Source organism: Apodemus sylvaticus, chromosome 3, assembly GCF_947179515.1.
Source record: "Apodemus sylvaticus chromosome 3, mApoSyl1.1, whole genome shotgun sequence".
In the NCBI taxonomy this organism is placed as follows: Eukaryota; Metazoa; Chordata; class Mammalia; order Rodentia; family Muridae; genus Apodemus; species Apodemus sylvaticus.
Window position 1 is genome coordinate 43535438 of NC_067474.1, and position 288358 is coordinate 43823795.

Genomic DNA, 288358 nt, shown 5'->3' on the forward strand with positions numbered 1-288358 from the left:
GATTGTCAAGGTGCCCAATAAGCTAAAAATTGCATAATAATTTTAGCTTATTCTGAGCATCATGTTGTTATTTTATTTTCAATATTTTAACTAACATGAAACCCAAAAATTGCTCTCTTATAAACTTCTTTCTTTTTATTCGATATATTTTTTATTTACATTTCAAATGATTTCCCCTTTTCTGGCTTCCCACTCCCTGAAAGTCCCATAAGCCCTCTTCCCTCCCTGTATTCACCCATCCATCCCTTCCCACTTCCCTGTTCTGTTTTTGCCCTGTACTGCTACACTGAGTCTTTTCATAACCAGGGGCCACTCCACCGTTCTTCTTGGACATCATTTGATGTATGGATTATGTTTTGGATATTCCAATATTCTAGGCTAATATCCACTTATTAGTGAGTGCATACCATGATTGATCTTTTGAGACTGGGTTACCTCACTTAGTATGATGTTTTCCAGCTTCATCCATTTGTCTTAGAATTTCATGAATTCATTGTTTCTAATGGCTGAATAGGACTCCATTGTGAATATATACCACATTTTTTGTATCCATTCCTCTGTTCAGGGATACCTGGGTTCTTTCCAGCTTCTGGCTATTATAAATAGGCCTGCTATGAACACAGTGTTGCACATATCCTATTACATGCTGGGGAATCCTCTGGGTATATGCCCAGGAGTGGTATAGCAGGATCTTTCAGAAGTGATGTGCCCATTTTTCTGAGGAACCGCCAGACTGATTTCCAGAGTGATTGTACCAATTTGCAACCCCACCAGCATATTTAACCATTAATTGTCTCACCCCCAATAATAAGTATATATGTGTTTATACAATATGTATATAAATATTTGAGAATACTATTTTATGAAGTGTTGGTAAATATATTTACTTTAAGGAAATTTTTGTTCTATTAGAAAGTGTATTTTCTATCCTGAGCTCCAGGCTCACTTGCTCTGTCAGGACCAGCACATTGCTTCCCATGACTAATGAAATTATTTGTCCCTGTATTTTAAGCCCAGATAGTGAATTCTCAGCCATGTGCATACCTTCCCTATCCTCCTCCAAATACTTTCAGTGTGATGTGTGGCAACATGGATTTCTATATAGCAAAATCCTCCGTGTTCATTCACTGAGAGAATGATTCTTCAAGTTACCATCTGGTCTTTCAGCTACAGCTGTAGTCAGTTTGTCAATCCTGAAATCACTTTGCAGCTTTTCTACCTCCATCTATAAAGCTTCACACAGTCCTCATCCTTAACTAATTGTACCTCAGTTTTCTCTTCTGCACTCATGTTCATCTTAATAGCACTTTTCTAAAATTCATGAAATTCAAATTCCCTTACTCAGTTTTTTGTGTCCTTGGAGCCAGTATGGATTTTGAATGTACCACAAATCTTTATTTCCCACAGATATTAAAAACATTTTAGCTCATTTTGAAAAATTCCTAAAAGTAGACACAGTTAAATTTGAATATGCTTAAAATCAATGTACTTGTCCACACTGTCTCTATATACCAGTATGTGTGTGTTGTAAATATTTTATTGCATGTAATTTATTTAGCAACATAAATTTTACAAGGATCTTCCATGATTGGCAAAACTGTTTTACATTCTTAAAATTTCTCTTGCTTTTATATAGATCATTCTGAGGTTGTTAAAGTGTCAATGGCCAAGTTGAGGAAAGGGCTAGCCAAGCGGAAAAGAGAGAGAACAGATTCGGGGCTCTTCAAGTCTTGGTTTAACTCCACCCCTTGGTTAACCACTCATATATCCACCTGTTAGGATCCTTAGTTCTCCTACTATTGTTGACTTTTGACCCCTACATTTTTAATTGTTTGGTCGCTATTGTTAAGAAACACATAGGGACACTACAGCTTGAAACAGAGATACAAAGAACTAGATACAGAAGTCCAGGAGTATGAGCTATCAGAATACCAGCAATTGCTTCAGAATGGAAGCATGCACAAAGAAAAGGGGAGAATAAAGAGAGGTCAGCTCAGGTACTTTGGAAAGGTCATGGAACACTTGCCCCTCCTGAAGGGAGAACCTAATTAAAGATCCTCAGACCACAGGGAGTGGAACCCCCTTTGGCCACCTATCTCATTCCTTAGAGACCAATCAGCTTAATGTTACACTGTTTTGCCAATCACATTATGCCTAATGGCTGCTGCCCTAAAGACTGTATAAAGGCCCACTGGACAGGTTCCTAATGGTCATCCTCTCCCCATGTGCAGGGCAACCCCAGCATGTTGGATTAAATAAAATTCCTCTTGCTCATGCATAGGAAAAAAATTCTTTTGCTTGTCTCCATTTCTTAGCTTTATGAAAACAGGTATTTTCTGTTTATCTGATCATATTCATTTACTATTCTCCCCATAGGTTAGATTCCCTCTTCAATCTCTTGCGCATATTTTCCTTTAATTTCTTTTTCACATTCTACTTTCTGTATCAGTTTCATACCCACCAGCATCCATACTCAGCTTTTTCCATTTACACTCAGACACAATGACAAGCATCTCAATACATGGTACTTCAAACACTGTCAGTGTTTCTTCATTTGCTAAAATAATTGGTAATTTACGGAATAGTGTTATTTGGTATCGTCTACATTTCCATTATGGGTCTTTATAGTGACATTTTTACTGGAAAGGAATCTGTTGGTATGGGAGTAGCACTGACTGAAGCCGCTGCTGTGGATGCAAGCATAACATAGTAAAACAATACTTCAACTACACTTTAATCTCATTTTCCTAAACATTGTAAACCTTTCTACAAACAAAGGAGTGATTATAAAACTAGTAAATGTAACCCAGTGACTAACCCCCAATGTATAAGTTTTAGGGGGAAGATGTGAAGACTTCAGAAAACTTGCATATTAGAAGATTGTCAATCCCAAAAGAATGGCCGCATGTTGGAGTAATTCAATGAAGTACTAGAGTTTAAATAATGATTATAAGAATATTGAAGAAGTCAAAGAGGATACATACAAACAAGCCTCTAAGTATAACTTGAGATATCACAAAGAAACAGCTGATTGAAATAATATAGTCAATACACATTAGAAAAGTGAAATTCAGCAAGTAAAACATGTTTGGTAAACACTGAGGTAATGCAAATGAAAAATTCAATAAGGCCAATGAAAAGCTCCACGGACACCACTCATCAGAAGAGTGTAGCGAGCAGAGGACAATACCATTGTTAAAAAAAGGTAGAATAGTTAGAACACTCAAGGATCAGGATAAATTAAAAGAAACATAACAAAAATAATATTTAAAATATATAGACCCTATGAAAATAACAAGTCTACAAAATCACAGACATGGAGAATATCAGACATATAGAAACTATTTTCAATAAAACTAAAGTGGCAAATGTCTTACACCTAAGGAAAGATATTTCAATTTAATAAAGAGGACATTTAAAAGACTCTTTATAGATAAGACCAAAGAATAACCTTTTCACATGATATCATAGTCAAAACACTACATATAAAGAAACATAAATAGACATAGAAATATGAAATAGTTCACTATGGAGTAAAAGTGGTCTTCAATAGCAACAAAAACAACAGAAAACCCACATACACGTGGAAACTGAACAATATTCTACTCAATGATACCTTGGTCAAGGAAGAAATAAAGAAAGAAATTAAAGACGTTTTAGAACACAATGAAAATGAAAACACAACATAACCAAATCTATGGGACACAATGAAAGCAGTGCTAAGAGGAAAACTCATAGCCCTGAGTGCCTCCAAAAAGAAAATGGAGAGAGCATACATTACCAGCCTAATGACACACCTGAAAGCCCTGGAACAAAAAGAAGCTATTTCACCCAGGAGGAGTAGAAGGCAGGAAATCATCAAACTCAGGGCCGAAATCAATCAAGTAGAAACAAAGAGAACCATACAAAAAATCAACAAAACCAGGAGCTGGTTCTTTGAGAAAATCAACAAGATAGATAAACCCTTAGCCAGACTGACCAAAGGGCACAGAGAAAGTATCCAAATTAACAAACTTAGAAATGAAACGGGAGATATAATGAGGGAAACGGAGGAAATCCAAAAAATCATCAGATCCTACTACAAGAGACTGTACTCAACACAACTGGAGAATCTGGAGGAAATGGACAATATCCTTGACAGATACCAAATACCAAAATTAAATCAGGACCAACTGGACCATCTAAACAGTCCCATAATGCCTAAAGAAATAGAAGGAGTCATAGAAAGTCTTCCAACCAAAAAAAGCACAGGACCAGATGGTTTCAGTGCAGAATTCTATCAGACCTTCAAAGAAGAGTTAACACCAATACTCTTCAAACTATTCCACAAAATAGAAACAGAAGGAACACTACCCAATTCCTTCTATGAAGCCACAATTACGCTGACACCAAAGCCACACAAAGATCCAACAAAGAAAGAGAACTTCAGACCAATTTCCCTTATGAACATCGATGCAAAAATACTCAATAAAATTCTTGCCAACCGAATCCAAGAACACATCAAAACGATCATCCACCATGATCAAGTAGGCTTTATCCTGGGAATGCAGGGTTGGTTCAATATACGGAAATCCATCAATGCAATCCACTACATAAACAAACTCAAAGAACAAAACCACATGGTCATTCCATTGGATGCTAAAAAAGCATTTGACAAAATTCAGCATCCTTTCATGCTTAAAGTCTTGGAGAGAACAGGAATTCAAGGCCCATAACTAAACATAGTAAAAGCAATATACAGCAAACCGGTAGCCAGCATCAAACTAAATGGAGAGAAACTTGAAGCAATCCCACTGAAATCAGGGACTAGACAAGGCTGCCCCCTTTCTCCTTATCTTTTCAATATTGTGCTTGAGGTACTAGCTCGGGCAATTCGACAACATAAGGAGGTTAATGGGATACAAATTGGAAAGGAAGAAGTCAAACTATCATTATTTGCAGACGACATGATAGTCTACCTAAGTGACCCAAAAAACTCCACTAGAGAGCTCCTACAGCTGATAAACAACTTCAGCAAAGTGGCAGGTTATAAAATCAACACAAGCAAATCAGTGGCCTTCATATACTCAAAGGATAAGCAGGCTGAGAAAGAAATTTGGGAAATGACCCCCTTCACAATAGCCACAAACAGTATAAAGTATCTTGGGTGACTCTTACCAAACATGTGAACGATCTGTATGACAAGAACTTCAAGACTCTGAAGAAGGAAATGGAAGAAGACCTCAAAAAATGGGAAAACTTCCCATGTTCATGGATCGGTAGAATCAATATAGTTAAAATGGCCATTTTGCCAAAAGCAATATACAGATTCAGTGCAATACCCATCAAAATCCCAACTCAGTCCTTCACAGAGTTAGAAAGAGCAATTATCAAATTCATCTGGAACAACAAAAAACCCAGGATAGCTAAAACTATTCTCAGCAACAAAAGAAAATCTGGGGGAAATCAGTATCCCTGACCTCAAGCAATACTACAGAGCAATAGTGTTAAAAACTGCATGGTATTGGTACAGTGACAGGCAGGAGGATCAATGGAACAGGATTGAAGATCCAGAAATGAACCCACACACCTATGGCCACTTGATCCTCGACAAAGAGGCTGAAAACATCCAATGGAAAAAAGATAGCCTTTTCAACAATTAGTGCTGGTTCAACTGGAGGTCAGCATGCAGAAGAATGCAAATTGATCCATCCTTGTCTCCTTGTACTAAGCTCAAATCCAAATGGATCAAGGACCTCCACATAAAGCCAGACACTCTGAAGCTAATAGAAAAGAAACTGGGGAAGACCCTTGAGGACATCGGTACAGGGAGAAAGTTTCTGAACAGAACACCAATAGCATATGCTCTAAGAGCAAGAATTGACAAATGGGACCTCATAAAATTACAAAGTTTCTGTAAGGCAAAGGACACCATCAAGAGGACAAATCGGCAACCAACAAATTGGGAAAAGATCTTCACCAATCCTACATCAGATAGAGGGCTAATATCCAATATATATATAAAGAACTCAAGAAGTTAGACTCCAGAAAAACGGACAACCCTATTAAAAAATGGGGTACAGAGATAAACAAAGAATTCTCACCTGAAGAACTTCGGATTGCAGAGAAGCATCTTAAAAAATGCTCAACTTCATTAGTCATTAGGGAAATGCAAATCAAAACAACCCTGAGATTTCATCTTACACCAGTCATAGTGGCTAAGATTAAAAATTAAGGAGACAGCAGGTGTTGGAGAGGGTGTGGAGAAAGAGGAACACTCCTCCACTGCTGGTGGGGTTGCAAATTGGTACAACCACTCTGGAAATCAGTCTGGCGGTTCCTCTGAAAACTGGGCACCTTACTTCCAGAAGATCCTACTATACCACTCCTGGGCATATACCCAGAGGATTCTCCACCATGTAATAAGGATACATGCTCTACTATGTTCATAGCAGCCCTATTTATAATTGCCAGATGCTGGAAAGAACCCAGGTATCCCTCAACAGAAGAGTGGATGCAAAAAATGTGGTATATCTACACAATGGAGTACTATTTAGCCATTAGAAACAATGAATTGATGAAATTCTTAGGCAAATGGATGGAGCTAGAGAACATCATACTAAGTGAGGTAACCCAGACTCAAAAGGTGAATCATGGTATGCACTCACTAATAAGTGGATATTAACCTAGAAAACTGGAATACCCAAAACATAATCCACACATCAAATGAGGTACAAGAAGAAAGGAGGAGTGGCCCCTGGTTCTGGAAAGACTCAGTGAAGCAGTATTCAACAAAACCAGAATGGGGAAGTGGGAAGGGGTGGGTGGGAGGACAGAGGAAGAGAAGGGGGCTTACGGGACTTTCGGGGAGTGGGGGGCTAGAAAAGGGGAAATCATTTGAAATGTAAATAAATTATATTGAATAAAAAAAATTTAAAAAAATGAAATATGAAATAGCAATCGGGAAATATCATGTCACTAGGAAAGGAAGGTCTATCAAATTAAGAAAAGACTTCTCAACACCAGCATTCAAAGCCAGCATTCAATTGCGTTGAAATCACATATTCAAAACACTATGACTACTGCCAACCCAAACTGCCATAACGCAGAAACACAGACTATATTTGAAGGAAGGAAAATAAGTCCCATTGGTTAAAACATAATGAAAGAATAGAAAACCAGTCAGCTGGTTCTACGGAAAGTATTGAAGAGTGTCCCACGATAGACTGAAAGCATAACCATTTACATAATTTTACAGAAAAACATCAGACATGCATAGAGAATAGACAAAAAATTATGAATACACTACAAAATCAATAAAGCAACAGGAATCCATACAGTCTGTTTCCAGTATTAAAGGTGGCGATTAAAGTCTGAGCTGTAACAATAAGACAAGAGATGAAAAGTACACAAGAGAAAAAAGAAAACAGAAGTCAAAGGAACAATTCTGTAAATGCTGATTCCATAGAGAAAATCTGCTAAAACCTTGAACATAAAACTTTTAGGTATGATAAAAATGAAAGATACAAAATTAACATTAAAACATCATTAATCTCCACAATCTCAAAATCATGCTATCATAGATATAGTGATATAATTTATAGTTAAAAAACTACCTAGAAATAAACTTATTCAAGGAAATTAAAGAATCATGTATTTAAAATTTTTAAATGTTGAAGAATGACTTAAAGGCGACATTAGAAGTCAGAATGTCTTTTCATGCTCAGGGATTGCCAATTTAAAATTTGAATGTTAAACAAAATAAACATTCACACAAATACACATGCATGTGTTTGCATATGTATGTGATTATATATATATATATATATATATATATATATATATATATATATATATATATATATATAATGTGAGTTTCATTGTACAATGGCTATAACATCAAAGGAATTTTACAACCTCTATGAAATACCCATCTTAATTTCACTGACATAACTCTGTGAACAGGGATAAGTCAAACTGGTGTTTATATTGGACCTTCACATCTGTATTCTGGCACTTTTGGTATAGGAGGTTACTCTGTATGCTACAAAAATAAGCCAGGTAGACACTGTTTGATCTACAATGATGTTCTGCCTGAAATATATGCTAGAGTGATGGCAGTAAGCATGTGGGAGTGACCAACCAATAACTGATTTGACTTAGGGCTTACTCCATGATATGGAACAAAAACCTGAGAAGAACATGATATGGAACAAAACCCTAACCCTAACCCTAACCCTAACCCTAACCCTAACCCTAACCCTAACCCTGAGAAGAACCAGAAACTAGATGGGTCAGGAACCTAGGATAAGCGCAGAGACAACTGGTCTTAAAACTAATATAACAAAAAAATGTCTATTAATGACCTTGTTTCACACTTACAGATGGTTTGACTAATCACCATCAGTGAAGCTTTCTCCTGAAGCAGATGGGGACAGACAGACCCACAGCCAGACATTATAGAGAGATTGAAAGAACTTGGAACATTCAGCCCCGAACAGTATGTCTCCAACAAATCCCTTTCTCAGGGCTCAGACAACCCTACATAAGAGTATTGCAAAAAAGAATAAAAGAGACAGAGGAACTAGAAGGCACCAAGAACACAAGGCAAAGCTCCTATGAACTCACATAGACTAAAGCAGCATGCACAGGGTCTAAAGGTCTGCTGTGTGTAAGTTATGGCTACTAGTTAAAAGTTTTCATAGGAACTCTTGAGTATGCAAGCAATTGAGTCTCCATATCTTTCGTCATTTCTTGAGCTTTTTTTTCTTCCTGTTTGTTTTGTATAACTTGAATGTGTTTCTTTTCATTTTGTTTTATAGCATTTTGTTTTATTAAAATATAATCTCAAAAATCAAAATGCTTAGGGCTAAACATATAGAGAAATAAATGAAAAGAAAAATACTGCTTACAAACACATACATTTGTTTTTATCTTACTATTTTAAATTAAAATTTTATCATAAATCTGCCCTAAACCCATAAAACTAAGAGGAAAACAATCTTATAATTTATAGGGAAGCAAGGAAGAGCTTGTGTTGTCAAAGCAATCCCACAAAATTATTAATACTGGGACTGTCAGTGTACTAGATTTCAAGTTGTACTACAGAGACATGAGAAAAGCATCATCATATAGAAAAAAGACATGGATATTAACAGAATTGTGTACAAATATCAGCTATAAAACTGTGCACCAGTATAGGAAAATGCCAGGACAGAGAAGCTGGAGTGGGTGGGTTGTTGAGCAGAGGGAGGGGGATGGGATAGGGGGTTTTCAGAGGGGAAACCAGGAAAAGGGATATTATTTGGAATGGAAATGAAGAACATATCTAATAAGAATGTTAAAAAGGAGGAAGTGTACTACTAATAATATAAAAAACAACAAAAAATACAAAACAAACACACAAAAATCTATGCATCTTAAGGGTGTATTCTGGAAAAGATACAAAAATATATGTCACTGAAAAAATAAACAGCCCTTTCAACAACTCCTACTTCATAATTGAGGTTTCCTTATATAAAAATATAACCATATGGCTGGGGCAAGGTCTCATTCAGTAAACGCTTGTAAAGCAAACAGGATAACTAAGTTCTATATCCAACACATATGTAGAATGGCAGGTGCTGCTATCCCCTTTTGAAATCCAAGCTCTTAAAAAGCAGTAGTGATAGGATACCTGGAGCCTGCTGGGCATGCAGTCAAGCAACACCATCCTGCTAAACGTTCAAAGAGACTTTGTCTCATAAAACAATGTGGACAGCAATTTGTGGGAGACACATAGTTTTAACACCTGGACTCAGATAGCCTTCATACAAGTACACGGGTGCACAGCTTCACTAGCAGAAACAAACCTCTCTCTCTCTCTCTCTCTCTCTCTCTCTCTCTCTCTCTCTCTCTCTCTCTCTCTCTCTCTCTCTCCCTCCCTCCCTCCCTCCCTTCTTCCCTCCCTCCCTCCCTCTCCAAGCTAGACCATTGGTTATTACCATATTCAAAAATCCAGACCAAAATGATCAAATTCCCTAGTGAAAGTCTAGTACTGGAACTATTGAAAGAAAAAGAAGAGAATATAAGTTAGGCATAGCTAAGAGCTATCTGAGCTGGACACTAACAAGTAGTGCCTATAAATACTGAATGCACCCATATGAAATTAAATAGCTTCTGCACAACAAACACTTTTTCAGTGAAGACAGAGATTAAATAATGAGAGAAATTGTTTGCTATTCATCTGACCAAATTATATCTACTTTATTCAATGTACTAAGCACAAATAACAACAACACTAAAAAAAAAAAACAATAGCTACAGGAAAATCAAAACAACTATAAATGACCAATAACTCATGAAAAATTTAGAATCAGTGTCTATTAGAGATTGAAATTCATAGGAATTTCATGTAACTCTATCGAAAAGCTCATTATTCTGAAAACAAATAAATGCTGATGAAGATTTGGACAAAAAAGGGTCATCAGTCATTGCTGGTAGGAATATAACCCACTCCCACCACTCTGGACATCAAAGCCACTGTATGAACGATCTGCTTCACTCCTGGGTGTTTATTCACATGAGTACAAGTCAACACACCTCAAAGACACTTGCACATTGATGTTTACTGAAGCATTGTTTGGCTAGATAAGTTATGGATTGAAACTAAGTCTCTCAATACTGAGGAATCTATGAGGAAAGTTTGCCTGTAAACACATGGAGGTTTTCTACCAATAAAGAAGTATATAGTAATACTCTTTTTTTGAAAAAAAGGACACAATTGGAGATAACTATATTAGCAAATTACTCTAATCTTGAAATAAAATTATGTGGTATTTTTTATTTCTTTTTGTATGCATATATCTTTTTGTATTTCTTTTGTATATGATCCTTATACATTATAGAAGCGTGCACGCACACACAAACACACACACACACACAATTAAGTATATAACAAAAATATGTATGCAGAATCGAATAGACTAATGAGAAGGGAGAGTTTATAAAGGGATGTTTTAGGCTTAAAGGAGGTCAATGTACAATGTATAATTGATCCAAACTGCTCTGATATAGCAGAACACCATGTAAAACAGACATATATGATGAGTCAAATTTAAATTCATTGCTTTGCAACCCAGGAAGTAGCACTCTTGAAGAACATGCTTTCAGTAAATAGATTTGAAGCAAAAATACTGCAGTTACTTTTTTTTTCCATTTTGCATTAAAAACATTTAAAATGATATCCTGAAACAAAATTTTAAATCTACGTTGTAGGTATAAAAGTCTCCATTATTTTTTCATCTGGTTTTAATAAAACTTCGATCTCATGGAAAAATGCTCACCAAAACTATTCCTAGAAACAGGAAAGTACCAGTACTTTTGCTTCCATGAGTTTGGTGATTTTAAATGCTTCCTAAAAGTGAAATTATAAACTCTGTCTTTTTTTGACTATTATATTTTTCTTTGTGTGATTTATTCCATATCCTTCAAAAATGCAAAATACTGGCAACATTTCTTTCCTCGTTGAGGATGAACAATATCCCCCCAAATGTACCTATTACTTCTGTGTCCTAAAGGATAATGAACATAAACAAGATTTTTTACATCTTGTTAGTATGAAATCTGACAAATGTGTGTTTGATAATTGGTAACTTTTTGATGTATTTATGTTACTTATTTCTCAGATAAACATAAAAGGGAATTTTCTGAGTAATATAATATTTTTAATTTTTACAAAAGTTGAAACTTTCCCACAGCTTATGGATTCAGAATGTTATATTACCATGAACTATAAACACTGGCTTTAGTTTCTCCATGTCCTAAACAGTCATACTTTATGTAATGTCAGATCTAAAGACCTTCATAAGATACAATCTGGGTGTAGTGGTACACGCCTTGTATTCCAGAACTCAGGAGGCAGACACCCATATATGTAATGAATTTCAGGGCTATATAGTGAGACTCTGTCAATAAATGAATAACTGCATACATTAATTAATTAATTAATTAATTAAACAAGGAACAATACAAAGCGCAAAAAGACTTGGTAGCACCTGATAATATGTAATTTTGTTGGTGAGTGCAGGGAGAGTTGGATAAAGATAAACAATCCAAACTGCTTACATCAAATATCTGTAGATTTGTACACTGATTATGCTTCCATTAAGCATTGTAAACCCTGCTACCTTTCTGATTGTCTCACAAAAATAATTCCATGTTGTGTGATCTAACAGTTGTATCCTGGGATATTCTACAAGATGGAAGTTAACTTAAAAAACTGTTTTCTATCTTTATTTTAGTTGGCATATAGTAATTTTACATGTGAATGGGGTACTATAAGATATCTTGTTATATAAACACATTTGATATTGATTAAAATAGTGTAATTGTTTTAGGTTTACCTTGAACCTAAAGTTATTTGTAAGAAGAACATTAAATCCCTACCTTCTACCATGGTTAAATATACAATAAATGATTACTGATTCTAGATATCCTACCTAATATGATATACAACACCAGAAATTGTATCTAATGTCTATCTGTAGTGCTGTATCTATTTATTACACTTCCCTTACATACTGTACCTCCAGACTATTATTGCCATCATTTTCCACACATCCTATAAGATAAAATATTTTAAATACCACGTGGGGCTAATCTCAATATTTCATTTTACTAAGTTCAAGATCACTAATATCATTACAAATAACAGAAATTTCATATTTTTCCAAAATGTATCTCCAGCTCATACCAGTCTTTGTGGTTTTCGTATTCACAAAACAAATATTGCTTTACATACGTCTTATTGGTGAATTTATTTCTCATCATATTCCTCTTTCAACCTTTAAATAAATGGCTTGCTACTTACTTCAGTATTTTCTGAAACAGGTAAATTTTATCATAAGATAAATTTAAATAGTTTTCCAAAGTTGATTGTACTTTTCTAAGTTTCAAGTTATATAAGTAGAAATATTTATATTTATGCAAAACAGCAAAAATCTCATGATAGTATGCAAAATTAGCAGACCAGCTGTGCACATTCTAATATTATTTGAACATAAATATATATACACATCTAGAATTTTCCATTAAAGAAAAGTTAAAATCAAAACTTCACAAGACAGAAAAACTCCTGCTACTGCTGAAGAATCTGGCAAGGTGAGTTCAACTTTTTAACTTTAAGTATAAATTCAAACTTACCATATCTAGCCTCCTCCCAGATCTGTAGCTGTAGCTATGGCTGCTCTGATGATGGCTAATCCTCTCTCCTTGACATTAATTATTTAAAAAAAAAACTAATTCACCAACTTCTACAGGGATATATGTATCTCTAACTCATTAATAACAATGTAACTCATTTCCCCTCATACCATGTTTATAATAGTATGCTTAATTTATAAAATAATTTATACTATTTTGTCTCTATCAGAAAGCAAAAGAGATTGTGCATAAATTCTTAATAAATATTATAGTATGATAGAAAATACAGCTCAAGTATTAATTCATGGGATATAATGAAATAGTAAAACAAGCTGCATAGAATAAGGATTATAATCTACATGTTTTTATAAGAAACAATCTCAATAAAGACCCTATATCTGTGACTTCCAAAAATCTCGCCCTGTTGAAAAATTGTGTGTATGTTTGAATAGTGCTGGTTTTAATTTAATCCATATATAGTATTATAATAATACATTTTAATATTTATATAAATTATTATATGATTTTTAAAGAAAAAAAATGATGTTTTGAGAGTCTCCAAATGGCTAAGTGACTCGTATTGATCTGTTGAACTTACAAATACCGGAGCTACATTTGAAACTGATGTTTGTCACCCAAACTACTTTCCTTTTGAGCAAAATTCTAAATTTTTTTCTTTCACAATAACTTATACCATCTCAGTGCACCTATGGCAGGAACCAATTTCTCAGATATTTATAGAGACTCCCTGGTTAAAGAAAGTGATGTATGGCCGGGCGGTGGTGGCACATGCCTTTAATCCTAGTACTTGGGAGGCAGAAACAGGCAGAATTCTGAGTTCGAGGCCAGCCTGGTCTACAGAGTGAGTTCCAGGACAGCCAGGGCTACACAGAGAAACCCTGTCTTGAAAAACCAACCAAACAAGCAAACAAACAACCACCCCCCCCCCCAAAAAAAAAAACGAAAAAAAGAAAAGAAAAAAGAAAGTGATGTATGTTTTCATGCATTGGTTAGCTTGTCAGTGTAACACAAGCTAGAGTCATACGAAAAGAGAGAACTTGAACTGCAAAAATGTCTTTATCAGATTGGCATGTGGGGCTTTGTTTTGTTTTGTTTTTAACTGATTATGAGTGTGGAGACTCAATCTACTGTGGGTGGTGCCATCCCCAGGGAAGTAGTTGTGGTTGGTATAAGAAATCAATTTGAAAAAAACAAGAGGATCAAGCTACTAAGTAGCACAGCCCTGTGGCCTGTTTAGTTCATTCTTTAGGTTCCTGTCTTGAGTTCCTGTACTGCATCTCCTTCACCATGTAGTATAGCTATAAGTTGAAACAAACCATTTCCTCCTAAGGGTGCTTTAGTCTTGATCTTTATTGCTGTAATACAAGTCAAGATAACACTTGTTTACCAAATATAGTCATCAGAATGTGGTACAATTGAAAGAAAATGTTCAACCTTTGAATACTTTAAGATTCAAGGACTAAGGTGTAATTTTCTGTATAGTAACACATTTAACAGTTTAAATCATTAGCATATATTACATTTATTTAGTTCCAAGCAATCGTGTTACTATTGTTTTGGTGCTGCCTTATATGTAAATATTGATTCATGGATAACAACATTGCTATAACAAGGGAATAGAGTCAAAGCATAACAAAATATTTAAGTACTATGTCAGAAGATTATCAAAAAATGGTACATAATGAAGAACACATTGGGGAGCTTTGAGAGAGACTCCAGAAAAAACAAAAGAAGAAGACCTTTAGCTCAGGTACAATTTGTTCCCTGGATTGTTCTTGGAATCTTGTTCATCCTTTTGTGTGACAAACATTTACATTTAATTTATAAGTTATGTTTGTTCTTGTGGAAGGTCAGAAAAAAGCTATAGTACCCAATCTACTCAGTGTACCTTGAATCTGGATATGGTCTTCTTCCTTGTTTTCATGCTTTTCCAGATAAAATCTATTGCATATGCCAGGTAATTGTGTTTAAATTTGCTTTTTCTCAGAAAGTTATGGTAAAGGACTGATCTACTAATATTTAGTATGTGCTTAGTAATGTTTATTTGCATCTTTTTCTATTCATATTGTTCTGAAATCAACCTGTCTCAGATCATTGTGTTTTTTGCTACATTGATGTATAAAAGTACAGTGAATCTCACCTAAGGCTGTCCATATCCTCAGATTGTAGTCTGCCTTGTTATTTTCAGTTCTTAGATCCCAGATAGCTCAGTCATAGATCTGCATAGGTAAACAAAAGTGGGCACACAAGAACACTATACTCAACTCTGTTTCAGCTTTGCTCCACAGTTAATGTCTGGGATTCATTAGGCAAGTTACTGTTTTTTATCTTTGGGTTTTTTCTATACTCTGTAACATGTGAATGAGAAAAGTTAAAAACTATACTTGTCTTGTTGCAGTTACAACTACTAGATAAGAGTAACTCAGAGTTTAGTTCATGGTTTCTATCAGAATGGGGGGCACACAGTGAAAGGAGCTTGAGGCAACTGTTATTGTCATGCCCTCATCAGAAAGTGAAAAGGGATGATTGTCTGCACTTAGCTCATTTTCTACTTTTTATTTATTTCAGCACTCCTAGCCCATGGAGTTATAGCATCCACTACTGTGGTAGTTCTTCCCTCCTAAATTAATCCAATGATAATACTTTACAGACGTACCAGAGCTTTGGATCCTACGTGATTCTAGATGCTGACAAGCTGTCACTATTTACTTCTCTGACTGTATGTTTGAGAAATGAAAAATTTATTAATATATGTAAAACACCTTCCAACAAAATTTCAGTATGAACCAACGGTCTCATAATTTATCTTCACCCTAGTAGTGCCTTCATTCTACAGATGCATAAGGTGTATCTTATAGTAGATGAAAGAAATAATTCATTTATAACACGCATTGAGGAATATGTCACTGTTTGATGGGAGTACTTCCCATAAACAAACTATCACAAAATGTTAACATTCAATATGTATCATGGTTAAAGATCCCAATCACATTCAGATTTGTTTAAAATTTGTATATACAAGTGGTCAAAAATCAAGGCATTTGAAAGTGTTCAGGAACTGATTCATGAGAACTATTGAATTCTGGTTTTAATGTTATTTTTTATATCATTTGATGTATTAAATTTTCAGTCACTGTGACAATATATATATAGGAAATTGTTTTACAATCACTTATTTAACATACAGTTTCAGGAGGGTTAGCCATGCTCACTTTTCTCCATTTTTCCTGTGTGTGTATGGTGAAGCTAAATATCACTGAAGAAAAAATATTACCAATTCAAACATACCCTTCTCATAGAAACCTGGAAACACAAGAGGAGAATAAACTAGCCTTCAAATCCATTCACTCCGTATGTAATACATGATCCATTTAGACTCTAACTCTCACAGTACCCGCTGCCTTCACTGTAGATCAATAGCCATTACTTTCTGAATCTGTCACATTGAAGATCAAGACTCTAACACTTAAGCTATAAGTGAATCTTTACAAATCAACATCACAACAGTAGAAGGTTCATGGAACCATAACTATAAAACACAAGATATCCTTATTACTTGCCAAATATCCTTTCTATAGTGAGGGACATCTGCTGCTGTTGAAGCCCACAAATCAACACAATCTCCTTAGTTAATATTTATAATTCTGACATTCCAGATATAGTTGAAGTACAACACAAGGAAAAATATATTTAGAAAAGGGTAGAAGGTTGAAAAGGAATAACTAGGTCTTGTGGTACTTGGTGTGCTGTAAACAGTACTCCACTAGACACACTGAGAAACAGACATTCATTTACCTCTGTGAAAAAGCTGAAGTCCAAAATTCCACTTCTTGTTCACCAAGTGCGGCTCTGAATGTTTGTTACAAGAATATGAAACAGCTGGAATTACTTAGATGTGAGGTAGTACAGGCTCCACAGTTAAACATTCATAGAAATAGATATCTGCCTTAATTTCCAGTGATGCTAATATTGTTACCAACTGTTATGGTAGTAATATTGTTATTGTTTGAAAACATTGATATTTTATTACCCTTAAATTAATTTTAGTCAGTGTGAATCGCAAATCTAGGAAATGTTTTGAATATTTCAGTCTTACAAAGTGTATGATAATATTGATATTGACCTTTTTAATTTTTAGTTTGATTATAATTCTCATAATTTTACTTCATATTAAATAATGAAAATGTATAAAACTATTCTTTGAATTTAATAGCAAAAGAGAATTTCCTAATCACTGACATATATAGTTTGCTCTGAATTGCATGTAAAACACGAGGATGTTTATCCACTTGAGTGGTGTATTGTTCAATAAATTAAACAACTTATGTGTTTTGGGTTTGTGTTAATATGTAAAACTGGGCAGAAAACACAAATATTAGCATTGGTGTGAAAGATGCCTTTCTGCTAGTCTCTTTCATTCCGCTTCCCTGGGGAGACTCTCCAAGGCTTGTTTGCAAGGTATTGACTATAAACTTAATTCATTTAAAGGGGAATTTAATCATTTATTTATCTATTTATTCATGCTAAAGTTTGAATAGAGAATCCTGCATATGCTAGGGAAACACTCTACTCTTCCCCAAATACATCCTTAGCTTAGCAGTTTATTTTGAATGTGTGATTATTTACTTCCATCATGAAATTATCCTGGACCTAGATTACAGTCCATATAGTAGTCTCTCCTTATAATACGGTATATTTTCTAAAACTTCAAGTGGATTCTCAAAATGGTAGTAAGAATTCTACCTACATACACTGGTTTTCTATATCTGCATCTATGATACAGTTTGATGTTTTCCTAAGTAATAATAAAATGGAATATTTATAATATATTATAAATTGTGTTCTGTTATCATTTTCTTTCTGTCTCCTGCTCTCTTTTTATTCTTTCCTCCATCATTTTCTGATTATATTGTCTTCATATTTTTGGACAATAATTAGCTACGGCCTTCATAAAATACCAGATAATAAAACTGTAGGTTTCTGGACTGCTGTAACTAAAATGGATGAAATAAAACTTGCTTTAGAGAGCACACTTTTTACAACAAAAATTAAGTGTTGAGAATTTGCTGTGTGCAGTATATTCCATTTCACAAAAAGTAGGTACCAAATTAACTATAAAAATATGTGTTTCTAGTAAGCTTCATTAGTGAAGTTATGGGGTCATGCAATCTAGCATCTCAAGTGTATCTGAAAATTTATAACAAGCTCAAATTAAGATACAGTCTTCAATAGCCCAAAGTATCTATCACCAATAGGACTGTCCAGATGAGCTGAACAATAGACATGCCAAACTAGATAGAAAAAAGTTCATAATGTCAGCCCTACATAAAGAACTATAGAAATCTTTGAAAGATACCAAGTAATGGTAGACATATAGTTGAACCAGCCATTTTCTGTAACTGGGCAAGGCTTCCAGGTTTGGTACAGGGACAACAACCCATCAACAAAACTGTCAACCTGCATCTTTTCTTGCCTGGAAGGTGTGGTGGGGTAGTCCTGGCAGAGAACTTGTGAAAGTGACCAAACAATGTCTGGTCCCACTGGAGACCCATGCCTCCTGATTTAGCCTATTTGCAGGACTGCCAGGATGGCCAGGAAGCAGAGGCTTTGTATCCCAGAGACATAGGGTAGAACTAAACACAACTGGTTAAAACAAAATGTCAATGAAGTGATTCTTAATATTATTTTGTTAGCCACTCATGTTCAACTCTATCCTATGTTTCTGAGATATCCATCCTCTGGTTCCTGACAATCTCGGTTGTGTTTGAATATATATATTCACATATGTGTGTGCAAATATACCTCTGCTTATTAATCCTATATACATATATGTAGACACGTATACACACATATACACATACATATTCGTGTATTCATGCAATAACAATTTGTAGAAAAAGAAGAAGAAGAGTTGGGAGAGTTATATAGAGAGAAGAAAAGGGAGAATGCTGTAATTGTAAGGATATTTTTAATTCAACAATAAAATAAAATTGAAAAGAGTCTTCAAAGTTAAAAGCAGAATAGTTTCAAGATATTAATAATATGAAAAACAACATTGCCATGAAAGAGAGTAGGGTGTTTCTCTTAGTGACATGCAGCATTCATCTCCAGGAAGATGTAGCTATATTTATAAAAGAAAGAAAGCCAAATTTTATAATACATGAATTAGGAAACTAATTTTTAAGAGTTAAAAGAAATATCTTTCTTTCCCATTAATGTGTCAGTGAATAAGTCACTTTTTCATTTTGGTTTGATAACATTTTGTTTAAAGCAAAAGAAAATATGAAGTGTTCATGGGAAGTGTAAAGAGGTCATAAAATCAGACCATAAAATAGTAAGGGATTTTTTTTTAAGTCCTAGCCACATAGTTCAAGAATGACATACTTAACCATAATAAAAGTAATATTTATTTTAGGAAAATTTCATATGTCCAGCAGTGAATTCCACCTCTTCTTGACTTTCTATTTCTTCAGCTGTTCTTCTCTTTCAAATTTAGAGAGGTGAAAATAGACTATTCAGCCATGCATACTCCAAAATGGAAATTGGACTGCCCTTTAATACAAAGAGCATAGATCAGACTCCAGTTTATATGATAAACTGTTGATTGCATAAAGTTTTTCCAAGTTAAAAAAATAATTTAATATTCTTACCTCTTTCTGATAATAATGTCTGAATTAATTTACTTCCAACAAAGAAATATGGGGAGATGGGTTTTGGTTTAATCCATCTTATTTTTCCAGTAATGCATTCTGTATCTGAATAAGTGAGTCCAAAACCAATGTGTAATGTGATCTAAAGTATTCAATAACTGATGAAATATGTGATTACTCTCATGTACTTAACATTAACATATTAAACACATACCTAAATCATTTGAGGTACGCACTGAAAATATATAAATAAGTAGGTCAGAAAAAGATTTAACAATTCAGACTGCTGAAAGAATTTAAAAGTGACTATTAGTATTAAAATCAATTAAAATTTTATTTCACACAAATAAAATTCACTTTATTGTAAGATTTCATTAGTTAGTCAGTTAAACATATATCAAGGAAAGATTATGCAATGTTAGAATATGGAAATTTCTAGACAGTAAATCCTTTAGTTGCTTTAAATACTAGTTGGGAAATAAAACTAACTACATTTAGAGAGAAAAAATCTATACAAGTAAAACTAATCTGCTATAAGGTACATCAAGGTCTATTAATGTCATTATGGCACAGCTAAAATTAATTTGACAGCTGTTTGCATAATTAAGGCATACATATATATAAACACATATATGTATGTACATGAATCTTTCATGCAAATTCTTCGATTCAGACAAATCTCATCAATCAAAACAGAAGTTGTTTCACCTCTAAACTGTTGCTGGTGCACAGCATAGATATGTTCTATTTTAAGACAAAATGATTCCATGGTGGTATTTACTTCCAGGTGCAATAAAATCCATTTAAATTTGAAGGCTAATTAAAGCAATGAAACCTCATGACAAGAAGCCAAAGCTCTACCATTCAAAGCAGGATTTGACATAGACTGCCAAACAGAGTAAAGAGATCTCAACTTTAAAATAAATCAGTCATAGGAGTAAGGTGATGTTATAGAGTGTTCTATAAAATATCAACTTTGTGTTTTGAACCTAAGATATATTGTTCACACAAACCTTGTTAAAATTTGGTCAATACAGTGACTACTTATATTTGTTTTCTGAGCATTCTAGGGTACAGAATAGTCAACTGAAGATTTAGGCATCTCAATCATGCTTGCAACTGCAGTAGTCAAGAGGTTGAGGCAGGAGTATTGCTATGATCTTCAAAATATAATGGAATGTCTAGTGACTTTTATCTTAGTCTAGGCTACACAGAACTACTCTGTGTGTATGTTCTATAGTATATATTATATACATATACATCATATACACATACACATGCACATACACATATACATTACATGTATATTATATAATGTACATCATATGTTATATATTCATATATAATATATATCGCATATAGTATACCATATGTACATAGAGCAGTTGTTATCCTAATGGCACTGTTCTGTATTTTTAATGTATACACGATAATTAATGCTTTATTTAGTTATATATTCACTTTACATCCCAATCACTGCCCCCTCTCCACTTTTCCCAGTCCCACTCTTCAAAATCCCTCTCTCCATTGATCTCTCCCTTTCTTCTCAGAAACCAGGAACCCCACTCGTGTACCGCCCCACCCTGGGCCATCTAGTCTCAGCAGGACTGGGCTTATCCTCTTCCATTGAGTCCTAACCAAGCAGTCCAGGTTTGGGGATGTAGATCCAATTGCAAGAAATGGAGAAAGAAACAGTCCCTGCTCCCCTTGATAGGGGAAAGATATGGATAACAACCTGTACATCTACTACAATTGTGAAGGGGATACATGTCTAGCTACTGCATCACCCTCGGTTGGTGGCCAGGCCCTATGAGAATGCATGTTCCCAAGTTACTTGACCCTGTGGGTCTTCTTGTAGTGACCTTAACTTTTACTTGAAAATTCTGTCCACCACTCTTCCACAAGACTCCATAGGCTGTGGATTTCTCGGTCTGAATCTACCCACTGCTGGATGAAACTTCTCAGGAGAGAGTTATGCTATGTTCTTTTTTTTTTTTCCATTTTAGTTTGATTTTACATAAAATCAAAATGTAATGAGAGGGCATTTATCCAGCTATCCAATATAGTTGCCATGAATATTTTTCTTTTTTTTTTTAATTTACATTGCAAATGATTTCCGCTTTTCTGGGTCCCCACGCCCCGCAAGTCCCATAAGGCCTCTTCCGTCCCCCTATTCTTCCATCCACCCCTTTCCACTTCCCTGTTCTGGAATTCCCCTATACTCTTGCACTGAGTCTTTCCAGAACCAGGGGCCCCTCCTCAATTCTTTTTGGACATCATTTAAATTGTGGATTATGTCCTGGGTATTCAACGTTTCTAGGCTAATATCCACTTATCAGTGAGTGCATACCATGATTGATCTTTTGAGACTGGGTTACCTCACTTAGTATGATGTTCTCCAGCTCCATCCATTTGTCTAAGAATTTCATGAATTCATTGTTTCTAATGGCTGAATAGTACTCCATTGTGTAAATATACCACATTTTTTTGTATCTATTCCTCCGTTGAAGGACACCTAGGTTCTTTCCAGCTTCTGGCTACTACAAATAGGGCTGCTATGAACATAGTGGAGCATGTGTCCTTATTGCATGCTGAAGAATCCTCTGGATATATGCCCAGTAGTGGTATAACAGGGTCCTCAGGAAGTGACATGCCCAGGTTTCTGAGGAATTGCCAGACTGATTTCCAAAGTGGTTGCACTATCTTGCAATCCCACCAGCAGTGGAGGAGGGAGTGTTCCTCTTTCTCCACATCTGCGCCAATACCTGCTGTATCCTGAGTTTTTGACCTTAGCCATTCTGACTGGTGTGAGGTGAAATCTCAGGGTTGTTTTGATTTGCATTTCCCTAATGATTAATGATGTTGAACATTTCTTAAGGTGTTTCTCAGCTCTCCGAAGTTCTGGAAATCGAAGAAGATCTCAGAAAATGGAAAAACCTTCCATGCTCGTGGATTGGCAGGATTAATATAGTTAAAATGGCCATCTTGCCAAAGGAAATCTACAGATTCAATGCTATTCCCATAAAAATCCCAACCCAGTTCTTCATAGAGCTAGAACGAGCAATTCTCAAATTCATCTGGAATAACAAAAAACCCAGGATAGCTAAAACTATTCTCAACAGTAAAAGAACTTCAGGGGGATTCAATATCCCAGACTTTAAACTCTACTACAGAGCAATAGTGATAAAAACTGCATGGTATTGGTACAATATCAGGCAAGAAGATCAATAGGATAGGATTGAAGGCCCAGAAATTAACCAACACACCTATGGTCACTTGGTCTTCAGCAAAGGAGCTGAAAGCATCCAGTGGAAAAAAGATAGTCTTTTCAACAAATGGTGCTGGTTCAATTGGAGGTCAGCATGCAGAAGAATGTGCACCGATCCATTCTTATCTCCTTGTACCAAGCTCAACTCCAAATGGATCAAGGACCTCCACATAAAACCTGACATAATGAAACTAATCGAAAAGAAACTGGGGAAGACCCTGAAGGACATGGGCACAGGGGAAAAGATCCTGAATAGAACACCAATAGCTTATGCTCTAAGATCAAGAATTGACAAATGGGACCTCATAAAACTACAAAGTTTCTGTAAGGCAAAGGACACCATCAAAAGGACAAAACATCAACCAACAGATGGGAAAGGATCTTCACCAACCTTAAATCCGAAGAACTCAAGAAAGTAGAACCCAGAGAACCAAATAACCCCATTAAAAAGTGGGGTACAGAGCTAAACAAAGAATTTTCATATGAGAGTTATGCTATGTTCTTGTCTGCAGGTATAACAAAGTATCATTAGTAGTATCAGGGTTAGGTCATTCATCTGGAATGGGTCTCAGGGTAGGACAGTCATTGGTTGGCTGTTCCCTCAGTCTCTGCTCTATCTTTATCCCTTCACACCTTGTAGTCATATTTTGGGTGGAAGATTTTGTGTGTTGATTGATGTCCCCTTACTCCTCTGGAAGCCCTGCCTGGTTACAGAAGGTGGCCACTACAGTCACTATAAGCCCCTCTGGTAGGAATCTCAGCTAGGGTCACATCAGTAGACTCCACATATCCTGTCCCATCTCAGGCCTTCTGCTAATCACAAGAAATATCCCTCAATCCACGTGCAGATTTCCATTCTCAATCCCAGTCCTTCTTTGGTCTCTGCTCCTCTCTTCTCATCACCCTTCCCTCTCCATCCTAGATCCCTTGCTTCCTCTGCCTCCGGAGATTATTTCCTTTGCCCTTCTAATTGGTATTGAAGTCCCCTCACTTGGGCATTTCTGTTTGTTACACTTCTTATGGTCTGTGGGTTATACCATACTGTGGGTTATACAGTAGGTATTCTGTACTTTTTGGCTAATATCCACTTATCAGGGAGTACTAACATCCATGTCCTTTGGGGTCTGAGTTACTTCACTCAGGATGATATTTTCTAGTTCCAGTCATTTGCCTACAAATTTCATGATGCTCTCATTTTCAATAACGGAATAGTATTCCGTTAGGTAAATGAACCACATTTTCTGTATCCATTCTCCAGTTGAGGGACATCTGGGTTGTTTTCAGCTTCTGGCTATTACAAATAAGAACTGCTATTAACATAGTAGACCACATGTTCTTATGATATGGTGGGTCGTTTTTGATCCACTCATACTTGAGGATTTTACAAATGATAAATATGAATCTATTTGCATTCTTCTACATGAAGTTAAACTAGCACCATATCTTGAAGATGCTTTCATTTTTTCATTGTATGATTTTGCTACTTTATAAAAAAAATCAAGTGTCCATAGATTTGTGGGTTGATTTCAGGGTCTTTTATTTGATTCCATTGATCATCCTGCCATTTCTTATAGAATGTCATGTAATTTGGGGGAACAACAGGCTTTTAAAGTCAGACCCAATGATTTTTTGGATTTCTTCACTGTCTGTTGTTATGTCTCTGCTTAAATTTCTGATTATGTTCATTTGAATATTATCTCTCTGTCTTTTGGTTAGTTTAGCTAATTGTTTGTCTGTCTTGTTCATTTCTCAACATACCAGCTATTAATTTCACTTATTCTTTTAAATTGTTTTCTTGTTTCTAATTGATTTCAGCCCTGATAATTTATTGCTGTAATCCTCTTATCTTTGTTTGCTTCTTCCTCATCTTCATCCTCATCCTCATCCTCGTCCTCATAAGTATATTGGAATTTTAGATTGGTTGGTATTAATTTCTAAATTCTTTTTCACTCAGGTATCATTTATCAGAATAATGACATTTCAAAATTGATGGTCAAGATCCAGACAAAAAGTGAATCTTTTTCAGTGAAACACTTGCTCAACTTCAGGAGCAGTACTTTCTGATATACAAAATCACTATGATCCTCATTACCAAAAAAAAATCTTACTTAGAGGAAAACACAAAAGGTACCTAGCAATGTTGTACAGAACAAATTCACAAAGTGTTGATATCTCTTATCCCACTGATTGAATAGTCATGAAAATGTATGCCTACACACACACACACACACACACACACACACACATATATATATATCGGTTGCAACTATCATGTATATATTTGTAGAAAACATTAGAGGGATAATATATACTTTCAAACATGGACAACGGAAAATAGACTAATCGTGATTTTAGAAAACTATTTATATTAAACCAAAAAATCTAAAAGAAAAATATAACTAAAGGAAGTGCGATACAGAGATAGGGGTAGGAATAGAGGAAGTAAAACAAGGAGAAGGGAAAAACAAAAGGAAAGAAAGGAATGAAAGTGAGAGAAAGGAAGGGAAAGGAAGAGAAGAGAAGAGAAGAGAGAAAAGAAGAGAAGAGAAGAAGACAAGAGTAGGGAAAAGAAAGAATAGATATAAAGGGAAAGTCAGGGAGGAAAGATAAGTGAAAAATAATAGAAGAAAAATTTCATAGTTATGTAAAATTTCTATGGCTTCTTTTGGTTTCTTATTGAGTATGAAGAATTTTCTTTCTCTAATAGATCTGAATGTCTTATCATCAAATCATTAACATTTTAATTTCATCTGAGAACTGTGTTTTTCATAATGTAGTGAAAATAGTAGATGTTCACTTAATGTTTTCAATTTTGGTAGGTATAGAAATTTTTTTTGCAGAAAATGTGGTATATTTACACAATAGAATACTACTCAGCTATTAGAAACAAAATTTTTAGGCAAATGGTTTGATCTGAAAAATATCATCCTAAGTGAGGTAACCCAATCACAAAAGAATACACATGGAATACAATCTCTGATAAGTGGATATTAATTAGCCCAGAAGCTCTGAATACCAAAGGCACAAATTGCATAACAAATGACTCTCATGAAGAAGTATGGAAAGGGTCCTGATCCCGGAAAGGATTGATCTAGCTTTGGAGGAGAATATAAAGACAGAGAAAAAGGAGGGAGGTGATTGGAGAATGGGTGGAGAGAAGAAGGTTTATGGGACATATAGGGAGGGGGGATCTGGGAAAGGGGAAATCATTTGGAATGTAAACAAAGAATATAGAAAATAAAAATATTTTAAAAAAGAATATTTTTTCCTCCCAGTTACCAGCACATTAGTTTTACAAGGCATCCTGTGATACTAGGGTGCCAATTTAGCAAAAATATATTTGTTTTTAAATACTTGTGACAATTGTGAGGATTTTTGTAATAAAATGAAAGTGTACTCTCTCTACCTCTCTACCTATGGTCTCCTTGTTGCCATTTTGCAAAATCCAGCTTTCATTATAGAATATATTCCTTTCCTTTACAATGCCATATGCTGTTGCTGCCTAACTACCATTTTAATTCAAACAAAGAAAATCTTAGCACTATCTCTTGAACACATCTTATGACCATTGTCCTTGTGCTCATGTACTGAGATTTTCCCTTAAGTCCCTTCTATCAAACACCTTACATTTTTTTTTATGTCTATACACTGGATATTTCTGCTACTAAATACATGAAGTTTTCCACATCCATGAGTTGACGTATGCCTCAAGACTAAAGAATTTGTTGGATATTTTAACTGTACAAATTTATAGACACAAAAGCTATTAAGAAAATTGCAAAAGAAAGTAGTACCCAGGTACAATTACAAATAGATTAAGTGTTGATGCACAAAATATAGAGTTCCTCAAATGATTAAAACATACTATTTGAACTGAACTAATACAAAGTTGAATAACAATAAAAAGTCAAAAGTATTGACTCAAGTAGATTGTCAATCTCAAGTACTGTCAAGAAATCTAAAGTAAAGAAAAAGTCATTTTTCACAAATTAACTCTTTACCTTCATAGAGTGATTAAAATATTCTGTTAATTAAAAAAATAGCTTGGTGGTGGTGGTGCAGGCATGTAATCCTAGCACTCTGGGAGGCAGAGGCAGGTAGATTTTTCAGTTCGAGACCAGTCTGGTCTACAGAGTGAGTTCCAGGACAGCCAGGGCTGTACAGAGAAACCCTGTCTCGAAGAAACCAAATCCAAACAAACAAACAAACAAACAAACAAACAAACAAAACAAACAAACAACAAAAAAAAACCCTAAAACAACAACAACAAAAATAACCAAAACAGGCAGAAAACATTAGTATTATAAGTCCTTAAGAAAATCCATTCCATATGTGCATTTTGTCCTCTTTGAACTCTTCCCAGCTAAAGACTCATGTCATAAACACAGATCACACAGATTATTATAAGGATTGCTTAACAAATAGTTTGAAATTGAAAATATTTTATATGTTCAGTTATGAGAAACGCTTTGAAATAAGAAACAAATTAGAGAATAACACAAACAAGTCATTTTGCATTTATGCAAAATTAAGTATAAAATTACATCACAGAACAGTTTAGATAATATGACATATTTATGTTAAAGTATTATTTTTAGATTTGACCCATAAGTGGAATTTGGTAGTTGGTAAAACATTCTCTTAGTGCATCTGTTCATTAATTGATCAGTTAGATAATCTACTGATCATTTGCCTTCCTAATTATCCATTGGACTGAGCACAGAATCCCCAATGGAGGAGCTAGAGAAAGGACCCAAGGGGTTGAAGGGGTTTGCATCTCCATAGGAAGAAGAACAAAATCAACTAACCAGTACTCTCCTGAGCTCCCAGGGTCTAAACTACCAACCAAAGGGTACACATGGAGGGACCCATGTCTCCAGCCACATATGTAGCAGTGTATGGCCTTGTTGGACAACAGTGAGAGGAGAGGCCCTTGGTCCTGTGAAGACTTGATGGTGCAGGGTAAGTTAATGCCCGGTCAGGAAAGTGTGTGTGTGTATGGGAAGGTAATCAGGAGAAGGGGGATAGGATAGGGGTTTTTCACAAGGAAAGGAGGAAGACGGATAGCATTTGAAATGTAAATAAAGATAATTTCTAATAAAAAGAATTGATATAGTAGCAATTAATTATATACAAAACACTGAAATGACATATACAAAGGAATAGTGGGAAATCTTACTTCTGAAGAAGGAAAGAGAAACTGAAGGCACTCACCTGGCAGTTGTTATTTCTGTTTCCATATTTATAATACTTTTTATACAATTCTAAGCCAGATTAAGAAGAAAATATGTTTTGTCATATTATAATGCTAGATTTAAAAGAATGCATATGCATATACATTCATGCATTTATTTATATATTCGTGTTATAAAATGTAGATGGGTTTAACTGTCTGGTTGTAGGAAGGAGAATAGTAAGAGTCATAAGATGAGAAAGCCGTGAATAAGATTGAAGATATAGGCATGTAAAATGCCATGATGAGACCTATGATTTTGTGTGTTCAAGGGAAAATCATTTTAGTTGTTTCTTTGAAACAAGTTTTTTGGGTTGCCTAAGCTAAGCCTTAATTATTTTGATTGGTCTAGGATGGATTTGAACTCTTGATTCTCTTGTTTATACCTTGAAAGTTCTACTATTACAGGGAATATTGGTTTAAAATCATTCATAATTTTAAATATTGCTATTAAAACACAAATATAAAAAGAAGATAGATTTACTATTGTAGATCATGGACAAATCTTCCTTTTCTGCCACCTCAAAACTCAGTGTAGCTTCATCCATAATAACAGGAGAAATCTAGACATCAAATTATAGGTGGATGGAAGATGAAATTCTGGCACACATGTGGAAAGGACTTTTATTCAATTATAAAGAAATATGAAAATTTCAGGAAAATGGAGTTAACTGATAAATATATATTAACAATATATTAGCAGAGTAACTGATTAACACTACTAACTGATTAACTCTATAAAATAATATAACTGAATAACCTAGGCTAAGAAATTCAGTACCTCATGTTATCTCTAACATGCAGATTTCAGCTTCTCTACTTCTTGAAATGCATTTCTATGGGAGTTCATGTAGATATAGTCAGGTACAAGATATGGGCCCATGATAAAAGGAAATGAGGCCTAGTGTGGCAATGGTAATGAAACATGATATGGCAATCGAAAGAGAAATATTGGGTACAGAAGGGCACAAGGAGAAAAAGAAACCAGGGAGATATGAAAGAGGAGAAGATCAGGTGACAGATCAATCATAACTGTGAATAAAATTGGAAAAGAGAACAGCTAAAATCTGTAAAATTTAACTTACAAATCTGGAACACATGATTCATATTTAAAGGGCAATTCACTTCCAGAGGAACAGCATGTAATGTGGGTTGGTCTGTGTAGCTTTGTAACATAATGAACATGAAAACTCTTCCTCTTACTCATGGCCTAAAATTTTTGTGGTTTTTAGCCTAAATAAGCAGAGCATGTGTGGAGGGATGGAGTCTCAGAATAGTGTCCTTGTGCATTTTGTTGATAACATTTGGTCAATTTAAGTTTGCTTGTTCAAGATATTTATGTGCATCACTAGATTTTCTTTTCAATGATATATGTATACACTAAGAAAGATACTCATGATTTTTAGATAAGTACTAAAGAAGACAAACTATGTGATGATGTTTAAAGTTTAACCCTAGTTGGATATATATTCCATACTTAATTTTCACATTTCTTCCTAAGATGTGGTAAAATAGTTAATCACATGTAGTTGATATAATTTTTAAATTTACTTTCCAGTTTAACTACTAATATGTATCCTAATATGATAAATACTTTCACATAGTCAAATAGGAATTCTTGACTACTTATGAAATTGCTGTCAACTATCAAGAACTGAGCATGCAACTACAGTTTTCAAATATCTAGTTCAATTTACATTTACTATATTCTATGAAACTTTGTAATTTTAAATTATGTTTGCCATATAATGGAATAAATTCAACAATGAACATCTTTCTTTTCTTGGTCAGAAAATGCACACAATGATAATGTCATTCTTTACTAAAAATCAGCACCACAACCTACAGTGTGCATTCCTGAAATGCTTATTTTTATGTTCTCTATTCTGCTCACAATCTTTTGGCAGGAAAAGAATTGTTTTTTTTTTTTTCAGTTGAGAATAAACTTACAAAATCCTCCTCCACTGAAAATATCATAAATTCAAAGAAATTTCCTTCATTCTCATTTCAACATTTCTGCAAGCTTTACAATCTAAGATTTCGTATGTTAAGCTATCTCTATAGTTCAGTAGTTCTATGCATTAATATAAGACTGGATAGTATAAAGTGTAATGCAATGAGACCTGACTAAAAACATTTTGATGCTCCAAATTATATTATACTAGTAATAGAAAGATTGTCACCAAATCAGACATTAATTTGTTTTTTGTTGAGAAGTCAAGAAAATAGGCTAAATGTTTTCAAAAATCTTGGAAATTTGGAAACTAGCTGGATTTCCAAGCTCTTGCTCACACTGAGTTTTAATACCATCCATGGACTGTAAGGGAATAAAATGGTTTAACAGTACACATAATCATTATTTAGTAAATATGGGAAGGGATGAATTCAAAGGTCTTTTCTTACACATTACTTCTGTTGCTGCCTGAAGGTTTTGTTCAACTTCCATTCAATTTACTCTATGATAGCAATGAAAATCTTATCGCTGCTGTAGCAACTGCAAACTTGGAGAGGGCTATTTGCTCCTAGAGAGCAATACAGTTTTGACTTCCAGGCAGTATGAAGGCAGAAAAAGGATTCTAGAAGTAACTTTGCTCTTTCTATGTTCAGAAAAGGCACATTCTCAGGCACCCAGGGAAGAATTAAAGTCAACATCATATTTAACAGCCATGGGAGTACCTAATAATCCACTCTAACTGTCCTCATGAGAAATACAAATTTACCTTTATGTCTTCATTGTGCGTCCTCCAATCTATCAAATGACTGCATTTGGCAATTCCCATCACCTTGATTGCTCTAATCTATCACATGATGGAACTGAGTGATTCTCATTTCCTCTAAAAGGGTGCTGTTTTTCTCTAGCTTTTCTGGTAGACTGATTTACAACCTTTTCTTCTATTGCTCCCTCTGGTACTTTCTTTCCATATTTCCAGCAGCTTTTGTGTTAAACAGTTTAAGTAAATGGCATGGAGGCTCACCCCTCATTAATGTTAATCCCTGCTTTCCTACTTTTAAATTAACAGTGCCCAACTATCAAGAGGGTTTTATGACCATATACTCATTTCTTTCTTTTTCATGATGATCTAAATACAGCTATTATATTCCCAAGGAGAACAGCATTAGAGCACAGTTTCTCTGAGAATAAAACAAAACCATTCTACCTGAATTTCTTTCATTATACATATGTTTTAAATTTTTAAAATTGATTTCTACATTAGGGCATGGATGAAGAGATAGCACAACATTCTTGATGTGGATTTTCTGCTCTCTCTTTATATGTTTATATTACACCAGTTATTCTTTATAACAAACTTTTCTTTAGCTTGCTAAATGCACTATTTTGATTCTGGCTTTATACTTATCTTCCCCACCTGGAAAAAGTATTGCTATTTAGATATTCATCCATGTATTAAGCATTTACATTTTAAAGAAATTAAAATTTCACATTTATAATCATGAGGGATTATTTTCCTTTCTTTTAAAAGAGCTTTTATTTGTTTTTATTTCATATGTATATATGCTTTGCCCCCCCCCTCTCTCTCTCTCTCTCTCTCTCTCTCTCTCTCTGTGTGTGTGTGTGTGTGTGTGTGTGTGTGCTGCATTGGTGTCTGGTGCCCACAGAACCAGAGAAAGAACGTGACTGACCAGAGAAGGTTGTGAGCCACCTTGTGGGTATCAGGAACCAAAACTGAGCCTTCTGTAAGATCATTAAATGTTCTTAAATGATGAGCACATTTGCAGATGCTTCAATGATTTTTTTTTTTAAAAAAAATATGTCCCTTGACTTTAATTAAATAACTGTCGATTAATTTAACATTTTAAAAAATAATCTCTATGAAATTAAATAGGTTTTCTGATGTGTAATTACATTCAATATTTGTTACTAGCAGTGAGTCAAAGGAAGCACGGCACAAGTGGTATGACTGGCCACATCTGGTGTCCACTAACCCAGGGCCAAATATTTCTTTGATAAGCTCCAGTCATATGTTTATCACTGCAACACTGTGTAAATGTTAAAATGCCACAAAACCCTGTGCAGAGAGACTACTACAGGTCATGGATAAGGTAGAGCAGGAACTACCCACTCAGATTCCTCTATTATACTGTGGTGGTTTGAATGAGAACGCCTCTCGTAGGCTGGTGCACTCGAATACTAGGTCTTCAGTTGGTGGACCTGTTTGGGAAAGATGAAGAGGTATGGCTTGTTGAAGGACTTGCGTCACTACGCGTATCCGTTTGGGTTTCAAAAGTATGTGGAATTTCTGCATTTCTTCCCTCTACCTTGTGCTTAGAGATGAGAGGTAAGCTCTCAGCTACTGCCCCATGCTTGACTGTTGCCATGATCCACACCCTGAGGGTTATGGACCCTAACACACTGAACCATGAACCTCCAAAGAAAGTGCTGTCTTTTATACTTTGTCTTGTTCATGGTGTTTCCACACAAAAATTAAAATGCAACTAAGACAAAACTGGTACCAGGGAGTAGGCTGTTGCTCTGACCAACTCAACAATGTAGGCTTTTTTTTTTTTTCCTTTTGAAGGATGTAGAAGAATTTAGGACTCGGAAGAGAAGCTTAATGTTCATTCTAGTAGGAGCTTGAAAAACAGTAATACTGAAATGGGTATGGACTATGGAGGTATAGTGAAAGTGGTTTCCGACAGGTACAATATTAGTAACTGAGATAGAGGCTATTCCTGTGCTATTTGAAAAAGAAGATGGCTGCTTGTTGCCATTGGTCTAAGAACCTACCTGAACTTAAATTAAAGACCAACTATTGGACCAGGCTTGGGGTCCCCGATGGAGGAGCTGGAGAGTCCTTGGGGTCCCGAGGAGCTGAAAAGGTTTACAGCCCCATGGGAAGAACAATGACTTCGGCCACCCAAGAGTCCCAGGGACTGAACTATCAACCAAAGGGTATACATGGCTCCAGCCAAAAATGTGGCAGAGGAAGGCCTTGTTGGGCATCAGTGGGAGGAATGGTCCTTCGTAGAGGCCCCAACAAAGGGAAACCGATGCAGGGCAGGTGGGAGTATGTAGGGTGAAGGGGCATATATGTGGAGGCAGAGGGTGGGAGGAGGGGTTGGTGGTCTTTGGGGAGGAGGAAAATCGGGAAAGTTTTTACCATTGGCAATGTAGATGAAGATGATATTCAATAAAAAAAAAGAAAAGAATTTTGGATTAATGTCATTGGCAGAGGAGATTTTCAAAATAACCTACTGTTGGCAGTGTATACAGTTATTAGTAATCACTATTATACACATCTACAGTGTAGAGAGAAGGAAGCAAGGTAAAAGAATTACACAATGTACAGTATGAAAAGAAAAAAAGATCAGCAGGAAAGTCATTGTCACAGCCAGGGTTTGTTCTGTGAGAGATGAGGATGAATGGAGTAAGAGGAGTGGTGCGATCAGGGCAATGCCCAACCCTCCTGATGCTGCTACTTGTTAAAAGGCCTTAGAACAGTGTCTGTTTGGCCGTGTGGCTCTCGCTTTAGAGTCATGAAGGATACAGAAATGAAGGGTTCCTGGAATCATCCCCCATAGTTAAGGGAGCCACGGAGGCCAGGCTGTTGGCAAGGTAGTCCAGGTAGTGAGCCCCTCTAGAGGCCACTGAGTAAAGCTGTCAAAATGAAGCCTAGATTGCATTGGAGACCCCAGAATTTTGGAGATGCCATGGTAGACCTGTCAAGGAAAATTGCAAATCACAAGTGGATTCTGTCCAGGAAGGTGTTGCAATCAGCAAAGCTAGAAGAATGAAGTCCCTTACTCCCTCTTCCACTGGACACACAGCTACAGAACTTGGAGACTGTCCTACTTGGTTTCAGTTTTCGATCCAGTATTTCTTCACGATGTAAATATTTCACTTCTTTATCATCTTTTGGAATGGTATGCTTTGTGGCTTCTTCTTTCTTCCATGCTTCTCCAACTTTTTGCTCCACCCTTTCAACCATTTAACCCTAGAGAGGAAAGAGAAGAGATTCCTGAATACTATCAGGAGTCATAAAGAGGATGACATTATCATTAGTTTGCTTCCTGCTGATTAGGGGGACTGAGCTCCTTGGGGCAAGTTTTATCTTCACCAGCAGGATATCTAATTTCTTCTCTTTGATTCCTCTTTGATCAGAGCTACTTAAGAAACCATGACCAACAGCAACCAACAACAACACATTACTAACCAAACTCCAACCAAGATATACAGTTATCTGGACTAGCATTTATATACCCTCTGAAAGGTCCCAGAATTTCAAATATCACATCATCACAGAAACTATCTGCAACTGGCATAATCATGCCCGGCTGGCGGAAGAGGAAAATCACATTCAGCTTCTATATACAATCTGAAGCAGCCCCACATCCCATATCTAGGATTTAAATGAAAACATATTCCTTATAATATTTCAGTGATTTTTTTTTTTACTGAAACCACATCCAAAATTTGTCCCTACAGGTATCCATACAGTCTCTAAACCACTGAATGTTGACAGCATGTAATTTGATTTTTGAGTTCAAAATCATATTGGTTTATAATTAATAAATTTCCTTGCATCTCAGAAGAAACTTTAAAGTTTTAAATTGTAATGTGACTATTAAAATTCTTGGTATTTTTGAAGTTGGTCTAAATGTAGCTTGCTTCATGACATGACCATAAGTCTATGCAGGGAGAGTAATGCAGTGCCTTGAAAGGAAATAGTACACCTAGGTTAATATGTTCAAGTACAAGTTCCTCCGGGGGTGGAAAAGCTTGGATTAATATGTATGCACCCATTGGGAGAGGCATGTCACTGAGCATGGACTTTGAAGTTTCAAAACCCCAAGCTATTTGTCAATTAGCTGTCTCTACCTCTTAACTGTGGATTAGATGTAAATTCTCAGCTACTGCTTCAGTACCATGCCAGGCTCTCTGATGGGATGTTCTCACCATGATGGTCATAGACTCTAATCTTCTTGAACTATGAGCATCAAAAAATGACTTACTAATTGCCTTTGTCATGGTGTCTTACCACAGAAGTAACTATGTAATTGGGAAGTAACTAAGAAAGGTAAGTCATATCTTTTGAAAGAAGCATGAACTGCTTCACAACAATGAGCAAACAAATGACCCTGGGGAAGAAAGGAAGCTTCACAGATGTGTTTTCATCTATTAGAAATCTAGTATTCACAGATAATACAAGCTAAATACACTAGTAAGTGTCATGAACACGAAAATGTCTAGACAATGATTTTTTTTTGTCTCTTACACACATGATAGTCTTTAAATAATATTTAAATTACAAATTTAGAAAGAGATGCAAGGTGTGGTGATTTAAATAAGAATGGCCCCTGTTGTGTGGAGAAAGAGGAACACTCCTCCACTGCTGGTGGGGCTGCAAATTGGTACAACCACTCTGGAAATCAGTCTGGCGGTTCCTCCGAAAACTGGGCACCTCACTTCCAGAAGATCCTGCTATACCACTCCTGGGCATATACCCAGAAGACTCCCCACCATGTAATAAGGATACATGTTCTACTATGTTTATAGCAGCCCTATTTATAATTGCCAGATGCTGGAAAGAAACCAGGTATCCCTCAACAGAAGAGTGGATGCAAAAAATGTGGTATATCTACACAATGGAGTATTATTCAGCCATTAGAAACAATGAATTCATGAAATTCTTAGGCAAATGGATGGAGCTAGAGAATATCATACTAAGTGAGGTAACCCAGACTCAAAAGGTGAATCATGGTATGCACTCACTAATAAGTGGATATTAACCTAGAAAACTGGAATACCCAAAACATAATCCACACATCAAATGAGGTACAAGAAGAAAGGAGGAGTGGCCCCTGGTTCTGGAAAGACTCAGTGAAACAGTATTCAGCAAAACCAGAACGGGGAAGTGGGAAGGGGTGGATGGGAGGACAGGGGAAGAGAAGGGGGCTCACGGGACTTTCGGGGAGTGGGGGGGCTAGAAAAGGGGAAATCATTTGAAATGTAAATAAATTATATCGAATAAAAAAAAAAAAGAATGGCCCCTGTTATTTCAATGCTTCAAGAGTTATATTATGTGAAAGGATTAGGAGGTGTGGCTTTGTTAGAGGGAGTGTGGGTTTGTTAGGGTAGGTGTGGCCTTACTGGAAGAAGTGTCACTGGAAGTGGGCTTTGAGGTTTCAAAAGCCAGGCTTAGTGACTTTATTTTTCTGCTGCTTCTGGAGCCAGATATAGAATTCTCACCAGGAAGATAATGCAGCAACCTCTGAAACTATAAGCAAGACCCACTAAGTGTTTTCTTTCCTCTATAAGAGTTGTTGTGGTCATGCTCTCTCTTCACAACAATTTCAACACTGACTAGGACATAGAGGAAACAGGGCATATATTCCATGTGGAAAAAACAATGAGAAGAAAAAGGAAACTCAGATTTACATACTAGGAATGAGCTTTCTACAGGACTTACTGGTAGCATGTCTTGTTATCAATACAATTTAACTTAATGGTAGCAGGCCTTGCCATAAATACAATTTAATTTGCAACAATAAGTAAGATCAATGTGATAGTTGATTACACTTTAGAGATGATAATATATGAAGGCAGAAAGAAATGAAGTAGTTAACCTAAAGATACAGAGTTAGATGATGGAGGTACTATTTTAACACAGTCACTCCAATCAAAACCTCCCTCTTCATAGCTGTAGTTAATGCCTAGTGGTCATTTTGCCTTGCCATCACTGACTCATAATTCCAGAGTTAATTTTTCCTGTCACCCTCATAATCTCCTGCTGAACTTGCTATTTACAATAGAGCAGAAAAAGAGATAATTTTTATTGAATTATGAATACTAGGATTAAAAAATTTCAGTTACCACATTATTTTAAAATCCTATCCTGAATTACTATGGAAAGATACAAAGCATTCGCTTATAGATGGATAGACCATATGGATTAGAACTGGAAACTTCAGCCAAAAATACTCACTTGTAGGTGGGACTTGTAGATGGGACAACATTATGTTTTGTGCGTAATCTCAAGTTTGGGGGAAATGATAAGGAAATTCAAAGTCTCAAGAATTAATATGTCATTGTTACTTTAAATTACTTCTTTGTTGCAGAATAACTTTTACATAATAATAAATTATGTAAATATTGGTCATCCTGCCCAGGGAGCTGTGGAAGGAGAGAAGCCCTGTTGCTCTACTCACTGCCTGCCAGGACACAAAAGGATCACTAGGTACTGTATCACCCTGAGCTTTAGATTTATGGTGGTGCAAACCGCCAGGGGTCTGCATGCACTCAGGAACTGAGCACTTAGGCGGCTTTTGTCTGCCAGCCTGCCTGGCTTGGGGGCCATGTCTTGCCCAGGAAGCTGTGGAAGGAGAGAAGCCCCGCGGCCATATTTGCTGTCTTGCGTGGATACAAAAGGATCACTAGGTACTGTATCACACTGAGCTTTAGATTTCTGGTAGTGCAAACCTCCAGGGGTCTGCCTGCACTCAGGAACTGAGCACATAGGCGGTTCATCTGCAAGCCAGTCCATCGCAGGACCTGTGTCCTATGTGAGAATCAACAGAGGGAGTGACCCCCATCACAACTTCTTCCCTCCATAATAGAGACAGAGAACACCTGGTTGACCTTGACAACCTAAGTATAGCATTGCTTGAGGCAAGACTGAGAAGGGTTCCAAAGGCACAAAAGAGGAAGCCAGCATATCAGTAATCTGTGCCAGAAGAAACCCAGTCATCCAGTGGTGCAGAGAAAATATTAAAGATCCACAGTAGGTTGAAGCACCAGCCAGTGACAATAAGACCATCTAACTCCTGGGAGAACCAGATGGCTAAAGGCAAACATAGGAACGTTACTAACAGAAACCAAGGCATTATGGCAGCATCTGAACCCAATTCTACAACATTAGCAAGCCCTGGATACCCCAACACACCAGAAAAACAAGATTTGGATTTAAAATCACTGGTCATGATGCTAGTACAGGAACACATGAAGGACATACTTAAAGAAATTCAGGAGAAAATGGATCAAAAATTAGAAGCCCTTACAAGGGAAACACAAAAATCATTGAAAGAAATTCAGAATACAAAAGCCAATAAGGAGGAAACGCAAAAATCACTTAAAGAAATACAGGAGAACCTTGATCAACAGGCAGAACTCATGAAAGAGGAAACCCAAAAATTGCTTAAAGAATTAGAGGAAAACACAAACAAGCAAATGACAGAACTGAGCAAAAATTTCCAGGATCTAAAAACAGAAGAAGAAACAACAAAGAAAGCACAAAGGGAGACAACTTTGGAGATAGAAAACCTTGGGAAGAAATCAGGGACCATAGATGCAAATATCAACAACAGAATGCAAGAGATAGAAGAAAGAATCTCAGATGCCGAAGATACCATAGAAACCATGGACTCAACAGTCAAAGAAAATGCAAAATGCAAAAAGCTTGTAACCCAAAATATCCAGGAAATCAAGGACACAATAAGAAAGTCAAATCTAAGGATTATAGGTATTCATGAGAGTGAAGATTTACAGCTTAAAGGGCCAGCAAATATCTTCAACAAAATTATGGAAGAAAACTTTCCTAACCTAAAGAGAGAGATGCCCATGAATATACAAGAAGCCTACAGAACTCCAAGCAGACTGGACCAGAACAGAAGTACCTCCTGTCACATAATAATCAAAACCCCAAATGTACTAAACAAAGAACGACTACTTAGGGCAGTAGGAGAAAAAGGGCAAGTAACATATAAAGGAAGACCTATCAGAATTACGCAAAATTTCTCAACAGAGACCATGAAAGCTAGAAGATCCTGGGCGATGCTCATGCAGACTCTAAGAGAAGACAAATGGCAGCCGAGACTACTATACCCAGCGAAACACTCAATTACTATAGATGGAGAAACCAAGATATTCCATGAAAAAAACAAATTTACACAATATCTTTCTACAAACCCAGCCCTACAAAGTATATTAGGGGGAAAGCACCATTACAACGAGGGAAACTATACCCTGGAAAGAGCAGGATATTAAGCTTCTTTCATCAAACCCAAAGAAGATAACCAACACGTATAAAATTAAAATCAAAAATGTTAGGAATCAATAGCCACTACTCCTTGATATCTCTTAACGTCAATGGACTCAATTCCTCAATAAAAAGACATAGACTAACAGACTGGCTAAGTAAACAGGACCCTACATTTTGCTGCATACAGGAAACACACCTCAGTGTCAAAGACAAAAACTACCTTAGAGTAAAAGGCTGGAAGACAATTCTACAAGCAAATGGTCCCAGGAAACAAGCTGGAGTTGCCATTCTAATTTCAGATAAAATTGACTTTCAACCTAAAGTCATCAAAAGACACATGGAAGAACACTACTTGCTGGTCAATGGAAAAATTGAACAAGAAGAACTCTCAATACTGAACATCTATGCCCCAAATACAAGGGCGCATTCATAAAAGAAACTTTACTAAAGCTCAAAGTACACATTGCACCTAACACAATAATTGTGGGTGACTTCAACACTCCACTTTCACCAATGGACCGATCAGGAAAACAGAAACAAAACAGGGAGACAATGAAATTAATTGAAGCTTTGAACCAATTGGAGTTAACAGATATATATATAGAACTTTTTTCCCAAAGCAAAAGAATATACCTTTTTTTTCAGCACCTCATGATACCTTCTCCAAAATAGATCATATAGTTGGTCACAAGACAGACCTCAACAAATATAAGGAGATTGAAATAATCCCATGCCTCCTATCAGATCACTATGGAGTAAAAGTGGTCTTTAGTACAGTAAAAACAACAGAAAGCCCACATACACATGGAAACTGAACAATACTCTACTCAATGACACCTTGGTCAAGGAAGAAAAAAAGAAAGAAATCAAAGATTTCTCAGAATTTAATGAAAATGAAGGCACAACATACACAAATCTATGGGACACAATGAAAGCAGTACTAAGAGGAAAACTCATAGCTTTGAGTGCCTCCAAAAAGATATTCGAGAGAGCTTACACTAGAAGACTAATGGAACAACTGAAAACCCTGGTACAAGAAGAAGCTAATTCACCCAGGAGGAGAAGAAGACAGGAAATCATCAAACTCAGGGCTGAAATCAATCAAGTAGAAACCAAGAGAACCATACAAAGAATCAATAAGACCAAAAGCTGGTTCTTTGAAAAAATCAACAAGATAGATAAACCCCTAGCCAGACTAAACAAAGGGCACAGAGAAAGGATCCAAATTAACAAAATTAGAAATGAAAACGGAGATATTACAACAGAAACCGAGGAAATTCAAAAAATCATCAGATCCTACTACAAAAACCTGTACTCAACACAACTGGAGAATCAGGAGGAAATGGACATTTTCTTAGACAGATACCAATTACCGAAATTAAACCAAGATCAAGTAGACCATCTAAACAGACCCATAACCCCTAAAGAAATAGAAGGGGTCATAGATAGGCTTCCAACCAAAAAAAGCACAGGACCAGATGGTTTCAGTGCAGAATTCTATCAGACCTTCAAAGAAGACTTAACACCAATACTCTTCAAACTTTTCCACCAAATAGAAACAGAAGGAAAACTACCCAACTCCTTCTTCGAAGCCACTACTACGCTGATACCAAAACTACACAAAGATCCAACTAAGAAAGAGAATTTCAGGTCAATTTCCCTTATGAATATCGATGCAAAAATAATAAATAAAATTCTTGCCCACCGAATCCAAGAACACATCAAAACGATCATCCACCATGATCAAGTAGGCTTCATCCCAGGGATGCAGGGATGGTTCAATATAAGGAAATCCATCAATGCTATCTACTACATAAACAAACTCAAAGAAAAATACCACATGATCATTTCATTAGATGCTGAAAAAGCAGTTGACAAAATTCAGCATCCTTTCATGCTAAAAGTCTTGGAAAGGACAGGAATTCAAGGCCCATATCTAAACATAGTAAAAGCAATATAGAGCAAACCAGTAGCCAACATCAAACTAAATGGAGAGAAACTTGAAGCAATCCCACTAAAATCAGGGACTAGACAAGGCTGCCCCCTCTCTCCATATCGTTTCAATATAGTTCTTGATGTCCTACCTAGAGCAATTAGACAACAGAAGGAAGTCAGAGGGATACAAATTGGAAAGGAAGAAGTCAAACTATCACTATTTGCTGATGATATGATGGTATAGTTAAGTGACCCTAAAAACTCTACTAGAGAACTCCTATAGCTGATAAACAACTTCAGCAAAGTGGCTGGCTACAAAATCAATGCAAGCAAATCAGTAGCCTTTATATACTCAAAGGATAAGCAGACTGAGAAAGAAATTAGGGAAATGACCCCCTTCACAATAGCTACAAACAACATAAAATATCTTGGGGTGACTCTAACCAAACAAGTGAAAGACCTATATGACAAGAACTTCAGATCTCTGAAGAAGGAAATCAAAGAAGATCTCAGAAAATGGAAAAACCTTCCATGCTGGTGGATTGGCAGGATTAATATAGTTAAAATGGCCATCTTGCCAAAGGCAATCTACAGATTCAATGCTATTCCATAAAAATCCCAACCCAGTTCTTCATAGAGCTAGAAAGAGCAATTCTCAAATTCATCTGGAATAACAAAAAACCCAGGATAGCTAAAACTATTCTCAACAGTAAAAGAACTTCAGGGGGATTCAATATCCCAGACTTTAAACTCTGCTACAGAGCAATAGTGATAAAAACTGCATGGTATTGGTACAATATCAGGCAAGTGGATCAATGGAATAGGATTGAAGACCCAGAAATGAACCAACACACCTATGGTCACGTGGTCTTCGGCAAAGGAGCTGAAAGCATCCAGTGGAAAAAAGATAGTCTTTTCAACAAATGGTGCTGGTTCAACTGGAGGTCAGCATGCAAAAGAATGCACATCAATCCATTCTTATCTCCTTGTACCAAGCTCAACTCCAAATGGATCAAGGACCTCCACATAAATCCTGACACACTGAAACTAATCGAAAAGAAACTGGGGAAGACCCTGGAGGACATGGGCACAGGGGGAAAGTTCCTGAATAGAACACCAATAGCTTATGCTCTAAGATCAAAAATTGACAAATGGGACCTCATAAAACTACAAAGTTTCTGTAAGGCAAAGGACACCGTCAAAAGGACAAAACGTCAACCAACATACTGGGAAAGGATCTTCACCAACCCTAAATCCGACAGAGGGTTTATATCTAATATATACAAAGAACTCAAGAAAGTAGAACCCAGAGAACCAAATAACCCCATTAAAAAGTGGGGTATGGAGCTAAACAAAGAATTTTCACATGAAGAACTTCAGAGAGCTGAGAAACACCTTAAGAAATGTTCAACATCATTAATCATTAGGGAAATGCAAATCAAAACAACCCTGAGATTTCACCTCACAACAGTCAGAATGGCTAAGGTCAAAAACTCAGGAGACAGCAGTTGTTGGCGAGGATGTGGAGAAAGTGGAACACTCCTCCACTACTGGTGGGATTGCAAGATGGTGCAACCACTTTGGAAATCAGTCTGGCAGTTCCTCAGAAAACTGGGCATGTCACTTCCTGAAGACCCTGTTATACCACTACTGGGCATATATCCAGAGGATTCTTCAGCATGCAATAAGGACACATGCTCAACTATGTTCATAGCAGCCCTATTTGTAGTAGCCAGAAGCTGGAAAGAACCTAGGTGTCCTTCAATGGAGGAATGAATACAAAAAATGTGGTATATTTACACAATGGAGTACTATTCAGCCATTAGAAACAATGAATTCATGAAATTCTTAGACAAATGGATGGAGCTGGAAAACATCATACTAAGTGAGGTAACCCACTCTCAAAAGATCAATCATGGTATGCACTCACTGATAAGTGGATATTAGCCTAGAAACGTTGAATACCCAGGACATAATCCACAATTTAAATGATGTCCAAAAAGAATGGAGGAGTGGCCCCTGGTTCTGGAAAGAATCAGTGCAAGAGTATAGGGGAATTCCAGAACAGGGAAGTGGGAAGGGGTGGATGCAAGTATAGGGGGACGGAAGAGGGCTTATGTGACTTGCGGGGAGTGGGGACCCAGAAAAGGGGAAATCATTTGCAATGTAAATTAAAAAACTAAAAAAATATATAAATATTGGTATGAAAATAAGTTGTTACCACAACAAATATCTAAGCGATTTGATTTTAGTGGCAGATTGTATATTTATCTATTTACCTTTATGCTATGTTTTCTCTCTCTCTCTCTCTCTCTCTCTCTCTCTCTCTCTCTCTCTCTGTGTGTGTGTGTGTGTGTGTGTAGCATGGTGTACATATGTGAGACAGAGGACATCTGTTAGGGGCCACTTCTTTCTTTCTATTATATAGATCCTGCAGAAAGAGGAGAGGGGAGGAAAGGAGAGGGAAGAGGAATGAAAGGGATGGAAGAGAAAATAATTCTAAAACATTTGAAAGCTTTTGTTTTTATGTGTTGCTAGGTTAGAACACTGAAGAAGAGCTGATTTATGAAGGACAGAAATTTACCTGTCAGGTTCAGGGTCTAGAAAGTCCAAGATCAAGGCTCAGTCCTTCAGCATGCTCATAGTCATCTGGTAGAAGAAAAATTCGAGTTAACGCAAAGTGGGAGCTACTTTATATCAGTTTCTTAATCACATTCAGAAGAGGCAAGCTATGATGGCCTAGGTGTCTCATAACCACTAAAACTCTTACTGGTTTCTCATTAGCAGCACTTGAGGTTTCCCAGGGACACATCTGTGTCATAAACACACATTTACACTTCTTAGGTAGGAGAACATGGCTTAAAATACACTGTGGCTTTCAAAAGGAGGTTCTCAAAAGCCAAAAGATTCCTATAAGCAAGAATTTGCATATATATTTGGGAGACTGAAGTATGGATAAGAAAAAACCTAGGTTGATTATGTAGTATAAACTTAAAATTTTAATTATTGATCATACTAAATACATATGTCTCCATAATTAAGAAAATAGGTTCAAATGTAAATACACAATAATTTATGTTGAGCAATGAAACTTCATTTCTGACTCAAAGAGTACAGCTGAAAGAATGTTGTCATGGACCTCATATTACTCTTCATCACTTTAGTAGTATAAAATTATCAATGGTATTAGAAAACTATATATTGCATGTATGATAAAATTTCAGTCCATATAGTAGAATAATTTTGACATTTAACTTTAACGTAAAAGTGAATGCTGTGTTTATCCTTAACACTCCATATATTTAAAATACCATGTGTTTTGAAATTAAGATAATTTTGTTTAAATTAATCTTATGTCTTAAAGAGACATAAGATTAATTTAAACAAAATTACATGAATATACCATACCCTGCCTGAGCTTACAGAGCAGCTCTGTGGGGCAGTAGATGCAACAGTAAGATGCAGCATTGTTCATTTTATCTTTCTGCCTACCATTCATTTCATTTATTTTAGACTAATGAAGAAATACATCACATACCCTGCAACCTCTAGGCTGTATGCCCATTTTCCTAAAATATTACCCGCTAGCTGAAGCCAGAACTGAGATTTTAATACACCGTTTTACCGTTCTCTTTGGTTAGTAACTTCCAGGTGATGGAGTTATAATAGAGAAAGCTCATTAAATATAATGACACCAACTCACTCCTTTTCTCTCAAATTACTATTGGCTCATCTCCGTAGCAAAGGGTAATACTGTATGAAGGTTTAAATAAAGCTTTCTAGTTCCTCATGAGATGTTTTTGGCACCTGGTCAGAACCAAGTCTATATCCAGGATAAGCATCTATTCCACTAAAGACAAATTCTCCTTCTGTCTCTGACAAAATATCCAACACACCTGTGTCAGTACAAGGTGGCTGAGTGGTATGGTCTGCCTCTACTAGATGGGGAACTGGGTAGTGCCTATATGTATTTAATACATGGCAGGCAGTGGGAAAGAAAGGAGAAAATATCTGTGGGAACATTTTTTTATTTCTTACTTAAGTTCCAATAACTGTTTAGCTCTGTAGCCCATTTTTAATAGGGTTATTTGGTTCTCTGGGGTTTAACTTCTTGAGTTCTTTGTATATATTGGATATTATCCCTCTTTTGGATGAGGGGTTTTCCCAATATGTTGGTTGCCATTTTGTCCTTTTGACAGTGTTCTTTGCCTTACAGAAACTTTGTAATTTTATGAGGTCCCATTTGTCAATTCTTGATCTTAAAGCATAGGTGTTCTGTTCAGGAACTTTTCCCCTGTGCCCATGTCCTCAAGGGTCTTCCCCAGTTTCTTTTCTATTTGTTTCAGTGTATCTGGTTTTATGTGGAGATCCTTGATCCACTTGGAGTTGAGCTTAGTACAAGGAGATAAGAATGGATCAATTTGCATTCTTCTGCATGCTGACCTTCAGTTGAACCAGCACCAGTTTTTGAAAAGGCTATCTTTTTCCACTGAATGTTTTCAGCTCCTTTGTTGAAGATCAAGTGACCATAGGTGTGTGGGTTCATTTCTGAGTCTTCAATCGTATTCCATTGATCTACCTGCCTGTCAGTATACCAATACCATGCTGTTTTTTAACAGTATTGCTCTGTAGTTTTGCTACACTCCTCCACTTCTAGTGGGATTGCAAGCTGGTACAACCACTCTGGAAATCAGTCTGGCGGTTCCTCAGAAAACTGGGCTTGACACCTCTGGAGGACCCTGCTATACCACTCCTGGGCATATACCCAGAGGATTCCCCAACATGCAATATAGACACATGTTCCACTATCTTCATAAGCAGCCTTATTTATAATAGTCAGAAGCTGGAATGAACCCATATGTCCCTCAATGAAGGAATGGATACAGAAAATGTGGTATATTTATACAATGAAATACTACTCAGCAAATAAAAACAATGAATTCATGAAATTCTTAGGCAAATGGTTGGAATTGGAAAATATAATCCTAAGTGAGGTAACTCATTCACAAAAGAACACATGGAATGCAGTCACTGATAAGTGGATATTAGCACAGAAGCTCTGAATACCCAAGACACAACTCACATTTCAAATCATTCCCAAGAAGAAGGAAGGAGAGGGCCCTGGTCCTGGAAAGTCTTCAGGCAGTATTGTAGGGGATTTCCAGGACAGAGAAGTGGGATGGGGCTGGTTGGGGAATGGGCAGACGGAAGAGGGTTTATGGGACTTACGGGGAGGGGGAACCGGGAAAGGGAAAATCATTTGGAATGGAAACAAAGAATATAGAAAATAATAATAATAAAGGAAACAAAAACAATGAAAAGAAACATAAATGCATTAAATAATTCATTTTTGAAATAAAATTAGTAATAAGCTAACTGCAAATTTTTTTCCAATAACTGTAAAAAAATAAATATTGACAAAATTCACTCCTTTCATTCCACGGTACTGTTTCCTTGTCTATGTTGGATATGCATATTGAAAATAAATAATATTATTCCTTTTTAAAATTTCTATTTGTGTGTGTGCGTGTGTGTGTGTATGAGAGAGAGAGAGAGAGAGAGAGAGAGAGAGAGAGAGAGAGAGAGAGAGAGAGAGAGAGATGCATGTCTATGGACACATGTGCTGCAATACATATATGGAGTTTAATGGAGAACTTGTAAGTTTCTTCTTTCACCATGAATGTTCTAGATTGAAACTCAAAACATCAGGTTACTTAACCAACTGTCCCAACTTTCTAGTTTTTCCTCAAAGATCTGCTTCTTCCACATAATTCTGGAAATGACAGACTGGATCACTAGGTAAATAAGCTTTCAGATCAAAGTTTTACCTGGCATGTCTTTTCCTCCCTGACCCACACTGCAAACTCCCCATTAGTTCATGCTATAAATAACCCACAGAGAGCTTGAATGTCAATGTGAGTAGCAGTGCAGAGACACCTTTATCTCATAGTGAAGAAGCCACGTGCCATTCTGGCACTACAGCCTGTAGCAACTGAGGACCTACGCTGCTCTAAGTTCTACTTGTAACATTCATTCTTATGTGTCACTGTTAAAATTACCTACAACTCTATTTCTTAACCCAGATCAGTCTCTGAAAACACACGAGTTTACTACACTTCTTCTACAAATATGAATTAGAAATCTACAAAGAGAAATTATTCCATGTTAAGGTTTGATGATTTAATTTGTCTTATACCTGTAGTAGTCATTCCTACAGGCTCCTGATATGCACATAGAGATTTCATTCAAATGAAACATACACACTCATGATATGTTCCATTATCTAGTGTGCATGTATCTTCTATCTATTAATTATATCTGATACTCCCTCTCAGTGAGTTCTTCCAACATAGACTATGTAGGTAATAGGCTGGGTTGATTTCTTATAAACAACATGATAATTAACATCCTATGAATTACATCCTAGAATGAATGCCCTCGTAGAAGCAATACAATTACATACCACACCTTCAAAGTATTTGACTTCTGATACTCTTCATTTACTGTTGTAGGGAGTAAATGAAATGTTCAAGCTAATAAGCTATTTTGTCAGAAACTTCGCCTATTATCTCCATTAAAACTCAAATGCAATGGGATGCATGAATGCTGTCTGCAGCATTGGAGACTTGCTTTCATTTTTTGGAGAGCAATGTATTGTCTTGGCAACATCTTGGGTTGTTTGGGGATTTCCATGGGACCTCTTTGGCTAACAAGTCAACTGTATATTACCCAGTCTGGATACTAGAAACTTTATTTGCTGACAAGAGATAACCAATGGGGACTCTGTCTCCCAAATAATTTGGAGACTTCATTAAAAATGCCTTTATATGTTTTAGGATGTTTCCACTGCACTAGATTTTATAACACCAATAGCTACTCAGTTTTAGCTGTCTGCCTTGATATTTTCTTCTTCAACCCAATATCCTCTTCCCTTCCTCATGTGATCCTCCTGTTCCTGTCCTACAACCTCATCTCCAGTCCTCCCATGATTTCTGTTCTATTTTCTCCTGCCAGAGTGATCCATGTAGCCTCCCATCCCATCCTTTATACCTAACCTCTCTACATTTATAGACTATAGCTTGTTTATGGATATGGATAATGTTCACATATAAGTGAATACTTCACATATTTATCGTCATGGGTCTGTGGTACCTCACTAAAGATAGAAAATTTTCAAGTTCTGTCAATGTGCCTACAAATTTTATGATGTTAAATTAAACTGTGCAATGTTGCTTCTGATTCCGTTCTGTGAAATATGTGGAGGAATATTGGCTTTGTCTCATTTTTTTAGACTTCTGGTTGAATTCTGGACTAAAACCATCTAGCCTAAGGTGTCTAGTGACTGGGTGATTTTGATGACTGCTTCTATTTTATAAAGGGTTGTTGTTATGCTTTAAATTACTTATCTGAGCAGGGGAGTCGTAGTACATACTTTTACTAGAAGCACTATCAAGGCAGAGGCAGGCTGGTTTCTGAGTTTGAGGTTAGTTTGCCCTAAAGAGCAAGTTCCAGAATAGCTAGAGCTATACAGAGAAACCCTATCTCAAACATACAAAGAAACAAACAAAATACCACCATACCCCCAAAAAGAAGAAAAAATTACTTATCTGATCTTTATTATTCTTAGGTAAAAGTTATGTATCAAAAAGTTCATTTTTCTTTAATTTTCCAATTTAGCATATTGTACGATTTTAAAGTATAATCATTTTATTATCTGGATTTCCTCATTGTGTTTTGTTATGTCGCTATTTTCATTTCTGATTTTGTTAATTTGGATATTTTTCCTCTGCTTTTTAATTAGTGTAGATAAGGCTTTGTATATTTTATTGATTTTCTCAAAGAACAGTGATTATTGATTATTTGTATAGTTCTTTTTCTATTATATTGATTTCAGCCCAAGGTTTTATTCTTTCTTGCTGTTTACTCTTTTGGGAGTGTGAGTTATTATTCTAGAGCTTGCAGGTGTGCTATTAAGTTGCTAGTGTGAGAGATTCCAGTATTTTTTAAGATGTGAAACTGATAGTGAACTTGCCTCTTAGAACTACTCTTATTGTGTCTCAAAGGTTTGGGTACACTGCATATTCATTTTCCTCAACACACGTTTGATATTTCCAAAGTTTGAGACCTGAGACACACCAATGTTCAGAGCTAGAGTTGAAGAGAAACCATCCGAAGTATTATTGACTTGCAGCAAGAGCATACAAGTATGCTGCCCATTCCTAAAACCAGGCAAAGATGCAGTTATACATAAAAGATGGGTGAGTGACTATGGTAGATTATCTTAAACATAAAAGCAAAACATGATAACAAATGAAGAAATAAATTAATAGAGTGGGAAGGTGAAGGGAATGAGAGGAAAACAGAAAGAGAAGGAAAGGAAAACGAATGGGTGGTTCGGGGGGTGGAGCCTCATGTTGAGAGCCAGGATTTCTCAGCAGGAATGGTGAGAATAGTTACAAGAAGCTAAAGAGTTACACTTTAAAAGGAAGAATAACTGCTGCTTCTTTTATATACAGTACCATTATTTTGTCATATTTCCCCACTGTCCTGGGTATGATCCTATCTTTACCTGCATTCTGTATCACTGGGTGCTTTGAACAGCTCATGAGAGAATGTGCCATTTGTCCTTCTTCTCCATGAGTGAAATATATTATAATCTAGTTTCCCATAATTCAATCAATACATTTTTCGCAGGCAGGCTTCCTTGGAACCCACCAGGCACCCAGCCTCAATGTTTTCTATGGGGAAGTTTAGCAGTTGGCAACTTGAGCTTATACTGTATCAGAAGCAATGTTTCAGTTACTGAGTTATAGCCAATTGGATGGAGTTCTTTAGCTCATTATCTTTTCATGGATGCTTGATGGTAGTGAAGCAGGTACTGCCCTGGTAGTCCTTCCAATAGTTCCAGAATTTTTAACTAAGCTGATTTTACTATCTTGTAATTTATATTCAAACTGTGAATACTACACTATCTTCAAGAACTACATGCCTATAGATTCTTTAAATGTAGAAACTAATGAAACGTTTTAGGTGTCTACAGAACTATCAGATTTATCAGCCGCTGACTTTCTACTTAGATGCCCCCTGATTCTTTCCTTCATTGCTTGCTTCCTTCATTGTTTGCTTCCTTTATTGATTTCTCTTTTCCAAAGTCATAGTTAGTACCAAGCACAACAAAAACTTCTGGCTCTTTATTTATCTCTCGAGTCAAACAGTTTAAATGTATCGGATAATATTGTCTCCTCAGCCCATAAACTTCATAGTAGGCCTCAACAACAAAACTTTATGTCCTGAAAGCCTAATTTCCTTTTTCTGTAGCCATGCAAGACACTCTTTTAGTTACCCACTATGTTTGTCGTTTTCTTTTTGTATTTGCTGAACAAGAGTATAAAAATCTATTAGCTTTAATTATACATGCCACATATCCTTGTGCATCTTACAATAAGATGCATGAAATATCAGTTTTGCTTGCTTTTCTGTCATATGTCAGTGGTAAATGTTGTCTGAGGAATTGTTGACTCACATTCCATTGTGTCCTCGGGTTATCATTTGTTATCCTGCAGAGCTCAGTAATGTTCTAATTCTCCAGCTGCTTTCTAACTGCATAGGGAGTTTCTGTGCTCTCTTTACATTGGTGATGGGAATAAAATATCCATTCTAAAAAGAAAATGAATAGCAACTTCATCAAATAGCTTAGTTTGATTGTCCATCACTTCAGACTTTTCACTGACACACCTAAATAGTAGAACATAAAGTGTTTTCTAGATTTTAAATTCAACCTTGTATAATGTTAGTGTTTATTTTATTAATAATGCCATAAAGTCTCTAACATTTTGTGGTTAAGATTAGAATACTCCTAAGACCTGTCCTTCCTTTTGCATAGTTCACTATAGGTCATATATCATGCAGTTGATAAAATGGGAGATCAGAAGGTTCTGGTCTCATTGATAATTAGTCAAGGATATAACCAGGAAATAGAGAGTAGATAAAAACAGAAGTCTGGGATGTCATGCAGTATCTTCATCTTGAATCTCTCTCCTCACTTCATTTGGGTGACCTTATAACCCAGCAGTAGAATGTTGTTAGCAGTATTCTTTCCATTGAGTATTTTAAAGTAGTAAAATACAGAATGATATTCAATATGCATTAGTTAACACAAAGGATTATATTTTTTAAAACACAGGGTATACACGTGAAATATGTTTGCTGATTCAGAATTGTGTTTAGTTTCAGACTACTGAGATTGTAAGTATAGAGGAAAGATATTGCTAGTAAATTTTTCATTCCATAACGTCCTCATTTTATGTTAGTAATTCTAAGATTTATCCAAGAACTTGTGTTTAAATAATAATTTCAACACATATAGTTACATTTAAGAACCTAAACTGTAGCTGATATCTCTTCATTAGTAAAATACTTACCTTGAAACATGAACTAAATTTAATTTCCAGAACCCTGTAAAAATCTAAAGCAAGTTCTTGAGAGCAAGAACCAATAGTTTTGTTGAGAATCAATGGTCAGTCATCCTGTTCAGCATAGGGATCCAGGTTAGGTTAGTAACTATCTCAAAAGGCAATGCGATTAGCATCTGAGGAATTATACCCAACATTTTGTATCCTGGTTTATACATGGACACAAAGAAACATATATTTGCACACACACACACGGTGCACACAAAAACACACACAGTGAGAGAGAGAGACAGAAACAGAGAAATAGACACAGAGACACAGAGAGAAAACAATGTTGGTCAGAAAATATTATCAATTTTTAATCTATATGTGTATGTAGTCTATGTTAATACAGAGTTCCATGTTGGTTGAAATTTAAAACAGATGAGCTGAGGGTGAACCTCAGGTTGTATAGCATCATTTTCCCAACTTTTCTAATGCTGCAAGCCTTTAATACATTTCTTACTGTTTTGGTGATCCCTACCCTTAAAATTATATTTGTTCCCAATTCATAACTATAATTTTTCTACAGTTATGAATTATAAAGTATATATTTGCGTTTTCTGATGTCTTAGATGATGAGAGTAAGGGTCTCTCAATCCTCTGAAGGGCTTAACACCACAGGTTGAAACCTAGGTGAACTACGTAATCTACGTGTGATACTGCAAGAGGATCATCAATTCAAAATCATCCTTTACTACATGTAGAATTCAAGGTCATCATGGACTACATGAGACATAACTCCAGTGAAATAAGGTAAAGAAAAGAGCTGAAATGAAAGAAAAGCATAGAAAGTAACTGTAATATGAAATTTGAACTACTTAGTCATGATGATGCCAGATCAAGTGTCAAGTAGCATGTGAGGGACAGGTGACCCCACATAAGCAGAGTGAGAGCTTGCCCCCAAAACCAGTAACATTGAAATATGTCTTTCATAGAAGGAGATGGTGCAGTGATCTTGGTTTGTCAGGAACATAAAGAAGTGGAGGTTAAATATAAAGGACAATGTAGAAGTGACCTTTGATTAGTACTAATGATATTACATCTTTTGTTAAATTATTCACTTTACTCACTGCCCCCATCCTGGTCACCCACTCCCACAATCCTTTCACCAGCCCTCTTCTCATACTGAGCCTGTGGGAGCCTCTGTGGATATACCCCCCACCGTCTCACATCACATCTCTCTGAGGCTAGCTACCATCCTCTACCTTTGAGCCCAGACAAGGTAGCCCACCTAGAAGGATGTCTCACAAATGCACGCAAGAGCTTTTGGAATAGCCCTCTCTCAAGTTGTTTAGAACACACAGGAAGACCAAACTCCACACCTACTATATATATATATATATATATATATATATATATATATATATATATATATATATATATATATGACATCAGAAAACACAAATATATACCTTATAATTCAGAAATATATATATATATGCAGGGAAGCTTAGGGGTGAATCTTAGGTCTTTCATGAGACAAAGCTTTGAGAATGCTTTTGCCACAAGACTATCTATATAGTTTTCTTTTCATCTATAATTCTGACATGTTTCCTCCAAATTGTCAATGACAAAGAATTTCTCATAGTACCTGTAACTTTAAGTATGTATAGAAGACTTGAATAAATACCTTTTTTTATTGATATATTTTTTTATTTACATTTCAAATGTTTTCCCCTTTTCTCCCCACAAGTCCCATAAGCCTTCTTCCCTCCCCCTGTTCCTCCATCCACCCTTTCCCGCTTCCCTGTTCTGGAATTCCCCCATGCTCTTGCACTGAGTCTTTCCAGAACCAGGGGCCACTCCTCCATTCTTTTTGGACCTCATTTAATATGTGGATTATGTCTTGGGTATTCAAAGTCTCTAGGCTAATATCCACTTATCAGTGAGTGCATACTATGATTGATCTTTTGAGACTGGGTTACCTCATTTAGTATGATGTTCTCCAGCTCCATCCATTTCTCTAAGAATTTCATGAATTCATTGTTTCTAATGGCTGAATAGTACTCCAATAGAATCCTCTGGGTATATGCCCAGGAGTGGTATAACAGGGTCCTCAGGAAGTGTCATGCCCAGTTTTCTGAGGCGAATGTGTGGAGGCATTCAGTAAAACCTAATCTAATTAAATCCTATCATATTCCCATGGATTTTAAAAGGCTTGAATAAATGTGTATCCATTATTCATCTTAATATTATTTTTACCTGCCCCGACCCCTGAGTATCATAGATAGTTTTTTTTCTTGTCATTCCCATCTTTTCGCTGGCATTATTGACTATGTGCCACTTTCTGGTCCACATTATTCCTAACTCACTTTCTGTTCTGGATCTTACCAACTTTAAAAGCTGGATTATAGGCATAGATGAGAGTGAAGATTTACAACTTAAAGGGCCAGCAAATATCTTCAATAAAATTATGGAAGAAAACTTCCGTAACCTAAAGAGAGAGATGCCCATGAATATACAAGAAGCCTACAGAACTCCAAACAGACTGGACCAGAACAGAAATACTTCCCGTCACATAATAATCCAAACACCAAATGTTCTAAACAAAGAAAGAATATTAAAGGCAGTAAGAGAAAAAGGCCAAGTAACATATAAAGGAAGACCTATCAGAATCACAGCAGACTTTTCACCTGAGACTATGAAGGCTAGAAGGTCCTGGGCAGATCTCATGCAGACTCTAAGAGAACACAAATGCCAACCAAAACTACTATATCCAGCAAAACTCTCAATCACCATAGATGGAGAAACTAAGATATTTCACGACAAAACCAAGTTTACCCAATATCTATCAACAAACCCAGCCCTAAAAAGGATAATAGGAGGACAACACCAATACAAGGAGGGAAACTTCACCCTGGAAAAAGCAAGATAGTAACCTTTCATCAAACCCAAAAGAAGTTAAGCAATCAAATTTAAAAAATAACGTCAAAAATGATAGGAAGTAACAATCACTATTCCTTAATATCTCTTAACATCAATGGACTTAATGCCCCAATAAAAAGACACAGACTAACTGACTGGATACGTAAACAGGACCCTACATTTTGCTGCTTACAGGAAACACACCTCAGGGTCAAAGACAACCACTACCTTAGAGTAAAAGGCTGGAAGACAATTTTACAAGCAAATGGTCTCAGGAAACAAGCTGGAGTAGCCATTTTAATATCAGATAAAATTGACTTTCAACCCAAAGTCATCAAAAGAGACTCTGAGGACACTTCTTGCTGGTCAAAGGAAAAATACAACAAGAAGAACTCTCAATCCTGAACATCTATGCTCCAAATGCAAGGGAACCCTCTTTCATAAAAGAAACTTTATTAAAACTCAAAGCACACATTGCACCTAACACAATAATTGTGGGTGACTTCAACAGTGCACTTTCCTCAATGGACCGATCAGGAAAACAGAAACTAAACAAGGACACAATGAAACTAATTGAAGCTTTGGACCAATTAGATTTAACTGATATATATAGAACATTCTATCCTAAAACAAAAGAATATACCTTTTTTTCAGCACCTCATTGTACCTTCTCCAAAATCGGCCATATAATTGGTCACAAGACAGACCTCAACAAATATAAGAAGATCGAACTAATCCCATGCCTCCTATCTGATCACTATGGAGTAAAAGTGGTCTTCAATAGCAACAGAAACAATAGAAAACCCACATACACGTGGAAATTGAACAATACTCTACTTAATGATACCTTGGTCAAGGAAGAAATAAAGAAAGAAATTAAAGACTTTTTAGAACACAATGAAAATGAAAACACAACATACCCAAATCTATGGGACACAATGAAAGCAGTGCTAAGAGGAAAACTCATAGCCCTGAGTGCCTCCAAAAAGAAAATGGAGAGAGCATACATTACCAGCTTAATGACACACCTGAAAGCCCTAGAACAAAAAGAAGCTATTTCACCCAGGAGGAGTAGAAGGCAGGAAATCATCAAACTCAGGGCTGAAATCAATCAAGTAGAAACAAAGAGAACCATACAAAAAATCAACAAAACCAGGAGCTGGTTCTTTGAGAAAATCAACAAGATAGATAAACCCTTAGCCAGACTGACCAAAGGGCACAGAGAAAGTATCCAAATTAACAAACTTAGAAATGAAAAGGGAGATATAACAACGGAAACTGAGGAAATCCAAAAAATCATCAGATCCTACTACAAGAGCCTGTACTCAACACAACTGGAGAATCTGGAGGAAATGGACAATTTCCTTGACAGATACCAAATACCAAAATTAAATCAGGACCAACTAGACCATCTAAACAGTCCCATAATGCCTAAAGAAATAGAAGGAGTCATAGAAAGTCTTCCAACCAAAAAAAGCACAGGACCAGATGGTTTCAGTGCAGAATTCTACCAGACCTTCAAAGAAGAGTTAACACCAATACTCTTCAAACTATTCCACAAAATAGAAACAGAAGGAACACTATCCAATTCCTTCTACGAAGCCACAATTACGCTGATACCAAAGCCACACAAAGATCCAACAAAGAAAGAGAACTTCAGAACAATTTCCCTTATGAACATCGATGCAAAAATACTCAATAAAATTCTTGCCAACCGAATCCAAGAACACATCAAAACGATCATCCACCATGATCAAGTAGGCTTTATCCCGGGAATGCAGGGTTGGTTCAATATACGGAAATCCATCAATACAATCCACTATATAAACAAACTCAAAATAAAAAACCACATGGTCATTTCATTGGATGCTGAAAAAGCATTTGACAACATTCAGCATCCTTTCATGCTTAAAGTCTTGGAGAGAACAGGAATTCAAGGCCCATACCTAAACATAGTAAAAGCAATATACAGCAAACCGGTAGCCAGCATCAAACTAAATGGAGAGAAACTTGAAGCAATCCCACTGAAATCAGGGACCAGACAAAACTGCCCCCTTTCTCCTTATCTTTTCAATATTGTACTTGAGGTACTAGCTTGGGCAATTCGACAACATAAGGAGGTCAAAGGGATACAAATTGGAAAGGAGGAAGTCAAACTATCATTATTTGCAGGCGACATGATAGTCTACCTAAGTGACCCAAAAAACTCCACTAGAGAGCTCCTACAGCTGATAAACAACTTCAGCAAAGTGGCAGGTTATAAAATCCTTTACCTTTCAATTAGTTGTATTTGCAGAACCTCCATGCTACATCTCAGTAACTCTTAGTCTTACATAGATTTTCATCATATGCAAACACTCTCAAGTGAAATATTCATTTCTTCCTAAGTGAAAGCAGCCACTTTTGTGGTGAGAAGTTAGGAAACATAGAATTTGAGATGCAAGTAGGAGCTAGTCAGCAGCAGGCCCCTGTCAGAACTGCAGTCTCCAAGCCCTTCCTTCAGCAGCATACCTGTGCTAAGCATTTGGAAAGTAAATAAAGAATTTAGAAAACAAAAAACAAAAAAATAGAAAGTGTTGATGGTGCAAGTTGAAAACTTGCAATGGTTGAAAATTATAAATTCTGAATTTTTTGTGAGGAACAAGTCATTAAATATTTTCTAGGGCCTGGATGTCTTATAACTCAGAAATAAATCATAAAAATAACTATGTGCAATGCAGATAAATTTACTTCTACTTTCTTCACATGGGGATAGCCTCTGTTAATATTTTAGGATTGTGTGAACTTCCATTGTATGAGAAACAATAACTTATGTGTTTTAAAAAAATACTAATGACACATCAAAAGAAAAAATGACATACTATAATGAAAGATATTCTTTTATGACCTCAAATACTCTGGTTCCTCTGTATTCCTTTTAACTGTAGTAATTATCAACAAACACATTGATGTACTTCATATTAAGCTGATAATCATTGAGTTTGAATTAATGCAATGGCGAAGATAGTTTGTCCTTCTGGGATTTTCAAAGAATGATTTTCTGAGTTTTCTGAGTACTCATGAATATAAATAGAATGCATTTCCTTCCTGGAAAGAACAATGAATTCTATGCTGAACATCTCACAGTTCAGAACAGATATAGTATCTAGGAACTGATACAGTTCCTCACTGAAAGCAGTGAAACCATTCTAAATAAAAGAAAACAGGAGATTCAGTCATACAACCATAGGTACTAATTTTGATTATACTCTACATGATAGTAGAAAAGAAGATAATTTTCTGCAGAGACTGCTGCTCTGCTGAGCACCTTAAAGGCAAAGCATGCACTCAGTATCAGAGGAATTCCTCTTCCTCAATGGGATGCATTAGACAGTAAATGCAAACAGACAAAAGATGGTGACACTTATAGGAATTTATATTTTATTTAGCAATAAAAAATCATTACATCTCAAAGGAAGCATCTTTTAAAAATTTAGAGAATAGTAATGGAGAAATAATAAATAAAATAGAACTTAATTATACACACTCTCAGCATTAGTCCTGAGAATGCATATTGTATTACTGATTTTACCGACATTTAACTCATGATTTGTCTACTACTGCCCATAAAGAGTTATTGGAACTAATATCATTTATTAAAATTTTGATTTCCATTACAGTGGGGTGAGTATAAAGTAGGTAAGAGAAAAAGAGACATGGTGATTTTGCCTGCTGATGCTCAATTCTTTAGTTAGCAAGATTAGGGATTTGATCAAAACCCAGTAGGAGAATTGCTTTCTTAAAGAGGACTTCTTAAACTTCTTCCATACATTGCCACTTTTGGCCAGACAAAATTTACCGATTCTTATCTATATAGTACTCAAATATGTATTTACTGATGGTACAAAATAGATACTGTAATCCTCACTATACAAATAATTTCTTCATTTACTAAAGAAAAATATCTGTGTATACTAGTAGAATAGATATGGAAACAAATTATGCTTAGCTTGATACTTCAGTATGTAAACCATTTCCAACTTTTTTTTACTATTGATAGACATTTTGATTTTATTATTATCAAGGTTAAGAATACATCTTTACAAACACAAACTCAAAATGAAAGAACTGCATAGAGGGCCACTTAAGAAGTCATAAGAAATGTTGGTTGAAATCTTTGAAAATTTATGAAATAGGAATTTTTCTTTTTAGATTTATTTATTTATTTACTTTTTATTAAATATTTTTATACATTCCATATTTTATTTCCCTCCCTGTCCACCCTCTGACTGTTCCACATCCCATACCGCCTCCCTCCCCCTGTCACCACTTGGATATCCCTATCCACCACCCCACCTGACATCTAAACTCCCTGGGGCCTCCAGTCTCCTGCCAGTTAGGTGCATCATCTCTGAATGAACCTGGCAGTCCTCTACTATATGTGTGTTGGGGGCCTCAAATCAGCTGGTGTATGCTGCCTGTTTGGTGACCCAGTGTTTGAAAGATCCTGGGGGTCCAGATTAACAGATACTGCTGGTCCTCCTGTAGTGTCACCCTCAGCTTTATTCAGTCTTACCTAATTCAACAGCATAGGTCAGTGAGATATAGTTCACAGAACTCAGAAAGGTCAACAAGCTGAAGTGCCCAAGTGAGGATACCTCAAACTCACTTGGAAGGGAGAAGAAAGCAATCACAAGTGGGGAGAAAGGGAGGAACCTGGGAGGGAAAGTAGATGGGCAGGGGAGAAGAGGGAAAGGGGGGAAAGGGGAACCTGATCTGTCATTGGAGGATGGTAAAGGACTGAAGCCCTGAGGGCCAGCAGAAAGAATGGAAACAGGTAACCTTTGGAGACAGGAGATTGGGGGGACCTTCCAGAATGCACTAGAGATCTGAGAAGTGAGAGATTCACAGGACTAAAAGGGAGGGACCTTAGATGATATCCCTGAGAGTAGGGAGAGAAAACTTATAGAGCCCACCTCCAACAGGAAGACATGACTTCAAATGAGGGAGGGGGCCATCCCACAGTCATAACTCTGACCCATAATTGTTTCTGTCTGAGAGGAGACATCTTCTCTCAGGAGACATCTACAGGGATGGAAATGGAGAGGAGTCTAAGGAAAGAAGGTGCAATGACAGGCCCAAAGTGGGATCCAGCGCAAAGGGGAGGTACCAAGGGCTGACACTATTACTGAGGTTATGGAGTGCTCACAAAAAGGGACCTAGCATGACAGCACTTCAGACCCAACAAACAGATGAAAGAGTCAGATGTAGATATTTACACCCAACCAATGGTCAAACAATTTTGAAATAAAATATTCTAACACAATATGACCAATAGATGCATTTTCTGTAGAAGCAATATAGAAAACACAAACTGAAGGAATTCTGGCAATGAAAGTTCTACATAAGCAAGCAAGAACTATAGAAGCAAGATTCAGCAATAGTTTGTAAGAGATGGAAGAGAGGATCTAACGCATGGAGGATATGATAGAAGAAATAGACACTTCAAAGAAAATGTTACACCTAAATGTTCCTGACACAAAATATCCAGAAAATCTGAGACCTGACACACTTGAAAAAGATAAAACCTAAGAATAAAAGAACAAAAGAAGGAAAGTAATTGTAAAGCAAAAGCCCATAAATTTTTTTTTCAATAAAAACACAGATTGTGTTGTTGCTTTTTATTATTATTGTGGTCTCTGTTCGTTACAAAGAGATGTTTTCTTGACCAGAGGTGAGGACTACAGTTAATCATGGGTATATGCCAAATGTTTCAAATGTAGCTAGGGATTATACTCATTTAGGAAAGTAGTAGTTGTTAAGATTTCCTCCAAGATTCATGACCAAGTCATCTTCATCACAGCAGCCTAAAGAACAGTTGCTCTTGGTTAAGTTCTGCAATAAAAAGCAGAAAAGGAACGAGAAATTTCCTTACATTAAATTAATTCCTCCTCATCATTTACAAACGGCATAACTTTTTTCTGCTAACATCTGGATGTTTTAATTTAAACAAAATAAATCAATAATATGCACTTTCAATACCATAAAGGAGCATCTTGAGAATGAGAATTAAAAACTCATCAAGGAACTGAGAAATGACCACTGGTTACTGAAACAAAACATCTTCTCAATTACTGATCAATGGGGGAGTAATCAGCCTATTGTGAGTAATAACATCTGTGGGTTAATGGTCCTGAGTTATATAAGAAAGCAGGCTGTGAAAGCCAAGAGAAGCAAGCTAGTAAGTAGCACTTCTCCATGGTGTCTGCTTGAACACCATAATTCTTGTGGTGATAAACCATTTTGAGGAAATGTACCCTGATTAAATCTATTACTTCACACCAAGATTTTTATCATGCTGTTTAGAGCAATAGAAACCCTAAGTAAGAAAATCTGGTACCATGATTGGGTTATGGCTGTATCACACCTATGTTTTTAGCATTGTTGAAGGACTAGGATACTTTGGGCTAGAAGACCGATTGGGTGTTAAGAGCTCAGTGGGTTATTCTTTGGTAGATTGGAAGGTAAGAATGTTCAGAGCAGTACAGATGATGAAAATTTCACTCGTAAAAGATCAGAGGGGGAATTTAAAGACTCTACCAGAGTTGCTTGCTTTTTTGAATGAATATTCTGTCATTCTGTTTAACTGGGGATCCATAAGGTTTGGAGATGACAGTTGCATGGAATAATGACCAAGACGAGCAGCAACAGTGGAGTGAAATTAGCAGGTACTTAGAGAATGAACCATATGTGCTACAGAGGACAGAGCTTGAGGACTGAACAAAGTGCTTTAGAGGAACATTGAAGATTTTAAGTGGATCCAAAGCCGGGCAGTGGTGGTGCATGCCTGTAATTCCAGCACTCTGGGAGGCAGGGGCAGGGGGATTTCTGAGTTTGAGGCCAGTCTGGGTTACAGAGTGAGTTCCAGGACAGCCAGGGCTATACAGAGAAACTCTGTCTCGAAAAACCAAATCCAAAAAGCCACACCCCCCCCCCAAAAAAAGTAAGTGGATCCAAGACATTGATAGCTAAGGAATTGATTTAGATTTGATTTGATTGTGATTGTGTCCTGATTATTTCCCCTCTTGACATAATAACATACTTGGTTTATTTTTTATTTTACTAGAGCCCTTTAATGAGAAACTTTGAATTTCAGAAAACTTTGGATCTTTAAAAGAAATTGGAAATTTTAAAGACCTGAAATTTTAATGTGTTTCAACTTGTAAAGACTATGGGAATTTTAGTTATTTATATTTTTAATGTGAAATCTTGGACATGAATAAGAAAGAAAGTACTGTTGATTAATAAGGATGTGTTTGTGTGTTAACTTGACAAAGGGTCAGTTTTACTGAGAGGAGGGGTGTTTCAACTTGAAACAAACTAGAGTCTTTATACAGGCAAGAGCCTCAGTTAAGAAAGTACCTCCATAAGATACAGCTATATGGCTTTTTTCTCAACAGTGTGCTAGGGCATAGTCCATTGTGGGTTGTACCATACCTAGACTGGTGATCCTGATTTCTGTAAGAAAGCATGCTGAGCAAGCCAGAAGAAGCAAGTCCCTATGCAATATCCATCCATGGTCTCTTCTTTAGTTCCTGCATCCAGGTTCTGCACTGAGTAAGTTTCTCTCTTGACTTCATTTGGTGATGAACGCTTACCTCCCCAAATTAATTTTTTCTCCTAATGTTTCACTTCAGCAATAGAAAACCCAACTAAATCACTTATTATATATATATAATTTCAAAGTTATCAGTTTTCCTTATTAAAACATTTTTCCCAGACCAACTGTTATTATTTAAAGTCCATGAATTGACAGAGATGGCTTTGTGGTAAAACGTATTTGTTTTTTCTGCAGAGATCCTGGGTTAACTTGTCAGCACTGACAATGGGAAGCTTATAACTTATTGTAATTCCAGTACCAAGGGATCTCTTGAACTTTGACTCCTTAAGGCACCTGCATACATATGGTGCAAATAAATGCACTCAGGAATGGCCCCTTGTTCTGGAAAGACTTAGTGTAGCAGTATAGGGCAAAACCAGAACAGGGAAGTGGGAAGGGGTAGATGGGGGAATAGGGGGAGGAAAGAGGGGTTATGGGACTCTTGGGGAGTGGGAAGCCAGATAAGGGGAAATCATTTAAATGTAAATAAAAAATATATCAAATAAAAAACAATAACATTAATAGAAAAAGAATAGAAATAGAGTTAAGATAAATATGATTTTCATACGGTGATCAATTTTTCTATCAATGCTATGTTTCAGTCATGTGACAATAAATGAGCTATTACAAAAATAGAGCATTTGAATAATTATTATAATATTAATAAATAGTATATGGAGACATCACAGCAGTAAAGCAGTAACCTAGTATGGACAAAGAGTGATATATTGATGTTTTCAATACATACCACCTTATATAGAACACCAATAAATGTTTTAGAAACATGGCCCTTATTCTTAATAATATCAACCTAACATGACTTCAGTTTGCTTCGACCTCAATATTGAATAAATACTTCTCATGAAAGTGACAAGCATGACCTAATTAACACTATCAAATACTAATATTAACAATTTTATTCAAGTCACCTCTAGGCTAATTGTAAACTAAGAAATATTTTTAACTTTAAATCTACTCTCTTTTTCCCTCCCTCTCCCCTACCCCCTTTCTCTCTGTCTCTCTGTCTCTCTGTCTCTCTGTCTCTGTCTCTGTTTCTCTCTCTCTCTCTCTCTCTCTCTCTCTCTCTCTCTCTGTCTCTCTCTCTCTCTCACAAACACACAGACATACTCAGGAATAAACAAACACGCTTATATCATCTTAATTCAAGTTATTTTATAATATTTTAAATTAAGTAGAAAAATAATAGAGAAATTCAGTCAAAATATAATATGAAATATTTGAACATGTACGGTTCAGGCACTAAGCAATATTCTGACAAATCTTGGGATCTTGTTTCCAGTTTCATTATTTGCATTAATAATGTATTGGCAGTTTATATTTTATGCATGAGAACTGAGAGAGAGACACTATTCTGACTGTGTGTCATAATTGTCCTTTCAGAAGTGAAAAATGATTCACAGCAAATATGATAAAAGATTAGGTGAGGCACATTGGCTTTTTGCTTACATGACTTGTTGAATCTCAATCTTCCAAATACACTGACTGCTAAGCTGATACTATTATTTTGTAAATTGTGTTTTCAATTTGCTTAATAAAGATGACAATCTACATATTGGAATTAGCTTCTTATTTTCAAGAAACTTGTGAAGTTCCTGATTCACTTCTTAAAACTGTTCATGCTTTTAGGTGTCATCACCTTTAGCTGAAAGATGACAATAGTTTATGCTTGATGTTTATGCACCCTGCCTAATTTGAAATGCGAATAAATATTCAAAGAAGTTATGCATGTAATCCTATTAGGGCAGAGTTTGCAAGGAAGCATTTCCTGTGCTCTTGAGTCTTTGAAGCTCCTTGTGCTTGTAAGCCATTCTGTCTCTCCGTTGTTAAATTTTCCCAAAGCAGTTAAAGCTAATGGCAGAAACAAATGAAATGTTGTAAATCCAGAAAAGCACCAAGCCTGCTTAATTCCTCCAGCATAAATTTTAATCATTGAAAGAGAATTTTTTCCTGTTTTCAGAACTAATCTCACTTTCCTTTGTTTTTCCCCAAGAGGATTTGATGTTTTGTTAAGAGTGAAATCAATTACAGTTACAATTGCAATTTATAAGGGATCTAGCTCTAGACAGAAGTCACAAAGGTTTTTCACATTTCTCTCCTCTCCTCTCCTCTCCTCTCCTCTCCTCTCCTCTCCTCTCCTCTCCTCTCCTCTCCTCTCCTCTCCTCTCTTCTCCTCTCCTCTCCTCACTTCTCCTCTCCTCTCTTGTTTTCTCCCTCCCCCACTTTTACTGAGCTTCTCTTTCTCCTTTCACCTCTCTAACTTAACCCTTTCCTTTCTCTACTGTTCCTGATCCATAGCCTGCCTCTTCCTTTGTTTCTTGCATTTTCATTGAGCATATAAGGAAAATCATAACACAGAATTGATGTTCTGCTGCGAAGTTTGCAAGCTAAAAGCAGCTATACATGATTTCAACAATTTCATTTGTGTTCATTTACAGACTATAAATTTACCTTGACAGATGTCCATCAGAAATCAGATTCTTATGTCTTGAACAATGTAACCTAACTTAGCACATTCATTTCCATAATCCATATAATTTGTATATGAATAGAGCAAAAACCTCGCATATGAAAAACTATTTTAAAATAGTTGCAGAGTGAGTTTCAGGACTTCCAGGAATACACAGAGAAACCCTGTCTTAAAAAAACCAAAAACCAAAACAAAACAAAGCAAAATAGTTGCTAAAAATAAACAACAAGTCCTATAGGGAAAATGATTTCCTTTTTTACATTTGTCTTTATTTGATACTCTTATCTCAGTTAGATTTTCTTTGCTTTTAGTCAGTTCTACCTTTCTTCAGTAGAATTACTTCATTGTTATACAACCTGAAATCAATTACACTTGTAAACTAAAGTATTCATCTTTTCTTTTGTTTTATTGGATTTTCTGTGTCTAAATACGATCCTCATATATATTTAGAAGCCTGCATACTACAGTAGACTTGTGTGAAGGATTCCATTCTGTTCAGAGGTAATGTTGCTATAGAGAGAATACCATTTAGATACCACATCGAAAGGGTTTAGAAAAAAAAAGTATTTGACAAAAATTAAGGGAGTTTGTCTTGTGCTCTAAGGAAAGTTATATTCAACAAAGGAGCGAGGAAGGGAAAACTTAAGTAAGAGACTATATATTAGTGTGCTGGAAGAGCACATTTTAATGTATAGGGACAAAATGACAACCAACAGACTGGGAAAAGATCTTTAGCAATCCTACATCTGATAGAGGGCTAATAGCAAATATATACAAAGAACTCAAGAAGTTAGACACAAGAGAATCAAATAACCCTATTAAAAATGGTGTACAGAGCTAAACAAAGAATTTTCAACTGAGGAATATCAAATGGCCAAGAAGCACCTAAAGAAATTTTCAACATTCTTAGTTATCAGGGATATACAAATCAAAACAACCCTGAGATTCCACCTCACACTAGTCAGAAAGACTAAAATCAAAATCTCGGGTAATGACAAGGATGTAGAGAAAGCAGAACACTCCTTCATTTCTGGTAGGATTTCAAGCTGGTAAAACCACTCTGGAAATCAGTTTGGCAGTTTCTTAGAAACTTGGACATAATACTGCCTGAGGACCTAGATATAGCACTCCTGGGCATATACCCAGAAGATGCTTCAACATGTAATATGGACACATGCTCCACTGTGTTCATAGTAGCCTTATTTATAATAGCCAGAAACTGGAAAGAACCCAGATGTCTTTCAACAGAGGAATGGATACAGAAAATGTAGTATATTAACACAATGGAATACTACTGAGTTATTAAAAACAATGACTTGATGAAATTCTTAGGCAAATGGTTGGAAGTAGAAAATATTATCCTGAGTTCAATAACCCAATCACAATAGAACACACATGGTATGCACTCTCTGATAAGTGGATATTAGCCCAGAAGTTTGGAATACCCAAGATAGAATTCACAGACCACATGAAGTTTAAGAAGAATGAAGACCAAAGTATGAGTGCTTCAGTTCTTCTTACAAGAGGACAAAATACTCACAGCATTAAATATGGAGATAAAGTGTAGAGAAAAGACTGAAGAAAAGGTCATCCAGGGACTGTCTCACCTGGGGATTCATCAAATACACAGTCACCAAACAACACTATTGTGGAAGCCAGGAAATGCTTGTTGACAGAAGTCTGATACAGCTGTCTTCTGAAATGTCTTGCCAGAGCTTTGCAAATACAGAAGCAGATTCTCACAGTGAACCATTGGACTGAGCATTGGGTCCCCAATGGAGGAGTTAGAGAAAGGGATGAAGAAGATGAAGGTGTTTGCAACCTCATAGGAAGAACAACAATATCAAGCAACCAACCCAGAGCTCCTAGGTACTAAGCCATCAACCAAGGAGTACACATCGCTTCAGCTGCATATGTAGCAGATGATAGCTTTGTCAGGCATCAATGGAAAGAGAGGTCCTCAGTCCTATGAAGGCTTGAAAGATGCCCCATAGTAGGGGAATTGAGGGTGATGAAGTGGGAGTGGGGTGGGTGGAAGAACACCCTCATAGAACCAGGGAGAGGGAGGATGGCATAGGAAGTTTCTAGGAGTGGATAAAACTGGGAAAGGGAATAGCATTTGAAATGTAAATAAAGAGTTTATGTAATAAAAAATTGAAAAAAAAGAAAACAGAAATGTAAATAAAGAAAATATCCAATAAAAAACATAAAAAATATTCCTAGCTAATATATATGTGTGTGTGTGTGTGCGTGCATGTGTATGTATATGAATATGCTATGAATATCATATGCATATTATATGCAAAATAAATGCATATCATATGCACATTATATATAATATATGAATAGTATATGTATAGCATATGTATAGTATAGGTGTATGTGTGTGTGTGTATATATATATATATATATATGCTACATGGTTCCAGCTTAAAATGTTCTAGCTAAAATAATCTCACATTTCGGGACTATACTGAAATGAGCATTTTCTCAGATTCTACTAAAAGAAAAATATATTAAAAAATGTTTCAAAGTAGAGCTCAATACGCTCAATGAGAAGTAATAATTTTGAAGGGGCATCATATTATGAATTACATGAAACACACATCATATATGTAAATATACATATTCATGCAAAACAATCAAAGCTTGGAAAATAATCATTCTGATGACATTTTCAATGGCTGAAATGAAAACTTGTATGTTGATGATAGCAAATCCTCAGGTAGGACTTAATGTTAGACTAGAGGAAACATTTCATTGTAGTTGTGTTATATGTAAATCATACTGACTTCTAACTCCCAGTTCTCAATACTGACTGATACTGGATTCACTTTTAGGTCCTTTTATGTGTGTATAAATAAATATGGATGGCTGGAAAGCCTAGAAAACACATTTCTGCAATTAGTTTTAAAATTCAAAATTATATTTAACTGTTCTGATTTGAAAACATATATTCTTCTTAGTATCTGAATATTTTAATTTATGTATATAAAATCACCCCCCCCACACACACACACGTATGCATTGTCTTTGGAGAACAAGAAGCCTGGAATTTGTTTTTGTCTGTTTTGTGTCTCCAAGTGAAAGGATAACTAGTCAGTTGTCTGAAAAGTAAATATGACAGTGAAACATGTATTCATATAACATGTAGAATAAATTGAAAATAAGATATATATGGGGCTTATGATGAATAAAATACATCCAACCATGTCCTAATGTTTCTTAGTTTCCCCAGTTTTTGTGAGCAGGTTATTTTATAATTAAGTCACTATTTTTGAGCAGACTTCATATCTTTTATGTACCAGATGTATCCAAATCTTATGAGATTTTATGCTTTTTTTTAAACTGCCATGCCATATTTAAGATCCTTATCACCAATAATTACTGATACTCTGATATTTTCTATGGAACACCCTTTGAGAAATCTAAACCATTAAGGAATACATTTTTAAGGTCACCTAATGCAGGGGTATTTAGCAGAACACATATGGTTATACTTTATCCACTATCCTTAAGTATTGGGGATAATAATCAGTCACTGTACGTTACATGTGTCTATAAAATTGCCAGTTTAAGTAAAATAACAAAAGTAAATTTAGGACAAGAAATAGATATATACTTTTATAACAAATATATTTAAGTAGCTAAATTCCCGTTTTATAAATTAATTATAGAAAATATAATGATTATTTTGAATGAGTACATAGATCTAGTAGACTGATTTTGCACTGAATAAACAAGACCCCTATTGTTTAATTGATTGACAGACATCAAAATGGACAATCATGTCACACTTCCCCCTTGTCTGATGTGATGAGATCATCTTTCTTAAAATTTGTAATCCCAGACAAATTATGAAAAAAACATAGTGAAATGTCAATTATAGACAATCTTAATACTTGAGCTTTAGTCTTCATCACCATCAATATTTTCAAAACATGGAGAAAACAACAGATTCCACATGACTCTAGGAGACATGATTGCTTTATGTAATGTAGTCAGTCAGAAGAGCTTCTAGAAAAGAAAAAAATAACAAACTTTGTTAATTATAAGATTATAGAATTTACAAATTAAACATTGATATTGGTTCATTATTTTGTATGGTCACAAATGGACTCTCCTGGGAAAATATTGCTAATAAGAAAAAGAGTAGATACATGGAAACTCTGTGGAAATATTTTGTCAATCAAAAATTTTATAATAAAAAAGAAAGGTATTCTTATTTTTACTCTGCCATGATAAGAACCAAAGAAGAAATAGATTGTTTCATTCATAGAAGTGATTTTGATGGGGATGTTCTTGACATTACAATTCTTTGTAACAAAATTCCTCATTATTCTGTCTCTATGAAAAGTGAAATCAAAAGCCAAATGCATTATGTAGTATAGAATTGTGGTCACTCCGATAAAACGTAACAAAATTGTTGTCCCTGAAGAATATTGGTAGTACCTAAGATTCAACTAAAATATAACTGCAATTTACTTATTGATTTGTTATAATGACTTATAACTTTCTTTTGACAAACAGCTGGATATAGTGTTTCCTATGGAAAGGAACATGTAAGATAATTGTATAAGTTCTTGAACTCATTATGATCATATCATTAGACACCTACATTTATCTAAAGAATAGACATTGATACATAGTCATTTTTATGTTTTTGATGAACATGTAGTTCAGTCAAGAGACTGAAGATAAGTAGATTCTATCAAGTTAATGATTTTATATTCAAATTGAAAACAGAAATATTTAAGAAAAATGTATATGTTAGTTTGGTTAATTTAAAAAGGAAATGATTCTGATAAATAGATTAGATATGAACAAGGACATGAAAATTATGAGCCGATCATAGTGGTATGTTCTGTGATCTTAACAGTAAGATGGTGGAGTGTGACTGCCAAAATTTATGGGCAGCCTGGACTTAATGGCTTTAAAGTTTTATTGGTGCAATCTCTAGTATTATTGTCACTTATTTCTAGGTTGATTGAAATAAAAAATTTAATAACATATATTATTAGACTGTTTCTAGATTCTATCAGTTGTCTATGTTCTGAATTTCAGATATATGTAATAATGCATAGTATATATATTAAGGGAATAACTACATTTCAAGTTTGTGTACAAGTGAGTAGCACTTAAATGATATTTCCTCATTATCGTCCCTTAATTTATTGGGTTTCTTTACCCACAGGAAGCATGAACATGTGGAATAAACGTTTTGTGAGTTTCTCTTCCAATATTTTAAGTAACACATGTACAAGCAAAAACACGCACACATGGGCACAAACACACACACATGCACACACACATGCACACACACACACACACACACACAGAGAGAGAGAGAGAGAGAGAGAGAGAGAGAGAGAGATGAAAACCTATAAACTCATATTTTACTAGATACTATGCAGTCACATGACCATAGCTGACTTTAAGGAAACCTGGGCTATTTATTCTAATTTCAGTGATATATAAAAGGGATTGGAGTTTGTACATGTTACTTTTCTACCAGCAAATAAGCCTTAACAATGTTTTGATAGTTTAACAATGCCATAATATGCCACCAGAAAAATCAATATGGCAATTCCTTATAATGTTGAGAATCAATCTATTTCAAGATCCAGCTATTTCTCTATTGGTCACTCACCAATAAGATACTTCATTCATGCACAACTACACTTGTTCAATGATGTCTTTTCTGCTGTATGCATAATAACCAGAAGTTGACATCAACTTAAACGTTCCTCAACAGAAGAATGGATAAAGAAAATATGGTATATTTGCACAGTGAAGTATTAATCAATTGTTCACAAACGGCATGAAATTTGTAAGGAAAATAATAGAACTATAAAATATTAAACTTGAGTTAGGTAACCCGAACCCAGAAAGATAAATATTGTATGTGATTGCTTATATGTAGATATTTTCCATTAAGCAAATGATATCCTAGCTACTATCCATATATCCAGAGATATTGGGTATAGATGAAGTGTCTACAGGTCAGATGGATCTCCCTGGGATGAGAAAATATAATAGATTCTATGAGTAGAATAGGTACGTGTAGGAGCATTATTAGTAGAATTGTGTGGTGAGGGTATTTGCAGATAGGATCAACTAAGATAATAAAGATAGAGAGACCTGGACTGAGGGGGAATTTGAGGGATGGTATGGAAATGCAGTTCAGTGAAAACTTCCAAAAAATATAAAGGTGATCCTAGTGAGATCTCCTAATACTAAAGGATACAAAGTTTCAACTAGCCATCTCGTGTCACCAAATAAGATTTCCAGTAGCAATACTATGTTTTATTCATTAGTCATCAACTATTGGGTCACATGAAAATTTTCATGAAATTCAGGCTATTGCTAAGAAAATGGGTTGCTCTCCACACACTGACAGTGGAGCTGTGTTGCTGAGAACAACATCCACACAACTCACTGAACATAGCAAAGTCTGGCTGGTGTCTACATGGGACATTTACCCCTCCGTATATTCTATTGTCTTTGATACAGAAAAGTACTCTTAAGGTTACTATTTAAAAAAAATAAATATAAATACTAACTTGGCTATAAACCTTTGACCTACAGTCTGCCCTGCCTGCAAAATATACAGACATAGTACTTATGGGAGTAACCATGTCAGATTTGGCATAAGGCCCACCCCATGAGATGGAAACTCTGCCATACACGGCTGGGGTAACATGGAACCAGGGATGAAAGAGACCTAGGGAAAAAAATAAACACTACTTGTTAAATAAATAAATAAATAAATAAATAAATAAATAAATAAATAAATAAATAAATGTACTTTAAAAGATATTCTTCTATATTTAGAGATCAGGGTGTCATCCAGTCATCATCACAGAAGTTTGGTATGGCAGCAGACAGCAACAGATTCAGAGAACCACAGCCAGACATTATGTGGAGAGAGAGTGGGTGTGTAATTGGGATATTTCCATCAAATCCTGCAAAATGTATCAGGGAACCCTGTCAAAGAGGAGAAAGGAGGAGTAGAAGAGCCAAAAGGGTATGGAGGACAGCAAGAGAACAAGGTTCTCGGAGTTAACTAAGTGTATAAACTTGTATAAACTCACAGTATGTCTGTGTATATATTACAACTCCTAACTTAGAATGTATATGGGACACTGGATATGTGAACAAATGGTTCTCTGATTCTTGTGCCTACTCTTAGGGGCTCTTTTTCATATTTTGGGTTGTCTGTTCCAGCCTTGATGATTGTTATTTTGTAAAAAATTCCTAAGTATCATGAAAACTTTTGAGTGAAAAGTCTTCAAATCACACAGAGTTAACGCATTTTATACCAACCTTCTGAGCTGAGCTTGATCCCCACATCCCAAAGCGTTAAAGAGAAATCTTTAACTCTGAGAGTTGTACTTTTAACTCCACATGTATGCCACGGCATGTGCATCTTTAAAAGATTTTTTTGTTGTTCTTATTCTCTTTATTGATTTCAGCTAGTCATTCCTCCAACTACTCATCTCTAGTAGTGAAATACAGGCTCTTTTCTCTTAAGAGGCATGTTCTAACTTTAGCATCGTTCTTTGGGCTACAAATTGTGGTGGAAATGGCAGTGCTATGTTTAAGTCCTTCCCTCTGAACTTGTCTGGACACTTTGCTCGCCTTTTGGAAACCTGCTCCAACTGGCATGAAAGAGTTCTCAGCTGTCTTCTTGGATGATAAGGGAGAGAATTAAGGTGCCCAGCCAAAGCCACAGAACCTTCAGAAGTGCCTCTTCCTAATTAATTCAGCAGATGGCAGAAGATACAAAAGGAAGTCCAGCTATGACTAGAAAGACACCTCCCAAAAGATGCTCTAATAGAGGGCTGCAGAGCAAAATTTTAACAAAACAATTTTTGATTAATTCCTATAAAATAACCTGTAGAAAATAATGAAATCATAATATCAACGATCAACAAACATTTCAAAAAGTATTTATGTGAAATATCAAAATATCAAGCCCTTCAAGGACGATTCACTCATTCAAAACCAAGCAAATTTCTGTATTTCTGTCTTAGACTCTAAGCCAAGAGCCTAATTTATGTTCTTGGATATGTGGTCATTTGCTGCACCATGGTCTACCGACAGAAACCGTGTCCTTAAAGAAAACTGAGTGTTCTTGCCACATCTATCAATTTTCAATAGCTCCTCAGCTAGGGGTAGGACTTTCTATCTATCTAGCCTCTCTTTGCTGGAATTTTATCTGCCTTGTCCTGTTATAGGTAGTATACATTCTCACAACTGCTATGAGTTCACAGGTAGAATTCCTTGCTATATCAAAACAAAACAAAGCAAAGCAAAACAAAACAAAACAAAACATATCCTTCCCTTATTATCTGCCACCTCCAGCTTTTACAGTCTTTCTTTATCCTCTCCTTCACAGTAATCCCTAAGCCTTGAGAGAAGATTCGATGTAGATGCCCTATGTATAGAACCCTCTGTCTTATTCACTACATCTTGATCATCTGTGAGTCTGTGTTAATCACACACTTAGCCTTCGCTGTCTTTTTTGTCTAACTAAGCAAGTGAAGAAAAATGAAACTCTTTATGTGGATAAATTCTGGCTTTCAGAGAAGTGCAGTCCTCTCATTCTTCCTTAGTCTGCACAGTGTTCTCACAAAACATGGCAAATGCAGACTCTTCCAACATGTTTAAAGTGAAAGGACATAGAAAGTAAACCACCCAAGTCGCCATTAATTAAATACAAAATTGAAAAAGATTAGCCTGGCAAAAGACACTCACCTTCATGGCTCTTACTTAAGTCCGCAATTATTCTTTCAGGATTTTCACTTTGCCCCCTTTTCCCTTTAATCACGTTTGGAAACACCTATTACTGATACTTCAAAATAGTATCAGTGCTGTGTTTTCATAACCTGTGCTTCATGCTGAGAAGAACATGAAAGAGAAAGGCACATTTGAAAGGATTAAGAGCTCCAGGACTCTTCATTGTTCTTTTCTTTCCTTTTTCTTTTGCCCTAGCCCAGATTTCAGAACATACAAGCTATGGGACATGCCCTGTCTTAGGACTGACAGGAAGTGCAGGGGCTCCCTATGGTCTTCGAAGACACCCTCTTAAGGAACTCATTGAATCCACACTTTGAAGACTTTTGCTTTTTGATTGAAGGAAAGTGTCAACTTTTCTTTAAAGTATGACTCAGTGGGGGGTGGGGTAACACAGGGGTGAAAAGTCCCCAGTTTCAGATGGAAATTAAGTATTTTAATGATTTACACATCAATATTAAAACTAAATCATGTCAAAATATATCTTTAAAGTAGAGTTTATAATTTCAGATGATAAAATTAAGAAACTTTCCTTCAGGTAACCTTAAATAACTTAAATGTATATAAATGTTCAAATAAACACACGAAATTCCCTTATTTTGGCAATGATCATACAAGCATAATGTTTAGCAGTGAGGTTCTGAAAATATTTTGCACTATCCTGTTGTGGTAGACAAAGATCACAGTGAAAAAAAGATGTAGTATTCCTAGAAGAAAGCCATGAATTATTGTGTAGTCTCTCATACCTTAAGACTGCAAGTGTACTAAGAATTCTTTTCCCTGATTGTTTTATATGTATGTATGTATGTATGTATGTATGTATGTATGTGTGTTTGTATTTGTACAAATTGTCTTATATATGTGTATAATATTGTTTTATTTATATATAAATGCATATATATGAATATATATGCATTAGCATGATCCATCAATACAGAGTATATTTGAAAAGTAGTAAAAACTAGTAAAAATCGAGCAAACATATCATAATGCATATCCTAGCAATATTCCAGCCAATGAGTACACTCACTGACTTTTGGTTTACTTTTTAGTGTCTCTGTGACAGTGCCGCAGTTGGGAAAGGAAGGTTTCTTCAACAAGCTAGAGCTTCATCTCCTAAGTCTCAGCAGCAGAGAGCAATACTGAGAATACAAAACTAAAACACTAAGAGCTGCTAAATAATATTGCCTTGGGGATTGGATTGGCAGGAATTCTGCCTTATTAAAGTAACATTAAAAGTTAATTTAAAAGTCCCAATATGCAGTTTCATTCAATACCCAATATAGTAGAAATAAAACCTGTCTCTGCTCTGCTACAGTATTAGATATTATGTGGGCTTATGTGACTACATGTTGGCTGATTGCATCCTGATGGAATAATGGAACTAATTTTTCTTTTCAAAACAGATATTTAAGTGACATATATATTATTTTAGTTTCTTATACTATTGAGTAGAGATATATTTATTTTTATAATAGTACATTCAATGTACTTGGTAGCATCATAATGAAAGAATCTGAAAATAGCCATATATAACTAATAATAGACATGAAATAAACAAAAAGTAACAAACTTGTGGACAAACTTTTTATAAGTCTTAGTCTGACCTACTGAATCAAATAACATTGAGTCAATAGACTGACCAGTTAGTAAAAGTCTATTGAACACTGACATCATGGATAGTTTATTATATAAGCAAGTTTAATTGTTGATACGGACATCCATTCATCTATTCACAGTATTATTAAAAGTAGGAGCAAAATGTCCTTAAGATGCATTTTTAAATACTATGTCATGAGGAAAAGATAAGTTGGAATCATGGTCTGGATAAAGATAAGTTGGAATCATGGGCCAGAATGATCTGGTCCTGCTCTCTAGATTTGAAAAGTCTTATGACCACAACAAAAGAGTTAGATTGCTAAATAGTAACATGCCACCAATGTGTGTTAATGAACTATAAGACTTCAGATGAAATTACTATACTTTCTTATTTTATTGATAATGACAAACAAAAGAGCATTGTACCAGTTAGGGCATTTCCTAGACATTTATTTTTAATAATGGTATTATGTAGATTATAGAAAAGAAACAAAGAAGCACTCAATATTAAATTAAAATAGTGTCACCCTTTCTTCAACAAGAAAAGAAGGAAACAGCAATTTACCAGAAAGAGTAGACTCTGTGTAAAGAAGAGGTCATATGAAGGATTGTCGCTGCAGTGAAAAGAAAGTGCATTATGTTCACATCCTTGCAGCACTTGCAAACCCATCACTCATGTTGCTTATATTTGCTAGTTTGCTTCTGAAGTCTTACCCACTCTGGGAGGCTAAGCTCTTTGCAGAAACCTCTTCTGTTATTGTTGAGGTCTTGTTGGGACAACCATAATGCTGAAATTTCATGTGTGTAGTTTACTTATTCTATAAAAAAGATACTATCACAGTTCTTACTGTAATCCACCTCCTACCCCGTGCCATGATGTTTTGCTACTCTAAGGTGTAGGAATTATATCAAGACATATTATCAAGATGTATCAAGTGTAGATTGATCCCCCATTGTCAGTGGTTTCCAGCATTTTCACCAGTTTTGGTGATTTTAATATGCTGCACAAAAATCTTCTTTGGGACTGAAGAGATGACTCAGTGGTTAAGAGCACTGACTTCTCTTCCAGAGGTCCAGAGTTCAATTCCCAGCAACCACATAGTATTTCACAACCATCTGTAATGGGATCCGATGCCCTCTGCTCGTGTGTCTGAAGAGAGCAACAGTGTATTCACATATATAAAATAAATAAATGTATAAAAAATTCTTCTTAGATGAGGGGTATGGGGGATGCTTATTTGTGGATGTAATAATGCATATTTATAAGGCAATTAGAAATTGCATTGGCTTAGGAAAGTTAGGGGTAGTTGCCTAGGTTTGTAGTATTAGGTATGAATTCCCTCATATTGATGAGACTTTACTGAAATAGTTGTTACTTTTCTCCAAGATACAAGTGCCATGACTGTACAGTTAGGTATATCTTGCTGTATTTGTGGTTATTGTGTTGTACTTCACAACTGGTTAGGATTAATATTTGCTATTGTCCTTGCAGTTTACATAACACCTTCTGATCTTTTGGAAGAGGTCTCCAGGTAAGTTTTAGCTTCCTCCAAATTATTTGTTTGAAGTCTATGGTATCCTTAGCAATAATGTCTTACCATTGGACTTAGGTGCCTCTCAAACACAGTCTTCCCCCACAGGTGTGCAACAATGCCTCTCTTATTATAACAAAATGCAGAAATAGGAGCCTTCTAATGTACTTTGTAATATTTTTTAATTCTTCCTAAATAGTCTCTTATCTACTACAGAAGAAATGAGGAAGGAAGCTTTAGGGCAAATATCATTTTTATGACTGAGTAAAAAGTATCAGGATTCCAACCAATCTCCACACTCCAAAGTTTCAGGGCATTCCCCTAGAGGAACACTCACTAGTCTTTAGACACTATTTCACAGCCCTTACCTATTTTTAGAATCTAATTCCTCCATACAGTTACTCTGAAACATGTATTTGTCCCTGCTTTCATCTGCATTCTTGCCTTCGATGTCTAATACAGTGTTCAACAGGAATGGAAAACTTTTCTATTCAGAAACCCTCACATTGCCCGGATGTTTCCAAGCACTTGCTTTTCTATATCCACATATGCTCCATTTCACTTTTGTGTAAATTACTCCAATTCAGTACAGCAGATGAAGGATTACAGTAATAGGAAATTTATCTTCAAATTTTCATCACATCTTCTTTCATCACACGTGTTTCCTTTAGTTTCTGTATAATTCTAGGTACTTCTGCAATTACTGATTCCTCAGTGTCATGGACATTCCATTTCTCTGGAATGGCTGTTTTATTTACAGAATGGTACTCTAAGACAATACTGAAAAATGTGTTGCATATGTACTAGTTATATGTAAAGAAAAAAAGTGTTTGACTGAACCAAAATTGTATCTACTGAAGCTAAAGCACTTGAGTCAAGCTTAACTAAGTAATTTATGTTGCCACCAAACAGTATAGTCACTTCAGTGTATAAACAGAGGCATCATCTAGTCCCTGGCCTTGCCTAGAGTTCATTGAACTAAAACTTGTACATTTATTATAAGTGAGTTTGTATGTGTGTGCGTGTGTGTGAGAGAGAGAGATGAACTAAAACTTGTACATTTATTATAAGTGAGTTTGTATGTGTGTGCGTGTGTGTGTGTGTGTGTGTGTGTGTGTGTGTGTGAGAGAGAGAGAGAGAGAGAGAGAGAGAGAGAGAGAGAGAGAGAGAGAGAGACAGACAGATAGACAGAGATTGGGAGAGGGAATGAATGGATGGATGAATGAATGAATGTGTGTGTTTCTGAGCATGTGTGCTCAGTTTATGTGGTTGATATGCATGTGGATCTAGAGACCAGAGTTTAGCCTTGGTTGTGGTATTGCAGAGGCCATGCATCATGATGGTTTGGAGATGGAGGATGGGATCACTAATTAGCCTGAAGCTATTCCCATAGGCTGCACTGGCTTGTCATCATGCCTGAGGAACTTCTGTTTTTTACCTCCTCAGTTCTACAATTACAAGTGATCCCAGGTACTCATGCTTGCATAGAAAGCACTTTACTGACAGACTGTTTTCCCATCCCTGAATAATCCCTTCCTTCTAGCAAGTAGTGCTGCACATCGTTAAGTTCCCTAATGTAAAAAGACTTTTATCTGCAGAGGAAGCAATAAACCTTACATGAAAAATGAGGCAGAAATCATGCAGTGAAAGTGATTATTTGTTTGCTTGCACTGGGGTCTGCTGCTCTGGTCCCTGGACTATTTTAGATACTGTCTTTTCAGATCTTTACTTCTTAAGATGTGTGTGTTCTGGAAGTGTCCATATGATCTTGGTAACTTTCTATCACTTGCAATAAAAAGTGAATGACTTGATACCATAGTCCTTTCTTTTTCTTCTTTTATAATTTGAAGTTTATTCAATCCTCCCCTTCTTGAAAATGATTTAAAATAATATATTAACATTATATTGCCAATGGTAATTAACTTGTAATAAACTCGTGAAAATGGCTTAAATATCAGACTCCATGATTTTTAAATACTATAGCAAGAGATTTAGGAAGTGGGTGACGTGAATTATGACTTTACTCTTGTTTTCTTTACTATACAAGTAACACTGGAAATTCACTCATCTCTCAGGAAAATAAATGTGATTTACAGGATCTGCCTACTGATCAAGTTTTGCAACTTAAATTTTACAGAAATATTTATTAGTTTTACTGTTTTGTGCTGATTCCACATTGATGCTTCAGATACCAAGAACACGTTGAGGAACACATTTGAGGTAGGAACTGATTTTCCTATTATTAATTAACTCAGAAAATATCAACTCAACATGGACTCTCACATATTCAATTGAGATATGTTTCTGAGTTCATATAATAAAAAACATCTATAACTATTTACTTAGTATCTTATATGTTTGGGTTCGATGTTCATTTAGCTAAGATACATTTACATTTTCTCCTAAAATAATGCATGAACTCTATAGTAATAAAATAAAATAATATAACAGTAATTATCTGTATAAAATATAAAATATCCCAAGTTAAAAATAATTAGATACATGTTAAAAATGGAAGATATATAAGAGGTATGTTTTATTTTGGCCTGTAATTTCTCAAATGACTAGCTTTCCCCTGAGATCATAAGTATTTCATCTATTGTGGGGGAAAGAGGGAGCCTGACCTGTCTTGACTTTGTCATATTAAGATGTTCAGGATCTGCTCAGGATCTGAACTCCCACAGCCCCTCCTAGCTTTATTAGCTGCTTTGTTCTTTGTTATCAGGAATTCAAAGGGGTAATGCATGCGAGCATGTCATTCCAGGTTATGCTCTCGGCAGGAGTAGTGCTTTCTTGTATTTGTAACTGTGCTTAAGGGTAACATTAGCCTCTTCATCAATTGCAATGGTGGTGAAGTCTGTCTATCTTTCATTTTATCTTTTGTGAATAGTTTGACTGCCAGGTAGAAATAATATTATTCAGTATAAAGAAAATGAGATTAGAAAATAAAAACAGCACCATTTCTTTAGAGGAGTTCTATTGTCCTTTTACAAAATGAAGAGCAAATTCCCTAGCTGCAAAGAACAAAGAGCTGTCACTGGCAACCTTAATAATGAAGAGCCCCCTTTCCCAGCTACATTCACAGAGAAAACACTTAAGACCCATTGGAGGTCTATTACCATTATGATGACAGGTTTAGTATGTTTAGCCTAAGGGAACATCTGTGGCCAAGTCTGAAAATAGAAATAGTATATATATTTAGATCTTAAAAAAAAGGTGGGGCTGATAGAATCAATTTCCTCTTACATTGGCATAGATCTCAGAGTTAGAGAAACATGTAAAAACAACAGGTCTCCTTCCTACATGTTTATCATCACATCAATGATTTTAACAATTGATACTGGCAGTCAGTGAAACAGCAGCTCATATCACTGCAAGAAGGAAAATTATATCTTAATATGCATGTACTGATAATTAATATATTGCATATTCCTATGTAACAGATAACATGTATGCATCTATTTCATGCCAATATGGTTATATTATTGGTTTCACTTGGTACTGTAATGAAAAGATTTAAAGGACTACATTTCCAGAAAATTTACCAAAACCTTTGTATCATAATAACTATGGTTTTCATGAAATAACTTACATGGCTATAAATCTATGCAATAAATATGTTTAAATGCATTCTCTAGAGACTGATATGTGGGGGCAAATTAAAACAGACAGAAATAGCAATACCATCCTGTAACTTGGAGAAAACTGCATATTGGGATAGCAAAGCCAAACTGAGTGATAAGAGCAGACATTGGAAGTGCATTATGGAAGACATGGTAAACATAAGAATATTTGCTTTTCATTTTCTTTTAAAGCTCTGCTATGGGGAATGCTATAATGAGAAAGCTGCAAGTGAGAAAGCTACAAACAGGAGAGATGGTTTCCCTTCAAAAGAACATGTCAATTAGTTGTTCAGTGCCGAGTGCCTGTGCTGAAAATATACATACAGTTAACATATATTTATATCATACATGTATTCATGTGTGCATGCAGGAACAATTATTGAAAAGAGAGGATATCATTTGAAGGAGAGTATGGTATGATATACAGGAAGTTTTGGAAGGAGACAGGGAAAGGGAGAAATATCAATAACTTAAAATCCAAAAACTAAAGTAGAAAACAATGAGCAAAGAAACCACTTTGGTGTACTGCTTTAAGAATGGACAAGAAGATAAACTTACAAAAACCTAATTAAAACACTAAAAAGTTGGAGCAGAAAGTAGAAGCTACTGAAGGCAGAGATTCTGAGGAGAAGGTATATCTGTGTCTAACTAGAACAGAAAAAAATAGAACAGAAAGGAAAAGATATGATAAAAGAGATAATGTCTAACTTTTTCTCCAGAAATAACACTTACAACAGTGGATTTATACAGAAATAGAACCAAATGAGAAGTGAATTTATGGAACAGAAAGATGATAGATGCATGGATGGACAGCTAGATATATTCACAATTAGGCACATTCCAGTAAAAATAGATCTTCTGCCAACATGGAAAGTTAATCAATAACACCTGTCTTTGTACCATCAAAGAAATGCAAAGAACAGTGAAAAAAATTCTTCCAAGTACAGGGATTGAAGCTTACTATCAAGTTACACTGAATAATAGCATAAATGGTGCAAGAAGAACTTAGTTTTACAATGAACAAAAATTTCTATTTTTAACAAATCCTGTCTGGCCAGTTTATGAAGAGTATATTACAGGTAGAAAATGTAATCAATAATTATCATCTGAGTTAAAAATGGGCACTCTGTCAATGAAAGGAGCATGAAGGTTAGTGCATATCTTCAGTAGAATGCACACAGTTATCTGCTATGTGTGGATACCCTTGTGAACAAATACAAACTACATTTGAGTAGCTTATATCCTGGTTAAGAAAGGAAAAAAGTATGTACAAGTAGATGAAAATAAAAACTAATTATCCAATTAAAATTTTATTTTTAATTAGTATAAAATTATTATGCCAAAATAAAATCTAAAATACTGTACAGATACATCTATGTCAGAAATACAAAGAAGTGTGATTTCTCCAAGTTCATTGCATCTTTTTTGAGGGTAGGATAAATGTGTAATTGATTTTTAATTTACTCAATAGTCATGGTAAATTATTAGGGGGCCTAGCACTGAAATGTTTAGTGTTAGATTGTGAAAACAGAAAAATGGTATATAAAATAAGAAAATGCAAATGTGTAAACTCCAAAAACAATTCAACTTACATAGTTTAAATATAGAGTACTGTAATAGTCAAAAACTGGAAACAACCTAGATATCGCTGAAAAGAAGAACCAGTTAAGCAAATGTGGTACATTTATACAACGGAATATTAACCAGCTATTTTTAAAAATGACATCATGAAATTTGCAGACAAGAGGACAGAACTAGGAAATATACTCCTGAGTAAGGTAAACCTTATACAAAATTTAAATATTGTGTGTACTTGTTTATATGTGGATATTAGATATTAAAAAAATAACCAGGCTACAATCAATATTTCAAGACTGGTCAAGTATAAAGGAAGGGACTAGTTGGTAATACATGGGTCTCCCTAGGAAGAGAAGATTGATATATTTGATGGGTAAGCTGTGTTCAGGAGGAATGGAATGACAGGATCAGGGGAGAGACAGGAGAGAGAGGCTTAAGGGAGGTAATGTGGGAAAGGACTAGAATTGAGGCGTTTTAATTAGTGTTACTGAAGCCTAGTTTGGTGCCTATTCCCTAAAAAAATATGAAGGTGATCCACATGATGTTTTCAAATACTGAAGAAAACAGAGTCTACTATCCACCTATTGTCACCAAACAAATATTCCAGTACTAGGACTAGATTACATCCCATTGACTTTTGGAAAAAAAAATCCCATGAAAATCCCCATGTTGTTCCCATAAAAATAGGTACTTCTCTACAATCTGACACTAAGGACCCTTTGGTAAATAAAATACCCACACAATTAATTGAACATAGAGAAGCCAAGCTAGTGGCTACAAACAATATTCACCCTATATTCTATTGCCTTTGGTACAGAAAGGTATTCTGCCGGTTCCCAAATATAAATGTAAACACAAGCTCAGCCACAAAACCTTTTATCTACAATATAATCTGCCTGAAAAATATACTAAGGCAATGATAGCACAAAACTAGTAGGAGTAATCAATAAGTGTCTGATTTAACCACTCCATGAGACAGAGTCCATACAAATGCAGAGTCATACACTGCATGAGTGAAAAAGAACACAGAGTGGATAACCAAAAGCCCTAGAGTAAAACCAAACCTCAAATGAGTGTATCAAAGCAACTAATTATGATTAACATTAAGAAATAAATTAAAGAGAAACAAAAAGAATCACTAAGATGAATCAATCAGAAAATTGTACTATAAACCAGTGTAATAAAATCAAGCTCAGAAAGTCAAATAATGCTCTAAATATTAAGGTAGACCAATTATAGGATACACAAATGTATTGTGAAAGAAAAATCTCAGGTTTCTCACTTCATATTTGGATGGATGTTAGAGATATATATTTGGTAAAAGAAGCAGGGTGTCACCATTTATATCTGTAATCCGAATACTGGGGAGGCAGAGTACAATGAGATCAAGATATTCATGTCCACATGAGGAGACTGTCTCAAAAATTAGTTACAGCAACAAAACTGGAAAATAATTCTACTAATTTTTACTTGACTTTGATTGATTTACTCTCATAATTTCAGCCCTAAATAGTGTTGTTCCCAGAAATTTCAAAGACTGTCCAGAGTGTTTCTCAGAAGCACAATGCCAGTGAGAATGTGGAGACACGAGCTTCGGGTTTAGCACTGACATAGATAACATTGTATATTTTTCTTACCTCTACACTTTCTATTGCTATAATTTGTCTTTCTCTGTCCACCTTGGTTTCTTTGTTTTTTTCTTTTTTCTGGTGTCTTCTTCCAAATTCCATTCAACCACTTTCATCAGTTTCAGCCATACGTCTGCTACCCATCCACATGGAACAGAATGTTCAACCATGAATTGGAAACATTTATGAGAGTGTAGACAACAGATATTTTAAGGCCACCAATTATACTTAGAAAAAAATCACTCTAAATTTTCATACTTGTGAGAAAAATACATAGATTCTGTTTTTTTTTTTATTTTATGTGTTATATCCAAGAACTTTCATCAGCAAAGAATTCATTAAATTCATGTATTAAAAAACACTCTGTAGTAGTTTTGCTTTTGCTTGTAATAGGGATTTCTTGTTTATTTGTTTTTTATTGTAGTACTAAAATAACATGGCCAAAACAAAACAAACAAACACCAAAAGAAAACTTAAAAAAGAAATGTTTTGTTTTGGTTTATGATTCCAGAGTACTAGAATCAAGTGTGGTAGAGGATAGGGAAGGGGCAGACTGTTATAGAGCAGCATTACAGTGGGTAGACATGAAAGCAGGAATCACACATTTATTCACAAGCAGAAAGCAGAGACACTAAACTGAAAGTGGGGAAAGACTACAAACTCTCAAAGTGTTCCTCATGAAGTTCTTCTAATCTCGATGTTTCCATTTCCTCCCATTAAGCACCATTAAAGAAGAAACAAGTGATCAAATACATAGCTTATTGGTGCAAAGCCTCATACAACCAACCTCAAGGATTAACTCAGTATGGGAGAATTTGTTACTCATGCACCTGTATTCAATCAAACTAAGTTAGCAACAAACAAGAAAGAAGAGTGACCCTTTCAAGTCTCATGCTGACATTTGTGAGAACCCTAAGCGGGATCTAGGAATCAACTCCTAGCAGTATATTGACATAGTGCAGTATAAAGAAAGGGCTACAGAAGAGTATAATGCTGTGTGTGCGAACACAAATACTGTGCCAGAAACTCAACAAAATGGTAATTTGTTTAAACACCCTGGGCCATATACATCCCAAACTTGAAACTGCAAATTGTACCTAGCCTACCAATTAACATTTCTACTTGAAACATTGTCCACAGGGCAATAATGAAAAACTCATTATACCAAGGAAGAAATATTTACTGATCTTGTTTTGTTCTCCTCTTCTTCCTCCTCTTCCTCCTCATTTTCTTCTACTGCTCCTCCTGCTTCTCTTTTTCCTCCTCCTTTTTTTTTTTTGGCTCAAATATAATTTCATGATATCTTTGCCTTTTGTTATTTTTATTTGTTTTTTTAAATTTTAATATTTTTTTCAGTACCAGGATTGAACTTAGGACCACTGTTCTTCTAATAAAAGCCTTTTCTACTGAGATTGTACATTATCCAATTCTGTCTGACTCATTAATTGTTGTACATATGGGATCTCTTTACTGATCTTCCGACAACACTGGATTACACTTTTCATACGTTGTATTCTATGTATTCTGTTTGTCTCTTTTTATTTCTAAAGCATAACCATATAAATATTAGTAATCTTTATTCTTTGTAAACTGAAGCATCCTATACTAGAGACTTATAATGTTAAACTAAATGTTTTTTTCAGTTGCTTCAATAATAATTTCTACCCTCACTCCGGCTTTATACCTTCTATTCTTACCTAATAATTTATCATATACCGTATTATCCTTGCTCCTTGCTTTTTTATTCCCAAAGTGTATTGTACTTTAGGGCTACTGTCATTAATTTGCTAGGAAAATATTTGTTTTGTGGGCCTTTCCTCAATCATGTTTGTTTCTATACTTAATGTTCTTCCACTGGAATAATACAGGGGTTTCAGTTGAGAGCATAAGATACATGGACAATCTCTAAACTGTGAGCTGTGCAACTTAACTGTAATTACACAATTTATGCTCCTTTAAATATTATAAATTCTTCAACTTTTATTACTGATTCTGCCATTCCATTAAAGAGAAAAATATTCTACACAAAGGAGATTTCTCAGTCCCTTCTCAGGTGCCTTATTTCCCTGGTGCCAAACCTAGATAAAGACTCACATAAAAGGTAAAAAATATCATCATCCAATCTTCTGATAAATGTACATGCAAATTTCTCAGTTGTACTTAGAAAAAAATGAAGACAAGATCTCATCAAAACATGATTTACCCACTATAAAATAATCAACTTTATTCCAGAGATACAGGGATGCTTCAAGATTTACAAACAGTAAATTCAATATAACACATTAAAAGACTCTAAAGAAAAAAATATCAAAATTCCCTCATTTGATACAAAACCAGGGTTTTGACAAAAGTGAACATACCATCGTTATATAAGTACTTGAAATGAAAGGACCTTATCTGAAAATAATGAAGGCTATATTATAAGCACAATGCCAACCCTATATTACATAGAGAAAAATCCGAAAGCATTTCTAGTAAGTCAGGAGAAATACAATGGTTTCCACTTCCTTCACTCTTATTAAATACAGTGAATCAAGACTTAATAAAAGGTAAGAAAGAGAAATAAAAGGAATGCAAATAGGAAATGAAGATCTCAAAGTATCCTTATTTGCAAATGATATAATTCTATATATAAGAGACACTGAAGACTCTAACAGATGGAAAGATAGTTCACTTGCTAAAGTGTTTCCTTTGCAAGCATGATGAACTAATTTTGATGCACATGATAAAAACAAAAGCCAGGTGGTATGGTTATCTCTTGTATAAATAGTGCTCGAGATATTTAAAAAAGTGGGATTCCTATTCTTTGCAGGCAAGGGGGGGCCCTGTCTTTGTCAAAATTTAACCTCTGAGGAATTATATATACAGGTTGACCTCTGGAGCTCTCCTTTCTGTATCTACTAAAACACACATACATTCAGACACATAACATGTACTCTCATGCACACATGCATGCACACACATGCACTTGCCTGCATGCATACACACACAACACACACACACAACACACACACACACACACACACACACACACACAAAGAATTTCTAAAAATACTCTTAGAGCTTATAAAATTTTCAGCAAAGTATTAAGATACAGAATTGATACACAAAGTACTGTTTCTATATACTAATTATAAAATACTAAGACAGAAATTAGGAAAACCATGTCATTAAAATAGCCACAATATCGAATAATAAAAAAAAAAGAAAAAAGAAAGAAAAAAAATAGCCACAATAACCAAATAACAATCAAATAAGTCTTGGATCAAACCTAATGCAGAAACAAGAAAAAATGAGTACTGAAGAAAATAATTAAATATACCACCAGAAGATTGAATGATATCAGGGAGAATAAAATGAATGAAAGGAGCTATACTATCAAAAGATGATTTTTAGATTCTTAATTGCTCCAATCAAAACTCCAATAACATTTTCACAGAAATGCAAAAACTCCTATAATTTGTACAGAACTACACACACACACACACAAACACACACACACACATACGCGCACACACATATAAATTTGACAAGTTAGAAGCAAACTTTCATAGGTAACAAAACAGAATGAGAGTGAAGGGAATGGAGTCAAAAAGGAGAATAATTGTGTACTGAGAAATATTCAAGGTACATTATGTACTTACATGGAAATAGTCTTTATATAAAACAAAGAGTATAAACCGTTATCAAGTTCTTGCTCAGGGAATGATTGTTCATGCACTGAGCTGTTCATGCACCTTTATATTTCATAAACAATTACTTGGGAAAACTCCATGTCCCTCTCATTTTTTTTCACTTCCAAATGTTTCAATAATTTGACTTTCTTAATAACTACAGTCAATAAAATGCTTTTGGCATATTTCTCACTGCACTTAGTGGTGATCAAAATAAAAATAAAATGCCCCATTTTCTAAATAAAGAACCTCTTTTCATTTCAGTGAAATGTATCATTCATACTAAGCAGAACCTTTGAGTTTAAATATTGTATTCATTGAATCAGCCCTTTACTTTAAAAAGAAAACCTCTAATGAAGCAATATATTTCAGTATACAAAACTGTCAAATTCTTCTGTAAATGAAATATACTTATTCAACATTTTTTAGGTCGAGATAGTGAAGCATCTTTGTCAAATTATCTTATGTTTTCATTGTATTTGGCCTAGAGGTTTTCATTAAACTATAGGATAATATTTATTTTTAATGTTTGATGTTATAATGGAGCCATCACAAAATGAGCACTGTTATAAATGTGATATTGTTTCTCCTTGTCATAATTGTATCACCATCTGTGACTAACTTACCTTCTTTGTGTTCTATGAATTAGTCTTCAAACAAGGAAGCATTGCTGACGTAGCTCCTGTGAGCATATGTTTAACAAGGATTATTGTTAAGGAATTGTTTTTAGAAAACACAGACACACACAACCACACACACACACACACACACACACACACACACACAGAGAGAGAGAGAGAGAGAGAGAGAGAGAGAGAGAGAGAGAGAGAGAACAAAGTGAGGAATCAGAGAAAGATTTATCAGAATAAGTCAGAAATAGGATATACACAATTCTCAAGAGAACAGCACAGGAAAGAGAAGCTATTTAAGAGCAATGCAGGAAGCGAGTTTCAGTTGGGCATCAATGCAGCGAGTGCAGTGAAGTGGAGATGAGTTTACTTATAGGTTCATGCAATTCAGTTCAGGTCAGCAGAGGCCATTGAAGGCAGATAATAAGAATGATTCAGAAGATTTGAACAAAATTACCAGAGTTAGTTTGAATCTAAGCTGAGCAATTCAGTGAGAAGCTAAGAGAAGCCAGATTGAATCAGTCAGCTAGGGCAGACATTTAACCCCGAGCAGCTGAAGTCACAAAGAACTAGAACATATGAGGTGAGCGCATTTCAGTCTTAAACCTTCAAGACGAAAATTACATCAGGTAAATACAAGTTACTTTTGTAAGTATCCATGATGAATAGATTTTAAGTCTTATTTTACTTCTATTTTTGTATTTTATACTCTGTAAACCCAATGCTACAATGGCCACAAACACATTTTATAATTTTCCTCCCATAATTTTATCCAAATACAATAAGTTTACTAATTTTATTTAAAAAAGGATTCCAGCTGTTTGTACTCTTTACAACTTGATATGAATTCTCTCCCTTTACTCTCAACTTCAGCCAGCTTCCCAAAGAGTGAGCAAACGGGACCATATTTCTGACATTGAAAAGGCTTAATAAATGATCAAGAAACGATAGTTCATGTTTAGAACAGAACTTTTAATATGTAACTGACATATATAACTGACATATATGATATAAGAAGATCATTAGGAAAATTTTACTCATTTCCTATTATTTTTGATATGGTCAGAGTGTAATAGCATCTGCTAATCACTTATCAAAGGGAAATATGATAATAAGATACTGAGGTGTTTTTTGTTATAAGTTGTCAACCTCAAAAAGAAAAGGGCATGGGGAGAGAAGTTTTAATCAGGTAGATTAGAACAAGTTAGATGTGAACTCAATGTTAAAGGTAGAAAATCTTGGACAGTACACAATTAACAACAACAGAAATAAATACCCTCAACAACAGCAGTCATCATCAACAACCACATAAGGTAAAAATCAACTAGTTGTTAATTGGAACTAAGGGATGGAAACTAAAAATGTCTAAAACCAAAAAGGCAAAGTCATGGTCAGATGATTTTTAAGCATATGAGAATTTAGTAAAATAAAATGGAACTGTACTCCCTGACAGAATGTTTCTAATTCTCCAGCTTGTAGACAATAAAATTTGTTACAGTCTAGAAAGATGCTGTTGTAGTTTTAGACACTGTGTCACTTCAGGTCAGAAAATAATGAAAGGTTTATTGTGTAGTAAGAAATGAAGGAATCAAAATGAATGATGTTTTAAAATTGAATACAACTTCTGAAAGCCTTCACTAAACATTTTTACACCAGTTCCTGCATAGAGTAACTGCCCGCCATTCAAGAGATAGATTTTCTTTTTAACTCTATACCATATCTTTTCTAGAATTAAGTACATCTCAGTGCTTCCCCAAAGCTTTAACAAGTTTTGCACTATAATGAAATTTGATAAATCTATGTGAAACTGACTGAGCAGAAAGCCCAGAACCATTTCTTGATTCTTATACTCCATATTCTGAAACTCGTGTGGGATACAGTATTCATTGATTGAGTAGAGAAGCAATCAGGCTAGGGAGGAAAAGGGAAATAAGGGAAGAAAAGATAAGACAAGACAAGACAAGAAAAGAAAAGAAAAGAAAAGAAAAGGATAAAAAAGGAAAGAGAAGAGAAGAGAAGGGAAAAGAAGAAAAGAAAAGAAAAGAAAAGAAAAGAAAAAAAGAAATTTTCACTACTATTCAGTTTTGGCCTTCTTTTTCTTAGTATTTTTATTATTATTACTCTAGTTTATTTTAACTTTTAAATTAATATGTAATTATATCACTCCCTTTTCACTGTGTCATTCCAACTTTTCATATTTCCCCCTTTCACTTCCTCTCCAATTGATGTCCTTTTTATTGTTATTGTTTAACAGGTGTAAATATAAATACAACCTGCTAAATCCACTCGGAGTTGTTTGTATATATAAACTACAGGTCTGACCACTTTGAACTGGGTAACTAATTAAGTAGTTCATCCCAGGGAGAGGCTCATTATCCTTCCCTAAGCAGTTGTTACATGTACCTCTTTGTCCATGTATGGAATCCCATTTTTACCTTTCATGTTAGCATGTCTCTGAATAATATCACCATTAAGGTCTTCTTAGACAACCATAATGTTGAGGTATGGGTGAAACTTCCTTGTTACTTACAAGAGGCACAATATTAGTGAAGATTCTAGGTTCCCTAGCACAAAATCTTTCCATCCTGTTTCACGATGTTCTTAGAGTCTACAAAGTAGGAGTGCTGTTAAAGGTGTATCGATGATGGTGAACTGCACCGTCAAGATCTGTTGATGTCTGGATTATTACCTGTTGTAGTTTTCTGTAATTCTCTCCTGTTGTTGTAAGGATATGGACCTTTATGAGGTGTGAATGCTACACATATCTGCAGACATGAGGATAAGTTCCAGAACTCAGTTAAGAATTATAGTGTGCTAGTAAAGTGTAAGTAGTATGTTCTTTTCTAAGATCCATGACTTTACTCCCATAGATAATTGTGATGGCTTATAGAACCAGGCAGGATTGCACACTGATTTAGCTGTGCTCAAGTCCAAATAGAGACTGGTTAATACCTCCTAGAGTAACTTATAAACCTTCTGGTAGTATGAGAGCTAGACCATAGGACAGAAGCTTTTATATTAGATCCAAAATTAAGTAGCATCTTTAACAATAGTGGCCTACCTTCAATCTCTGAAAAGAATCCAAGTCCAACCTAAAGAATAATTTTAGAAATAAAAGATTAATTAGTTTTTTAAACAAATTATATTTTTATACTTTAGTACTTCCAATATCAATGTCTATTGAGAAATATAATTATAAAATCTTACAAAGAAAATTTTAAAATGAATGAATTACATTAAAATGTAGCTTAAAATGCAGTATCATAAGATATTCACACTTGAGAATTATGATTAGACAAGGATCCTCCAAAATCTGTTCAGCAACACTGGGATTTTTAAATCTATTAAGCATCAGAATATCTGAACTTGCCTTTTATTTATTAAATTAATATTAATTAAATATTATTCTCTATAGGTTATGGAAAATAGGGAAAGCAAAATTATATTTATTTGGGAAGGTAAAGAAAATAGAGCAGATAAGTATGATAAAGTTCAGAGAGGCATTCTTCTTACATGTATCATGGTTTGAATAAGAATTGCTCACATAGGCTCATATATTTGAATACTTGGCCAGCAGTTAGTGGAACTATTTAAGGAGGAATAGAAGAAGTGGGAAGGGGTGGGTGGGAGGACAGGGGAAGAGAAGGAGGTTTGCGGGACTTTCGGGGAGTGGGGGGGCTAGAAAAGGGGAAATCATTTGAAATGTAAATAAATTATATCGAATAAAAAAAAAGTCAAAAAAAAAAAAGAAGTATGGCCATTAAAGGAGGTGTGTCACTGGAGATGGGCATTGAGATTTCAAAAGCCTACACTATTCCTCTCTGTCTCTGTCTCTCTTGTCTCTGTCTCTCCATCTGTCTGTCCATCTGTCTGTCTGTCTCTCTCTCCCTCCCCTCTCTCTCTCCCTCTCTCTCTCCCTCCTCTCTCTCTTTCTCTCGCCCTCCATCTCTCTGTTTCTTGCCATGTGAGAAAGTGCAAACATTGAGTTCCAGCTCCATGGCTATGCTTTCTTGCTTGTTGCCACATTTCTTGCTATGAATATCATGGAAATACCTTAAAAAACTCTAAGGAAGCTCCAATAGAATTGTTCTTCTATAAGTTGCTATTTTAGTCAAGAGTCTGTAGAGGAACAGAACTTACTGAATGAACAACATATGCGTATAACTGGATTTATTAGAAATGCTTATAGTTTGTAGTTTTTCTACTCCAATCTCAGAATTCAGACCAAGAAGCTGGAGGTCTCAGTTGGTCTTCAATATGTACCAGAATCTTACATAAGTAGGCTCTAATGATGGTGAAGGAATGGATGTTTATACAAATAACAAGTTTTTTCCAAATCCTTTATATATGCCAGTAGAAGGATTGGCCCAGATTAAAAACGACTCTTCCCATTTTAAAATATCTGAATTAAATATGCATCTTCAAACTTCAAATTATCTGCAACTCAAGGGAGATTTTACCACTTCAAATAATTTAATTAATAATAAACAAAACAAAATAGCCCTCATAGTTGTACACAGCTCTGAATTTCAGTTAATATAAGGTGTAATCAAATTGACAACTAAAAACAGCCATTACAAGTCCACTAAAGGTCATGATTAATCTCTAAATAGAAAGAATTACTAGATAATACTTATTTCAAGCATACTTAAAAATCTCCCTATACAAACAAAATGCATTATGAATTGTTTTAGTATCTCAAACTTAAATAATCATGGTTATTCTCTTAATTGAAGTTACATCAGGTAATAAAGAAATTTAGACACAAACTACAATTTTGTGAAGAAATTTAGATACAAATATCTGCACAACCACAACCTTAATGAAATAAAACAAAAATACTCATGTCAATTATGATCCTCATCCCATATGTCTATAACTGTTACTTATATATATTTACATCTACTACCCATTCTGTATTTTTTTTCCATATTGGCAAATACCTCAGTAGATCTTGACTCCTTTTCTCAAACATGAACACAGACCTTTAATTTAGAAGGGTCTATGTTTTATTCCATACTTTCTGGATTAGGTTGTTGTAATTTCTCACTGACTTTAATCATGTGACATAATAGCACCAAGGGATGTCATAAAATATCTCTTGCATTCCAGACATTATCTGTTTACCTCCATTGTGAAGAATCAATCCAATTTCCCTTTGGAAATATAGATAAATTATCCCTTCTAACATTGTCATTCCTTTCTGAACCCATTAGCTTAAGGTCATCATAAGCCAAAAGTGTCTGGGGGAGACACTTCTGCTTCAATGGATTGTTTGTTTTGTCTCTTGACAGGACTGTACCTTCTCTGGAATGACATCATCTAGACTAGCAAATTTAAGGCTGTGGGAATATGCTGCAAAGTTTTTCTAATGAGTCATTATGGGGTACAATGAGTGGAACTATTTTCCTTTCCACCTTTTATTTTGTGGATACAAGCATCGTGGCTATGGAACAACCTATACCATACTACATATTGGAGAACCTTGGCTGAGCATCTGGGCTGCTGCCACTTAACTGGTACTAGAACTGTGTCTTCAAAATGTCATTCCAAATTTCTATGGTCCAGGTGCTTCAGGATGGTGGGAAGCAAGTTAAGACCAGTGATTTGAATAATTGTGGGCCCACTATTGTATTTCTCTAGTAGTGAAGTAAATGTTTTAGTCAGAAAAAGTACTATGTTTAACAACACAGTGGATAATAAAGAGTGTAAGTTCCTGGATGGTAGCTTTGGCAGAAGTATTATATTCAGGAAAGACATATGCATAGCAAGAATAACTATCTACTCCAGTAAGGACAAAGTATTATCTTTATGTTGATGTAGTGTTCTAAAGTAGTTATCCAGTACCATGTGACTAACTGATCATCTTGGAGAATGGTGACATATCTGGGTCTCAGCATTGGCCGCAGCTTTTGGCACATCTGGCATTCAGATCTAACACCAATATTCTTCAAACTATACCACAAAATAGAAACAGAAGGAACACTACCCAACTCCTTCTACAAAGGCACAATTACACTGATACCAAAACCACACAAAGATCCAAAAAATAAAGAGAACTTCAGACCCATTTCCCTTATGAACATCGATGCAAAAATACTCAATAAAATTCTTGCCAACCAAATCCAAGAACACATAAAAATGATTATCCACCATCATCAAGTATGCTTTATTTCAAGGATGCAGGGTTGGTTCAATAAATGGAAAGCCATCAATACAATCCACTACATAAAAAACTCAAAGAAAAAAACCAAATGGTCATTTCATTGGATGCTGAAAAAGCATTTGACAAAATTCAGCATCCTTTCAGGCTTAAAGTCTTGGAAAGAACAGGAATTCAAGGCCAATACCTAAACATAGTAAAAGCAATATACAGCAAACTGGTAGCTAGCATCAAACTAAATGGAGAGAAACTTGAAGCAATCCCACTAAAATCAGGGACTAGACAGGGCTGCCCACTTTCTCCTTATCTTTTCAATATTGTACTTGAAGTACTAGCTCGGGCAATAAGACAACATAAGGAGGTCAAAGGGATACAAATTGGAAAGGAAGAAGTCAAACTATCATTATTTGAAGATGATATGATAGTCTACCTAAGTGACCCAAAAAACAACACTGGAGAACTCCTATAGCTGATAAACAACTTCAGCACAGTGGCAGGTTATAAAATCAACTCAAGCAAATCAGTAGCCTTCCTATAATCAAAGAATAAGTAGGCTGAGAAAGAAATAAGGGAAATGACACCCTCCACAACAGCCACAAATAGTATAAAGCACCTTGGGGTGACTCTTTCCAAACATGTAAAAGATCCGTATGACAAGAACTTCAAGACTTTGAAGAAGGGAATGGAAGAAGACTTCAAAAAATGGAAAAACCTCCCATGCTCATGGATTGGCAGGATTAATATAGTTAAAACAGCCATTTTGCCAAAAGCAATATACAGATTCAACGCAATAGCCATCAAAATCCCAACTCAATTCTTCATAGAGTTAGAAAGAGCAATTCTCAAATTCATCTGGAATAACAAAAAAACCCAGGATAGCTAAAACTATTCTCAACAACAAAAGAAATCTGGAGAAATCAGTGTCCCTGACCTCAAGCAATACTAACGAGCAATAGTGTTAAAAACTGCATGGTTTTGGTACAGTGACAGGCAGACAGATCAATGGAACAGGATTGAAGGTCCAGAAATGAGCCCACAAACCTATGGCCACTTGATCCTCGACAAAGGGACTGAAACATCCAATGGGAAAAAATATAGCCTTTTCAACAAATTGTGCTGGTTCAACTGGAGGTCAGCATGCAGAAGAATGTGAATTGATCCATTCTTGTCTCCTTGTACTAAGCTCAAATCCAAATGGATCAAAGACCTCCACATAAAGCCTGACACACTGAAACTAACAGAAAAGAAACTGGGGAAGACCCTTGAGGACATTGGTACAGGGGGAAAGTTCCTGAACAGAACACCAATAGCTTATGCTCTAAGATCAAGAATTGACAAATGGGACTTCATAAAATTACAAAGTTTCTGTAAAGCAAAGGACACCATCGGAAGGACAAATAGGCAACCAACAAATTGGGAAAAGATCTTCACCAATCCTACATCAGATAGAGGGCTAATATCCAATATATACAAAGAACTCAAGAAGTTAGACCCCACAAAACCAAATAACCCTATTAATAAATGGGTTACAGAGTTAAACAAGGAATTCTCACCTGAAGAACTTCGGATGGCAGAGAAACATCTTAAAAAATGCTCAACTTCATTAGTCATCAGGGAAATGCAAATCAAAACAACCCTGAGATTTCACCTTACACCAGTCAGAATGGCTAAGATTAAAAACTCAGGAGACAGCAGGTGTTGGCGAGGATGTGGAGAAAGAGGAACACTCCTCCACTGCTGGTGGAGTTGCAAATTGTTACAACCACTCTGGAAATCAGTCTGGTGGTTCTTCAGAAAACTGGGCACCTCACTTCCCGAAAGATCCTGCTATACAACCCTGGGCATATACCCAGAGGATTCCCCAGCATGTAATAAGGATACATGTCCCACTATTTTCATAGCAGCCTTATTTATAATAGCCAGAAGCTGGAAAGAATCCAGGTATCCCTCAACAGAAGAATGGATGCAAATAATGTGCTATATATACACAATGGAGTACTATTCAGCCATTAGAAACAATGAATTCATGAAATTTTTAGGTAAATGGATGGAGCTGGAGAACATCATACTAAGTGAGGTAACCCAGTCTCAAAAGATCAATCATGGTATGCACTCACTAATAAGTAGATATTAGTCTGGAAAACTGGAATACCCAAAACATAATCCACACATCAAATGAGGTAGAAGAAGAACGGAGGAGTGGCCCCTGGTTCTGGAAAGATTCAGTGTAGCAATATAAGGCAAAACCAGGAAAGTGGGAAGGGGTGGGTGAAAAAACAGGGGGAGGGAAGGAGGCTTATGTGACTTTTGGGGAGTGGGGGGCCAGAAGGGGGGAAATCATTTGAAATGTAAATGAAAAATATATTGAATAAAAAAACCAGGAAGAGTTGGACCCAAAAGTAAAGTTCACTCACTGTGGCTCTTGAGAAAAATTTGGTCACGATTATTTATACATCTATTTTCACAGCTGAAAACGCTTTACATTAATTTTCTCATTTTCTCACAATCTCTTTTATGAACTTCCTGCATTTAACAACAATATGCATACTGCACATTTTTCCTTCCTTCTCCTCATTGCCTGTAGTTTCCTGCAAGAGGTAACAGCTTCAGCAAGCACTTAATATCTAATGCAGCATGCTGTTACATAACTGAATAACCATGGTTGAAAAAAATTATGGTTACAGTATACAGAGATGATTGACTATATACCAGGAATTTCTGATTTAATTATTAGCATGTAGAATCTCCGCAAATCCTGATCAGGATACCTAACTTCTCTAATGCCCAGGGCTCTTGGCAAACTAGTAACCTGAGCCTGCTCCTTAGACTTGTTGGCTCACTATAGTTGTTGGTTCCTATTAAGTCCAATATCCAATTAAGACCAATGATCCAGCAAGACATTTTTAACCTTTTGATAATTATCTAGCTATTAGTTGGAACTGTGAGGTGGACAAATTTTTATCAGAACCAAGTTCCCATTGGGGGAGAACCTTAGGACATTTGCTGATGTACCCATACAAACATTTTTGTGTTGACTCAACCACATCATCATTAACAAGTAGAACAGTAGTTGTATATTCAATTCCCACATCCTCAGAGACAGACGTACAAGATATTCTGATTCTGGGGAAACATCTGGCACAGAAAACGTGAAAGTAAAGACTGCTAATACCGATGACAAAAATGCAAATGCAAAAGCAATAGCAAGCAAAGAGTCCCAGGAAAAGGTCAGGAGATTCCTTGGGAATATCCCCACAGGTTCTTTTAATGTGGTTATACCCAAATCCTCAGACCTTCCTATAAGGACAGCTATCTGCATTACACTCCTATTGTTTGAAGTAGAGGCTTGGTTACAGCCATTAATCCTTTTTGGTTATGGAAGTGTGAGGTGAAATAATGTACCCTTCATCTTAGCAATAATAAATCTGTACACCCCACTCCACTGGAAGAATTTCATTGGGGTAGAAGGGTCTTGAATTTTGGCTTTATTTCCAATCCTTTTATGTGCATATATGTTACCAACAGTTCAAAATGGTTGTTATGTCCTGCTCACTTGAAATCAGCATTTACATAATATATAACCTCTTATAGAAACTGATATAAGTTATGGCACAAGGATGGAGAGTTTCTAAATCCTTGAGGCAGAACTTTAAAATTATATACTGCTGGCATTACCAACTGAAAGCATATTTCTTCTTGTGGTCATTATGGTCAAGTATTGAAAAAAAGTGTTGGTTAGTTCATTAAGGACACTACATCTGGTACAAAAACTGCAATCAAAATCATTACTTAATTGAGCTTCTGATCAACCTTCATTCCCCAGAATCGTCTTGTCTTCTGTAGTAGACAAAGAGGATAGGTACAGGAAAATGTAGTAGGAACAACCACGACACCTAAATCTCTCATTGCCTTTGCAGTGGCACTAATTTTTGCAAATATGCAATACTATCTTTGATCCACTATTTTCCCTAGCAAAGGCAACTCTAAAGGATTTCCAGACATAAGAGCCCACACTCCACATGTCATGAGATCAAGGTGATAAGTATGCCAACTTTTAAATATATCTATCTCAAGTATTCATTTTGGAACTGGTTAAATAATCAAAGAATGAGTTCAAAGACCTTCTGTACCTATTGTGAATCAGCTGACATGTCATTAATCACCTGACTTCCGTATGCCTCTACTTTAAAAGTCCAAAGAAAAATTGTGTATTGGAATTTTCCAGAATCATCAGTTCAGAACCAGTTTCTGACTAAGTCTGAATGTTTTCTTCCATGTAGAGTTGCCCTTGTACAAAGGCTGTGGGTCCCTCTGGGGAAAGACTGGAGATATGTTAACAATAAAACTCTTGGGTATTTTATTAAAGTTCTTTCTAGTGGAAAATCACTATCCCTTCATTTAACTAGTTCTGTATCTGAAAATTAACTTAAATCTGTGAATTAGTTCATGATACAATGTAGCCTTTCTTTTACTTATATGAGGAAGTTTTCTTCTTTTCTAAATCAAACATTCATAAGACTTCATATCTATTTCAAACCTGGAAATATCAAGATTCATTATGCAGTACCAAAGGTATATATGAGTCACACCACCATAAAAAAAAATGCTTTGTCTTTTCATTATTGATTAGGTCAATATGCACATTGTTTTATGCATGCTTACTTTACTGCAACTATTATCACGTTGCCTTTTACAATGTAGTGCTAAACCTGGCCTGTGCAACGTCAGGAACACAATTAAACTCGTTGCATTTAATTCATTCAACTGAGCATCAGTGTTTCCAACATGAAGGTCTGACATAAGGAATAGTGTCAACAAAGCTCTTCAATATGTTAGTGCAATCTTTCATGATTTTGTGTCTTATGGGGCTAGTGAAGGTCATATCATCTAGGCCTTCTCATTGTGGGGGATTTAGTTTTATACAGCATATGCACTGTGTATTTGCAGTGTTTTAATTTCCCTAAACTGAAAATTCTCTTCATCAACATTAAACCAAAGGATATCAGTCATCTTCAACTTCTTTCCTGTAGGTCATAATTAGACAAATGCTTCAATCAACAATAAAGCCAAACTTTTGTCATATTTTTAAATTGTGTAAACTTCAATATTAAACCTTGCTTCATTCAGTGTTTCCCTATTATTATCCCATGCCCTTAAATCATTCGTATGGCTATTTGACAATTGTCTCTTTAGATGAATTAGCATACGTATCAAGCTAGGGGAACAGTAGTGTAGTGCTCTTCCCCATGGAAAAGACAGGATGGAAATAAAATGAGTGAATTGGTGACTTCAGGAGAAGTCACCACCCAGGCAAGCTTTGATTTATCAAGAGAAAACTGTATTCAACAAAGGAAAAATTCAAGAAATCAAAGCTAATGCAAATATAACTCAATACTTGAGCCAACTTCTGTACCAAGCCTGCAGAGTTTTGCAACATTGGCCATGTGCTTCTTGGTTTAGATTCATGATGGATATAGGCGTAAAGAGACTCTGGATCTGTTTTTCCTTAGTTAATATAAACCTTTGAAGACAGGTATGTGACAGAGGAGATTGTGCATGAAGATCAGGTCAGGCCATTGTATATAAAGATGTGAAGGTGAAATATGGATTTCATTGGAGACCACAAGATGTTGCTATGCTAGAACTGCAGTTTGTCTGCCAAGGAGAATGATGTACAATGAGTGAAACTAGTTCAGGACTGAAAAGTTAATTGCAGTGAGCAAATGTAGAATGGAGGAATCATTTAAACCCTTTGCTGCATGACAGGGTTTGAAGTTTGCCATTTTGGGGTTTGGTTTTACTTTGATGCAATATTTTATCATAATTATCATCTTCTTCATGTTTAGAATGGCAATATATATTCCCTTCAAATGCATGGTATAGGTAAGTATGTAATCAGTTTGCTTGTTTTCTTTTCATAGAGAGATACAATTAAGAGATTCCCTTGAGTCTTAGAAGAGATTTTAAATTTTAATGTCTTGAAACTGACAGACCATATGGACTTTTGAAGTAAAACTAAATGCATTTTGCTTTATAACAAGGCAAAAAACTTATGGGGACCAGGGAGTGAAATGTGGTATTTTGAATGAGGATCTCTCTATAAGCTTATCTGTTTTGATTTCTGGCTACCTGGGATCAAAATATTGTTTCTTAATGATTAGGAGGTATAGCTTTTTTGGAGAAGGCATGTCACTGTGAGTGGAATTTGAGGTATCAAACTCCTATGCCATCTCTCTCTCTCTCTCTCTCTCTCTCTCTCTCTCTCTCTCTCTCTCTCTCTCTCTCTCTAATTCCCCCTGTGCTTTTGGATCATATGTAACTTCTCATCTATTGCTCAAACACCATGCCTCCTTGCTTGTTGCTATCGTTGCCCCCTGGTTATCATGGACTTACTATCCGAATCTGTAAGCAACCTTCTAATAAGCTCTGCAATAAATTGTCTTGGGCATGATACCTCTTCACAGTCATAGAAAAGTAGTAAATCCTATGTGAATTACAAGAACCAGGAATCTTCTCTCACAGCAGTGTTTACCATTCACAATATTCCATGCCCTCAAAAACTTGGATTTCTTCTCCTGAGAACTTGATGTCTAAGAAGGGAGCCTAGGGAGTAGCTGTGGATCTGTTTCAAACATGGATTCTTCTCGTTCTCTCTCATCCCAAAGCTCCTATCATTGAAGTTTTCCACTTAATGGTAATTGCCAGGAAATTGTACTACAGAAGACTTCTTGGATAGCCTCGACAAAGAAAATCATCATATTAAAAAATGCAGTAAAGGCCTGCTACACCATAGAGACATTGTCCTATTAAGAAATTTAGTGGCAAAGAACTTCTTTTTATTTATACAATGGACTACCATTCAGCTATTAAACATAAAGACATCATTAATTTTACAAGCAAATGTGTGGAACTAGAAATATTTCTGAGTGTGGTAACCCAAACCCAAAAGAACAGTGTTCACTGGCAAATGGATTTTTAGTCAAAAGTTCAGAATACCCATGTATACCCCACAGACACAAAGAAGATAAACCATATAGATGGCCCAAGTGAGGATGTTTGAATCCCACTTAGAAGTGAAAACAAAGTGAGAGGAAGAGGGAGGGACCTGACTGAGAGTAGGTAGGGCGAGTAGAATAGGGAGTGAAGATCTAGCATGGAGGAGAAACAGGAAAGAGTTGCCAGAGGTGATGGCTGTAGGATTCCCAGAAGTACCAGAGACCTTGGTGAGGGAGTGTCCTCCAGAGACAATGCAGGTGACCTTAGAGGAAATGCCAAGCAGTAGGGATACTGAGCCTGAAGTGACCATCTCTAGTAGCCAGCCAGACAGGACCCCTGGTAGATGAATGAGGACAACAACCCACCTACAAATCTTTTGACCTAAATTTGGTCTTGCCTTAAAGAAATGCAGGAACAAATATGGAGCAGAGATTGACAGGATAACTGACTACTGCCTGGCCCATCTTGAGACCCATCCCATGGCAGGCACAAGCCTTCACACACACTGTTAATGATGTTATATTGTGCTTACAGACAGGAACCTAGCAAGTTCTACCCAGCAGCTGAGAAAATACCCACAAAGGAACTTTGGTCAAGGACCCCTATGGAAGAATTAGGGGAAGAAGTGAAGATCCTCAGAGGTGACAACCCCATAGGAAGATCAACTGTGTCAACTAACCTGGATCTCTGGAAGCTCCTACAGACCAAGCCTCCAACAAAAGAGCATGCACAGGCTGGTCAGAGGTCCCCAACACACATGTAGTGGAGGGCCGCAGTGGCAGTGAGGAGCCTGATCCTCCAGAGACTTGATGCTCCAGAGTAGGGAGATATAGGAGACAGCTACCCTCTCAGAGGTGGAGAGGAGGGCAGAAGAGGGGAAGAACTCTTGGAGGGTGTACAGGGAAGGGACAGCATTTGAGCTGTAAATAAATAAATAAATAAATAAATAAATAAATGAATGAATGAATAGATAGATAGATAGATAGATAGCAATTAATAGAAAAATAGTAAAATAATGCTCCATCCAAAACTATCTTCAGTACATTTCTCCAACCTCCTTATCCCTTGTCTCTCCCATCACTTAGGGGTTCCAGATAGACCTTATCTAGCAAATCTAGCAATGCTGCAACTCCTGCACACGGGTATTTCTGTATGAGCTGAGTGTAGCCTACAGTAATACTAGACTAATGATGATGACCTAATCCCTAAGAAAGCCATCCATTTGATAAATATTTACATGGGTTATTCACCTCATTCATTAATAATTGATTTTTTCAAAATGATCCTGCCACTTTTGTTTCTCCTTGTCTTTAACTTGCTGTCTCCTAGTCCTAACAAGGTACAGTGTTGGTGATTTTTTTTTCACTTTCTGCCTTACTTGATTGAAGTAGTTCTTTTGCATAATTTGTGCTGCTGTAGCTCAGTTGCTGTATTTACAACATGCATACTGCTTTATGTTGATATATTTAGTTTGAGTCTCAAGGGTGCTATGTCTATATTTTTAGCTATGGCAAAGCCACCTTCATTGCTTTTGGAGAATTTACAATGTGCATGATATTATAGAGAGGATTTTCTTTAATTCTATTTGAAAATGTTTATTCCTATTAACAAGACATTGCTAGCTATTCTTCCCTGTTGACTCTGGTCATTTTCTGTGTGCTTATGTGTATAGAGGAGAGGATGAAGTTCTTGATTTTTTTGTATTTATTTAACTATGTTAATGCTGGAAGACATCAGAAGTTATGATGTAGAATATTTAAAAATACACATTTTTATGCATTTTTAAAATTCTATATTTTCCCTAAATAAGGACAGGGCTTTTTTGGTGTTGTTTTTAAAAACTAGTATTAGTGGCAATTATTTAATAAAGAAAAATGGGAAAGGCTTTGGAAAAATACTGTGCTTACTCTTATAATATTAAGGACAATTTTGGAAAATTAAATGAAATTATTTATATATTCTTTATCTCTTGAGATATTACTTGGGATATGGTGGGGAGATGGTTCAGCAGGTGCTATACGTGCTCTATAGCTCTGATTTCAGTTCTATTCCTGAAACCCATGTAAAAAGCTGAGTATACTCAGTACATCTTTCATCCCTGTACTCCTTTGGTGAAATGCAAGGTAGAGACGAAAGAATAATCTGGTAGGTAATATTTCTTTTAAAAGCATTCAAAGTAGGGCTAGACATGGGTCAACATTTCCTTCAGCCTTTGCTGCATTTTTTTATATATGTATATATATATATTTGGAAGCAGGACCAATTTTGAGTAATGTGTTTTGTAGGATGTCCCTCCATTGGGGGTCCTGTCAGGCTACTGGGGTGGTCTCTTCAGTTTCCATCTCCCCACTGATAGGCATTTTGGGTTAAGGTCACCCACATTGACTACTCGGTACCTTTGGGACTTTCTAGATATTTCCCCCACTCCCAGCCACTGCATATTTCCATTCATTCTCTGGCTCTCTGTGCTTCTTACCTTTTCCCCATTTCTGATCCTGCCAACCTTTCCTTATCCCCTCAAGAAAGATTGAAGCATTCTCACTAATCCTAATCCTGTAGAGATTTAATGCTCAAGAAAAGGTAGTACCAAGGGAGAGACATCCTCTCAGAGGCTAAGAGCTGTCTCGAAGTCCCTAAAGAGGATAGCAACCCCATAAGACCATCTCTCCAGGACCCTTCAGAGCTTTCAGAGACTAAAGCATGAACAAAAGAGCATACATAGCTTGGACCTCAGCCCTACCACATATGTAACAGATGCACTAAACAATCTCCATGTGGGTCTCCCAATAACTGGAATGGGGTCTGTCCCTAAAACTGTTGCTTCTATGTGAAATCTACAGCTTATCAAGAGCTATAGATTCCCACCCTCATGCAGAGAAAGCATGACTGGAGGAGGTCTATCATCACCAGACTCATACACAGGACAGGCTGCAGTCAGAGACAGCAAGGCCAGTGATACCTAAATGACAAGAGTCAAGCATAAGAACCTAAGAAACAAACCAATGCCACTTGGCAATGTCAAAACCCAGTTCTTCTACAACAGTAAGCTAAATTTAGCTTAACCCAGCTGAAAAGCAAGATTCTGACCTAAAATCCCATCACATGAAGAAGATGATAGAAGACCTTAAGGAGGACTTAGATAACTTCATTAAAGCAATACAAGAGAACACGAGAATACAGGTAGACAAGAGGAAACCATAAAAGAGGAAACACATAAAATCTTTAAGGAAATACAGGAAAACACAATCAAACAGTTGAAGGAATTGAATAAAAATGTCCACTATCTGAATGGAAATAGAAACAATAAGAAATCACAAAGGGAGATATCAAACCTAGGAAAGAGGGAGTTACAGATGTTACCATCAACACAAGAATATAAGAGACAGAAGAGAGATCTCAGGCCTAGAATATACCATAGAAGATAATGTCACACACATACACACACACACACACACACACACACACACACACACACACACACACACATATATATATAAAGTGCAAAAATCTCCTAATCTAAAGTATCCAGGAAAATCAGGACTCAATGAAGAGACCAAACTTAAGAGTAATAGAAATAGAAGAAAGTAAAGATTTCCAATTCAAAGGGAAAGAAAACATCTTCAACAAAATCATACAAGAAAACTTACCTAACCTAAAGAAAGAAATGGCCATAAATTTACAAGAAGGACACAGAACACCAAAAAGATTGAATCAGAAGAAATTCATCCCATTACATAATAATCAAAGCATAAACACACAGAACAAAGAAATTCCAATTCAATTCTTTTTTTTGTTTGTTTATGTTTTTTTGTTTTTTTTATTTTTTTTCTTTTCTTTTTTTTATTCGATATAATTTATTTACATTTCAAATGATTTCCCCTTTTCTAGCCCCCCCACTCCCCGAAAGTCCCGTAAGCCCCCTTCTCTTCCCCTGTCCTCCCACCCACCCCTTCCCACTTCCCCGTTCTGGTTTTGCTGAATACTGTTTCACTGAGTCTTTCCAGAACCAGGGGTCACTCCTCCTTTCTTCTTGTACCTCATTTGATGTGTGGATTATGTTTTGGGTATTCCAGTTTTCTAGGTTAATATCCACTTATTAGTGAGTGCATACCATGATTCACTTTTTGAGTCTGGGTTACCTCACTTAGTATGATATTCTCTAGCTCCATCCATTTGCCTAAGAATTTCATGAATTCATTGTTTCTAATGGCTGAATAGTACTCCATTGTGTATATATACCACATTTTTTGCATCCACTCTTCTGTTGAGGGATACCTGGGTTCTTTCCAGCATCTGGTAATTATAAAAAGGGCTGCTATGAACATAGTAGAACATGTATCCTTATTACATGGTGGGGAGTCTTCTGGGTATATGCCCAGGAGTGGTATAGCAGGATCTTCTGGAAGTGAGGTGCCCAGTTTTCGGAGGAACCGCCAGACTGATTTCCAGAGTGGTTGTACCAATTTGCAACCCCACCAGCAGTGGAGGAGTGTTCCTTTTTCTCCACACCCTCTCCAACACCTGCTGTCTCCTGAATTTTTAGTCTTAGCCATTCTGACTGGTGTAAGATGAAATCTTAGGGTTGTTTTGATTTGCATTTCCCTAATGACTAATGAAGTTGAACATTTTTTAAGATGCTTCTCCGCCATCCGAAGTTCTTCAGGTGTGAATTCTATGTTTAACTCTGTACCCCATTTTTTAATAGGGTTGTTTGGTTTTCTGGAGTCTAACTTCTTGAGTTCTTTATATATATTGGATATTAGCCCTCTATCTGATGTAGGATTGGTGAAGATCTTTTCCCAATTTGTTGGTTGCCGATTTGTCCTCTTGATGGTGTCCTTTGCCTTACAGAAACTTTGTAATTTTATGAGGTCCCATTTGTCAATTCTTGCTCTTAGAGCTTAAGCTATTGGTGTTCTGTTCAGAAACTTTCTCCCTGTACCGATGTTCTCAAGGGTCTTCCCCAGTTTCTTTTCTATTAGCTTCAGAGTGTCTGGCTTTATGTGGAGGTCCTTGATCCATTTGGATTTGAGCTTAGTACAAGGAGACAAGGACGGATCAATTCGCATTCTTCTGCATGCTGACCTCCAGTTGAACCAGCACCATTTGTTGAAAAGGCTATCTTTTTTCCATTGGATGTTTTCAGCCTCTTTGTCGAGGATCAAGTGGCCATAGGTGTGTGGGTTCATTTCTGGATCTTCAATCCTGTTCCATTGATCCCCCTGCCTGTCACTGTACCAATACCATGCAGTTTTTAACACTATTGCTCTGTAGTATTGCTTGAGGTCAGGGATACTGATTCCCCCAGATTTTCTTTTGTTGCTGAGAATAGTTTTAGCTATCCTGGGTTTTTTGTTGTTCCAGATGAATTTGATAATTGCTCTTTCTAACTCTGTGAAGAATTGAGTTGGGATTTTGATGGGTATTGCATTGAATCTATATAGTGCTTTAGGCAAAATGGCCATTTTAACTATATTGATTCTACCGATCCATGAGCATGGGCGTTTTCCCCATTTTTTGAGGTCTTCTTCCATTTCCTTCTTCAGAGTCTTGAAGTTCTTGTCATACAGATCTTTCACATGTTTGGTAAGAGTCACCCCAAGATACTTTATACTGTTTGTGGCTATTGTGAAGGGGGTCATTTCCCTAATTTCTTTCTCAGCCTGCTTATCCTTTGAGTATAGGAAGGCCACTGATTTGCTTGAGTTGATTTTATAACCTGCCACTTTGCTGAAGTTGTTTATCAGCTGTAGGAGCTCTCTAGTGGAGTTCTTTGGGTCACTTAGGTAGACGATCATGTCGTCTGCAAATAATGATAGTTTGACTTCTTCATTTCCAATTTGTATCCCTTTGACCTCCTTATGTGGTCGAATTGCCCGAGCTAGTACCTCAAGTACAATATTGAAAGATAAGGAGAAAGGGGGCAGCCTTGTCTGGTCCCTGATTTCAGTGGGATTGCTTCAAGTTTCTCTCCATTTAGTTTGATGCTGGCTACCGGTTTGCTGTATATTGCTTTTACTATGTTTAGGTATGGGCCTTGAATTCCTGTTCTCTCCAAGACTTTAAGCATGAAGGGATGCTGAATTTTGTCAAATGCTTTTTCAGCATCCAATGAAATGACCATGTGGTTTTGTTCTTTGAGTTTGTTTATGTAGTGGATTGTATTGATGGATTTCCGTATATTGAACCAACCCTGCATTCCCGGGATAAAGCCTACTTGATCATGGTGGATGATCATTTTGATGTGTTCTTGGATTCGGTTGGCAAGAATTTTATTGAGTATTTTTGCATCGATGTTCATAAGGGAAACTGGTCTGAAGTTCTCTTTCTTTGTTGGATCTTTGTGTGGCTTTGGTATCAGCGTAATTGTGGCTTCGTAGAAGGAATTGGGTAGTGTTCCTTCTGTTTCTATTTTGTGGAATAGTTTGAAGAGTATTGGTGTTAACTCTTCTTTGAAGGTCTGGTAGAATTCTGCACTGAAGCCATCTGGTCCTGTGCTTTTTTTGGTTGGAAGACTTTCTATGACTCCTTCTATTTCCTTAGGCATTATGGGACTGTTTAGATGGTCTAGTTGGTCCTGATTTAATTTTGGTATTTGGTATCTGTCAAGGAAATTGTCCATTTCCTCCAGATTCTCCAGTTGTGTTGAGTACAGGCTCTTGTAGTAGGATCTGATAATTTTTTGGATTTCCTCAGTTTCCGTTGTTATATCTCCCTTTTCATTTCTAAGTTTGTTAATTTGGATACTTTCTCTGTGCCCTTTGGTCAGTCTGGCTAAGGGTTTATCTATCTTGTTGATTTTCTCAAAGAACCAGCTCCTGGTTTTGTTGATTTTTTTGTATGGTTCTCTTTGTTTCTACTTGATTGATTTCGGCCCTGAGTTTGATGATTTCCTGCCTTCTACTCCTCCTGGGTGAAATAGCTTCTTTTTGTTCTAGGGCTTTCAGGTGTGTCATTAAGTTGGTAATGTATGCTCTCTCCATTTTCTTTTTGGAGGCACTCAGGGCTATGAGTTTTCCTCTTAGCACTGCTTTCATTGTGTCCCATAGATTTGGGTATGTTGTGTTTTCATTTTCATTGTGTTCTAAAAAGTCTTTAATTTCTTTCTTTATTTCTTCCTTGACCAAGGTATCATTGAGTAGAGTATTGTTCAGTTTCCACGTGTATGTGGGTTTTCTGTTGTTTCTGTTGCTATTGAAGACTACTTTTACTCCATAGTGATCAGATAGTAGGCATGGGATTAGTTCTATCTTCTTATATTTGTTGAGGTCTGTCTTGTGACCAATTATATGGTCAATTTTGGAGAAGGTACCATGAGGTGCTGAGAAAAAGGTATATTCTTTTGTTTTAGGATAGAATGTTCTATATATATATATATATATGTTAAATCTAATTGGTCGAAAGCTTCAATTAGTTTCATTGTGTCCCTGTTTAGTTTCTGTTTTCCTGATCGGTCCATTGAGGAAAGTGCAGTGTTGAAGTCACCCACAATTATTGTGTTAGGTGCAATGTGTGCTTTTAGTTTTAATAAAGTTTCTTTTACGAAAGAGGGTGCCCTTGCTTTTGGGGCATAGATGTTCAGGATTGACAGTTCTTCCTTTTGTATTTTTCCTTTGACCAGCAAGAAGTGTCCCTCAGGGTCTCTTTTGATGACTTTGGGTTGAAAGTCAATTTTATCTGATATTAAAATGGTTACTCCAGCTTGTTTCCTGAGACCATTTGCTTGTAAAATTGTCTTTCAGCCTTTTACTCTAAGGTAGTGTTTGTCTTTGATCCTGGGGTGTGTTTCCTGTAAGCAGCAAAATGTAGGGTCCTGTTTACGTATCCATTCAGTTAGTCTGTGTCTTTTTATTGGGGCATTAAGTCCACTGATGTTAAGAGATATTAAGGAATAGTGATTGTTACTTCCTATCATTTTTGACGTTATTTTTTAAATTTGAATGCTTAATTTCTTTTGGGTTTGATGAAAGGTTACTATCTTGCTTTTTCCAGGGTGAAGTTTCCCTCCTTGTATTGGTGTTGTCCTCCTATTATCCTTTTTAGGGCCGGGTTTGTGGATACATATTGGGTAAACTTGGTTTTGTCATGAAATATCTTAGTTTCTCCATCTATGGTGATTGAGAGTTTTGCTGGATATAGTAGTTTTGGTTAGCATTTGTGTTCTCTTAGAGTCTGCATGAGATCTGCCCAGGACCTTCTAGCCTTCATAGTCTCAGGTGAAAAGTCTGCTGTGATTCTGATAGGTCTTCCTTTATATGTTACTTGGCCTTTTTTTCTTACTGCCTTTAGTATTCTTTCTTTGTTTAGAACATTTGGTGTTTTGATTATTATGTGATGGGAAGTATTTCTGTTCTGGTCCAGTCTGTTTGGAGTTCTGTAGGCTTCTTGTATATTCATGGGCATCTCTCTCTTTAGGTTAGGGAAGTTTTCTTCCATAATTTTATTGAAGATATTTGCTGGCCCTTTAAGTTGTAAATCTTCACTCTCATCTATGCCTATAATCCTTAGGTTTGGTCTTCTCATTGTGTCCTGGATTTCCTGGATATTTTGGGTTACAAGCTTTTTGCATTTTGCATTTTCTTTAACTGTTGAGTCCATGGTTTCTATGGAATCTTCAGCATCTGAGATTCTTTCTTCGATCTCTTGAATTCTGTTGTTGATATTTGCATCTCTGTCCCCTGATTTCTTCCCAAGGCTTTCTATCTCCAAAGTTGTCTCCCTTTGAGTTTTCTTAGTTGTTTCTACTTCTGATTTTAGATCCTGGATGGTTTTGCTTAGCTCCTTCACTTGCATGTTTGTGTTTTCCTGTAATTCTTTAAGAGATTTTTGTGTTTCCTCTTTCATGAGCTCAGCCTGTTGACCAAAGTTCTCCTGTATTTCTTTAAGAGATTTTTGTGTTTCGTCTTTCATGACCTCAGCCTGTTGACCAAAGTTCTCCTGTATTTCTTTAAGTGTTTTTTGCATTTCCTCCTTGTTGGCTTTTGTATTCTCCTGGATTTCTTTCAATGATTTTTGTGTTTCCCTTGCAAGGGCTTCTAACTTTTGATCCATTTTCTCCTGAATTTCTTTAAGTATGTCCTTCATGTGTTCCTGTACCAGCATCATGACCAGTGATTTTAAATCCAAATCTTGTTTTACTGGTGTGATGGGGTATCCAGGACATGTTGGTAGAGGAGAATTGGGTTCAGATGTTGCCATATTGCCTTGATTTCTGTTAGTGACGTTCCTGCATTTGCCTTTTGCCATCTAGTTCTCACTGGTGTTAGTCTTGTCAGTGCTGGACTCACCCGTGCAAGCTGCCCCTTCCCAGTTGGCCTCTGGTGCACAGCTTACCTCCTGCACTGCTTGTAGACAGGGTGCTGCTGCCCAGGCTGTTCAGATCCCAAAGCAGGTACCCGAAGGCTCCCGCTGGGGCCTGCTGGATTCACTGGAGCACACTGACTTCTCCCAGCTGGCCGCCCGGAAGCCCAGCTAGCCACTTGCAGGACTTGGAGATGTGGTGCTGCCGCCCAGGCTGATCTGGATACGGAAGAGGAGAGAGTAGAGCTGAGGGCTTCCACCTGAGGCCTTGCTCCAGATTGAGCCCGTGTGCACCCCCAGGGAGTGCCGATGGTGTATGCTGCTTTGACCTCCCCTGTGTTCTGCTCACTCTGCTGGGCAGCCGATCCGCCAACCGGGCTGTCGCCCACAAGGTTAGCCTGGCCGCCCAGTCCCTGAGTCCAGGCAAAAGCCTGGGAGGCCAAGGTCCGAGCAAAGTTCCCCTAGGGCTTTGACTGTTAATTGGGTCTGCCAGGTGACTAGGATGGCGGGCGTGCTAGCCCGCGCTCACTGAAAGCGCCGGGAGAGTCTGCTGTGCTAACAATCACCTGGGCGGGTTGACTCACAGATGGCGCTCACTGAAAGCGCCGGGAGAGTCTGCTGTGCTAACAATCACCTGGGCGGGTTGACTCACAGATGGCCCACCAAGCCGCCCAGTTCTTGGGGTCAGTCCTGTGCCTTTTGGGGCCTAGACCCCCGCTTTGTTAGCCTCAGGCTATGCCTGTTACAGGTCTGCCCGGCAGAGCTCTCTGTCATCCTGCAGGCAAAATGGTGGCGGTGCGCACACAGGCCTGGGCAAAAAACCTCCTGGCTGGGTTGGCACCCCGATGGCCCCCCGACCAGCCCAGGGCCTGGGTACAGGCCAACGCCCGTCGGGCTCAGACCACCGCAGTGTTGGCCTCGGATTATGTTTGTGTACCTCAGTCTGTCCGATCCCTGGAGTACGGAACCAAGATGGATGCACCTCTCCTGACTGGTGGGAGGCCGAGTTCTGAAGTGGCTTCCGTGCAGGAAAGGCGCTGCACAACTGCAGCTGCTTGCCGCCCGGCTGGTCAGCGAAGGTCAGTGGTCGTGGGCGCAGGGCCTAACTGGTCCCTGTGTCGCCTTGGTTCCACTGCTGATGGCCCTTCAGCTGGAACAGCCACTGCTGCACTCAATTCAATTCTTTATATAGTTAAAAAGAGCAATTTGCAAATTCATATGGAACAATAAAAAACCCAGGATAGCAAAAACTATTCTCAACAATAAAAGAACTTCTAAGGGAATCACCATCCCTGATCTCAAGCTGTATTACAGAGCAATACTGTTAAAAACTGTATGATATTAGTACAGTAACAGGCAGGTAGATCAATGGAATAGAATTGAAGAACCAGAAATAAACCCATACACCTATGGTCCCTTGGTTTTTGGCAAAGGAGATAAAACCATGCAGTGGAAAAAAGATAGTATTTTCAACAAATGGTTCTGGTTCAACTGGCAGTCAGCATGCAAAAGAATGTAAATAAATTAATTCTTTTTTGTTTTTTGTTAGATATTTCTTTCTTTACATTTCTTTTTTACATTTTATTAGATATCTTCTTTATTTACATTTCAAATGCTATCTCCTTTCCTTGTTTCCCCTCTGAAAACCCCCTGTCCCATCCCCCTTTCCACTGGTCACTAACTCACACACTACCACTTTGACCTAGCATTCCCCTATTTTGGGGCAAGGAGCCTTCACAGGACCAAGGGCCTCTCCTCTCAATGATGTCCAATAAGGCCATCCTTTGATACATATGTAGCAGGTGGAGCCACAGGTCCCTCCACGTGTACTCTTTGGTTGATGGTTTAGAGCCTGGGAGCTCTGGGGGTACTGGTTGGTTCATATTATTGTTTCTCCTGTGGGGCTGCAACCCCCTCCAGTTCCTTTGGTCCTATTTTTCGATCCGCCATTGGGGACCCTGTGCTCTGTGCAGTGGTTGGCTGAGAGCATCCCCCTCTGTATTTTCCAGGCACTAGCAGTGTCTCTCAGGAGACAGTTATATCAGGCTCCTATCAGCAAACACTTGTTGGCATCCTCAATAATGTCTGTTTAATAACTGTATATGGGATGTATCCTCAGGAAGGGCAGTCTCTGGATGACCTTTCCTTCAGTCTCTGTTCCTCACTTTGTCTCTGTATCTCCTCGCATAGGTATTTTGTTCCCCATTCTAAGAAGGGCCAAAGTATCCACAATTTGGTCTTTCTTCTTCTTGAGCTTCATGTGGTCTGTGAATTATATTTGGGGTATTCTGAACTTCTGGGCTAATATCCACTTATCAGTGAGTGCATACCATGTGTGTTCTTTTGTGATTGGGTTACCTCACTCAGGATGATATTTTCTATTAACATTCATTTGCTTAAGAATTTCATGAATTTATTGTTTTTAATAGCTGAGTAGTACTTCATTATGTGTAAATGTACCATATACCTATAATCACTTGATCTTGGACAAAGGAGCTAAAACCATCCAATTGAAAAGTACAGCACTTTCAACAAATGTTGCTGGTTCAACTGATGGTTACCATGTAGAAGAATGCAAATCAATCCATTCTTTTTTTTTTTTTAATTTTTTTTATTCGATATAATTTATTTACATTTCAAATGATTTCCCCTTTTCTAGCCCCCCCCACTCCCCAAAAGTCCCGTAAGCCCCCTTCTCTTCCCCTGTCCTCCCTCCCACCCCTTCAAATCAATCCATTCTTATCTCCTTGTACAAAGCTCAATTCCAAGTGGATCAAGGACATCTACATAAAACCAGTTACACTGAAACTAATAGAAGAGAAAATGTGGAAGAGCCTCAAACACATGGGCACAAGAGAAAATTTTCTAAACAAATGGATTATGCTCTAAGATCAAGAATTGACAAATGGGACCTCACAAAATTGTAAAAGTTCTATAAGGTAAAGGACACTGTGAAGAGAACAAAACAGCAACCCACAGATTGTGAAAAGATAATTTCCAGTCCTACATCTTATAGACGGCTAATATGAAATACATACAAAGTACCTAAGATGTTAGACTCCACAGAACCAAATATGCCTATTAAAAATGGGGTGCAGAGCTAAACAAAGAATTCTCAACTGAGGAATATTGAATGGAGTACCAAGAAGCACAAAACTGTTCAACATCTTTAATCATCAAGGGAATGTAAATCAAAACAACCACGAGAATCCACCTAAAACCAAACAGAATGGCTAAGATCAAAAACACAGGATACAACATATGCTGGTAAGGATGTGGAGAAAGAGGAACACTCCTCAATTTTTGGTGTCATTGCAAGCTGGTACAACCATTGTGGAAATCAGTCTTCAGAAAATTGAACATAGTACTACTTGAGGACCCAGCTATACAATTTCCGGGCATATACCCAAAAGATGCTCCAATATATAACAAGAGCTCATGCTCCACTATGTTTACAGCAGCCATATTTATAATAGAAGCTCAAAAGAACCCAGATGTCCCTCAATAGAGGAATGGATATAAAAAAAAAAAAACATGGTACATTTATACAATGGATTCCTAATCAACTATTAAAAACCACGACTTCATGAAATTTTCAGGCAAATGGATGGAACTAGAAAATATCATCCTTAGTGAGGTAACCCAGTCACAAAAAACACACATAGTACTCACTCACTGATAAGTGGATATTAGCCCAAAAGTTCGGAATATAGAATTCACAGACCACATGAAGCTCAAGAAGAAGGAAGACCAAAATGTCGATGTTTCAGTCCTTCTTAAAAGGAGGAACTAAATACTCATTGGAGGAAACATAGAGACAAAGTGTGGAGCAGAGTTGAAGGAACGGCTATAAAGAGACTGTCCCACCTGGTGATCCACCCCATATAGAGTTACAAAACACAGACATTATTATAGATGCCAAGAAGTGCATGCTGACATGATCCTGTTATAGTTTTCTCCTGAGAGTGTCTTCCAGAGCTTGACAAATACAGAGGAAGATGCTAACAGATGAACTGGACTCAATTGGACTGAACACAGGGTTGCCAATGGAGGACTTGGAGAGAGGTCTGAAGGAGCTGAAGGGATTTACAACACCATAGGATGAAGAACATTATTAACCAACCAGACCCCCCAGAGCTCCAAGGGAGACAACCATCACTCAAAGGGAAAACATGAAGGAACCCATGACTCCAGCCACATATGTAGCAGAGGATGACCTTGTCAGGCATCAATGGTTGGAGAGGGTCTTGGTTTTGTAAAGGGTCTATGTGCCAGTGTAGGGGAATGTGAGAGTAGAGAGGTAGGAGTTAGTTGTTTGTTTGGGGTAACACCCTCATAGAACAGGGGAAAGGGGGATCAGATAGGGGGTTTCAAGAGGAGAAACTGGGAAAAGGGAGAACATTAAAAATATTCAATAAATAAATAAAATATTCAAAAAATAAATAGATAAAATAAAAAATATAAAAAGAAAAATGGAAAACAAATAAAATGAAAGGATAAGTGGTAGGAAAAAAAGGCAATAGAATTACACAAGATTTTTCAACAGAGACTAAAAGTCAGAATATCTTACATAGATGTCATGGATAGCCTAAGAGAAAACAAATGCCAAATTTGACTACTATGACCAGCAAAACTTCCAATCATCACAGATGGAGAAACCAAGATACTCCATCACAAAATCAAATTTAAAAAATGTATTTCCTCCAATCTGTGCCTACAGAGTATAATAGAAGGAGAAGTTTAAAACAAGGAGGGAAAACTACATGTAAGTAAAACCAATAAATTAATTATCTTATAACAAACCCAAAAGAGGAGAACCATGCAAATATAATTCCACCTCTAATAACAAAAACAACTGAGTGCAACAATCACTGGTTTTGAATATCATTTGAAATCAATGGACTCAATTTCACACTAAAAAGACATAGACAAAGACACTGGATAAAACATTCGGCTGCATAGAGGAAACATACCCAGGTGACAAAATCAGATACTACCTCAGACTAAAAGGCTGAAAAAAATGTCCAAGCAAATGGTCCAAGAAACAAGCTGGAGTAGCCATCCTAATATTCAAAAAATAAACTTCCAACCAAAAATTATCCAAACATATACAGAAGGACACTTCAATTCTGAACATCTGTGCCCCAAATGCAAGGACACCAATATTTGTATAAGAAACGTTACTAAAGTTCAAAACACACATCGAAACTCACAATAATAGTGGGAAAGTTCAACACCCTACTCTCACCAATGGACAGATCATGTGAACGGAAACAAAACAGAGACACAATGAAACTAACAGAAGTCACAAACCTAATGGATTTATGAGAAATCTACAGAACATTTCATCCCCAAACAAAACAATATACTTTCTTCTCAACACCTCATGACACTGTCTCAAAGGTTATCCATGTAATTGAACAAAAAACAAGCCTCCATAGATACAAAAAAATTGAAGTAATCTCACACCACGGAGCACCACGGACTAAGTCTGTTCTTCAATAACAACAAAACCAACAGAAAGCACACACATACATGGAAGCTGAACAACACTCTACTCAATGATAACTTGGTCAAGGAAGAAATAAAGAAAGAAATAAACAACTTCAGATAAGTGGCTGGATATAAAATTAACTCAAACAAATCAGTAGCTTTCTTCTACATAAAGGATGAATGGACTAAGAAAGAAAACAGGAGAGCAACACCTGTCACAATAGTTACAAATCATATAAAATATCTTGGGTTAACTCTAAACTAACAAGTGAAAGATTTGTATGAGAAGAACTTCAAGTCCCTGAAGAAAGAAATAAAAAAAGACCTCAGAAGATGTAAAGATCTCCCATGTTCATACATCAGTAGGATTAACATAGTAAAAATGGCCATCTTATCAAAAGCAATCTGCAGATACAAAGCAATACCCATCAAATTTCCAACTCATCTCTTCACAGAGATAGGAAGAGCAACTCTCAACTTCATCTGGAATAGCAAAACATCCCAGGATAGTGAAAACAGTTCTCAACAATAAAGTACTTCTGCATCCATGACCTCAAGCTGTACCACAGTGAAATAGTAATAAAATACAACATAGTATTTTTACAGGTCAGAGAGATAGATCAATGAAATAGAAATGAAGACCCATAATAAACCCATTGTCACTTGATTTTTAACAAAGAAGCTAGAACCTTACAATGGAAAAAAAGAAAGCATTTTCAAGAAATGGTGCTGGTATAACAGGAAGTCTGCATGTGGAAGAATGAAAATTGATCCATTTTCATCTTCTTAAGAAAAGTTCAAGTCCAAGTAAGTCAAAGACCTCCACATAAAACCAGATACTCTAAATTTAATAGAAGAGAAAGTAGGAGTGAGTCTCCAACACATTGGCATAGGGGAATATTTCCTGAACATACTACCAATCGTTCAGGCTCTAAGATCAACAATTGACAAATGGGGATCACATGGAACTGAAAAATTTCCATAAGGCAAAGGATGCTGTCTTCAGGACAAAATGGCAACCTGCATATTGTTAAAAGATCTTTACTAATCCTACATCCAGTAGAAGGCTAATATAAAAAATATCTAAAGAAGACAAGCAATTACTTCAGAAAATCCAACAGCCCAATTTTAAAATTGGGGTATAGAGATAAACAATTTTCAACTGCGGAATCTTGAATGGCTGAGAGGTATTGGTATGTAAGAACTCTTGGAAACTTGATAAATTATCTTTCATAGGGAAGAGACCACATTTGGTTATCAAAATCAAAATGATCAGCCAAGAGGTCTTAATGGCACTAGAAAAAGCAATCCTAAAATTCACACACAACCACAATTAACTCTAGATTGCATAAGTAACATTTCATTAAATGAAAACAAATGCACTAACATGTTAGTGAGCTTTTTCATTGTCTTACTCAATAACAGACATAAGCAGCAACAGTAAAAGAGTTGGTTTTTGGTATACAGTTCAGTGGTTATAATTCACCATCATCACAAGGAAGTCATGGTACCTTAACTACTAGCCCATGGAAGTAAGAGCTTCAGTGCAACTTTTAAGCTCTAGTAGAAGATAGAAGACATAGATATTTGGCTAACACTAGAATTTAACATGATATTTAAAGCTGACCCAAAGTAGCCCAATTCTAAGAGTGAGGCTGCTATCTTAAATGATTAATATTATAATATCTCAAGACAGTGAAATGATCTAAAAAATCAGCTATACAAATATAAAAGTCTAAACAAAAGAGTTTGCATTCCAATCCTAACAATTAGGTACTTCAAGATCCACTACAAAATTGTAATAAATGAAACAGAATAACATTGGCATAAAAATAGAATATACAAGAGGGAAATGGATAGAAAAAAACAGAAATAACCTCATGCATTGGCAACCAATTAATTTTCAGAAGTTCTAAAATATGATCTGAAGAAAGTATATAACATTTTTCAGTAAATGGTGCTTAAAAGACTGAGCTCCCATATGTCGAATTTTACCCTTAAATATACCCTTAACTCCAATCCATTAAAAAATTAACTCAAGGTGAATGAGATATTGAAATTCCTGACATGGAACTGTGAATATCATAAGAAAAATATGGGGAGTACTTCAGAATATTGATTGTCAAGAAGTCTTTAGACAAATTTGCAAAAGAAAGGAAAACAACTAAATTGAAAATCAGAATTACATAGCTTGAAAATCTTCACCACATCAAAGGAAACAGTGAGCAAAGTTATTATAATCTACACAGTAGAATTTGTAGTTCTAACAAAGTCCATTCCTCAAGATATATAAAAATCCGAACAGCACATTAGAAAATTGATAATACATCCAAGGCAATCTAGTTTTAATATTGTCAGAAGATGTAATTAAACCAGTCTCAAAAGACTTATGTATAAATAAAAAACACTCAACAACTTTTATTAATGGGAAAATGCAAAACCAATCATATCTAACAAATAGTAAAGAAAATGTGGTAAGTAGATGTGGAATGCTATTGTAGTATGAAAGCAATAAAATTCTCATGCCCATGGCAACGTGCATATATAGTTCATTATACCACACGAGAAAAGACTGGCATGAAAATCAGGCATAGAATTATCTTATTCATCTGCAAAATCTGAATATGTTCATCTTATGGAAGTTTAAGAGTAGAATTATGGTTAATATAGGTTGTATAATAAGGAGGAACAAATAAGTCACAGTTAAGGTAAGTTTCAAATTGCATAAAGAAGTCCTAGTGGTCAATGGCATAATATGGTGACTACAGATGGCAAGAATTAGTACATATTCAAAAGTCCATAATGTGGGGTTTGAATATTGATATTGTACAAGTGGCTCACTTTGATTCTTGGCTTCTTAAAGGAATGAGTTAAGAGGAAGCCAGTATGCACGGAAGTTCATTTATCACAACTGCAGAAGTAAACAGAAGCAAAGCAAGTAGTCCACGAGGAGATTTAGGAGTAGTTCTCAAAGGCAGCTAGCAGCCTAGTGGGCATTACATTGTGAACTCAAAGATGTCTTATGTCTATCTGTGTGGTAGAAGGTATATTCATTAGGGAAGGACACTCTTCTGTCTGAAATCATAGTGTACTTGATTTCTCTCTTCTCTTTAAATTAAAATATAATCACATTGCTTTCTCCTTTTACTATTCCCTTGCCAACATTTCTCATGTGCCTTCTGCTTTGTTCTCTCAATAACCATGTCCAATGCAGATGCACACACAAATATACACACACACATACACACAAACACACACACACACACACATTTGCACACACAAATACCATACCTGCACAGCAAATGTCTTACACTTTTCTATTGGTATGAGAACACAACATATTCAAGATCAAGGCAACTATAAAAGAAATACTTTACTGGGGCATATAGTTTCAGAGGGTGAGTCCATTATTATCATAGCAGGTAGCATAGCAGCAGAAGTCAAGCATTGCACAGAAGCAGTAGCTGAGAACCTAAGATTTTATTCACAATTAGGAAGAAGAGAAAAAAGCTGACCAGGAATTAAGTGAGATTTTTAAAATTCATATTGTGACCTCAATGACACACCTTCTCTATCAAGCACAGACTCCTAATCCTTCTCAAAGTGTTCCACCATCTGGGACCAAAAATTCAAGTATGTGAGCCTATTGGAACAATTTGCAATCAGACCACTAGAGTCCATTTAGTGTTCAATACTTCCCCATCCCAGTTGGTTATCCAATACATGAACATATACATACAAGTAATATTGTATGACTTTCTCTCTCATGTCAATGTCTCTCATCATGCCCATAAAAGGCACATAAGTGAAGCAATGTATGTTATATAATAATGATGTCCATCCTTTGGAGGGACTAGATCCTTTGGTGGCGTATGCTGATTTGTTGGATGATGTGGTAGGAACAATTCAATTTCAGCTTCAGGGTATTCAATCAAAAATGGAAGTTCTTCTCATCAACAATCAATGAAAATCTAACAGTGATTTCCTCAGTTGTCACATACATATATCTGTGATGTCCTGTGTGTAATAGACTAATGCTACTTCATAGACAATTCTCACAATTTTGTCTATTTCAATAATGTGAATTTGATATAACAGTAAGGATAAGGGACACAGGGCTGTGTGTATATTTTGTAAGGGAGAGAAGACTCATGGGACTAGCTGATGATTCATATGTCTTTGTTGCTTTTCCTGAAGTGCTGTACTTTCCTCTGTTCATTTTTGCTACAACCCACTCAGCTAAAATCCCTTTCACTTCTCAATCTCAGTGCTCCAAGTCTTTCTGTTTTTAACATAATTTCCTTCTCAACAAAAACATTCACAGTCAATTTAGCAATTTCATCACAATATATTTTTGAGTAAGACTATACATATTCTGATATATAGTATACCTGCTATAATATATATATATATATATATGAAATATCATATAACACAATATTTTGTCAATCTAAAATGAATTATAGTGCCTTTATTAGATTTTAATGGGATTATATTTCATATAAGTATTAGAATTGCCATTATATTTTGAGTGAAGATATAAATGTTCACTAAGCAACATTTTTATTTCTATAATTACAAAGGAAGAAAAAAACTTTCCACTGGAAAGAATAAATTAACCAGTTGGACAATTCAAACTGTGATTAACTGAGAGGCTTATATCCTTAGATGTGAAAGGAATGGAATTAAACTCCTTTAGATATCACGGGAACCTATAATTATATCAGTACATTTTCCACTTACTTTTAGGGATCATCACAGCATGAAAGAAAAATGGATTGTGTTAACAAATACAGGATTCCTTTTCTTATTCATAATGGCTAACCACATAGCAAACAAGCAGATGATTATAGAGCTGTAAGTACTTTCCCATTTATAATTGTGTGTGCCTAGTATCTCCAGAAAGGAACAGTGGTACACTTAAAAATCAAGATTATTGTTCAGATAAAGATCTCAATAAGACTACAAGTAGAAAAACAAAGCAGTAAAACCTTCTTTATTATTACTTATTAACTGGTTATTTCATTTATTTACATTTCAAATGTGGTTTCCCTTCCAGGTCTCTCCTCTGCAATACCTCCAGCCCATCCCCCTCTCCTTTGCCCCTAAGAGGGTGCTCTCCTACCACCCACCCACTCCTGCCTCACCTCTCTAACATCCACTTACCCTGGGGCAACAACCCTCCACAGGATCATGGGCCTCCAATTTTATTGACACCAGATAAGGCTGTATGTAGCTGCTATATGTAGCTGGAGCCATGGACCCATCCTTACATACTTGTTGGTTGGTGGTTTAATCCCTGGGAACTTTGGAGGGTCTGCTTAGTCAATACTGTTGTTCTCCCTATGTGATCACAATCCTCTTCTACTCCTTCAGTGTTTCCCCTAACTTCTCAGCTGGGTTCACTGGGCTCAGTCCAATGGCTAGCTGTGAGCATTTGCATCTCTATTAGTCAGATACTGGCAGAGCTTCTCAGGGGACAACCTTACTAGGCTTTTGAGAACAAATCTTGGAATCAGCAATAGTATCAGGGTTTGGTGTCTGCAAATGGAATGGTTGTCAAGGTGGGGTTGTCTCTGTGTAGCTTTTGTTCAGTCTCTGCTCCTTTTTCTTTCTTTTTACTTTACTTTTCTTTCTTTCTTTCTTTCTTTTTTTTTGGTCCATGCATTTCCTTTAAATAAATAATTCTGGTTTACCATTTTTGAGACAAGTGGGTGGGTGGGTAGCCTCATCCCTCAAATGGGGACATGCCAATCTACTTCAAGTGGTCTCTTCAGATTCTATCTCCACCCCTTTGGGAATTTCCCATTAATGTTAACCCATTGGGTCCTGGGAACCTCTCACTTCCTGGCCACTGAGACTTTCTAGTGGTTTCCCCCCTTCCCCACCCCAACTTCTACATATTTCTATTCATTTTCCTTACTATCTGGATTTCTCTCCTGGCTCTTCCCATACCAGATCCTGGCCCTATTTTCCTCCCCTTCTATCTTTCTCCCACATCCTTCCTTTCCTCAATCTCCCAACATAATTTTGTTTCCCCTTCTAAGCAGGTTTGAGGCATTTATACTTTAATGTCCCTTCTTCTTAATCTTCATATGGTCTATGAATTTTACTGTGGGCATTCTGAGCTTTTGGGCTATTATTCCCTTACCAATGAATACATATTATATGCATTTTTTGTGTCTGGGTTGCTGTTATCTAGATAATATTTTCTAGTTTCATCAATTTGACTGTAAAATTAATGAAGCCATCATTTTTAGTAGCAGAGTCATACTCCATTGTGTAAATATAACACATTTTCTGTATCAATTCTTCAGTTAAAGTACATTTGGGTTGTTTACAGCTTCTGGCTATTATAAATAAGACTACTATGAAGATAATGGAATACATGTCCTTGTTATATATTAGATCATGATTTGGGTAAATGCCCAGTAGTGATAGAGCTAGTTCTTCAGGTAGAAATATTTCCAATTGTTTGAGGAAACTCCAAATTGATTTTCAAAGTGGTTGTACCAGCTTGCAGTTCCACTAGCAAAGAAGGAGTAATCTTCTTTCTCCACATCCTCTCCAGTATCTGCTGTTACGTGAGATTTTGATCTTAGCCATTCTGCTTGGTATTAAGTGGAATATAAGGGTTGTTTTGATTTACATTTCCCTGAGGACTAAGAATGTTGAACATTTCTGTAGGTGCTTCTCAGCCATTTGTTATTTCTGTTATTCCTCAGTTGAGAATTCTTTATTAGCTCTGTACCCCATTTTTAATAGGGTTATTTGGGTCTCTGGAATCTAACTTCTTGAGTTTATTGTATATTTTAGATATTAGTCCTCTATTGGATGAAAGATTGGTCAAGATTTTTCTCAGTCTGTAGGTATTCATTTTGTCATATTCACAGTTCCCTCAGCCTTGCAGAAACTTTTCAATTTTATGAGACCCCATTTGTCAAGAATTGATCTTAGAACCTGAACCTTTGGTGTTCTGTTCAGGGAAATTTCCCATGTGCCTATGTGTTCATAGTCTTTTCCTCTTTCTCTTCTATTAAATTCAGCATATCTCTTTTTATGTGGAGGTCCTTGATCCACTTAGACTTGAGCTTTCTTTAAGGAGATGAAAATGGGATCAATTTGCATCCTTCTACATGCAGACCTTCATTTGAACCACCACCATTTGTTGGGAATCCTTTCTTTTTTCCCCTGGGTAGTTTTGGCTTTTTTGTTAAAGTTCAACTGACCATAGGTTTATGAATTAATTACTGGTCTTCAGTTCTTTTCCATTGATCCACCTGTCTGTTTTTGTGTCAATTCCATAAGGATTTTATCACTATTGTTCTGTAATTGAGATAGAGGTCAGGATTAGTGATGCCCTCAGACATTCTATTTATTCTTTGAGTAGTACATTGAATAATTAGGGAGGGAATGGGCTGTTTTGCATTATCCCTGATTTTAGTAGGATCCCTTGATGTTTCTCACCATTCAATTTGATGTTAGCTATTGGTTTGACGTAAGTTGCTTTTATTATGCTTAGGTAAGTTCCTTAAATTTCTGATCTTTCCCAGACCTTTAACATGATGGGATGTTGTATTTTCTCAAAGAATTTTTCAGCATCTAATGCAATGATCACATGGTTGCGGTTTTCGAGTTTATTTATATAGTGGATTACTTTGATGAATTTCCATATATTGAACCAACCCTGCATCCCTGGGATTAACTCTACTTGATCATGCTGAATAATAATTTTAGTGTGTTCTTGGATTCGGTTTGCCAGCATTTTGTTTATTTTTGCATTGGTATTCATAAAGGAAGTTGGACTGAAGGTCTTTCTTTGTTGTGTCTTCGTGTGTTTTTGGTATTAGCATAACTGGTTTCATAGAACAAATTACGTAGTGTTCCATCTGTTTATAAATTTGTAGAATAGATTGAGGAGTATTTATATTAGGTCTTATTTGAAGGTCTGACAGAAATCTGCACAGAAACAATCTGATCATGAGATCTTTTAGGTTGGGAGACTTTTAATGAATTCATCTATTTCCTTAGGAGTTATGGAACAATTTAGACTGTTTAACTGATCCTACATTAACTTTAATGCCTGGTGTCTGTGTAGAAAATTATCCATGTAATCTATATTTTCGAGTTTTATTGAATATAGGCTTTTGTAGTTGGATCTTCTGTTTTTTTGGATTTCCACAGTTCTTGTTATGTCTCCTCTTTGACTTCTTAATTCGGTTAATTTGCATACTGTATCTGTGCCCTTTAGTTAATTTGGCTAATGGTTTACCTATCTTGTTGATTTTAATCAAAGAACCATCTCCTAGTTTTGTTGATTCTTTGTATACTTCTGTTTGTTTCAGCCTGGTTGACTTCATCCCTGAGCTTGATAATTTCTGCTGTCTCCTCTTCTTGACTGTATTTGCTTCTTTTTGTTCTAGAGATTTCAGATGTGTGTTCTGTACAATTTCTTTAGGAAGGCAATCAGAGCTATGAGTTTTCCTCTTAGAACTGCTTCCGTTTGTCTCATAAGTTTGGGTATGTCATGACTTCATTTTCAGTAAATTCTAGAAAGTTTTTAATTTCCTTATTTCTTCCTTGACTAAGTTATCATTGAGTAGAGAGTTGCTCAGTTTCTATGAGTATGTTGGATTTCTGATGTCTTCGTAGTTATTGAAAAGCAGCCTTAGACCTTGCTGGTTTGATACAATGCATTGGATTTACTCAACCTTCTTGTATCTGTTGAAGATTGTTGTGTATGATTACGTGATTAATTTTGGAGAGGGTACAATTAGGTATTGAGAAGAAGGTATATTCTTTTGCCTTAGGGTAAAATGTTCTATAGATACCGTTACATATATTTGGTCTAAAACTTCTGTTAGTTACACTGTGTCTCTGTTTAGTTTGTTTCCATGGTATTTAGTTTATGTCCATTGATGAGAGGGGGATGTTGAAGTCTCCCATTATTATTGTGGGAGTTTCAATGTGGATTTTGAAATTTAGTAAAGTTTCATTTACAAATGTAAGTTCTCTTACACTTAGGGCCTAGATATTCAGAATTGAAAGTTCATCTTAGTACGTTTTTTCCTTTTTTAAATATGAAATGCCCTTCTTCATCCTTTTTGAATAACTTTTGGTTAAAGTCTATTTTATTGGATATTAAAATGGCTACTCCAACTTGTTTCTTAGGAACATTTACTTAGAATTTTTTTTCAACCTTTATTCTGAGGTAGTATCTGTCTTTCTCACTAGGTTGTGTTTCCTATATATAGCCTAATGCTGAGACCTGTTTATGTATTCAGTCTGTTTGTATATGTCTTTTCAATGGGGAATTGAATACTTTGATGTTGAAAGATATTAAAGACCAATGATTGTTGCTTCCTGTTATTTTTATTATTAGAGATGGAATTATATTTTTATGGTTCTCTTCTTTTGGATATGTTGTGAGATGATCAATTTCTTGGGTTTCCATGGGTGTAGCTTCATTCATTGTTTTGGACGGTTCCTTCTATTATCCTCTGTAGGGCTAGATTAGTGGAAAGATCTTGCTTAAATTTTCTTTTTCTCAAGGAATATCTTAGTTTCTTCATCTATGGTGATTGAGACCTTTGTCAGGCACAGTAGCCTGAGCTGGCATTTGTGTTTTCTTAGAGTCTGCATGACATTTGTCCAACATCAACCAAATGGTTGTCCAACATCTGACTTTTAAAATATCTATTGAGAATTATGGTATATTTATATGTTTCTTAACATTTTTTCCTTACTGCTTTTAATATTCTTTCTTTTTGTATTTGGTATTTTGATTATTATGTGACAGGAGTAACTTATTTTCTGGTCCAATCTATTTGTTATTCTATAGGTTTCTTATACCATTTGGGCAATTCTTTCTTTAAGTTAAGGAAGTTTATATATATGATTTTGTTGAAGAGGTTTACATTACCTTTTATTCTTATGTTTGGTCTTTTCATTGTGTCCTGAATTTCTTTAGATGTTTTGGGTTAGGAGTGTTTTGGCCTTTGTATTTTTGTTTATTTGTTTATTTTGACTGTTGTGTCAATACTTTCTGTGGTATGTTCTCAGCGCAAGATTCTCTCTTGTATCTCTTGTATTCTTTTGGTGATGCTTGCATCTATGACTACTGATCTTTTTCCTAGGTTGTCTATCTCCGGGGCTGGCAAACTTTGTGATTTCTTTATTTCTATTTTTTTTTTTAGATTGTGGACATTATTTTTTTCAATTCCTTCACTGGTTTGATTGTGTTTTCCTGTATTTCCTTAAGGGATTTATGTGTTTCTTCTCTTAGGACTTCTACATGTTTACCTCCGTTCTACTGTATTTCTTTAAGGGAGTTATTTATGGCATCCTTAAAGTCCTCTGTCACCATCATGAGATAGAATTTTAGGTCAGAATCTTGCTTTCCTGCATGTTAGGGTATCCATGGCTTGCTGTGGTGGGAGAACTAGGTTTTTATGCCAAGTGGCATTTGTTTCTGTTGGGTATGATTTTGTGCTTGCCCCTTGCCATGTCTTTATCTCTGTTGTTAACTGGTCTTACTGTCTCTGACTGGAGCCTGTCCCTCCGGTGAGCCTGGTTATGTTGGATCACCTTGGATCTGGTTGTCTCTGGGTATGGACTAATGTCTAGAGCACCTGATCTGTGCGTCTAGATGGCAGACATTCTTGGAGTCAAGCTGACTCTTGCTGTGGGAAAGTTGGGTGTATGTGAGCACATGATACTCCTGGACACAGTTTTGGACTGTAATGAAGATGTGTCTCAGGTAGGGTCAGAAGTTCTTTGTCTTCTGGGCCCTTCTGGGGTGGGAGGGGGAAGTTAGGCCAGGTTTAGGTGTGGGGGGAACTCACCTGTGAGCCTGGTGGTTTCAGAACAACTGGGAGTAATACTGTCACTTGGTGTTGGTGGGATGGTGGGTGCTGGAGTACATGATCTGCTCCCTGGTGCACTTGTAGCCATAAAGGGGAGTAAAATCTAATATCCCCAAATTTAAATGACAACATTATATTGTTGAGTCACTATGGACAAAGCATCTGAGGCATATTGAACTGTGGAAGATTTCATAACACTAGAGATGTTTTCATGAAATAGTAATAATATGAATAGGCAACTCTAACCTTGAACAACACAATGTGCATTTCTAGTATTTCAACTGTCATAGTTAATGTTTTCAGTGAAATTCTATCAAACAATCTTAAAACAAAACCCAAAAATTTAGCAGTAGTCATACATCCTGCCATAGTGTAGTGATTATAGTAAAAATTAATGTTTTGATTTCAACTGGTATTCTATATTCAAGAAAACAACAAGAATCTCCCTAAAAATATAAGTATCTTGATTTTTTTGTTTTTTTATTTTTGATTTGAGTTTTTGTGCCTTTATGTCTTTCTCTTTCCCTATCTCTCTTCCCCCCTTTTTCTGCATCTCTCTCCCCCCTCCCTCTCTGTGTATGTGTGTGTGTATGTGTGTGTGTGTGTATGTCTGTTTGTGTGTTTGGGTTTATGAGTTGGTTTGTTTGTTCGTTTGTTTGTTTTTCAAAGAAAGAGAAAATAAATGATTTGTAGATGGGAGAGTTAGATGGGAATCTTGAAAGAGTTGTGGAGGGAAAAAACCTGATCAAAATATAGTATATGAAAAATATTTTATACAAAATAAAAATAAAGATCTTAGTTACCATTTTGCTTCAGAATAGAATTATTACATTGATATGCATATAAAAATTAAAACAAGGAAAATATAGTTCTATTAAACTATAATTGTAACTATTGATTAATGTGTTTAAGTATATATATTAATGTTTATATATAAATAAAAATATATACGTATATTAATATATATATATATTAATATATCCATATAAGCATGTTCTGTGATATATGTAAGTATATATAGATATGAATAATATTGTTAAATCAGTAAGATCTACTTTTAGGAAAATTTAAATATATGTGAAGGAAATTATTAAAATGTGGAAAGGTTTTATACTTTACGATCACATCAATTTTTCTTACAAATTAAAATAAAAGGCAGTGCAAGAAGCCAGATGTATACACAGCAGCCAGCGAGGAGGAGGCAGCCTGCATAGGTGAGTCTGGCCTTGCAGTCCGGAGGCCTCTGGCAAGAGCCTTCCAGTTTCTGCTTCCAGATCGGGAACAACCTTGGTCACAGTGCACCATCTCTAAGCAGTGCAGGAAGCCAGCTATATACCCAGCATCCAGCAATGAGGAGACAGTCAGCACAGCCTGCAACCAGAGCTGATCAGGCCCACAGAGGTATATACCGAAATACAACTACAAGAGAGTGGGTCTCAGTCGCCATCTTTGCTTCTATGACTGTACAACAGATTGGTAGGCAGGTTTTACCAGAGTAGAGGATCGCTTAGAACACACCACACCAGGACTCCATCTGCACCCAGGAGCTCAGCAGCACCACAGAAATTTGTGCCAGGGGAAAGCAGCTCACAAAGGGTTGCTGAGATAGGCTTGCAGGCACACAGGAGGGGCAAGGCCCAGCCAATAACAGCAGGCCCAACTAATACCAGAGATAACTAGATGGCAAAAGGCAAATGTGGGAATATTGCTAACAGAATCAAGGCAATATGGCACCATCTGAGCCCAATTCTCCCACAACAGCAAGTTCTGGATACCCCAACACACCAAAAAAGGAAAGCAAGATTTGGATATTAAATCACAGGTCTTGAGGCTGATTGAGGGTATCATAGAGGGCTTACTTTCTTAGTAATCTTCTTTCAACCAACCCAAAAGAAGATAACCACACAAACATAAAAATTCCATCAAAAAGAGCAGCTAACAACAATCACTATTCCTTAATATCTCTTAACATCAATGGACTCAGTTCCCCAATAAAAAGACATAGACTAACAGACTGGATACACAAACAAGACCCAACCTTTTGCTGCATATTGCAAACACATCTCAGTGTCAAAAACAAACACCACCTAAAATTAAAAGGCTGGAAAACAGTTCCCCAAGCAAATTGTGCCAGGAAACAAGCTGGAATGGTGACTCTAATATCAGATAAAATAGACTTTCAACCAAAAGTCATCAAAAAGATACAGAAGGCCACTTTATACTCATCAAAGAAAAAAATCTACCAGGAAGAACTCTCAATTGTGAACATCTATGACCCAAATACAAGTGCACCTGCATTCGTAAAGGAAACCTTACTAAAGCTTAAAGCACACATCTCACCCCACACAAATAATTGTGGGGGACTTAAACACTCCACTCTCTTCAATGGATAGATCAGGGAAACACAAACTAAATGGAGTCACAGTGAAACTAACAAAAGTTTTGGACAGAATGGATTTAATAGATATCTATAGAACATTCATTCTAAATCAAAAGAATATACCTTCTTCTCAGTACCTCATGGTACCTTCTCCAAAACTGACCATATAATTGGTCACAAAACAGACCTCAACATATATAAGATGATCAAACTAATTCCATGCCTCCTCTCAGATCACTATGGAATAAGGGTGATCTTCAATAGCAACAAAAACAACAAAAAGCCCACATACACAGAGAAGCTGAACAATTTTCTACTCAATGATACCTTGGTCAAGGAAGAAATAAGGAAAGAAATCAAAGACTTTTTAGAATTTAATAAAAGTGAAGGCACAGCATACCCAAATTTATGGGACACAATGAAAGCAGTGTTAAGAGGAAAACTCATAGCTCTGAGTGTCTACATGAAAGCTGAAGAGAGAACATACACTAGCAGCTTAACAGAACACCTGAAAGCTTTAGGACAAAAAGATGCTAATACACCCAAGAGGAGTAGAAGGTGGGGAATCATGAAACTCGGGGCTGATATCAACCAAGTTGAAACAAAAAGAACTGTACAAAGAATCAACAAAAGCATTAGCTGGTGCTTTGAGAAAATCAACAAGATAGATAAACCTTTAGCCAGACTAACCAGAGGGCGCAGAGACAGTACCCAAATTAACAAAATCAGAAATGAAAAGGGTGAAATAACAACAGAAACTGAGGAAATCCAAAAAATTATCATATCCTACTACAAAAGCCTATACTCAATAAAACTGGAAAATTTGGATGAAATGGACAATTTCCCAGACAAATACAAACTACCAAAATATAATCAGGATCAGATAGACCATCTAAATGATTCCATAACACCTAAAGAAATAGAAGTGCTTATTGACAGTCTCCCATCCAAAAAAAAGCACAGGACCAGATGGCTTTAGTGCAGAATTCTATCAGACATTCAAAGGACACCTAATGCCATCTTCAAACTATTCCACAAAATCAAAACAGAAGGAACATTTCCCAACTCATTCTATGAAGCCACAATTATGCTGATACCAAAATCACACAAAAATCCAACAAAAAAGAGAACCTTAGACCAATCTCCCTAATGAATATTAATGTGAAAATACTCAATAAAATTCTTGCCAACTGAATCCAAGAATACATCAAAATGATCATTCACCATGATCAAGTAGGCTTCATTACGAAGTCATGCAGGGATGGTTCAATATATGGAAATCCATTAATGTAATCTACTACATAAATAAACTCAAAGAAAAAAAACCACATGGCCATTTCATTAGATGCTGAAAAAGCATTTGATAAAATTCAGCATCCTTTCATGTTAAAGGTCTTGGAAAGAACAAGAATTCAAGGCCTATACCTAAACATAATAAAAGCAAAGTACAGCAAACCGGTAGCCAACATCAAACTAAATGGAGAGAAACTTGAAGCAATCCCACTAAAATCAGGGACTAGGCAAAGCTGTGCTCTCTCTCCATATTCAATATAGTACTTGAAGTACTAGCCAGAGCAATTAGACAACAAAAGGAGGTCAAAGGGATACAAATTGGATAGGAAGAACTGAAACTATCACTATTTGCAGATATGATAGTATACTTAAGTGACCCAAAAATCTCAACAACAGAACTCCTACAGCTGATAAACAACTTCAGCAATGTGGCTAGATATAAAATTAACTCAAGCAAATCAGTAGCCTTCCTATACTCAAAGGATAAACAGGCTAAGAAAGAAATTAGGGAAATGATACCCTTCACAATAGCCACAAACAATATAAAGTATCTTCGTGTGACTCTAACCAAACAAGTGAAAGATCTGTATGACAGGAACTTTAAGTCTTTGAAAAAAGAAATCGAAGAAGACCTCAGAAGATGGAAAAATCTTCCATGCTCTTGGATTGGCAGGATTAATATAGTAAAAAATGCCCATCTTGCCAAAAGCAATTTACAGATTCAATGCAATCCCCATCAAAATTCCAACTCAATTCTTTATAGATTTAGAAAGAGCAATTCTCAGAATACTGGAAATAATACTTCTGTAGGACCCTGCCATACCATCCTTGGGCATATACCCAGAGGATTTCCCAGCATATAATAAGGATACATGCTCCACTATGTTCATAGCAGCCCTATTTATAATAGCCAGAATCTGGAAAGAACCAAGATGTCCCTCAACAGAAGAATGGATACAGAAAATGTGGTATATATACACAATGGAGTACTATTCAGCCATTAGAAACAATGAATTTATTAAATTCTTAGACAAATGGATGGAGCTGGAGAACATCATCCTGAGTGACGTAACCCAGTCTCAAAAGAACACTCATGGTATGCACTTACTGATAAACAGATATTAGCCTAGAAGATTGGAATACTCAAGATACAACTCACATATTAAATGATGCCCAAGAAGAAGGAAGGAGTGGCCCTTGGTCCCGGAAAGGCTCAGTGCAGCAGTGTAGGGGAATACCAGGACAAGGAAGAGAGAGGGGGTGCAATTGAGAACGGGGGAGGAAAGAGGGCTTATGGGACTTTCAGGGAAGGGGAAATCCAAGAAATAGAAAAATCAGTTGAAATGTAAATAAAGAATATATTGAATTAATAAAACAGATGAAAATAAAAGATGATGCATTTTTGTTGTTTTTTTTTTTTTTATCTTCACTGAAAATAGATTATTCTCTCATGCAGTACCTCCTGGCCACATTTACCCTTTCTTCCACTCCCAGCTATTCTCTTCTTTTCCTTCCCTAGAATCATTCCTCAAGGGCCCAAAGGGACAACAAGCACATACTACAAAACAGGGTAAAGTAAGACAAGTCAAAAGACAAGTTCAGTCCAGGCATAAAGTGCCATTTTTAATTACAGAAGCTTGGACATGTCCTTTGGCTAGGCAGGCATGCTTCCTAGAAATAACTCATCTAGTGTTCTGCTGAATGGACATAATATTAAACCAACTTGTAATGACTTATCACACTAGTCAAAATGTCTGCATCTCTCAAAACTCATCAGAGAAGCTTCTTTTTGCAGTTAATACAGAGACTCACGACTGGCTGAGGATCAATGTATAAAAGACTTGGATTCTCAACCCTAAAAGGGGGCATCTCCATCTAGGGAGATTATCCCTAAGGACCAGGTATCATTAAGGTAGAGAGTATGGAAAGATTATAAGATCCAGAAGCAGAGGATCTATAGCAGTATTTTCAACACAAGTTACAAACACATAGGGACTCATATTCATTGATACAGTGTAGACAAGACATAACGACTCAAGTCAGACAAAATTCTAGCAAAGAAGGTTTAGGTGGGGGTTAAGCATATATATATATATATATATATATATATATATATATATATATATATATACATATATGAAATGATATTGGGATAATGGTAGTTAATAGTTTGTGGGAGATGAAGTGTTAGTTTTGTTAAGTATATGGCTCCTGGAAGCTCAAAATACTCCAGTAGATAGCCAAATAACAAAGAGTATATTAGAAGCACATATTTGACTTGCTGGGTTTTAGAAAGCTTTGAGGACACAAAGTTGAGTAGTTATAAAATGTGGAGTTGTATCTGGGAGGAGTTATGGTGAGAGTGAAATGTCATAAAATTTTCCAAGAATTAATTAAAACCTAAAATATAAGGCAAATACATATGCTATTTGTAAAATTACACATTCCTAAGATAAAATGTCAATTGTTTTGAAAAATATAACATGAGCTGAGAGATAAATTGCAACTGATTTAAGACTTCTTATAAATTAATGAAATAATGATACATAGTCTATCAAAAATAGTGTGTTCATTATACTCTTCAGTGAGAAATAAACTATTCTTAACAAATTATGTTAGTGTATCACTGTTATCAACTTTGTATGGAAGTCAAAGTTTTATGTAACCACACAAAAGAACTAATGCAAGATAGACTGTACCTTATATAAAAGCTAAAGAAGATTCCATAGTAGTAATTCATTTGTGAAGTATTGCTTGGCAATATTTCAACATGTTACCATAAATTTAGAATTCTTTTTCATGGGTCTTTGGTCTCAAAAATAAAAGAATTTTAAGGGTCATTTAATTAGAATATGAGATAAAAAAACAGCAACAAGGCAATCAAGTTGAAAATCTCAGCCAAGGATGGGAAGGGGAACATGGATGGGAAGAAAAGATAGAGCCATGCATTTTAAATTAGGGTCTAAGAAAATAGGCAGCTTCAGAAATGTGGTTTTGCCAGTGACTACTAGATCTTCAGAAATTGTAAAAATGTCCATAGGACCTGAACAAGTATTCATAGAATTTACGCTAATGTTGAAGAAAGGCTAGAATGTGGGTAACAAGAGAAAAGATAAATATTTGTATGTTTGTATATGAGTAAAAAGTGTTAGAAATAGGCATGCTTATCAGTTAGGATGTATAAGCAACTAAAACCAATGGAGGGACACTTCATTTATTTGAGTAGTTACCTTACTAATTGGATAGTAATTCTGCCCATCTCCTGAGAAATTTTTCCAGTTTGTCAAGTTATCCTGGGCAGGTGCTTTCCAATCCTAGTTAGATTACTAATTTTTTGTTTTTGTTTTCAAATTCTATGTTAAAATTTGTTAGAAAATTTGATGAGATAATTTTAAACACTCAGTCTTTACCGGGAGAATTTGTAGTTAACATACTCAAGTCAAACATGTTATTGAGCTGATATTCAACTTTACGGCCAACACTTTTCCTATCTTTTCCTTTATATCCTTTTTTTGTGGTGCTAAGGCTCACCCAAAAGCACTGGCATGTTATCTAAACATTTTACTACACAGCCGAATCTCTAGGGTATTAAGTTCCTTTTTGTCAAAGATTTTCAGATTAATATTTCTTTTTCTTTTTTTTTGAAACAAAAGCTCAAAAGCAGTTTTATTAGAGGTTAAAAGAAAATGACAAGGAAACACAAGCTGCATATATCAGCAGGAGATACATACATTTTTAGGTTTTCTAACTATGGTATATTAGTATGTAAACAATTTGTTACATATATTAAGCTTTGCTGAATTTAGTTGAAGATATATCCAAAGGTAATTACTGCCCTTTGATTTTTATTATTTGTTTATTTAGTTTTTTTTCATTTTTATTAGGTATATTCTTTTTTTTCGATGTTTTTTTTTCAAACAAATCTCAAAAGCAGTTTTATTAGAGGTTAAAAGAAAATGACAAGGAAACACAAGCTGCATATATCAGCAGGAGATACATACATTTTTAGGTTTTCTAACTATGGTATATTAGTATGTAAATAATTTGTTACATATATTAAGCTTTACTGAATTTAGTTGACGATATATCCAAAGGTAATTACTGCCCTTTGATTCTTATTATTTGTTTATTTAGTTTTTTTTCATTTTTTATTAGGTATATTCTCTTTTTTTTCGATGTATTTTTTTTCAAACAAAAGCTCAAAAGCGGTTTTATTAGAGGTTAAAAGAAAATGACAAGGAAACACAAGCTGCAAATATCAGCAGGGGATACATACATTTTTAGGTTTTCTAACTATGGTATATTAGTATGTAAATATTTTGTTACATATATTAAGCTTTGCTTAATTTAGTTGAAGATATATCCAAAGGTAATTACTGCCCTTTGATTTTTATTATTTGTTCATTTAGTTTTTTTCATTTTTTATTAGGTATATTCTTTTTTTCAATGTATTTTTATTGTATTTGATATATTTTCATTTACATTTCAAATGATTTCCCCTTTTCTGGTCCCCCACTCCCCAAAAGTCACATAAGTCCCCTTCCCTCCCCCTGTTCTCCCATGCAACCCTTCCCACTTCCCTGTTCTGGTTTTGCCTTATACTGCTACACTGAGTCTTTTCTTTTATGAAAATACGTTTTTATATCAAATAGTATATCCTGATTATAGTTTCACCTTCCTCCATTCCAGCCAGGTCCTCCCATTTCCCCATCCATCTGAACCCACCCCTTTTCTGTCTTTCATTAGAAAATAATCATACTCACTGGAACAAATATGGAGACAAATTGTGGAGGAGAGAATGAAGGGAAAGGCCATCCAGAGACTGCCCCACCTGGGGATTCATCCCATATACTGTTACCAAATTCAAACACTATTACGGATGCCAAGAAATGCATGCTGACAGGAGCCTGACATAGCTGTCTCCTGAGAGACATCGCTAGAGCCTGACTGATTCAAAGGCAGATGCCCATAGCTAATCATTGAACTGATCATGGGGTACAATGGAGGAGTTAGAGAAAGTACTGAAGGGGCTGATGGAGTTTGCAACTGTCCAGAAAGAACAACAATATCAAACAACCAGAGCTTCCAGTGACTATACCACCAACCAAGGAGTATACATAGACAGACCCATGGCTCCAGCCTCATATGTAACAGAGAATTATCTTGTTGGGCATCAATGGGAGAAGAGGTCTTAGTCCTGAGAAGGCTTGATGCCACAGTAGGGGAATGGGAGGGCAGGAAAGCAGGAGGTTGTGGTGGGGGTAAGCCCTCATAGAAGCGAAAGGAGGGAGGATAGGGTAGGTGGTTTCTGGGAGGGGGATTGGGAAAGGGGATAACATTTGAAATGTAAATAAATAAAATATCCAATTAAAAAACATGCTTCGAAGTAATAGTAATAAAATATAATAAAGTAAAATAAAAATTAGCACATAGGAATTGGATAAATGAAACAAACAGGAAAATAAAAGCCCAAGAAAAGGCATAAAAAGAGACATAAACACCCACTTGTTGGTACACTCAGTGGGATTATATAAAAACATAAAATTGGAAGTCACCACACCTCTATTCTTTTTGTTTGAAACTTTAATGTCAATATACACATATTTTTTCGATATATTTTTATTTACATTTCCAATGATTTCTCCCCTTCTTGCCCCCCACTCCACGAAAGTAACATAAGCCCCCTTCCCTCCCACTGTTCTCCCACCCACCCATTCCCACTTCCCTGTTCTGATTTTGCCTTATACTGCTGCACTGAGTCTTTCCAGAACCAGGGGCCACTCCTCCGTTCTTCTTGTAACCTCATTTGATGTGTGGATTATGTTTTGGGTATTCCAGTTTTCCAGGCTAATATCCACTTATAAGTGAGTGCATACCATGATTGATCTTTTGAGAGTGGGTTACATCACTTAGTATGATGTTCTCCAGCTCCATCCATTTGTCTAAGAATTTCACGAATTCATTGTTTCTAATGGCTGAATAGTACTGCATTGTGTAGATATACCACATTTTTTGCATCCATTCTTCTGTTGAGGGATACCTGGGTTCTTTCCAGCTTCTGGCTATTATAAATAGGGATGCTATGAACATAGTGGAGCATGTATCCATATTACATGCTGGGGAATCCTCTGGGTATATGCCCAGGAGTGGAATAGCAGGATCTTCTGGAAGTGAGGTGCCCAGTTTTCGGAGGAACCGCCAGACTGATTTCCAGAGTGGTTGTACCAATTTGCAACCCCACCAGCAGCGGAGGAGTGTTCCTCTTTCTTCACATCCTCACCAACACCTGCTGTCTCCTGAGTTTTTAATCTTTGCCATTCTGACTGTACACCTCTATTCTTAATTCTTAATTTTATACTAAACATGTTATAGTGGGGAAGGCTCTCTACCATGTTTCAGGCAGTTTCACATTCAATTTTTCACATCCAGAAAGGCCTATAAGTTTTCTCATTGCCTAAAATAAAGTCATAGAAAGTAGTCCAAAGGTTAATACAACACTGCATAAAGATTAAAAAGTTTTTTCATTCAAAAAAATAGTGAGAAATGTAAGTACTTTAACCATAATGCTGAAATACATTTGACTTATATATACATATGTCAAATATATATATATATATATATGTATATATAAGTTGAATTCAAATATGTAATTCTAAAAAATTAAAAATATGTTCAAACAAGTACATAAGGGCATAAGTTTCATAATAAAGTTATAGCTGGCTTAAAATGATGTGAAATGCAAAAGTGTCACTAATTGTAAGGGAAATGCAATAATAATTAGAATGGCTGAGCAAAGAGATGTGAAATATTAATGACCATGTGAGTACCTGATATCTTCTCAAATATTTTAGACGTAATTGTGATAGATTTAAATGACTTTAATATCTTTGCCTTAGTCACCATTGGTATTAAACAAATATCTAATTTGTGATCTAATGGGTCTATTCCAGCAAAATAAAAACATGTGTTTAAAAATATATTTCAAAATTATCTGCTGAAAAATTAACTATGTCCCCCAAATGACAAACAATTGCTATTAATAGAATTTTAGTTACTCAATAGCTAAAATATGAAAAAATAAAATGTTCGAAGGCATGAAATTATATATGTATCAGAAACATACTATTACACTGGGAACCTTGTCTGCCCTCTTTCTACCCCAACATCCCTATCACTAAGGCAAAACATTCAAACTTTATTAAATACTCTTTATGTGTTTACATGTGTTCCATGAATGTAGAATACACTAACAGCTTCTCCTAACCCAGTTCCCCCACACTAAAAAGAGACTGCTACAGCTGGAGGCAGACAGACCGGAATTCATTTTAAACTCAGTATACTTGTTCCAGAAACTGACTCATTCTTAAATGTTCTTTTTCTTTCTTACATTATTCATCTCCGTTTTGCACATTCCTTATGATTACTTTTTTTTGATTGTATATCATAGTTCGATTCTAAATTTATTCTACATGTGATCCTCCAAATCTACAATTTAGCATTCTACTATGTACCCACATCTAGTAAATTTCTGTTTTTTCCAGTACCTTTCTTTCTCCAATCCTCATCTCCCTTTTATACTTATTAACTATAAATTTTAAAGTTTTAATAGTTTACAAAATCTGTAGGTCCTAACAAATATTCAAACTTTCCCATCTCAGCTAATTTTTCCACTCCAAATTATTTTCTTTTCTAAATTGAAGTACTATTTGCACCTAATCTAACCCATACTCCAAACCTCTCACACATAGAGTCAGTAATGAAAATCTAAGAATAAACCACAACAACCCTGTTGGCTTATCTTCCAACAGTAACTAAAATGACAAAGGAACACTGTTACCACAGTGAGAATGTTAAAGATCAATATAAACAATCAACAACTTTTGGATATGACTCTAACATAAGACTTAGATATACTACTAATTGGCTTATGCTCAAAGGCATAAACATCATATTTCACAGATATTTGCTCAGCCATGTTCATTGATGCTTTGTTCACAATAGTTGTGAAATGGAAACAATCTAAATATTCTATGACAGATTAATGGGTAGGAAAATCTGTTAGATCTACATTATGGATTGTTGTACAGTGTTAAAAAATGAAATGATGAACTTTGCCTCTTCATACTGCTTAGAGTTAAACATGAATGCTCTCAGCTATGCTGGCCACACTGCTTTCACCCTTCCTCAATGTATTCTCATGTTGTAAAATTGTAAAACCAATTAAACCTTTACTTATATACATGTCCTTGGTCATGGTACAATATAACACCAACTATGACAGACATATATCAGTGCATTAATCAGTTCTCAATAAGCAAGTGATTCAGAGGTGGCGATAACACAGAGACTCATAACTCGACATTGTGCATTGACCATGTTAGTGTTATAGTGTTCTTGTGGGTTTGGATGCCCACTGATTGACCATAGAATACTCAACTTTAAATAGAATGTCTTTATTACATAACCCCATCAAGATACAGGGATCTATGCAAAACCAAAGATAGAAAAATTGTAAGAGCCAGAGTTTACACATGACTGCAAAAATTTAGCATTTTCTAGGCACAACAGGACTCACACACTAATAAGTTCACAGAAAGCACTACACCATGCACAGGATACCATAAAATTCAATCCAGAGAGACCTTTGTGCTAAGATGTTGAAAACAGCTTAGCAAAAGAAAGAAAAATGAGAAGAAAGTTCCATTGCTGAGCAAGATGCTATTTCAATCTGATAACATGTTGAAGAGGAAACATCAATATTCTCCTTTGGAGTGAAACTGGCTATATTAACCACACTCCATGGTATGCCTCATTCTCAGGATTTATTAGTGAAGGAAGAACAGGCTCCATGCTTTTAGGTAAATTTTGGTGTTCTTGTGTCCTTGTGAATTTTTTATTTTAGATTGTGATTTATTTTTTAATTTTAATTTTAATATCCATATATATTTTAGGTAATAAAAAGAATATAAAGTTGGGTTCTTAGGGACAGGGGGAGTATTTGGGAGAAGTTAGGCAAGAGGAAGTAATATGAACAAAATATACTGTATGGAAATTTTAAATCAACAAATTTTAAAGACTGTAAAAGAACACACTTCTGGTTATTAGCACAGAAAGGAACATGAATGCATTCACATAAAAAATGAAAACACTTAATGTATACGTCACAATGTATTAATATAAGAAACATGAAAAATTAAGGCAATATGACTCATCAAATGATTACGAATCTTAGAGAAGTAATACCCAGTGACAGTGAATTAGAAACACAAAGCACACAACACAAAAGAATGATTATACATATATAATAAAAGAAAAGAAAAACAATCTGTTGAATGGTAACACAAACAGAATGAAATAATGTGATATGAGAAAATAAAGATGAATTTGATTAAAAAGTCATAAATATCAAATAAACCCTATATGAAATGTGGAAAAGTGATATTATAAGTAAAATTAAAAATTCCATAAAATATCTTACTAATATACTAGATTGAGGAGAGGAAAAATATTTGCATAAGTGAGGTAACCCAATCACAAAAGAATACACGTGGAATGCAGTCCCTGATAAGTGAATATTAATTATCCCAGAAGTTCTGAATATTCAAGACATAATTAATACATCAAATGATTCCCAAGAAGAAAGGAGAGGGCCCTGGTCTTGGAAAAGCTTGATGCAGCATTGTAGGGGATTACCAGGATAGAGAAATGGGAGGGGTTTGATTGGGGAATGCACAGAGGGAAGAGGGCTTATGGGACTTATGGGGATGGGGGAACTGGAAAAGGGGAAATCATTTGGAATGTAAACAAAAAATATAGAAAATAAGAATAAATAAAATTAAATAAATCTTTAAATAAAAAAAAAGGGAATTCACTTTGAAAAAAAAGAGAAAAAGAAAACAAGGTAGAGGAATTTGGCCAGGACAAATATTAAATAAAATAATATACAATTATAAATTTCAGAATATATACATGACACTATGAAATGATAAAAATCTAAAGTTATAAGCATAGAAAGGAAGGAACTAATTCTACAAGCATAGCATAAGTTTCTAATAAGATAATGGCAGAAAATCTTCCTTAGTTAGGTCGAAGAATTTGCTAATTCAGTTAAAGTAAAATACCTGAAAAGAGACCTCCATTATCCTACTATAATTAAAACAGTAATTACACAAAACAAAGAAAACATAGGAAACAAAGGAAATGCCAACATACATAGCCCAAGTCACATATGAATCAGACTTTCTTAGTGTGGAAAGGTGCTGCGTAACTTCTACAAGTTATCAGCTGTAAACCCTGTGCTATAACAGTTACTGGACTAGCAAGACATTCCCATTGCTATAAAAGTAATGTAGACAACATGGATGCAAGCAGTTGCTTTCTGCTTGGATTTTAGTGCCACCCCAGAAGATTAAACCCATACTTGGTTCCATTATTAGGCCATAGACCTGTGCATAGATAGGCCCATGTCCTAAGGGAGAATCTCATACTAGTATTCTGCAAAACAGAGCATTAAAACAAATCTAAATATCATTATTTTACAACAAAATTAATGCTTCATTCTGCCATATGATTATGGATGAGAGAGAGAGAGAAAGAGAGAGAGAGAGAGAGAGAGAGAGAGAAATGGAAGTAAAGAAGTAAAGGTGGAGATAATAAAAGATTGAAATTGAAATTTCTTTGCCCTTTCTAACTCTGTGAAGAATTGAGTTGGGATTTTGATGGGTATTGTATTGAATTCTCATATTCAGGGATAACAAAAAACCCAGGATAGGTAAAACTATTCTCAGCAACAAAAGAAATTCTGGGGGAATCAGTATCCCTGACCTCAAGCAATACTACAGATCAATAGTGCTAAAAACTGCATGGTATTGGTACAGTGACAGGCAGGCAGATCAATGGAATAGGATTGAAGATCCAGAAATGAACCCACACACCTATGGCCACTTGATCCTCGACAAAGGGGCTGAAAACATCCAATGGAAAAAAGATAGCCTTTTCAACAAATGATGCTGGTTCAACTGGAGGTCAGCATGCAGAAGAATGCGAATTGATCCATCCCTGTCTCCTTGTACTAAGCTCAAATCCAAATGGATCAAGGACCTCCACATAAAGCCAGACACTCTGAAGCTAATAGAAAAGGAACTGGGGAAGACCCTTGAGGACATCGGTATAGAGAGAAAGTTTCTGAACAGAACACCAATAGCATATGCTCTAAGATCAAGAACTGACAAATGGGACCTCATAAAATTACAAAGTTTCTGTAAGGCAAAGGACACCATCAAAAGGACAAATCGGCAACCAACAAATTGGGAAAAGATCTTCACCAATCCTACATCAGAAAGAGGGCTAATATCCAATATATATAAAGAACTCAAGAAGTTAGACTCCAGAAAACCAAACAACCCTATTAAAAAATGGGGTACAGAGTTAAACAAAGAATTCTCACCTGAAGAACTTCGGATGGCGGAGAAACATCTTAAAAAATACTCAACTTCATTAGTCATTAGGGAAATGCAAATCAAAACAACCCTGAGATTTCACCTTACACCAGTCAGAATGGCTAAGATTAAAAATTCAGGAGACAGCAGGTGTTGGTGAGGATGTGGAGAAAGAGGAACACTCCTCCACTGCTGGTGGGGTTGCAAATTGATACAACCACTCTGGAAATCAGTCTGGCGGTTCCTCAGAAAACTGGGCACCTCACTTTCAGAAGATCCTGCTATACCACTCCTGGGCATATACCCAAAAGATTCCCCTGCATGTAATAAGGATACATGTCCCACTATGTTCATAGCAGCCCTATTTATAATTGCCAGAAGTTGGAAAGAACCCAGGTATCCCTCAACAGAAGAGTGGATGCAAAAAATGTGGTATATATACACAATGGAGTACTAGTCAGCCATTAGAAACAATGAATTCATGAAATTTTAGGCAAATGGATGGAGCTGGAGAACATCATACTAAGTGCGGTAACCCAGAATCAAAAGATGAATCATGGTATGCACTCACTAATAAGTGGATATTAACCTAGAAAACTGGAATACCCAAAATATAATCCACACATCAAATGAGGTACAAGAAGAACAGAGGAGTGGCCCCTTGTTCTGGAAAGACTCAGTGAAGCAGTATAGAGCAAAATCAGAACAGGGAAGTGGGAAGGGTTGGGTGGGAAAACAGGGTGAGGGAAGGGGACTGATGGGACTTTCAGGGAGTGGAGGTCCAGAAAAGGGGAAATCATTTGAAATGTAAATAAATATATCAATAAATTTAAAAAAATGAAAAAAAGGAAAGCTAATGCTGTGTAGCAGCCATGTTCAAAATAGGAAGAAGCATTTCTCGAGCTTGTTCTTAGCACAGAAAGCTTTGGGGAAACCCTCACAAACATTTCCTTCTTTCTCCTACACCTCTGCTTCCTGGGACTTTTGCAAAGCAATTCAGCACTATGGGAAAACAAGTCCAACAAAAAAATAAAAAAAAAAAAAAAAGAAAGAAAATTCTTTGCCCCAAATAGAGCATCACTCCTCTTACTTCCAGGACTCAAGGAACATTATGGAATAGAAGGTAGAGAGAGTATATAAGCCAGAGGTTGTGGATGATTCACAAGAAACAGTTTCTTCCAGACAAATAAAGTAGCACATGTTGACCCAGACTCGTGAAAAAAAAATCCACAGCAAACCCCAGATTATACAGAGGAGGTAGCCATTGGTCAATGATACCTGTTATCTAAAGGAAAATCAGGTTTATTTGAGAGTAATTGATCATAGTAGAGTGGAATGCCATAAATCCAAGATATATAAACAACATATGTTGGAATTTATGGGTTAGATACCAAAAAAAAAAAAAGGACAAAAAGCTCTCCAGGTAGGGAAGCTGTTTGTGCTTTGGAGAAATAGGGATACAATAGTTGAATATGATCAACACACAATGTACATCATTAAAGTTCCAATAAAAGTTCTAAAAATGCAAGCCTGTCAGAATAACCACAGAGGTTTTAGGAGGAACTTCTTAAACCAGGAAGTCTTGGAAAGATTGATTTCAAGTTATTAGGGAAAATAACAGGTAAACTTGATTATTATATTTATCAAAGTTATCTATCATGATTGAAGGATAAACAGAAACTTTTCATGATAAAATAGTTGAAATATTTATTACCAATAACTTAGATCCAGAAAAGATACCAGAGGGAAGTATTTGACAAAAGACCCTAAGGAATGTTTTGTGCATGCTAGATTCAGGGAGTAGCACTATTCGATGCTGTGTCCCTGTTTGAGCAGATGAGGCCTTGTTGGAGTAGGTGTGTCACTGTGGTTGTGGACTTTTTTTTTCTTTTTTTTTATTCGATATATTTTTTATTTACATTTCAAATGATTTCCCCTTTTCTAGCAACCCCATTCCCCAAAAGTCCCATAAGCCCCCTTCTCTTCCCCTGTCCTCCCACCCACCCCTTCCCACTTCCCTGTTCTGGTTTTGCCGCATACTGCTTCACTGAGTCTTTTCAGAACAAGCGGCCACTCCTCCTTTCTTCTTGTACCTCATTTGATGTGTGGATTATGATTTGGGTATTCCAATTTTCTAGGTTAATATCCACTTATTAGTGAGTGCATACCATGATTCACCTTTTAGTCTGGGTTACCTCACTTAGTATGATGTTCTCTAGCTCCATCCATTTGCCTAAGAATTTCATGAATTCATTGTTTCTAATGGCTGAATAGTACTCCATTGTGTATATATACCACATTTTTTGCATCCACTCTTCTGTTGAGGGATACCTGGGTTCTTTCCAGCATCTGGCAATTATAAATAGGGCTGCTATGAACATAGTAGAGCATGTATCCTTATTACATCGTGGGGAATCCTCTGGGTATATGCCCAGGAGTGGTATAGCAGGATCTTCTGGAAGTGAGGTGCCCAGTTTTCGGAGGAACCGCCAGACTGATTTCCAGAGTGATTGTAGCAATTTGCAACCCCACCAGCAGTGGAGGAGTGTTTCTCTTTCTCCACATCCTTGCCAACACCTGCTGTCTCCTGAATTTTTAATCTTAGCCATTCTGACTGTTGTAAGGTGAAATCTCAGGGTTGGCTCATTCTAGCTCATTCTAGCAGTCTGGAAGCCAGTATTCTGCTAGCAGCATTCAGAAGAAGATGGAGAACTCTTAGCTCCTGCTGTACCATGCCTGCCTGGATGCTGCTATATTCTCGCTTCGATGATAATGGACTGAACTTCTGAACCTGTAAGCTAGCCCCAATTAATGCTGTCCTTGTAACAGATGCATTGGTCTCTTCACAACAGTAAAACTCTAAATACAAAATGTACCAATGAGGACATAGCATGGAATAAACTACATTCTACTAATACTTAAGCAATATAAGAGGAAAATTCAAAACCCAACAAAATGGCAGGAATTTCAAAAACATCTCTAAAGATTAATTATCTCAAGTCCTCACAATAAAACAGAATCTATTAGGTTATATCAAAAGCTAGATTGACCTATTTATTGTCTGTAATGAATATGTATAGCTCAAATTCCCCATAAAAAGATTGTCTTCCTATTGTCTTTCCCCAAAAATAATCAAAGAAGGATCAATATTCAACTTTTTTATAAAATTAATATTACCATTATATGAAGATGATTAAAGAAATTTATGGAAGCCTGTTTTAGATCAGGGAATCTGCTCTAAGCCAGAAGCTGGAGATGTCCTTTATCCTTTTGATGGTTGGTGCCGGCTGGAGGCTAGACATCCTAGAGAAGTTTGGAGCCGTTAAGTCTACATCCAAGGTTTTGTTATATTTCCATCTTCTCCACTTAGATGCTAGAATTAATGAGTATGCCTACCTGGAAGACAGATGTCAGGATCTGACTAAAATTCTAGGCCATATAGAGTAGACTGATATAACTTTTTTAAAAGATTTATTTATTATTATATCTAAGTACACTGTAGCTGTCTCCACATGCACCAGAAGAGGGCGTCAGATATCTTTAAGTATGGTTGTGAGCCACCATTTTTTTGCTGGGACCTTCGGAAGAGCAGTCAGTGCTCTTAACCGCTGAGCTATCTCTCTAGTCCCCTGGTATAACATTTTGAGTGGGCCAATCTGGACTGAGTAGGTAACATCTACTCACAGCCTAATTTCTGCTGTAAGTCTAACAAACAGCTCCTACACAGCACGTTGGTGGAAACTCATCATTGGGATCTGCTCCTGATGTAAAGGTTCTCTAACTACTTCCTTCTTCTTAAGCTCTCACCTGTGAGCAATAATAAATTCATTTTAGGAACAACTCCCTGCTGTCCTGGAAACCATTGTTTGAGGAAATGAAACAGAGGGCCTGGGAAAAGGCAGTGGCCTAAAGTGGCTTTAGTGTTTGTAGAGTATATGCTATTCATCTAAAGAAAGGAGTCTTTGTTGATCCCAAGAACCCTCCATTTTCCCCATGTCACTAACCAAGCTGGAGAAATAACAAAAAAATTTAAAAGTCAAAACCGATATCCCTAAGAAATGTACATACTAAAAGTATCAATGGAACACTGGAATGATAATTTAAAAATTCTACAAAGGACAACTCAGTGATCAAGGTTGCTTTTTCTCTCAGATATGCACGGAATGTTCAAGATATGCAAATCAATTAATGTTTTAAATCATGTAATACATTCAAATGCAGAGATACAATAACATCTCAAGAGATGGAAAAAGCTGTGATAAAACTCTATCAACAATTGTCAATAAAAGTCCTGAATAATTCAAAGTAGAATTAATATGCATAAGCATTTAAAAAATATCTATATAAGGCAAAGCCATAGCCAACATTGTTTTAAAAGAAGAAATATACATAGCATTTCCATCCAGCTCTGGAAAAGGATAAGAAGGTTCCTGCCCTTCTGTCAGTTTTGTTCCATACAGTACCTGTAACTTTGGCTAGAACAATAAAACAAGAAAATCAAATGACAGAGAAGCAAATAAAAAGAAAGAAATCTAATTGTTCTTATTTAAAGATGATATAATTCCACATAAGACTCACACCCCACCAAAAGTAAAACAAAATCAAACCTTTATTGCTGATCAAAAGTTTCAAGTTGCACAACATAAAATTAATGCACAAAATCTTCGCATGACAAATATACTGAATAAGAAATAATAGAAATAATACCATTCATAATAGCCAAAAATGAAAGAAAGAATAAAACACTTGAGAATAAACATAACCAAAAGCCAAAAATAAAAATAGCAAGCAATTCTACTGCTAGATGTCCATCAATTAATTAATGAATGAGTAACAAAAATATAATACATGCATAAAATGGAAATTTATTCAGCATCTGGGCCAAGGCCATGGACTGCCCAGGAAAAGATGACATTACAGTGTAGAAGGAATCCAGGAATATTCATCAAATGGATATCTGGAGACACATGCAGTTGTGTGTATCACACTGGTCCTGGTAGGCTCATGTGCTTTGAATGTTTTGTCACCAGTTAGTGTAACTGTGTGAGGAGATGTGGCCTTGTTTGGAATGTGTCATTTTTTTGGAATTTCAAACTCTATCTACAGCCAAGTCCTTCTGTCTGACTGCTTGCCTATCTATCTATCTATCTATCTATCTGTCTGTCTGTCTGTCTGTCTGTCTCTATCTATCTATCTATCTATCTATCTATCTATCTATCTATCTATCTCTCTAATCTATCTATCTATCTATCTTCCATCTAATTATCTACCTCTCATTGTCTGTAGCTTATAAATCAGATTTGAGTTCTCAACTACTGTTCCAGCCTTTTGCCTGCCCATCACCCCATATCCATCATAATGGTGATGGGCTAACCCTCTGAAACTGTAATTGCCAGCCCCCAATTAGATGCTACACTTTATGAGTAGTTTTAGTCCTGGTATTTCATCATGGCAGTACAACAGTAAAAATATAGCAATTAAAATGTTTAAATTTAAGGGCAGCATTTCCCAAACCTTTCTTTTTCTGTCCCTGATTAGTAATAAGTGAGGTACCATGAACAATTTGCAAGCCATCTAAGATTAGTTTTCTAGTCTCTCTCTATATATATAGATGTATCATAATAATTTATTCCCATAGCATTATTTTCGGTAGGTATTATTTTATTTCATCCTCTTTTTCAAAAAAAATTACTATATTTTCATTTAAAATAGATAAATAGCTTTAAACTTATTTTATAAATAATTTTTCTTTATTTAAATAGTCTCTAATGGTTTATATTTAAGTTGTTTTAAATAGTGACTAATTTCATTTTTTTTCTTTTCCTTTCTTGCTATTTATTTATTTTTTCAGTTAGAATAGAGAAAACCAGATTTCCTCCTCTCATTTCCTATACCTACCCACTGGAGGAAGAATATGTTCTTCTGATGCAACTACTGCTGCTATGGTGACACATTTGGTATGAAAATCTAAACCTACATACTTCTCAGCCAAATTAATGAACATTGTAGGAAAAGACACTGTCAATTATAAAGAACACTTCATTTAAACCCCTTTATCAATCTCCTGTGTAGACTTAGAGTGAAAGGGTTAATCGAATCAAAATAGTCTTACCAGATCATTGCCAGAGATTCAATGCAAATGCACATTCTTTTAAAAGTGATTTGAGCTGGTATAGAGAGATATATCAGTAATCCCAGCACATATAAGTAAAATCAGGAGAGTCAAGAGCTCAGAATCCTTGTTACTCTCATGGTGGGTATAAGACCAGCCTTAGATATGGGAGGGGCTGCCTCAAGACAGACATACAAACAAACAGCATGTGAAAGTTCATCGCTAAAAATTCTGTCTTACAGTTTCTATTGAATATATCATAATTACTCGGCATTTCATACATTTCATAATTATACTCTACATTGTTTTAGTAAAATTTATGTGAAATTTCTCTGACATCAGTAAATAAACATTTATAAAGGCTTTAGGTCAGTCACTGATTTGAACAGCATTTGTTTTTGTATTTTTCTATGCTCCCATATTACTTGCTATTTATTTGCTAGGTATGGGTGAATGATCACTTCTCATTTGATTTGCTCATTTTAATTATGTTTAAATAATTTATCATCCTGGATTTCATATTCATATACATACCACATTTTATTTGTATTTGATTTTCCTATAAGCCAAAGCTCAAACTTTTTACTTAATGGTAAACTTCTTTCAAGAAATAAAATGTAGTCCTCTGGTGTTTCTGCTAACATAATAGCATTCTAATCAAGTTTTCCGAACATGTTATGCAGTGCCCTTCATAGAGCCACACCTTGATTATTTAACAGCCTGTGACATGCCTTCCACTTCCCATCTTTACAACTCTTCCAAGTTTCTGTGGCATGGAGTTATGTGGACACCTTATTCTGCTTTGGGGGATTTTCACCAATTCCTATTTCTCTTCCCTTTGTGTGGTTGAAGATGCTCTTGGATTTCTCACCAATGAGCTTTTCCTTAGGAGGAGTGCATTTTGGTATAAATTGTCCCTTTGTTGAGGGGTATATCACCTATTTCCTTCTTTATTTATATTTTTAATACATTAGACAAATACCCATATGCCTACTAGTGTTCCTCTTGATTCTTTTGCCGATATCATTTTAAAAATCAGCAATCAACAAAAAGAATAATATAGTCTTAAGCCATTTGTCCCCTTATTTTGATAAACTTCATAGAATCCAGAGTCAGTACAAGACAATACTTTTCATTTTCTTTCATCTTGCAGTTTGTGCTATTATTCTACAAAAGAAGAACTCAGCGTAAAATTTGAATCTTATTTTTCTCTAGACATGTGTGCCCACATTACTCAGACTATACAAACTGCTTCCAAGTCTTCTTTCCCTGAGCAGGTTGCCTGCTGGCTGGTGGTTGGTTTCATTCATGTGTTCTGTGAAAGCTTTATGAGCTAAACCATGTCACACTTAATAACCTTTTGAACTCTGGTTCCCTTTTTTCCTGGGAATTCATGATCTTCTCTAAAGCCAAACATCACATGTGTTCTATACTCAGTGAAACATGTCCTTACATGTTCCTCTCACTTATTTTTAGAGATATTTAGACCCCTATGTGTTTCAGGAAAAATGTGATTCTTTTTCATGTGCACAGCTAATCAGAAAAAAATCAAGGCTTCTCTCTTAGCCAAGTGCTCAGGCTACAGATAGCTTGCCTCCTTGTGTGTTCCTGAGCAGTTTCCTGACACCTTCTCTCTTTCTTTACCCACAAAACATTTTCAGCCTTATACATGGCTTTAAGTAACTAAGAAATATAAGTTAAGGTGGCTGATTCCCTTGCTCTAGCAAGCTACTAATAAATAGTCTTTGGGTTATCTCATTTTGATAGCTTGCATTTATTTTCACAGTATGAAAATAATTGTGACATTCTCCCAAAGTAACCTTAAGAAACTTAAAGCAAAGTCATCGTCATCTGTGTTTCGCTCTCCTGTATTTTCTTTTAGGCTGCTCTAACAGACTACAATAGGCAAGGTGGCTTAAACAACATAATTTATCATGAACTGAAGGCTGAGATGTCCAAAGTCAAGGTACCAGAGTATTAGCCTTCTGTTGCAGGCGATCCTGTAGCTAGTGAATGCTTCCTTGCCTTGTATCCACATCTGTCTGAGAGCTTGGCAGACAGCAGACCTCACATGATGGTCTTAATTCCTGTGATCTAATCATATCTCAAGATCCTTAACATTCAACAACATCATACTGCAGTTCAAGATTCAAAGTATGCATTTTAAGTGCTTTTACTCTAGTCAAAGTATAGGGACTTTGAATCACTGAGTTTGTTGACATTCTGTCTGTTGTCAATAATGTATTGGAGCACTGCATTACGTCCTCTCACCAAACTATTTGGAGAGCAGCTGCTGTGCTATATATGCAGCCATAGTTGGAGGACATGTGTATTTTTAATAGGAGAATTATTAAGCCTGATACAGCCCTTCAGGAAGGGGAAAATGGACACAGCTGCACCCATCTCTACCAGGAAGTTTAACAACATCATCTCATTATCAGCCCTTGTCTTTAAAGGGTTCCGGGATTTTCCAGGTGCCAAGACTAGAAACACACACTTTTTCCTTCTAACTGTTCAATTCTGAAATCACAGAACCACTTCAGGCTTTGGAAAGCTGCAATCAATACCTTTTTCATTCTGCACTTTCAGTGAACACAATTTAGCAACAGTACACAAGTAAAGCATTTTCTGATCTGAAAACAATAGGGACATGAAGCTATAATGCTGTATCTATGTCTCTGTTGATATCCTGAAAGAGCAATTTAATTTTGCAGCCAGCCATGTGTAATACGAGTGTGACACATTAACAAATGGATGGCTGGTCCATCTTTCTGGCTTCCTGTCAGGATTTGGGTCTCCTGATGCCTTTGGGCAAGTCGGAGGGGGTTTCAACCCATCCAGAACTGCATCTGAAAGAATTAAGGCACATAAATGTGGACTGATGAGGACAGCACTGTGAGGCGAGAAAATTAATGATCTCATAGAAAATGATATGCAACAGAGAAACAAATCAGGAGGAAATTGACATTTTACTTAGTTCCTCAGAACCATTTTAAATATAATATAGAGTATTTGAATTATTGTTTATTGAGCCTATTAAACATCTGCCAGGATTTAAAACAAGTAATCAAATAAAGTGCAGACTCTAATTTGATTTCTGTTGTATATGTCTGAGTACCATGGTTTTACCATAGGAATATTAGACCTGATACAATCAACCTGAGCCTTATCCTTAAATGCATTCTAGGGTAGCAGAAATTACACAAAACATGTAAGTCTTGGAATGGAAGAGGATTTTAACCCATGTTGCAAACAGAAGTAAAGTCTTCGTATGACACCTATCTCATCAAAATTTTCTGACCCTGACAATTTGCAGAAAGGAATAATTCAATAAGCTTTTCTGAGTTTGAAGAAGAGCAATTCAAGATTAGGCTACAGTCTATAGCAGAACATACCTGATCAAAAGGGACAAGGATTATTTGCTGTTATGTTCCCAATAATCAAGGACATCTGTTAGAATTACAACTATGTTGTTATAGGATATTTCTTATAAAGCATGTATTAGTCTTAATATGTGGCATTAAAGGCTATATCTTGCCATTTGTTACACATTTAAAATCATATTTATATACTTTAATATATTTTATCAAATTTAATTACTGAAGCTAGTGACGAGTTCCTTGATTGATTATCTGTAAGTCTTCAGAATAGGGTACACCCAAAAGATCTTAAACACCTACATTCTACTGAACTTATTTTTACTTATATATGTTGCAAAAGAATAGGACATGCATCTAATTACGATAATTCAACCATATTGTTATAGTTTTCCAGTAATCTTGTATGCTTAAAATGTTTATAACACATGACAGACTCAAAAAGATTTGGCTGATGAAATTTATAAAAAGCAGCACAAAATACCTGAATATATATAAACCTCAGCAAAAAATCAGAGATTGAAGCTGAAATTGTTAAACATGAGGAAGCTACTTGAGAAATTTGGTAAAAGAATGTAGGAGTCCTTTGAATTTCTTTGTATATGTACACAATCGAGAAAAATGTGGAAATGATACTGATTTGAAATTTGAAGACTTTATAAAATAATCATGTGTTGGTCATTAATCCTAGGGAGATTCGAGGGAAAATAGTAAAATAACTTCAAAAGAATTTGTCCCATAAGCATAAAAACAAACTGTTAATTGTTGTGTGCTAAAGCCAGCACCTCCAAAGAGAACTTTTAAACTGGTGCTCACAACAGCTGTAGGCTTTTAGCTGTTTTCCTCTTAATCAGAATATAGCCATAAGTCAACAATTTAAAGCATTTGAATAAACCTAACACATGGTATGGAGATTATTAAGACAGCAGATTGCCAGGTTACCACTCTTTTTCTCTAGGTAGGACATAGATTTTGAATTATTAACCTAATTTCTGGTTAGGTATTTGATCTCTTGTCTAAAACATATTAATCTAAGCAAAGTCAAGCTATTGTCATCAGAATAAAGCTGTGAACTAGAAATTTATATAATATCTGTGGTCAAATAAAATATGATTTCAGACAAAATAGCACAACCCACAGCACTGTGACAGCTCCGTATTAAATTAAAACCAAGATATAAGATGCAGTGAAGATGCAAGAAGCCAAGACATTCTGAAAATTTTGTATTAAATGTGGTCTACAGTAATGGAGATTTTTGAAAAGACTTGACTGTGATTTTGTTTTTTTACTGTCCTTTCATTTGGCATTTCTTAATTCCAAAACAACTGCTATATTATACATGTGTTTCACCTGATGATGGTGATAACTGCTGTAGTTTTTATGTTAAAACAGAAAAGGGCTTCTAGGTATGCTTGGGATGCACAGTAAAAACTCTCTTCCTGTTAAATGAGGTTTGATTGCTCAGAGCCTAGGCAATAGTGAAAGAACTCAAAACACTGTCAACGAGGGAGCTTGATAAAATCAAATCTTAATGTGTTTCACCTTAATCATGAACAGAATTCTATGTGAAAGTCCCCTTCCTGTGGGGTAACTTTAATAGAAACCCTTCATAAGGGTTTATGGCCAGCTACAACTCCACTTGTGGCATCCTATCTTAGTTTTATTCACTGTCACTACTTATTCATGTCTACTGGGATTTTGAACTCCTATTACATACAACTGCCTCACAAATATTGCCTTACTCGGCCTTAAAATCGCCAGTAGCTAATAACACTCATTTGTTTTGTGGAGGATCCTGGTTTGGTTCCCATTACCCACATGGTGGTTCAAAACCATCTGCAACTCTAGTTCCAAGGAACTTAATACCCTCTTCTGACATCAGTAGGCATATGGTACATATACTTATATGCAATCAAAACACTTACACAGAGAAAATAAAGTTATAAATATTTCTCTTAGTTACTCTTCTATTGCTGTGAAGAGACACTACAACCAAGGTAACTTATAAAAGAAAGGATTGAATTGGTGCCTTGTGTACAGCTTCATCGTGGCAGGGACTATGACAACAGGCAGGCATGAAGCTGGAACAGTAGCTGAGAGCACATATCTGATCCACAAGTTGCCAAAATTGATTTGGCACTAAGCAGGAATGGGACGGGATTTTTAAGCCTCTAAGTGAGCGCACAATGACACATCTCTTCCAATATGGCATTGTTTTTTACAATTCCACAACTATAGAGCACACATTTCAAACCTAGAGATCTATGGGAGCATTCTGATTTGAAACAATACGATCTTTAAAAGAAAAAAATGCAAAGTGATAGCTACCTATTTTTACTGAACAAAGACTCCACCATCAACAAAATATTTTAGAAAACTTAAAATCATGTTGGTAAAGTTAAGACACATTTTATAGCAGAGAATATTAAAATTAAATACTGGACCATACAGCAATTTACAGCTACATTAATTTACCCCAAAATATAATTGATAATTCTCATGATGCTCCTCAGGTTTCAATGTGTATATGATTCACTTGTGCACTATTTATGGATTCTGAATCACTAATATGTTAGATCTGTGATCGCCAATTATAAGATGCCAAATAATGTAATTTCTCTTTTGTCATACTTCGAAGTGGTAAAGAGGCCAGAGTACCTCTTTTTCTATATATCTCCATTTTTATCCTGTTCTAGGCTTCTTCGTAGTTCTCCCCTTTCATCCTATAGTGTCTGTCTATGTATCATTCCCTTCCAGTCCTCCATTTATCTTTTGTTCTCCATCCATGTACCAAGTCTTATCTTTGCCCCTCCAGCAGACATTCCAGCAAGCATATTCCTTGTTCAAACCCTATCCTTAGAATACAGCTAAGAAATGCAAGAATATCTGCTAATGTATGCACTGGCTACCAAACATTGTGGCTTTGGTAGATTCTGTTCTCTTGGTAACCTGTATCACATGGAGAAGTGCCAGTAACCAGACAACAGCTCAAGTCAGTTAGAATGAGCCACTCTAGGGTTAAAATTCATGCAAGATTAAGTAATATATGTGAAGAAAAATAATGGTTTATTCCCAGACATGGGAGAGACAGTGTAGAGAACATCCAGTGGCCTGTGCTTCTCTGTGCTTATTTGTTTGGATTCTCTATAATTTGGGTAAATTCTTAGTCTTTTAACTAAAGTGTACCTCACTAGGGAGCTTAGCTCCAGTAGTCATTGTACCTTAAGATTTTTGGATGCTTTCTTTCCACTAATTGAAAAAGCAATGTGGCCTACAGTTACCCAAATAAATTAACTTCCCAAACAGTATAATATTGTTTCATGCTTTCATGTAGGGAAAAAAATCTTAAATAGTTTCACGCCATTTATAGAAAATGTGGGAAGGAGATGGTCTACCCCGACCCTGTGACTAAGACATCAAAACACCCTGGTTCAGAACAGAAAGCAACATAAGGATCCCATCCAGAATATTTAGTGGGAGGGGTAAAAAAGCCAAGAGCTCAGCTCCTCATCACCTCCCAACTTCAAATGACCGATTAAAGATCAGCCTCCAGGAAAGCAGAAGGAGAAACAGAGATGGGATAATTTAATGCAGACAATGCAGCAGATTAAAAAAATTAAAAAAAAAAAAAAAGAATGTGGTAGATGTTTTGGTGCTGTAATTGCTTTGTTTCCAAACCAAAATTCTATTGCTTTGGGCTGTGGAATGATAATGCTTGTCCTTGAGCATGGACAAGAAATCTTGATAAAATTCAAATTGTATGTTCTACAACTCAACGTCAAATTGCATTTTTTGCTTATTATCATCAGAGCCTTTAAAAATGGGTTTTGAATGGGGAACTCAGAGAAAAATAACAGTTAAGTTTCTTGGGAAAATTGTCAAAAGAACTATTCCTGCGGGTGCATAGAACAGGATTCCCTTAGGAGAAACATCATGGCTTAGGGCACTCAGGTGGGTCACCGTGTCTAACAGGATCTTCCACATGTGCATCCTTTTTAGTTCTTGCCTAATTGTCCCTGACAGGGAAGGTGCAGAGCAGAGCAACCATTGCTGCCTCATTTTGCTCTTGAAAATTCTGTCTCGAGTTCAGAGCCAAGACCTCAGACAGAGGTCAAAGGGGTTACTAGGAAGAAGTCTCAGGAATTACACAAATCTGGACAGCTCTGATGTTAAAGGAGGCAGAACCTCTTTGCAGAAGAATGACATGATGTTTTAAAGTTAAAACAGAGGAGGCTGAACAAATTTTTAAAATAGGATAAATTTCTTTCTTAATTCTTCAAGTTTTGTGCACATAGGTTATAGAGCCATTGCTTATTTTCTGGGAATATAGAAAGGATGAATGAAAGTGTGGGCTCTTACCATTTCCTAAAAAATAAGTAGGTCCATCATGTTCTAGGCAGGAACAGCTCATCATGTTTCTTTGATTGCTAATCTGTCTGGTTGTTTTAAATTTAATAGAGAAATTTGGAAGACACTCTGTCTTGTCACTTAAATTTTTCCCATACACTATTGAGATATTCTGCATTGTAGTAGTTTCAAAGGGAAAAAAAAAACACAAAATAATGTATCAATTTTTGCATTAAGAACTTAATGAAAAGAGATAACAAAAATGTAGACTATATTTGAACTTAGTTGAATTTATATTTGAATAAAATATAGAAATCTAATTTTATTTTTCTTTCGAATTTTTAATGTTAATCTAACTTAAACTGCAAGATCATAGAATATTGATTATTCAGGAAGTGTGGAGATAAATATACTGCACAAACAAGTGTTTCCATGGACCAGAATTTCCTTTAAGAGACAGGAAAACCTCAGAGATGACCAAAGGGATGATGATGACTATGATAGCTAATAGCATTATCAAAGGCTCATGCTGTAAGACCCAATAGTCTTGTAGTAATTTAATTTAATTCTTAATAACAACAACAAATTTTTGTTATTATCTTCAATTTATAGGTGAGAAGTCTGAGTTCAAATAGTCTGAGATGTAGTGTTAAACGAGGGAGGGAGAAGAAAGCAATCACAAGTGGGGAGGGAGGGAGAGAGGGAGAGAGGGGTGGGAGGGAAAGTGAAAGGGGTAGGGGAGTGGGGTAAGTGGGGAACCTGATCTGTTATGTGGAGAGGGAAAAGGACTGAAGGTCTGATGGCCAGCAGAAATAAGGGAAACAGGCAACCTCAGGAGATAGGAGGTTGGGGGGAGCCCTCCAGAATGAACCAGAGACCTGGGAGGTGAGAGACTCTCAGGACTCAAAGGGAGGGACCTTAGATAAAATGCCTGAGAGTAGGGAAAGAGAATGTATAGAGCCCACCTCCAACATGAAGACAGGGCATCAAACAATGGAGAGGAGGACCATCCCACAATCACAACTCTGACCCATAATTGTTCTTGTCTGAAAGAATTACTGGGATGGAAATGGCAAGGAGCCTGAGGGAAAGACGGTCCAGTGACAGGTTCAAAGTTGGGTCCAGCTCAAGGGGAGTTCCTAAGGCCTGACATTATTACTGAGACTATGAAGCACTCACATAAAGGGACCTAACATGACAGCACTTCAGAAGACCCAACAAGTAGCTCAATGAATCAGATGCAGATATTTGCACCCAACCAATGGACAGAAGCAGCTGACCCCTGTTGTTGAACTAGGGAAGGCTGAAAGTAGCTGAGGAGAAGGACGACCCTGTAGGAGGACCAGTAGTCTCAATTAATCTGGACTCATGTCCCTCAAACACTGGACCACCAAACAGGCAGCATACACCAGCTGATATGAGTACCCCAACACACATACAGTAGAGGACGGCCTGGTCTGTATTCATTCAGAGATGATGCACCTAACCTTCAAGACACTGAAGGCCCCAGGGAGTTTAGAGGTCAGGTGGGGTGATAGGTGGGGACATCCATGTAGAGACAGAGGCCTGGGGAGGATGTAAGGGATGTCAAGCAGTTTGATGGAGTATATGGGTTGGAGGATTAAATATGGAGTGTGAAAATAAATAATTCTTTTTAAAGGGAGGTAATTTCAAAACCAGAAGTAGATAAACATCAATGTTTCACCATTGTCCCCCCGTTGTCTCCTTTACTTTTCTAGTGTGCTAATCCTTTACTATGCTTCACTTTTCTTTTGTTTCCTGTCTTATCAAATGCATCTTCTAGGTTTTTAACTCTTCCCAGGTTGGTCCACTGCCTAGATATACAAAACAAGAAACAAACAAACAAAAAATAAACACAATAAATCTGGGTAACAAATCAAAGGAATTTCTTAGCTTCTATTACAAGCTATAATACTATCAAATGCTAAGTTACTATGTTGATTTTGGCCATGTAAGTAAGACAAATAAACAAGTAAATAATGTAGCAAGACATCAATTCTGGGAGTGTAAAACCTCCATAAACATTCTGAACTTCTATGTTTGTTGCGAGCCATAGGACATATATGTGTTCTAGTGCATATGGCTTCTTATGGTGAATTCTTCCCACATGGCATACAAGGCTCGGCGTAAAGCTCACTAGCAGTCAATCTATCACACTAGAGAGTCAATTCCTAGAAAGTCTAAGAGCAGGAATAAGTGCCAAACAGTCATACAACGTGCAGCATATCTTTCAACTTAATTAAGAAAATTACTCTGATTAGAAAGTTTCTTTCACAAATCAGCTTTCCTTGATTTTCTACATTTGTTTTTTTATGTCCTAAGAACTCCTGCAATATAAATCACATGACATATAAGGTTTGAAGTTTCTTGAGTAACATTAACAAATATGTCAAATCTAGAAATGAAGAGTGATTGTTTTGTTTTTCTCTTTGCTTCTAGGATTCATTTCACAGCTATTTATAATTTAAATGTATTCTACTGCAAAGATGCATTTTCCTGCTGAATATAGGAAAATCCAAAGATAATGATGGACGAAGGTTTTTACTTTTGGTAATACCAAGTCTACATTTATCTATCTTAAAAGACTTAGAATTTGTCAAAGCTTGTTTAGTATAAGAAACTCTCTGTGGTCACTGCAAGTGAAGTTGATCAGTTCTTATCCCTTGTGTGTTGAGCATTTGGCAGAGGAAAGAGAAGATCTTCAGTGACCCAGACACACTAACCTTGTACTTAAATGACAGTTTGAGTAACTTCTTTCAAGAAATATAATTTAAGATGGCATTTATTTGCTAGATTTGATTGCATGGATTTATGCACATAAAACTTCATGGGAAGAAATGGTTCCTTTTGGGAGGAACTGGCCTCCAAACTATGGTGTGTGAAAAAGCTTTTCAATTCTATCCCATTTTATTATGCACCACAAGTGTCTGAGTACAGGATGTTCCTGTTTTTTTCTTTACTCATGTTTTTCTTTATGTCCTGAAAAACAAACAATAGATTTTGGTATTCATTTTCTTACAAGGAAGCCTTATACTTGATATTTCACTTAACTGTTTATATAGCCTAAGTATAAGCTATAAATTATTATGGACATTAGAGTTATTATGGTGGAAATAGGAACTAGACAAACCAGGTTTTGCCGTTTCTTTAAAAGCTGTTCTCCTTGATGCCTTAGTCATACCTAATATGTATATTTGCCTATGAATGCTTTTACCACATATTTTGATACATTGAACTGATAGGTTATAAAATTTGTATCACTTAGAACATCCCTCTAATGCTCAAAAATTTTTATACTTTAATTTTTATCATTATCTAGATTCTTTTTCTGCAAGATCTCATTAGACACTTTAGTATTTATAAGATTTACAGATAAATGGATGAATTATGGCACATATTTATTTTTAAATTCTTAATTAATAGAAATATATTTGACTTTGGATGCATTTGCTTTTTACCACAAAACATTTGTGTAAATTCTACATTGTTTAATTTGTACACTAGATTTTTTTAAAAATATTTTTATTTTCTATATTCTTTGTTTACATTCCAAATGATTTCCCCTTTCCCAGATCCCCCTCCCCATATGTCCCCCCATAAACCTTCTTCTCTCCATCCATTCTCCAATCACCTCCCTCCTTTTTTTCTCTGTCCTTATATTCCCCTCCAATGCTAGATCAATCCTTTCCAGGATCAGGAACCTCTCCATACTTCTTCATGGGAGTCATTAGTTATGCGATTTGTGCCTTGGGTATTCAGGGCTTCTGAGCTACTTAATATCCACTTATCAGAGATTGCATTCCATGTGTATTCTTTTTTGACTGGGTTACCTCACTTAGGATGATATTTTCCAGATCAAAACATTTGCCTAAAAATTTTGTGAATTCATTGTTTCTAATTGCTGAGTCATATTCCATTGGGTAAATATACCACATTTCTGTATCCATTCCTCCTTTGAGGGGCATATGGATTCTTTCCAGCTTCTGGCTATTATAAATAAGGCTGCTATGAACATAATAGAGCATGTGTCTTTATTGCATGCCAGGGAATCCTTTGGGTATATGCCCAGGAGAGGTATAGCAGGGTCCTCCGGAAGTGTCATGTCCTGTTTTCTGAGGAACCACCAGACTGATTTCCAAAGTGGTTGTACCATCTTACAGCCCAACCAGCAGTGGAGGAGTGTTCCTCTTTCTCCACATCCTCGCCAACACCTGCTGTCTCCTGAGTTTTTGACCTTAGCCATTCTGACTGGTGTAAGGTGAAATCTCAGGGTTGCTTTGAGTTGCATTTCCCTAATGACTAATGGTGTTGAGCACTTCTTAAGGTGCCTCTCAGCCATCCGAATTTCTTCAGGTGAAAATTCTTTGTTTAGATCTGTACCCCATTTTTAATAGGGTTATTTGGTTCCCTGGGGTCTAACTTCTTGAGTTCTTTGTATATATTGGATATTAGCCCTCTATCAGATTGTAGGGTTGGTGAATATCCTTTCCCAATTTGATGGTTGCCGTTTTGTCTTTTTAACAGTGTCCTTTGCCTTACAGATTTTATTACAATGCAAACATATCTGTGGTGGGTTTTTTTTTTTTACTAATTTTTACCATTTTCTTTTGACTATACATATGTCTTTTCCATTTTATTTTTGTTTAAATAGAAAATATTAATGTTTAAAATTTCAAATTATTATAGTTCCTTTTTAGTGTAGTTTTCATTATTTTTATTTTTTGTGTTTGATAACTTCATGTATGACTACAATATTACATCATTTCTATAAAACAAGGAGTGAAGCATCTGTGTTACACGGTGAGCAAATATTATCTGTTAGAGAATTCTTCATTCTGACATCCAGAGTGGTTCCATTGGCTTACAGACCTACCAACAATGAATAAGGGTTTCAATTTTCCTGCAAATGGGGCAGTTTTGTTGTCAGGTTTTTTTTTCATAATTTTAGCAATATTTTTGACCATGTCAAGATAAAAATCTCAAAATAGTTTTAATTTTCTTCACTATACTTGCTGTCTTAGAGTTTTAGAACTGTGTACAGACACCACACCCAAGGCAACTCTTGTAAGAACAACATTTAATTGAGGCTGGTTTATAGGTTCAGAGGCTCAGTCTATTAGCATCAAGGCAGGAACAGGTGACATGCAGGCAGGGATGGTGCAAGAGAAGCTGAGAGTTCTAACATCTCCATCTGAAGGCTGCTAGCAGAATCTAGGCTCCCAGGCAGCTAGGATGATGGTCTTAAAGTCCACACCCACAGTGACACAACTCCTCCAAAAAGGCCACATCTCCTAATAGTGCTGCTCCCTAGGCAGAGCATATAAACACCATCACGATTGCTAAGAATGTTGATCATTTAAAAGATATCTCTTAGAAAAAGGAAATCATAAAATATATTGAATTATGAATGGAATTAGAAAATATTATATAGAATGAGGAAATCCAGATCCAGAGGACAGACATGAAATATTCTCCCTCATTTATGGTTCCTAGCTCTAAGTCTTTAGGTGTGAGCATATGACTCAGAATTAGGAAAACAAAATGAATAAAATGATACCATGGTATTGAGGAGTAGCACTAGAGGAGGGAGTAGTAAGAATCAGGTTATATGAAGGAAGAAATTAGACAAATATGGCAGAATATTTTAATTTAGGAGGGGGAAGGGAAATGTAGAAGAGAAAGGGGTAGTGGAAACATAATATTAAGCATACTTGAAAATACCAAAAAACAACATATCAGTCTTTATTTACCAAAAATTACTTATAATACATAGGTATACTTATATAGACACACATCTGTAGTTTAAGTTGAACAACTTCAGGAGACAATCTTATATCAAATGATATAGGCTAGGCAATAAAAGCTACAGGCATGAGAAACTCTCTTCTGAGATGTTGGTCAGGATATTCCAAGAGACTCCCCCAAAGACTACAGTCTATGGCCTTTGCTCTAGCTACCTTGCAGAAGTTGAAGGATACGACCCTATTGTTGCAGACATTTGCTTGGAGGCTGGACTCAGAACAGCTGGGTTGGATCTGACCTGGACTCTTCTTCCCTGTCTTCAGCAATTCAGCAATGTGTTGTGTGTGTGTGTGTGTGTGTGTGTGTGTGTGTGTGTGTGTGAGAGAGAGAGAGAGAGAGAGAGAGAGAGAGAGAGAGAGAGGAGCAACCAATTTCCTACAGAGTTATGATATCTCTAAATAACAGCATGATTTTCTAAAATACAATGGTACATGTTTCTTGATAGTAATGAAAACATGCTTCATTGGGTTTAAGACACACACAGTGAGTGGAAAATTACACATGGAACTGTATGTAACCTTTACCAACTACTTGGGGCTACTGAGGGCATGGAACTTAGAGACTTGTTATCACCACTTCACTAAATCAGTATAATTCTCAAATGAATTCTGAAAACATATAATATATCCACTAAAAGTATAATCCATAAACCTCACTAAAATAGTTTTTTTTGTGCAACAAGTTGGCATTTCAAAACCCACCTGGCCAAAATTCAGATTACAGCTGATCATGTGCAGCCCAGTTCCAGTAAATGCCTCAATGAAGTACAGGTAAGTAAAAAAATACCAAGACCAATAAACGTATGTGTCTCCAGCAAGCAGCCACCTTTATTGTTCACTACCAAGTAATCAGTCCTGAAATTGTGAAGCTGTAAGGAACATTGGCGAGACACAGAAGGTAGTATTTGTATGTGTATTCATGTGTATGTGCCCTGCAATGACAATTGAAGAAGAGAAAGCAATTAATTTTTGGTGAAATAAGAGTTGGAAGAAGAAAAGAGAATGGGAGGAAATGATGAAATTGTTTTTAAAATTAAAAATAATAATAAATGATACTTTAAAAATATTTTTTGTAGATACTTTTTATTTCTTCATTTATAGACTATTTTGATCCATGGCCCAGTTGCTAATGAAGTTGGTTTGTTTGATTATTTGTTATTTTTAAGTTCTTTCTATAATCTGTTTAGTAATTATCAGAAACATCTCTAGCAATGTTCTTCTCACAATTTGCGGGCTTCTTCTTCAAGTAACTGATTGTTCCCATTGCTGTGCGCATGTTTTATTTTCTCATCTGCTGACTAGTTCTTGAAGAAATAGAGTCCTTATCAGAAAGTCCTTCTATCACTAAATGTTGTTAGGTATTTCCTATTACCTATGTTTTCTTTCGGCACTGCTGTTTTTCATGTTTCATATTGAGACTGTTAATTCATCTATGGCTTATTATTATGTAAGATATAGGTATGGATTTTAATTCATTCTACATCAGGACATCCAATTTTCCCAGTTTTCCCAATTTTTCCATCTTTGTCACATGTCACATAACTGTATTTTAATTCATATGTGCTTTGATTGTCAATTTGGAACATTGTTTTTGCACAGGTACTACAGTCTGTTTTGCTAATATAGTTTTCAATCAGATACTGAAATCCTTGATTGTCATTGTTTTTCTATGGTTGGATTTATTTCATTTCATTTTTGTTTTGTTAGCTTTTGTTTTGGATTGTTTTGTGCTTGCTGGTGAATTTAAGGATGATTTTGATTTTTCATTATGTCAATGATGTTCTGGTGATTTTGACTGGGATTGTCTGGAATCTGTAGCTTGCTTTTTGGAAAATGACAATTGTACTATACTATCAAGTCTATCGGTCAATGAGTATGGAATGTCTCACCTTTAGTTACAGACTTAATCATAAACTTCTTCTATCTACTCAAACAGGTTTATTTCTCTTTATTTTTCTTCTGTCTGTTGTGATTGTTTTTATGAACTATTCCATGGCATATTTACTGATTTTTGTAAATGGACTGTTCTATCTTTATTTAAAGTAATAATTTCTGAACATTTTCTAATAGAACTTTCTTATCTCTTATGTACCATTTACATTGTACCATTTACAAGAAGGGAAGCTTTAAATTCTTTTCTATTTGTATCCTTTGAATTTATCTTGTCATATATATATATATATATATTGATAGATAGATAGATAGATAGATAGATAGATAGATAGATAGATAGATAGATACCAGCACTATAGTAAGAAGGATTGGGAAAAGATATTTCTTGTTCCTTTTTTAAATGAGATTGCTTTAAGATTTTCTCTATTTAAAATTAAACTGACTCTGTGTATATCATATACAGTCTTTCCTGCAATGAGGCATATTTTCTACAGTTATTTATTCCTTTTCTAGTATTATCATGGAGGCATTGTGCTGATTAGTTTTTGTCAACTTAACACAAACTAGAATCACCAGGAAAGAGAGAACCTCAATTGAGAAATGATGTCCTTTATATTGTCCTATAGTTATTTGGAGCATTTTCTTGATTAATAATTTATATAATTGTATCCAACCTACTACAGGCGCTGCTACTCTTAAACAAGTGGTCCTAGGTTGAGTAAGAAAGCAAGATGGTGAGATAACCCATGGAGTGCTGATCAGTAAGCACCACTCTATGGTTCTGCTTCATTTCCTCCTGCTTCCAAGTTTCTTCCCTGTTTATGCTCTGAGTTCTTTCATGATGTATAAAACCTGCAGGGCAGTGGTTTTCAACTTGTAGATTGAGACTCTTGTAGAGGTAAAATGACCCTTTCACAGGGGTATCCATGTATAAAATACCCTGCATATTAGATATTAACATTAATATGCATAAGAGTAGTGCAATTATAGTTATGAAATAGTGATGAAATACTTGTACAGTTGGGAGTCACCATAACATGAGGAAATGTAAGAGTTGGAGCATAGGAAGGTTGAAAACTACTGGTATATGGTCAAATATATCTTCTGCTCCTCCAATTGATTTTATTCATATTATTTGTTCTGGATTGAATGAGAATAGCCCCTATTAGTCTCTATATTTGAATACTTTGTAGGTGAAACTGTTTTAGAAGGGTTAGAAGTTATGACATTCTTAGAGGAAATATGTCACTAACAAGGAAGGCTTTAAATTTTCAAAGGCTTAGACCATTTGCAATTAGAAATCTCTGTTTCTCTATCTTTCTCTACATCTTTATGTCTCTGTATCTGAATCCAACTCTGTGTCCATGTCCATCCCTCTCCCCCTCCCTCTCTACCACCTCTCTCTCTCTCTCTCTCTCTCTCTCTCTCTCTCTCTCTCTCTCTCTCTCTCTCTCTCTCTCTCTCTCTCTCTGCCTGCAACTGGTGAATCCAATGTAAGCTGTCAGCTACTTCTCCAGAGCCATGTATGCCTTCCACAGTCCCTGCCATGATGATACTGTAATTCCCAATAAACTCTTCCTTCTATAAATTACCTTTGTCATGGTGTCCCTTCACAGAAATTGAAAAATGCTCAGGATGGAAATTGTTGAATTTTGCCATGACAGTCCCGACCATGGCCACAAACAGAACTGTGTTTTGGAAGAATGTAAAAGATTTGGGACTTTATACTCTGAAAGCAATTGAACACTGTAAATGACAATTAACATAACATTTTGTAGGACCTTTGAAGACAGTAATTCTGAGATGAATGTGGACAATAGTGTCCTTACCAAGATGATTCAGACAGGGAAAATATTAACAACTGAGCTAGAGATTATTCTTATGATAATTTGGCAAAGAATATGGCTGCTTTTGGCTCTTGTCCTAGGAGTCTGATAGAGGCTAAAGCAGATAGTTTTGTATTGATTTTTTTTTTTTTGGCAGAACTTATCAAGGCAACTTAACATTGACTTTGTCCTGTGGTTATTAGTGATCACTTTTATGCATGTCTGTAATGAAAAATGAGTAAGCAGGCAAAAAGAAATACATAACCAACCAATTAGGAGCAAAAGAAAACAATGTTTGAGCCTTGGTTTGTGCTAAAAGAGATAAGAAATTAATTAGAAGGAGTGTGGGGGGGGTCTCAGATCGAGACTCCACCCAGTTAATCCTACAATTTGCAGGAATGTAAGGCCTAAAATATATTTTTTTTCCTAAAGAGCAACTGCTAATCCAATGAATACAAATGCAGTTCAAGGAGTGGGGTAGGTTTCATCCAGAGCAGTCGGCAGAATTTGGCAGTGTCATCATTGTGAATCTAGTTTCAGAGATACAAAGGAAGCAGGAGTGAAAGGATTATGGAATTGTTCTCCAAAGTTAAGGAAGGCTGCTCAGGTCAGGATTGTGCCAGGGAAGAACCTGTATGGAAGGCTGAAATGCTGTTGTGTGAGTCTCTTGTAGTCTACTCTATGTTGTGTTGAAGACCCCAGGATGTTGGAAGCTCCAGGGCCATGAGACTTCTGCCAGGGAAAGACAAAATAAAAAATGAAACCTGCCCAAGAAAGAAGTGTGCTGCAGTTAGCACAGTTGGAAGGGCTGGGATATACAAAATGCCATCTAAGCCCTGTGAAGTTGGATATGGAACTATATGATTTGGAGTTTTCCCGATAATATATTTGAAGGCATAATCCCAGTTGATAAATTGTTTATGAAGAATTAGAAGGTGTGTGAACCATTGAACTGATCAAGGGGTCCTCAATGGAGGAGTTAGAGAAAGGACTGAAGGAGTTGATGGGGTGTACAACCCCATAGCAAGAAAAACAATATCAACCAACCAGAGCTCCCAGGGTCTAAACCACCAACCAATGAATACACATGGAAAGACACATGGCTCAAGCCATATATGTAGTAGAAGATGGCCTTGTTGAGCATCAATGGGAGAAGAGACCCTTGGTCCAATGACTGCTAGATTCCCCAGTGTAGGGAAATGTGAGTACTGGGAGCAGGAGGGGGTGGGTCGGTGGGGGCACACCCTTATAGAAGCAGAAGGAGGGAGATGGGATAAGGGGTTTTGGGTGGAGAAAATCAGGAAAGGGGATAACATTTCAAATGTAAATAAGTAAAATTTCCAAAAAAAAAAAAAAAAGATGTGTTAGTAGGGTTGAGCTTTAAGATTTTGAAAGTTTACATTAGGCCCACAGGATCTCTCTCTCTCTCTCTCTCTCTCTCTCTCTCTCTCTCTCTCTCTCTCTCTCTGTCTCTGTCTCTCTGTCTTTCTGTCTCTCTGTCTCTGTCTCTCTGTCTCTCTCTCTCTCTTTCTCTCTCTCTTTCTCTCTCACTTTCTCTTTCTCTTTCTCTAATACTTTATTTTTTTTTTTTTTTTACATTCCAGACCTTATTCCCTCCAGGTTTACCCTCAGACTGTTCCATGTCTCACACCTCCTCACTTTTCCATCTCCACCACCCCACCAGACTTCCCTACTCCCTTGGGTCCCAAGTCTCTTTAAGGTTAGGTGCATCTTCTTTGAGTCCAAACCCGGCAATTCTCCACTGTATATGTTAAGGGCCTCATAACATCTAGTCTATGCTGCCTGGTTGGTGGCTTAGTGTCTGGTTTTTCTCTTAAAACTTTTAGTACCCCCTCTTCTTGTTTAATGTTGTAACTTTATTATACTATTTTGGGTTTTTTGTATATGTATATTTGTTTGTTGTTTGTTTTTTCTAGTCCTCCCTGTTTGGTATTCTATGAGCTTTTTTTTTTTTTTTTATCTTTTTTTTTATTCGATATAATTTATTTACATTTCAAATGATTTCCCCTTTTCTAGCCCCCCCACTCCCCGAAAGTCCCGTAAGCCCCCTTCTCTTCCCCTGTCCTCCCTCCCACCCCTTCCCGGTTCCCCGTTCTGGTTTTGCCGAATACTGTTTCACTGAGTCTTTCCAGAACCAGGGACCACTCCTCCTTTCTTCTTGTATCTCATTTGATGTGTGGATTATGTTTTGGGTATTCCAGTTTTCTAGGTTAATATCCACTTATTAGTGAGTGCATACCATGATTCACCTTTTGAGTCTGGGTTACCTCACTTAGTATGATGTTCTCTAGCTCCATCCATTTGCCTAAGAATTTCATGAATTCATTGTTTCTAATGGCTGAATAGTACTCCATTGTGTAGATATACCACATTTTTTGCATCCACTCTTCTGTTGAGGGATACCTGGGTTCTTTCCAGCATCTGGCAATTATAAATAGGGCTGCTATGAACATAGTAGAGCATGTATCCTTATTACATGGTGGGGAATCCTCTGGGTATATGCCCAGGAGTGGTATAGCAGGATCTTCTGGAAGTGAGGTGCCCAGTTTTCGGAGGAACCGCCAGACTGCTTTCCAGAGTGGTTGTACCAATTTGCAACCCCACCAGCAGTGGAGGAGTGTTCCTCTTTCTCCGCACCCTCTCCAACACCTGCTGTCTCCTGAATTTTTAATCTTAGCCATTCTGACTGGTGTAAGATGAAATCTTAGGGTTGTTTTGATTTGCATTTCCCTAATGACTAATGAAGTTGAGCATTTTTTAAGATGCTTCTCCGCCATCTGAAGTTCTTCAGGTGAGAATTCTTTGTTTAACTCTGTACCCCATTTTTTAATAGGGTTGTTCGGTTTTCTGGAGTCTAACTTCTTGAGTTCTTTATATATATTGGATATTAGCCCTCTATCTGATGTAGGATTGGTGAAGATCTTTTCCCAATTTGTTGGTTGCCGATCTGTCCTCTTGATGGTATCCTTTGCCTTACAGAAACTCTGTAACCTTATGAGGTCCCATTTGTCAATTCTTGCTCTTAGAGCATACACTATTGGTGTTCTGTTCAGAAACTTTCTCCCTGTACCGATGTCCTCAAGGGTCTTCCCCAGTTTCTTTTCTATTAGCTTCAGAGTGTCTGGCTTTATGTGGAGGTCCTTGATCCATTTGGATTTGAGCTTAGTACAAGGAGACAAGGATGGATCAATTCGCATTCTTCTGCATGCTGACCTCCAGTTCAACCAGCACCATTTGTTGAAAAGGCTATCTTTTTTCCATTGGATGTTTTCAGCCTCTTTGTCGAGGATCAAGTGGCCATAGGTGTGTGGGTTCATTTCTGGATCTTCAATCCTGTTCCATTGATCCTCCTGCCTGTCACTGTACCAATACCATGCAGTTTTTAACACTATTGCTCTGTAGTATTGCTTGAGGTCAGGGATACTGATTCCCCCAGATTTTCTTTTGTTGCTGAGATTCTATGAGCTTTTTATTGTTGTTGCTTGCTTTGTTTGCTTATTTGTTTGTTTAACTTATGATCCTACTATCTGGTCCATTTCAGGGACAGGGTTTGCATTCTTTGCCTAGTATGTATTCATAGATTTGGTCTTTTTATAGTATCTTCAAATTCACACACATTTTTTTGTGGGGTTTATTCCCTTCAAATTTGTTTTCTTGGTTAGAGTGGTTTAATTCTACTCTTCTTCAGATTCTGATACTGTATCTTCTACTTGATACATTCAGTCTATAAGGCTTACCTTTGAATTTTCTAATCAGATTATTGAGGTTTCTAAATTCTATCTTTATTTCTGCTTGATTTTTCTTAGTATTTCTTTTTCTTCACTGAATTCAATTTTTAAATCCTGGATTGTGTTCATTATCATATTAAGCTTTATATATATGTGTTCTCATGGAACAAATTGAGAAATTTATTTCTATTCTCTTTCATTTCTGAGAGGCATTTGTGTCTTTTTAAAAATTCTAGAATTATTTGATAATGTTTTTGACTGATTTTTTAAAATTACGTACCCTACGTGGTATGTTTGGTAAATTCTAATTAGAGAAACTTTCTATAGAACTAGTGGTGGTTCTTGGGAATATCGTATTTTTTTTTTAATTTCATCCAACCAATTTTTGCATTTTTCTTACTGTGCTTTTGGAATTTGATTCTTACGATAAAAAAAACCCAGCAATTATGATATAATTATTTTAAGGTCCTAGTGTTAGCTACTTTTCTCCTTATTGCAACAACAACAAAAAAAAAATGAGAGAAGCCAGGTGAGAGTGGAATGCTCTGTTATGGCTCCTTTTCCTTCTGAGATTTACATCCATTGTTCTTGGGTACGTTGATTCTGAAAATATGTTTAGTCAAAATGGATTGGCAGTGGGAGTGAGTAAGAAAGAGGCTGGTGACTTTAGGTGAGCAGAGTATAGAAGGAGCAAGGTAGTAGAGAGGAGGTACAGCTCTTAAAGTCACACCCCTACTCTCCTAGTTCTTCCAACTCTGCTCTATCCTGTATCTCTGAAAATAGGGCTGCCAAGTACAAACTGAGGATCTAAATGAGCACATTTGAAGCATTTATATTCAAAGAATATAATTTTCTACTTAAGTCAAAGTTTTGATTGTATGTCTTTTTTAGAATGAGCATATTCTTTTTATCATCTTCAAGGTGTTTTGTTTGGTTACTTTTCATTTCTGCTTGTTTCACAGAATTTTATCCAAAACCAGAGTTTTTGATTTAAGTTTTTATTTAAGTAGTATTGTAAGGGTCTGTGATTTATGAAGAATGATACACAGACTCAAATAGATTGTAATAGCTCAAATAGATTGTAAGAGCAAAGAGTGTTTTGTTTTCCTCCTGCAGAGAACTTACATAAAGGGGTTCATCATGCATTGGATGGAAGACAGAGGTGTGGACTTTGCAGGTTCAATTTAAAGCCTGTTAGGGTAGGAGTGGGTGAAGTTTATCTTTCTTACCATTGATTGGTTTGTTCTATCTCAGGGGGTATATGTGCCTTTGTAACTGGTTAAGACTTTGGGGAGTTTCAGGGACTTTTGCTGATTAACTATGATTGGCTCAAGCTAGGTTGTAGAACAGCTTCTATAGACTCTGATTCTCTGCCTATGAGACTGGCTCAGGCAAGGTCATGGGGCACCTTCCTGATGGGCTGCCTAGGAAGGGTGATTTTGCCTTGAATGGACTTTTTCTGTTCTGGCAAACAGAAATTTAGGCCTATTCTTCTAAACTGCCAGTTTCCAGCTTGTCATGGAGTCAGCCTGGCTATGGCTGACTCAGTCCTCTAATAGCCAAATTGGACTGATACTTCCATATTTAATAGGGAAATCCAAAGGATCCTCTATGGACATAATTGAAATTAAGCATGTCAAGTTATCTTCCTATTATCATGGTGGATCAACTCAAGTGTCCTCATACAATTCACAAAGTAAGTGACATACAATGGAAAGAAAAGAAAGAGTTGAGAACACAAGCAAGAACTGTAGTCATATGGGCAAAGGTCAAGAGATACTTGATTTACAATGGGCTATTAGATGCAAGCAAATATTCTGTATCAAGTCTATAATAGAAAATTCATGAAAAGGACCTGTGTTTCCAAAGCATGATTGAATGATCAGAAACATAGTAAAGTGTTTCAGGCATACCTAGTCTCCTGTTACCTCTTTTTTTTTCATAGTAAAAACGTCTATAGTTCTTAAAAACTAACATCATGTAAGATTTAATAAACGTTTTAGGCTATTGGGTTAATTGTAGTTATTTTTTCTTTTGTTATTGGATATTTTCTTTATTTACAATTTCAATGCTATCGCCTTTCCCAGTTTCCCCCCTAAAACTCCCTATCCCATTCTCCCTTCCCATGCTTCTATGAGGGTGCACCCTCACCCACACAACCACCCACCCACTCCTGCTTCCCTGTCCTATGGGGTTGTTTTGTCAAAATATGAAGTGATGGTCCTTAATTTATATTATATTTCATTTTTAAAATGTTTTGTTGTTGTCTCTTAGAGGCATATTCTTTCCTAATGAGAAACAGAAAGCGAGTAGATGATCTAGTGGTAGGATCTAGATGGGAGAGGAAGCATGGAGAAAAAGGGAGGAGGAGAGGGAAGAATAACTGTAATTGGTATATACTGCATGAGAAAATTGTTTTTTAAAGGAAGGTAGAAATGATACTTTTAGATTAATGATAGAAAGATTTGACATCAAAGAACTGGTACTTGCAATTTGTGCAGCCACCTGATGCTAAAGAGATGGTTAATCTAGATTATCAAATTGACCGAATTTAGAATCCATGAAAAAATTTTCAGGCATAATAGTAAGAGGTTAACTAGATTTGGTTAAATGAGATGGTAAGAGTCATCCTACATGTGGGTATCATAACTGTCTGGGACAGGAGCCTTGACTGAATAAGGAGGAGAAACAGAGATAAGCTCAAACACTCTGCCATCTGCTTCTCAACATAGATGTGATATAGATGTGACAGGATGCTAAAACTCCTGCTGCCATGACTACCATGGCTTCTAGATTATACATTTTAACAATAAAACAAAATAAAATCTTTGCCACCTAAAGTATATTAGCTTATTTTTTTCTTTTTTTCTTTTTTTTTTTGCATTTTTTTATTCAATGTATTCTTTATTTACATTTCAAATGATTTCCCTTTTTCTGGGTCCCCATTCCCCACAAATCCCATAAGTCCTCTTCCCTTGCTGTGTTCCTACATCTACTCCTTCCCACTTCCCTGACCTGGTATTCCCCTATACTGTTGCATTGAGTCTTTCCAGATCCAGGGGTCACTCCTCCATTCTTTTTGGACATCATTTAATATGTGGATTATTTCTTGGGTATTCCAAGTTTCTAGGTTATTATCCACTTACCAGTGAGTGCATACCATGACTGATCTTTTGAGACTGGGTTACCTCACTTAGTATGATGTTCTCCAGCTCCATCCATTTGTCTACGAATTTCATGAATTCATTGTTTCTAATGGTTGAATAGTACTCCATTGTGTAAATACACCACATTTTTTGTATCCATTCCTCCATTGAGGGACACGTGGGTTGTTTCCAGCTTCTGGCTACTACACATAGGGCTGCTATGAACATAGTGGAGCATGTGTCCTTATTACATGATGGGGAAGCCTCTGGGTATATGCCCAGGAGTGGTATAGCAGGGTCATAGCCATAGCCAGTTTTCTGAGAAACCTCCAGACTGATTTCCAAAGTGGTTGCACCATCTTACAATCCCACCAGCAGTGGAGTAGTATTCCTCTTTCTCCACATCCTCGCCAGTACCTGGTGTCTCCTGAGATTTTGAACTTAGCCATTCTGACTGGTGTGAGGTGAAATCTCAGGGTTGTTTTGATTTGCATTTCCCTAATGATGTTGAACATTTCTTAAGGTGTTTCCCAAGTTCTTCATGTGAAAATTCTTTGTTTAGCTCCGTACCCCACTTTTTAATGGGGTTATTTGGTTCTCTGGTTTCTACCTTCTTGAGTTATTTTTATATATTATATATTAACCCTCTGTCAGATTTAGGGACAGTGAAGATTCTTTCCCAATCTTTTGGTTGATGTTTTGTCCTTTTGACAGTGTCCTTTGCCTTACAGAAACTTTGTAGTTTTATGAGGTCCCATTTGGCAATTATTGATCTTAGAGCATAAGCTATTGATGTTCTATTCAGGAACTTTTCCCCTGAGCCCATATCCTCAAGGGTCTTCTCCAGTTTCTTTTCTATTAGTTTCAATGTGTCAGGTTTTATGTGGAGGTCTTTGATCCATTTGGAGTTGAGCTTAGTAAAAGGAGATAAGAATGGATCGATTCGCATTCTTCTGCATGCTGACCTCCAGTTGAACCAGCACCATTTGTTGAAAAGACTATCTTTTTTCCACTGGATACTTTCAGCTCCTTTGTTGAAGATCAAGTGACCATAGGTATGTGGATCCATTTCTGGGTCTTCAATCCTATTCCATTGATCCACTTGCCTGACATTGTACCAATAAGATGCAGTTTTTATCACTATTGCTCTGTAGTAAAGTTTGAGGTCTGGGATACTGAATCCCCCTGAAGTACTTTTACTGTTGAGAATAGTTTTAGCTATCCTGGGGTTTTTTGTTATTCCAGATGAATTTGAGCATTGCACTTTCTAGCTCTATGAAGAACTGGGTTGGGATTTTGATGAGGATTGCATTGAATCTGTAGATTGCCTTTGGCAAGATGGCCATTTTAACTATATTAATCCTGCCAATCCATGAGCATGGAAGATTCTTCCATTTTCTGAGGTCTACTTCAATTTCCTTCTTCAGAGATCTGAAGTTCTTGTCATATAGGTCTTTCACTTGTTTGGTTAGAGTCACACCAAGATACTTTATGCTGTTTGTGGCTATTGTGAAGGGTGTCATTTCCCTAATTTCTTTCTCAGTCTGCTTATTCTTTGAGTATATAAAGGCTACTGATTTGCTTGAGTTGATTTCATAGCCAGCCACATTGCTGAAGTTGTTTATCAGCTGTAGGAGTTCACTAGTAGAGTTTTTTGGGTCACTTAAGTATACTATCATATAATCTGCAAATAGTGATAGTTTGACTACTTCTTTTCCAATTTGTATCCCTTTGACCTCCTTATGTTGTCTAATTGCTCTAGCTAGGACTTTAAGAACTATATTGAAAAGATATGGAGAGAGGGGGCAGCCTTGTCTAGTCCCTGATTTTAGTGGGATTGCTTCAAGTTTCTCTCCATTTAGTTTGATATTGGCTACTGGTTTGCTGTATATTGCTTTTACTATGTTTAGATATGGGCCTTGAATTCCTGTCCTTTCCAAGACTTTTAGCATGAAAGGATGACGAATTTGTCAAATGCTTTTTCAACATCTAATGAAATGATCATGTAGTTTTTTTCCGGTGAGTTTGTTTATGTAGTGATTGCATTGATGGATTTACTTATATTGAACCATTCCTGCAACCCTGGGATGAAGCCTACTTGATCCTGGTGGATGATTGTTTTGATGTGTTCTTGAGTTCGGTGGGCAAGAATTTTATTGAGTATTTTTGCATCAATATTCATAAGGGAAATTGGCCTGAAATTCTCTTTCTTAGTTGGATCTTTGTGTGGTTTTGGTATCAGCATAATTGTGGCTTCGTAGAAGGAGTTTGGTAGTGTTCCTTCTGTTCCTATTTGGTGGAATAGTTTGAAGAGTATTGGTGTTAAGTCTTCTTTGAAGGTCTGGTAGAATTCTGCACTGAAACCATTTGGTCCTGTGCTTTTTTTGGTCGGAAGGCTATCTATGACCCCTTCTATTTCTTTAGGGGTTATGGGTCTGTTTAGATGATATATTTGATCCTGGTTTAATTTTGGTATTTGGTATCTGTCTAATAAATTGTCCATTTCCTCCAGATTCTCCAGTTGTGTTGTGTACAGGCTTTTGCAGTAGGACCTGATGATTTTTTGAATTTCCTCAGTTTCTGTTGTAATATCTCCCTTTTCATTTCTAATTTTGTTAATTTGGATACTTTCTCTGTGCCCTTTGGTTAGTCTGGCTAAGGGTTTATCTATCTTGTTGATTTTTTTAAAGAACCAGCTCCTGGTTTTGTTGACTCTTTGTATGGTTCTCTTGGTTTCTTATTGATTGATTTCATCCCTGAGTTTGATGATTTCCTGTCTTCTCCTCCTCCTAGGTAAATTAGCTTCTTTTTGTTCCAGGGTTTTCAGTTGTTCTATTAATCTTTTAGTGTATGCTCTCTCTAATATCTTTTTGGAGGCACTCAAGTCTATGAATTTTCCTCTTAGCATTGCTTTCATTGTGTCCCATAGATTTGGGTATTTTGCGCCTTCATTTTTGCTAAATTCTAAAAAATTTTTGATTTGTTTCTTTATTTCTTCCTTGACCAAGGTATCATTGAGTAGAGCATTGTTCAGTTTCCATGTGTAGGTGGGCTTTCTGTTGTTTTTATTGTTATTAAAGACCCCTTTTACTCCATAGTGATCTGATAGGAGGCATGGGATTATTTCAATCTTCTTATATTTGTTGAGGTCTGTCTTGTGACCAACTATATGATCACTTGAAGAAGGTACCATGAGGTGCTGAGAAAAAGGTATATTCATTTCCTTTGGGATGAAAAGTTTTATATATATATATATATATATATATATATATATATATATATACTAAATCCAATTGGTCCAAAGCTTCAATGAGTTTCACTGTCTCCCTGACTGTCTCCCTGTTTAGTTTCTGTTTAACTGATTGGTCCATTGATGAGAGTGGAGTGTTGAAGTCACCCACAATTATTGTGTTAGGTGCAATGTGTGCTTTGAGCTTTAGTAAAGTTTCTTTTATGAATGAGGGTGCCCTTGTATTTGGAGCATAGATGTTCAGGATTGAGAGTTCTTCTTGTTGGATTTTTCCTTTGACCAGCAAGAAGTGACCTTCCATGTCTCTTTTGATGACATTAGGTTGAAAGTCAATTTTATCTGATATTAGAATGGCAACTCCTGCTTATTCCCTGAGACCATTTGCTTGTAGAATTGTCTTCCAGCCTTTTACTCTAAGGTAGTTTTTTTCCTTTGACACTGAGGTGTGTTTTCTGTTTGCAGCAAAATGTAGGGTCCTGTTTACGTAACCAGTCTGTTAGTCTATGTCTTTTTATTGAGGAATTGAGTCCATTGATGTTAAGAGATATCAAGGAATAGTGGTTATTGCTTCCTATCACTTTTGATGTTAATTTTATACTTGTGCGGTTATCTTCTTTTGGGATTGATGAAAGAAGCTTAATATCCTGCTTTTTTCAGGGTATAATTTCCCTCATTGTAATGGTGTTTTCCCCCTATTGTACAGAGCCATATTGGGGCAGTCATGCACATGGTCAGAGTTTGACTTTGGTCAAGGTTAACTTCTCCCAGATAGCCAGGATCCTGCTCCACCTAGGGTGGAGTGCTTGAAGTAAAGGTTAAGTTCATTGTTCCTCCAGGTCTAGGAATTCCTGAATTAAGCAGGTGACCCACCCAGCTGCCGGAGCAGTCAAGAGGAGGACCTCCAAGAGAAGCTAGACAACTTCCACCGGAACTCAGCCTGGAGTCTGGGGGGAAGGGTTTGCCCAAACTGTTAAAAGGTCTGGCGCCATTAAAGTTTCTGGCTTTGATCAGTGAATATTGTCTTAGCCATACTTCTTTTCGCCCCTTCCCTGCCCTATTTATCCCTCAGCTTCTGTTTCAGAAACCCACTTCGTAATAGCTGCAGGCAGCTATGGAACCCAACACCCTATTATCCTTTGTAGGGCTGGGTTTGTGGAAAGATATTGTGTAAATTTGGTTTTGTCATGGTATATCTTGGTTTCTCCATCTATAGTGATTGAGAGTTTCACTGGGCATAGTAGTCTTGGCTAGCATTTGTGTTCTCTTAGAGTCTGCATGAGCTCTGCCCAGGATCTTCTAGCTTTCATGGTCTCTGGTGAGAAATCTGGTATAATTCTGATAGGTCTTCCTTTATATGTTACTTGCCATTTTTCTCTTACTGCCCTAAGTATTCTCTCTTTGTTTAGTACATTTGGGGTTTTGATTATTACGTGATGGGAGGTAGTTCTGTTCTGTTTCAGTCTGTTTGGAGTTCTGTAGGCTTCTTATATATTCATGGACATCTCTCTCTTTAGGTTAGCAAAGTTTTCTTTCATAATTTTGTTGAAGGTATTTGCTGGCCCTTTAAGTTGTAAATCTTCACTCTCATCAATGCCTATAATCCTTAGATTTGGCTTTCTCATTGTGTCCTGGATTTCCTAGATGTTTTGGGTTATGAGCTTTTTGCATTTTGCATTTTCTCTGACTGTTGAGTCCATGGTTTCTATGGTAGCTTCGGCATCTGAGATTCTTTCTTCTATCTCTTGTATTCTGTTGTTGATATTTGCATCTATGGTCCCTGATTTCTTCCCAAGGTTTTCTATCCCTAAAGTTGTCTCCCTTTGTGCTTTCTTAGTTGTTTCTACTTCTGTTTTCAGATCCTGGAAGTTTTTGCTCAGTTCTGTCATTTGCTTGTTTGTGTTTTCCTCTAATTCTTTAAGAGATTTTTGTGTTTCCTCTTTCATGACTTCTGCCTGTTGATCAAACTTCTCTTGTATTTTTTAAGTGATTTTTGCATTTCCTCCTTATTAGCTACAAACTTCTGACCCATATTGTCCTGAATTTCTTTAAGTGATTTTTGTGTTTCCCTTGTAAGGGCTTCTAGCTTTTGATGATTTTTCTCCTGAATTTCTTTTAGAGATTTATTTATGTCCTTCATGTGTTCCTCTAACAGCATCCTTACCAGTGCTTTTAAATCCAACTCTTGTTTTTCTGGTGTGTTGTGGTATCCAGGACTTGCTATTCTTTGAGAATTGGGTTCGGATGCTGCCATAATGCTTTGGTTTCTGTTAGTAACATTCCTACACTTGCCTTTAGCCATTTAGTTCTCACTAGTGTTATATGGTCTTACTGTCACTGGCTGGTGCTTCAACCTATTGTAGACCTTTAGGGCTATTTCTGCAACACTGGATGACTGGGTTTCCTCTGGCACAGATTACTGATATGCTGCTTACCTCTTTTGTGCCTTTGGATCCCTGCTCAGTTCTGCCTCAAGAAATGTTATACTTGGGTTGTCAAGGTGAACCAGGAGTTCTCAGACTGCTCTGTTATGGAGCAAAGATGGTGTGTGTGTGGGGGTGGGGGGGCACTCCCTCTGTTGATTATCACGTAGGACACAGGCCACACGACCGACCGGCTTGCAGATAAACCGCCTAAGTTCTCAAGTCCTAAGTGCAGGCAGACCCCTCGAGATTTGCACCCAGAGATCTTAAGCTCAGGATAATACAGTACTTAGTGATGTTTTTCTGCCCTCACAGGCCACGAAGATGGCCACAGGGAGTTGCTCCCTCTGCTGTTCTCTGAGCAGGATACAGGCCCCAAGACCTACCAGCTGGGAGATGAACCACCTATGTGCTTAGTTCCTGGGCGCAGGCAGAACTCTGGCAGTTTGCACTCCCAGAGATCTAAAGCTCGGGGTGATACAGTACCTAGTGATGCTCTTCTGCTCTGACAGGCACCAAATATGTCCGCAGGGATTCTCTCCCTCTGCTGGTCTCCAGGCAGGACACAGGCCCCATGCCTGGCAGACTGGCAGACAAACCACCTATGTGCTCAGTTCTTGGGTGCAGGAGATCCCTGGCGATTTGCACCCCCAGAGATCTAAAGCTCGGGGTGATACAGTACCCAGTGATGCTCTTCTGCTCCAGCAGGCAGTGAATATGGCCGCTGGGATTTTCTCCCTCTGCTGGTCTCCCCCATTAGGATATATTTTGCCACAACTATGTAACTAATGTAGAAAATTCATACAAAGAAGATGGCTTATTGTTTTGATAAAATTAGCCATGTAGTTCATATGCTTTGGTTTGTCTGTCAGAATTATGAACATATAAGTTGGAATTTCAGGGTAGAAAAGCCAGAACATTTAGCTAGAAGCACATAAATTGGTCATCCTGGTGGGGATTAAAAGAACAAGAATTCTAAAATAAACAGAGAGTGGAGGCCTGGCTCCTGTGCATTCAGAGGGGAATCATACTTAAATCAGAATGGACCTAGAGGGCATTTGTGCTATATTATGGAAAGAATATGTGTGCATTTCCCTATGTTTTGAAACCAAAGCTATGAGTAGAGAAACTGATAAACTTGTTAAATATAAGAAATGTCAAGACAGAATACTATTCAAACTGAGAAATGGATATTGTTCACTGCTGTTATACAAGAGCCAGAGACACCAGTGTAAAAAAGAAAAGGAAAAAAAAAGAAAAAAAATACAAATATGTCATATGGAGATAAAGGTAGTTAATTGTTGAAAATGATATTGAGAAAGTGGTTCTAACATCAAAACTGATTAGGTCCCTCAAAGAGAACCTTATTTCTGTGTTAGCACAAAAGAGATGTCCGGAGGATAAAACTCATGCATCAGAAACTCCATTTTGAAGAACTGTAGTTCTATTTGAAAATAATGACCTTAAACTGAAAAAATAATGAAAGTTCTGTTTCTGGAATTCATCTACCATTAAAAATCATGTCCTAGCATAGTAGTCACACAAATATTGATGTAACTGTAGTCTAAGGGACTCTGGATCCTTCCTAAACTAGTGGAAGAACTTTGTGACAATGTCCCAAAGATAGTAGTCCCACAAAGGTGAGAAATACAGAATTGATGAACTCATATATTCTGTGCTAGGGTTTCCAGACACACATGTATCAGAAGGTCAGTGGTCCTTCAAGAAGGATCTAAGAGGCCACAATGTGAAGCTATGAAGGTGACACCTAAGTCACAGTGCAGAACTAAGAATATTGGAAACACCAGCATCATCAGACAACAGCAGAAGAAAGTTACATGTAAGACTAGACTTAAGCAAATAGTTAGATTATATGTGCAGAAGGTATAAGACATGTACTTATGTAAGGCCTTCATAACCTAGACAATTTCATGATGAGTTCTATGCACCTGACATAGATCTGGAGATCCCAATATTTATTCTTGCTTTGATGTAATCATTTCTTGCCATGCTCTTATTCTTCAACTTGGGAATCACACTCTTTTATTGTGTCATTGTGTAGTGTAAAGTATACAAAAATATTTATTTTTTGTTTCATTGAATCTCACGCTAAAATCCTTGCTCTGAGTGTCAGATGAGACTCACTTTATACTTTGAAACTATATTACGTTACTTTTATATTGCTTGGTAAAAAGTGCTTGAAAAGGGAATTTGGGAGACAAAGCAGTTATTGTAAGTCACAGTCGATCACAGTAGAAAGACCAAGGCACCTGGAACTTAGAATAATCAGTCGCAATCACATCCTAAGCAGAGAAAGAATGAACGAATGCTCACCTTCACTCAGCTTACTTTTCTCACTATTCTAAACTATTGCATTGTTTCGGATAATCTGCTTAGGGAGTGGTGCCACCCAGTTTGCATAGAATGCGTTCCTTCACTAAGCATAATCAGCACAATCTTATGAAAACATGCCTACAGGCCCACCTCCACCTTCTTTAGAAAATCTTTCATTGAGGCCATCTTCTAAAATGATTCTAGATTCTATCAAATTGACAAGTAAAACCAATCATCACTATCTGTTGGAATTAACAAAGACTGGAGACATGGAAGATGGATTGATTTTTTTTGTTGTTGTTGTTTTTATTATGAGTTGGAGATGGAACTATGGAGGCAAAGATTAGAAGCTTATGGCTTGAAGGTGATGTGTTTGTGTATGTCAAGCTGACAGAAGGGAAGTCATGAGTTTTACTCTTGATTGCCATCTCCATAGAATTTGGGCTCACCTTGGAAACATATCTCCAGATATTCCTGGGAAGGAATGTACAGATAAATTTAAACTAGGATAAGAATAAAATTCTAAATTTGTATACTACTTTTCCATGTCCTGCAGTTCTTGGTTTAATAAAAAAAATGATCTGAGGGTAGACGTTTATCGCTCTCTGTGTCTTGACGACAGATCAGACGTCCTGCAGTTCTTGTTTTAATATAAAGAAAATATAATCTGAGGGTAGACATTTATCGCTCTCTGTGTCTTGACTACAGGTCAAATGCTTTCAGTTCCTACTCTTACAATTTCCAAACATGACTATTCCCTCACAGGAAGAGTTAAATATTTTATTTTGTCAAGGAGAATTGTGGGCACACAAGAACATGTGACACTATAATGTATCTGATGACTGGATTGTACCTCATTTGTAATGAGCTGTATGGGTATCAACTTGTGTTTTCAGTACTGCATACTTTTGCAGGGAGCCCTATATCATGATTAGAATCGAAAAACTTGCGACAGAATACATTTCTATTAGTTTAGGTCACTCAAATTTTGGTGGTATGTCTCAGTGGTCACAGATACTAATAATGATGGTTGAATTTATGCAAAGATATTTACTCGAAGTCACTATTAGCACCCTTGTTTATATAAAGACCAGCAAATGCAGTAGCAAAATGAAAGAAACAGATTTTTTTGGTAATCATTAAATGAGATTCTACTTTTTAAAAATATTTTTTGCCAGGTATAATTAACATAAAGAGCAAAATCTTGTAAGGCAACATCACCGTATCATGTGACACTTTCGTAAGTCACAAAGGACTTTGTAAATCTAATAAGCATGTGTGCTCTGTGTTTCATACTGAGGTCCGTGTGTTAGCCATTTCATTATCTATTCCATTGTTTTCTAATTAATTACCATGTCTTCGGGAAAACAAAATAGAAAAATAAAATAAAGTAAAACAGCTGAAAATTAAATGCTAAAATAGAAGAAAATAAATATTTAATGGTTTGACTAAGTGTAAGGATATGGGATTATTAGAAAAATGCTGAACTGAGAGTTTTTCCAAGGGATATTTTAAGCTTTTATTTCTTTTTTCTTCATGCCAAGCAACCTCAGGCAATTGGGACTCATGAGTTTTCATGATGTGAACTGTGAGGCCATAACTTAGTAAACTAAAACACAGCATATGGCAATTAGTAGCATGTGGTTTCCTTTAAGCTATCCATTTGGCCAGTGTCACAGGAGCACCTAAATCCCTACAATTTAGGATAATTTAGTATGATGGAGAAGATCCAAGTCAGAGAAGAGCATTGCAGGGGAGAATTCTTCAAAGTGCAACAATACTTAGAAGATAGACAAGCAATGTGAGCGAGTAAATGGTGCACATTAGACCTTAAAGAGCATTGCCAGGGAAGAGGATGTTATTCAAAGAACCAAAGATTCAGTCTCAAAGGCTCTGCAAAGGTTCTTCTCACTTATTACATTTTAACAAGCTTATATAGCAAGCTTCTTGATACTTGTTCTTTTTAGAGAATCTTAGTAACTGGGAATTGTTATCCTATAGTTACATTCCAGACGACTACTTTTCCGTAGATTACATAGGAACAATTTATACAAGAAAGCTGAAAAACATCCTTTATATATTACGATATAATTGTTACCAAAATAATAGATGTAAATGAAGTCTATGCTCCCATAAATAGTTTGAAAAGTTTTTGTTCTTTTAAAAATATAATAGTATTTAATTTTCACTAATGCTTATATAGGATCTGATATATATATTAGTTCATTTCTAAAATTAGTTACCAAGCTAAGGCTGTAGCTCAGTTAGAGTTTCTTTCTAACATAGTTGAAGTCCTGGATAAATATCCCAACCTCCCAAAGTCCCAGACATAGTGTACATGCCTATAATCAAAGAAATTCAAGGTTAACTTGACTACATAACATGCTTAAGGCCTTGACTACATAATATGCTCAAGACCAACTCAAGACCTTGACTACATGATATGCCCAAGACAAGCATTGGCTACATAAGACTCTGTTTCAAAAAATGTAACATATTAAAGAATAAGGGTTCAATTCTAAGCTAATGCTAATGATTGAGTTTTATATTAGTATCCAAGAAGACTAAACAAACACACTCATTAATAAAATCCATTAGTGTTAAAAACATTTCATATCAATAACCAAAGACAAAGAAATTGAAAATGGAAGACTTCAGTTTCACTGTTTACTTTATGAATTGTTCCTAATTCATAAAGGAAATTGTGGAAATTGTGATGCAGCCTTATTTCCTAACACCACAGTCCTGGACACTCTGCTAAGAGCTTTGCATGCTTTCCTTTGCATTTTTGCAATGACTTTGCTAGATTGTTTGCTCACTATTCATCTTCTGCTGCAGCTATTTGTCCTCAGATAAAAACCACCTTCTTAAATTGACATCTATGTTTATGAAATCTGTTCATTTTACAGATACTTTATTAAATAATGGGAATATTATAACAGCACAGTACATAGAAGCTGATGAAAACAATAGCTTATAAAACCCTGTATACATACATAGTGCTGATAACTTGCTGACGGCCTTATTTCATAACTTCAGTCAGAGAAATAAAATTACTTACATTCTTCAAATGAAATAAACACAGAAAAATCATTTATATTTGTGGCACTCACAGAGAGTGCCCATGGTTCTCACTTTATTCCATTTTGTAGTTTAGAAAGCTGACTTGCATACCAATGATACTGAGAAAGCAGTACTTAGTGTCTGCAGGCTTTCCACATTCATTATTGATGCAGTATTTTTGCTGTGTTTTCCTTTCATTTTCAGAGTTCCCGATCATCAACAAAAACGTGTACTTAAAAGCATCATCTATATAATTGTGATATTAAATGTATCTTCTCTAAAAAGCTTTTGATTGTCATTAGTCTATTAAAAGATAAGATTTTGAAGATGTCTGCTTATATTTTTTTCTCATCATTTACTGGAAATTTATCATCCATTTGTTTGCATCCAGTTATAAATCAAAATACTATAGTGTGCACAAGTGATTTGTACACTCTAGAAAAGATAATCCCCAGTTCTTACTCTACTTTAATAAAAACATATATTGGATTATAGAGCAAGATAATTTATTAAGAAGGAGATAAAATAAAAATAATTAAATTGGGTTTTATAATTAAACATTAATATTTAATCAATGTGTAATATATACTTTGCCTATGTACATCTGTGTTTATATATATATATATATATATATATATATATATATATATATATAGTATTCATGTCTTCTATATACAACAGTCGTTAATATTATTTCTTTAGTTATATTGGAAGTCAGTTTTCTTTAGTTATTAAATTTTTGAGGAGTTAGAATTAAATATTAATCTCATTAATCCAGGTTAATTATCTTTGTCTATAAAGTTAACATACTAAAACTCAACAAATGTCCATCATGTAATCAGAAAGGTACTGTTGTGGTTAAATATATGACATAATTTCAGGCAACGTATCAGCTGGTTAAAAAAAAAAACAGCCTATGGCACTAAGAAAAAAAATTAGCATTTTAATTAATTGCCTCCTGTGTGACCAGTACTATAAATTACTTGTCTTGTTTCATGGAACACATGTAAAAACAACAACAACAACAATAAATGTTACAAGGACTCAAGGGACAGCAAAGAAACTAGTGGTCAAGAAGGATTTGGATTAAAACTGGAAAATGAGGCTGGCATAGAAGGAAAGGTGTGACTTTGAAGGAAGTCCTGGGTGTGGCTTCCATTTAGAGAAATGTTCACAGTGCTTTAGAGCCCAAACTCTTTATTTAAAGATCTCCTCTAATGGTGAAATATTGGTTAGTATTCTGTTTCTGTAAAAAGACACCATAACCAAGGCAACTCTTATAAAAGAAAGTATTTAATTAACAATTTCTTTATAGACATAGAAAGTTAGTCCATGATCATCTGGTAAGGAAACAGACAGGCATGGCACAGAATTGTAGTTGAGAAACTTACATCCTGAACTTCAAGCAACCTGCAGTACACACACACACACACACACACACACAGTGATGGTTTGTATATGCCTGATATGCTTGGACCAGGGAGTAGCACTGATTATGGGCTTTAATACTTTCATCCTTGCAGTCTGGGAGCAATTATTCTGCTAGCAGCTTTCAGTTGAAGACATAGAACTCTCAGCTCCGCCTGCACCATGCTGCCTGGATGCTGCCATCCTCCCACCTTGATGACAATGGACTGACCTTCTGAACCTGTAAGCTAGTCCCAAGAAATATTAAAGCATAATGTTGTCTAGCTCGATAATACTTCTGATAGACAAATTAGAAAAAAATAAGAACATTTTTTTCTTAGAATCACAAATATTTGAAAAAAATCCTGTGAATATTCTTGTTTCTAGTGGTATGTTTGGCTTGGAGAAAGGACAGCCCAGACAGAGCAGGAAACTATGTTGTGGCATTGTTGAGTTGATTCTCACTGCAAAAGATACAAAGATAAATAGATTGCTCCGGTGACTAGAATAAGGGATGCTAGTCTCTGCATATGCATGTGTTTCTATAATGGTAATGATGATGGTAGTCATGCACATGTGAAATTTAATATTTAAAATATGAGGTATGTGAACAGCAAAATAATTAACTAAGTAAATAGGCAAATAAGTAAATAAATAAATAGCCTTGAAAGAAAAAAAATCCAGAGAAGTCAACAAAGTCAAGAAAATGGCACAGAGAATGCACACCACTTTTTATCCAGTGTTCTTCACACACTTAATCACATGCTGATCCATTCCACACATGCATAAATAAGGGCCTTCCTTTGAGTGAGTCCTTCTATATTAAGCGTTTGTGATTGTTTCACATTGTCAAAAATTATTAAGTGTTATTGATCTCAGTTGAGTGGGATCTGGCTTTGTCTGAGGTACAGTTCAAAAACAGGAAAATACTAATTGAGAGACAATGGAAAACATTTCCATCTTCCTTGTGCTTTGCAAGTTCTCACAGAATCGGGGCTGTGGTAACATAAGAAAATAATCTAAGTAGAATGTTGGCTCAAATAACTTCTCTTAAATTCCAAAGAATGCTTTTCTCCTGTCTCAAATTATGAGTATCATGTACTAGTATTCCTAAATGTTTTGGGAGAAAGGCAGCCACATGTCTAGGGTTGCATATTTGTTAGATACAATCTCAAATCCTTCACGTGTCTTTTAGGAAGTCCTGTAAAAATAAACAGCACTACAGAAAATTTAAACTGTATTTTCTATTTTCCTCACAGTATTCGACTTTATCCTCATTTTTGAGTTATTATGAGATTACTTTTGAAATAATGTAAAAGAACATACATTTAAATATCATATTTTATGTGTAGTACATATATACATACAAGAACCAAGAAGCTTTTATTTACCTTAAACTTTGCACACACATGCTGAGTTTGTTAATCCATATACTTAATCCTCCAGGTAAGCCAACTTTTCTGGAACTGAATGATGAATACAGTTTCTCTGTTAAAGCAATTCTGAAATCTATCTACCTCTTTTACATTCTATATTTGAGTATAATTAAAAGCTGAGAAGCTATTCTGTGTATACTTTGAGTTTCCAAGGTACCACATATTTGATGTGCTGGATTTATCCTGCATTTTTATGATTTTAAGTAATTAAAGTTTTCTTGTTATTTATTTTCTTTTGCCTCTTAAAAAATTGCTAGTTTAAGGCTTAGTGTTCCATAAGTTCTTTCTGGTGTTAGTTATTGTTGCCCTATCAAGAGAATACTTTCATTCATTTTTTATTTATTCAATATCAAGTAAAGTACAAAATACATCCAGTATCCTTTTTTCCATGTTTCTTTACTTTGGTTGAGGTGTCAGTGGTACACTCTGAGAGAAGCTCATCTTTGTGTGGTCTCAAAGTGCAGACGCATGTTTGATATCATTGATCCAACTTCTTGGTTCACCACTATTTACTTATGTCACCCTAGCTATTTATTTAACCATTAACTGTATTAATTTCCTTACCACATATCTTTGATACATAATTATTCCCATCATTATTAGAAGCAACATACTGATCTAAAATGATTGTAAGCTGCTTATGAGAGAAGACCCTGTGTTCAATTTTGTAATAGTTGAGACACATTGAGCAAATTACACAGCAGAATATTTAATAATAGATATGCTAAAACCTTTTATCCTTCGTTAGCTTCCTTAAACCAATACATTTATATTGCCACGCAAGTTTCAATACATTTGATTATGAATATCAAGATATTTTTCTATTAGAACCCTATTAAAGTCAGACTTTAAAATAATATCACTTAATGAATTGATGAAGCACAGCAGAAAGAAAGAATACAGCAACATCATTTAAAAAACCTTTTTTCCTTCATCATGCAATCTCCTTGCTTTTCTATATTACAGAAAAACAGAACAATTTAATTCATACATACATACATACATATATACATACATACATAGTTTAAAAAACTTTAAAATTATCCTATTTTTATATTATGCAATCTGACTGTTTACTGAGCCTTGTTTACTCAACAATGGGCCCTGAACCCAGCTGCTGCTATAATGTCTCAGTAAGCATTTCTTGATACAATGTTAAAGCTATTTCTTTTATTGTCTTGATTCCCATAAAAATGTCAGCATCATATATCTCTTACCTGCAATAAGCACATTGCAAGAAATATTCATATTTGAATTAAACCATTGCAGATATGTGCTAAAAATAGAGAAATGAACATTTTAATATGTGTTCTCCACAATAAAATGCAAATGAAATATGAAAGCTAATTTTTTTAAAAATAGTTAATGTGGTAGCATTTAAAAATGAAGTATAATTTGTTAAATATTAAATCCTAAAATGTCTGAAATTGCTTTAATAATACATATTCAGAGAATAATTATGCAGCAAGATATGATTGACATTATCAAGTACCATTTTGCATTCATTGTGAGTCATCTTTTGTGTAGTATCTATACATATTATCACTATTTTTTATTGTTTCTTATGAAGCCATTTATTTGCAAATGACAGGCAATGTGTGGACAATTCTTTCCATAGTCAGCTTTATAATTTTGTGATGTTTATAGATTAGTATTCTATAAATTCTCTGGCTTCAGTTGATTTTCAGTACGTCATCAGCTCTACTATTTTTGCCCCTGCTGTAGAATTTGAATAGCTATTGTCTGCACTAAAGTCATTCCAGAATTTCCACAGTGATATACACGGCCTTAGACAAGTGATAAGCATCCATGTGCTTTCTGATATCTAGTTATAAAATTGGAATTAAACGACCTTCCTCTACCTACCTATCAGATGAAATTAGGAAATATCCTTGAAAGTATTAATGCTATATATCTAAACAGATAATTTGTGTATAAACGTTTTTAAAGACTGAGCTTTTAAGCTCACACTTGTACATAACAGCAAAACAAAACAACTAAAAATAGTGTCAACTTTGAACACAATGGCATTTATACTTAATTACTTTATAAGAATTAAATGAGCTAATATAGAAGTTTAGTAAACATTGTTAATTCTTATGGAGTCTATTAGTCTTGCACCAACAAAACACTCCAAGTTTACTTTCTTTGAAAGCTATTTTTGTTAGGTTTAGTGATTCCCACAGAGGTGTTTTCCAATAGGTTTACCTGGTTATGGACATTTGTGATGAAGGAACTCCACTGTCCCATGGAACACTATGATACTGCAGAAAGAGGGCATTGTTCTCTCTAAGTAATACCACCAAGTTTTTCTTTAGAATACAATTTAATTAAATAGAAGGGTCATGATTTTCTTTTTACATTTGCTTATGTTTCATATGTGATTGTGTGTGTGTGTGTGTGTGTGTGTGTGTGTGTGTGTGTGTGTAGATACTTACTCTGGATATACAAACACATGGAAGCCACAGAATGATCAGGAATTGTTTCTATTCACTACCATCTGGGGACCAGAGGTTAAATGCTGGTCCTTCAGCTTGGTAGCAAGTACCTCAACCTACTGATTTCTCTTACTTGACCTAAGATTAGTTTTTTTAATAGAATATAAATGAAAAACTTTATTGAGCATTTTTCTCTCAAAGATGTAAAGCTTCATGAATTTTATTCTATTTTTGGGGGTTCTTTATGATCACAGGTTTGTAACTGAGCCAGCTTATCAGAAGAAAAAAAGAAAAAAACAAAAATAAGGTCGGTGAAGCAAATTAACTGGGGGCCAAATTTAGGCTTCTGAACTCCTTTCATTTGCACCTCAGCTTGGACTTAAGCCATTAACACAGCAGGGGAAAGCAATGGTTATGCACCAGGCCACCTACACTTCCACACATAAGATCTGCAGAATGGCAGAAATAATTAATGTAATTAAAACAGCATGTAGCCAAGAAAAAAATAATTAGTATATAAGTTGGATAGTTCTTGAGGGGGGCCTATGACATGACAAAAACATTTTTGATAAATGTAATGGATCTGAAACTAGTTTAATTTCCATGTAAATATTCATGTATCATAACATTTTGATAAATGAAATGCTCTTAATAATTATTTTTAAGCTTTACACTTAAAGTATTTTAGTTTTAATCATATCCACGCCTAATGTTACATTTTTTCAACTTACTCTTGAATTTATAGTCATAAATTATTTAATTTTTTTTTCAGAAGAAGGAAGGAATATATAAATGCCTATAGCAAAAATAGGTATTAACACCAAACTCTAAATTATTACTTGTAAACATGCAACTTGTAGCATTTGAAGTCACTTTATTCTTGGAAGAAACACAATATATAGACAGAAGCAAAAGAGCAAAAGAGAGGTGTGGAAGAATGGAGACATACGTGTGTGTGTGTGTGTGTGTGTATGTGTGTGTGTATGTGTGTGTGTGTGTGTGTGTGTGTAGTATATACATCATTTAATATCATAGTCACATATTCATATAGATATATGACTTGTGTTTGTAAATAGTCATATATATGTATTTATATACATATATATATGAGAAAAGGAAAAAGTTTTTTTTTTACCAAAAATAGTTGTTCATGATATAGTTAGCCATCACTGATAGTCATGTTAGTTATTTTAAATCATAAAATAATCAGTAAATTGCTATAAATTAAATTACCAGAAGTTTGTATAAAGGCATATGTTTCCCCATTTTAAAATATTATAATAATTGAGTAAAATATTTTTAAAAAGTTAGCAATTTTTATTCTCAAATTCAAATTATTTTATTGTTTATTTTTGATACATTTTCTAGAGATGAATTTCAAATAACTTAGATTATTCTATCTCCCAAGCCTCTTCTAAGAAGCTTCCTTTTTCATTAGATTATAATTAATATGAATGTCCATAGCTTATGAAGTGCAGGAAATAAGAGACTGTGCAATATTACCCTCTAAACAGAACATCTATAGCATGCCTGCTTCCTCTGGGGAACTAAGATTATCCTAGGAAAGGGGACAAAAGATTGTCAGATTGAGATAGAGTGTATGTCTGCCATAAAAACAAACACACAAAGATGTAGGACACAGTAGAACAGTTGTCCTTGGCTGTATGCACAAGACCTGCCCAAGAGCCGGCCAGCAAAAATTTCAGCATCAATGCAGATGGCACTTACAAAGTCCCATTTCTTGTTGAGGAGCCATTTTCAGCTGATGGCTGTTGGGGCAGAGTCAATTTTCACCAACGATTTTGTGCTTCAAAGGCTCCTCATGTTCATATAGGTGGCCGTGCATCTATTACCTGTGCACATGCATAAAGTAATAAGTGGTATCATTGTGATCTTAAGAAAGCACATGATATTAGGAAGAAAAAAATAAGTATCTGGCAAATGGAAAAAAATAAAGGGGAAAGAATGGGGTTTAAATTTGCTCAAAATACTATATAGTATATACCTGTATGAAATTATCGAGTAATATAAAAATAATGAAAATAAATAAAAGTCCTTAAAATCAACGAAGTTAGAGTAGGAAACAAAAACCAAGTAGATTGTGACTAAGCCAAATGACTATGGAGAAATACAGATGGATCTGGCTTTGCAGGAAACAAATCTGTAGACATAACCAAGCAGAAAGACAAGACACGAAAAGGAATAAATGAAGTGCAATGCAGATGTGCTCAAGGCTTTTCCTACTGAGCAGAATGATAATACTATGATAGAATTATTTGTAGAAAAGATTTACTGAAAGGCTATGAAATTCAGATGGGAAAAAAGTTTATGAGGAATTCAAAGTGTGAAGGGTTTACAGATTTTTTAAAATAAGAGACTGTATAAAAGTAAATTATCAAATATGCTAGATGTTAGGAAAGAAATTCTCTAATAAATAATCCATCATCACATTCAAGCAGATGAGGCAAATTTGTACATGATTTTTTAAAAGCTTTTTAAAATGGGGATTCCCATAGGCAGGCATATTTTTAAAGTACCATGCAAACATATATTAAATCTTTACTATCACAGCTAATATGGCTTACGTATTTAAAAACTAAAAACCATTAGATTCTCCCCTTTGGCTAAATATCTGGTCACTTTCATACCAGGTTTCTTATACTGGGGAAAGAGAGGGAAGGAGATGGACAGGAAGGAGGACAGGAAGGGGAATAAACAGAAGGAATGAAGGGGATACGATAGGAGAGGGTAAGCTAGGAGAAGAGGAAGTGAGAAGTCAGGAGGAAGAGAAGTAGAGGAATGAAGAAGGGTGAAAGGTAGAAGAAGGAAAGGAATGGTGAGAATGTGAAGAGAAAGAAAGTTGGAAGGGATTGGTTGAGAACATAGAGGAAACAGTTGGAGAGGACATGCAATAGGTAGGTAGAGAAGAAGAGAGGGGAGGACGGAAAGAGAAGAGTGATAGGGGGAAAGCAATAGAGAGGAGGGTTTTTTTCTTCTTAACTTATTGACTTGACACATGGTTGAACCACCTTAAAGATTTTCGTTATAGAATCATCTAGATGAACTTGGCCTCTGAGCATGTGAGAGAAGGACTATTACATACCTTTGGTTTTTTTTTTTCCTTTTTTTTAAATTGTTTATTGATGTGAGAAGTCTCATCTCACCTTCACAGTATCTATCACGGGGCAAAGGATCCTGGACTGTGGAAGTAGAGAAGAGACTGGCTCTTGGATATGGACGTGACAAGCTGATTCATGTTCCTGCCTTGTCTTTCTCACAATGACAGACTGCAGAATACAACTGTGACTGAAATAAACACTCTCTCTTCTAACTTGTTTTTGGTTTCAAAACTAGGACCCGAGAGGAGGGGAGGAGAGAAGGAAGGGAGGTAGATGAGGGATCAGGGATGCTTTCTCCAGGGAACGCAGGGAAGAAGGAGAGTAGGAATGGAAGGGAGTGGAACAGAAGGGAAAGGAAAATTAGTAATAGGAAGAGGAGAGAAAATAGTCCACTCAAAATTCCAAGTATGAATTTAAAATTTCATGACATTCTATCTGTGACAAGTGAAATTATTTTTTGTAACTATTTTAATCAGGTAAGTTCCAAAGAGGTTGAAAGGAAGAAAATCAGGTACTATAGAAAGTGACTTGCATGTGACTATTTCCTAGAGGTTTACATAAAATGTAGTTGTAAACATAAAATGAATGGCCCAAGTATCATCTGTAGACAGAAGTTTACAAACCTTCCTTCTCTCAAACAGTACAGGTGATAATGTACAATTTTCTGCTCTCTTAGTATTCACAAAGAGACTTTGTGAACCATGAAATTAGACAACCGAATATTGAAAGCATGGTGTAACCATTAGGAAGGAACATTGGATGCATATGACCTGACAGATCACAGTTGTCTTCAGTCCTCTGACATTACAGTGAACATATGCATACATATTGTTTTCTGTAGAGGAATTTAAATCTAGAAACTTGACTACTTTAGCAAAGTAGCATGTTCTGAGAGCTTCCAGGTCTGTGTGGTCTGGCTCTCCTGTTCTCTTATCCCTTTACAGTCTCCCTTTCTGTTCCTTCTCTCTGCGTTCCCCTCCACACTCTCTCTCCATGTATTCATGGCCAGCCTCTGATCCTCGACTCTACTGTCTCTGTCTCTCTGTCTCTGTCTCTCTATCTCTATTCTCTCTTTTTCTCTCTGCCTTTCTTTGTCCCTACTCCCCCCTCAACTATCCTTCCCATGCCATAAATAAACTATTTCAATACTATACTCATCTTTATGGCAGGTACCTCACAGGGAAGGGATGCCTCAAAATGGGCATGTAGAGGCACCACCTTCCCTTGAACCATACTGAGACTCTACAAAATATATCTCTTTATATCCCTGCCTTCTTCTTCTTTCTTCTTCTTCTTCTTTCTTCTTTCTTCTTCTTCTTCTTCTTCTTCTTCTTCTTCTTCTTCTTCTTCTTCTTCTTCTTCTTCTTCTTCTTCTTCTTCTTCTTCTTCTTCTTCTTCCTCTTCCTCTTCCTCTTCCTCTTCTTCTTCCTCCTCCTCCTCCTCTTCCTCCTCCTCCTCCTCCTCCTCCTCCTCCTCCTCCTCCTCCTCCTCCTCCTCCTCTCTTCTTCTTCTTCTTCTTCTTCTTCTTCTTCTTCTTCTTCTTCTTCTTCTTCTTCTTCTTCTTCTTCTTCTTCTAAAACACAACATTTAGTTTGCAAAAGGAAACAGCCATGCTTGAAAATGACATCTAAATGAAGGGCAGAAAAATTAACAAATCAGAAAAGGATTTGACAGAATGACTCAGAGATGAGCTATGCACAACACTCACAAGAGTACATGAGAAAGAGGAATTAAGAGGGCAGCGCACATATGTAGCAGATATGCAAGTTGGTCTTCAAGGGTCCCAAACAATTGGAATGGGGGCTATCCCAAAAGCTGTTGTCTGTACTTAGGATATGTTCTTCTAGTCGGGCTGTCTTGTCTGGCCTCAGTTGGAGAGGAAGCAACCGAGCTTTGCAAAAATTTGAGAGGCCAGGGTAGAGGAATACTGAGGGGGATTCCCACCCACTCTGAGGAGCAGGGGAGGGATGAGGGAGAACAGATTGTGGGAGGAGTTGACCAGGAGGGAAGCGATGAGGGCTATGTAAAGTAGATAAGTAAAAACTAATAATAATAAATGAGTAATAAATAAAAGACAGAGTACAGAGACAGAGAGACAGAGAAATGGAGACAAAGAGAGAAACAGTCAGACAGACAGAGAGACAGAGACAGAGAAAGAGAGAGAGTGGGTTCATTGCAGTTGAATTCAGTCTAGCCAGAGCAATTCATTTTGAGGAATTCAGAGGCAGGGTTTTTTGTTTGTTTGTTTGTTTGTTTGTTTGTTTTTCACAAGCAGAGCAATTCAGGCAGGAGCCTAGAGAAGCCACTTTTAATTAGTCACCTCAAAAGTGCTGAGTTGAATCAGCCAGTCAAAGTTCAGAAAGAACTAGAAAAGTTGAGCTTATTCTACAGTATGTCTCAGAAGCTGAAATTTTCTAGGGCCAGTTTGGCAGATGGAGGCTCAAAGATTGTATGGAGGTGGCAAGCTTCCAAGACTAGGTCTAGGGATAGAGAGAACAGAGAAGGAAATGCCCTGACCTCAGCCCAGGCTGTGTATTCACACCAGTTAGGTACAATTCTCATCTCATCACTTCATCTGAGGAAATAAAAGCAACACCACAGTTACATTTCTTTCATATGGATTTCTGTATCTAACAAGTTAAGGTTTTGCCATTTGTTTAATTAGTGTAGGATCTGAACAAGAGTATTTAACTGAGGATGTTTGCTTTCATAAAAAAAATCTGTGGTGCTATTTCATTATATTAAGTAGAAACAGATAATTTGGATTGGAATTTATTCTCAGTTTATACGTATGTATGTACTTACCTTCAAGCATTTCCAAGTATGAACACTGTAATATTGTATTATAAGAGGTTAACTTATTATTTGATTTTAATTACCATCAAATATCTATGTAAGATATTTTAAAATTGTCTGAGCATTGAAACAGAGACGTCTAAAAAAAGCACAATATTTGAAGGTCATTTTAGGGCCCATAATTCATTTCAGTAGAGCTGTTAACTGAAACAATCAATAGATAATGGTTTATTTGGCAGCACTCACAGCCAGCATTATTTTGATCATTCTTAATTAGTATGTGGACCATAGGAGACCATACTGCTCTTAATTGATATTAGCAATCAATTAATTCTGTGTAATAATGAATAGGGCCAGAAGAGAAAGACACTTTGGAGCAAGAATTAACAAGTCACTGAAAATTTGGGCTATAGACCTTTCACAAAGGCTTTGTGTACAGGTTGTATAAGAAGATGTTGCATACCTATGGACTAGACTACTCTTTCAAATTTTTTGTATAAGTCACTTGGGAAAAACAATGTAAATGGTGGCTAGAAAAACTTATTTCAGAAAGTAATAGTTACTTTGCAAACATACAGAAAGACAATTAATTGACTACTTATGTATATGAGGTGACATGGCCTAGCATTTTCCGACTTTATGGATTTGTAAGCTAAATATTGCAAGATACATCTATAGTCACAGAAATCCAAGGAAACACCCTAGGACTCTCATAGGTCTTTCTGCATACAAATTTACATGAGATTATGATTTACGTATTATTTTATATTCATAACACACTCAAAGAAGTTGTCTGCAAAAACTAATATGTCTAAAGTTTTGGAAAATCACTGTCAAAGCAAGAAAAAAATTACATGGTCAAATACTTTAGATTTATAGTATTGCATACGACAAATAGTTAAAACCACCAAAATTTAGATAATAAGTTTAATGTAATGTGGGTACCAATGGTTGTTTATGGCATTGCTGAACTCATTCCTAGGAGAACAAAAAATAAAATTTCAAGGGAAAGCAAAATTCTAAGTTCCACAGAGAGCAAAATATCAGCTTTTCCACTGTGGAGAAGGCCTTAAGGCTGGAGGTCCACTAAAAGGACTCTGGTTTGTGAGTTTTATATGTTCAGTCTACTGATTAGTAACTCATCCAAGTTCACAGACCTGAAACAAAGCCAGATGTAGAAATGAAGCAGGTAGACTCTGTCCCATAAGTTCAATGAATACATGGCCAAGAGTAGGGTAGAGAGAACCCAGGAGACAAGTCCATAATGTGAGTTTTGCCTCACTCTGGGAACTATTTATCTTCCAAATCAGAAATTCTCCCGGTGTTAGACATTTACATAAATCCCAGAGAAGCCCTTAGGACTACCAGCTCATCTTCAACAAGAGCTGATAAACAGGGTTAGTCCTCTCTCACAGATTTGTCCCTGGTGTCACTCTCAATCCTATCTCATCTCCAGTTGGACAAATGAGTGTTGAGAAAGGCAGCAGTGAAGTAGATGGCATATTCACATCTTAACCATGATAAGTGAGAACACGGAAGGAAGGAGAACCAACCACATCATGCTTAGACCATGACAATTTGACTCTAGAACCCCAGTTGATAATTAACTGGTCTCCTGATACTGAAGACCTGAGTGGTTTCTGCTAGACCTAATTTGTCCCTTTGCGGCATCTGGGGGATTTCCCTAAAAGTGTTAGTTTTATTGGCAACATTTTGTAGAAATTGAGCAGTGCTTAGTAAAAACAAAAACCTGCAATAGCCTCTTAAACCTCACTCAGGAAGAAAGCAGTCCATGGAGCTCTTAAGCAGTGCTAAAATCTGCTCACATTTGTGGAGACTTCCTATTTTGATTTACTCATTAATTTCTTAAATATCTTTGGTGAGACTTTTGGGGGTCAAGCTGTGATTCCACATTCTCTCTTTCTTCTCTCTCAGGCTGTACCATTGACTTGTAAACATATTAAAGCATTTCCATGTGTTGGTTGTTACAAACAGGGGATAGAACTTAAGGCCTGTGCTTGTTCAGGAAAGTCTTCTACCACTAATGTCAACCAACAATTCTACAATAGCACTCCCACAGTCCCCTTTATTCCCACCCTCTGATCATGGGGCCCTCAGTGACCATGTGTCCTGCAAGGCCAGCAGAAAGTTTGATATATGGTAAGGATGCAGGGGCTAGGATCTGGCCAAGAGGGAAGGGTATAGGTGGCAGGAAATATTTCACCTATAACCCTAAATGTATGCATATGGGTGCTAAACACATAATGCCCCCTATGGGTGCCAGCAACAATTGAAGTTTTTCTATATAGAGATAGAGCTTTCCCTCTGAGATCACTTGTTTTTGTCTCTATTTGAATTTTTTTTTTTTTTTTTTTTTTTTTTTTTTTAAGGTCCTATTCTACAATGGAAGCTAAATCCTCAGTTCTCAAGTGAAACAAACTATATGTATGAATGTATAAGGGGTTAGAAGTTCTTAAATTTTTTTTTTTTTTTTTTTTTTTTTTATTTGATATAATTTATTTACATTTCAAATGATTTCCCCTTTTCTAGCCCCCCCCCACTCCCCGAAAGTCCCGTAAGCCCCCTTCTCTTCCCCTGTCCTCCCTCCCACCCCTTCCCAATTCCCCGTTCTGGTTTTGCCAAATACTGTTTCACTGAGTCTTTCCAGAACCAGGGACCACTCCTGCTTTCTTCTTGTATCTCATTTGATGTGTGGATTATGTTTTGGGTATTCCAGTTTTCTAGGTTAATAACCACTTATTAGTGAGTGCATACCATGATTCACCTTTTGAGTCTGGGTTACCTCACTTAGTATGATGTTCTCTAGCTCCATCCATTTGCCTAAGAATTTCATGAATTCATTGTTTCTAATGGCTGAATAGTACTCCATTGTGTAGATATACCACATTTTTTGTATCCACTCTTCTGTTGAGGGATACCTGGGTTCTTTCCAGCATCTGGCAATTATAAATAGGGCTGCTATGAACATAGTAGAGCATGTATCCTTATTACATGGTGGGGAATCCTCTGGGTATATGCCCAGGAGTGGTATAGCAGGATCTTCTGGAAGTGAGGTGCCCAGTTTTCGGAGGAACCGCCAGACTGCTTTCCAGAGTGGTTGTACCAATTTGCAACCCCACCAGCAGTGGAGGAGTGTTCCTCTTTCTCCGCACCCTCTCCAACACCTGCTGTCTCCTGAATTTTTAATCTTAGCCATTCTGACTGGTGTAAGATGAAATCTTAGGGTTGTTTTGATTTGCATTTCCCTAATGACTAATGAAGTGGAGCATTTTTTAAGATGCTTCTCCGCCATCCGAAGTTCTTCAGGTGAGAATTCTTTGTTTAACTCTGTACCCCCATTTTTTAATAGGGTTGTTCGGTTTTCTGGAGTCTAACTTCTTGAGTTCTTTATATATATTGGATATTAGCCCTCTATCTGATGTAGGATTGGTGAAGATCTTTTCCCAATTTGTTGGTTGCCGATCTGTCCTCTTGATGGTGTCCTTTGCCTTACAGAAACTCTGTAACCTTATGAGGTCCCATTTGTCAATTCTTGCTCTTAGAGCATACGCTATTGGTGTTCTGTTCAGAAACTTTCTCCCTGTACCGATGTCCTCAAGGGTCTTCCCCAGTTTCTTTTCTATTAGCTTCAGAGTGTCTGGCTTTATGTGGAGGTCCTTGATCCATTTGGATTTGAGCTTAGTACAAGGAGACAAGGATGGATCAATTCGCATTCTTCTGCATGCTGACCTCCAGTTGAACCAGCACCATTTGTTGAAAAGGCTATCTTTTTTCCATTGGATGTTTTCAGCCTCTTTGTCGAGGATCAAGTGGCCATAGGTGTGTGGGTTCATTTCTGGATCTTCAATCCTGTTCCATTGATCCTCCTGCCTGTCACTGTACCAATACCATGCAGTTTTTAACACTATTGCTCTGTAGTATTGCTTGAGGTCAGGGATACTGATTCCCCCAGATTTTCTTTTGTTGCTGAGAATAGTTTTAGCTATCCTGGGTTTTTTGTTGTTCCAGATGAATTTGATAATTGCTCTTTCTAACTCTGTGAAGAATTGAGTTGGGATTTTGATGGGTGTTGCATTGAATCTGTATAGTGCTTTAGGCAAAATGGCCATTTTAACTATATTGATTCTACCGATCCATGAGCATGGGAGGTTTTCCCATTTTTTGAGGTCTTCTTCCATTTCCTTCTTCAGAGTCTTGAAGTTCTTGCCATACAGATCTTTCGCATGTTTGGTAAGAGTCACCCCAAGATACTTTATACTGTTTGTGGCTATTGTGAAGGGGGTCATTTCCCTAATTTCTTTCTCAGCCTGTTTATCCTTTGAGTATAGGAAGGCCACTGATTTGCTTGAGTTGATTTTGTAACCTGCCACTTTGCTGAAGTTGTTTATCAGCTGTAGGAGCTCTCTAGTGGAGTTCTTTGGGTCACTTAGGTAGACGATCATGTCGTCTGCAAATAATGATAGTTTGACTTCCTCCTTTCCAATTTGTATCCCTTTGACCTCCTTATGTTGTCGAATTGCCCGAGCTAGTACCTCAAGTACAATATTGAAAAGATAAGGAGAAAGGGGGCAGCCTTGTCTGGTCCCTGATTTCAGTGGGATTGCTTCAAGTTTCTCTCCGTTTAGTTTGATGCTGGCTACCGGTTTGCTGTATATTGCTTTTACTATGTTTAGGTATGGGCCTTGAATTCCTGTTCTCTCCAAGACTTTAAGCATGAAAGGATGCTGAATTTTGTCAAATGCTTTTTCAGCATCCAATGAAATGACCATGTGGTTTTGTTCTTTGAGTTTGTTTATGTAGTGGATTGTATTGATGGATTTCCGTATATTGAACCAACCCTGCATTCCCGGGATAAAGCCTACTTGATCATGGTGGATGATCGTTTTGATGTGTTCTTGGATTCGGTTGGCAAGAATTTTGTTGAGTATTTTTGCATCGATGTTCATAAGGGAAATTGGTCTGAAGTTCTCTTTCTTTGTTGGATCTTTGTGTGGCTTTGGTATCAGCGTAATTGTGGCTTCGTAGAAGGAATTGGGTAGTGTTCCTTCTGTTTCTATTTTGTGGAATAGTTTGAAGAGTATTGGTGTTAACTCTTCTTTGAAGGTCTGGTAGAATTCTGCACTGAAACCATCTGGTCCTGTGCTTTTTTTGGTTGGAAGACTTTCTATGACTCCTTCTATTTCTTTAGGCTTTATGGGACTGTTTAGATGGTCTAGTTGGTCCTGATTTAATTTTGGTATTTGGTATCTGTCAAGGAAATTGTCCATTTCCTCCAGATTCTCCAGTTGTGTTGAGTACAGGCTCTTGTAGTAGGATCTGATGATTTTTTGGATTTCCTCAGTTTCCGTTGTTATGTCTCCCTTTTCATTTCTAAGTTTGTTAATTTGGATACTTTCTCTGTGCCCTTTGGTCAGTCTGGCTAAGGGTTTATCTATCTTGTTGATTTTCTCAAAGAACCAGCTCCTAGTTTTGTTGATTTTTTGTATGGTTCTCTTTGTTTCTACTTGATTGATTTCGGCCCTGAGTTTGATGATTTCCTGCCTTCTACTCCTCCTGGGTGAAATAGCTTCTTTTTGTTCTAGGGCTTTCAGGTGTGTCATTAAGTTGGTAATGTATGCTCTCTCCATTTTCTTTTTGGAGGCACTCAGGGCTATGAGTTTTCCTCTTAGCACTGCTTTCATTGTGTCCCATAGATTTGGGTATGTTGTGTTTTCATTTTCATTGTGTTCTAAAAAGTCTTTAATTTCTTTCTTTATTTCTTCCTTGACCAAGGTGTCATTGAGTAGAGTATTGTTCAATTTCCACGTGTATGTGGGTTTTCTGTTGTTTCTGTTGCTATTGAAGACCACTTTTATTCCATAGTGATCAGATAGGAGGCATGGGATTAGTTCTATCTTTTTATATTTGTTGAGGTCTGTCTTGTGACCAATTATATGGTCGATTTTGGAGAAGGTACCATGAGGTGCTGAAAAAAAGGTATATTCTTTTGTTTTAGGATAGAATGTTCTATATATATCAGTTAAGTCTAATTGGTCCAAAGCTTCAATTAGTTTCATTGTGTCCTTGTTTAGTTTCTGTTTTCCTGATCGGTCCATTGAGGAAAGTGCAGTGTTGAAGTCACCCACAATTATTGTGTTAGGTGTAATGTGTGCTTTGAGTTTTAATAGAGTTTCTTTTATGAAAGAGGGTGCCCTTGCATTTGGAGCATAGATGTTCAGGATTGAGAGTTCTTCTTGTTGTATTTTTCCTTTGACCAGCAAGAAGTGTCCCTCAGAGTCTCTTTTGATGACTTTGGGTTGAAAGTCAATTTTATCTGATATTAAAATGGCTACTCCAGCTTGTTTCCTGAGACCATTTGCTTGTAAAATTGTCTTCCAGCCTTTTACTCTAAGGTAGTGTTTGTCTTTGACCCTGAGGTGTGTTTCCTGTAAGCAGCAAAATGTAGGGTCCTGTTTATGTATCCAGTCAGTTAGTCTGTGTCTTTTTATTGGGGCATTGAGTCCATTGATGTTAAGAGATATTAAGGAATAGTGATTGTTACTTCCTATCATTTTTGACGTTATTTTTTAAATTTGATTGCTTAACTTCTTTTGGGTTTGATGAAAGGTTACTATCTTGCTTTTTTCAGGGTGGAGTTTCCCTCCTTGTATTGGTGTTGTCCTCCTATTATCCTTTTTAGGGCTGGGTTTGTGGATAGATATTGGGTGAACTTGGTTTTGTCGTGAAATATCTTAGTTTCTCCATCTATGGTGATTGAGAGTTTTGCTGGATATAGTAGTTTTGGTTGGCATTTGTGTTCTCTTAGAGTCTGCATGAGATCTGCCCAGGACCTTCTAGCCTTCATAGTCTCAGGTGAAAAGTCTGCTGTGATTCTGATAGGTCTTCCTTTATATGTTACTTGGCCTTTTTCTCTTACTGCCTTTAGTATTCTTTCTTTGTTTAGAACATTTGGTGTTTTGATTATTATGTGACGGGAAGTATTTCTGTTCTGGTCCAGTCTGTTTGGAGTTCTGTAGGCTTCTTGTATATTCATGGGCATCTCTCTCTTTAGGTTAGGGAAGTTTTCTTCCATAATTTTATTGAAGATATTTGCTGGCCCTTTAAGTTGTAAATCTTCACTCTCATCTATGCCTATAATCCTTAGGTTTGGTCTTCTCATTGTGTCCTGGATTTCCTGGATATTTTGGGTTACAAGCTTTTTGCACTTTGCATTTTCTTTAACTGTTGAGTCCATGGTTTCTATGGAATCTTCAGCATCTGAGATTCTTTCTTCTATCTCTTGTATTCTGTTGTTGATATTTGCATCTCTGTCCCCTGATTTCTTCCCAAGGCTTTCTATCTCCAAAGTTGTCTCCCTTTGAGTTTTCTTAGTTGTTTCTACTTCTGATTTTAGATCCTGGATGGTTTTGCTTAGCTCCTTCCCTTGCATGTTTGTGTTTTCCTGTAATTCTTTAAGAGATTTTTGTGTTTCCTCTTTCATGAGCTCAGCCTGTTGACCAAAGTTCTCCTGTATTTCTTTAAGAGATTTTTGTGTTTCGTCTTTCATGACCTCAGCCTGTTGAGCAAAGTTCTCCTGTATTTCTTTAAGTGTTTTTTGCATTTCCTCCTTGTTGGCTTTTGTATTCTCCTGGATTTCTTTCAATGATTTTTGTGTTTCCCTTGCAAGGGCTTCTAACTTTTGATCCATTTTCTCCTCAATGCCCTTCATGTGTTCCTGTACCAGCATCATGACCAGTGATTTTAAATCCAAATCTTGTTTTACTGGTGTGATGGGGTATCCAGGACTTGCTGGTAGAGGAGAATTTGGTTCAGATGTTGCCATATTGCCTTGATTTCTGTTAGTGACGTTTCTGCGTTTGCCTTTTGCCATCTAGCTCTCACTGGTGTTACTTGGTCTTGTCAGTGCTGGACTCACCAGTGCAAGCTGCCCCTTCCCCGTTGGCCTCTGGTGCACAGCTTACACTCTGCACTGCCTATAGACAGGGTGCTGTTGTCCAGGCTGTTCAGATCCCGAAGCAGGCACCTGAAGGCTCCCACTGGGGCCCGCAGGATTTATTGGAGCACACCGACTTCTCCCAGCTGGCCGCCCGGAAGCCCCCACTAGCCTCTTGAGGGACCTGGAGATGTGGCGGCCACCCAGGCTGATCTGAAGCGGAGAGAGTTGAGCTGGGGGCTTCTGCCTGAGGCCTTGCCCCAGATTGTGTCTGTGGACCAGGTGGAACCCGTGTGCACCCCCAGGGAGCTCCGAAGGTGAATGTTGCTGTGACCTCCCCTGTGCTCCGCTCACTCCGCTGGGCAGCCGATTTCCCCAACCGGGCTGGCGCACACTAGGTTAGCCTTGTCGCCTGGGCCCTGAGTCCAGGCAAACGCCTGGGAGGCCAAGGTCCGAGCAAAGTTCCCCTAGGGCTATGTCTGTTATTTGGGTCCGCCAGGCGACCCGGATGGCGGGCGTGCGCGTCCGCGCTCCCCGAAAGCACCGGGAGAGTCTGTTGTGCTAATAACCTCCTGGGCTGGTTGACACACAGATGGCCCACCAAGCCGCCCAGTTCTTGGGGTCAGTCCTGTGCCTTTTGGGGCCTAGACCCCCGTTTTGTTAGCCTCAGGCTACGCTTGTTAGCAGTCTCTGCCCTCCCGAGCACTCTGGCTCCTGTAGGCAAAATGGCGGCGCGTGCACAGGCCGGGGCAAAAAAAAAAACTCCTGGCTGGGTTGGCGCCCCGATGGCCACTCGAACAGCCCAGGGCCTGGGTGCAGGCCAACGCCCGTCTGGCTCCGACCCCTGCGGTGTTGGGCCTAGGATTATGTTTGTGTACCTCAGTCTGACGGATCTCTGGAGCCCGGGATCAAGATGGCGGTGAGTCTCTCCTGACTGGCGGGCAGCCGAGTTCTGAAGTGGCTTCCGTGCAGCGAAAGGCTCCGCAGAACCGCAGTTGCTTGCCGCCCGGCTGGTCAGCGAAGGTCAGTGGTCGTGGGCGCAGGGCCTAACTGGACCCTGTGTCGCCTTGGTTCCACCGCTGATGGCCCTTCAGCTGGAGCAGCCACTGCTACCGCCGCCGCCGCCGCCGCCGCCGCCCTCTATTTGAATTTTACACCCTTAACTAGATTGAATTTAAACAAGTTTAGTATCATCATTTTCTCTACTTTGGAAAACTTAAACTAGCTGATTTTCCTACATAACTAAAAAAAAATGGGAAAAAGGAAAAGAAAAAAGAGAAAAGAAAGGAAGGAAGGAAGGAAGGAAGAGAGAAAAGAAAGAAAGCTGTGATAATTTGTATATGCTTTGCCCAGGGTGTAACACTATTAGAAGGACTGGCACTGTTTGAGTAGGTGTGACCTTGTTAGAGTAGGTGTGTTACTGTGAGTGTGGGAATAAAACACATTCTAGCTGCCTGGAAGCAGTATTCTGCTAGCAGCCTTCAGATGAAGATGTAGAATTCTCAGCTCCTCCAGCACCATGCCTGCCTAGATTCTGTCATGCTCCCGCCTTGATGATACTGGACTGAACTTTGAATATGTAACCCAGTCCCAACTAAATCTTTCTATAAGAGTTGTCTTGGTCATCGTGTCTGTTCACAGCAGTAAAACCCTAACTAAGGCAAAAGTTGAATAAGTCACCTCTTTTGCAAGAACTTTACCTCCAGGTGCCTCCACTTAGTGGTTAATAATTCAAAGCCACAAGATCCAAGAATGTGATGGTGAAATGATCAATCAGCAGTGAGACTGAACTTTTTCATCAAACTTTCAAGTGAGTAATCTGTTCTCACTTACTGTTTTTCTCTGGGAAAATGATTCACTCCTTGTGTCCTGATTTAATCCCACTCCTCAGTATTGTTTCTCAGTCAATATAACCTATTCTTATGAAAGACATATCAAATGTATTTTATGAAAAACGTATGTTTCTAAGGAGTTTTGATATAGTCATGCCTTAAGTTTCATTGTGATGACTGCTATAAGAAAACTCTTTTCCAAAGTTGTACTGTGGGAAAAAAAAGTCAGAAATAAACTACTGATCTTTAGAAAAAAATAGAGATAAGATACAATTTTAATTTTCTTATTTTAATTAAATACTACTAAAGGGTTAGTAAATAGCTTCTGATTAAGCAATTAATGAGAAGGTTAGCATTTATGTTGTTTGAACTGGTAAACAACAAAGTAAGTTGAGGAAATGATAGGGCAAAACAGGGAGCCTTATAATAGGATGAAGGCTTAAGCTCTAAATGCCTATAACAGTGAATTACTTCATCAGAATTACTCCTAACAGTACCTCCAGCTTGGAATCAACTATCCAAATGTTCAAGTCTATAGAGGATACTATAGACTTGCAAATCACTAACCAAATATAACATTAATCAATATCTTGATTGTAACATCTAATATAAGTGATTTGTAGATATAACACAGCATGAGCTTTCTACTTGACCAATATTAGGAAATATTTCTGAGAAAACTACATGAATGAAAAAGAAAAATATCCAAATATACTATATCCAAGTAGAAAATATTCACTAGAAAAGCTATTTTTAAAATTTCATAGGCTATTGTGAAGGGTGTCATTTCCCTAACTTCTTTCTCAGCCTGCATATCCTTTGAGTATAGGAAGGCAACTGATTTGCTGGAGTTGATTTTATAACCTGCCACTTTGCTGAAGTTGTTTATCAGCTGTAGGAGTTCTCTGGTTGAGTTTTTTGGGTAACTTAAGTATAGTATCATGTCATCTGCAAATAATGATAATTTAACTTCTTCCTTTCCAATTTGTATCCCTTTGACCTCCTTATGTTGTCTACTTGCTCTAGCTAGAACTTCAAGTACTATATTGAAAAGATATGGAGAGAGAGAGGGCAGCCTTATCTAGTCCCTGATTTTAGTGGGATTGCTCCAAGTTTCTCTCCATTTAGTTTGATATTGGCTACTAGTTTGCTGTATATTGCTTTAACTATGTTTAGGTATGGGCCTTGAATTCCTGTTCTTTCCAAGACTTTTAGCATGAAAGGATGATGAATTTTGTCAAATACTTTTTCTGCATGTAATGAAATGATCAAATGGTTTTTTCATTGAGTTTGTTTATGTAGTGGATTGCATTGATGGGTTTCCTTATATTGAACCATCCCTGCATCCCTGGGATGAAGCCCACTTGATCTTGGTGGATGATCATTTTGATGTGTTCTTCAATTCAGTTGGGAAGAATTTTATTGAGTATTTTTGCATCAATATTCATAAGGGAAATTTGCCTGAAGTTCTCTTTCTTTGTTGGATCTTTGTGTGGTTTTGATATCAGTGTAATTGTGGCTTCGTAGAACGAGTTGGGTAGTGTTCCTTCTGTTTCTATTTTGTGGAACAGTTTGAAGAGTATTGGTGTTAGGTCTTCTTTCAAGATCTTATACAATTCTGCACTGAAGCTATCTGGTCCCGTGCTTCACAATAGCCACAAACAATATAAAGTATCTTGGTGTGACTCTAACAAAACAAGTGAAAGATCTAAATGACAAGAACTTCAGATCTCTGAAGAAAGAAATCAAAGAAGACCTCAGAAAATGGAAAAATCTTCTATGTTCGTGGATTGGCAGCATTAATATAGTTAAAATGGCCATCTTGCCAAAAGCAATATACAGATTCAATGCAATCCCCAACAAAATCCCAACTCAGTTCTTCACAGAGTTAGAAAAAGCAATTCTCAAATTTATCTGGAATAACAAAAAACCCAGAATAGCTAAAACTATTCTCAACAGCAAAAGAACTTTAGGGGGAATTAGTACCCCAGACCTCAAGCAATACTACAGAGCAATAGTGTTAAAAACTTCATGGTATTGGCACAGGGACAGACAAGTGGACCACTGGAATAGAATTGAAGACCAAGAAATCAATCCACACACCTATGGTCACTTGTTCTTCGACAAAGGAGCCGAAAACATCCAGTGGAAAAAAGATAGCCTTTTCAACAAATGGTGCTGTTTCAACTGGAGGTCAGCATGCAGAAGAATGCGAATTGATCCATTCTTATCGCCTTGTACTAAGATCAACTGCAAGTGGATCAAGGACCTCCACATAAAACCAGACACACTGAAACTATTAGAAAAGAAACTGGGGAAAACCCTGGAGGACATGGGCACAGGGGAAATGTTCCTGAACAGATCACCAATAGCTTATGCTCTAAGATCAAGAATTGACAAATGGGATCTCATAAAATTACAAAGTTTCTGTAAGGCAGAGGACACTGTCAAAAGACAAAACGTCAATGAACAAATTGGGAAAACATCTTCACCAAACATACATCTGATAGAGGGCTAATATCCAATATATAAATAACTCAAGAAGTTAGACCCCAGGGAACCAAATAACCCTATTAAAAATGGGGTACACTGTACTAATACCATGCAGTTTTTAATACTATTGCTCTGTAGAATTGCTTGAAGTCAGGGATACTGATTCCCCCAGAATTTCTTTTGTTGTTGAGAATAGTTTTAGCTATCCTGGGTTTTTTGTTATTCCAGATGAATTTGAAAATTGCTTTTAAGTGGATCAATGGAATAGAATTGAAGTTCCAGAAATGAACCCACACACCTATGGTCACTTGATCTTCGACAAAGGAGCCAAAAACATCCAGTGGAAAAAAGATAGCCTTTTCAAGAAATGGTGCTGGTTCAATTGGAGGTCACCATGCAGAAGAATGCGAATTGATCCATTCTTATCTCCACGTACTAAACTTCACTCCAAGTGGATCAAGGACCTCCATGTAAAACCAGACACACTGAAACTAATAGAAAAGAAACTGGAGAAGACCCTAGAGGACATGGGCATGAGGGAAAAGTTCTTGAACAGATCACCAATAGCTTATGCTCTAAGATCAAGAATTGACAAATGGGATCTCATAAAATTACAAAGTTTCTGTAAGGCAAAGGACACTGTTAAAAGGACAAAAGGGCAACCATCAAATTGGGAAAGGATATTGACCAACCCTACATCTGATAGAGGGCTAATATCCAATATATACAAAGAACTCAAGAAGTTAGACCCCAGGGAACCAAAAAACCCTATTAAAAATGGGGTACAGATCTAAACAGAGAATTTTCACCTGAAGAAATTCGGATGGCTGAGAGGCACCTTAAGAAGTGCTCAACATCATTAGTCATTAGGGAAATGCAGATAAAATCAACCCTGAGATCTCACCTTACACCAGTCAGAAAAGCTAAGGTGAAAAACTCAGGAGAGAGCAGGTGTTGGCAAGGATGTGGAGAAAGAGGAACACTCCTCCACTGCTGGTGGGGATGTAAGATGGTACAACCACTTTGGAAATCAGTCTGGCAGTTCCTCAGAAAACAGGACATGAGACTTCCAGAGGACCCTGCTATACCTCTCCTGGGCATATACCCAAAGGACTCCCCGGCATGCAATAAAGACCCATGCTCCATTATGTTTATAGCAGCCTTATTTATAATAGCCAGAAGCTGGAAAGAACCCAGATGCCCCTCAAAGGAGGAATGGATACAGAAAATGTGGTATGTTTGCACAATGGAATACTAGTCAGCAATTAGAAACAATGAATTCACAAAATTTTTAGGCAAATGGTTTGATCTGGAAAATATCATCCTAAGTGAGGTAACCCAGTCACAAAAGAATACAAATGGAATGCAATCTCTGATAAGTGGGTATTAATTAGCCCAGAAGCCCTGAATACCCAAGGCACAAATCGCATAACAAATGACTCCCATAAAGATGTCTAAGAAGGTCTTGATCCTGGAAAGAATTGATCTAGCATTGGAGGGGAATATAAAGACAGAGAAAAAAAGGAGGGAGGTCATTGGCGAATGGATGGAGAGAAGAAGGTTTGTGGGACATATGGGGAGGGGGGATCCGGGAAAGGGGAAATCGTTTGGAATGTAAACAAAGAATATAGAAAATAAAAATATTTAAAAACAAGAAAAAATGGGGTACAGATCTAAACAAAGAATTTTTCCCTGAAGAAATTTGGATGGCCAAGAAGCACCTTAAAAAATGTTCAACATCATTAGTCATTAGGGAAATGCAAATCAAACAACTCTGAGATTTTACCCCACACCAGTCAGAATGGCTAAGGTTAAAAACTCAGAAGATAGCTGGTGTTGGCAAGGATGTGGAGAAAGAGGAACACCCCTTCACTGCTGGTGGGATTGAAAGATGGTACAACCACTGTGGAAATAAGTCTGGCAGTTCCTAAGAAAACTGGACATGACACTTCATGAGGACCCTGCTATACCTCTCCTGGGCATATACCCAGAGGATTCCCCAGCATGCAGTAAGGACACATGCTGCACTATGTTCACAGCAGCCTTATTTATAATAGCCAGACGCTGGAAAGAACCCAGATATCCCTCAATGGAGGAATGGATACAGAAAATGTGGTATATATACACAATGGAGTACTATTCAACAATTAAAAACAATGAATTCATGAGTTCATTAGGCAAATGGTTGGAACTGGAAAATATCATCCTAAGCGAGGTAATGCAATCAGAAAAGAATACACATGGAATGCAATCATTGATAAGTGAATATTAATTAGCCCTGAAGCTCTGAATACTGAAGATACAATTAGCATATCAAATGATTCCCATGAAGAAGGAAGAAGAGGCCCCTAATCCTAGAAAGGCTTGATCAGGCATTGTAGGGGAGTACCAGGACAGAGAAAAGGGAAGGGGAAAGATAGGAGAATGGATGGAGAGAAGAGGACTGATGGGGCATATGGGGAGGGCGGAACTGGGAAATGGGAAAGCTTTTGGTATGTATACAAAGAATATAGAAAATAAAAATATATAAAAAAATTTCATAGGTATTCTTTTTTTCATTCATGAAGACAAAGATAGCTGTGAGACTGAAATTTACATTATTCATTGGACAAAACCCAACAATGTCCTTCAAATGAAAATAAACGAGCTAAATTTATTTTTCTAGGAACAGATGTGAAAGTGCATGGTGGCCTGATTCTAATTATTATGAGACATAGTAATTTACTAACTATAATACTGTTTTACAAAGTGTGACCTAGAACACATAGAAATAGATACAAATTTTAATGAGTATTTCTAAACTTACAGTTTAACTATTTGTTACTAGAGACATTTACCAAAAATAGATTAGTATAACCAACTACCTCCAAGAAATGATAGAGATTCACCAGAAATCATGTGTTGAGTTTCCCTTTTTCCTTGTGTGTCCAACTACAATTGCTACAATAATAAGTTTGCAAGCCCTGGATACCCCAAGACATTGAAAAAGCAAAACTCAGGTTTAAAATCACATCTAATGATGATGATAGAGGTATTTAAGAAGGAAATAAATAACTCCCTTTACAGGAGAATACAAATAGAAGTCATTACAAGGGAAACATAAAATTTCCTTAAAGAACTACAGGGGGAGAGAAGGGGGCTTATGGGACTTTCGGGGAGTGGGGGGCTAGAAAAGGGGAAATAATTTGAAATGTAAATAAAAAAATATATCGAATAAAAAAAAAGAATTACAGGGACAAAAAAGCAAACAGGTGAAGGAATTGCATAAAACCATCCAGGATATAAAAATGGAAATAGAAACAATAAAGAATGCAAAAAAAGAGACAACACTGGAGATAGAAAATGGAGGAAGCAGATCAGGAGTCATAGATGCAAGCATCACCAATGTAATAGAAGAATCTCAGGTACAAAAGATGCCACAGAACACATTGACATAACAGTAAAAGAAAATGCACCCCACTCTTATCAATGGGCAGATCATGGAAACAGAAATTAAACAAAGACACAGTGAAACTAACAGCTTTAGGAATCAAATTGATTTAACAGATATCTATAGTACATTCCTCCTATAACAAAAGAAAATACCTTCTTCTCAGCACTTCCTAGTACCTTCTCCAAAGTTGAATATATAATCTGTCACTAAACAGGCCTCAAAAGAAACAGGAATATTGAAATAATTCCATGCATCTTATCAGATCACCATAAACTAAGTCTGATCTTCAAAAACATCAAAAACAACAGAAATCCCACATATACATGGAAGCTGAACAATACTCTATTCAATGATAACTTGGTCAAGGACGAAATACAAAAAGAAATTAAAGACCTTTTAGAATTTTATGAAAATGAATGTACAACATGCCCTTACTTATGGGATACAATGAAAGCAGTGCTGAGAGGAAAACTCATAGATCTAAGGACCTCCAAAAAGAAACTGGAGAGAACAAACACTAGCAACTTAACAGCGTACATGGAAGATCTAGAAAAAAGGAAAGAAATACACCAAAGAGGAGTAGACCACAGGAAATAATCTAACTCAGAGCAAGAATTAACCAAATAGAAACAATGAAAACTATATAAAGAATCAACAAAACCAGTTCCTGGTTCTTTGAGAAAATCAACAAGATAGATAAACTCTTATCCACACTAACCAGAAGGCACAGAGACAGTATCAATATTAGCAAAATCAGAAATGAAAGGGGAGATATAAAAACAGAAACTGAGGAATTCAAAAGATCATCAGATCCTACTACAAAAGCCGGTACTAAAGAAAACAGGAAAATCTGGATGAAATGAAAAATTTTCTAGACAGATACAAGGTAACAAAGTTAAATCAGGATCAGATCAATCATCTGAGCTGTCCCATAAACCCTACATAAATAGAAGCAGTCATTAAAAGTCTCCAAACTAAAAAAATAAGGTGAGGACCAGATGGGTTTAGTGCAGAATTGTATCAGACCTTCAAACTATTCAACAAAATAGAAACAGAAGGAACTCTACACAATTTGTTCTATGAAGACATAGTAATGCACATACCAAAATCACACAAAGACCCAACAAAGAAAGAGAACATCAGACATGTTACCTTTATGAATATCAGTGCAAAAACAATCAATACAATTTTCACACACCAAATCCAAGAACTCATTAAAATGATCATTCACCAGGATCAAGTAGGCCTCTTCCCAGGGATGCAGGGTTGGTTCAGTATAAGAAAAATCCATCAACATAATGCATTAGATAAACAAACTCAAAGAAAATAAAGAACATGGTCATTTCATTAGATGCTAAAAAGCACTTGACAAAATCCAACATCCCTTAATGTTAAGCCTTGGAAAGATCAGGAATACAAAGCCCATAAATAAACATAGTAAAAGGAATATACAGCAAGCCAGTAGCCAACATCAAACTAAATAGAGAGAAACTTGAAGCAATCCCACTAAAATCAGGGACTAGACAAGTCTGCTCACTCTCTCTCTATCTATTCAATTCAGAACTTGAAGTCCTAGCTAAAGAAATTAGAAAACAAAAGGAGGTCAAAGGAATGCAAATTAGAAAAGAAGTCATATTTGCAGATGGTTTGATAATATCCTTCAGAGACCCCAAAAATTGCACCAGAGAACTCCTACAGCTCCAGCAAAGTAGCTGGATATAAAATTCAATCAAACAAATCAGTAGCCTTCTTCCTATACTCAAAGGCTAAACTGGCTGAGAAAGAAATTAGAGGAATGAATCCCTTCACAATAGATACAAACAATATAAAATATCTTGGTTTGGCTTTAACCACACAAGTGAAAGATCTGTACAATAAGAACTTCAATTCTTTGAAGAAAGAAAATGAAGAAGACTTCAGAAGATGGAATGCTCTCCCATGCTCATGGACTGGCAGGATTAATATAATAAAAAATGGCCATATTGTTAAAACAGTCTTCATATTCAGCACAATCTCCATCAAAATTCCAACTCAATTCTTCATAGAGTTAGAAAGAGAAATTCTCAAATTCATTCGGAAAAACAAAAAACCCAGGACAGCAAAAACTATTATCAACAATAAAAGAATTTCTGGGGGAATCATCATCCCTGATCTCAAGCTGTGTTACACATCAATAGTGATAAAAACTGTTCAATATTGGTACAGAGACAGGCAGGTAGTTCAATGCAATAGAATTGAAGACCCAGTAATGAACCCATACACATATGGTTACTTGATCATTGACAATGGAGATAATACCATCCGGTGGAAAAAAAGATAGCATTTTCATCTAATTTTGCTAGTTCGACCGGCAATCAGCATGTAGAAGAATGCAAATAGATCCATTCTTATCCAAGTGAATCAAGGACCTCCACATTAAACCAGATACATTGAAACTAATAGAAGAGGAAGTGGGGAAGAGCCTTAAACACATGGGCACAGGGGAAATTTTCATGAACAGAACATAAATGACATACATTCTAAGATCAAGAATCAACAAATGAGACCTCATAAAATCGCAAAACTTTTGTAAGGTAAATAACACTGTCATTAGGTCAAAAAAGCAACAAACAGATTGGGAAAAGATTTTTACTAATCCTACATCCAATAGATGGCTAATATCTAATATTTACAAAGAACTCAAGAAGTTAGACTCCAGAAAACCAAAAAACCCTATTAAAAATGGGGAACAGAGCTAAAAAGAGAATTCTCAATTGAGGAAACTGGAATGGCTGAGAAGTACTTAATTAATGTTCAACATCCCTAGTCATCAGGGAAATGCAAATTCAAACAACCGTGAGAGTCCACCTCACACCAGTCAGAATGGCTAAGATCAAAACTCAGGTGACAGCAGATGCTGGTGAGGATGTGTAGAAAAAGGAATACTTCTCTATTGCTGATGAGATTGCAAGCTAGTATAACCTCTGTGGAAATCAGTCTGGTGGTTCCTCAGAAAATGTTCCTTGGACATTGTACTACTTGAAGACCCAGCAATACCTGGACATATACCTAGAAGATGCTCCAACATGTAACACATGCTCCACTATGTTCATAGCAGCCTTATTTATAATAGCCAGAAGCTGGAAAGAACCCACAGATCCTTCAACAGAGGAATGGATACAGAAAATATGGTATATTTATACAATGGAGTACTACTCAGCTATTAAAAACAATGACTTCATGAAATTCTTAGGCAAATGGATGGAGCTAGAAAATATCATCCTGAGTGAGGTAACTCAGTCACAAAAGACCACACATGGTATATACTCACTGATAAGTGGGTATTAGGCAAAGAGCATGGAATACCCTCAATGCTACTCACGGACCATATGAAGCTTCCAAGAGGAAGGAAGACCAAAGTGTGGATGCTTCAGTGCTACTGAGAAGGGGGAACAAAATAATCAAATGAAGTACAGGGTGGGAGGAACTTGAGAGGAAGAGAAGAGGGGGAGGGGAAAAGAGGGGACGAATAAGGTATGTGAGGAGATGGCACAGAGCTACAGAGGGTCAAGAAATTGAATAAAGATGTGTAGCAATGGGGAATCCAGGGAGCTGAAGGTAGCAACCAGAATATTCCAGATGTCAGGAAAGCAAAAGTCTCCCAGTTCCCCACTGGGATGACATTAGCTGAAATAACCCACAAAGAGGAGGGAGAACCTGTGGAGACCATATCCAGAGTTTAGGCTTGGCCCTGGTTGAGGGATGGGATCACCCACCTATCTCCAATATTTTAACCTAGACTTGCTCTTGTCTAAATGAAATACAAGAACAAAGAGGGTAGCAGAGACTTAAGGAAAGGTCATCCAGAGACAGCCCCACCTGGGTATCCATCCTACATGCAGACACCAAACCCAGACACTACTGCTGATGCCAAAAAATGCTTGCTGACAAAAGTATAATACAGCTGTCTCCTGAAATGATCTGCCAGATCCTGACCAATGCAGATGCGGATGCTTGCAACTATCCATAGGACTGAGCACAGGGACCCCAATGTAAGAGTTAGGGGAAGGACTGAAGGAGTTGAAGGGGCTTTATCTGGTATCAATGGGAGGGGAGGTTCTTGGTCCTGTGAAGGCTTGCTGCCCCAGAGTAGAAAAATGCTAGGGCAGTTAGGAAAGGGTAGGTAGGTGGTTGGGGGAGCACCATCATAGAAGCAGGATGGAAAGGGTGTTTCCAGAGGGGAAACTGGGCAAAGGGGATAACATTTGAAATGCCAATAAGTAAACAAAATAAAATAAAAAATGAAACTTAAAAAATTGACTTATTGGTAATTATTATTCCTTTATCTCCAATTAATTTGAGGCTGCAGAGCAAAAATAAAAAAGAAAGAAAAGAAAAGATAAGCAAAGTATTATAATAATAGGCCTACCTTTTGTGTTATTTAATTTATTTTATTTATACATTTTCAATATACTTCATTTGTTTTATGTATTTGTATTTTCATGATGATTTTACCAAGGAAATGTTTTCTGAGGCCTTACCTATTCATTGTTGCATTTGCTTATTATATATGGATAGGTATCTTTGTTCCTGGGTTTTAACATTGTATACTATGTTTTTAGTGAAAATATTTTCTCTTTGGCATGGTATTTCTCTTATTATATGTCCATGATTAAATATTTGTTCATCTCATAATGCTGCAGACATACGTTTTTGTTTTACCTTACAAAATATTCTACATGAAAGCCATGTTTCTCACTTTGAGGAAATCTTACTAGTGATCATTGTATAGACAGTGATTTGTCCTTTCTCTAAGAATTTATTTTTATACTACAGATGTAACAGTTATTTTGTGACTAAGAATACTCATTTTACTACCTCTTTAAGCTGTTTACTCTCTGTTTTTGACTGACCATGTAGTTTGCAAGCACTTTGAGTACAGAGAGAACTAAGTTATACTTTTTCACTGTCTCTGTCTTTACTATTGCACACAAAGTGTACTAGGATGATATATTTTTGTTTATTAAGATTATCCAGATTACAAAACAGCATGCTTGTATTTTGCTTTAAAAATTTAACATTCACATCTCTTTAGAATTTAGAAGCAAGCATTGCACTTGGAGAAAATTGAATTATTCAACTTAAAGTTAATAAACTATGAAGTGATCCACAGAAAAGCCGAAGGTGCAAGTGCAGCCGTGTATAATGTCACTGCAGGTTAACGATGAAATAGATCTTTTCCACATTTTCAGGGAAAGCATTCGTGAAAAGATAAATTACTCCAAGTTGGAAATCTATATTCTGCGACAGCTGCAGACTGGTAATGAGATCTAATGAGCTGTCTCTTTATTGGAAAAAATAACATTTGCAATAACAGCCCCTTTGCAAATTGTGAAAGATTATGAGTAGAGATCTAACCCTCAACTTGGTAGGGGTATATTCATGTCAATGTCATTTCAATTCAAATCTAAATTTTTGTTCTCATTTAAAATACAGTCAAATGTAAAAATCAACTCATTTTACCCTAATAGCCTCAAGCTAGATTCATGTAATATTAACATAACACTGATCATAATATTATCACAGTAAACTTAAGATGAGTCAAACATGATAGGCCTTTAAGACATTACTACTAAATGAATTATCTCATTGTTGTGTTGGCCTTAGTTGGAGTCCATTACGTTGTGTGGAGCTACTCCTTGTGAGTGGGCACCTCCCTGCCACTGTCACTTTCTTGACATGAACATCAAAATCTGGCTTTGATCAAAACTGCTGTAAAGTTTTTGAAAAAAAAATAGTGGTTTGCATTATAATGGAATGGCTCAGGGCTCCATTTAGAAATCACTTGAATATAGCATTGCCAGCAAAGTAATAATGGATTTGGGGAATACTGAAAAGTCTAATATTTCTCATAAGAAATTGATGTTTTTTAATAAAAAAAGATGTGAATAAAATAAAAAGTTCTTTGAAAAATACTTTACTGCTAACTCATTTTTCAATTGTAGAAATTTAATTCAAAGAAATATGTGATTTAGAATTAATAGTTTTCATCACTTCTAAAATGCCCCTTGGTCACACAGGTCATTTCCCATACAGTTACATTTACCTTCATTAAAAGGAAAAACTCTCCTCATGTGAATCTCAGTCCTCATACTCTCTAATTTTCACCTAAAAAGTTTCTGATAACATTATCTGTGCATTGCCAGTAACTTTATCTCTTAGCTTTTAAACCTAATCTTAACCGTTCCATGTTATTAAAACACAAAATCAATCATGATCCCAACACCCAGAAACACATCTCTGTTTCTAGTTTGTGTGTATGTGTACCTCTCATTTACTTCTTAGTTTGTGCTTTAATATACAAGCAGCTTGTTTTTATAGGAATCAAACTCTCAATTTTGCCATAAATTTCATTTTCTATATATTTAAGACAAAGAAGAACATAGCATTCATTTTCCATTGAATTTGGATGGAATCTTCACCATAGACTCTCTCTTATAGTCCCAGTGTTTGCTTTGCAGCTTTGGGGACTTAGGCAATTTCTATTTTTTTTCTTTCAACATAATATTTTTATTGGAAATTTTCTTTATTTACATTTCAAATGTTATTCCCTTCCCCCACTCCCCAGAAACCCCCTATCACATTATAATTTCCCCTGCTTCTATAAGGGAGCACCCACATACCCATTCCTACCACCCCACCATCACATTCTCCTACACAGGGGTATCAAGCCTTCACAGGACCAAGGGACTCTCATCACACTGATGCCTACCTTCTACTACATATGCAGCTGGAACCATGCGAACCACCATGTGTCCTGCTTAGTTGGTTGTTTAGAGCCTGGCTGCTCTTATTGGTTGATATTGTTGTTTTTCCTAGGGGGCTGCAAAACCCTTTATATCCTTCAGTCCTTTCTCTAATTCCTTTATTGGAGACCCTATCCTCAGTCCAGTGGTTGGCTGTTATCATATGACTCTATTTGTCAGGCTTTGGCAGAGCCTCTCATGAGATAGCAATATTAGGCACCTGTCAGCAACTACTTCTTGGAATCTACAACAAAGTCTGGGTTTGGTGATTGTATATGGGATGGATTCCCAGTTGTGGTAGCCTCTGGATGGCCTTTCCTTCAGTCTCTGCTCCAAACTTTGACTCTGTATCTCCTCTCATGGGTATTTTGTTTCCCCTTCTAAGAAGGACTGAAGTATCCACACTTTGGTCTTCCTTCTTATTGAGCTTCATGTGATCTGTGAATTGTATCTTGAGTAATTTGAGCCTTTGGACTAATATCCATTTATCATTGAGTGCATACCATGTGTGTTCTTTTGTGATTGGGTTACCTCACACAGGATGATATTTTCTGGTTCCATTCATTTGCCTAAGAATTTCATGAATTCGGTTTTTTTAATACATTATGTAAATGTACCACATTTTCGGTATCCATTGCTCTGTTGAAGGATCTTTGGTTTCTTTCCAGCTTCTGGCTATTATAAATAAGGCTACTATGAACATAGTGGAGCATGTTAGATGTTGGAGCATTTATTGGGTATATGCCCAGGAGTGGCATAGATGCTTGTCAGATAATACTATGTCCAATTTTCTGAGGCACCACCAGACTGATTTCTAAAGGGGTTGCACCAGCAATGAGGGAGTGTTCCTCTTTCTCCACATCTTTGCCAGCATCTGCTGTCACCTGAGTGTTTGGTTTTAGCCATTCTGACTGGTGTGAGGTGGAATCTCAAGGTTGTTTTGATTTGCATTTCCCTGATGACTAAGGATTTTGCACTTTTCTTTAGGAGCTTCTCTGACATTCGAGTTTCCTCAGTTAAGAATTCTCTTTTTAGCTCTGTTCCCCATTTTTAAAGAGGGTTATTTAGTTGTCTGGAATCTAACTTCTTGAGTTCTTTGTATATATTGGATGTTAGCCCTCTATTGGATGTAGGGTTGGTAAAGATCTTTTTCTGATCTATTAGTTGCTATTTTGTTCTATTGAGAGTGTCCTTTCCTTACAGAAGCTTTGCAATTTTATGAAGACCCATTTGTCTATTCTTTATCTTAGAGCATCAACAATAAAAGAACTTCTGGGGGAATCACTATCCCTGACCTCAAGTGGTATTTGAGAACAATAGTGTGAAAACTTCATAGCATTGGTAAAGAGACATGTAGATAGATAACTAGAATAGAATTGAATACGCAGAAATGAACCCATATAGCTATGGTCGCTTGATTTTTGACAAAGGAGCTAAAGCTATCTAGTGGAAAAAAGATAGCATTTTCAACAAATGGTGCTGGTTCAACTGGCAGTCAGCATGTAGAAGAATGCATATAGATCCATTTTTATCTGCTTGTAAAAAGCTCAAATAAAGGTTGATCAGGGGCCTCTACATAAAACTAGATACACAAACTAATAGAAGGGAAAGTGTGGAAGAGCACAGGGAAAATTTCCTAAACAGAATATCAACATAATATTTTTATTAATTATTTGAAATTTTCATATCAGGCACCCTGATCATTCTCACTTTTCAGTTCTACCATGTCCACCCCTTACCCTTGACACTTCTTTTCTCACAAAATAAGAAGAAAAAGATGAAAACAAGGAAAGCAAAACAATCCAATTTGTGTTTTCCATATATTCACTGGAGCATTGTCAATCTCTCAGTGTCCAGCCCCCTAAATAAAACTAAGTCCTCCTTCTGCACCCCTCTGCCCCCTGCAGTCATCAGTTGTGGAAAGCTATATTTCAACATTCCTATCATAATTTTAAGAGTTCTCTTCAATAGTTTTCTTTTTAGGCTGTTATTTTTGGGTGGGAATCTTAAGGATTGTTACATATATTTTCTATGTTTGTTACTGATTTTTTTAAACTCTGCACCTATAGTCATTCATACCACTGCAAAAGTAGTTTGTTTACCCATTATAGTCAACTGTAGCATGGATTCTGACTTAGGGCATGGTTTCTGGTGACAACATGAACCAGGAATATCCATATGGTTTCTTGCATTGGCAAATGCCAAAATATTCTGCCTGGTCTCCAGTGGCAGTGTGGACCATGGACATCAACACAGCCCTGTGCCTAAGTGTGGGCCATGATTACTTTCATAACCTTCATTGACATCACAGGATAAAAACATTAACATAGACTTCAGGGTAACACACACCACAGACTAATATAGACTAGCAAGATAGACTGGCTCATAGTCATCCACATGAACACCTGCAGCAGCACAGATCACAGATGAACCACAAACACCAATATGTCCCTATGTAACAGCACAGCCCAAGGACAACAGCATAGCTTCAGGTGGAAGCACAGGCCACAGACATCCTTATTGCCTTAAAAGATAACATAGGTCACAGATATAGACGAGCCCCCCCCCCCCCAGCTGCATCAGGACTACAGAACCAGGTCTTGTCATTCATGATAGGTGGTACTAAAGATGTCAGTATGGCATTTTGTAGCTATGCAAGCCACTCACATCAACTTGGCCCTTGACAGCAGCATGGCCCACAGATATCAACATGTTTTCACACAGTGGCATGGACCATGGACATCTGCATGGACCTCTGTGTTAACATGGGCCTCAGACATCAACACAGTCCCTAAATGCACTAGGACCATGGAACCAAATATGGTCTTCTGCAGCATCACAGACAGTGGACATCTACATACATTCAGTTAGAAGCATAAACCATGGACATCCAGACGAACCTAGAGCCTTATCACAGCCTGAGGAAGCAACAAAACCCACAGATACCACCATGGTCTCTGGGGGTAGTATAGACCATGAAATTCTATCTAGGAGATCCAATCTAGAAAAGGAGCAAGTAGTTAGTTCTTCATCTTAGACATCCAGTAAGTGTTCAGGAGGTTATTTTTTATAAACTATGATATTTTCCAACTCTTGCTTCAGTGTTTTCTATAATTTAGTCATTGATGTTCTCCAAAGGAAAGGACAGAAGCAATTTGCATGTATTAAAGAAGTCTAGAGAAACTGAACCAACATGTGACAACTGTGTGGGCGCTGAAGAGAAATACTATGGTTTATAAGAAATTGACCTCACTAGCACTAGTGAGAGGGAAGGACCTACCAGCTTTTGTGCGACACCTGGTCTGACCCACTCATCTACTATACAGGACAAGTCCAGTGCTTTGAGTCAAATTACTCTATCCCAATTTCTACTCCATCTCTGAGCTGTTGGAGTATTTGAAGGAGCCTGTCCTGAAGAATCAGAACTGCAGGATCACCTCGATACTATACAATAACGTTACATCCTAGAGGAATTTGGCAATGGCTCAGTATTGATAGTGTCAGAAACAAGAAACCTTAAAGCAGACCAAAGACTCATGATAACAAATACTTGCATGTAAAGCTGTTTGGGCAAAAAATAGTATATTGTATGACTTACTGCAATTTTAAAGCCAATATGGTGAAGAGATATTGATCAGAGGTAGGAAAGGTAAAGGTACAGAGTACTGTAGGTGAAGTTGAGAGAGGTAAAAGACAGACAAGTGATGGCAGTGATATATGCGAGATAAGCCTGAGGTGGTGGAGGAACATGCCATTGCCCAATGGGGCTGACAGAGTCCTGTGTAGCAGCCTGGAGCCACCAACTAGGCAGCCTGTTTGGAATCTGAGTCTGTACGCGCTCACCAACTAGGCAGCCTGTTTAGAATCTGAGTCTGTACGCGCTCCAAGCTCCCAAGAGTTGGGAAATAACATAGTTTATATATATATATATATATATAATTGTATTTATGTATATACAATGCTATTATTGTATAGTATCAAGGTGATCCAGGCCTTAACCTTTTGGTTTCCCAAGAAACAGCATATAAGGAGATAACTTATCTAAAGATATACTAAGAAAGAGCCTTGTTTGAGACAAGAACATTTGATGAATAGACTTCCATATCTTATATTTCTGAAAGGCTCTGTATTAAAATATTCTGTTGCTCTAGGTTACATTTAGTCAGTTAGGTTGGCAAGAGTTTCTGATCACAACCCAAAGCAAATAGCAAAGTGTATCGATTGTAGCATCCCACATACAAATGTATATATTTTTCTTGCTATGATCTATTAGGATACAAAACATGAGGTGGTTTTATGCAGCTAATGGAAATGGAAAGTTCTTAAAGTAAATAAAAAATTGTTTTCAACTCTGAATTTCCATATACCCGATTGGTTCTACTTTTCTCTCAGCTAAAGGCTCCCTGATCCTGGGTATGATGTTATATTACACTGCTCACTAAATAAAGCTAATCAAAACCACAAAACACATCAAAAGTTATTCTCAGATAATAAACCTGTTTGCTCCTGAACACAGAATTTATTTAGAAAAATATCAAAGTTTAAAGTAAAGGATTGGTTTCATTCATTGTGTGTATAGGTTTCATTTATTAATTCAGTAAACACTTCTCAGGGGTTCTCCACTTCTCAGGGGTACCTTTTTAAAAATAATCATTTAAGTCCTACTAGGATCTGAGATACTTTTATTAGCACATCAAGTAACTTTCATCAAGTAAATTAAATATTATTTCTCTAATTCAAGTGTTCAATCCCATTTTGATTTAATGGTTTGTTGAAACGTTCATAATATATTTTAAAATACTCCAAAGCTCTAATATGATTACCTATTGGAACTTCATGAATCAGATTTTTGACAGGAGTATAAGAGTAAGCTAAAATAAGTGATGTCATAAGTAAACCTCAGATGTTGTTTGATCAAGTGGTAATTATATACACATATATGGTAAATTAATATGAAATTATCAGCAGTTCATCAAACTAAGAAGTGTTTAAATTTGTATGAAGTTAATATTTAAATGGAGTAAATCACAGTTCTCCTAAAGCAAAGGTTTTCATTTCCTTTATCATATTCAAACACATAAATGATATAAGACATCATCAATTAATCTACATGCAGTATTAATAAGTAGAAATATTGTTAATAATAACTGAAATTATTATAGTAATATTAGGAGAAAGTTAATTTGAAAGAGTTTTTCATTTCTTCAAATACATGAATAGAAAAATTTAGGGGTTGTATGTATGAGGTAATGACTCTATGTCCACAGAGTATGCAATAGAACTCTTATTTTGTCATGAAGATTGCTCTATCAACTTTCATGTTATCTTCTCTTAACCCCTGACCGAAATAATTAAAGGTATAGCTTTATTTGACTCCCAATGTTAGATGGATTTCTCTTTGTCTTCCAGACAAGGTTTACTTTAGTTTTAGTGTTTTGTTGCATACAATTGTACGTATGAATCTACATGGACTTGAAATACAGAACTCCATGCTCGCTTTTAGGAGATGATATAGAGTGAATGAATTGTCAAGTCCTCTTGAAACTCATATGTTAAAATCCAGTGTTTCATTATAAGGCTATATTGAAACATGTTTGAAGAGCACAAATTGACCTTGATGGTGAAAAAAATAACTAAGAGAATACAAAATTGAAAAAGTTGTGTATATAGGGAATGGAAGATACATCTATGAAGAGTTGTTGTAGAATAGTGAATATAACCAAAGCATACTACATGAAATTCCTAAGAAGGTCATGTTTGTGTGTATCTGTGTGTATGTATGTTTAGATACCCCCACCATGTGCTGATATGAGGAGGTACTAGGTAGATCGTGATAAGAAGGACACATGGTTCATCTACTTGAATATGATTGATGACCTTATAAAATCTATCCTAGTGACCTTGACTCTCCTACCTATGAAGATTGTAACTATACTTACATGTCAGAATTCACCAACCACTTGATAAAAATAAGATAAAATATAGGTTAATTTGACTTCCACTTTAAGAGGTCTTCAGACTGACTTCCTTTGTAGAAAGTAAAAGAGAATGGCTGCCTATGATACTAATAGAGAGAGAGAAGACAGAGAGGATTGACTGAAGTTCCAGGAAAAGTGACTTGGCAGAACAAGAAACAAACAAAGATGATTTAAGGAACAGAGGCAAGTCCTGTCTCCAGTAGCTTTTCAAGCATAAGATAGAACCCAAACACTCAGACCAAGAGCCTCTGAGAATTGTTTCACATTTAAATCCCGTATCTGTGAACTGGCATGCCAGTGACAACCTGACATTGAATCTTTGGCAAAGATCTTAGATATTTCAGACTCCAGCACTGCGGTGTACAATTTCTCATGTTTACACACTAATCAATCATTGGCAATTTTTACGACAGCATCAAAAGAAGAAGATAGGATCTAAGACTTTGAAGGATCACAGTGTCCCCTACTTTATAATGGATGAGAGAAAAATAAAGGGTAACTAGGCTGAGTTTAAGATTAGTCTGATCTTAGAGAATCTGAAAACCTAAAGTAATGAAACAACTGACTACATACTGAGTGTTATAAGTCTCTGACTGAGCCTGTACAGATGGTATAACTATTGCTTCTTAGTAAACAGTGTTATGTTTCTAGCATCACAATGAATTAAAAGCTGACCATATTAAAGAAGTTACTGAGGGGTTGCTCAAAAAGGAAAAATAGTTTCCTTGAAAAGGTTCCATCTTCCAGGATTTCAAATTGGAAAACAGAAAATCAAGTATCTGGCAGCCTTCACAAATTCAGTTCCAGTGCTGGCTATGTAGGAGACTATCAATGGTACCTAAAGAAATGGGATGAGGTAACACTGAAGCAACTTTGGGGTGATGCCAGGCCTCTCAATTGGAGTGCACTTTTGTTCCAAGAACAACTAGTTGAGTTTGCATTTGGAGGAAAATATTTTGTAGCATCTACAGAAGTAAGGCATCTAGAATCCATGGGGTATAGAAGGTAGTGAGTCCTGTGTGTGGTTGTCAGTACCTGGTGGTTCTGCTTGTTCTTTGCAGTTGGATTGTGGTCTATCAGAAAAACAAAACAAAACAAAACAAAACAAAATCTCTCTTTTCTGTTGGCAAATCAGGACACCATCATTGAATACTCCTTTTGCTCATGCCTTCCAAGTATGTTGCTAGGAGACACTTTAATGATTAAAATGACAACAACAACAAACTGGGAATAGGGAGATTTGAAGACTAGAGTAGTCATAAATATTAAAATTAGAACACAAATAACTCAAGGAAAATAACTACTCAAGGGACAGAATAGGCCTGTAGTAGGGGACAGAGTTGACTACAATTAAGAATCTAGTGTTATCACAGTTAATGAACAGTCTTAGCATTGTTCATAAAACATTAAGTCCCACACAATAAACTATTTCTTCATTGTTCCCATGTTTGGGGACTAGGATTTCCAAAACATATAGAAGTGAGTGTGAAATGTATGAAATATTTCATCAGAGACTGAGTGAAGTGGTAAATAAATTAACAAATACAAATAATTGTAGAAAGATATGATCATGTGATAGAAGAAATTATGTTAAGCTAGACAGAAGGTAGAATTTACATTCCTGAGGTATTACGCCTTAGAAGAGCAGTGAAAACATTTTGTTGAGGAAGTGTCACAGTCTGCCTACCTAACATATGCCCCTCTTTTAAAGTTTGAAAGAGAAAACATGAGAAATATTCACAGCTGGGCTTCAAATTGATACAAATACATGCTTCCCCATGATCACAATTTAAAGATAAAGTCAAGTGAAAATAAGAAGAGAACATATGAGGCTTAGTAGGTTTGATGAGTGCATTGATGAGATTTCGAGGATGGCAGTAGACAATTTTTTCACTAAATTTGTAAATTTTAATATAAGCCATTAAGATCAAGAAGCAGCTCAAATTCTTTAATCACCTCTACTAAAAACTTCTCTTTGGGGCTAATAGGTTAAACGTCCAGCAACAGGAAGCCATCTGCAGAGATAGGCTTATTTTTAAACTGATTTATTTATTTACATCAAACTATTCCCTCCATTGTCTCCCCATTACAAAAACGTACCCCCAACCTTGATCTCCTTCTCCTCTGAGAGGGTATCTCCACCCCAGGTATCTTCTCACAAGGCAAATCAAGTCTCTGCCAGGGTAGATTCATCCTTTTTCACTGAGACCAGACAAGGTATCTGTTCCCCTCCTCTGTTGGGGAACAGATACCACAGCTATAGGGAGAGCCTCTGCTCCAGTTGTTGGGGACTCACATGGAAACTCCGGTATATGTCTGCTACATATGTACCAGAGACCTCTTTCAACCCACTGTGTTTTCCTTGTTCGGTGGCTCAGTCTCTTGAGAGTTCCCAGTGATCTAGGTTAGTTGGCTCCATTGGTCCTCCTGTGGGTTTCCACCCACTTCAGGGCCTTCAATCCTCCCTCCAACTGTTCCATGATAATACCTCTGCCCAATATTTGGCTGTGTACATCTGTATCTGTTTCAGTCAGCTGCTAGCTAGAGCCTCTCAGAGGATAGTTATGCTAGCCTCTTGTCTGTAAGCATGAGAGTATCATTAATAATGTCAGGAATTTGAAGTCAGACTCCAACAAAGCAAATAACCCAATTAACAATGGAGCACAGAGATAATATAAAATTCTCAGCAGGGAATCTCGAATAGTTGAGAAGCATTTAAAGAAAGGCTCTGCCAGTGCATGACAAATACAGAGGGATACACTCTCAGCCAGCCATTAAACTGAGCACAGGGTCCCCAACGGAGGAACTAAAGAAAGTACCTAAGGAGCTGAAGGGGTTTGCAGCACCATAGGAAGAACAACAATATGAGACACCCAGTACCCCCAGAGCTCCCAGGGACTAAACTATCAACCGAAGAGTACACATGGACAGACCCATGGCTCCAGAGGCACATTTAGCAGAGGATGGCATTGCTGGACATCAAAGGGAGGAGAGGCCCTTGGTCCTGAGAAGGCTCCATTCCACTGTGTATAAAATCAGGACAGGGAAGCTGGGATGATGGTAAACAGGGGCAGCAGGAATGGGTTAGGGGATTTTCAGGCTGGCTTGGGGTGGGGACCAGGAAAGGGGTCAACATTTGAAATGTAAATAAAGAATATACTTAATTTAAAAAAAAGAAAAAGAAAAAGAAATGCCTAACATCCTTAATCATCAATGAAATGCAAATGAAAATGAGATTCCACCTTGAACTAATCAGTATGGCTAAGATCTTGGTCCTGAGAAGGTTCATGCCTCACTATAGGGAATACCAGGCCAGGGAAGCTGAAATGGGTGGATTGGTTAGCAGGGGGACATGGTTGGGGGGGGGGGATAGGATAGGGTGGTTTTGGAGGGGAAACCAGGAAAGGGGATAACATTTGAAATGTAAATTTAAAATGTCTAATTAAAAATAGAGAAAAGAAAAAGAAAAAAACAAAACAAAAATATCATCAGAAACTCAAGCTACAGCACATGCTGATGAGTATGAGGAGGAAACATGCCCCCATTGCTGTTGTCATTGAAAACTTGGGTGATCACTCTAGAAATTAATCTTACAGTTTCTCAGAAAATTGGAAAGTGTTCTTGAAGACCTATATCCTTGGCATATACCCCAAAGATGTTCCACCATGTTACAAGGGTACGTGACCCACTAGGTTCCTAACAGGTTTATTTGTAAGAGCCAAAAATGAAACAACCCAGATCAAAGAACTAATACAGGAAATGAAGTTCATTTGCACAATGGAATACTATTTAGCTATGAAAAACAAAGACATCAGGAATTTTCCAGGCAAATGTATGGAACTAGAAAATAACATTCTAAATGAGGTAACCCACACTCAAAAGGACATGCATGGTATGTCGTTTAAGTGGATATTAGCCATAAAATATTGAATATCCATGATACACCCAGAGACACAAAGAAACTAAAAAGGACAGCTCTAACAAGGATGTTTGAATCACACTGAGATTGGCAATTCTATTGGAATTATGAAGAGATGTTTTTTCATTTTATTACCTGGAGCTACTATAGTGAATATTCAAAAACAGAAGAAAACTCCAGGAATCATTAATAAGGAATTAATGGGGTTATAGAAAGAGCAACATGGACATCATCAGTCCAAATCAAAGTTTATGGACATATTTGTCAGCACATGAAAGCACTTGGGTAAAAGTTCTACAGTGGAAGTCTGTATCTGTCCAGAGTTGTCAATTAGTGTACATGTTCACTGGCAAATAAGGTCCTGCTTTTGATCATCCAGGAGATTTACTAGGAGATGTATGCTTTGCTTAATATCGAACAATTTGGAAACTGGTTTATGGAACTAAGGTAAAATACTTACACAGAACACACAATCACAAACTTTTAGAGTTGATGTTACAGTGTGTACTCCCTGTTGATTCTCACACTCATTATGCAAAAAATGCACTGAAACAGAGGCAGAGCATGATTATTTGATTATTTAACACGATCAGTTAAATGTTTTCATGAGCAGCATGCTTTTACACAATGAAGATAATTGAGTGTTGAATTCTACTAATTCATTTGATCCCATGAGACAGAAATAATATATGGGAAAATAATAATATTGTTAAAAACTCTAATTAGATTACGACTTTAAAATTGTCACTAATAGGCATAGAGTAAATTTGAAAACTATTAGGCTAAAATGTTTTCATACTTTGGCTTTTGAATTATTTAAAGTTAAAGAAGAGTTTATGATTTTTCCTCCTTATAAAAATCAGACTTAAAACGGCCAAGAGCAAATCCCACAAATAAGATATACAAATATGGAGGGAAGAAACATATACTATTTTCTTGTGCAAGACAGAAAGGCTTCCCTCAGTCCCACAAAATTGGAAGAAGTTTGCTGTTTTTGTATGTATGTATACATAGTTCTGGGGTGTTTGAACAGATTTTCCTGAAGTCTCCTGTTGTGTTTTTGATCTTCAAGGCCTCAGATAGCTGGGTCTTCTACATTCTCCATGTAATTCCTCATTCATTGCTCAAAATCTCTTATGTGAAATTCCTGTGTTTGCTATAGAAAAGCTTGCTAGGTGTGTATTCCTATTGTGGCTAAAACTGTTCAATTTCTAAAACCATGTTGCCTGCCAATAAAGAACATGTAATAATAATAAGGAAACTTGAGCTAATGTATTTTCACATTTGTGAATGCGTGAATCCTTATTCTTTTGTTCTTCTGTCTTCAATAAAATCTGATACACTTCTTTCTTTTTCAAGAAATGGCTTAATTTTCTATTTGTAAATCATTTTTACTTCTCTCCAGTATCAATTATTGCATAAAACTAAAACAATATCAAACTGTACATTTACAAATTATAACCATTTCAGTATAAAAAGTTGAATATATACATTTAAATAATTATGCCTATTTAGTTTCTGTGAGTTTCAATATAATTTGTATTGATTATGAAGAAATGAATTTCTTTGCTAAAGTTCTAGAGGCTGAAAATTCCCAGTCCAAGTCTCCATCACATGCTGGTGTACAGAGAGGAATCTTTGGAATGTAATTTCTCAGGTCTGTTCTATGAACAATTAAAGAGCTTTGATAAGGTTACTAATTACATTATTTAGGATGTCACCCATATAACATAAACCTAGCCTAGAAATTGCACTTTTGAATTTCATTATATTGGTGACTATTTAAGCACTAACTTTGGGAGTCACCAAATCTCCATTTCATATACTATTTCTATAGTCTGGAAGTTTATTTGACTCTTTTTTATTAGATATTTGCTTTGTTTACATTTCAAATGTTATCCCCTTTCTCCTCAGAAAACTCCCATCCAATTCCTTCCCTGCCCACTCTCTCCCTCGTTCCTCTCCCGGCATTCCCCTACATTGGGCCATCAAGCCTTCACAGGACCTCTCCTCTCATTGACTCCTAAAAGAATTGTGACAATTATTCGATATCAAATATCATTAAATTTAACTAGTGAACTTTTTATTAGTTTGTTGAAAGTTATGTGTCTTGTACCATCTATTATTTGACTCACCTCACCAACAATTTCCAGATCCACACCATTTTCGCTATTTAAGCCTCTTTGTGTCCTTTTGATTTTCAAACCCTACAAGTACAATTTGTACTTCCCAAAATGTTCTTGATATGGTGTCCCTCTGGAGTATATTTGATTTACCATGGACTACACTAGAAAACACTGGTCTTTCCTTTACCTTTGCCAAGTGCTCCAGATCAAGAGGATGAATTGTTGCTCACTCTCCTCTATATATTGGAGTTTGGGATTACATCAGTCTTGCATATGCAAAGTAATGAATGTTTATGTTAAACTTATATATAGATGAAACTCTGATGATCCTTTGATTATATAAAATCTTTTTCTGGTCCAAGTTCATTTAATGTTAAAGCAAACGATCATTATTAATCCAATAGACAGGGACATGAAGTAAAATAATGCATGAGACCTGTGTTAGCTTCTTTCAGAGGACAGTTTCCCATTATATTAGAATTCCTACTTCATTTACAAACATAGCAGGATCTATTTTAAGTTTCAATTATATGTCACAGATTTTATCTGTGTCCTTATATGCTTTGTTATTAAATAAGACCATCTTTGTAAAGTGCTTTTCCAAATCAGTTTGATGGTAGTTTTTCCTTTCTTTCTATTTTATTAACTAATTTAAGAAATATTGGTGATAATTCTTTAGTGTTTTGGTATGATTCAACTTATAGATCCATCTGCTCTGTGTTTGTTTTATAGTTCTGAGTCTTTTATTACCAATTTAGTCTTATTTATTATAGACACATTTAAGTTATTTGTATTCACTTGTTTAAATTTTGATGGGTCAGGTGCATTTTTAAATGTAAACAACTCTTTGAATATTTTTAAATTATTGGCATATAATATTTTTTTAAAGTGTGCCCTCATGTTGCTATGTTCACCTGAATTTTTATTGTTATATGGTATGTCTTCCTATTTATTTATACCATTTGCTTATTTTATTCTCTCTCTCTCTCTCTCTCTCTCTCTCTCTCTCTCTCTCTGTGTGTGTGTGTGTGTGTGTGTGTTTGTTCATTTGCATGAGTGTGTATCCATTCACTGCTTATTTTTGAGTCCTGTCACAGCGTGACAGCATTTACATAGGGAGGTCAGAGGACAACTTTTGGTATTAGTTCTTAATGTCCATCTCATTTAGGCATGGTCTCTTTTATTGTCTCTGCCCTTCTTATTCCATGAAGCTTTGACCTAGCTAACAGCTTCTAAAGGATTCTCCTGGCTCTATCTTCCTACTCATTCTAGGAATGGTGGATTGACAACTGTGAGCTTTTACATACTTTCCAGAGATTGAGCTTTGGATTTCAGGCTTGCAAGGGTAGTGTCTCCTTCAACAATTTCCCAAGTACCTCTCTAATTTTATTAATTTGTATCTTCTCATCATTCTAATAAATGTTTAGTATGGATAAATGTTTGCCAGTATGTCGAATCATTTTGATGACCCAAATTTATGTTACATCAATACTTTGAATTTTTCATTTAAATTTAATTTGTATTTCTGCCAGACTCATATTTATGTTCTATGCAGTCATTTTGTGCATTTTCGTTTTATGAAATCTCAACTCTTTATTCTACTACATCATTTTTTATATATATTCATTAGTTTATATAGAACTCTATCATTTATTACATTTGACTTTTAATACCAATAACATTCATTTTTAGTATAGAATAGAGTTTATTCAGAGTATTGTAAGGGGAGGTAGTAGAGGCAGAGAAAGGGAAGGAAGGAGAGAAGAGAGAGAGAGAGAGAGAGAAAGAGAGAGAATAGAGAAGTAGAGTAGTACAGTAGTACAGTAGTACAGTAGAGGAGTGGAGGCTGACCATGAATACATGGAGATAGAGGGGCAAGGGAATGGGGAGAGAGGGGAAGGGAAGGCAATGGTAAGAGAGAGCAAGAGCCAATGACATCTTCTTATGAAGATAATACAAAAGACTCTTGCAATGGAAAATAGTAGAAAGGTTTTGAACCTTACCTTTCCCTCTGCTTCTCCAAATCCATTCCCCAAGTTTCATTCTTAGTTCTTCAGTAGTTTTGGTGTTGAGAACCCCAGCCTCCCCTGCCACCATCTCCAGTTTCTTTTCCACCATACTTCCCTGCCCATACTTAATGCTTTATCCCAGTTCCCCTAAACTGCAGGAAATTCATGGCAATCCATGGCCACTTCAGAAAATGGTTATGCTATTGGTTGGTCACATTGAAAAAACTCAAAGAATAAATAATTCCAGAGCAGCAAATCAAAAGAAGGAATTGGAATTCCATTTATTATCAACAAAACAGGAGGGATTAATAAAAACTACTCATTGATAGGTCTACACCAATGTTGTCAGTTGCTCTATAACAGACTAACAGTTGATTAAAAACAAGAACCATATATTAGCAGGATCCAAGAAACCCATTTTACCATTAAGAATACATACCTCTTCAAGGCAAAAGAATGTAAAATAAACCCATAAGCAAGGTGGGATACCAACTATAATATATGCCAAGATAGATTTCAAAGCAAAACTAATCAGAAGAGACAGGGGAGGACAATATGTACCCCACAAAGGAAAATTACACCAAGGTGAGCTTTCAATTCTTTGTCTTTCTATTGTTTTTATTTTTTCCTCAGACCCATCATGACCATAGTTTCACCTCCCTCCATTTCTAGTCCCCCTTCCATGTCTTCTCTCTCCAGATCCATTCCACCTCCATCTTTCTTTTAAAAAGTGCAAGCATCCCAGGGATATTGACTGAACACAGCATAACAAGTTTTAATAAATCAATCATAAATCCTTATATCAGGGCTGAGCAAAGCAAGCCAATAAAAGAAAAATGGTCCAAAGAATAGGCAAAAAAGTTGGAGATATCCCTCATCATATTTCCACACTTTATTCATAATAACCAGAGACTGCACACAATGCAGATATTCCTCTACCAAAGAATGGATACAGAAAATGTGGTCCAGATACACAATGAATTATTACTTCACTGCTAAAAATTGCATCAAGAAATTTGTAGGCAAATGGAAAGAAGTAGACATTTAAATTCTTATCATATATGTTCTGAACAGATGTGCACTCACATTTGTAAAAGAAAGACTACTACAGCTTAAAATCACATATTGACCCTCACATACAGATTGTAGACTTGAATACAATACTCTCATCACTGGACATGTCATCTAGAAAAAAACTACAGAGGAAAATGTGGGACCTAACAAACATTATTAACCAAAGTACCTAACAGATATTTAAATTACATTTCACCCAAACATTACACTGCATAGTACTTAAATTACATGTAACTCAATACCAGTATTTGAATCTTCATTTGGGAATGAGAGATGGCCATTTGGGACCTTGTTTACAGTACTTAGCAGTTTTATTTAGATCTCTTATATATGCGCATATATTTTAGAAAGCTTTTACTGTATTAGTTATCTATACAACACTCCCAAAATGACCTTAATTTTAGCGACTTTCTCTATGTTCCTTTACTTTCCCCATCTCTCTTCTTCCTGATTCAATCTGTCAATTCCAGCATGATGCTATCCATCCATAAATATCTACTATATTTCCCTTTCCTAATGATATTTATTGGTTTGTTCCTAGTCCCTTAATCTATATCTTAATCTTTGGTACTAGAAATAGTAGCTTGGTCTTCATTGAATTAACAGCAAATACCAACATGTAAGTGAATACATCGTATGTTTGTTTTTCTAGTTTGGGATATATATGTGTGTGTATATGTGTATATATATATATATATATATATATATATATATATATATATATATATATATATATATATGTTCAACACATTTACCTGTGACTTTCATATTTCATTTAATTGGCTTAGTAATAGTCCTTTGTGTTAATGTACTACATTATTTTTATCCACCATTTTGCAGAGGGACATCTAGACTGCTTTAAATTTCTGGCTGTTATGCAAAAAACAACAATGAACACAGTTGTACAGCATTCTCTGTGGTAAGATGAAGCATCCTTGTGTATATGCAAATAAAGATGTATCCAGATCTTTAGGTAGTATGATTCTCAGTTCTAAGGAACCACCACCACATTGATTTTGATAGAGGCTGAAAAAATTCTTACTCCCACCAGAAAAGGATGAGCAACTTGCTCTACATCTTGGTCAGCACAAGTAGTCTATTGTTTTACTGATCTTAGCCATTCTGATGGATATAAAGGAAAAATCTCAAAGTAGTAATGATTTGCCTTTCACAGATGGATAATGTTCAACATTTTTTTTTTACATATTTCTTTGTCACTTGAGATTTCTTTAATGAGAACTCTTTGACTTCGATCTGGGTTATTTGTTTTTCAACACCTAGGTTTCTTTGTTTGTATAAATTCTTTGTTTAGAGGTTCTTTTATTAGTTTATATACTTTGGGTATTAGATGTCTATCTGATGTGTAGTTGGGAAACCTTTTCCATTCTGCAGGCTGCAGATTTTTCTGAATTATGGCATCCTTTGTCATGCAGGACTATGTCAGTTTCATGTAGTTCCATTTATTTATTGTTGATCTTAGCACCTAGAATGGTATGTGTTCACTTATTTAAAAAAGCAGAAGAAAACTCCATCCCTTATACTTTGTGAAATCACAGTGACAAAACAGCTGTCAGCATGCATTTTGGTTTTCCAACCCCCAGAACTATAAGAAGTAAACTGCTCATAACTCATTTTCTAGTATTTTGTTACAGAAACTTTAAAATAGCAAGATAAGTTCCTATGTATTATGCTTTTGTGACCCTAGAACCCAAAATTTTTAGAAGAACAGAATATGATCTCTCTGCATAAAAAGTATGATCCTCTAGAGGAGATTTTTACAGTCTAGGTATTTTTGTTTATAGATAAACTTGAATCCAGAACAGGGTTGGGTATTAATAGTACCACAAAAAATGAAATTATTATACTTCGAAGATGAACCTGAGACATTGAATTACTGAAGAATTTCTGATCATCACTCCTTAGAAGCATAGTACACATACCTTGGTTTCTATGAAACTAGAATCACTAGAAATTGTTGAAATATAACATCTGCCTAGGAAAGGATTAAAATCCAAACTCAAATTAGAGTTTATCACAAGTACTTTGTGATTCTATATCACAATACATACACACAGACACATGAACATGCATATATATATATATATATATATATATATATATATATATATATTTATATTCTTTCTAAAGAAAAAAAATAGACACTTTCTAAAAAAATAGTCAATTAGTTATCTCAGATTTTGGTTAATCTATTTTATCATAATTTTTTTCTAAAATGTTTTTTTAATTGTTTGCTCTAATATTTAATTTACTTTAGAAATTTTAGTTTCTCAAAAGGTACTATTTTAACTTTTTTTAGCCATACACTTTTGTTACTATCACTTGAATGTTTTTGTAGAAATTTATCCTAGTTCAAATTATGGGGAAATTTCATACCTGACAATAAATGTGTAAATAGTTATAATTATATTAATCATCAAAGATAACAGTACCAAAATAATGGCAATACATTACACTGTACAAGTTGTATATAATTATATGTTTATATAACAAGTAATTTTTAGTGCTTCTTAATTAATTGGTTATTTTATTCATTTACATTTCAAATGCTGGTCCCCTTCCCTGTCTCTACTCTTCAAGCTCCTCATCCTTCTTTCCCTTTGCCTCTGAGAGGGTACTTCCCCACCCACACTCCACTCCCACCTCACCAGTCAGATATCCACCTATGCTGGTGCCACAAGCCTCCATAGGACCAAGGGACTCCCCTCCCATTGATGTCAGATAAGGCCATCTTCTGTGACATATTTAGTTTTTAATACAATATATTTTTTATCAAGTGTTGCTTTCTCTCAAATCATCTCTCTCTCTTTCTCTCTCTCCTCTCTCTCTCTCTCAAAAAAAATCAAAATCAAAACAAACCAAGATCAATAAGACAAAAAAAAAAAAAAAGAAAGAAAGAAAGAAAGCAAACTAAACTTGATGAAAAACCTACACCCCAAACATCATAGAATTCATTTTGTATTGGCAGTACCTGGGTCCTACCATGGGATGTGCTTTATTTATAGTGATACTCCACTGGAGAAAATTGATTTTATCATTCTTAGAAGTCATCCATTACAAGTAGCTTCTTTGTTAAGAATGTCAATAGAGCGAAACCATAACCAATAGATTGAGAAAATATCTTTAAAATTCCTACATGCAATAAAGGGTTAATATCCGATATATACAAGGAACTCCAGAAGTTGGACTCCAAAGAATCAAATAACCCTATTTAAAAATGGGGAACAGAGCTAAGCATAGAATTACCAACTGATGTAAATAGAATGGCTGAGAAGCACCTAAAGAAATGTTCAACATCTTTAGTCATCAGGGAAATGCAAACCCAAATGACCCTGAAATTCTACCTCACACCAGTCAGAATGGCTAAGATCAAAAACTCACGTCAGAGAAGATGCTGACAAGGATGTGGAGAAAGAGGAACACTCCTCCATTGCTGGTGGAGTTGCAAACTGGTACAACTACTCTGGAAATCAGTCTGGTGGTTCCTCAGAAAATTGGACATAGTTTTACCTGAGGACCCAGCTGTACCACTCCTGGGCATATACCCAGAAGATGCTTCAACATGTAATAAGGACACATGCTCCATTATGTTCATAGCAGCCATATTTATAATAGCCATAAGCTGGAAAGAACCCAGATGTCCCTAAACAGAGGAATGGATACAGAAAATGTGGTACAGAGCTAAACAAAGAATTATCAACTGAGGAAACTAGAATGGCTGAGAAGCACCTAAAGAAATGTTCAACATCTTTACACAATGGAATGCTACTCAGCTATTAAAAAAAAAAAAATGCCTTCATGAAACCAACTGGCAAATGGATGGAACTTGAAAATATCACCCTGACTGAAGTAACTCAGTCACAAAAGAACACACACAGTATGCACTCACTGGTAAGTGGTTATTGGCCTAAAAGTTCAGAATGCCCAAGATTCAATTCACAGACCATATAAAGCCCAAGAAGAAGGAAGACTAAAGTGTGGATGCTTCAGTGCTTCTTAGAAGGGAACAACATACCCACAAGAGGAAATACAGAGACAAAATGTGGAGCAAAGACTGAAGGAAAGGCCATCCAGAGACTGCCCCACTTGGGAATCCACCTGATATATAATCATTAAACCCAGATGCTGTTTTTGATGTTGGGAAGTACTTGTTGATAGAAGCCTGATATGGCTGTCTCCTTAGAGGCTCAGCCAGAAGCTGAAAAATACAGAGGCGGATGCTCATAGCAAACATGTAACTTAGCACAGGGTCCCTGATGGAGGAGTTGGAGAAAGACTGAAGGAACTGAAAGGGGTTACAGCCCCATGCAGGAGCAACAATGTCAACTGGCCAGATTTCCCGGAGCTCCAGGGGACTGGATCATTAGCCAAAGAATACACATGGAGGGACCCATGGCTCTGGCCACATAAGTGGCAGAGGATGGCCTTGGTGGATGTCAGTGGGAAGAAAGGCCCTTTGGCTTGAAGGTGTTCGATGCCCCAGTGTAGGGGAATGTCAGGGAGGGAAGACAGTAGTGAATGGGTGGGTAAGGGAGCACTCTCATATTGGCAGGGGGAGGGGACCAGTTAGGTGGTTTCCAAATGGGAGACTTAGAACGGAGAAAACAATTGAAATGTAAATAAAGAATATCCAATAAAAGACAAAACAAAACAACAACAACAACAACAAAAAAAAGAAAGGGGACATTGCATTCATTTCCCTTTTCTGTTTTGGCATTTTATCTGCCTTGAGCCTGTGAGGTTTTGTACATGATATCACAATCTCTGTGAGTCATATCCATCACTCAGTACTCACCAGTAGGTAACCTTTTCCTTGCTGTAGATTGGAATTCGCAGAGACCCACAACTAGAAACTGCAGAGAGTGAGACTAGAGTGTTGAGGCCCAACCATCCTCTGCTACCACTTGCGGGGCACTGGGTGTGGGTTGTGGGAAGACCCTGCGTCCCACTCAAAGCTCCAGGGACTCCAGGCAAGCATTAAGCTGTGGTGGGCTTCAGAGACCACGCACCAGGGTTGGGGAAGGGGAAGTCCTTCTGAAGTCGTTGGGGAGCCTACAGGAAGGAGCCTGCAGGACTGAGCTCAAAAGCGACAGGCTTGCAGTCTCGGACATCACAGGCGATGCTGGGTGTCACAAATAGAGTGAGGGTTCCCAGGGGCCGGGATCTGGTCCATGGCTGAAGGAAGGGGCCAAAGGAGCTCCATCTGGGTCTCACAGGACAAGAGTGTCCTTGACTTGGGCAGAAGGCAGCCTGGGTCGGTGGCTGTCATTGCTGTGGACACTGGGAAGCCTTCTATCAGGAGACTGGAAGCATGGCTCTTTAAGGGAAGACCTGCCCAGTTGTTCCAGCATGGCAAGTCAGGATGAGAAGAGGCAGACCATGGTTTTGAGAGTTTATTGTAGAAAGGTAGAGAGAGAGAGAGAGAAGGTAGAGAAGTAGATGCCGGCCATGGCCACGTGGAGAGAGTGGGGTGAAGGGAATTGGGAGAGAAGAGTGCAAGGGGACAAAAGACACAAGAAAGCATGAGAGAAGGGGGGGATCAAGCACCCCCTTTTATAGTGGACTAGGCCTATTGCCAGGTAACTGTGGGAAAGAGCATACCTGGCTGTTGCCAGGTGACTGTAGGGGTGGAGTCTAGCCAGACTACTAGGGGATTGGAATATAAGCCCTATGTGACTGATTGCCACAGGATTATGGAGTTGAGGGCCTCGGGTCGGAAGCCTGGTGTTTGGGAGCATAGCCAACTGGTACGTCCCTTGTAGACTATCTACCAGGTCTCCAGAGGTTAAGCCTCACTCAACCAGAACACAGACTGCCTTTCACAGTCCTACACTGGAAGACTCAGCCATATATGTATGGTATGTCTTCAGAGATGTCCTCCCTTCAGGGCTCAGGGATTTATGCAGGAAAAAAAAAGTCAGAAAGTTTGCTGAAGTCAGAAGTGGTATATTACTCCAAAAATAGAGTGCCTACTAGTCACAATACAATTGACGCACATGAGCTCACAGATCTGTCATAAATTTCACCTAAAATTAAAAATGAATTTTATTCTAAAACATTATCTAGACCTTCTTTTCTATAACTAGCTTTTCTTCATTTGACTTGATTATTCTTTCCCTGTTCTTCTTCACCCATATTCCTTCTCCTTCTATATGAACTACTTCCTACTAAACGAAATTAAACTGTATGCATGTAGATCACAGTAAGATACACTTAATATTCACATCTTTACACGAAGATCTCTTTATGAGCAGGTATTTAACATATACAATTTAATTATATTTTGTTGTAGAACTGAATTATACAAAAAATAGCATTGCTGTTAACTGCCTTAGGTAAACATTGCTACTATGAAGTGTCAGTGCATTGATCAATATCTGGAATATTATTAAATAAAAAAGATACTTTTGCATTAAAACTTTGAATTTCAAATGGGCATGTTAAACTGTAGTGAAAAATTAAAGATAGTCTTTAGTCCACTGCTATTATCACACTACTCTTTAGTCTGGCCACTGTTATCATCATCATTAAGAAATAATTATTAACCATCCATTTGTTCTTAATCCAATCTTCTATAATTACTGGATCCCGTTGATTCCATCTGATGTAATTGCTAGTGGACACCTTCCCAATTAGACAATACTCAAGTTTCCTGCAATGCAGCTGCAGGAAATATACAAATATAAGGCTGTGGTACAATAGTATCTACTTTACATTTATAGCTGCGTAAGTCTTCTCTGTGAGGACAATAGGAAGACAAGAGATTATACCTCAATGTTCAGCTGAAGAATCTAGTTTGTACCCTATCAGTTATTATCAGACTGCTCCCTTAGACTGCACAAGTAACAAAGGGGCTTTATTTATCAGTACACTCTAATTTGTTCTTGTCAGCAATTAACAATCAGAATTTTTAAAGAATCTATGCATGAGATGATAACTCATTGGCTTGCCAAAAATAAGCAGTCTAGAAGTAGTGTGACCATTATACTATGTTTTGTTTGAAATGAAATGTCCCTTCCTTTTAGATAAGCCATCAGTGACAGATAAACTCCTATGACTTTTAATCTAGTCCCTCTACTTGGCAATTCTTTTCATTTTTGTCATGAGTAAAATTTAAAGAACTGTATCACATATATATATATGGATCCCTAGATAATTGCTTCAGACAAAATATGCATTTTAGAAATGAGGTGAAATAGAATCTATGTATCAACAGCTTGCCTAGAACTCACTATGTAGCTCAGGCTGGCCTTTGATTGCACGACTCAGCCTTGAGAATATTAATAAACCAATGGAGAAAGCTAATTTTTATCTACATTTAAATTCATTTGATTATAAGGTTTTTGTATTTTAAAATGGTAATTTAAAACTATAATTGACATTAAACTATTTTATCTTGGTGCTGTCTGCTTTTATAAGGTTGAAAAGGTACACTCAAGCTGTTAATACATCCAACTACTAAAAGGATTAAAAAATACCATGAATTTTTGTTTTTATTCTATTTGCTATAAGTAAAACAAATGCATTTGTAGACTGGCATAAGATTCTTAAAGTCATATCCTTTGTATAATACTCAAATGATATTTAAGATTACAACAGAAGAAGTTCTTATAAATAAGTTAAGGTCTTATATATTTATTCTGAAAATCTCTGAGCAGACTTGGATTGCAAAGTTCCTCCCTGGAAAATGTTTCACATAAAAGCCAGAACAATCATGTGAAGCCTCTTAAGTGGTAAGTAAGTATGATCATATTGGTGTCCATCCTAAATTATACTGTAATTTTCCAGTGCCCTCAACAGTTCACCATTGGTTTCTAAATTAAACCCTAAATTTATATTTCAATAATCATTCACTTGTGTATTTCCAGTTCATTTTTTTGGCATCTTCAATAAACAAAACTGGTATGCTACCTTGTGTGAGTGAGAACTTGTTCTACGCACTACATTTTCTCCATATCTTTAAGGCACTTTCTATTCATTCAGGTTGAAGATGGATTTTGCCCACTGGACAGTCTACGTAAAACAGTAGATTGTTGTGATGTTATAAACATGTAACCTACCCACTAAAGAGGACAAAATACAAAGCAGAAATTTATAACTAAATGAGGGTTAGTATATAAGTTATATTAACTTTATAGTATCTATGTTACTTTATAAGTTATACTGACTCTTCAGTGCATTAGTTATATATTTGTTAGGTGGAATTCATGTCAATAAGTAAATATATGAGATATTACTCCTCTATCGAATGTGAAGTTGGCAAAAATCATTTTCCATTTTGTAGCCTGCTTTTTTGTCTGATGAGAGTGTCCTTTGCCTTCAAGAATGTTTTAAGTTTCATGACCTTCCAATTATTTTTAGTGAACTTAATGCCTGAACTATTTATGTTCTGTTCAGATTTTCTCTCCCAAACCAATGAGTCTAAGGCTTTTGTTTTCAGTTTCTCTTCTATCAGATTCAGTGTGTCTGGTTTTGGTGTTTGGTTGTTGTTGTTCTTGATTTTGTTTTTGTTTTGTTCTTCAAAACAGGTTTGACAGTGTAGCCTTGGCTGTCCTGAAATTTTCTCTGTAAACCAGTCTGTCCTCGAAGTCAGAAATATGTTTTTTCCTGCCTCCCAAATGCTCAAATTAAAGATGTGAACCACCAGCACCTGGCTAGTATATCTGGTTTTTGTTGTGGTCATTAATCTATGTGGAGTTGGGTTTTCTATACAGTGATAAGGTCAGATTTATTTGCACTCTACATGCAAGCACCCAGTAGGACCAGCAGTTTTTTTGAAGATACTGCCTGTCTTAGTTAGGATTTTATTGCTGTGAACAGACACCATGACCAAGGCAATTCTTTTTTGTTTATTTGTTTAATGAAACTAACTTTATCAACGTATAGAACAACTTTAAAAGCAAGAAAGATGGTTTCCCATTTGCAAGCCCCCTATTCCATTTGCCTTCTCCCATGCTTCTATGAGGGTGATTCTCCACCCACACAGCCCCTCCTGCCTCACTGCCCTAGTATTCCCCTACACTGGGGCATCGAGCCTCCGTAGGACCAAGGGCCTTCCCTCCCATCGATGCCAAGTCAACTAGTATAAGGACAACATTTAATTGAAGCTGGCTTACAGGTTCAGGAGTTTGGTATATTATCATCAAGCTGAGAGCATGGCAGCATCCAGGAAGGCATGGTAGAGGAGAAACTGAGAATTCTATATCTTTATCTGCAGGCTGCTAGAAAAAGACTAGTTTCCAGGCAACTAAGATAAGGGTCTTGAAACCTATGCCCACATTTACACACTTTGCCAACAAGACCATGCTACTCCTTAGGCCAAGCATATTCAAACCATCACACTGCCTATTTTCTAGCATGTATTTCTGGCTTCTTTATTTAAAAAAAGAAAAAGAAAAAGAAAAAAGGCAGGTGGCCATAGATCTGGGTCTTCATTTCTATTTCTTTGAATTATTTTCCTAAACCATGCTGTTTTTATTAATATAGCTTTGCAATAAAACTTGAAATCAGAATGGTGAGACTTTGAATAATTGTTTTATTGCTCAGAATTGTTTTAGGTATTGTACTGGCTGGTTTTGTGTGTCAGCTTGACACAGGTGGATTTATCACAGAGAAAGTAGCCTCCCTTGAGTAAATGCCACCATGAGATCCAGTTCTATAAGGAAGCTAGCCAGGCCTTTAGTTAACTGAAAAAGGTTTTATGATTTTGTTGATTTTTTCCTCAAATAACCAACTCTGTTTAATTGATTCTTTATACTGTTCTCTTTCTATTTAACATTGATTTCAACTATGGGTTTAATTATTTCTTATTGTCTACTCCTTTTGGGTGTGTTTGCTTCTTTTTCTTTTTGTTTTTTTTATTCGATATTTTTTTTATTTACATTTCAAATGATTTCCCCTTTTCTGGCTTCATTGCTTCTTTTTGATCTGGAGCTTTCAGGTATATTAAGTTGCTAGTATGAGATCCCTTCTTTTTTTTATTATTTGATTTTTCTATGTAGGAAGGAATTTAGTGTTATTAACATGCCTCTTAGAACTGCCTATATTATGTCCTGTGCATTTGGGTATGTTCTACTTTCATTTTTATTGACTTCTAGAAAATCTTCAATTTTTTCCTTATTTATCTCTTGATGCATGATTTTTTCTGTAGAGATTTTTCAGTTTCCACTAAATTGTAAACATTCAGTTGTTTCTGATGTTGATATCCATCTATCTTTAATATATAGATTTCAGGATCCAGGAATGTTTTGTTTGTTTGCCTTGTTTTTGCTTTTGTTTCTTTTACTTATATCTATTTAGACTCACTTTTTTTATAGAAATATGTGGTGCATCTTGGTGAAAGTACCATGAGATACAGAGAAGAAGAGAATTTGTTTGTTTGGGTGAGAGATCTATTAATATCTAAAAATATCTGTTAGTTTGGCTCATAATATCTCTCAGCTCCAGTATTTTACTGTTTAGTGTTGAACTGCATGAGATTTCTATTGAGAGATTCCCATTACCAGTCTATGAGATAATGTGTTTTAAGATGTTGTAGAGTGTGCAGTGTGTGTATGTGTGTGTGAATGTGTATGTCTGTGTACAGTGTGTGGGGGGGGTTGTGTGCTTCCATTTTTTTGATTTTGAGGTGTCAGATTACTTATTCCCTGTGTTTTTCTCATGTAGCTAAACCTAATAGGTTGGCATTTTCCTTCTAGTACCTTCTATAGGGGTGCATCTGTAGATAAATTCTGTTTAAATTTGGACTTATTAGGGAATATTATATTTTTCTCCCTCTATGCTGATTGAAAGTTTTGTTAGATATAATTCTCAGCTGTCTTCTCCTGTCTGTTACACTACATTTCATATGTCTATGGACATCTATATTTTAGAATCTGTTGAGAAGTCAGATGTAATGTTTTTATAAGCTACTTGGACATTTTCCCTTGAAGATTTTAATATTTCACATTCTATATGTTTAGTGCTTTGATTACTACCTGGGAGGGGATTACCTTTTCTGGTTCAAACCATTTTGTGTTCTGTAAGTTTCTCATAATTTTATAGATATCTCCTTCTTTAGGAAAATTTTCCTCTATGATATTGTTGAAAATGTTTTCTGGGCATTTGAGCTCGGTTTCTTCTCCTTCCTCTGTTACTATTTTTTCTTAGCTTTGTTATTTTCCTAATGTTTCAAATTTCTTGAAAATTTTGTATAAGGAAATTGTTATATTCAACATTTTGTTTGACCAATGTGTTCATTTCTTTTTTCATGGTTTCAAAGCCTGAGATTCTCTCTTCCATCTCTTGTATTCTGTTGGCAAATCTTGCCTCCATATTCTCTAATTGTATTTCTAAATATTTCTATCCCAGAATTTCTTGAGTTTGGGTTTTATATATTGATTCTATTTTCTTTTTTTTAAATCCTGAACAAAGTTAATCATTTCCTGTCACTATTTGTGTTTTTCTTGATTTCTTTAAGGGATTTATTACTTTCCTCTTTAAGGACTCCTACCACCTTTATACAGGCAGTTAAAGGTCTTTCTCTTGTGCTTCAGCTCTATTTGAATATTCAGAACCTACTGTGTTAAAATTGCTGGATTTTAGTAGAGGCATTTTTTGACCTGACTGTTATTGATTCAGTTTTACACTGGTACTTGTCATCTGCTATGCTGATTTCTGGTTTCTTTTTGCTTTGTGCATGTTTTGCCCATTAGTTTCTGTTTTCTGTTTCCCTGCCCTGCTCAGTTGCTGCCTTTGCAGGGAAAGCATGCTGGTGTTAGAGGTTGGGATAATACTATAAATTGGAGGAATTTTGGTGGAGATCTGTGTAATCAGTTTGGGTTGGAGTGAGAGAGGAAAGAGAGGGCACCCCAAATGTTCTACTACAGGTTTAGGGATGAGCTTGTTGGCATTGGGACAAGAGATGAAGAAGGAGAGGTACAGATCTGCAGTTAGCTGACCTGACTCCCTCACAGGAGTCTTATATATGATATGGGATATGCAAAATAGAAAAAGTAGGATTCCAGCACTTCTGGCTATTTTTTCTTCATTTCTGTAATTCTATCAGGAGGAAATGCTCCTGAATATGAATATGCTCCTTCTTAGCATTCCTACTGTAAATGTAACCTTTATGATTTTTAAATGTTATTTTGCTTTAATAACTGAAGTAAATATCAGGCATCTTTTGAGCACTAGATTAGGTCTCACAGATCATCACTTTTATGAAACTTAGCTCTGACTTTGCCAGAGTGTTTATTATATTCCAACTTTTCAGTTACCCAAAAACCTCTTCCTTTGTGGACACTATGACACCAAGCAGCATTTACTATTGTTTGGGAGAATGTAAGTTTCAACAATAAAAATCTAGACTCCAAAGCAATACAATGTTTTTGTTTTGCATTTTCAGAAAGAAAGCATGTTAAAGAATTAACTCTACTGTTAATGAGAGAGTTAGACAATTGAAAATGGACTCAATGTAAAGACAGAGCAGGGGAAGGCTGAGAACTTTGAAAGTACATATTTCAAATGCTTACTTGTATGCAGAAAACATTATCCTCTATAAAAGTTATTGTTTTATAACACCACCTACTGAGAGTGATTCTCCAAAGCTCTACTAATTCTTCTGGCCTGGAAAGGACAAAAGTAAAGGAAAATTCAACATTATGTGATTCATTATTTCACAAATAGGAGGGCCACATTAGTACTTGGACACAGGCCTAAAATTTCAATATTATCTGAAGCGGTGAGGGATTTAATAGACTCAAAATTAGCCTTAGAATTAGCATTGGATTGCAGCAGAGAACTCTGATGAATGCCCATTCTCTGCATTTATTAGGAAATCTCACCACATTTATTTATTATTCTAATTCATGGATCAGAGTACACACTAGGAATCAGCTCAGGTAATACCTTTCTGTCTGGGTTTACCAAACTGAAGGAAATCCTCTTGGGATGCTCTCAGTATCCAGTTTTTGGGAAGAACACCACCTAGTAAGGCAGCCTATTATTTACATGCAATGCTTCAGCTGCTTACTCTGTGTTGAGCTAAGTTCTAGCAACTTTCTCCTGCTCGTCCTGGGCCTACCCTCTGGGTCTGTGCAAAATTATCTAATTCTTCTTCTCCATGAAAACCCTTGACCCAGCTGAAAACTGCTATCATGTCTCCATAATGTTTTATTTTTCAGGCTATTTACCCATCACCAAAATAAGATTAAGTCACGCGACCTTACTCATCTCAGAATGCTGATGAAAATAAGGTGTGATAATAGATGTGAAAGTGTGTCAAGAATTCAAACAAAAATACATGAAATTCATCATTGCTACATTTTGAAACTAATAGGTATGAAATTCTAATCCCTCAGCTAAAATGCCCTTCACCATGGTCTTTAAAATTTTCAATCATTTATATCTCTGTATTATTGTGATTCAACCAAGTTAGTACTTGAGTAAAGTCATTCAAATATTTTCACAGAAATTAAAAGAATGTTAATTAAGTCAGGTGAGGCAAATTAGCATAATCTCTCTAAAACCTACACTATAGTCTCAGGGGCATTTTCTAACTTAGCAAGCCTGAAGAATTCAAAGAATGGTCTTAGTGGACATCCTAACTAAAGCATTTTGTTATCTTTTAAAATAGAGCTGCTAGCAGAGGTGCTAGGGCTAGAATAGCTCTCTGTTACTATACGTGCTTTTTGATTCACATGCACTAGTGGTGTGGAAACACATTTAACCAAGGAGTACAATGTTAAATTTTATTATCATGTTTCATTATCATGAAGAAACTTAGTATACTATAATTGGCTTATGTATTGGGAAACACACTATAATAATTAACTTGTAAGTTTTGTACCACAGTGAATATTAAGTACCTGTTTCTCTCTCACTATCCACACCTAGCATACCTGTTCTTCTGACACCTTCCAGGAAGTAAGGTAGCCAATGTGCATGTTCTCTAATTCAAAGTAGGAAACAAAGGTCACTCATATCACAGTTAAGAGAATATTCTAATCATTGACCTCAACAAGTTTAACACAAATTTAAAAGTGGAGACACAACTCATGATTATTAACTGGCAGATGATATCCAAAGTCTGAGGCAAGTATAGATGAATCTGAACTGTGCATATGATGTTTTAATTGCACAGGTTCAACCTAGCACTTCTTCAATAATTCATTAGTCTCTTTCTGTTGTCATTCTTTTTCTATACAAATTTCTTCCAAAATTATATCCAAAATCATCAAACAGCCCAGTCTCCAGAACCACTTTCTCTCTGATGCTGTTCTCCTTATTATGGATGCCACATGTTAATATTTTCAGACAGGTTCTCTGTGCAGTTTGCAGTCCACACTGAAATAGCCTTTTTTTTTCCCCTTCAGCACATTCTGAAAATAATAGTTAGCTATTTGACTGGACTGTTACACACACTTCCCTTGTTTCTCTTTGGCAGGAAAAACCAAAACCAAACTAAACCAATCAAAAAGCAAAATAAAACAGCAACAACAACAATAAGTTTTGAATTCTCTCTTTATCTCTTCTGTTCTGATTTTTCCAAGTTTTCTTGCAAATTGGTATAATTTCTTTTACATTTTCAACTTAATTTGACATTCAAGCATTTCTACTTTTTGTTTCTTTACCGCTTGTACTCAATGCTAGCCTTTCAAAATATAATAGAGTGTAGGGAGTGGATTACTGAATTGTTATAGTATAAGTTTACCTTTTTCTCTGACATAGATGATTTATTTTCATAATAGTCCTAAATTTCTGGATTTTGTTTGTTTTTACATGGCACTAGTTTCATCATGTTGTTAATACATAATAAATCCATATTATGTAATTTAATTAATCTGATTATCAGTCCTTAAATTCCAATAGGTGAAAACATTCCTTAGGCTTTCTAGGACAAGAATTCCCTTGTGTTGTCTGTTGAGTTGGAGCTGGAGTGAATCTTCACTGGATTGTCTTCAGTTTGTGTCTGCAAAATCATTCTATTCTCTTCTACTGTAATTCTGAATGAAATGTCTAATTAATGCTCCTTGCTTTCAACTTCTGATATATATTCAAGGAACAGCCAATTTATATAATCATTATTTGATGTATTTCTGCGTCTTCTTTTCATGTCAATTATAGTGGTCAAGAAATGTCAATATTAAATAAGAATACCAACAGTGTGTAACTAGTTGGAAACTAACAATCAAAAAATTGTAAATTAAGTAGTTGCATTTAAAGGATGCCACACTCATTTGTTTGATAAATAGAACTCTTGAACCTCTATTGGACTTATTAAATTAAATAAGATCTGATATTTAATATGTGGTGACTAGCATTAGGATATATATATATGCATATATATGGTTATATTTAACACACACATGTATATATTCTGAATCTTTTAAGGAACATGATTTGTCAAAAAACTTCATTGTTCAACAGAATCAAATAGAAGGCTAAATTTCTAAAGACACAGGTTACCCTCAGTTTTTTTCCGTCTATTTCCTCAAGTCCTGCAAGATGCAAAAAGTATAGAAATCTTGAGAGCAAAAGATGAATACAAGTCCTACTGTCAAAAAAGTGGGAATCCCAAAAGATGCTGAAAGTTCTTTGAGAAAATTCCTAATAATTTGGCACTGGGAAGAGTATATCAATGCAAGAGGACTTTACCCATTTTTGTCAGATGACAACATTCCTACACTCCTACACTCCACCTTTACTGTACAGCAAGTGTCCTCCTCCAGAAGGAGTTTAAATTGTCTCCTGTTGTTAGCCTGTTCTCCCAGGCCTTGAATGGTGAAACAAGCTACTCAGCTGCTTATACTCATCCAAAAGAACAGGCTAAGACAAAGGAAGAGAAGAAGGGGGAGGTTGTTGGCCTAAGCTGAGGAGTATTAAACATGGAAAGACCATCATCCGTCCTTCGAACAAGTGCCAGTGCTGCTTCTTCTTTGATAGAAAGCATGAATGTTTAGCAAGTGATGATCATTCAAGGTGTAGACCCTGTTAATCTAATGGTCCTTTTTACTGCTTTGTGTTCTACAATGGAATCTTCTACCGAATATTCAAGAAGAAAGCAGGCTGGGGCACCTGAACCATTGGGAGACTTTTGTCAGCATTGCTTTCACAGATGTGAACTAAGAAGACAAAGACATTTAGCCTAAGCTGGTGGAAGCTATCAGTATGAATTACAACATCTGTGAGAATATCCTCTATTAACTAGGGATTCGTCTTGGACAAAAACTTATGGCTTGAACTGCCAAATTGGAAAAGCCAAAGTTCAAATAAATGGCTATCAAACTATATTAATTGTACAACACTGACATTTCTGCACCAAAAATAATAATAAAAATGTTCTGTTTTAAAATAAGATAAACTCAGTTAACATAAAATAATTTTAATGTAAAAGAAAAATAAAATACAATTCAATTTATAAACTATAATGAAGTATAAACACAACCTAATATATCAAAACTGCTGCAGAATTTTATAGGGATGTAGCTAGAAAAATCATTCATAACATATAGCAATAATTTCTAAGTATTAAGTAATTTGAAATCATAAAAATTAAAAACAACGTATGATGATTATTAATTAACATGAGAGCAAAAACTAATGATTAATTGAAAACTTCAGAATAAACAGATTAACCAATCCAAGACTTATGGTTCAGCAGCAATAAACGTATGTAGCTATTTTGAAGAAAGCAAAACAATTATAGGAAACTGATTTAAATGTGAAGAAATATATGGGCAACTATAAACAAAATATTTTTGAAAATCTAGTTTGTAAATGTTCATTCAAAATGATGCAATAATATGTATAATGGTTCTTTTTCTCTGGATCGTAGCATCAATGCTTGAGAAGCTAAAATGAGCAGTGAGTCTTCTTGGGAAATGTGTAACTAAGGCACTGGTTATACCTTATGTCTTATAGGGAAAACGATGCACCTGACACTGAGTTGGGTCTTTGTGTTTCACTTTATTTTATGACTTTCTTTAATTCATCCTAACAGCACTTCCACTTTAATGCTTCAGGTAAATAATATACATGTCACCAAACAAACAACACCAAATCATGTATCAGTCACTTAGAGAAAAGGTGTAAAACTCATCTCAGTTCATGGGCTTCTTATCCAGGCTTTATCTTGTGTCCTAGTTCAGTTAGCCATCCTATTATTGGGGGCTGAAGTGATATTAATAGATATTGGAAGGTGGAAGGAAAGGACTTATTGTCTTGCTCACGTTTGTGACGAAAGTCTCATGTTGTAACTGTTACCAAGTGTAGTGATTTAATTTTAGATTTTTAGTATAATAAGTATCAAATACAGCTCTAACAGACTCATTTAGTTGTTTTCTAGTTAGTTCTCTAGTGTTGGCAATCTGTTAGATATATGGTAGGCAAATTGTGAAGTGCCATGCTAACTTCTGTTAGAAACCTACTTTGCAGATGTGAAGTGTACTGCAATTCCCTTCCTTAGTGAGTGCAGGTGTTAGGGACACACAGGCCATTGGAGCCAAGTGCCCTTTGGCTACTTTTGATTAAACACTGCCTTTCCTTTTGGACATTTGGCTTCATTTGTAATCAAGCCCTAGAGATCTCCTAGCATGTCGGGATGAGGACAGGCAATATTGATAAGCAAATCACATCATCTTCCAAGGCATTCAAACTGTTATTCAAATATTTCAAATTGATATGAAAAGTGTGTTTAGTTATGATTAAAAGAAATGAAGTTGTCATAAAAGGAGAAGTATGATTGCTAAGCAGTACACAGTTTATGAGTGAAAGGAATATAATCAACAAAGTGAAGAGAAGCATCCCTGTGTAAGAGTTAGAGTCAATGAGAAGGAATCATGTTTTTATCGTGACTGACATGGTAAAATTGTATGACACAATAAAGCTGAGGACAGACATTATGGGGTTTATTTATAATGATGAGAAGTGCAGATTCTAAACCTTCAAAGCCAGAGTAAAAGAGAAGAGGAAGGGTAGATATGTCCAGTGAGAAATTAGATGCTTGCTGAGTCCAGTGTTTTCAGAAATGAAGCAAATATGTGATGAAGAAAAAAAACAAAGTATGAGCATGGACAAATCCTTTCTATAGATTTGAGAAGCCAAGCAGTTTATAGCTGCCTTTCCTTCTCTAGGTGTTAGTGACATGTAATAAAGTTGGGGGCATACACATTTATAAAATTACAGCTTTTAGTTTGCAAAAATGGAACTGTCTGATTCCTTGGTATATTCAAATCTATACATATGTCCAGACACAGGAAACTATGCATTTAGAGATTGTACTATTCACTGTCTACAGATTATATGTTAAATATAAACATGTAAGTTAAGAAACAAAACTAGTGGTGATTACCAATTGTGAGGAAAAATGGAAATAAAATGAAATTCTACCAAAAAGGCTGTCTACACACATATCAAAATGCTCTGAGTAAACAACTTTTAGCTAGTTTATTATAGATAAATATTTGACTGATATGATGAAAATAAATACTTTATTGAATTTTCTTAGAAAGGTAAGTAACATTGAATTTGTTATATAATATTGACAGTTTGCCAGTTAACTTCCTTCATGTGATAATATGTCTGTTCACTCAGAATAGTGGAATGTAGTTGTTAGTTTGATGAAGCAAATAAAGTCCCTTCCCTTATTGGAAATATTGTGTTATATCCAGATTAGTGAGAAATTATAGTGGCCTTGCTTGTTGTTTCCAGAAGCTGGAAACAATCCAGATGTCTCACAAGACAAGAATAGATACAGAAAATGCAGTTCATTTACACAATGGAATAGCTGTGTAGTAACTCAGCTATTAAGAAAGAGGACATCCTGAATTTTGCAGGCAAACTGATAGAGCTAGAAAATATCTTCCTGACTCAGGTAATTCAGACCCAAAAGGACATGCATGGTATGTAGTCACTAATAAGTGAATATTAGCCAAAAAATGTACAGAATACCCAAGATAAAAATCCACAGAACCTTAAAAGTTTAACAAGCAGAAGGGTAGAAGAAAGGATGCCTCAGTCCCACTTTGGACGGAGAAGAAAGAAATCACAGGAGGCAGGAAAGACCTATATGACAAGAACTTCAGATCTCTGAAGAAGGAAAATGAAGAAGATCTCAGAAAATGGAAAAATCTTCCATGTTCATGAATTGGCAGGAATAATATAATTAAAATGGCCCTATTGCCAAAGGCAATCTACAGATTCAATGCAATCCCCATCAAAATCCCAACCCAGTTCTTCATAGAACTAGAAAGAGCAATGCTCAAAATCATCTGGAATAACAAAAAACCCAGGATAGCTAAAACTATTCTCAACAGTAAAAGAACTTCAGGGGGATTCAGTATCCCAGACCTCAAACTTTACTACAGAGCAATAGTGATAAAAACTGCATGGTATTGGTACAATGTCAGGCAATCCAATCAATAGAATAGGATTGAAGACCCAGAACTAAACCCACACACCTATGGTCACTTGATCTTCGATGAAGGAGCTGAAAGCATCCAGGGGAACAAAGATAGTCTTTTCAACAAATGATGCTGGTTCAATTGGAGGTCAGCATGCAGAAGAATGAGAATCAATCCATTCTTATCTCTTTGTACTAAGCTCAACTCCAAATGGATCAAGGACCTCCACATAAAACCTGACACACTGAAACTAATAGAAAAGAAACTGGGGAAGACCCTTGAAGACATGGGCACAGGTGAAAAGTTCCTGAACAAAACACCAATAGTTTATGCTCTAAGATCAAGAATTGACAAATGGGACCTCATAAAACTACAAAGTTTTTGTAAGGCAAAGGACACTGTCAAATGGACGAAACGTCAACCAACAGATTGGGAAAGGATCTTCACCAACCCTAAATCTGACAGAGGGCTAATATGTAATATATACAGAGAACTCAAGAAGGTAGAACCTAGAGAACCAAATAGCCCCATTAAAAAGTGGGGTCCCGAACTAAACAAAGATTTTTCACATGAAGAACTTCAGAGGGCTGAGAAACACCTTAAGAAATGTTCGACATCATTAATCATTAGGGAAATGCAAATCAAAACAACCCTGAGATTTTACCTCACACCAGTCAGAATGGCTAAGGTAAAAAACTCAGGAGACAGCAGGTACTGGCGAGGATGTGGAGAAAGAGGAACACTCCTGCACTGCTGGTGGGATTCTAAGTTGGTGCAACCACTTTGGAAATCAGTCTGGCGGCTCCTCAGAAAACTGGGCATGGCCCTTCAGGAGGACCCTGCTATACTCTATATACCCAGAAGATTCCCCAGCATGTAGTAAGGACACATGCTCCACTATGTTCATAGCAGCCCTATTTGTAGTAGCCAGAAGCTGGAAACAACCCAGGTGTCCTTCAACAGAGGAAGGGATACAAAAAATGTGGTATATTTACACAATGGAGTACTATTCAGCCATTAGAAACAATGAATTCATGAAATTCGTAGACAAATGGATGGAGCTGGAGAACATCATACTAAGTGAGGTAACCCAGTCTCAAAAGATCAGTCATGGTATGCACTCACTGATAAGTGGATAATAACCTAGGAACTTGGAATACCCAGGAAATAATCCACATATTAAATGATGTCCAAGAAGAACAGAGGAGTGGCCCCTGGTTTTGGAAAGACTCAATGCAACAGTATAGCGGAATACCAGAACAGGGAAGTGGGAAGGAGCTGATGGAGGAACAGGGGGAGGGAAGAGAGCTTTTGGGACTTGTGGGGAGTAGGGACCCAGAAACTGGGAAATCATTTGAAATTTAAATAAAGAATACATCGAATAAAAAAATAAAAATAAAAATTAGATGAGCATAAAGATTATAAGGGTTAGTTTTTTAACAAATCCGTGAATGAGAATATATCTTGGAATCTGTGTGCAGTTGATTTTTCAGTCTTGACAGTAATAAAATGTCTATGGATTTATGATTAACAGTTGGGTCAATAAGGAACATGCTTATGCAATTTAAGCTATTACTTTTTCTCTATGATAGACAATAATAACAAGACAATTTTTCTTGTACAAAAGCACATGACAGAATCTGAGAGTGTTTGTTACATAGTTGTGGGTTATTTTTCTTAGGTATTAGACATGTGAGGACCCAAGTATTACACCTTGAAATCAATTACATAATGATATTTATAATTGTATTTGTAGTTATTGCCAGTGGAAAAAGTAAAAGTTAAGTTCTTACCTATTTTATATTTTTTTGGCAATTGGTGTAGCTGCCCGCAGCCACATGTAAACCGGGTTACCTGTTGAGAGAATTTTGGGGTTATAGGGAAGAGGGGCGAAAAGAACGTGCGGCCAAGTCAATGTTCACTGATCAAAGCCGTAAACTTTAATGGCGCCAGACCTTTTAACAGTTCGGGCAAACCCTTCCCCCCAGACTCCAGGCTGAGTTCCGGTGGAAGTTGTCTAGCTTCTCTTGGAGGTCTTCGTCTTGACTGCTCCAGCAGCTGGGTGGGTCACCTGTTTAATTCAGGAATCCCTATACCTGGAGGAACAATGAACTTAACCTTTACTACGAGCGCTCCACCCTAGGTGGAGCAGGATCCTGGCTAACTGGGAGAAGTTAACCTTGACCAAAGTCAAACTCTGACCAAGTGCAAGACTGCCCCAATATGGCTCTGTACATGTCCTCCCTTTTTTTATTAATTTGAACACGAGGAGGTAGAAAACAAGTGGATAAATATCCTTCATAAGAAGGCAGGCCTTAACCAGGAGGGGAAGCATTGACCGTAATTCCTCTTAAATATTGTATAACGTCTTTTTCAGAGGAGGGGTAATAGGCTCCCTTATTATTTTAAGGACAGCCTCTCGACGTTAACCCCTATGCAATTAGGTGTACTTCCTGGGGACTCAGAAGCAGAAATTCACCTCCCCATGCAGTGCTTTGCCTCGCACGTCTCGCTGGTACCCATGTTTGTTCATAAACAAACACACATAGATCTGAGTTCTATGTGGCTCCCTCTTTGGAGATCCACTTGTGTAAGTTTTGAAGCCAGGGGGGTCTGCAAGTGTCTTTAACAGACATGTAATCTCTCCATCCAGGTGAGCCTGGGTGGAGACAGCCAGTCTGCTTAACAGACAAGGTCAAGAGTTAAAGGTGGAATAGGATTAACTTGTCCCAGAAGTATCCAATTCAGTTGTAAATTAACAACTTAAGGACCCAAAGCTTGGCCTCTGAGGTGGGAGAGGTAGCCTTGTGTATCAAGAGATATGCTGTTACTTCTCAGGAAAAGTGGAGACTATATGTTAAATTAACACAGCTGGCTGAAGATTGTTAGCCATCCTCAAAATTGGAATCTTCAATATTGGAATTATTTCTAGACCAGTCTATGGTTGAGTCAGCTGAGCACAATAAGGAGAAGAGTCATTTTAACTCTTCTTTAGATTAATTTTTCCTAAGCTAGCTTAACAGTCTCCATGTTCTGTCCCACAAAGTCTAAAAGCTTGAAGCTAGGCAATTTATCTAACCTGGGACATTTAACAATTGAGGTAAGTCAAGAACATATACCCAATATAGCTCTTATGTTACCATGTCTGGGCATTCAGCAAGCACAGTCAGCATATCTTCTGCAGCATTCTGTGGAAAAAACAGAGGACATGCCTTCTCCCCCAATATTAAATCAGGATCATGGCATATGTTAGTAAGTGAATTCCTTCATTTCACCTAGACATCAATATGTCTAATTACAAGATGTCATATACATTTAGCAAGGAGTTTCTTGGCATCCAAATTTTAAAATTTTTTTTTAAAAACATGCAAGCATAATTTAAATTATATGCACAGGGACACAATTTCCCCTCTCTTCTTTCTTCCAAGAAGATATTGTTTTATTAATTTAAGTTGGAACACAAAGTATAAACCATAACATAGGCAATAACTATGTAATTATATAAAATATAGTTGCTTTTTCTGTTAGAGCAGTTGCAACTAGACAGCCTAAAAATGAATCATTAGTCACATGTACATATTTTTTTAATCTTTTAAATTAGAAATATGAATATCATTTATCTGTAATAACTAAGTCCTCTAGGATTAACACCATTACGTGGTAGAGGTAGAAATTGAGGATCAAGAACAAATCTTTATAATTTGATGTGCACAAAATATAAAATTATTTCAAATACCTAAAGGACAGTCATTTAGAGAACATATCCTTTGTTCTTAGAAATTTGAATCACATTTGTATAAACTGTAGAAATTAAGAATTAGCAGTATTAAAAATGGACCAATTTTAAGCAATTATAAACCATGAGCTATGTATATCTACTATTATTAAAAGCTTGACCTTTAACATCTTAAAAATAGCTGCTATAGCACCCAATTCAGGTATCTGTGTTGAAGCAGGGAGAAACTTAAAGGAATAAACATGTGATCTGATAGTACAAATTATCTTTTGGATAACAGTTATTAATTTTGCCTAAAAATGCTTGCCATGTAATAGACCAACCATTAATAATAAATTTGATTGTTGCTTGAAGCAAGGAACAAACGTTTCCTACCTTGAAAACAGAGGTGTAAGACCTTCTGTGGCAAGCTTAAAATGAGGTAAATAAGATAAAGCCAATTAATATATCCTAACAACTTTTGAAAGCCATTTACCTAAAAATTCTAAAAGTCTATAGGAGCAAGGGCCTATAACAAACATTCTATGAACATTATACACTGAAAATTTTAAGATCTTAACTTCTAGTATTGAAACAGAGACAAAACACATTTTTTTTTTAATTTATCTGCCCTAGGATCCACCTTTAGTCCTTGGCAAGGTGAACCCCATGTTCAGTATTCCTTATTAGCCTCTAGTTCTCTGTATATGTGGAGGCCTCATTGCCTTGACCATTATAAGAATCTTTTAGAAGATTTTATACATACATACATGCATACATCCATATATACATACACACATACATACATATAAATATGTATCTATGTGTTGTGTGTGTGTGTATATGTGTGTGTTTATCTTCTGATATTCGTGGAAAACACAATCTCATAGCCAATCCATGTTTTTATTACTCTTAAAATCTTTCTACTCATTTTCCTGCAATGATCACTGAGCCTTAGAGACAAAAGTTTTATTGTAGATGCATACTGTGGGACTGACTTCGCAACTATGTATCTTGATGGTGATGATTTTATGTAGTAGTTTCTGATGCAAACCAAGTTTCTTTGATGAGAGTGAAGCCAAACTCCTGTGTATTTGCAAAGACAAATATTTAAAACATTTTAGTGGTTATGCTGGTGTAGTAAACTTTTAGTTGTTGGTTCTCTTCAAAAATTATGCCTTCACTACCACTGGAGAATTGGCTATGTTTCCAGAACTAAATATTCTTTGTCTCTTATTTGTGTTAGTTACTTTTAAGGAATGCATGGCAGTAGGTCTGTGATGTGATGCTGGTTTTTCTGGTTGTTCATCATCATTGTAGCTTTGTTGCTTCCCTCCTTTGGAAGTTTGACTGGTGTCTTATGGTACCATGAAAGCTAGGTCTTGAGGAAGATTTCATAGAATTTGCAGCTTAGGTTTCTGACTACCCTGGTCTGAAATTCATAGTATCTGTATCAATAGGGACATAACTTTCACCTCTAAGGGACACACAACAGCAATAGCAATAGCCTCTACTGTTTTGGGTTGTTTTCAACAAACTTGACCAACAACTCAAAATAACAGTCCTCATACTTGGTGTTGCATTTTTGTTAGATGGCCTTTAGATCTTGGAATAAACACTGTCAACCTATATGTGAAAATTACATTATTTACACACACACACACACACACACACATTTATACTATGTTTTACATGCATTATAAGTATTTTATGTAGCTAATAGTATGAATAATTATAAAATTTTTATTCATTCCTATTGCTATTGTGCCCATACCCTCCTTTCTAATAATTTTCTTACTCCTCATCTATAATTGAAGAAAATTATTAATGAATTGTAAAGCATCCAGTTTCTTAATGCAATACAAAGATTAGTTTTCGTTGTTTTTAAATTACTAACAATTTGAAACGTACAAAATTTCCAAATTTACCAAAATCAGATGATATCTCAGGACTGTGAGGATCTAATCAATATATTCATGATAAAATTTAATCTAATATTTTTCCACTCCAACACAGGAGCAAAGGATATCAGGGTGTGGCTTCCTTCATTTTAGTGGATGGTAGTCAGTGGTTCCTCCATAGTCCTGTTATTGAACAGGATTGCATGGCAGTGGGATATTTGACAAAGTTGAGTGGACAGAATGTATGGATTCTACAGCTTTACTAGATTTTCTTAGGACAAGTATTGTGGCACATACCTCTAAAAGTAGTACAAGTAAGTACAAACAGATCTCTGTTGAGATTGAGACTACTCTTGTCTATATTATGACTTCCAGGAAAGCTAAATCTACAAAATGGAGAGGCCATGTTCTCATACACACACACTCACACACACACACACACAAACACACACACACACACAAACACACACACACACACACACACACACACTGTATTCTCATCTCTGTCCACCAGAAATAAATTAACATAAAATTCTCCTACACACACTGCTGCTATGTCTAGATAATTTGCATTATAATGTCAGATATACATACATATGTACATATGAATAATATATTTTAAAATAATGCCTTCTAAGATTTTTTCCTCCTCTATCTCTCTGTGTATATATATACATATACACATGCACATACACATATACATATATAATGTATGTTGTTTCCCTGAAGATGTATATTTACATCAATGAAGACTTAGTATCCATGAATGTCAAAAGAAGGCCTCAGATTTAGTGGAATTAGAGAGAATATTTTCTAAGTTGTATGGATATACAACCTGCCAATTAAAAAGGCTGTGGTTTAGGCAGGGAATAGAAGAGGAGACATCTGGGAGGAGAAAGAATGCTGTGTTAGAGTGATGCAGAAGATTCACTGGGAAGGTGTGATGAGACAGATACATGGTACCTGCGCACAGGTATCCAGCCATGTGGCAGAACGTAGGCTAGAAGAAATGGAATATTTTGTATTATATCTAGTCAGAAGAGAGCCTAGTTATATGGCTAAGGTATTTGTAAATATAATTTTAGTCTGAGTCTTATTTCTGCAAGCATGGGTCTATAGTGAAAAACCAAGGCCACATCCTCTATAGGAACTGGAGTTACAGACATTTATGAAGTTTGTGGGAGCTGGGAAATGAATCCTGGTCCTCTGCAAGTGCAGGAAGTTTCCTTGTTAGGACATGGACAAAAACATACAGTATCAGCAACCATCTTTTGAAACCATGAACAAATTTGAAAAGTGATATTCTGTCCTGTATCTCATACTTTTTATAATTTATGTCAACTATCAAATAGAACTTGGAAAGTCACCTGTAACAGTGATGCTAGGGGTGAAGGGTCAGCATGGTGGTTGTAAAGAAGGGGATCTGAATTGAGTAGTAGGTGAAAGAATATTACTGAAGTTTGTAGTTGAAATATTTAGTTCTCAGAATAGCTGTACTATTGATTTGTGAGTCGTGCATACGGAAAGTGTGTTTTAAGATAGAGGCAGAACAGATAGGAGAATAGTGCATTTGTGCATCGGCTTTATTGAGTGAGTAACATAAATTCCAGTTGCACAGAGAGTTGATCTGGGCTCTTGTTTGTGAGCGATGCAAAGTGAATTTCTGTTAGAAAATTCCTTTTCCATCTTTATCCGCCTGTTTGTGGTAAGACTAGAACTCTTGGCTTCAAACCTGTGCCCAACACAATGGGAAAAGAAAACATGTTCCTTTTCCTCTCAAGACTTACTGCATTGTACATTTCTCTTAGTTCATTGTTATGAGCTACCATTTTCAAGTTCGTTTTGCTAAATCTTGATTGCAATCATATTATGGGTAACATGGGATTGTTTATTTAGAGTAGCTGGAAACCTGTCATGGTCACAGGTAGAGGGGTTCTGCCTGACATGGAGGGCGCAGTTTGGGGGTGGGGCTGCTCTGGCCATCAAGAACATGAGCCAAGCTTGAGGCTGCTGTGCATTTCCTCATCTATGAGGCTCACCAATAAGAGTTATAGGAAATTTTACAGTAAGCAAAAGAAGTCAAGTTTACTAATAAACAGCAGTGCCTAGAGCAGAATGGGAAACAAACTATCCCAGAGGATCACAGCCAGGGGAAGAAGAAGGTGCCAAGGGCATGAGGGAAGGCTGACTGGAATGATATACCATGTTGTTAATGGCAGAATTTACTGTGAAAAGATTAGAAATATAATGGAGGAAAACCTTAAAGTTTTTACATAATAATCTCCAAATTAAAGGGGTTTTCATAAAAGGAAAACCTGTATTGAAAATTAAAATTTCCCTGGATTTCACTATAAAAGTCTCTCTGCCACCCATAAAGGAGCATTGTATTTTGACTCAGAACATTGACATGTTTTGGGTACAGAAATTATGGCCTTGAAGGTAATTTTGGAAACAGAGATGCAAATGAACTCAGCATTTTCCCCAGAAGACTCTAAGCTCCTGAAGGAAGAGGAATGGAAGGCAGGGGGAAAGATGACACTTGCCAGCACATGGGAGATTCATGACAGAGACTTTGAATGAAAAGCAGTCAGGGAGTGAAAGTGACTCTTATGTGCACTTTCAGCCAACACCCCAGGACACATTACATTTGGTCATGTTCTTGTAGAGTTCTAACATCCAGTGCACAGGCTGCAGGACTTCAAATAATTATAAACATCAACACAATTATATGACAAGAAGATAGTTCCCATATTTCAAATATTTTCAGGGGTTCTGAATGGCAAGGCAATCTATGATTGTTTCAGAGAATTTCAGTTAAAATGTTAGAGTAATGCTTTAAGTAAGGAAAAGAAAAGCCTAAATGGTATTTTTTTTTCTCTTCTTGCCCACGAATTCTTTAGGAATTGAGGTTTATTTCCCTTTAATGAATCTGTAAAGTATATATTTTAAATGTTAAATAGATAGTTTTTAAAGGATTAAAGGAATAAATAAAAGAGGAAAAGAGAAAAGATGTCTTCAGGGTAGTAACAGGTTATTATTTTGAATATAATAGTGATATGGAAGATATTTTGAGCTCAACCACTGCAGTGCCTTCCCTTCATTTATTCTCTCTGTGTGTGCATGTGTGTAGGCATAGATGCTTGACTGAGAGTGCATGTGTGCTTGCTCACACACATACACACACACACATGAGAGAGAGAGAGAGAGAGAGAGAGAGAGAGAGAGAGATTCATGACACAAATCCAGCTTTATCAGTTGTAATATGTTTATTTCCAATTATGATGTTACTTAAAAGTCAAACTTTACTATAACTCAATGATAGAGTTTCTTATCCCATTTCCTTCGTACTGTTTTATTCAGTATGTATGCCCTCTATAGAATATATCCATTGGACAATTTCCATAGAAAACTTCCAATAGAAAATTCCTCATTTTCTATAACCAGGCTTTTGCTATGTAAGTTCCAAGAACTTATGTTTTGTTTGCATTTACCCTCAAGAATTACAGAGTCTCTAGCCACAAGAAAATGTAAAATTTACCAAAGCTTTTTAGAAAAGAAGTAGAGAGAAATGTAAATATATAAAAAAACAGTAAATTTTTGTAAAGTAACAACAAATTTGTTGATAAAGCAATCAGTAAAGCAATATCATTAAAACAATTTCAGTAAAATAAAACCACCCACAATAGCTTCAAAAGAATAAATAAAACAATAGCAATACATCAATCCAAGAAAATGAAAAAATATCTCCAATGAAAATTTACAACAGGGAAGGAATTGAAGCTATCATTTGAAGATGATCTACTATACTCAAAGATTGGCAGAATTAATATAAGGAAGCTGAAACAGATAACAAGACCAGCAAATAAACCTTTTGTAGCACACCATAGTTAAAGCACTAAATATGCAGAATGAAAAAGGAAATTTGAAGCTTCAAGAGCAAAAACAAATTCACATAAAAAAAAAATAAACTGTTGATTTCTCCATGGAGCCTTTGAAAGCTGTACAATGAGATCCTACATGATGTCAGTGTGGGAAAGAATTTTCTACATAGGAATCTATTTGGCCAAGGAAAGGAAATCATACAAGTAAGAAGCTTTTGCACAACTGAAGAATCAGTCAACCATGTGAATATGAAATGCACAGAATGAACAATGATAACTTCCAGTTTTATAGCTTACAGAGGATAAATATCTAGGATAAAAAGTAAAAAAAAAATCAGTAAATTCAAAGATGGAGTAAAAAAGCAAATAACCCATTAAAACTGTGTTTGGCTATGATATTATATGCTTTAGAGGAAGTAGAAAACCAGAGAACTTGTTCCCAGCTCTGGAGGTGTTGGGACCTGGGAGAATAGACCTGTTAGGAAGCAGACTGTAGTCATATGCAATTGAATCATAGATTCACACTATTTAAAGAGGTCACTTGAGTAAATTTCTCATGAGTTCAAGCTGTATACTATCACAAAGTCAAGCTGCAGGTTGCAAAAATGTGTTTTTCCACAGAGGCATATGAACGAATATCAATAGCCTTTTGTAATGAATAATCTGAAGTATACTCATTTCTATATGCTGTGTATGAGAGGGGCACAAAATGCATCCCGATGACTACTTCATGTTTTGATGGAACTGAGGTCACTAGACTCTTGTTTGTTTTCTCACAAGTGCTCAGAAAGCACACATAACTCCCTTCCTGTACTATGTTCTAATATGTCCCCATTTTGTACATTTTGAATATTTATTGGATTAATTTCACATACCATCTTTTTAATCTTTTTTTAAAGATTTATTTATTTATTATATGTAAGTACACTATAGCTGTTTTCAGACACCCCAGAAGGAGTCAGATCTTGTTACGGATGGTTGTGAGCCACCATGTGGTTGCTGGGATTTGAACTCAGGACCTTCAGAAGAGTAGACAGTGCTCTTAACCGCTGAGCCATCTCTCCAATTTGTTTGTTTATGTGTTTATTTACACTCCAGGTTTTATTCACTAACTGGTCCATGCTTAGATTGTTGCACATTCCATACCTCCTCCCCGACCCCTGTATCCATGAGGGTGTTCCCACCACATACCTCCCACCCCACCAGAGTTCTAAACTCCATGAGGCCTCCAGTCTTTTGAGGGATATGTGCATCTTGTCTGACTGAACACAGACCTGGCAGTCCTCTGCTGTATATGTGTTGGGAGGCTCGTATTAGCTGATGTATGCTGCCTTGATGGTGATCCAGTGTCTGAGAAATCTTGGGGATCCAGGTTAATTGAAACTGCTGGTCCTTCTACAGGGTAGCCCTCCTCCTCAGCTTCTTCCAGCTTTTCCCTAATTCAACCATAGGAGTCACCAGCTTCTGTCCATTGGTTGGGTGCAAATAGCTTTATCTGATGCTTTTCAGCTACTTGTTGGGTCTTTTGGAGAACAGATATGGCAGATCTCTTTTTGTGAGTGCTCCACAGCCTCAGCAATATTGTCAGGCCTTTGGACCTCCCTTTGAGCTGGATCCCACTTTGACCTACCACTGGACCTTCTCTTCCTCATGCTCCTCTCCATTTCATCCCTATAGTTCTTTCAGACAAAAATAATTTTGGGTCAGAGTTTTGACTGTGGGATGGTAACTCCATCCCTCACTTAATGCCATGTTTTTCTGCTGGAGGTGGAATCTACAACTTCCTTCTCCTCACTGTAGGGCATTTCATCTAAGGTTCTTCCCTTGAGTTCCAAGAGTTTCTTTCCTCCCAAGTCTCTGGTATATTCTGAAAGTTGTACACCTGGTTGAAGGGTACCCCTCAACCTCCAGAGGTTGCCTGTTTCTATTCTTTCTGCTGGCCCTCAGGGCTTCAGTCCTTTCTTCCCACCCAATACTAGATCATGTTCCCCACTTCCCCCACCCAATTTCCCTCGCAAGTTCCTTTTTCCCTCCCCCATTGTGATTGCTTTGTTCTCCCTTCCAAGTCAGACTAAGGGCCCTTTGGGCCCTTTATGTTGTTGACCTTTCTGAGTTCTGTGGATTGTTTCTTGGGTATTCTGTACTTTTTTATGGCTCATATCCACTTATTAGTGTGTACATTCCATGCATGTCCTTTTGGGTCTGAGTTACCTGACTCAAGATGATATTTTCTAGTTCCATCGATGTGCCTGCAAAACTGAGGATGTTCTTGTTCCAAATAGTTCAGTAGTATTCCACTGTGTAAATGAACCACATCTTCTGTATCCATTCTTCTGTCGTAGGGCATCTTGGTTGTTTCCAGCCTCTGGCTATAACAAACAAGGCCTCTATGAACATAGTAGAACATGTGCTCTGTGGCATGGCGGATCTTCTTTTGGGTGTATTTCAAAGAGTGGTATTTAGTGAAAACAGTTGTTAACAATAAGAGAATGACTGGGAGATTTCCCCATCTCTGACCTCAAGCTTTACTACAGAGTAATAATGATAAAAACTGCATGGTATTGGTACAGAGAAAGACACATTGATCAAAAAGGATAAAGTTGAAGACACAGAAAAAAAAAACCACATATTTACAGGCACTTGATCTTTGACAAAGAAGTCAAACATATGCAATGCAAAAGAAAGCATCTTCAATAAATGTTGCTGGTCTAATTGGCTGTCTGTATGTAGAAAAATGAAAATAGATCCATTTTTGTCACTTTGCACAAAGCTCAAGTCCATGGGGATCAAGGACCTCAACATATAACCAGATACACTGAATCTAACTGAAGATGAAGTGGGAAAGAGTCTTGAATTCATTGGCACAGGGGGAAATTTCCTAAACAGAGCCATAATGGCTCATACTTTAAGATCAAAAATTGATTAATAGGACCTCATGAAACTGGAAAGATTCCATAGGGCAAAGGATAAAGTCAATAAGACAAATCAGCAACCTTCAGATTGGTAAAAATTTCACTAAGCACATATTTGATAGAGGGCTAATATCCAAAATAAATAAAGAACTCAAGAAGCTAACCAACAAAAAAACCCAACAACCCAATTAAAATATGAGGTACAGATCTAAACCGAGAATTCACAACAGAGGAATCTTGTATAGCTGAGAAGTACCTAAAGAAATGTTCAAAGTCCATAGTTATAAGCAAAATGCAAATCAAAATGATCCTGAGACTCCAACTTACACCAATCAGAATGGCTAAAATCCAAACCTCAGGTAAGAACACATGCTGGAAAGGATGTGGAAAAAGAGGAATGCTCCTCAATTGCCGGGTGGGATTGCAAATTGATCCAACCACTCTGGAAATCAATCTGGAGGTTCTTCAGAAAAATGAAAATAAATCTACCTGAAGAGCCACTTTACATATTTAATAGCAGAATACCCAGAGATGTTTAGTTTTGAGATATTGTAGATGCTTGTAACTTTCATTTTTTCATGAGTAGCCTATAAGCAAGCAAATTATAAACATATTGAATAATATTAGCTCAGTGGAAGCATTTTGTGTAATACTCAGCCACTAAGAAAAGGAACATAAATGATATGCACTACTACTGATTAGATTATTATGTTGATCAGAAAAATTTGAACAATGATTTAGAAAAAGAGCCACATAATTAGTAGTTCTTGTATGTTATAGAACATATACCCACTTTGACTTTAATAGAATTACAAATATTTTGATGTCTTATGAACATAGATGGTAATTTAAGGAATGAATCTTAGAAGAATGAGTGAGTCTGTTGTGATCACAATGTCCAGGCATAAACAACGAGAATCATTAATAAAAGCAAAAAGGAGCTGGATTTATCCAATCCACAAATTGAAGCAATTGAGGATAAGGAACATAAGACATGCACACACACACACACACACAGGTGTGTGTGTGTGTGTGTGTGTGTGTGTGTGTGTGTGTGTGCGTGCTCAGAGGCATTCATAAAATGCACAAGTTAAAGCAACTAGCCTTTCCAGAAAGATTCTCAGGTGACATAGGGCTCTATACGTTTTGTAGAATAAGTTTTCCCTTGGTGCATAGGATCTAACTTGACCCTTTTGACTTCTGATGATATGGTCAATATCAATATCATTGAAAGCTAGAGCTTTCCAATCTTTGTGGTGACTTTCACTGTCTCCTGGTCTTATGCAGGTGTCTTAGGCTGAAGGAAACTATGTTTCAGTAGATCCATCTGCAATAACAACAAGAGATCTATATCCCATTCCCCCATTTCATTCTGGAGAAGTAAAAATAGGGACGGCTGATCCATCTTCTTTCTTTTTTTCTTCAATAAAATCAAAAAGGTTAGATCTTGCATGAGTATGAGTTCCTTGCTGTAAATAATCATATAACATAAACAGAATCTGGAATAATATTTTAGGATTCATGAATTAGCCATAACATATGAATCAAAACATCCAGTTACAACTGCCAGGCTGAGGCAAAATAAGTACTAATAGACTGATGAAAAACTGGACCATGAATCTCTTCTATAACCTTAGATGAAGCATCAATAAAATAAGTGCCTTCCTTTGGAATATGAAAAGTTTAGACACATTTTAAATTAATAAATTCAGTTAGTTTGAAACAAAATCTCAAAGCTTTCCAGTTGGATAATAATTTTCTGTCCTTTTGTAGTAAATCTTCAGACAAAATTTGAAAATCTTTAGAGTTCTATAACATTCTTGACAACTGATTATTAATTAAGGGTAATGTAATACTGCAAAGATCAAATCCCTATCATCATTGACATTGGGTTGTTACCTGAGTTAATAATTGAGCAATAAAAGTAAGGTCAGTCATTAATATTTTATAGCCCTTATAGTGTAAATAAATCCATTTCAACGGTTTGTTTTCTTGTGTCATAATACCTGTAGAAAATAATTTAGTAAGGAAAATATATAAGTTCAAGGCAATGAAGAATTCACATGATACATAAATGCTTCTTTTCATCTGGATTCAAATAACTGTAGTTCTTTTCTTGCCTCTCAAGATAATATGCAAGCACTGCCCAATGCTGCCTTTCCTTCTAGAATTTTAAATATTTTTATTTTGTTGAAGTTGCACTGGAAATATCAAGTGCAACTCATGAGTCTGGGGAGGATTGGTAAACTAATTCCTTTTTTCGGCTGTACCGTAGCTTTCATAGATTGTGAAGTTAGCTTTGTATAGGCTCTCCGAAGACCTCATCAAAAAAGTGGAGAGAATTTAAGATTAGATTGCATATCAAATTCTTCACACCATGCTTTAAGGTCATCATCAGACAATGGGGAAATATGGCTATAGAGGAAGCTCTGTCACAAGAGCTAAGGAAGCCTTCACTAGCACAGTTATTGCTGTATTCTTACTTTTGATTTTGCCTTAATAGGTAAAATGCTCTTTATTTTTCCTCTTTACCACTATTAAGGTTTGATGAGCCAGTATATATTTATTTGATACATTAGCCATCTTTTCCCCACAATTAATTCTCTTTTTCTTTTCCTTAATTATTTTAATCACAGTCCAAATTAATGCCCAAGTGAGCCAAAAAGGTGCAGGAATCTTTGTCCCTTGTTTATGTACTATTTCAATATTCTTTTGAATTCTGTTGCATACTTCTTCATCTAAATTTATTTCTTTTGGACACCAGAGATTGCAATCATAAACAACTTGCAATCAATCTAATAGTTATGATTTTAGTAAGAATGCTTCTCCTTTCTTAAAGAATGATGTGCAAGCTTTACATAATGCAAAACCATCTCTATTTTTCTGCCATATTATTTTAATTCACCTACTTCTGTGAAGGTCTGCACTCTTATCTCATAGTTGACTTAAGGTCACTGTTACAGTTATTTATTTACCACTGTATAGGTGTAGAAATCTGGGAAAGTAGAGCCAATAAATGATGTACACTAAAGACCCATGCAGTAGCCCACTTTCTTCAGAGCATCAAACAATTCATGATGAAGAGAGGTCTCCTGAAGAAAGTTCTCAAGAATTCAAGGACAGGCTACATTTGGAAAAAAGTTTTTCTCTAGATGTATATAAACAAATGACAATAGCTACTATTAATAAATATTCTGAAGTAAGCTCACATCTATCTACTACATCTGGAAGGGAGATAAAAACACATTCCAAGAACAAGTTTGTGTTTCTGAAGGAACAGGTCATAAGACATTTGTCTTTTTTTCTTCCAATTTTCTCAAAAGCACTCAGAAATCTCCTTACACAAACTCATTCCTGGACAGTGTTCTGACAGGAACCTTCAATAATGATATGTGGGTTTGCAAATACACCTAGCTACAAAAGGTAAAGGTAAATATACCACTTCTTGGTGTATGCCTAGAGGACTCAGCACCTACTCCACAGATAGGTGATCATCCATGCTTATTGCTGCTCTCTTCACAACAACCAGAGAATAAAAACAACATACATGTCCTTCAACAGACAAATGGATAATGTGATGCATATGCACTATAGAGTCCCATCAGAGTTAATGAAAAATAAAATTATGAACCTTGCAAATAAGTGGATGGAATTAAAAAGATACTGGTGAGAGAGGTTATCCCTACCCAGGACAATGACCACTATAAATTCTTTCTTATTGACAATGTTCATAGCTTCAAACCATCAGATGTGAATATGTAGTCTGTAGTATCTACAGAAACAAAGAAATGTGGAGAAAATAAGAAATGACTTAAGACAATGTTGGAGAAATTAGAAAAGTGTGGAGTTCCAAATAAGATGGAGAGAGGAATAATGCAGAAGGATCAAAGAAAATAAAATGACTTTAATATGTCACAAAAGTAATAATTATGCATACTATTAACTATTAAATGAAAAATCACACAATGTCTGTATATAAGTAATCATACACACACACACACACACACACACACACACACACACACACACACACACATACATGCTCACTCATCCACACTATATTTATAACTTCTTAAATACATTTTTTTCCATTTGGGCTAACCAACCCCCTTCCAAGAGTGAAGGATCATAACAAATGAACAAACAAGCAAACAAACAAAACCACCAGACATGAGAAACTTATTTTTGAGTTTTTGTCCAGGGTTGTCCCAGAGACTCCAAAAATATCACACGCTATATCTATTGTTCTTATTTATCTATGAGATTTGGAAGGAAAATCTCCATTTCTTAAGGGAGCATAAACTTTATACACAGGAAGGAATGAAGGGTTCATGAGCTAGAATTGAATTCAAAGGCTTCTCCTCAATGCCTAGCTTTCAGTGTATGTCATGGGGGAAGCTTACAAAGGAGAAAGAAACCACAGTCCTACCTAACTATGCTGCATTTGAACCAAACTAGCAATATAAGTATGAAATAGTGGCACATACATGTTAACTGTAACTAACAGCACTCTAATTGGACTTAAGACCAAGTCAACAAGAGAAAATCATGCCTAATACTAGATATCAAGCCATTTTTATAGGATTAATAAAGCTTTGGTCTTAGAGGAGAACCTAGAACTACAACCTTATTAAAGCAGCATATTTTGTACCAAAGTCTTAAATATTTGCTGTTATACCCAAAGATAAATGTAATCCTCACCTTTCATCAAAGGAATTTCTCTTTGCAACAGACAGAGACCGCTACAGAAAAGCACAATCACCAAATCACAAAGCCATTCCAGATCTCTGTCTCTTCCTAGAGATGCCCCTACCTCCCTGACCCAGTTGCAGATTTCCATTCATTTTCTCCCCCCTTCCACATCTCCGCACATCTAACCCTAAAATGCCCCCACTCCCCTACCATTTTCCTCTCCCACTCAGTTCCCTCCATTCTTCCACTGATGCTATAACACTTGTATCTTGGGGATAACCAAAAACCCTCTAAAAAGACTTTAGTCCTGCTCAATAAGAGAATATTTATACATAGTTTTGTAAATTAGCTAATTAACTATGGTGTTTGCAGAAAAACAATGTAGAGAAGAACCTCCTATGTCCACTTTCTCAACCCAGTGTAATTTCTAACTTCATTGTAAATAGCATGCCTAAAATCAATATGATATCTGATGAGATTTCCAATCACCACGTTGTCATGTCAATTGGTGTTATTTTTCAATTTGTGATAGTGTTAAGATTTCATGGGTATGGCTTCTCTTTCCTATTTGAAAGAGACATTTCATCAAATCTCCTGGTCCTCTCTGCTCTTCCAACTAACCTTTCTACCCCTTTATTTGGAGATCTGTAACCTTTTGTGTTAAGAATCATCTGTTTCAACTAGAACTGGAAGACTCAAAATTCAGTGTTTTTCAATTTTCACCAGGTATGGCTTTCTGTACTGGTATCTATCTGCTACCAAAAATCCTTGGATGAGGATGAGAGTGATACTTATTTACACTGGGTTGAGAAAGTGGACATAGGAGGTTCTTCTCTACATTCCTTTTCTGCAAACACCATAGTTAATTAGCCTAATTTACAAAACTCTCAACCTAAAATCAATATGATAGATAAAAGAATCCCAACATGGCTATAGCAGAGGATGTAAGAGATACAGAGTCCTTCTAAGGAGAACTTGTGTGTTTGCACAGAGTACACTCTAGATGTGGCTCTGCTTCCTGATAGAGCAAATTGCTTGAGAAAGAGACACAAAGCCATTAAGGAGACTGTTAGAGATAGACTTCTGTTAACATTATGGAGAAAGGTAATCATTCTTCCTACTATGTCTACAGCTTGTAATGTATAATTCTGAGATTGTCGGTAGCTACAGTGGTTAATTATGATTGTAAAGTTTATTGCTTACGAGACATATTGGGAAGTAGTGTGAAAGTATCTCTGTAGCAAGCTGCCTGGTTGTAGGAAGCCTCTCCCTAACTATAAAATACAAACCTAGTAGTCTCAGATGCCAGACTAAATGGAAGGAGCTATAGAGAGTCTATTGAGTGCTGCCATCCCCCCTTTTCTACATTTTCATCTGCCGAGATGTGCCCCATCTGCTCTTGTATAACTTCAGCACCATGATAAGCTCTCTGCCCTCAAAGCACAAGTTCCTTGCTCTCCTTTGGATTTATTAATTAGTTAATTTAATGGATTAATTAATTTAATTAATTAATCAATTAAACTACATCTCAAATGCCGCTATCCTCTGTTTCCTTTCACAGAATTCTTCTACTATCCCTTTCTCCTCTGAGAGGGTGGGGCTCTCCTGGATATCTCCCATCCTTGTACTTCAAGTCTCTGTAGGATGAGGAGCATCTTCTCCCACTGAGACCAGACAAAGCAGTCCCTTGCTCTCTTAAAGTAATATAGTTAATCTAGAGAGATTTGGGGTTTGGAAGGGGTGAGTATACTATATTCTGGGAATGTAAACTGGTAAAGCCACTGTGGAATTCAGTATGAATATCCTTATGGAAGTAAAAATAGAACTAGCAAATGACCCAGGTATAACACTCTGAAAGAACTCTAAGTCAGCACACAGTAGAGGCATATCTGCACATTCGTGATTGCTGTTCTTCACTATATACATTCGGCCTGTTACAGAATCTACCTAGGTATCCATAAACATAGAAAACATATTCAAACACAATGATGTTTTATTCAGTTGCAAAGAAAAGTTAAATTATGTTACTTTCTGGAAAACAGCATCTTGAGAGCATCCTATTAATAACCAAAGTCATAAAGGCTTTTTATGACTTTAATGACTTTTTTTGACTTTATAACTTTTGACTTTTTATGACTTTTGCATCACATTTTTCCTTTATAGTTGAATGTGAGGTTTTTATATAGAAACAAAAAATGGGGGTGGGGGGTGGGCATGTGAATACTGGAGCAAGTAAGGAGACTAAGAGGTTGAATGAAAGAGGAAGGGAAGATAATACAGTTGAATAACATCTTTATGAAACCCATTCATTGTGTACAATGAATATACAACAAAAAAATTTCAATGTGAATATAGTACCTAGTCCACAGTAGGTATTTTAACAAAAACACAGACTTAAATACATGAGTAAAGTTTGCATCTGATCGTGGACCATCATTTGAAAAATGGAAATGATTTTTTCCAGCTGGATTGAATGAGTCTGAAGATGTTGGGGGTGAGGGGGAAAGAGAAAACCCATTACCAGATATGAATTAAAGCCTGTCTGCTTTTATGTATTCAAAACCCTAACCAACACAGAACAGTAGTCAGAAGCTGGACCTAATTTCAAGGAAGGAAATTAGAAGCTTATTTTCTGTCTTTCTATTGCTTTTGAGTCTGAATCCTGATCCAAGCCAAATGTTGTCTGTCAGCCTGGTACAGCTTGCGCTCTCACGAGCGGCCACACTTCAGTGTTGTCCCTGTGTAAAACTGCTCTGTTCTGATGCCTTGCTATCTTGGGTTTCAGAGAAAAAAAAAAAAAAAAAAAAAGCTCAGTTGCTACACCATTCTGCCGGTTTCCGCTGCTTAAATATTTCCATATTATGGCGTTTATATCTAACTACATTCTGGAACGTTCCAAATAAGACTTTTGTAAACCAAACTACCAGTGGGAGGGTGAGTAATTGCACTGCAGAAATGAGAGTCAGACAAAAGTATTGTTTATGGCTCAGCATCCTTCTGAGAACCAACATCTCACCACAGAGAAAGGGAGAGAGAGAGAGGGGGGAGGGGGGAGGGAGGGAGAAAGAGAGGGAGAGGGAAAAAGAGAGGGAGAGGGAGAAGGAAGGAGAGGGAGAGAGAGAGGGAGAGGGAGAGGGAGAAGAAAGGAGAGGGAAAGGAAGAGGGAGAGGGACACACACACACACACACACACACACACACACAGAGAGAGAGAGAGAGAGAGAGAGAGAGAGAGAATGGATGACCAACAGGACCCTCCCAGACACAGCTGCAATTGGTCAACAGATTCAAGCCCATTCCAAATGTGCATTCCAAATGCATATGGAATTGGATGAAAGTAAAAGGAAAAAATAAAAGAGATCTAGGCCGTCTTCAAATGAGAGGTGCATAGAAGCCAAAACGCCTCTTCGCTCTTTGTTTCCTACCTCTCCAAAGAGTAGCAGATGTTATAAATTCTATGAAATTAGAACAAATGCAAATGTCCACTAAACCCTGCGTGGTCTTTAATGCAAAACTGTGGGGATGTTAAAATTCAGAATTTCTATCAAGTTATGTTTATTAATATCATCCACATATGTTTTTTCTCTCTCTCTCTTCAGGGCATTCTTTGATGTAGTGCCAAGTGGCTGTACAAAGCACATGGAACAGTATGTGTGAGAGTCATAGTTATTGGATAGGAAAGAGCTGCATGAGGCAATGTTGACTGTCATTAGCTTGTAAGGCTATTCTCAGGAGAGGTAAGGGTGGCGTAAATTATCATGGCATGTTCCCTCTGGGGATTTCTTATATCAACCATCTATCTGAATTCCCCTCCCAAGAGTATGACTAACTTTTACATTTCCTTTTTCAATACTTGAAATTTAATTGTAACTTGGCTGTTTACTCGGTCTTCCTGTTTCATCCCACGTGCCCTCTAAATTTTGTAAAACTGGAGGACAAAGTTGAAAAGTTGTTACTAGGAGGACCTTTACAAGAGCTGTGAGACGGATTCATAATGCAGAAAACATCTTACTTTAAAATAAGCAAGTAGTTCACTTTGAAAGGGACATTTGAATAGTTCTTAGCTAATAGTGTTCAATAGCTCTTAGAAAAACAACAAGCAAAGTTTTAGAAATGTACTTTTAGTGTTTAAATTTAGAAGATAATTGTAAAACACTCAAATACCTAAATTCTTTTCCCCTATCAGTGAGAATATATGGAATGTAATACTATAATCATAAGAATTTCATTCTCTTACTATCTATTGAGAGAAGAAAGTATAGCACAATCCCTGTTTTTGTCTCACTGAGTTTTGCTTGTATTTGTGGTTTTTGATTTTGTGTTTGTAGGAGGTGTGAATGGGTATGCAAATGTACATTCTTGTGTTTTTTCTTTCTTCTTAATTTTTTGTTTGTTTTCCTTTTTGCTACTTTTTTGGCAAAGAAAGAGAGAAATATGGTATGGAGTTGTGTAGGTGGGATATAGAGAGAATCAAAGACAAGTAACAGGAAGGAGAAGCTATGATCAGAATATATTATGTGAAAAAATATTTTCAATTTCAAACAAAAATCAACACAGTAATGACATTTTTATATTTTTATGTGAAGAATAAATGCCATATTTGTCAATTTGTTTGTTCTTTGGGAGAAAAAACTCATACTGATTTTTTCTAAAAGACTTAGCATCGTCCCTTAAGTGTCTGAAACAGGTCTCTTCAATTTTAACCTTCCCAGTGACCTCTATAGGACCTTGCCCATTTCAAACATGTCTCTCAAATCTATGTCAACCTCTGATATTATCTGAAGATAATTGGGAAATAAAAGGATGATTTGAAATTTTCATGCCTGCTTTTACTTTCTTTGGGGGGAAAGGGGTGATTATAACTGTTTCTTAATTTTTGGGATTTAAAGAAATGAAACAGTTCAAATCTAACTTGTTTAGTCTTGTTAGTCATTACACTACTCCTTGGTTGTCTTAGTCAACATTTAAGATGACTCAGATTACTGCACCTGCAATGATATTCTTCAAAATAACATTAACATAATTTTTCTTAACCCCAAAATGATGTGGCCTTTATTCATGGCTGATGGAATTTCTTACTGTAATATAAAAATCACAAGTGTTGTTATCTCTGTTATTTTACTTTTATCCATTAGTAATTGGTATATATCACAATGGTGATGATATTTGGATTTTTCTGCTATCCATTCATTTTCATAAAATCCAGAAAATAATGCTCAGAAAAAGGGGTCCATGTTTAATTCCAATTAAATTCATTTTGATAGTGTAAAAAGCCAAATATCTTTTTATGTTAGACCAATCAGTATTTAGTGTTAGTATCCAATCCTGGCTTTATTTTATATGCTGCAGCACATTGATTACTTATATATTATTGGACGCATTTAAAACAAAATGAGGTAAGTGATAGAGCCAAAGGGAATGTATTGACTTTGCCTGCATTTTCCCCTTATTTGATTATCAGTGGAACTTTCTGTCGATTGCATTGCACTTAGGTCATTTAAAAACTGTTTAGGATTGAGTTTGCTCTATGAAAATATGTGAATACTAATATTAATAATATATCACAGCTGGCTGAAACTGGTGAGTTGTTTATGAACCCTTCTCTCTAGTCAAATAATAAAGCGCCATTACCGAAGCAACTATCTAGTGATTTATATATCCAGATATTTTAATACTCATTTTACCTTTAATCTTACCATATTTCATTACTAACATGTTTGTCATATGAAACTTACTTATTTATTTATTCATTCATTTATTAGTTTACCATTACACATCTGCTTTTGACCTTAATCTTCCTAGTCTCAGAAAATAGGTTCCAAAATCTTAAATTCTAAATTTCTTCCGCTATTCTCTATTTCTCTGTATGAAATCAGAAATATCTGTTGGGCATATCTTCAAATTAGGCTTACAACTAACTATATCTTTTTATCTGCAATTTATAATGAGGTTCAAACCACCACCATGTTTAGAAGAATCAATTCCCAGTTTCCAAGTATAAATAAGATCCGTCCTAAAGTAGAGGTAGAAATGACAGAAAGATTCTTATTTATAATTAACCTAATTTTAGTTAATAACTTAATTTTAATTCATAGGCATCTTAATTCATTATTAATAACATTCTTATTAAGAAAGCAATTTGAATGAAAGGGAAAAAATCTCATGAAAGCCACACCATTGGAATGTAAAAAGTTAGATTTTCTTTTTTTCTTTTTTTAAATTTTATTCGATATATTTTTTATTTACATTTCAAATGATTTCCCCTTTTCTTGTCCCCCACTCCCTGAAAGTCACATAAGCCGCCTGACCTCCCCCTGTTCTCCAACCCAGCCCTTCCCACTTCCCTGTTCTGGTTTTGCCTTATACTGCTACACTGAGTCTTTCCAGAACCAGGGGCCACACCTGCGTTCTTTTTCTACCTCATTTGATGTGTGGATTATGTTTTGGGTATTCCAGTTTTCCAGACTAATATCCACTTATTAGTGAGTGCATACCATGATTGATCTTTTGAGACCGGGTTACCTCACTTAGTATGATGTTCTCCAGCTCTATCCATTTACCTAAGAATTTCATGAATTCATTGTTTCTAATGGCTGAATAGTACTCCATTGTGTATATATACCACATTTCTTGCATCCATTCTTCTGTTGAGGGATACCTAGGTTCTTTACAGCTTCTGGCTATTATAAATAGGGCTACATATGAACATAGTGGAGCATATATCTTTATTACATGCTGCGGAATCCTCTGGGTATATGCCCAGGAGTGATATAGCAGGATCTTTCGGAAGTGACATGCCCAGTTTTCTGAGGAACCGCCAGACTGATTTCCAGAGTGGTTGTACCAATTTGCAACCCCACCAGCAGTGGAGGAGTGATCCTCTTTCTCCACATCCTTGCCAACACCTGCTGTCTCCTGAGTTTTTAATCTTAGCCATTCTGACTGGTGTAAGGTGAAATCTCAGGGTCTTTTGATTTGCATTTCCCTGATGAATAGTGAAGTTGAGCATTTTTTAAGATGTTTCTCCATTATCCAAAGTTCTTCAGGTGAGAATTCTTTGTTTAACTCTGTACCCCATTTTTAATAGGGTTATTTGGTTTTTCTGGGGTCTAACTTCTTGAGTTCTTTGTATATATTGGATATTAGCCCTCTATCTGATGTAGGGTTGGTAAAGATCTTTTCCCAATTTGTTGGTTGCCGATTTGTCCTTTTGATGGTGTCCTTTGCTTTACAGAAACTTTGTAATTTTATGAGGTCCCATTTATCAATACTTGATCTTAGAGCATACGCTATTGGTGTTCTGTTCAGGAACTTTCCCTCTGTACCAATGTCCAAATAGATCATCTAAACAGTCCCATAACCCCTAAAGAAATAGAAAGGGTCATAGAAAGCCTTCCAAACAAAAAAAGCACAGGACCAGATGGCTTCAGTGCAGAATTCTATCAGACCTTCAAAGAAGACCTAACACCAATACTCTTCAAACTATTTCACAAAATAGAAACAGAAGGAACACTACCCAATTCCTTCTATGAAGCCACAATTATGCTGATACCAAAGCCACACAAAGATCCAACAAAGAAAGAGAACTTCAGACCAATTTCCCTTATGAACATCGATGCAAAAAATACTCAATAAAATTCTTGCCAAAAGAATCCAAGAACACATAAAAACGATCATCCACCACGATCAAGTATGCTTTATTCCAGGGATGCAGGGTTGGTTCAATATATGGAAATCCATCAATGCAATCCACTACATAAACAAACTCAAAGAAAAAAACCACATGGTCATTTCATTGGATGCTGAAAAAGCATTTGACAAAATTCAGCATCCTTTCATGCTTAAAGTCTCGGAAAGAACAGGAATTCAAGGCCCATACCTAAACATAGTAAAAGCAATATACAGCAAAACAGTAGCCAGAATCAAGCTAAATGGAGAGAAACTTGAAGCAATCCCACTAAAATCAGGGACTAGACAGGGCTGCCCCCTTTCTCTTATCTTTTCTTTTTTTTTTTCTGAGACAGGGTTTCTCTGTATAGCCCTGGCTATCCTGGAACTCACTCTGTAGACCAGGCTGGCCTCGAACTCAGAAATCCACCTGCCTCTGCCTCCCAGAGTGCGGGGATTACAGGCGTGCGCCACCACCACCCGGCTTCTCCTTATCTTTTTAATGTTGTATTTGAGGTACTAGCTCGGGCAATTCGAAAACATAAGGAGGTCAAAGGGATACAAATTGGAAAGGAAGAAGTCAAACTATCATTATTTGCAGATGATATGATAGTCTACCTAAGTGACCCAAAAAATGTTAGATTTTAAATGATTGGTCTTGATGCCAAGTTGGACAGATTAAGAAAAACCTAGGAAAATATTACAACAGTTTTCTTGGTGTTGTTTTATAATGTTTCTAGAATAGTCTAGAGACCATTACGTTACAAGTGTCATGATGGAAAGCATGGGAGTAACTCTGCAGCATTTACATGATAGAATGTTAGGAGCTGGTGAAAGACAGTAGAACTCAGCTAGAGGAGGCACATCATTATAGTTGTACTTGAGGCTTGGTCACACTTTGTAATCCCTTTGAGCATGACACTTCCCCCTCACCCCCCCCCCCCCACACACACACACTTTTACCACACAGACTGTAGATCTGAGAAACTCTGGACTGAATTCTCTGAAATTACAAGACAGAATAAATATTTTTCTCTCACGTTGCTTTTATTAAGTGATGAGAAAAATAACTAAAAGGAACGTCATGTGGTTATGCCTAGAGCAAACCAAGGTTTTTCGGAGGCAACAGAAAATGGAAGCTACAATGGAGGCACAGAACAGATTATAATTCACAAGCTTCAGGGAACCAACTCTAGAAACTTTGGCTCTAGGACCCCAGGATGTTATCAATTATCTATTGTTTATGATACTGTGGAGTGTTTTATTTTAGAAACCCAACTAACTAATAGACAGGAAAGTACTGCTTGTGCACTCCTGCCTCCAACTGTGGTCTTCAAAAGGCTATATATATATATATATATATATATATATATATATATATATATATATATATATATATATATATATGTGTGTGTGTGTGTGTGTGTGTGTGTGTGTGTATTTTACAAATTATCTTATTCATTCTGCTGTGAAGAAGCATGGTGACCAAGGCAATTCAATTATGAAAAATAATTGCAGCCTCATAGGAAGAACAACAATATCAACCAACCAGATCCCTGCAAAGCTCCCAGGGATTAACCCATCAACCAAAGTGTACAAATGGAGTGACCCAAGGCTCCAGCAACATATGGAGCAGAAAATGGCCTTATCTGTCATCTCTAGGAGGTGAGCCCCTTTGTCCTCTGGAGGCCTGATGACCCAGGATAGGGAAACTCTAGGGCACTGAGGCAGGGGTGGGTGGGTGGGTATGGGATCACCCTCGGAGAGGCTGGGGGAAGTACTAGGTACTAGGTACTAGGTACTAGTACTAGGGGATTATGCTTGTGGTGTGAAGGAAAATGGGAAAGGGGGATAATCATAAAATAAGCAATAAAAAATAAAAATATTTGATTCTGGCCTTGCTTAGTGTAAATGAGACCTACTTCATTATTATAATTGCAAAGAACATGGGGGCAGCCAGATGAGGTGCTAGAGAAGTATCTGAAAGCTACATCCTTATGGATAGACCAAGAGAAAGATGGGTCTATAATGAAATCTCAGGGTTTTTATGTAAAACAGAATAATATCTACTAGTCTCATAAATTTACATCTCTACCCATTTATGCTTCTTTATATTGCCACTATTTATCTGGTATGAAATAAAGTTATTTTATCACTTTTATATTATACCTGAATTTTATGAGAATATGTCATATGGAGATTATTTTCTGTTTCTTGCTTTGAATGTTGGTACCTTAGCTAATTCTTTGTATGCAATAAGTGCCAAATTATTACTTGTGAATTAAAGGAATCATTGTGTTTTCAGTCAGCAAACATGATTCTGGAAAATATTTGAAAAATATTAAAAATGCAAATGAATAAGACCATATGCATAAGATCTGAGTATATGAATGAATGAATGAAATTGCAGCCGGTTTCTTTTTACATTCAGTAATCACAGTTATATTGAAGTCTATGATGGACAGCATACCCTTCTAGGCAATGACATTTCAACAGTGACCATAACAGGAGGGCTAACTACTGATAATGGAAGTAAAGTTCATATTTGAGATGAGAACAAAGCCAAAGTTGTTTTAAGTGAATGTGCAAATATTCCCTCTCCACAAAGCTTTAAGAGAGGATTCATAAAATGGAAGTCTTAGAGGCGGTGGGAGTGCTAATGGCAGAAATATGAGTGGGGTGCGTGTTTCACCACTGGACACAATATGTGCAAACATGTGGCAGAAGGTGAGTTACACAGACTCACTTCTTTACCACTGGGACAATGGCCAGCCACATTAGAGAAACACTGAAACCCCTCACATCAAAGAAAATCACAGGAGCTGTCTACATTGGAGAAAACCCCAAATGCCCTTTGTTTAAATATTCTATAGACCAATGAGACAGGGGGCCAAAAGGCAGGCTTTGCACTCTGACTCTGTCTTCAGCTTAGCATCAGAGCAATGTACCATCTGGCTCCTACTGCTTGATGATTCCTTATGACAGAATCTCCGTTCCCTCTCCCAGCAGGAGTTGGTCCAGAATGGAGGTTGGCCTAAAGAAGAGAAAGAGGATGCACATTTATTTCTCACGTTTTCCCCTTCAATTTTCATTTCCCCAAATATTTCACAACATTAATATTTCATTGCTGTGTTCTTTATACAGCAAATACATGACACAGTTGTACAAGAAAAAATAGTGATGTTTGATCAGCTGATTACTACCCATTGTGAGGTTCAAGGTTTGTGGTCATCAATTCCTTATTGAATTTTAATGTGATGTGAAGCTATCACAATTACTCTGTCCGATGTGCTAACATTTAGTAGAATATATTAAAGAAACTAGGGAATTATGTTGCTTCTGGTCTCTAATTGTTGTTCTAGAATTAATGACTATGTAATAAAAGATGACTTTTGATTTTTTTCCCTTAGGATCTACATCCATCCAATGAGTAATATCGACAATATAAATTAGTAAAGACCATTACTTTTTTTTTTTACTTTAGAAAGTAAATATAGCAAATGAAATTGGTAGTTAGAATTAGCATCAGTAGTAACATGAAATGTGAAAGGTCTCTTTTTGTTTGTTCTACTTTAAATATTATTTTTATATACTAGAAGACATAAGCTTTCTTCTTCTCTCTGCTCATAAATCAGCAACTTTCCAGATATGATTAGAATTAGAAATTTAACAGATTTTAAATATAATTCAATCTCTGTCTGCCTGTTTCTGTTTTATATTCTGTCTCTTTGAGTCTCTCTGGCTCTCTCTGTATGTGTGTAAGTATGTGTGTATGAGTGTGTTTGTGTATGTGTATGTGTGTGTGTGTGCATGTGCATGTTTGTCTGTGTGTTGTATTGGTCTTTCTTCACTTGTTAGGCAAGGGTTATTTAAATAACAAAGGAAGGCTTTGTGAATAAATCAGAGAAAGTTTAGCTTCTACCCTCAATTCTGTGTGGTCTGCATATGACTTATATGTGTGGTTTTTGCTCATTAACTTATCATTGCAACAATTAGCTGCTTTTATGAACATCATTTTAAAGGTCCATTGTATATCTACAATAGTAGGTTTCTATGTAGCTTTTTCAAAAAGCCTTAAGTATTTCTTACCCTCGCCACATTATTTTCGCTATGCTTCCTTCCATTTGCTTATATACATACACACATACATAAAATATACATACATGCATATACATTTGTAAGATGGTAATCGATGGTTCTTCCTTCCAATAGGGACCTCAACTTGTCCCATGCCACACATTAAGACCTCCAACATCAGTAATACATCCTTTTTGGTTGTTGGCCAGTGAATTTACATGAACTCACAAGCATTTCGGGCTATTGACAATAGCCTTGTCTATCCCAGATAACTCAACAGGGAGACACTGTTGCTGAAGATAACACAAACTTGGTTCCTAGAACAGGGAGACCTCATAGAGATGTTAGTTTGAAAGCTATTCCTATAGACTATTGTCAAAGTCATAGGACTCCAGTACAGATATAGGAAACTAGTAAACAATCAGTCTCTTTCAGCTGTAAATCCTACAAACTACAGAAATGACTGGTCTGACAATCTAAGCCTATTGGGGATTTTCTAAATGCATTAAAGATTTGATCCATGAAATGGGACAGATATCTTGCACTATTGAATGGCTCAGAACCTGTGGCTACATAGATGACAGATTCTAGGTTTGATAACCATAGTAATAACACAAATTTTTATATCCATAGATCACAACACCTCTCAAATCTCTTCCGAGAAACCTATCTATGCAGTAGATGGATTGTAACATAAAGATGTTATGCAGGAAACAAAAGATCATAGCATACTAAGGCATAAATTGGAAATTCATAAATATTTTGAGAGCAAGGGGTGGCTGATAACTTCGAGGACACAGTGCTTTCCACACAAAAAATGTGACACCATGAAAAAAACTTCAAAATCCCAATGCAGTAGGAAGAAGATGAATATGTAAGCCCTCTACTTGCTGAGAAGCTATTAACCTTTAATTGCTGCTGGGACAAGGAGAGCCCACTGCTTTGTTGTTTATGTTTGTTTGTTTTCTATATGTATTATTATGTTTTTCACAGTGCAACCTTTAGTAGGGTGACCATACACTAAAGCCATCCTAAATCCCAACACTACATGTGCAATGCAAACTAGACTCAAAGAGAAAGAAAAGAATAAAGTAGTCATGTTTGGGTTAAAAACCATGAGGCACTTTCAGGTAAAGAGATAGTTGAGGGGGAATTGAACATGTTTAAGTCACATTGAACAAAATTCTCGAGAAATAAATAAAATATATTTTTGAATCTATTGTGCATGACACACCACTTTTTCTAGGCCTAAAATGTCAGACAAAACTCACAATACATCTCCACTTTCATTTTATTAATGGAATCATGTGCTCCTGTCTCTGTTTGGATCCCACTGGAAAGATTCTGTAAAGTGAAAGACATAGTCAATAATACAAATTGTCTACATATTGGGAAAAATATTCACTAACCCCACATCCAATAGAGGTCTAATATCCAAAATACATAAAGAACTCAAAAAGTTAACCACCAAAAAATCCTGAACAACCCAATCAAAAAATAGGGTATAGAAATAAACTGAGAATTCACAATAGAGCAATCTTGAATGGCTGAGAAGCACCTAAAGAAATGTTCAAAGTCCTTAGTGATCAGAGAAATGCAAATCAGAACTACCCTGAGATTCCACCTCACACCAATCAGAATGCCTAAGATCAAAAGATCAGCTGACAACACATGTTGGCAAGGATGTAGAGAAAGAGGAACACTCCTTCATTGCTGGTGGGATTGCAAACTGGTACAACCACTCTGGAAATCAATCTGGAGGTTCTTCAGAAAATTTGTAATAGATCTACCTGAAGATCCAGTTATACCACTCTTGAAAATATACCCAAAAGATGGCCCACCATGCCACAGTGGCATGTGTTCCCCTATGTTTATGGCAGCCTTGTTTGTGACAGCCAGAAGCTGGAAAAGAATGTCCCACGGCAGAAGAATGGATACAGAAAATATCATCATTTACACAATGAAATACTACTCAGCTACGAAGAACAAGGGCGTCCTCAGTTTTGCAGACAAATGGATAGAACAAGAAAATATCATCATGAGTGAAGTAACTCAGACCCAAAAGGACATGCATGATATGTACTCAATAATAACTGGATATTAGTCAAAAAATAAATGTGCACAGTCCCCAAGATACAGTTTACAGAACTCAAAAATGTCAACATGCTGAAGAACCCCAGTGAAGATGCCTCAGTCCCACTTCAGAGAGAGAAGAAAACAACCACGAGTGGAGAGGGAGGGACCTGGGAGTAAAAGGGAACTGGGGGTGGGGGGGAAGAGGGGAACCTGATCTGGTATTGCATAAGGAAAAAGGATTGAGTCACTAAGGGCCAGCAGAAAAAGTGGAAACAGGCAACCTCTGGAGGTAGGAGGTTGGGGGACCCTCCAGAATGTACCAGAGACCTGGAAGTTGAGAGACTCTCAGGACTCAAAGGGAAGGGACCTTAGATGAAATGCCCTACAGTGGGCAAAGCAAACTTGTAGAGTCCTCCTTCAGCAGAAAGACAGGCATCAAGGGAGGGATGAAGTTGGCATTCCAGAACCCAAAACTCTGACCCATAATTGTTCCTATCTGAAAGAACTAAAGGGATGGAAATGGAGAGGAGCCTGAGGAAAAGAAGGTCCATGGACAGGCCCAAAGTGGGATCCAACTCAAGGGAAAGTCCCAAGGCCTGAATCTATTACTGAGGCTATGGAGCGCTCATAAATAGGCACCTATTATTACTGTACTCTGGAAGACCCAACAAGCAGTTGAAAGAGTCAGGTAAAGATATTTGCACCCAAGGAATGGACAGAAGCTGCTGACTCCTGTGGTTGAATTGAAGAAAGTTGGGAGATGCTGAGGAGGAGGACAACCCTATCGGAGGACCAGAAATCTCAATTTACCTGGAACCCTAAGATCTCTCAGACACTGGACCACCAAACAGGCAGCATTTTCCAGCTGATATAAGGCCTCCAGCACATATACAGCAGAGGACTGCAGGTTCTAGGTTCAGTTAGATAAGATGAACTTAACCCACAAGAGACTGGAGGCCCCAGGGAATTTGGAGGTTTGGTTGGGATGGGGGTAGAGAGTGTGGACATCCTTGTGGAAACAAGGTGGTTGAGAGGAGATATGGGATGTGGAACAGTCAGAGGGTGGACTGGAGGAGGTGGATAAGATCTAGAGTATAAATAAATAAATAAATAAATAAATAAATAAATAAATAAAAGACAAAAAACATAAATATTTAATTTATTGAATTAAACAAATCATAAAATAGGAACTTTTTACATGGCACTTTCCACTAAATAGTATAATCTTAAGCATGTGGTGAATTCAGTGGATTTAAAAAACCAATTTTTATAAAATAAATTAAATATTTAATAAACTTTTGAATATGTTTCTATTATATTTCTCATTAATGATCTGATAATCTATTCTTACTATATATTAAAATCAGTTTATATCAACTTGGTCTACTTATCCAGCTTTCTTTTCTAAAATCACATTAAACTGGTCAATCCTAATCTTCATATTGTTTTTCTTGGTCGCTACTCATATTTTCAAAAACGTATTTAAGACAGGTTTTATAGCTATGTGTGAATAGATTAAAATGCTTTGTCAAAATCCTGGATTTCCTCTCCTTATAGACAACCAAGGTCAATTTTTCTTAGCTTCCACAAGGAATCCTTCTCAGGCAAGATTTCGGGAACAGTTCCCGCACAGCTAAATTGTTTCATCTGAGTGGCTGGAAGAACTAGTGCTCTCGTGATGTTTATGTTAAAACATACAAATGAAAATTCTATAAATCGTATCAAATGAATCTGCATTCACTTGCAGCTGCTGATGACAAAGGTTGCTCGAGATCAGCTTATCTCTGTATCTGCCTCATTGAAAATGGGCAGAATCGAGAGTCTGAACAACTAGACAACAGGAGATGCTATCTGTCCTCACGATTCTTTTGCTGTTGCATCTCCTTGGTGGTTTTGCACTGCCATTTCCCCTTTGAGACAACTCTGAGAGTACCCTCCCTGCTGCCTGAGCCTAGCCTGTTTTCAATTCGTACTGCACAGGCTCTGATGCCCAGCAGCACACTCGTGCACTGATTGGCTTATACCTCTTTACATGAAATGGTTTCAAGTGTTCTTCTGAGCCAGCCTTAGAATCTTCAGTCCTTTCTTTCTTAATCTTGAACCAAGTGTTATAAATTCATGAGCAGGTGGCTCACAAAACTGTTAACATACCTCAGTTCACAAGATATAGTCAGTTCTGTCATGCAACTTGTTTTGGGCACATGAATTTGTATCTATTTGATTGACATACAGGGGACAATTTATACATAATGCAAATTTTTGTTTCCTTTTATGGGATGTATTCTCCCAAATAAACAAGGTAAAGTCAGAATACAGTACCCAGCAGAGCCCAGCTAGAGAGAAGGAGTGAAATATTAAAATGCACAAGCTTCACACATCTATCAGAAACCTCACTCTACCATATGTGAAAATAACCACACCCTTCACCATCTGGTATTATAAAATATATCCAGTTTCTGAAAATCTACCTTCTACTATTTTACGATAACTTTACAGACTGGTGCTCTTAGCTGCTTTCTCACATCAGCAAACTGAATGTCATTTTTCAAATACCGTATTTTGTAATATTTATGTGTTGCTAAACCTTGAGTATGGTTAAATGATAGCACCATCTTTGGCTACATTCTGCCTTTTTTCCTGTTGAGTGGTTTAGTACTTGCAGACTTTTGCACAGCATGATAAGTCTAAATATAAGAAAGCAGTAACCAGAAAAATTGCAATGCATTTCCTTCATTTCCCTGATTTCATTAGGAAAATACAGAGCAGTGTCTTCCATGAGCTCATGTTGTTAATGCCTTTTCTTTGGTTCTTCCTCAAGTCATTTCCAGCCCTTGCAAAAAGGCCAGTTTTCTTTGTTTGTCTTTTGGTTTTTGTTGTGTGTGTGTGTGTGTGTGTGTGTGTGTGTGTGTGTGTTAATTTGAGATCACATAGGCAAGCACTTAAATATTTCAGAGAGTTTGACTTGTTTTGTGAAAGGAAAAGACATTCTTAAAGATTTTCACATTAGAGAAAGGGCATAACAACAAAAATAAAGTTTATACAAGGCAGAGCTTTAAGTGTATGTGTCCATCAAAAGGGACTGAGGGTTACTCAAAAGAGGGGCATACTGGAAAACATACATTGCCTTACCATTTCCAAATTCCAAATGCTGAGCATTCTACCTAAACTAGAATGAATCGTTGTTCACTGAGTTGACTTATACAATTTTAAATGAGGGCGTAGTATTGAAAATAGTCATCCAGAGACACCAAGAAGAATCTGTGGATAAAAATAGATGATACAGATACAGATAGATTGAGAAACAGATACAGATGATACAGATGATACAGATACAGATATAGATATACAGATACAGATACATATAAGAGCCGATAAAGTCTCCCTTTAGATAAAGAACCATTCAGAAAAAAATGGTTTGAAATTGAAACAAAGCTTATTTAAGTAAGGCATCAGGAGCTCTTTGTTTAGATTCAGTAATGGTTGAGCATTGTGTCTTTCCCATCAATAGATGGTTGATATTTATTCACTCATGAAGTAGTCAGAACATTTAACTTTCTCAAAATTACTGTGTGATGTATGGTTTAATTTTTTTCATACATTAAAGTCACTTTAGTGTTTTCAAAGCTTTTGACAGTTTATAGAATTATGTTCAGACTTAAGTGTGAAAGTTGTATTCACATGAAATATTTACACAGTTTAAAAATCAGAAATAAAACAATATGTGATTACAACCAGGGCTTTGTGTGAATGTGGTCTCTGCTGGGTGACTCTGTCTTTGTATCAGTTAAGTGCATATTACAGCTTCCCCGGGTGGGTTGCCCATCTGCTCCTCACAGAAAGCAAAGCCATCAATATCCCTGGCTTTCTTCCTCAACAATTAGCCCTCTATATGCATTTCATTCGCATGTTGCACAGCCTTGCATAGTGTGAGATGCAAACCTTCTATTTTGTTTGGCTGAAATCTTGTCTAAGCATTCACTGACAAAGAGGACAAGAGTAAACATCACTGTGGAAACCTTAGTGTATCTGTAAATGATACACATTTCTCTTTCTTAAGCAGTTATCTAAATGAAATATTATTATGCTTCAGGGCTTAAAATAAATGATGTGTCCAGTAAGAGATTAATTTTATTATTAACATTTTTTCTACCTTAATTTTCATAATATTCAAGCATGAGTGCTCTAGACAGAGACAGAGTTTACGTACTCAGTTCCTGTTAACCCTCCCTGTGTTCTACATGGTGTCTGCTTTCTCTCAGCATATTTCTTTTCACCCCAAGCATGTTTTTATTGCCTTATAGCATTTTGCAATGTGGCAAAAATAAAACCAAACTGGAATTATTTAGACCAAATAATAGAGTGGGTTTCTAGGAAGCCTGGGGCAACCTGAATGCTTTGCATTCAAGAGATACCACTAGGGACAGCCAGTTCAAGAAAAGCATCCTTGAGAAACAGGTGGCTGGGGATACAGCATTTGGGGATACTAAGGTTAACACATTAAATCACTATTATTTCACCATTAAATACATATTCCTGATATATTTTGCCACCATTGATATATTTATTCTAGTTTCTTCCTGTAGGTTGAATAAATGGCATGCAAAGGCATAGCTAACTGAAATATTTGGTGCTATTAAATATCCATTTAACTGAGGAAAAATGAAGATGAGACCTGGAAACTGTGATTGTACTATGAAAGTTAAGTGCGATCTCTTCTTAGGAAATTTTCCAATAACAGATTTTATTTGATGTTGCTGCAATAAACAAAGATTTAGCTGGTATCACAGACAGCAACAATGACAGTGGGCTGAGAAAAATAAGAGAATGTAACCTCTTGACTGTGACAGTTCAATGCTGAGCAAAGAGGTCTAAAGGACACATATATTCTCCCATACCCTATAGTGAAGGAAACTGGCCTAGAAAGCTTTGATCAGAAAAACAAGTAGATAGAATTGTGACCAGGGCGATGTCATCACTCCCACTGACCAGGTTCTTGTTAATTTTTGAACTCAATTAATAAGACAATATTTCCCGCCGGGCGGTGGTGGCACATGCCTGTAATCCCAGCACTCTGGGAGGCAGAGGCAGTTGGATTTCTGAGTTCGAGGCCAGCCTGGTCTACAGAGTGAGTTCCAGGACAGCCAGGGCTACACAGAGAAACCCTGTGTCAAAAAATCACATCCAAAAAAAAAAAGACAATATTTCCCAAAAGACATGACAGAGATGTCGTTCATACAAGCTATATGAGATATCTTCTACTTAGATCATTCAAAGGTTCAGTTTCCCAACACTACAAACATTCAGGATCCCTTCCAGGGCCTTGGAGTTTGGGATATATAACTCCAACACAGGCACATTCTTTCCAGGTCTTCCAGTTTTCCCACAGTGCTGCTCTGATAGGACCCGAAGGTGCTTATTTGTTTCATAGCTCTAAGATCATTTCAGAATTATCTTTCCAAGGAGACCCCATGCAAGTTCTTCTCCTCTTTTTATCATATTAAAATTGTATTTATACCAATTGTATTATCATTACTTTTTGTTTGTTTTATGACAACTGTAAAGAGACTATTTTCCCCCCTTTGGGTTTCTTTTTTCCTTTTTTTTTATTCGATATATTTTTTATTTACATTTCAAATGATTTCCCCTTTTCTAGCCCCCCACTCCCCGAAAGTCCCATAAGCCCCCTTCTCTACCCCTGTCCTCCCACCTACCCCTTTCCACTTCCCCATTCTGGTTTTGCCCTATACTGCTTCACTGAGTTTTTTGTTTTTTGAGACAGGGTTTCTCTGTGTAGCCCTGGCTGTCCTGGAACTCACGCTGTAGAACAGGCTGGCCTCGAACTCAGAAACCTGCCTGCCTCTGCCTCCCAAGTGCTGGGATTAAAGGCATGCGCCACCATCACCCGGCTTCTTTTTTCTTTCTTTAAAAAAATAAAAAGGACATTCAGCGTCATGATCAGACTATTATGTTTAACAATCAACAACATGGTTGAAAAAGGAGTATAGTAAAACCATAGTGTTGGAATGCTTTATACTTTCCACAGAACAGAAACTAAAATAACCTGTCATACAATTAGCCACAAATACAGTCCTGGAGTTTTTTCCCACACACATGAGTATTGTCCAGCACATGTCTTCTTTGTAGCAGCTAGACCCTGCCGCCACTGTGCTTGGCTGAGTTCACAAATCTGTTGTAAC